This window comes from Neovison vison, chromosome 1 (genome assembly GCF_020171115.1).
Source record: "Neovison vison isolate M4711 chromosome 1, ASM_NN_V1, whole genome shotgun sequence".
Lineage (NCBI taxonomy): Eukaryota > Metazoa > Chordata > Mammalia > Carnivora > Mustelidae > Neogale > Neogale vison.
In genome coordinates this window covers 20,294,147-20,582,504 of record NC_058091.1, presented here as the reverse complement: position 1 = coordinate 20,582,504, position 288,358 = coordinate 20,294,147, and the positions used below count along the sequence as shown (strand labels likewise).

The 288,358-nt window shown below is 40.9% G+C and overlaps 4 protein-coding genes across 6 annotated transcripts; 2 read left to right on the top strand and 2 right to left on the bottom strand.

The window, feature by feature from the left end:
• The first annotated feature begins 83,302 nt into the window (after positions 1-83,302).
• Positions 83,303-99,629, top strand: CCN6 (cellular communication network factor 6). Its single transcript, XM_044236241.1, has 5 exons — positions 83,303-83,350; positions 90,616-90,922; positions 94,318-94,560; positions 97,942-98,135; positions 99,207-99,629. Exons 1-5 carry the CDS (start codon positions 83,303-83,305, stop codon positions 99,486-99,488), a joined length of 1,074 nt encoding a protein of 357 aa, XP_044092176.1. The 3' UTR covers positions 99,489-99,629.
• A 907-nt stretch (positions 99,630-100,536) lies between these two features.
• Positions 100,537-117,778, bottom strand: TUBE1 (tubulin epsilon 1). The gene is made up of 12 exons (XM_044244297.1): positions 117,674-117,778; positions 117,493-117,566; positions 116,806-116,858; positions 113,815-113,872; positions 110,638-110,753; positions 109,042-109,163; positions 106,659-106,846; positions 106,267-106,442; positions 105,310-105,450; positions 102,680-102,820; positions 101,732-101,906; positions 100,537-101,344 (listed from the first exon to the last, which is right to left on the bottom strand). The coding sequence occupies exons 1-12, from the start codon at positions 117,696-117,698 to the stop codon at positions 101,186-101,188; spliced, it is 1,428 nt and encodes a 475-aa protein (XP_044100232.1). The 5' UTR covers positions 117,699-117,778; the 3' UTR covers positions 100,537-101,185.
• Positions 117,779-117,845: 67 nt separating this feature from the next.
• On the top strand, positions 117,846-129,834 carry FAM229B (family with sequence similarity 229 member B). Its single transcript, XM_044236240.1, has 4 exons — positions 117,846-117,988; positions 126,455-126,611; positions 128,249-128,387; positions 129,615-129,834. Exons 3-4 carry the CDS (start codon positions 128,263-128,265, stop codon positions 129,730-129,732), a joined length of 243 nt encoding a protein of 80 aa, XP_044092175.1. The 5' UTR covers positions 117,846-117,988; positions 126,455-126,611; positions 128,249-128,262; the 3' UTR covers positions 129,733-129,834.
• A 5,746-nt stretch (positions 129,835-135,580) lies between these two features.
• On the bottom strand, positions 135,581-282,817 carry LAMA4 (laminin subunit alpha 4). 3 transcript variants are annotated; one of them, XM_044244267.1, is made up of 38 exons: positions 282,138-282,817; positions 245,776-245,877; positions 237,272-237,396; positions 231,240-231,320; positions 221,518-221,732; positions 219,225-219,320; positions 217,522-217,673; positions 215,426-215,536; positions 208,723-208,834; positions 205,735-205,902; positions 202,340-202,533; positions 198,550-198,666; positions 187,563-187,711; positions 183,978-184,119; positions 183,120-183,216; positions 177,336-177,452; positions 175,522-175,701; positions 172,181-172,320; positions 169,630-169,806; positions 168,669-168,814; positions 168,068-168,230; positions 167,070-167,203; positions 165,310-165,481; positions 160,889-161,020; positions 159,663-159,805; positions 157,513-157,651; positions 156,866-157,003; positions 155,033-155,166; positions 153,889-154,053; positions 152,890-153,043; positions 147,636-147,823; positions 146,213-146,402; positions 145,304-145,459; positions 143,873-144,032; positions 142,048-142,178; positions 140,866-140,959; positions 140,309-140,428; positions 135,581-136,052 (listed from the first exon to the last, which is right to left on the bottom strand). In XM_044244267.1, the coding sequence occupies exons 1-38, from the start codon at positions 282,330-282,332 to the stop codon at positions 135,907-135,909; spliced, it is 5,475 nt and encodes a 1,824-aa protein (XP_044100202.1). In that variant the 5' UTR covers positions 282,333-282,817; the 3' UTR covers positions 135,581-135,906. The 3 variants fall into 3 exon arrangements, with proteins under 3 accessions (XP_044100202.1, XP_044100211.1, XP_044100220.1); XM_044244276.1 differs by having other exon boundaries at positions 219,246-219,320; positions 282,138-282,481; XM_044244285.1 differs by lacking the exon at positions 282,138-282,817 and adding an exon at positions 265,881-265,942.
• Positions 282,818-288,358: the final 5,541 nt, after the last annotated feature.

The window sequence follows — 288,358 nt, the reverse complement described above, 5'->3', positions numbered from 1 at the left end:
TCCTAGTGAAGGCAAAAAAATCTGAGAGGAAAACTATTTTTGCCTTAAAGCCATTTGCTGAACTGCTGAATCCAGCAAACTTGGGTTTGTTTTAATGGTCTAAAGGCCCAAGGAGACAGATAATAAAGCTAGGGCCTGAACAAAATAGGGTCTAATGGAAGACCCTGCTCATAAAACTGGGATCCCAAAATGCTAGACCCTCAGGGGAAGAGTCTACCATAAATAAACGTATTCCCACTCCCGCCTCCAGTGGATGGACAACAAGAAAAGTAGCTTTGGTCCTGAGTAGAGCCAGTCTTGGTGGAACTGGCCTTGACACATTTTGGTCACAAAAATCTGCCCTCCTGCATTTTTTTTTAAAGCATGAATTCATATCATTTGAGTAGTTAAAAAACTTCAAGCCTAAAATTAGATTAAAGTGGTCTGGGACAGGCAGTGACCTCAGGCAAGTGAGTAGAAGCAACAGCAAATTCTCTCTGAATGAAAGCATCTTCATAAAAGGCCACAAAGAAGTCCCACAGATAAGTTTCCATGGAAAATGAGAAGCTGACAGTAACAAAATAACTAAGCACATAAGGAGATCGGTACCATGAAAGAAACTAATAGGACAATAGACAGGAGAAATAGATCTACCAAAGCTTCAAGTAATGGATTATTATTATTATTATTTTGCTAAAAAATATATTAAAACCATACTATGTTTAGAAAAATAAAAGACAAGCTTGAAGATATCTACATAGAATAAGAAATTTTTAAAAATAGCCAAATGATTTTGAAGAAGAACCAAGTAGAAATTTTAGAAAAAAAATAGGGGGTACCTGGGTGGCTCAGTGGGTTAAAGCCTCTGCCTTCGGCTCAGGTCGTGATCCCAGGGTCCTAGGATCGAGCCCCACATCAGGCTCTCTGCTCAGCAGGGAGCCTGCTTCTTCCTCTCTCTCTGCCTGCCTCTCTGCCTACTTGTGATCTCTGTCCGTCAAATAAATAAATAAAATCTTTGAAAAAAAATAGAATTGAAACTTAAAGTTCATCATATGGGTTAAAAATAATGGATGAAGATAAAGAGAGTCAGATGCTCTACTTACTGAAACTGTAAATTAGAAGATAGGTCAGAAGAAATTACCCAAGATGTTTTTTGTTTTTTGTGGTTTTTTGTTTGTTTGTTTGTTTGGTATTTATAGTATTAGCCAAAGTGTTCTCAGTCTCATATGGGAAATAAATGTAAATAAGTGGGTTGTGGCACTTCTGGGCATAGTCTTTCCAAATATGTGTAATTCTGGTGAACTTGCAGTATTAAATGACAATTTTAACTTTATTCAAGATTAGGTTTGAATAGAGTTCAGTTTTAAACTTTTACTGATTGTCTTCCAAGACACCACATGTCCATATTTTACTCATTCTACAAGTCTTCTTCTAAGTTTTTCAGTCACTTTATAACTTTCTTATATTTGGCCACTTTGAATTATAGCTACACATGTTATGTGTCTGTTTCTTACTAGACTGAGGTCTAGGACTCTGCCGGTACACTATTTGATCTAGCAGGTTCTCCAAGACATATCTGACATTTGAAAGAAAGGAAAACAGAAAGAGAGAGAGGGACAGAGAGAAAAAGTAGAGAGAGGACAGAGGGAGGTAGGGAGGAAACTTCCTAACTAAATAAAGAGTGACTATTAATGAATTTCTTTAAAGAGCATGTTTTTGTGAGAGGGTAAAGAGAATATAAAATAGATTTAGGGTCATACATTTTGCAAAAGAATGGAAGAAACATAGTTTAAATTAAGTTTGCAGACGCTCCAGTTTGCGAAGGGGTACAGGGACCAAGAAGAGTCAATTAGATGCAAAAAGATGTAAATTAATAAGATGAGTGGAAAGGATAAAATGACTTTTCACTTTAGAGAAGCACAGAATTATGTATCAGTAGAAAAATATTTAGGAGATGCAAAATTATCTAAGCATAAGTAAAGTCTGCAAAGAAATGTAAGTCTGGAAAACAATAACATTAATAATGCTAATAAGAACCACCACTTAGGGGCACCTAGCTGGCTCAGTAAGTAGAGCATCTGACTCTCGATCTTGGGGTCATGAATTTGAGCCCCACCTCAGGTGCAGAGATTACTTAAAAAAATTTTTTTTAAATGACTTCTATGGGCACCTGGTGGCTCAGTTGGTTGAGTACCCAACCCTTGATTTTGGCTCAGGTCATGCTCTCAGGATCTTGACATCAAGCCTCGTGTCTGCTTAAGGTTCTATCTCCCCCTCTGCTCCGCCCCCCCGAACTGCTCTCTCTCTCTCTCTCAAAAAATGACTTCTGAAAAACAACCATCAGTTAGTTGAGTGCATCTTATATCCAGGTACTGAGCTAGCCACTTGTGTACATTGTTCCCTGAATACTCACAACCACCTTATGTGTTGGATTAGAATTCCTATCTTTTTTTCTTTTTAAACTGAGAAAACTGAAGGTCACAGAGATAAGATAGCTTGCCAGGCTTGTATAGTGATTTAGAGGCAAAGCCAGGATTCAGCCCAAGCCTGTGTGGCTAACAAGCTTGCTTTTTCCCCTTTATTCTATAATCCCATCCCACAGATACTTACAAAATGGTGACAATAAATACTAGTTTCCCAGAAAAAGTTAATCTAATTCAGGGAGATGACTTCAGATGTTTAGAAAAGATAGAAAGTTCAGGTCAAATACAAAAACTAAAAATTTCACTTTTATGACCAATTCTGGCACTACCTCTCAGGAGATGCAGATTCGAATTTGACAAAATAGATAACATACATTGTAAGGGGAAACGTGCTGGCATTAGACAGGCAAGACTGACTTGGTAGGTTAAAATAAACCTTTAATGTAGAAAGACCTATAATGAATAATGGCAGGAATAATTTCTAACAACTTAAATGAAAAGGAATCCATGAGTTCTTACTGACCAGAGTTTATAAACAGCAGGGAGGCAAAGTGTTTTCTGGAAGAAAAGAAGCAAGGACAGAAGGAGAAAAGCCCCACTTTATGACCACCAGAGTATTAGTGGATTCAGGCAAGAATCACCAATGGATGTTCAGATCATTGGGTGAAAGATTGTTGGGGATCAGAATAATTAAACAGTCTCACAGGATCCCCCACAGGTTTCTCATTAATTACAAAAAGAACAAAATACCTCTACAATGGACAGGTCTAGTGGACACCACCTTAACCCCATGATCAAACTTAACACCACCAATAACAGGACAAATAAGCATCATGTATCCTTGATGTGATGTAAAAGGAGGGACAAAATATTCCTTGTGTATTAAGTTGAAATTTTAAGTTGTATGAAATTGCTGACATTTGACTGATGTTGATATAGAAAATAACCATTTCATGATTCAACCTAACAGTGTTTCTTTTGTTTAATGTCAAGTTAATGATGAATCAACAAATGAAAAATTCTAAATGGGGGGGGGCATTCAGCAAAACAACTGGCCTGGACTCTTTAAACAATGTTAATATCCTGAAAGAATTAGCCAGGAAAAAAGCTAAGGTATTCTTTTAGATTAAAGGAGGCTAAAGAGACATGAAACCAAATACAGTGATTGCTTCTTTTTTTTTTTTTAAGATTTTATTTATTTGACAGACAGAGATCACAAGTAGACAGAGAGGCAGGCAGAGAGAGAGGAGGAAGCAAGCTCCCTGCGGAGCAGAGAGCCTGATTCAGGGCTCAGTCCCAGGACACTGGGATCATGACCTGAGCTGAAGGCAGAGGCTTTAACCCAGGTTCCCTGACGGTGATTGCTTCTTGTTAAGATCATGGGGTTGGGAGGAATAGCTCAGCTATCACAAATAATATTGGGATAAATGGAGACATTTAAATGTAGAATGTATATTAGATAATAGTATTATGTCAACTGTGACATTTTATGAATATGATAATTGCACTGTGGTCTTGAAAGAGAGTGTCTTTGTCAATAGCAGATATATTTTGAAGTAATTGGAGTAAAGGGTTATAATGTCTGCAAATAACTCCCTAAAGTTTCTAAGTTTTGGGCAAAAAGGAATGTGTGTGTGTGTGTGTGTGTGTGTGTGTATTTGTATCACACACACACACACACACACACACAGAAAGAGAGAGAGAGAGAAAAGGCATAAATGTGGCAAAACATTAAAAAGACCAATCCAGGTGAATGGTATATGAACACTCATTACACCTTTCTTGTGACCTTCCTGTAGGCTTGACATTTTTAAGATAAAACATTGGAGAGGAGAAAAACGAATTGCCATTATTTTCATTCAGCATATCAGAATGTTGGGCTTCTGGGTACTTTCCTGGATGGAAATCTTTTGACCCTACAACCAGCTGTGTGGCGATGGGGATAGATTTTAAAAAGGACCAGTTGAAATAGAAAGGAAAGGATAACGATGAGGAAAATGATGAGTTTCCACTTTACTGTGAATGGACCCGCTAAGCAAAATGGCGCATTTGTGAATAGAGTCTTCTCTTTGTACAGCGCAGCTGTCCGCCGGCACCTGGGGGGTCCAGAGATCCATCTCCATCTGGGCATTAGGGTAAAGCTCCCTATGGGATTCAGAAAAAGAATATTGAATTTTACTTGGGTCTTAGAGCTTTTGGGAAATGAAGATTCTATAGAACCACTGCCTAACTGGAGGTAAGAGAAAATTCTCTTTACTAAAAACAGACACAAATAGTTGGATCTCCAGTTTTTTAAAACATACAGTTCTGCTTGGACTGGAATGATGAGGGCATAAGGCAGGCACAGTGTTTCTCTCTGTGCTCCGCCAAGCTCTGCTCAGTGCCACCCAGAATGGGGAAAGGGGGAATCGAAAAGGCCGCCTCTCTTTCTCTCCTAAGGCCTTCATCTTTTCCTGAGCACCTCATTGTTATTTTAGCTCTAGTTTGCCACTTGTCATGCCAGGCTTCCCGCCAAGATTGTCTTTGTGTTTTCCCTGGCCTTCAGTCAGGGTTTCGGTTCTTTGCAAGAGCCCCTTCCCGTCTGTCTCCCATCCTTCACTCTTTTCCTTCTGTCTTGTCAGCTTTCCCTTTGTCCTTTTGGCTTTCCTGCCTGCTCTTCCTGCCAACAAGTCTGTACTTTCTCTCCTCCCTCCAGCCCCCCATTCCTGATCTCATTTTCAATGTAATTATATTTCCTTGGGAGGTGGAAATAGACGGATGAAGGAGAAAGTTATCCTTTATCCCTCTCCCACCCTTAAGATGAAGGTAAGAGATTGTTAATATAAGGAAATGTCTTTCAGCTAAAGTTTTGATTTCTCTAAAAGATTTTAATGGTCCATTTTTAAAGGATCATATTAACTTAAAACTACTGGGTATAGTGTATAGCATACAGATCTGGATTGAAAACCAGTTTCACCATTCAATGTGAACTGTACCTCTCTGTATCTCTGGTGTTTTGTTTTGCTTTTGCTGGGGCAGGAGGGTGAGGGACAGAGGGAGAGGGAGAGAGAGAAGCTTGAGCAGACTCCATGCTCAGTTTGGAGCCTGATGTGGGGTTCTATCTCACAACCAGAGCCAAAAATCAAGAGTCAGTCACATAATCAGCTGAACTGCCCAGGCACCCCTGTTTTGCTTTTTCAAGTATGAGAAATGGGTGTGATGATAGTGCCTTCCACAGAGGGTTGCTATGGAGATTAAATGGAATGATGCATCTAAAAGTACCTGGAGGAGGGTAGGCTCCCTGTGGGAGCTAGCTTGCTGTTACCATGAAATTCCTCAGGACTTCACTGTCCTGCCCAGACAGAAGCTCATCTCTTCCTCCTTAAGGCTCCTGTAGTCCAGCTCTTACCCTGGTCATGAGGCTGCCCTTTATTGTTTTTCTGCCTGCTTTCTTCTTTCTTTCCCACCATTCTCTCTCTCTCTCCTTCCTTTCATATGTTCTTCATCTTCCCTTTATTACCTTTCTTGTTTTCTTCACCCCCTTCCACTTACCCACAAAGACTTAAAAAATATATCCAACACAAAAAGTCAAAATTCATAGTTGAAGAGAAAATAGGTGCAGGGAAAATGAGGACAGAGAGATCATAAAGCTGGAGTTAAAAAGAAATGCATGAATGCATTCTATGGTTAGGTGTAATTGCTAGCTGGGACCACCATTTTATTGAGCTCCCTAGCAGCCAAAGGAAAGATGGAGACAGAGTTAAGAGTAGTGAGGTCTATGTGATTAAGAGAATATACAAAAATTGTGGTTCTTTTCCTCAGCACTTTTGTGGATTCTCATAAAAGAAATGTTAGGTGATATAAGTAAATGCTGTCAAGCATAATACTAAGTCTACTTTCATAATAGATGTGATAATAAACTCCAGAAAACTGTTTCTTATGATGCCTTTCAGTATAGGCTGATGATATATAGCTGAAGTTCAATTCAGTAAAAGCATTTTTATAAGGAACTAAAATAGTGTGCTTTATGTATGCAATCCTCCAACTTTGGCATGCTGCAAGGATAAATTTTAGAATACATAGAAGAATAAATAGACTCATGTCCTTCAGGCAATCCTCCGCAGATATTATCTCTGGCAACCAAGCTTTTGAAAAATATATGAAAGTAGAGTTCAAGGCAAGTCCCTGAGCATGGATACCCTCTGTTGTTGATGAAGGACAGAGAGATGTGTTTGGACCATCAGGTAGAGAATAAGACCAAGGTGTTTTTTTATGAAAAGTTAGAGCCAAGCAAACATACCTGCCTGAACAAACCATCCCATTTCTGTGTGTGGAGGGCTGAGAGATAATGTAAAGACAAAGTCAAAATAGTTCTGAATTCCAACACCGGGTAGATCTTTGTGATACATTATTAAATGATGGAAAGAGCTGGATACCATTTTGGGGACAAAGAGCACAAACATATGCACAAAAAGAAAATACACCAAAATGTTAATAGAAGAAATCTCTGGGAAGTAGGATTTTGGATGATGTTTCTTCTTTTTATATATGGTTCTACAATGAGCAGATGTTACTTTGGTTATAAGGAAAAAAATAAAGCAATGGAAGTTATTTTCAGAGAAAAAGAGCTACGCTGGACTTCTTCAATACATGCATGAATAAGTAAATGCGGTCACAAATTCCATGGCACTCACTGCATTTGAAAATCCCCTAGGGACCTTATAAAGATACTGATGCCCTGGACCTCCTCCAGATCAATTAAATTAGCATCTCTGAGGGTAGTTCCCAGGTATTGGCACTTTAAAAAATTCCCTAGGTAGTTATAATGTGCAGCTAGGATATGAGTCAGCACTCCACACTACAGAACACACCTGGAATAATTGAGCCCTGGACAATGTTCCAAGCAGGCAATCTCTTTTCATTGGCCTATGAGGACCTTCCATAATCTGGTCCCTGCTTTTCTCTCCAACATCAGCTCATCCCAGTCTTATTCATTCAGTCCCCAGAACAGTGGTTAGCACATAGTAGGTTCTAAATTTTAAAAAAAGTAGGACTGAATGAATCCATCGATATGGTTTTCTGACTGTGGCACAGAAAAAATAATCATCCGTGTTGAAGCAACATAGTTTTCTATGAATTATTTATAAATTGCATTAATTGGTTTTGATATCTTAGTAGGCTCTTGGAGAATAGAAAGGGTGATAATTTTGGTTTTCCAATAGTTGATCTTAATTATCCTTTTGTAATCATTGGATATCAGGATCATTTATGTGTTAGGTCATTTTTTAAATGAGTAACAAGAATGTCTTCTCCATGATGATAGGCTCTTGCTTTCTCACTACCATATCTCTTTGACCTAGGAAAGTGCTTGGCTCATAGTAAGCATCCAATAAACACACACTGAATGCATATTGAAGAAGTAAATTGTAATGAGAGCATAATATTAATGTACATAATATTCATGTAGAGGAAAGTATGCATCTTTTTATTCCCCACATGATGGGTTAGGATGTTTATAGGGGGTGGGAGGAATTGTGCTTACACTCAGACAAAAGTCATGTCAAATTACTTAGGCAACTGTTGAGCAAGCAAGTGACTGAGAAGTTAAAAACTCACACTGAAATATGGTTTTGGAACCCACCTTTTGGCATGCGAAGGATTAGATGAGGCACAGTTGGTAGCAGTTGGGTTCCTACACAGCCACCAGAGGGATCTTTTAAAAATGAAAGTCAGATTATGTTTCTCCTCTATTCAAAACCCTCTAGTGATCTTACCTCACACCATATACAAAAATCAAGTCACAATAGATTAAAAACTTAAACTTAAGAGCTAAAACTATACAACTCGTAGAAGAAAACATAGGGGAAACTCATCACAACATTGGTTCAGCAATAGTGTTTTGGATATGACACCAAAATCACAGGGAACAGAAGAAAACATGGATAAACTGAATAGCATCAAAATTCAAAGCTTTTGTGCACCAGAGGACACTAGAAAGAGAATGAAAAGGCAACTCACAGAATGGAAGAAAATATTCAAAAATAATATATTTGATAAGTTGTTCATATCCAGATATAGAAAGGACTCATAACTCAATAGTAAAAAAACTTAACAACCCAATTTAAAAATAGGCAAAGGACTTAATAGACATATTCAAGAAAAGAAGATAGACAGTGATCAATAAACACATGGGAAAATGTTGAAAATCACTAATCATTAAGAAAACACAAATCAAAATCACAAGATACCACTTCACATCCATTAGGATAGCTATTATCAGAAAACCTGAAAATAACAGGTATTGGTGAGGATGTGGAGAAATTGAAACCCTTGTGCACTATAGGTGGAAATATAAAATGGTGCATTCAAGAAAACAATATGGTGATTCCTCAAAATAGTAAACATAAAATTACCATGTGACTCCAAAATTTCATTTGTGGTTACATAACCAGAATAATTGAAAATAGGGACTCAAAGCTAACTTCTACAACTCATTCATAACAACAGTATTCACGATAGCCAAAAGGTAAAAGCAAACCAAGTGTCCCTTGATAGATGAATGGCAAACATAATGTGGTATATACACACAATGAACTACTAAGGAAGGAAATTTTGCCACATGCTACAACATGGGTGAATCTTCAGAGCATTATACTAAATGAAATAAGCCAATTGCAAAAGGACAAATATTGCATGACTCCATTTACATAAGGTACCTAGGATAGTTAAAATCATAAAACAGAAATCAGAAGTCAGAAGGTAGAATAATGGTTGTCTGGGGTTGAGGAGGTGGGAGGTAAGAGGAAATGGGGAGTTAGTTAATGGCTACAGCATTTCTGTTGATGACGATAAAAAAGTTCCAGAGATGGATGGTAGTGATGGTTGCATGGCAGTGTGAATGTACTGAATGCCATTGAACTGTACACTTAAAAATGGTTAAAATAATAAATTTTATATGACATGTATTTTACCACAATAAAAAATCCTTACAACCATGTTTGGAATTGGTAATATTATTCTGTTACTGTCCCCACTTGATAGGTGAGGAACATGAGGTTCAGAGGGGTTAACTGATTTGCCCATGGTTACCTACTTCATGAACCACCAAAAACAAAACAAAACAAAACAAAATGAACTCTTCACTGATGCCCCATTTCAGAATAAAGGCCAGACATCCTTAGTCTGTCTTTTTAAATGACCTTCTATAATCTGGCACATGTCCTGCCAACCCATAGCTCTTTGATGCTTTCTTTTATATTTTCCCTGTGGTTTGCTTTGCTCCAACCACACATTTCAGGGATACTCCTGCCACAGGACATTTGCACTTGCTATTATTGCTGCCCACACTGCTTTTCCTCCCTTCTTTACCATTTTCAGGTTTTTGCTCTGCTGACACATTCTCAATGAGGCCTCTCCAACCACACCTATTTAAATTTCAACCCCTTCCTCCAGACACACACCTGTGTTCTTCCTTCATTTTGCTTCTTTTTTTTTTCTTCATTTTGCTTCTTATCACTTATTTCCATCTGACACAATTTGTTTATACTTTATTTACAATTTCCTATCTGACTTGCTTTATGAAAACTAGAATTTCTGTCTCTTACATTCTCTGTTTTATTTCCAGCACCTTGAGCATTGTCTGACACATAACAGTTACCAAATTAATATATGTTGAATGAATGAATAAATAAACCTGAAAATAGTATATGCTTATACTCTGATGAGTTATGACACCTCACTCTGGTTATCTCTGTGTTTTCAATAATCCATTCACCTGTGTATCAAGTCTAATATCTGCTATCTTATCAGGATCAGTTTTTGTCTCCCCAAATTGTCTACGTGATTCAAAACACATAACAGAAGTTGCATATATGTGTATGTTAATGGAGTATTGGTGGAAATTAAGACTCAGATGTTAAAGAGAAGCAGCAGGTAGGTCACCATCAACATATCCCATCTAAAAATTTCCTAAATAAACTCATGTTCTGGTCTTGGGAGACAATGAAGCTGTTCATTATCTATAAATGTGTTTCTACTCTTGTGATCTGTCTTCAGATGGAGAAAATGAAGCTAATCAAATGAGAAGTTTAATTACAGACAACTTCTCTGATTTCCTGCATCTCGAGTCTCAGAGCAAGCACTGATGAAGGGAGACAGAGTGACTTTGTATAGGGTTTGGCCTTAGTTACCACTTATGTAGGTGAAGACCCCCTCACCCCCTTAACCTTTAGGCAACACAGGCTGGATGTCTTGGTTTAAGAGTTTCCTGCAACAGTCCAGAATTCTCATTTCAGAAATCCTCAACGGTGCAATTGGGAAATTCTTGGCATTTGTTTCACTGGCAGTGAATGGGTCCAACACCAAGAAAAGGAAGATACTCAGTAGTGAAGGACCTGGGTCTGGAAGAGATGTGCTCCATCTGCCAAGGCATTTTCTGCACATGGCTGGGCTTTTTTCCCCCTACTTTTTTTTTTTTAAACACTTGCCCAGCAAACTGCACAGTAAGTCATTTGTGCCAATAAAATGACAGTCTCTTCAAGGCTACAGATTAAGAATATGAATTGTCTGCTAAAAATTGGCTCTGGGATATATATATATATATATATATATATATATATATATATTTCCCCTACTCCTTCCCAAACTCACTCTTTCCCTCTTGCACAAATAACACATACACAACTGCACGCTCATAAAAATTGGATTTTCCAAAATTTCCCACTCGCCTAGGAAGCAAAATACAAAGCTGGATGAGGAAACGTGACTCAGCCCCCTACGTTTAGTATTTACTGCCAAATAACAGATTTTTCAGGAAGAAAAGTCATATTTCCCAAACCACCACCAAAGTGAAAGGATCTGATCCTCAGTGTTTGCCTCAGACTCTTTATGAGGCTGTGGTCAGGTGATGGGCAGTGGCTAGAGGTTGTGTGAGCCCCAGAATGCTTTGCCTCCCTTTGTGGGACAACATTTTTTGACAGTTATCGACAATTCTCATTTCCACGTGACAGAGTCCATATGGTCAAAAGAATGTGACCCACGCCTTATAAAAGCAACAGCATGGTGTTTTTACTTTTTTACTTGAAAGCGTGTTCTTTCTGTTCAGGGCAATTTTAATGGAACTGAGAGTTTAGTGGGCTGTGGTACAAATAAGCACACTCGAGTAATATTTTAGAAGCAACACAGACATCTCTGAATGACAGCCTGATTAAGCGGTAAGCGAATAGTCTGGGATCCGGGAAGTCCAGTCTGAATAAGGACTCTGGGATATGCATTTCTGTGGCTCTCTTTGGATGCAGGTTTTCTTACCTGTGGAATTGATGTGAGTATTTAGGAAACAAAAGTGTCGAAAGGATTGGTGTTTTTTAAATGCTCACGCTGGTTTCTTTCACCCCAGCCACAACTATTCTCCATGGCGTTCTGCTGGACTTTGAAGAATGTTGGTATGATAATCGCAGGAAAGAAACTCTGCCTCTGGAAACCATATGTTACTGCACATTCATGGAGCTTCAACTCTGATTCCACATCCAGAAGGAACTGTGTGACTCAAGGGGACAGTTCCCACCTCTTCACCGATCATGTTTGAGGTGAGAAAAAGGAATATCTGAAGGAATAAATGTAATGCGTTGTGGAAGTCAGCCTTGAGTTGTGTATGGGGTGGACTTAGAAACAATTCCATTTTTTCTCAGCACTGGACAGCCTATGGTTGTGAGGGAAAAGGGAGAGACAGAATATGTAATTTCAGTTTTGAAGATGTTATACTTTGAATTATGTTGACAGAGAGGGTTTGTTCCCGGGAGCCCCACCGAACAGCCCGGTTGGGTTATCTAGGGAATAAAGACATCAGTAGAGCTGCCCTATGTTCTCTCCTCCAAACCACCATCTGTGTGTTCCAGGGAAGGAATCTCAGCTTATTCATGAGCGGTGCTCTTTTTCCACAGGATAGTCATTGTTTTGAAAACAGGAGAAAACCTCAACAGCTCTGAAGCGTATAATTATGCTTTCTTATTACCCAACAAGAATGTTCTCTGGAGTGTTGTTGTGATGATATACTTGCAAGTACTTGGCAGAGGGGAGGGTAGCTTAGCAGGAGGGTGGGAGGCCAGGGAGCGGAGCGCCTTGACTTCCATTCTGCTTATTCGGTCTTTCCTGTCTAACAGCTCTCGCGGCTCTGTGGCTTTTCTTCAAATCAACGAGGTAGACTTTTGGTGTGGGTTCCCAGGCTCCATTAGGTTATCAGTGTAATAAGTGATTTCAGAGTATTAGGGCAGATTCCACTATCACTGAATCATCTACAGATTCAAGGCCAGATGATGACATCAGAAACATATGTGTTCATCTGGAGGCAACACTTGGCCTAAGAAACAGAGCAAGAGCTCCAGTGGGAGAACTAGGCTTTCATTGGCCTAAAAAGAACCCCAAGAGGTGAGTTCCTTTATCTTTTGCCTCCAGGCAAGAAGTCACTTAAAAAAAAAAAACCCCTTAAATGGTTGATAGGCTGTTCTCGAATATTTCTGAGGGAGCCCTTTTAGAAAGCTAGAGCTTAAGTGTTTCACCAACAAGGCAAGGCTTCGCGTGTGAGGAATAAATTCTGTATGCTATAACTCATAATTACCATGATTTTATAAACCTGGAATTTCCTAACCAAGCTCTTTATTTTCATTCAGAGAAGCATCTGCGGGATTGTTCTTCATTAATCACATCTGCCCACCCGAATGCCCATCTATATTTTTTTAAAAAGCATATTCCAGTTAGGTGTTTTAAGTAGGCACATCACTATATTGGGTGTGGTAATTCCTCCAAATGCATTTTTTGTCAAGCCATGTCAAATTTTAAATCATTTTATAAGTTGACATCATATTTGAGCTTTAGGCAGGCCCTGTGGTTTCCATGGTAACAAAATCACTTCAGAGTATAAGAAACATGTGGAAGATTATAGAAAAAAAAAAAAGAGGGAATCTGAATTGAACAAAAGGCAGGAGCTAAATTCAGAATTTCTTGGGATGCTGGTTTTATTACTGTTTTATTTATTTCAAAAGACTAGTACAAATCTTCCTGATGCTACGAGGTGCAAATTGTGTCTGTTTTCTTGTCATCTTTCAGGATCCAAGATCATCTTACTCCAACCTATGGTTTTACAGATGCTTACATTCCCCATTGTGTGTGTGTGTGTGTGTGTGTATCTATGTATATCTACACACACACACACACACACACACACACACAGAAGATCTGTGGTCTTCAAAAAAACTAATTTCACCATTTTAGATTAGGTACTGGTAGTAAGAAGACTTTCCCAAGGACCTGCCTTGTTTTCTCTCTATACACATACAAGCACCAAGACACTGGAAAGCTGTGCTGGATAAGTAAGTAGTGTAGTGACTTGGCAGCATGATTTATTCACTCACTTGTTCATTTGTTAGAGACATACTTACTGAGCAGCTCTTAGGACAGACAGAGCCCTTGTACCAGACACCGAGCTGTACATCGACAATTTGGTTACCAGTAAGTACCATGTGGGTAATGTATGAAGTGGGAACCTTCCTGATCTCTTACCTGGTCTCTTCTGTGATCAATAGCTCACGTTCCCCAAGTTCCCAGGTCTGTGGGCAGCTCAGGTGGCAATGTGGGTCCTTCACCAAATGGGCTCTTTTGTTTAGAGGTTTGGGCTATTGGGTCTTTCACTTATTAACTTCTCTGAATGAGGAGACTTGTGTCCTTAATCCTGTTTTTTTCTACTATTTTGATTGGCTGGAGCCAATGAAATCCTAGTACTTTGGCCTCTAAGTGATGAGAACTAGGACAGGATTAGCTAGAAATTTTAAGACAGCATCTATGTTTGTGACACATCATTAAGCAAATATTAGCTGTTCTGAGCAATGAATTTCTCCTTTTCCTTATGTCAGAAACTGGAACCAAAGGGAAGCCATTTGTCTCAACTCTCCTCAGTGATAGGCATTGGGATTATTAAATTTAGAGCTGGAAGAAATGTCATCCTTAGAGAAACATCTCCTTTGAGACTGACAGTCAGAGTGAAATTTGACTCCCTCCTTCTGGGCTCACCTGTTTAGATTGTTTTGGAGGTCTTTCAAAGGGATGGATCTTCTTGTGAGGGCAGGCTCACAGCGGAACAGTGGGGAGGGCTTAGCTGTGACGTTGCAGGCTGCAAGGTAGGCGTGCCCAAGAATTCATCAAAGGCATTAGCGCCGATCTCTGGAAAGAAGCAGTAGTAATTAAAATATTTGCCATCTTTCTCTTTGAGAAGGATTTCTGTCCCATGGCAACATAATAGCACTAGTAAATGTGATCTGTCAGAGTGCGTGGCTGGAAATGCATATGATGGTTAGGGACCTAACACTGCTTTTAGTGAGCCCCTGATCCTTCCATCTGGGGCACACCTCTCCTCTTGTGCATTCAAGTCTACCCTTCTGCCTCCTTCAGGACGTGGTGCGCATAATTATTCATTACTTTTGCCCCGCATCTTCAATTACTTTATTTTCTTTGGATTTTTCCTTTTATAAATAAATAGGTGCCAAACTCCCCAAACCTTAAAAAAGAAAACACACAAGCAAATGAAACCTTGTGGTCAGGCTTCTCTTTTTGACCTCACACAGTCGAGCTCTTGTCCTATCTTTGCTGAAATTCTTGCTGGGAGTGCAGTCAGAGCCCTGTTTCTGTCCTACTTGCATTCTTGGCAACATTCTTTTTCCTCTCGAACACCCCTTCCTTTTTGATAAGCACTCCTCCGGCTTCTATACCATTACGCCCTTGAATTTCCCTTGCTTCTCTATCTCCCACGATTTCTGTGCAATATCTTCACCATTTCTCCTTTACTGCCCATGGTTAGAAATCGTTTTCCAGATAATATCCCTACGCTTGGTACTCATCTCTTCTCTCTCTCACTCTATTTTCCCATATGAAATGTTCTCCCACATGAAACTTCTACTTTTGTAGGTAAAATGTGATCACATTAGCAATTTCATATGGGTCAACCCATAATAATTTTCATATCCCCATTTCCAGTCCTGATCTTTCTCCTGAGCCTAGACAAATATTTCCAATGATCAACCAGACATATCCGATTGGATTGTCCTAAGTCACCTCAAAATTAATACATCTCAAATGGAAAGCTTATGAATGACAGAAATTTCTGTACCTCAAGTATTCTTAGTCTTTTTTTTTTAAGTATGCTTCACACTCAGTATGGAGCCCAATGCAGGGCTTGAACTCACCATCTTGAGATCAAGATCTGAGCTGAGATCAAGAGTCAGAAGTTCTACCGTGAGTCACCCAGGTGCCCCAGAAATTTCAGTAATTTTTGAAATCTTCCTCCTTTTGCACTTCTGTGGCCAGTCACAAAGTCAGAGAATCCCATCTCATAAAGATCCCACTGTATTATCTTAGATCAGACCATTACTATGGTTTACCTGGTGATTGCAATGGCTTCATCTATGGAATTTCTGCTTCTCTTGGCACTGCATTCCACTTCATCTTGTATCTTGCCACCAAAAATATCTTCTAAAAAGCAAACCTGAGCATGTGACCCCAAGATGCATCACCATCCAGTTCTTAAGTTCAGCTCCTATAATTCCGACCCTCCAATCCTTCACCACAGTTGTTCTGATGGAATGACTTGTTGTTTCCTGAAACATCAGATTCTTTCACAACCCTGTGCTTTCTTCTGTCAGAACTGTTCTTCTCATTCTCTAAGAAACTCTGACTCAGCCTCTGATGGTCAGCTTAAAAACATCATCCTATATCAAGCCTCACCAAACTCTTCTTGCCAAGTTGGTCCTGTGATTTCCATATACTTTGCCCACATTTTTAGTCTAGCACTTTTCAGGTCATCTGGTAGTTGGATTTATCCATTTGTCTTGAATAGATTAAACACTCAGATCATGTTTCTCTCATTTCTAAATTCAGAGTATGTGCATTTCTTTTTTCGCTGAAGCAATTTGAGTGAGACTCCCATGAGATTTCAGAGGAAGTTGTAGAAGAGAGGATGTACGAAGAATTCAACCTTTCATTTTGTGTTCCTTGGCAAAATAGAAAGCCTCCCTTTTGACACAGGGTTCCTGTCTAATCTTGGTGATCAGACGGGATGGGAGCCCAAAGCTGTTGTTTCACTGATCCTCAGGATGTCAGCTATTAGCAACGCCCACTGAAACCCCAGAGTAGAACAGAGAAGGAAAGAGGAAACCATGTCCAAGTGAGTAACTCAGAGTCAGTGTGAGGAATTGAATCTCTGGCCATCTTTTCTCAGGTATCAGGTGCTATGAACACCGTGGACCTGCCCCTACATTGCTTGGCCCCTGCCTAACACGCTGCCTGCCATTTTCTGTCTCCTACTTGAGGAAGTACAGAATGATTTGTAGTTCCCTACATACAATGTCCTCCTAACTACCTCTGTGCTTTTGCTCATGGTGTTCTCTTTGCCTAGAATGCTACCTCAGATTCCCCTGTTCATTTTGATGAATTTTGATGAATTCATTTTGAATTCATCAAAATTTGAGATTCAAGAGAAATCCAGTCATCACTTCTCCAAACCCATCTCTGACCCATTCGCCTTCCTTCCCAGGCTGGGTTAGATTGATTCTGCATGCCGACTTTACATAGTATATCATGAACACTATGGCATAATGGGGCCCAGCTGAGGAAACAAGTTCCTGATTTCCAGCCCAAGTCCCCCTTGCATATTCCGTTAGGGCTGGAATTACTTTCTCATTCACACAAAGACAGACTCGTAGTGCCCTGTGCCTAACCCCATCACTGTCATGACCAACTACAGTGTACTATGACTACCTATCTACCTTATCTTCTCTCCACTGGAGCCCTGGAGGGCCAGCTCCTGTACCTAGTACAACGTTTGGCATGAGTGACTATGGAGAGCGTTATTTGTTGGATTCTAACAGTTATTAAGAGCTAGACACCATTCCAGGAACTTTTGATACCTTAAGTCATTTACTTCTCACAATGATCATGAGGAGAGGGACAACTTGACCAGTTTACAGAAGATCGAATACGGAAGTATCAAGCAATGAAGAAAGAGGCCATACGACTGCTAAGTGTGGAGTCAGGTTTTGCTGTGTTTGGGCTCCATGTTGCCCATTCTCTAAGCCCCTGCACCACACCACCTCTTAAGTGAAAACTTGTCAGGTCTCTACTTCCTTGTATTTGTCCTCCTTCAGGAAAAAACAAAACAAAACAAAAATAGCCCTTGTGTGCAACACCTAGTGGGAACCCTGCTCCCCCATCAGGAACTTTCCCAGCTACCCGTGTCTCTCCTTTACATGACATAATCTCCTATGCCCCGAAAGCTGATTTCTAGTGAAGTCAGTTCCTGGCTTCCTTTTCTAGAGCGTGCCAGAAGTGGACGGTCATGACTTCTAGGGCAAAGTGCGTGGACCTGCGGATTGTTTGCAGAGGTAGAAATGCATGTGTTGTGAAAGGAAGAGAGGAAAGACAGGGGACTGATTGCAAGCAGAGAGACAGGAAGAAAAGGACGAAGGCAAAAATCATTCATATAGTCACTAAGAACCATGAACTATAAAAGGGTGGTGCGGACTAAGTGTGCTCTGAGAAGGGAGAGGGGCGTCTGGAAAAGTTGGGGCTTTGTGGTATCACAGTCCTGGGAGAAAACTCCCAGGTCAGGCCCAGATTCTTGTTGAATCTGTGTTGAAGCTCCTCAGATGCTCTGATATGTCTCTGCCATTGTTGGTCTCCGCCTCTCCCGGGTCGCAGCATCCTTGTTAGCCGTGGAATGAGAAGGAGGCTTCAGGGGAGGCGTCTGGCTAGCTCCAGGTGAAAGCCAGCAGCTTCACAGAAGAGAGGCCAGCAGTGGGTGTGAGGCCAGGCCAGTGGCCGGGCAGTTGGGAATCAGGAATTTGGTCTCTTGCTCTTGCACTGACTCAGCCTGTGGCCTGTGGGTCACAGCTTATAATGACTCAGTTTCTCAAACTTGACACGGGGATAATGATCCTCGCTACTTTGTGAGGGGTATTAATTAAAGTTTGCACCCTGCGTGGCAATGCTGGGATGAAAGGGGTTAAAAACAAAGTGTAACTGTGACGCATGATTCGTGTCACTTGTAGGGAAACAAGCCATCTCTGTGGTGTATTGGAATCATGTTGGTCCCCAAACCACAGTCAAGAGGAAAATGTGGATTTGCACGTGGGACGTGTGTTCAGAGGCTGACACTCTTCCCTGTAGTTTCATAAACAGGGAAGAGGGCTGATTCTTAAGTGCCACGTATTTCAAGTTTTCCTTCAGAGACTCTGCTCCTTCACCCTTCAAATCCCACAGAGATCTTGCTGACAGAAAACATGTCCCGGGTGAGCACAGCTGGACAGTGCGGAGAAGGTAGGGGACACCTTGATGGATAAAACACAGCCCTTCCCTGCTTCCAGCGTGGCCTTTGGTCAGCAGCTAGAGAAGGGGAACTTGTTTACTCCAGTTCTCCAAGGCCTACTGCCTACCTCACTTCCTCCTGGTCCCTGACCCCGTTCTACTACCCTGGAGCCCCGGGGGGCTTCTTGTCTGCATGTGGCTCATGTCCCACGATGTGGCTCGTGTCCCACGATGTGGCTCATGGCGGAGCTGAGATGGCAAAGGGCTACTCTGCTCTCTCGTGTCACCTGTGTTGCCTGAGATCCTGGAACGGCTTCTGCCAAGTTGGTCAAACGGATGTCATGTGTGAGGCTAATTTTCTAGAAGTGAAAATCAAAGTATCTTGGAGAAACCAGGGAACCGTAGGGACCTCAGGGGAATCCTCCAGACATCACATCACTGCAAATGTGGAGAGCAGGCAGTGACATGCGCCATGGATATGCTTGTCTCCTCTGTGCCTTGATGTGGGAAGAGATTAAATATTTCAGAAAAAAGTAAAAAGTGTGAAGTCCTGAAAAGGCTCAGATTCACCTAAGTTTGTTGAGTTAGGCAACAACAGGGTCATCAGATCAGGGAATTTGTGTCTTCATTCAAGGTTTACGTTGATTTATTGGGCATTTTCTGTGCACTGAGCAATGTTCTGGGTGCTGGGGAATACAGCAAGGCACAGACCATGGACATGTGTGTCCTATGTGGCTATCATTCTGGGACAGAGATGCCCATAGTGGAGGAAAGTACTTGTAGCATTGTACCATTACTTCTCTTTCTGGCTGTCCTCTCTCTGTGCAGGATTAGGACCTTGGGCCAACCCCAGTCCCACTGCAGCCTTCTCTAGAAATTAGCAAGAATGAAAATGTCAAACATGAGGGGTGGTGGTAGTTTTTGCTTTTAACTTAGAAGTGGGGATGATATTAAAAATATCTAGCAACTAGTTTGGCACAGGTGCCGACCCATCACAATGGATACTGTGGTCCCTCCCAGGCCAGCATTAGCCCTTTACCTCTTGGGTCATGCCAAGTTCCAGAGGACTCAGAGGAGGAGCTGTAGTAGGTGAGATGGTGGGAGACTTCAGAGTGGTGGTGACTGGGGCATTGTTTATTTACCAAGTGGTATAGAAGTATTCCAGTACTCTGTAGCATAACAGCCAGACAGCCCCAGATGAATATCAATCCTACTCTTGAAAGACTCTAGAAAAAGGATATACCCCCTGTGAGGTCTCAGTCAATATCTAACAGCTAATGAAGGAAATACTGTTAATTAAAAAAAAAATTGAATCTGAGTTGGGACTGAAGTTCCGCAACCTTATATAAGATGACTTTGAAAACCAGGTGGCCTTAAAAATCATCGTGAGTGGCAGCTGGGGGTAGGGGTGGGGCGAAGAGCTCTCAGGGACACCCAGCCCCCAGTGAAAATAAACAGTCTTTCCTGAAAAGAACGCAACAGCCGTGGGACATGCTCTGAGGTGGTAATGTTTTCTTCTGGACCTACCCTTGCCTGGTCCATGCTTGGTTGGCATAGGAGCTGGCTGAAGACGAAGCCGCACCCTTTGGCAGGTAGACTGGAAACACTGTTGGCAAGGAGCATTCGCCAAGCAATCCCAGTTGTGGTTGCCCGGCTGCTACAATAGTACTGGTCCTTCAGGTTCCTAGCTTGTCATCATGGCCTGACAACACCTCCTGACTTTTATTGGAAGCCTAATTGGAGAGTGTCTGATACCCAAAGGGCTTTGCTGGTTGACAACTTGACAGTGGTGAAAGAGAGATATTGAACTGAGCAGAGGTATTCCTTGTGCATTCTTTTCTGCCCCACAGGTGGAGCCTGGCCCCCCCACCCCCCAAAAAATCTCTAGGGGATGCACAATAACTCCAAGATGGCTAAAATGATACGGGCTGCCCGAGAGAGTTACCAACCCACCTAAAAAGGGACATAGCCCAATCTCATCAAAGTTGTTGAAAATCATTTGTGTGGTTGAAAGAGGGATGCCAATTACTCACCCCCTTTCCAGGGAAAGATCCCATCGACGGCCCCTGTTGGGTACCCGCTTTTGTACCACGTGGTGACAAGAGGACACCAGGGAGATGAATTCAGTCTCGCCAGAATATGCGATGTGGCCCACAAACAGAGAACTGGGCCAGTCTGGTTTTGCCTCTTGTGACTGTGAGCCAGGGACTTGTTGAGAGTCTGGGATGGGACTAAGTAGGTGCTGTGGCTGACGGTCACTGGGTGGAGTCCGAGGAGGGGTGCTTGCGGCATTCGTGGCTGCGCAGGTCAGATGGTGGGGGAGGCTGTGGGAGAAGAAAGCAGGCAATATTGTGGTAACTGCTTCATTGCTTCATTCAGCCATGAATAATGAGTACCTACTCAGCATCAGGCACTCTTGGAGGTGCCCATGATCGGCTGGGAACAAAGCCAGAAAAATCCAGTCCTCACGGAGCCGATGTTTTTGTGGGAAGACATGAAATAACCAAGAAAAATAAGAAAAGATATATTAGAGAGTGATCAGTGCCAGGAGGTTTAGCTATAATGCGCGGGGAAGTAATGGAGGGGACATAGATGAAAAAAGATCAATGAAATTTAGACATCTGATCAATGATGACTATAAGGGGGGTTCATCTTACCACTTTGTTTAAAATTTTTCATAACACAAAACTTTGAAAAGAATTCAGGTTAAGTTAGATAGGAAGTCTTGGGGTGGGTGGGCTTACAATTTTAGACAGAAGGACCGCTTCACTGAGACGACATTTGAGCAAAGACCTAAAAGAAGTGATAAGCACATACATAGTTGGGGATGAGCATTCCAGGCAGGGGGGAACAGCAGGTACAGCATCCTGGAGCCAGGACGGTTCCTGCAGTGCTGAAGGACCACAGGGTAGACAACATGACCATTCACAGCAGTGTGACTGACGGGGAGGCCCAGTGTAATCGGGGGAGGTGGTGAACATCATACAGGATCTGTGGGTCATGGTAAGACTTTAGTCTTTGACTCTGAGTGAGATGGGAACCACTGGAGCATTTTGAGCGGAGCAATGACATGAGTCATTGTGACATGAGACACAAGTTTTGGCAGATTTTGGAGGTTTTGGAGTGAAGATCTATTAATTGCTAGCTCTGGGGTTGACTGAGTGTCCTTGAAGCCAGGACCTAGCTCAATTATAGCTTCTGTGTTTGGATGTCCTTGGAACTCGATTTCTTTAATTCCCATGTGTTCCCTTAATAAATCTTGCTTATTTGACTTGGCTTCAGTGGGTTTCTATTTCTCAAGTTGAAACAAATCACAAGGACGGCCACTCTTTCTCATGGTATGGCTGCCACTCTTGGAGAGCAGCAAGGCATGCTGCAGGAGCACCTAGGCTGTTCTTCACACCCCAGCTCAGGAGGTGAGAGGCCAACACCACAGCTGAGGAGTGAGGGGACAATACCACCGCTCAGGAGATGAGGGGTTAACATACCATAGCTCAGGAGGTGTGAAAACAACACCATGGCTCAGGGGGTGAGGGGACAACACCACAGCCCAGGAGGTGAGGAGACGACATCACAGCCCAGGAGGTGAGAAAACACCGCCCAGGAGGGGAGGAGCAGGGGGAGACACACTATAGCCAAGGAGGTGAGGAGACGTGCTATAGCCCAGAAGGGTGAGGGAATAATACCACAGCTGAGGAGGTGAGGGAACAATACCACAAAATCTGTTTGAGGTGACACTCCCCTCTGATTTCATAAGCTCTCAAGCAGTCTAAATTTCTATGATATTTTTACTTAGAAGCTTTAAAACCAAAAGTACACTTAAACCAAAAATGAATTTAGATGCTTTTTAAATTTTTAAATCCATGTTATCAGAAATAATAAAATCCAAAGGCATTCCCTATTCTCCTCAAGCACTGAAGTGTGAACCACCATCCCTAAGTTAGGAGCTGTAACTAACTGAGTAAAGATGGCCGTTAAGGACAAGAGCGTTTAACAATTATTTCTATCACATTTGGTGGTTAAATCACGTGCCCTCCTTTATGGTCTTATTCTTCTTGGCATTTTTCATGTCAATAAGGTTGAAGAACTACTAAAAATAGCACCTAGTGCTGAGTCTGTCAGGTCTCTAAGCCTTCCAGTTCTCGAAGTCAACTTCTCTTCTCACTCCAAACTCAATCTTGAAAAGCCAACCCTCCAAAGCTTTCATGTGCGCCTTGCCCACAAATAACTCCAGCAAAGCCAGGACTCACACATGGAAATGGGCTGAAGGGGCCCATGTGACCTCCTCAAAAGAGAATGTCACAAAACCAGTTTGCTTGATGGCTCTCATGCTCTCTCAAATGAATGAATAAGTATGAGCTGGATGGCTTCTTCTAATAACGTTGTTTGCCTGTGGAATCCTTTTGGATTCAGAATGCATGAGCCAAATGCTATGTTTTTTTCCCATTGTGAAAGTTTTACCAACAAAAGAAAATTAAAAAAAAAAAGATTTTTTTTGAACCCACTGGACTCTTTACCTTGTGATAGGAGGAAGTGTCTCAGTATTGGGGTTAGTTGGGATGTACCTAGTGTTTATATATAGTATTATTCTGTACTTCCCTCCTATGAGAGTCCATAATCTTTTACCACCTGTTACTATCTTTCTCGCATGAAACTGGCCGATTTCATTAATTTTATTTTACAGGAAGTCGTGGGGTAGGTAGAGAAGGTGGGCGAATCACTCCCAGGATCATATGGTTGCAGGGACATGGGCAGAATGCATGCTGCTTGGTGTTCAGAACGTACGCTGCTCGGTGCACACAGACCAGCAATGATCTTCAGCGGGGGCCCACCTCAAACCAGCATGGCCAAACCCTCTTATGGTTGTTATCCCAGGCAAACTCGTGCGGGATTGTACATCGATCAACACTGTGTCCTTCTCTATAACATGACAGAAACATGGGGAAAAGGAGGGCTCCTGCCTATTCTTGTGGGTATGTGATTTTTATTTTTATTTTTTAATTGATTAATTAATTTTTGTGACTCAGCTTCAACACCTGCACTCAGGGGCAGCAAAACAGCAGGAGAGTTCCTGAGAGTGAGGACTTCCTTGTCATGAGGGTATTAGTTCTTCCAGCCTGTGAAGTTATTGAGAAGGGTGCTGGGAGAGGTTTTCTCTGGATTTTGCAGCAAACTGAACTCCAGGGAGAATGATCTAGGTTTTGAGGAGATTCTGATCAAATATGACTTTAGCCATATGTTTCTTCCCATCTGAAATACATAAATGAGAATCATCTCAGTTTTGGGATGCCTTGGTGGCTCAGTTAGCTAAGCATCTGACTTGATTTTGGCTCAGGTCATGATCTCAAGGTTGTAGGATGGAGCCTTGCATCAGGCTCTGCACTCAGTGGGGAACCTGCTTCTCTCCTTCTCCCTCTCCCCCTGCCTACCCCCATCTCCCGCTCACGTGTTCTTTGTCTCTCTCTTTCTCAAATAAATAAATAAATCTTTAAAAAAAAAAAAGAGAGAGAGAGAGAGAGAGAGGAACCTTCCCCAAGAAGCAAACTGGATTTCAAAGGATGATCAGCTAATAACACATTCTATAAATACCTGCCACTTGATTAATATGCCAAAGCCAAGTTCATTTGTTTTGGTTTTCCATCAAGGTCACCCAAAGCTTGAACTCGGTGTTCTTCACTCTGGTGTGGTTTTTCAGTTCCAAACAATGACCGAGATCATTTTCTCGCGACTCCCGATGGGAATATCATCATCTTGCTTCCTGTATGAGCGCTGTAACAGATAGACCGAACATTTTTTCATGGTTAACATAATAGGAGTTTACTTCTCCTTCATATCCTGCCTGGCAGGCTTTTCTTCATTTGACAATCCTGGGACCCAGGCTGCTTCTGTCCTGCCTGATATCTTGCCCGAGATCAGTGCTAACTCTGTCCCAGGTGAGAGGGAGTAAAACTGTTGTTGGACATCCAGCCAGCTCTGCCTCATTTCCTTGAGTAAGGACAGTAATTCATGGCACTACTTTCTGTGGCCTTTCCACGGTGGTGCCATTTTACAACAGGCCCAACGTGTACATTCTGCCTCTTCTACCAAACCTTCAAGTGTCCACCAAAGTCATGGACAAGGGCTCCTGGTGGCCTACCTGGTGTGTGTGAATTCAGGCCTGTTGGGGCCTGTCCAGAAGGCTGGAAGGAGCTCTATCTGCGGGAGAGCTGGAGGGGCTCGAGAAGAGACAGTGTGTAGCTGAGCTGGGCATGGAAACAGGAATCCTTTCCCCCGCAGATGGTGACCCGGATGAGAAAGGAAGCACTATAAGAAAAGGAAATAGTCTGAAATTTCTAGGTCTACAGATTCGGCACAAGGTAGGTGGGGCTGGCAGTACAGGGAGATGATTAAGGGTAGCCCAATGGGTACTTTTGGGACTTGTTACTATTAAGACTCAAACCTCCTATGCAGCTTACAGTTTACACACAACTTTTCTATTCCAATGTCTTCATCACATACTTAATAATTACAGAAACCTCTTTTCCAGGGAGATAAAAGTGGCAGATAATTTTATTGATCATTGCAAGAACCTCCTGATAGATGTATCAAGTCTTTAATTTTTTTTAATTTTTAAAAAGATTTTATTTATTTTTTTAAAATTTGAGAGCGAGAGAGCACGCGTGTGTGCGAACGCGTGCACTAGAGAGAAGGAGAGAGGGAGAGAAAACACGCACATGAGTAGGGGGAGAGGCAGAAGGGAAGGGAAGAAGCTGCTTGTACACTTGATCCCACAACCCTGAGATCATGACCTGAGCTGAAATCAAGAGTCTGACGCTCAACGGACTGAGCCATCCATGTGCTCCTCAAATCTTTAATTTTAGAAAGCATTAAATGACAGCTTATAACCTAAGACTCGTTGAGACATTTTGCTTCCAAAATCCTTCCTTTGTTTTGTCCGCCAATGCAAGATTATGACACCATGATCCTCCCTCCGTCCTCAACGTGCCCCCACACTGAACACCTGTCTTAAGTCAGACTTCGAAATCTCACTAAATGTATCTCCTTAGCCCTTCTCTCTCTAAGAAGCTGTGAGACTCTGAGGACAAGTACTCTCTTTCACTGCCGTAGGCAATAAGCTCAGCTTTGCCTTATCAACGAGTTGTTTGGGTGTTATTTTGCACACCCAGCATTCCATGGTGTTTTCTGGTCCAGAGGATTTGTGCCAACTTTCAAAGGGAAGGGAAACTGTGATAACATGAAAACTGTACTTAAATGAAAAAATAGTCCCCTTGGCAGATCCATGCCACTGAATGGGCCCAGTTGTCTCATACTTGGGCTTCCAGTGTAACAGAGGGAGCCCCCTCTTAACTGTGATTCAGGGAGATACAACAGAGCAGCTAGAGTTGCTGTGGGACAGCAGGAGGCAACGTCCTCGTAGGGAGATCCTGAGGGTGGAGAGTGGCAGAAGGAAGGAGAAAAATAAATGTTGCCCAAGACCATACTCGAGACACCTGAGGGGCCCTTGAATAAGCAGCGATCATGATTTCATGGATAAGGCTCTTAGCCCAGATCCTAGCTACTTCTCTCTACACTGTGCTCCCCAAGCCAAGGGATGTGTGGTTATGCACGCCGATCAGTATTTGGGAGCCCTGTGGTCATAAAAGTGCAATCCCTCTGTGATCTCTTTCCAGATACCTGAGCAGCCACTAGAAAGAAAAATGGTGGGAAGACCAGAAGAATGCCTGTGAGCTGCCCTCCCCCCCAATGAAGCACACACACACACACAAACACAAACATACACACTCAGAGTAAAGGCTTATGGGCTCTGGGCTCTGGAGGAAGGAAAGGAGAAAGGGAAGTGAAGAATATATGATATCTATAGAAGGAAAGAGTCAGGATCACAGGGGAACATTCTACCAGGGAAGAAGAAGCTGTCTTCTTCCTGAAGAACAGAGATCTCTTCAGCCCTGAGGACAGTAGGACTGTGGACCAACATCTAATCCAGGGCTGGGTTAGGGATGGAGAAAAGAAGAATTTATAATCTCTTCAGGTAAATATTGGCATTAAATGCCTTTGATAAATCCTTCACTTTCCCAGAGAAAATTACAAGGTCATCAGTCATTCACACCATAAATTCAATCAATGAAATCAGCTGACTTTCCTCCTGATTGTTACCCGAGAAGGGAGAAAATCTGAGTTTGTGTGCGAGTAGGGGAGCCAGAGGGGTAGAGGGGTCTCGGGGGAAGGAGAGGGAAAAGTCACGCAGAGCTTGGCACACTTCAGAAGAAATCAGATATGACAGGATGTTGTGATGGGGCCCTGAAGCCAGAGGAAGTAGTGTGACATTCAACGTGTGTGTGTGTGTGTGGGATGTTCACAGGGGAGAAGGCCAAGTGATCTCACTTACACATTTATTTCCTAGGCCAGAAATTCTGCACCCTTAGATCAGTATTGGCTAGAGTTTTTCATCTGTGTGATGGAAATATTTTGTTAGCACTGGTCTACATGCCTGTAAAGGTGGTTCCGAAAAGATCTTAAGAGTAAAACAGAAAGCTCAAAGATCCGAGCTTTATGTATAAAGACAGGAGCCCCCTTTTCTGCAAGTGGAACAGATCATCTGCTGGAGGAGGTCACGCCTCTTCACTCTCAGACCAAGTGCTAAGAAACCAGCACTGAGGACCCGGAAATTGGGTTTGTGTCCTTAGAGAACCCTGTGGTGTTCAGCTGAGTGTTCGACTCTAGGTTTTGAGACCTGGTAAGAATTGTTGACTTTCTTTTCTCCTAGTTTTCTGACTATAAAACAGAAAAAAATAAATAAAAACCAGGACCAGAGAGTTATTTCGCTTGGAGAAGGCCCCAGGAAGACCCAAATAATTCATCGAGTGGAACAGATGGGGTCCAAGAAGAAGACTGGCAAGAAAGAGAACATCCATCTGAAGAGCCTGGTCCTTGTTGGGAATTGACCCAAAAAATGTCCCACACTCTCTGAAAGTGACCCATCATCTCCTGCACCATCAGCCTCATCATAGTCAATATTTATTTACTTAACAAGTATATACATAGAATGTAGAACGCTGCATTAAAAATAACATTTGTTGAACTTACCTTTAATATAGAGAAGTATGAAGAGGTAAACAAACAAAAGGATAAGTTATAATCTTGTTTTTGACAAAATAGATCAATAAACAAACCTATCCACGGTCATGAAATACAAATATAGAGAGATGCATAACCCATAATTTATTTATTCATTCCTGATTGATGGACACATTCTATTTGTTTTCCTCCTCCTCTTTTTTTTTTTTTTTTTTGTATTACAGATTCGGGGCTATGAATATTTTTGTATGAACGTGTTGGTGAACGTTCACTCAAAAACCTATAAGCTAAATGTCCAGCACTAAATCAGCTGAATTAAAGGCATATGCTTAAATATCATGGTAATTCATAGCTACCTTTACTGAGCAACTGCTATGGGCTGAGAAGAGTTCTATATATAGGTTTGGTTTCATGGATGTTATTGTTGTTGTTGTTGTTGAGAGAGAGAGCACACTTAAAGGGGCAGGGGCAGGGAGTATGAGGATGGGCAGGAGAAGAGGCAGAGGGAGAAGGAGAGAGAATCCACGCACAGCATGGAGCCTGACCTGGGGCTTGATCTCACAACATTGAGATCATGACCTGAGCTAAAATCAAGAGTCAGATGCTTAACCAGCTGGGCCCCCAGGTACTCCAAGAGTTATGTATATTATTTTTAACCCGTACAATGACCTTGCAAGACCATTAAGGTTATCTGTGATTCCAGGGGAGAAGCAACCTCCTGCCCAGATAGCAGAGCTGTGAGCGGCAGATCTGGAACTGAGCTCCAGGTCCTTCCTCTTTGGAAGGACGGTGATCTTTTAAGCACATTTGTGGCTTTGCCTGTCTGGGGCCACAGAGGGGCTTCTTCCAAAGACCATCTTGTGTGAAACATACAAACTCAGAGCTGATCACCTTGAATCAAGGGAGGAGGCCAAGAGCCTGGCTGTCCCTCATTCTCCACACATTCTCTCTTTCTTCATGCACTTTTGGGGAAAAATTAAAAAACTCCTGTGTGGAAGACACATATGTGGGGTTAATCATCCTTGGGGTACCGGGCAACCCCCAAAGCTCCGACTTCTTCCTCCAAATGGCTGCGTAGGCCTCGGGAGCCACCCTTCCTGCTTTGGGTTCCTAGCCCTCATTCTCCTGCCTAGGGAAGGCCTTGGTGATGGGCCCGTGGATGTTTCTTGCCTTCTTGATCGCAGGACATGCAAGGACCAAAGATGTCCCTAGGACCCTGGGGTTATAACAGCTGACATTTATTCATCCTAGAAGAAAAGGGGGGAAAGTTGGAGGAAGAAGAAATAATCAAAACATTCTTAAAATGTGAAACTTCCTTCTGCTGCCCGGGGGAACATCGGTGGAGAGGGACGGCTGCTAAGCTGACAAGTAAGATAAGAATTCTCGGGCCGGATGCACCACGAGAAGATGGGTAAAAACACCAGGAGCCATGCATCTATAAAGGAAGCCCAACAGGAAATTTGATGTGAATCATCAGCAAGCAGACTGTACGAGAGGGGGCATGCGGCTCCGTGAGAGATAAAATGCGTGTCGCGTTGTCTCAGGGAGGTGAATGGGAGAAATCACATTAGCCAAATCTGAGATAGAGATGCAGAGCGTCTGGGTTTATGTCAAGCTGATATGAATGGCTTCTGCTGTTGGAGGCAGGACTATTTAGGAAATTGGACATGAACTTCAGATCTAGGCACTGCAAAAAGAGGCCATATTGATTTTACCAGTGATGCCATCAGTTGTTTCTGAGGTGCCATAAAAACCTTCAGCAGACCAGGCTGCCTCAGCTCATGTTGTGTCCATTTACCCACCTATTTCTGGGTCACCTGCCACCATGGGGGCTGGGCGGCAGTTGGCATCATCACACGTGCTGGTAGGCCCAGAAAAATGGGGAGTTCCACATGGACAAGCAGGGTTCCATCCAGTAAGAACTCCACCTGAAGTAGAGGCTGCCTGCATTCTCGGGCCCTTTGGGGGGACGTCCCAAGAGTTGTCTCTCTAGGAGAGGGTCTTCTAGTCGCTGGTCTTTTACTCTAACTGGTCTGTCCCACAGGAGTAGGAAGTGAGAGGGAAAAGTGGGAGCAGGCCACTGAGAACTGACCAGCCCCAAACGCTGAGAGAACCTGGGGCTCCCTTTCCCCAAAGGGGAATTTTGAAGGTAGCACCACCTCCTGCTCCCACAGCTCCCACCCTGAGCCTCAGAACTAACAACCAGGGCAGGTCCATCAATATGATGCCAATTAGAGGATATCAATGTGGTTTTGAAGATGTTCAAGTCCTATCCCATGAGGATGCTAATAGAACACTGCAGGTTGGAATGGAAGTCAGTAGAAAGTGTGGTAGACAGAGCGTGGACTTGGACTCTGGAGCAGTGGCTCTAAGGACCCCTCTTGCCCCTGGGCTCTTGGATCTAACTTTGCCTCTTTCCTTTCTGTTATATACAGAGGCTAGACTGGGTGATCTCTGAGGCTACTCCCACCAGCACCAGTAGTAGGATGTTAGCTCCCTAGTCCCTCCTTTCCACCACATGTACTCCATCCTTCCCCTCTCCAAGCCACCTCATGTAGTAATGAATCTAGCACGTACTAAGCGTCTGCTCTGCCACTACTCAAAGCGCTTTGTAGATACAAACTCACTTCATCCTCCTACAATCCTGTGTGGGTAAATACTATTGTTTTTGTCTTACCGATTAAGGAACTGAGAGAAATTAACTAGCTCTGGGTCACGCAGCTAGGAAGTGCCCAAGCCAGGACGGAAGCATCATACTGCCTCAAAAGTGTAGGGTCATTCAAAAGTGGGTGAAAGACTTGAATAGACATTTATCTAAAGAAAATACAAATGGCCAATAAACACAAAAAAGATGTCTAATAATAACTAATCATTAGGGAAATGCAAATCAAAACCATAATGACATACCACTTCATCCATTAGGATGGCTATTATTAAAAAAAAACAACAACAAAAAACCTGGAAAATTATGTGTTGGGTGAGGATGTAGAAAAATTGATATTTTTGCTTTGCCTGTGGAAATGTAAAATGGTGCAGCTGCTGTGGGAAATAATTTGTTCTTCAAGAACTTAAATATAGAATTACCACATTGATCCAGTAACTCCACTCCTAGATATATACCCAAGAGAACTGAAAGTAAGAACCTAAAAAGATATTTGTACACCAATGTTCATAGAGCTTTATTCACAATAGCCAGAAAGCGGAGACAAACCAAAAGTCTACAGGATGAATGAGTAAGCAAAATGTCAGATAGCCACACAATGGAATATTATTCAGCCTTCGAAAGGAATGAAGTTCTGACTCATGCAACAACATGGATGAACCTTGAGGACATTATGCTCCATAAAATAAACCAGTCACAAAAGGACACCAACTGCATGATTTCATTTACATGGGGGTACATAAAAGAGGCAAATTCATAGCAACAGAAAATAAAACAAAGGTTACTAGGGGTTGGGAGGAGAGGGGAATGGGCCATTGCTTAATGGGTGCAGAGTTTCTTTTTGAGATGAGGAAGAGGTTCTGGAGATGGAGAGTGGGGACAGTTGCCCGAGAATCTGGATCTACTCAACGCCACCAAATTGCATACTTAAAAAGGACTACAGTGTTAGCTATGATGTTATGTATATTTTACCACCACAGTGAAAGTGTGCAGATTCGCCCCGCAGCATACCCGTTCATGTACCCCTGTTCCCACACTGTCGGTGGTTGGTGCTTCCCATCTTCCCCTCCAACTCAGCAGCCGCACCTGGCTGCAGGTGGGCAGTCCCCTCACCAAAGCCAGGCTCCTGTCTACTTCCCTACCCCAGATGCTCCCAGCCCCAGTTCAGCACCCCCCACCCCCAAGAGGAGAGGCTAAGCCCTGGTCTTCACCAAGAAGCCCTTGCTTGTCTACACTGGTGCTCTGGGCTCTTTTAGGAATTTCCCTAAGACTTGGAGTCTGTGCCGTGATCTTAACGCTGCCTTATACATTGTCTTGTACCAGCGTCTGCATGTGTAATGACTCTGCGTCACCATCTAGAATCTACTTTGGATCCAGAGTAAAGGACACAGGCGGAAATGCAGCAAATGATAAGTAGGGGCTTCCTGACCTGCCTCCCAACGAAAGTACTGCTGACTTTTATGGCAAGTCTGGCCTCTTTCTCGCCTTTGTGTTGGCCTGGGTGGAAAGAATCGCAATTTCCAAAGTTAGGACTAAAGAAGGAACAGGTGAATGTTGTTAGGAGACGCAAGAAAGAAATAGTGGGAGTCGGCCAGGCCAAGCTCCTGTTCATTAATAATGGTCTTCTATGTGGACCCTGATCTTTCCAGTCCTCGCTTTAGAAATCTCTGCAGCGGGCCAGGCTGTCATGGCTTACAGTATTATCGGCTCTGTTATCTCGTAGTTTTATTTCTGAGCTGTTTTATATTCTGGGCACAGGACCAGCCTGGAGGGATACAAACCTAGAGGTGTCCATGGTAGTAGCTCGCTGCAGGTATGGCCTGTATCGAAACCCTGGCTTTTATTCAAGTCGTTCTTATCATCCCTTCTTCAAATTGCTTGTGGGGTCACCGGGTGTTGAGGAGGGGAAGGCAGAGGAACAGGGGGAAGTGTTTACAAGGTCACAAATTGGGCCGCACTTGTGAAAAATTCTAATTAATTGGAAGAAATTTGGCGATAGCTCTCCCCTCCCCCTTTTATACTTCTGTCTGTGTAATGAAGGGCAAACGTCCCTGCAGTCGGATGCGTCCTGACATACCTGGCCCGGGCGTGAGCGAGCAGATTTTCCTGCTGCCCAGAGCCCGCAGGTTGTCCCTCTGCGGTGAAGCCGTGAGGCGGGCGGGCGGGCGGACCCCACCGGAGACTAGGTTGGATTGTGATGAACAGCGACCTCTAGCGCGTGGCTTGGGATTTGCATGCGGTTAAAAGCCAGAATGAAAATCGCCGCAGAGATGGGAATTCTTAGGAAATTCCCCACAAACAAAGGCGAGGTAAGACGTTTCCTCATTGTTTTCCTGGTGGAGACGCTTGGGACGGACCGGCTGAAGATTTGGTTCGTTTCTGTCGTGCATTACCAGCAAGGCCTGCGATGCTACTCAAAGGTTGCTGGGTTTGGTTTTGTTTTTTTGTTGTTTTGTTTTGTTTTTCCCTCCAGCAGATTTCCTCCACAGAGATCACCAGGATTTGTTTTTTAAAGCCTTCTCCGTTGCCCTTAGGGCTGCGCCCAGAGAGTTCACCCAGGACAGGGTGTGTGCTGGAGAGAGGACTGAGGCCAAGGGCAGCGGGAAGGGGCCCTCAGGAGGCGCCCCAGGCCATGTCCTCCAGGAGCTGTGGGGAAGGTCAGGCTCCTGCTCACCCTCCTTCAACGACAGTAGGTCTCAGAGGTCCTGGGCTCTCCATTCCTACTTAAGACGGCAGGCTGTCCGAAACCCCCACCCTGGTGCTTCCAAAGGCTTAGTAAGCAGCCGAGAAGGTTCTTACCCTCTGTTCTTCCCTTGTATTCTGCCCCTCCCACTCTTCTGAAGCCAGGTTCTGAGTCTCAAGGGCCAAGTTTAGGCCAAGCTAGCTCACAGGCTGATGGTGTTCATTCCCCCTGAATAATGGGGCCAGAGGGAGACCTCCCAGCTCTGTTAGCAGCCAGGAGGAGATTCTTCAGAGAAAGGCTAAAATCACAGTTCCTGGCCCGTGACTTTGTTGTTTCGTCAGGGGAATAGCGACTTGGGGGTTGGGGAGGGAATACATTTTCCTGTAACTTCAACCTATCAAAGGTTGATAGATTCAAGAACATATTTGCTGAATAATGGGGTTTACCCTGCTGCTGCCTATTAACAAAGCTTCAGAGTCGAAATACTGCATGTATGTATCTATGTATTTTTTTTAAATTTTATTTATTTATTTGACAGACAGAGATCACAAGCAGGCAGAAAGGCAGGCAGAGAGAGAGGAAGGGAAGCAGGTTCCCTGCTGAGCAGAGAACCCGATGCCAGGGGCTCGATCCCAGGACCCTGAGATCATGACCTGAGCTGAAGGCAGAGGCTTTAACCCACTGAGCCACCCAGGTGCCCCTCTATGTATGTATTTTGTGGTGGTTTTTAAGCTGCAAGCACATCACTGTGCTTGGGCTGTCCCAGTTTCATGAGTGCTCCCTCCTCCCTGCATTTTTAGATGAAGGATCTAAGCATTCGCTTAAAGCAGGAGCCATCCTCTGAGTTGACAAACTAAAGCCAGAGATTTACACTGTCCTTGGCCACATGTTCCCCTAATGTCACATTTATGTGCCAGAAGCAGGGAGTGACTGGTGAGGATGGGCACAGAGTCACAGGGATGAGATGAAGGGGCTGTGGTCATTATGTGACCAGCTAGAGCCAGGGAAGCCTGTGGCCGGTTGGTGCTAGATCAGCCAGCAAGTTTGCCCAGATGGTCTGGCCAAGCCTGTGGTCCAGCTTGGGAACAGATTTAGGACAAGGGGAGGGACAGGTTCAGGCCAAGGGGAGGACCACTGTGAAGAGACTAAGATAGGCAGAGCTCCCTGGTTCCTGATACAAGGGTTCAACAGCCTGGCTTCAATCTTCAGTGATGTTAGAATCCGAGACCAAGAGGAAGAAAAATAAAATAAAATTGATGGTTGGAAAAGGAAAAATGAACTTTAGGGATTTCATCAAGATAAAAAGCTTCTGCACAGCAAAGGAAACAGTCAACAAAACAAAGAGGCACCCCGCAGAATGGGAAAAGATATTTGCAAATGACACTATAGACAAAGGGCTGATATCCCAAGATCAATAAAGAACCCCTCAAACTCAACACACGCAAAACATAATAATGTCAAAAAATGGGCAGAAGACGTGAACAGACACTTCTGCAAAAAGACATACAAATGGCTAACAGACCCATGAAAAAATGTTCATCATCATTAGGCATCAGGGAGACTCAAATCAAAACCACATTGAGATACCACCTTACACCAGTTAGAATGGGCAAAATCAACAAGACAGTAAACAACAAATGTTGGAGAGGATGTGGAGAAAGGGCAACCCTCTTACACTGTTGGTGGGAATGCGAGTTGGTGCAGCCACTTTGGAAAACAGTGTGGAGATTCCTTAAGAAATTAAAAACAGAGCTACCCTATGACCCTGCAATTGCACTACTGGGTATTTATCCCAAAGATACAGATGTAGTGAAAAGAAGGGCCATCTGTACTTCAATGTTCATAGCAGCAATGGCCACGGTTGCCAAACTGTGGAAAGAGCCAAGATGCCCTTCAACAGATGAATGGATAAAGAAGATGTGGTCCATATGCACAATGGAATATTATGCCTCCATCAGAAAGGATGAATACCCAGCTTTTGCATCAACAAGGATGGGACTGGAAGCGATTATTCTGAGTGGAATAAGTCAAGCAGAGAAAGTCAATTATCATATGGTTTCACTTATTTGTGGAACATAAGGAATAGTATGGAGGATATTAGGAGAAGGAAGGGAAAAATAAAGGGGTGGGAGTTGGAGTGGGGGACGAACCATGAGAGACTATGGACTCTGGGAAACAAACAGAGGGTTTTAGAATGGAAGGGCATGGGGGGATTTGTGAGCCTGATGATGGGTATTAAGGAGGGCATGGATTGCATGGAGCACTGGGTGTTAAACACAAACAATGAATCTTGGAACACTGAATCAAAAACTAATGATGGGGGTGCCTGGGTGGCTCAGTGTGTTAAGCCTCTGCCTTCAGCTCAGGTCATGGTCTCAGAGTCCTGGGATCGAGCCCCGCATCGAGCTCTCTGCTCAGCAGGAAACTGCTTGCTCCTCCCTCTCTGCCTACCTCTCTGCTTACTTGTGATCTCTCTCTCTGTCAAAAACAACAACAACAAAACAAACAAAAAAACTAATGATGACTAACATATGACATACATACTGTATGGTGACTAACATAACACAATAAAAAAATCAGTAAGATAAAAAAAAATGATGGTTGGTAAAAGCAATACCAATAGAAGAAGGTGATTATGGCTGAAGTGGTGAGGCTCAGTGGGGAACGGTAGGCAGATTCAGAGGGAAGAGATCTGAGGAGGAAGACAGTTCCCCTGGGAAAGGATCAGTATCTGTTTTCAGGCTGTGACAATGCAAACAGAAAGACAGGTAGGAATGCTGAGTATCTAGAGAGGAAAGGACAGCAGGATTTGCTAACAAACTGGGTTAGAAACTGGTTAGGAAGGATTTGGAAAGACTCAAAGGGAAATGAAGATCTCTCAGAAGTTCTCTGTCAGGGAGTTGGCAAAGTGGTGGCATTGACCAACGGGGCGCTCCGGAAGGGCGGGCTTTTCCAGAGGTAGAGGGTGAACCAGGTGAGGAATATGTCCTGGAAACAGAGTCCCTGCTGGAGGAAGCCCGAGCTCATTCTTGATTCTCGCTGTCCCAGTTCTACGGTTCCTCTGCCTCTGCTTGGCGCCATTTCCCTCATTTCCATTCATCCGCACTCACAGCACACACCACCACCCCGCAGGACATGCCACTGTCTGTCTGCCTCTTCTCATCTCATGCTCTTACTTCTTACCGGCCAGAGCAGGTAAGACACCCAGAAGGAAGCTAGCACGCCCCCTGCTGTCTGGTTGTCTCCAGACACTTGCCCAGATATTTACATGGCTTGGTCCTTGGCTTCATTCAGCTTTCTGTTCAAATGTCACCTCCATGGTGAGAGGTTTCCTAGACCCTTTCTATCTAACATAACACCCCTGCCTTTCTCTATCTCCTTACCCCGCTTTATTTTTTCTTTATGGCACTTCATTGCCACCTGCTGTATATTTATCTGTGCTTTTTCTTCGTCACTGGGCCTTAACTCTTCAGGGGCTCTATTATATTTAACACTGAATCTCTAGCACATCCAGCAGTCCAGGCATATAGAAGATGTTCAATAAACATTCATTCAGCGAGTGACTTATAGATATCTCTATATGTAACATTGTTGGCATCTCTTTCCTTCTGGACATGTTGTCCTCTTCATGATGTTAGTTCTTGTCCCTTATTCTTTGACTGCAACTTCTTTGTTTTCTATTCTCCTATTTTTCAAGGCTCCGTTTCGTCACCTATTTATTTCTCTTCTTCTACATTATTCACTGGGAACTGCATGTATTCTCAGGGCGTTCTCTCTCATGTCTATGCTCCTAAGTTGGCATCATCTGAGTTCCAGGCCTATATTTCCAGCTTCCTGGTGGCCATTTCCATTTAGAAATCTTATTGTCACTTAAAGCACCCAAATCCCTTTCCACGGTCAGAATGACTGTCCCCTCCCAATGTCACTACTTCCCTTCCATGCAGCTAAACCTGAGACTTTTCCATTTCTTTTTATTCCTATCTTTAAACATTTTCCCCAATCCACACCAAGTCCCATAGTGTCTTCTTTCAGAATTTATTAAGGAAATACTTATTTATTGCCTAGTATATGCAAAACACTGTGTAGATGCTTTGAGTTTGGTGCTATAAAGATTCATTTTCTAGCCTCAGTTTTTAGCCAAAGCTTAGAGGTAAAACATGTTCAGGAAGAGTAATTTAAGGAGGAAAATAATGAGTTACAGATTCAAGTTATGAGGATGCAGAAAAGGGGAAAATTACTTCCACTTGAGTTTAGAAAGGCTTGGAGAAAGAGGGACATTTGAGATGGGCTGTGAAAATTAGGTCATGTTTGGACATGACAACGCTGGGGTTGGCCTTTCAGCCAGAGGGAACAGCATGAACAGAACCGCAGAAGCAAGACAGCTGTGAGTGAGGAGGGAAGATGATCACTGAGCTGGGCAGGAGCCTAGAGTGGGGGAGGGGAAGAGGGGGAAGGAAGGTGAAGACCGGCAGGGAGCTGATTTCCGTTTGAAGTCTTGGCAAAAGATTTAAAAATAATGCACAGGTAAATAATACACTGGAGCTGTGTTTCAGGAAAATTAATCTAGGCACAGCCTCAAAAATGGGTTGGAGATGAGAATTGCAAGAGGGAGCATAATCATCTAGGCTGGAGGTTACAGCAGCTCCAATGTGACTGGTAGAAGTAGGAGCAGAGTTGGAAATTCAGGCAGAGGAGGATGGTGGAGATGCTGGGGAGGTAGAATGAACAGAACTTTTCATCCAGTGGAGAACAACCAAGAGGGAACAGTAGCAAAAGCGATGCTGAGATGTTGAGCCCAAGTGTCTGATCCCCAAGTCGGAAACAGGGAGGACTAGAGGATCAAGTGTGAGGAGGCAAGCGGTGAGTTTAGTTGCAGTCACAGTGAGTGGGAGGTGCTGGGGGACATCCAAGTGGAGCTTTCTAGTAGGTAATTAAGCCTGTGAGCCTGAAACACATGACAATGGACAGACCTAGGAATGGCAGTATGGAGGTCATTACCAAGGTGAGAGCTTAGGTCCCGAGATTGATCACAATTGTCAAGGTCTTGTTAAAAAGAGAGGACAAGATGGCCACCTACACTGATGAGCTAGGAGGAGGAAAAATCCAGAGTAGGAGTGTAGAGAGAGGAAGGAGGAGAGAAAGTGTCAAAGAAGATGAGGTGGCAGTTTCAGGAAGGAGCCACAGACATAAAATGCTACTAAGTGGGAAGGGGGAAGGTTGAGAAGGAGCTGTTGGGTTTAGATGACCACATGACCTTCCGTCATCCTCCTCTCACCCGTGCTCCCCTGCTGGAGACCCTCGTCTGCCACACTTGGGAGCCTCCCTTCTAAGGTCTCATCCACCAACTAGACAGTTTCTCTCTAAACTATTTCCATGATATCATTTCTCTATTCTATATGGAGGCAGAGAGGTGTGGTGGGAAAAAGGTTAGACAAAGTGTCAAGAAACCTGGTTCTCTGATGCTGCCACTAACTAGCCATGGGTGCTTGGGCATGGTCCTTGAATTTGTCAACCTGTAACTTCTCTCTCTGTTGAAACTCTGGGATCTCTTTCTATAATATCAAGGCCTAAACAAGACCTTAATGAGGTCTCCCCCAATTCTGTCCCAGTCGTCCTCTCCAACCTTGCTTTCCAGGTTCTCTAAACGCATCCTGCTCTGCTCAGACTGGTCTCCTCCTTGTTCTGTAAGCAGACTGCACAGATGCCTGCCTCTGGGCCTTCTACTTGGCTTTTCTTGCCTGAGTTCCTTCTGCTCTCTCCCATGCCTGTACCAGTCCTTCAGTCCTCCCTGGGCCAGCACAATGCTCCCTTCTTCCACGAAATGTTCCCTGATTCCCCGAGTTCCAACTGATGCTTCTTTCCGCTGAACTCCTGGGCATCTACACAGAACATTTAAATCCCATTATTATTATTATTATTATTTAAAAATTTGTCATTGTTTTAGGCACTGTTATTCCTAGTTCTCCCATGAGCTATAAGCTCTTGGAAGAAATGGACCATGCCTTTTGGGTCCTTTGTATTTCTTACAGTATATTTCTCAGCATGTCACTGAACACATAGTGTGTTCTTTATGTACATGTGTCAGTCAGGGTTCTTACAAGAAGTGTTAACCCCCCCCCCCACACACAGAGACTTATTTTAAGGATTGGTGAATGTGACTGTGAGGTTATGGAAAATTCTGAATCTATAGGGCAGGCCTCAGCCTAGAAACTCAGACAGAAGTTATGTTACAATCTTGAGGCAATATTTCTTTAAGCAACCTGTTTTAGCTTCCACTTATTAGCTTTAAAGCCTTCAACTGATTGGATGAGACCCATCCACAATATTGAAAGTCATCTCCTTTACTTAAAGTCATCCATTGCAGATGTTAAACACATCTATTAATGCCTTCAGAGAAATGCCTAGATTAGTGTTTGATTAAATAACTGGGTACTATAGTCTCCCCAACCTGACATAAAACTAACCATCACAGAACACTTGCTGATGGAATCATATTGAGGAATCATTCGTTGTACAGGATTCAGCAAGGTGGAATCTTCAGAATAAGAATGGAGAAGGATCACTGGGACACATTATTGGGAAGCAGTGAGTCTTCAGGGTATTCAGAGAATGGAAGCCCTGTGGTGTTCCTGGGTGAGCTGGTTGGCAAGAAGTTTGTGAATTAGCAGGAAGCTGCAGATTCTGGGTGTGTGAGCGTTAAAAGAAGGAGAGAGGGACACTGTTCTTAGAAGGTACTGGAAATATGTCTATGCAGAAAAAGGAGTAGTGTGGAGTTGGGGTGAGATATGAAGAGAGGGAAGGAGGAGGGCGAGAAAGGAAGAGAAATTAGGGAAGGAGGGAGAGAAAGAGAGAAAGGAAAGTGATCAAGTGAGAGAGAGTTTTAAAATCCCAAGTCTTTGTTTGTTTGTTGTATATGGTTAAATGAAACTGAGGTAAATTTAAGTAGCTTCAAAATTAGGAAGCAATTTTGCTTTCTTCTCAGGTAATAGGCAGAAACTAATGGAAGATTGGAAATATGAGAATGAAGCCAATGGGAACCTATGGAAGGCAAAGCAGATGCCTCTAGTGAGGAGAGTTCTTGACAGATTTTCAGATGACATAAAGCCAATTTTTATCTGGAAAGGTTTATTTCAAATGAATTTCTGTAGATAAAATCTTGAGGGAGTAAAAAAAAAAAAAAGAAGGAAAAAAAAAAAGACAAAAACAAAAAACCAAGCAACCCAAACAAGTAGAAAAGCCAAACAAAACTGCTTACAGCAGAAATCCAGATATTTGTTGTAAAACAATTAGTAATAGCATTGCTGAAGCATTCCCAAAATAGATGAGCTTCACCATTAGCCTTCTGTGAATTCAAGGAAAGAGCATCATTATACAAATTATACGCCTGGAGAAGGGGCTTCTGCACTGGGATGAACTTATAAAAAGAACATTTAAACCAAAGGCAATTTTGCCCGTCTGTAATTTGCTGTATTCCCTTTGCTATCATCGAAGATATTTATGCTTAGGCAAATTTCTCACTCTCAATCTGATTTCTCCCTTTTCTTAATCCAGCCATGAAGTCATAAAATCCCCTGTTTGGGACAATATGATTTGCTGCCATGGAAACAATTACGATATCATAAATTCATCTTGCCCCATGAGATGAAAGAGGAAATGCAATAATATATGATTTTGCAGTTCGGTCGTGCCATCCATCCAGCAGTCACCGACTAGTCAATATCGTCGATGTGCAGATGGAGGAAGCTGGAGTCCCGAGCTCTCATGCCTTGTCTCCGGCACTGGAATTTGAGACCGTGGCAAGAATGTCCAGATATTTGTAATTCCCATCCAGACATAGCAGCTAAGGAGCCAAACTCTTGGTCTTCATGACTCTTTCTGGATGAGGATGGAGTGTCGGCTCCCCTCCCAGCCCCTGTACTTCACCAGCTGTTCCTAATTATGAGAGTGTTTGATGGAACCTAGTTTGATAAACAAACAAAAAGCCCTTGGTAGTTGTCACAGTGGTGAAAATATTCACTGACACAGGAATAGAGAAGAAGTTTTGGAAAAGTGCACCAGAACTTCAGCACCCGCATCCAGCTCCACCTTGGCCTGATTGAAGGTGAACAGAACTTGTTGCTCATTGTTTTGGTTCCTAACCATTGTTGAATTTACCTGGAAGCTAATGGCATGTCAACTCCTGGGCCCTTCACTTGTACAGACCCCTGCCAAGGCTCTCGGAGGTGCCCTAGCAATCACCTGGACAGACTTTTGAAAACATCTACACTCTAACTTCCTCTTGGGTTGGGTGGTGTTGGAATAGCCTTTTGGGATTCTGGTAAGGGGAAGTGAGTTAGAAATGCCTTTGGATTAAGTGGTGTGTAGTCACTTCTGCTTAGATTTGAATTATTGCTAGCCATTTCTGAGTAGCAGTGGCTTCCAAGAAATGCTCTTATTGCCTAAATGCCCTGACTCCCATGCCTGGTGGGAGGTAGTCCTGTGTCTCAAGATCCTGTTACTGGAACCAGCCATCATTGGCCTTCATTCTTCATGGAGAAATGTGCAAGATGCAATAATTTATCCTTTATTTTGGAATGGGGGGCTGGCATTGCTCAGATCTCTGGAGACCTAATTTTTTTTTTTAACTGATGCAGTGTGTTTCTCAACCTGCATACTGTTTACTTCCTAGCCTCCTGAGTGCACATGGCTTAGTTAGGCTTACAATGTCCTAGCCACTTCCTGCTCATTCAATCCAATTAGCATAATGTCATTAGCATAATGGACCAGTGTGATATTCTGTGGGATGTTTAACCAGTCCAGGTTTTTATTTTGGACTGTTTTATGACAGAAGGAAAGAGAGTTAATATTGCCCTCAAACCAGACTGTAAATATACTGTGGTATAGCTTCTGATTCTCTCTTTTGATAGGGATGGAAAATAATACATTTGCCAGATCAGTGGCTTCATTCCACATACCCAAGGCTATGTTCATCTGCTCTAGCAGAAATCTCACATCTGGTAGAGCAGCTGCACTGGGGCTTGATGGAATGGCAGCCATCTAAACTGCCATCCTTCAGGATCTGTCTGCGTTTTGCAGGGGTCAGACTGGTGACTTAAATGGAGGTAAGATGGGGTTCACCAACCCTATGCCCTTTAAGTGTTTTGTTTTTTTTTCCCTGCCATTCCTCCAGAAAGCTATCTTGCTTTTGATTTACTGTTTTGAACTGGGTTTTAGAGGAGTATAGTTCCCACTTGACTTTCTGCCAGACCGATGTGGGTTTGTGTGCATCCAATTTTTCATTTGGGGGCTATGGAAATGACAGTTGATGGGTCCTTGGATTCAGTGAGCCCAGTGTAAGCTGGACCCGAGCCAGGCTACCTTCATTTATTCCTGGGACCCACGTGTCCTCATTCTCAAAGAAGGCCCGGACTGATGCTTGAGTCTCCAGTTAGCAATGTCAAGTCAGCTCTTATAGTCAGTAGACCTCAAAATGTTTGGTGTCTCCCTTTCCTTGGTGTACCCATGGCAAATGGCCATATAATCTCTTTGGGGAAGGACAGGAGGAATTGTTACTGGGTACACTTGCCGTGATGTTTTGGGGTCCCTCCTCCCAGGATCCAGCCTCTCCTTAATAGGTTCCATGTTTACAAAACTTGTTCATTGTCTGGAAACTGGGGCAAGGGATTGTAGCTTTTGATTGGGATGACAGCCCTTAGCATCCTGACCATTCATCCTTGATTACTTTTAATTTCAGATTGAGTTGCATCCTTGCCGGGTGCCCATTAATTTTGTCCTAGGAATGTAAGTCCTTAATAGAGAACAACGGGTGCTTCTGAAGGAAGCATTGTTCCGAGGATTCAGAACAATCTGGAAATGAAAGATGGTTGAGGACATTAGCCCAAATATCCCCCCTCCCATGTATCACTTGGACTAGATGGACTCTAAGGTCCATTTTGATCTTGAAATATCTTTCAAGAGTGACCTTTCTACCCATACCTTCCCTTCCATTAAGGGGAAGCTATGCACAGGCCGTCAGGGCAGACCATGAAGATTTGTGACAGACCATGAAGCTCTGCCACTTCCCAGCTGTGGACCTTGAACAGCTTACTCTCTGAGCCTCAGTTTCTTTATCTGTGAAATGGTAACAACAGAATACCTCCCCCCAAAGGATGACATGAGTTAATATGTGTAAAGCATTTATAATGATGCATGGCACGTGTTAGGTACTTTTCGCTAAGTATTTGTCATCCTGGTTCCTTCATTCAACAAGCTCACACTCATTTTCAGAGATGGGTATTGACTTCATCTGCCTCTGTGCCCCTACAGTGTGCTGCATTTACCTTCATCACCACACTTAGCACATTCTTTGTGGGGATTTTGCCTGTGTGCATTTCCTGCTTTATTCTGAGCTCTTCAAGGGCACAGGCGTGCTTTGTTACCTGCCTCCTCCCGACACAACACACTGGTTCCCTAGCCGTCCTTGAGAATGAAGAAATGAGCTTGCGGGCCAGGTTCCTGGCCTGCCCTTGTGAGGCCCCAGAAGTGGTTTGGCCCTTTCTTCACCAGCTGTGGCTGGGTTCTCCATCTGATGCGCACACCTTGATCCCTTGGTGACCCTCCGCTGCCCAGTACTTCTGGCAAACCAGTCGTCCTCCGGCTGCTCCTGTATCAGGATCTTCGCTGCTCTTGTCCATTTCTCCTCCAGGCCTGTGGGGTGCCCCCTGCTTCTTTGAGCTTTTGTGCACTACTCATTCTTACCACTTTTCTGGCTTTCAGATTATTAGTAAGCTTTTAAAAATCAACACCTCAGATCTGCACATCTCTGCTTTGACCTCCATGGTTCTGAAGTTTCTGGTTTGCTCTCCAGGTGGTACAAGCAAATCCCTTGTTTCTGTTCTGGCCTCTTGTCCTGAGACTTTCACCTAGCTTCTGGCCTCTTGTAGCTGAAACACCGTTGACAGGTTCCCATCCCCAGGCCTGGGTGTTTGACTGGTACTGCCTGATCACTCCTCCTGGAGCAGGATGGCACAGTCACAACCATTCTGTGCCCAGAACAGACAGGGCTAATCAATCACAGAACTCTTCCCTTCAGTGTCCGGATGAGGCTGCAGAGTTTATACAAACTGATCCTCCCCACAGCCACTACCCATCAGAGTTGGCCCAGGAGTGTCATCCTGCTTGCCCACACTGAGTTCAATGATGGCCCTTGTCCACGTAAATTCACTTTCCCCTTTCCCCTCTGCTTCTCTGCACTTGACTTTCCTCCTGCCCATTGGAGAGAGGAAACCTGCCTACCATTCTTCCTTAGCTCCTGGACCCAGCTGCACAGCGCTAGGGCCTGTCCGACTTTACCTACCAGGTCTTTATAGAATCTGCCACAGTTATGCCTATTTTGGGTCAGTTATGACTCTTGACCTACAATCCCTTTACCACCATCATAACTGTACTGTACCTAGAAGCAGCTTCTCTGCCTGAGGTTTGAAGGAAGCCCAGAGAAGTCACAGATCTTTTCTGAAATGTACCAGTTCCCTTTCTGTGCCTGTTTATAGGGTTATCTTTGGGGCAGAGCTAGGTCAGATTGATTCAGTGTTTTCCCGGGAATCACTCTTGTAGTTAGGGGTCTATAAGAGGTAATCAAATTAAATGAGGTCATAGGATGGATACTGATCCAATATGACCGAGATCCTTATAGAAAGAGGAGAAGAGCTTACAGACAGACACAGAAGAAAGTTGATGGGAGGATAGTGAAAAGGTGGCCATCCACATGGCAAAGAGGGAAGCATCAGAAGAAACCAAACAGGCCAACCTTTTGACCTTGTACTTCTAGAGTCCAGAACTGTGAGAAGATACATTTCTGTTGTTTAAGCCCCCTGAGTCCATGGTACTTTGTTATGGCAGCCCTAAGACAGACGGGGATGTTCTCCCATGGGCCACACTTCCCACCACTCCCCTGCTTGGACCACTTTAACCATTCCTATCACTTCTCTGACCTCTGAAGTTATGTTATTTTTGATCCAGGCCTCACGGGAACAGAGAGAATATTTTTTTCCTGGTTGAGGGGAAGGGACCTCCCTCTGCTTCCTTCATAATCTTATAGAGTGGCTGTTTGAGAGATTCTGAATCTTGGCCAAGTGTCTATACATTTCATCCCAAATAACCCTTTTAGATACTTAGGATTCATTTATATTCAGAGCAGCCTTGGGTAGCATGGTCAAGTTTATGCTTCTTGGACTGGCAGTTCTGGGACTTCTCTGACCAGGTGTGGGATTTAGGAGCCTGAGCTGGTGTGGGGAGTGGTGGGGCTGGCTCTCAGGAGGCAGAACATGAAATCAAGAGAGAGCCAAAGGAAAGTTCTGAGGCCATGTCTGAAATGAGGGCCATGCAGAGACTACACATGGAGTTTATCTGAGGAGGAAGGAAGAGTCTTGGGAATGACACCATAGCACATGGATGGAGATACAGGTTAGAATGGATATAATCAGGGTCGGAGAGGAGGGCAGGAGAGCTGGTCTGAGCTGGAAAAAAGCCATGAGGTCATTTGTGGAGTACCTATGGCTTTGTCCCTGGGATGGATGGGAGCTGTTAAAGGTTTAGGAGAGAGCCATATCGCCCTGCATTCAGGAAGGAGGAGCAAAGATTCTCCTCTTCGCTTCTCAGTATAACTTACATAGGTGGTAGGTCTATATTTGGGAGTCACAAACCAAATAAAAGTGTACAAAGGGGGTGCCTGGGTGACTCAGTGGGTTAAAGCCTCTGCCTTCAGCTCAGGTCATGGTCCCAGGGTCCTAGGATCGAGCCCCACATCAGGTTCTCTGCTCATCGGGGAGCCTGCTTCCTCCTCTCTCTCTCTCTCTGTCTGTCACTCTGCCTACTTGTGATCTCTGTCTGTCAAATAAATTTTAAAAAAGTCTAAAAAAAAATTTAAAAAATTATACAAATTTCCTAGAGGACAGATATCTCCACTTACCCCAGCACACGGAGAACTCACCAATTCATACATGCGGGATGAACAGGGAACTGGTGTTGGTGGTAACAGCATATGGCCTCTCCCTCCACCACCCCATCATACTGTTTTTGTCCTAGAACACAATATTCTTATTCTGATACCTTCTACGTGAGAGGATAGGGAATTCTTTCCTCCTTCTGAGGTTTCTGTGAGGAGAGTTTTGTTTGTGCTCATGGAGAAAAAGCAGAGTTTTTGAGTAATGGGTTGAATAAAGGCCAGCCTTTGCCCAAGGTGGAACAGACCATGCCAATAATTGTCCTCATCGCCTGTTTTCTAGATTTATCAGTGCTCATGGAACAATGCTGGCACCATGCCTTTATTATTTCAACTATCCACTGTGTGTGGAGAGAATAAATCATTTTTGTCCTCTCTGTACCCTAACTTTATACACTTAAAGATTCGTGCCTTTCCTAAATCTCTTTCCTTACATACCAAACATAGTCCTTCTTATTTGTGTTTTCTTGCAAGGCTTATTTTAAAAAAAAAAAAATTCTTGTTCTCATTTTCCTCCGAAACTTCTTTGGTCTACGTTGATTTTGAAATTTGGAACTTGAAAAAGATTATAGTTCGTATCCCCACTGGGTTTGTTCTTACGGAGGCCAAATCAAGAGTTATAAACACACGCCTATTTGACCTTGGAGTGAATCCCTGCATCCAGCCTGACACGCCATGGTCTCTTGTTGCAGTGGGACCCTCTGTGGACCTGCAAACTATTTATTACTCATGCTCAGCCAACAGTCCCAATTCTCAACTTGCTCCATATTTTTTCATATGGGAATCACTTTGCTGTTTTAAAAAATTGAGTCTCATTTCACTGATCTGAGCCCAATCTCTAATTTTGACAATGTACATGTTTTATTATCCTCTCTCACAAAATAGGCCATTATTTTCAGTGCCTTGATTCTTTATCGTAAATGTTTTGGCCTGACAAGAGTCACATCTTTTGAAAATTCATATAATAGAATTCCGAACTACAAAATAAATGTACCAATGGTGTTTTAATCCCCTAGCCATATCTATTTTATGAAAGGAAGCATTTGTTTCATTAAATAAATATTAGCTTGTATTTTAATGCCCCCTCCTAAATCACATCTTTTAGAGTATGTACTCAGTTGGGTGAGGGGAAATTTTCACTAATTTATTCATACTTTTGGTAATTATTGAGATTCCATTATGAGCAAGGACGTGGAGGACATCGGGGAGATGAGACATGACTACTTCAGCCTTAAGGAGCAGCCTCCTGTTCTCAACTGGCTGTGAATGGTAACAGGGAGTGACTCTATATTCTCTTTCCTCCTTAGACATAATTCAGATTCATAGTATTCAATAAAGGGTTATTCTGTAACTGAGAATAGTGGATAAGTACTTCCAATAAACTACACCCTTTCATCTTCTTCCCCAAACACACATTACCAGCATGTTTGCCTCGAGTCTGATGCATGGGAAAAGAAGGTAAGATAGAGGACACTCTGCCCCCCCCCAACCTAAGGAACCAGTGAGTTCTCTGGTTGGGTTGGGAGGACACATGTCAGGAGCTGGTGGAATCATTCTGACTCTGAACAGAAGCACAGGTTACAAAGGATGGTCCCAAGTGGCCCACGGGAGGGCTGCTCTCTTGGCCACATCAGGAATCTCATGTTGTCCTGGAGCTCTGAAGACTGGACTTAGGACCATTAGGAGATAATGCCCTTGACATGGGGCTTGAGGTTAAGTATGGCCGTTTGGAGTGTATGGGACAGGTTAATTATTGATCACTTTGTTCCCCTCCTGAGAATTCCTAACACATGTAGGAAATGGGGGTGCGGCAACTAGCTTAGAGACTTACTGGGTTGTGTTTTGGACAAGACAGGGAGGAGTGGGGAGTAGGAAAAAGGAAAAACCAATATTATCTTCAGTTTACATTACGTACCAGCATATTGGTTACTTAACATATTTTGTCTTACCTTATTCACACAATAGATTTCGTCATCCTTATTTTCAGATAAGTAAAGGGAAACAAAGAGAGGTTAAAAACCAGGATTTGTTTATAAGTGTGCTTGACTCAACGCTTACAGGTTTCCATGATATCATTCGATTGTTGTTATGAACGGCATTCCCTCGTACACTCTTCTGTTGTCATGTCATATGACCTAAGCATGTAAATGTGGTCGACTTTGGGAGGGAGACCTCACGCTCATGACTGTAGAATGATAATGTGACTCATCATCACTCTCCCCTTACAGAATACTTCCAAGGAAATGGTGAGAGAGTACACAGCGTGTCAGCATACTTCTCTTCTATAATAGAAAATGTGCCCCAAATCTGATCTGGGGCAAAACTTTTTTATGTGATAAAAATCTATAGCTTCCTTCTGGGGGAAAAAAAAAGTGCTTATGCAATTTCCTGCTGAAATTTAATGGAATGAAGATTTGGTCTAGGAAATCAGTTACCTACCCACCCAGCTGACTCTCAGCCGATTGTCAGAAAGGAGTTCAGGGACCTTTAATCAGGCATTCTTTTTACTTTGTGTCTAACAGTGATATTTTCATTATTCTCTTTTCCTGTAAAACATTTCTGACATGGTCTACTATAGGCCTTTCCTCCTTGCAAACATGATGTTAGCAGTATTTTCACATCTCTTCATAACTAAATTATCTGAAAATTTTCTTTAACATAAGTAATAATAAACATTAATAATGAACATTTATTGGAGTCCTACAACATGTTAGGCAAGGTTCTAAGGACATTACATGTGTTACTTTGTTTTCATAACAACCTGATAAAGTAGATACTGTTAGCATCCCCATTTCACAGATGAGAAAATTGAGACCCAGGGAAGTGAAATAATTTGCCCAGCATCTCACAGCTTGTTATATGGTGGAGCTGGGTTGTGAATGCAGACAGTTTGAGTCTTACTTTTTCCTCATAATGCTTGGTTGGAGTCTACTTACTTTTATCTTTTATTTTATTTAAGATTTTATTCATTTGTTTGACAGACAGAGATCACAAGTAGGCAGAGAGGCAGGCAGAGAGAGGGAGGCAGGAGCAGGCTCCCCGCTGAGCAGAGAGCCCCATGTGGGGCTCGATCCCAGGACCCTGTGATCATGACCAGAGCCGAAGGCTGAGGATCAACCCACTGAGCCACCCAGGCGTCCCTACTCACTTTTGTTTTTAAAGTGAGTGGATTACTTTTGCCTTCATGGAACTTTGAATATTGATGTACTTATATTCTCTGCTGGCTTTTGCACTTGCTTTTCAGTAAGAAAGAAAAGAGGCAAAATGTTACTCTTTGCCTTCATTTCCTTATCTGGTTGAAATGTGTCATAGTCATTTCATCTTCTTTATTCTGACGAAATTCAAATTTTGGCTCTTGTTAGGGGAGATAGAGAGGTTTTGAACTGAGGAATGACATGGGTTGAGCTGTATTTTAAAAGGCTTCCTCTGTGGTCTACAGAAGAGATTATAGGAGGACACAGATGAAAGCAGGGAAGCAGGACACTTAGGAGACACTCACAGTACAGGAGGGCTGATGGTGTCTAGGACCAAAGTGTGAGAATGAACTAGAGAATCAAACTGAAGATGAACTTCAAATATGTATATTGAAGATAAAATGAAAGGGATTAGGTGTGTTGGCTATTGGAGAAGGAGTCAAAGATAGCTTGATTAGAGGTTCTCTCTGTGGACAGGAAAAGGAAGGCAGCTCATTCTCTGAGATGGTTTCTGGACCATCCACATGAGAAGAAGAGCAGTCTTTTCCAGCTCCTCTCCACAGACTGGAACGTTGGAAATCTTCACCTCTACTCTGCTGGAATATTCCTACAGCAAGTTTTTAATAGTTCAAGCTAGTCATGGTGTTTTCTTCTTGGCTTTCTTGTTCACCTGTTTCCAGCATTGCATATCCTCATAATGTTTTGATGTCTTTTGTTTTAATTTCCCTGTTTTAAGTTGTATTTTCCATATTGTATTAAACGTCTTTTGAGGTAGCCTCCTAGGCCATGATCCCCTTCTTCTGAGAGTTGTTTCCCCTAATCTCAAGTGAGAGCCTTGTTTGCCCTGTAATTCTTTATAGATGTCCCATGTAATCCTTAACAAAAAAAGTACTCCTTAATTTTTAAAAATTTTTATTATTTAGTGTAGAGAGAGAGAGAGAGAGAACACATGAGTTGGCGGAGGGATAGAGCGACAAGCAGACTCCCTGCTGATCATCGTGGAGCCTGAAGTGGGGTTTGATCCCAGGACCCTAAGATTAGGACCTGAACCCAAGTCTGCTGCATACCGACTGAGTCTCCCACATTCCCCTCTACTCCCTAATTTATCAATTGATAAACCCAGATTTTCTTATGGAGGTTTAACCTATTCGTAGGATAAAGCTTCTTACTAATACTCACAAGAGGATTGCCTTCATGTTGGTAATTAGATAGATGGATATACATATATATTCATGTATCTGTGTAAATTCGTGTATATTACACATATTTGAATGGGACCCACCAGTCCATCTCACTGCTTGGCAGAGTGAGGGGAAACCCAGCTGAAACTGACATAAGCACAAACATGAATTCCTGGGCTTCTGTAACTGAAACATCAAGGGCAGCCTTAGCTTCAGGAATGGCTGAATCCAGGCACTCACAATACTTAACTAGGAATCTATAGCTCAGCTGTTTTCCTCTGTGCTCTCAGGCAGGATTTCCTGACCTAGCAAGTCCCAGCAGCCGCAGGCTTACATCCCACTGGCTGGAAACTTTGGTGAAAACAGAGCCACAATGGGTGGTAAGGTCTCACTGAGATGACCTGGTTCATTTTCCTAACTCTGCTCCCAACTACAATCCCCTTTGGCTCTACAGAATGGGAGTGGAAAGGGGATAGTTTTCTGCTAGAAAATTACCAGAAGAAGGGAGATCGATGCCAAGTTGCCCTCAGCAGGTGTCCTCTCTAAGATTTCACTTCCTTTTCTGCTCCCTTGGGCTCTCTCAGTAGTGGACAAGCATCTCCCGCTGGGGCCTGGGTTACCAAGTGCCCCCTGAATTCCCAACTCAAGACTGAAAGTGCCTTTTGAAAGTGAAACAATGAGGTTGTTTCTTAAGGAGCTTTAAAAAAATACTTCCTCCTCCACTCCCCACTTGAATTTAATCTTTTATATTTCCATCAGAAATAATTTCTAGTGTTCTTTCATCTGCAAATAAGAGCTGATGTTGTCTTTGTCTGCATGTATTATTTATCATTCAATTCATGGTGTGTCTTTGTGGATCAGCCTGTGGGTGTATGTGCCTGAATTTAAATGAAAATTTATCTGTGTGGTCAAAGAAATCCTTTAGGAAATCATCTCCCAGAAGAGGCTGGGAAGGCAGCAGCTTGGCCTTGTGCTGGGTCTGTTGGATCTCCAGGGGGCAGGGAGCACTTCTCAGCTCTAAGATCAGCCTGCAGTGGGGATCTAGAAGCAGTGAAGGCATTTTATGGATCAAACACAGCCTCAGTTCCGCACGATGAAGTGTTTCTCGATTAAATGACGGCGATGATGGAGAGTGGATGGTTAGCTTGCATCTCACAACTGATGAGAACTCACTGTCCATTCTCTTGCTTCGTGGTTTATAATTTCTCCAAAAGGAACAACTGCAAGGAGAAGGAGCTGAAATATAATTCACTAATTCTTTTCTACTTTTAAGTGGTTATGGGTTTTTGTAGTTTGTTGGTAGGAATTGGAGGCACTGTTTGCACAAAAAATAAATTAAAAAAAAAAAAAAAAAAAGCTTGACAGCAAGTAGCCAGCTTCTGAAAATAATATTCTCCCGACCCTCATCAAAGGGCTTCTATCCCCATGGCAACAGGCAAACTCATGGATAGAAGCTGGAGTGACAAGCACCTCAGGGACCTTTTGCTCACTCTGTGGACCCTTAGTTTGGTTTTATTTGTCCCGGCTGGAAACCATCCAGAGGGGCAGCCGTTAACAGCCCATGCCCTTGGCACTGCAGGCTAAATGCAGAGGCTCCCAGACTTTACCTTGATAAATCCCTGAGTGCAGACCTTCTCTTTGGATGCACCTTTGAAGCAATTTTACTAAAAGGCCAGATGCTTTTTTAAAAGAATCACAAGTTGGACATTTTCTTTTAGTCTGGTTGAAATGAAATTTTTAGGCAAAACTCCACAAAGCGGGTTCGGTTACTTTCCCCTCCTTCTTCCCTCCCCCAAATATAAACGGAGTGAATGAAATACAAGCCGAGCTGCCGCCAAACCGGAGAGACCAGGGTCGGGCATGAATAGCGACAACACGTGAAGGCGTGGCCGGCGTGCTCCCCACAGCCTGGTGGCACACCAGGCATCGTGGCCTAATAAACTGGAAGGAATGTCAAACAACAAGAATTCCCTTTGTGACTCTCATTCAAGAACGCATTTCCACATCAAACAAGTCTGTAGGGTATTGTGCATTGTGTGTATTATTGGACAGGCTGTCCCTATAAATGCTCCCGGAACCTGTGCTGTATGTGAGTGACGACCCCACAAATAGGATTACTTTTCCTTAGCCCCTTTGTTTCCTTCTTCCTCCTGCCCCTCCTGTCTTCCTTTTGCACTTTTTAGAGACTATCTTTTGTCCCTCACTTCATGGTGACTTATGTTCATTCTTGATGAAGAACAACCTCCCCTTAAATTTCACCACAGAGAAATGTTGCAGATTTCAGAACGACTCACTCCTGGGGTGTGGAGTATGTTCCTGATGGGAGCCCCCTTTCGGCGCTGGGAGTGCTTGTTATCTTTTCTCCTTCGGGGGACAGGGTTCACAGACAGCCTTTTCTTTGTTGCACGAACACACGTTTCTTGGATGTCAGATGGGTTGTGCCTTCTAGAGCCCCTATCAGGTGCCACAGAGTTGGGTGGTTGTGGTCAAGAGTGTAGACAGAGTGTTCGGGCTACCAGGGTTCAAGCTATAGCTCTGCCATGGACACATGGTGGTACTTTGGCAAATCATTCCTCTCTGTGCCTTCATTTGCTCCTCTTTGAAACAGGGACAATGTACGCCATAGGGTCATTGTGAAAATTCCGCATTGACTTACATCAAGAATCCAGAACAGTGCTTGGCACTGGGTAAACTACACATTAGGGGGAGCTGTTATTAGAGAGGGTTAGTACGGTGGCTAGCATCTTTTAAATGTCTATCAGGAACCAAGGATTGTGCTAAGTAAGGGTTTCATAGGAATTCTCACATCCAATCCACACAAAGCCCCGAGGGGTACATACTCTTACTACTGTGGTCTTGCAGAGGAAGAAACTCATTATCTGATGTCCGTTGGTGAACTAGTAGCAGAAACAAGGTATTCACCTGGTTCTGTGTGGTACTGAGGCACATACACTTAGTGATTGTAAGTGGGTCCTCCCCATGAATGTCAGGGGGAGGTTCCCAGCCTGGGGAAAGCTTGGCTAATTTCAGAGATGGATCCAAAGCCACATTAAGGAAGTTGAGTTGGTAGTGTCTTGAAAGGGTCCTTCTCCTCCCTGAAAATCCAGCCCTCCGTTCTAGTAAAATCATTTTGGTGGTCATCTGGGAGGACACCGAAAGTAAATGAGTCCAGAACACAAATTCTGATGAGAGCGAGAAGGGGCAGGAATAGGGGCTCTCTACAGGGGAGAGCCCGGGCAGGTGGGAGTACTTGAAGGTGGCAGACACCTGAGATTGTCTGGGAGCTCGTGCATGAAGAGGATGTCAGGCAACAGAACCATTGAGAATCACTTTTGTTTTATAGCTTTGCTTAGTTCTGGCATTGGGTACCCCAGGAAAGTTCTGGGAGCCAATGTCTCTTGTCCTCATGCACCAAATCTCAGCCTCGCATGTGCCATCTATTCTTTGGGGGTATCTGGTACGTTGTTATGTTAAATTTCACCCTGTTAAAATAACTTCTGTACTAATTTAAAAAAATCCTCCTGGGCAGTTGGGCTGTCTAGAAATTGAAGCTTCCTTTTGTTCTTTCCCTCTTTAGCATGCATATTCTGGCTAACAGATAACCAAACCCTAGCCTCTCAATAAACTAGGTGGACCGCTCTGTCTAGAAATGAGTATCTCCGTATTTATAGGGAGCCATCCCCTACCCCTCACCTTTTATGCCATTTGTAGGTCGGTCTCAATTCACAAAGGAAACATTGCATTCTCTTTTTCTAATGGACAATGGCAAAGGATACTGGCTATTGCCAAAACATTTTCAGATGCCCGGCAACGAGGCAGGTTGATTTTCTGGACACCAGACTTCTGTTCAAGGTCTTGGCCCCATCTTCCTTGGTGCCCTCCAGTTATGTTACCTCCACAGAAGAGGCTCCAGCTGTCATGCTTCTACATTTATCTGCTATTCCCGTGAGCATGGCATGAAGCTGTGTCTCATTTTTCCCAACTGTAAAATGAGTCCAACAGCAGTAACCAGTGCACAGACCTTCGGTGAGGATTAAATAATAAAGCACAGGGCATCTCATCCAGGAGGAACGTCTCATCCCGGAGGAGCATCTGTCCCAGAGGAGCATCTCATCCCTTAGGAGCATCTCGTCCAGGAGGAGCATCTGTCCCAGAGGAGTATCTCATCCGGGAGGAGCATTCGTCCCAGAGGAGTATCTCATCCGGGAGGAGCATCTGTCCCAGAGGAGCACTCAGTGAACAACAGCTAGTATTCTCCCTCCAGTCTTGTTGGATCCTGGTCGTGTGTCCTCTTAAGCATCACAGTTATAAAAAGGTAAGTATATTACAGTATCTTCCAGAGACTCACAAGAGAACCTTATGATTTTCTTTAACTAACTAACTTCTTGCAGGCTGGTGCTAATTTACTTAGGCCTCTTTTCATTAGCATTACAGCAATGCCTCACACTTTCTCCAACCTAGAATTAAAATCAGGCTGCAGCTATTGCCCTCAGTTTTAGGAGGCATAAATAAATTTCTCTGAGAGACTTAGAAACTTGCCTGGTTCAAGGTTAATTAGCTCCACATCTGCACAGTGTGTGGATAGCGGTGTGTTGCTCCTACCAACTTAGAAACCTTGTGATTAATAGATCTTTCCGTGTTCGGGAGGGGGCTGCATAGCCCATCTCTAAGGGTTAAGGCATCCCTGCTTGTGTTGGGGGAGAGTGTGGACCATCTGTCCACGGTGATCCAGGATTTCAAATTCAGGGCCATGCCTTCTATGGGGCGCTTTCTGAATGCAGTCAGCCTTAGCAATAACAAGTACAGGACTCTCTTAGACAAAACAGTCAGGTAGAATCTTTCACATCCATCCTCTTTGGATTCTAGAATCCCAGGTAGGGCACTTCCGGCGGCCAGTCTCTCTGCTGTTCTTAAAGTCGGGGCATGTAAAGAGATTTTTGGGGGGTAGGGATAGGAGGGAGGACTCTTTTCAGGACTGCCTTTTAGGACAAAGCACCCTGTAAAGTTGTCAGTGCAGGCTATCTCCAATTCCTTCTTCCCATTCTTCTGTAGGACCTCTCGCATCCAATTTGGCCCCAGTCTCTACATCAGACTGTTCTTATTGAGACCAATGGTGATGTCCATGCTGCCAAGCCCAGTGCTCTAAGATCTCTTTTTACTGGACCCATCGGTGCATTTGACACGGTCAGCCATTCTCTGCTGTTTCAGAAACGTTCTTTGCCTGCTTCTCAGAAGTCTCCCAATTGTCCTCTGGCCTCTCCAGCTGCTCCTCAGTTTCCTTTGCTGATTCTCCCAATATCCCAGACTTTTGAGCACAGGCCCAGGTTTTTGACATCAATGTTATGTGACATCACCCTCTCTGGGTGGTCCAGTCTCATGACAATAATAACCCCAGGATGCTGATGACTCATTGACTCCTACCTTCAGAGTGTGCTTCTTCCCTGAGGTCCAGATTGTATCAGGAATTGCTTGTACAGCATCTCCCCAGGATATCTGTGATAGGCTGGATGATGGCCCTCCAGAATGTATCCATGTCCTCGTTATTCCCTGCTGCCTGTTCTGTTATCTTCAGTGGTAAAGAGGACTTTGCAGATGTGATTATGTTAAGGATGGGGAGATGATATCGAGATAGGAAGATGATCCTGGTGAACTGGGTGGGCCCTACATGCAATCACATGTAACCTTACAAGACGGATGCACAGGGAGATTTGACACGCAGAAGAGGACATGGCAATGTGACCACGGAGGCAGAGATGATAGTGATGCAGCCACAACCCGAGGAATGCCAGCAGCCTCCAGGAGCTGGGAGAGGAAGGGAACAGGTTCTCACCCAAAGGCCCTGGAGATGACATAGCTCTACTGACACCTTGATCTTGTCCCAGTAAAACTGACTGTGGCCTCTTGAACTATGAGAAAGTAAGTTTGAATTCTTTTAAGTCGCTTAATTTCTGGCAGTTTGTTACGGCTGCCATAGAAACTAACACTGTATCTAGGGGACATCTGGAAACCTGTACCTCAGGATCACACTCCTGGGATTCCCCACAAAGCTGCTCTCCTCATAGCTCTCCTTGTCCGAGAAGTGTACTTCTAGTTTCCCAGGCCAGAAACGCTGGAATCATCCATAACTTCTCTCTTTATTTCATAGTCCACATCCCACCTTATGAGTCCTGCTTGCTTGATCTTCCAAATCTATCCAGAGTCACCATCACTGTCACTGGCATCCTGAGTCATCATCTCCTATTAGAATCATTGCAAAAGCCACTACCTTGTCTCCCAGTGTCCTCCCCTTGCCCCTGACACAGTCAAGAAAACTGAGCAGCAGTCAGAGAGCTTTCCAGTGGCTCCCTTTCTGCACTGAAAGCAGAAGTCAATGTTCCTATGACTCCCGGGCCCCTGTCACCTTCTTCTTCATCCCATTTTCCTCTGCTCCTCTCATATCATTCCACTCATTCTGATTTCTTTCTGATCTGTAATATTACTGCCTTGGGCCTTTGCACGTGCTGTTCCTTCTGCCTGGAATGTTCTTCTCCCAGCTAGATAGCTCACTCCTTCACCGCTGTCAGCTCTTTCAGATGTCACATTCTCAGTGAGGCCTCCCTGCTCATCCTGTGTAAAGTTGTTCCCCCAGTGTAAATCCTCTACCCCACACGCCCCTGTTTTCATTTCCTCTTTAACATTTTTAACTCTCTGACGTACTCTTGTCTATTTGGTCATTGTCTTTTTCCCTCACCAGAATAGGAGTTCCACAAAGAAATGGATTTTTTTTTTCAGTTTTATCCTTTGCATTATCCCCATGCCTAAAACAGCATCTGACCCATAGTAAGTGCTCAATAAATGCCTGTGGAATGACTGATTGAATGAATTACCTGGTGGTCATTTTGGCCAGGAGAATAGAGAAATTCACAGTCCTTTCTCAAAGAACCTGTGGAATGCACACAGGCTTTAATGGATGTCCTCCAATGACCTACAGCTCAGAAGACTTTTGGTAAGCAAAGGGTCCTTTGTTTAAAGTGAAGAGAGTGATAATTCCTGAATTTTCTTTGGCCCCAGCCTCTCTTGCATTTGCTGTTTCTGTCTTCATTCACAGATGCTTTATTTCTCTTAAAGTTCTCCTACTCTTCTGAACTTCTAGGGTTTCATCACTCATGAGAAAGCTAGAAATATCCAGCAGAAACTGATGAAAATCTAGGATCATTTTGCTTTAATGGCTCAGTATTAGAGACAACAAAATGCTATAAAACATTCTTCCCTGCAAGGTCACATGTGGCCATGTGAGATCCTTAGCTCTGCACCTTGCATGGGAGAAGGTGCTCAGTTAAGTCTCTAGTGGATACAAGAGCACCCCAGCACCCATCCCTCTCTTAGCGAACTCTCGAATTCTTTTATGTATCCATGCTATACGCAGAAGCAAAAGTGTGAAATGTCACAACCCAGCAATGAGTTGCAAATTAGGACTCGCTATGCCAGAATTTTTGACAATTACTCCTGTCCCTGCTGCATGGAAAAGGCGAGAGTTTTGACCATTAGAAGAACCTCGTTGGTCTTCTGTGCCAGGTATCACTTCCAAGCACCCCTCCAAATATCAACTAATTTAATCCTCATCACAACTCCACGAGACAGGGACCATGACTAACCTCATTAAAAGAAAAAAAATGGAACCGAGGCACAATAATTGATTTGTGAAGGTCACTGTATTAAGTTTTCCAGGGCTACTATGACAAAGTGCTAGAAACTGGCGGCTCACCTAACAGAAACATATTGTCTCCTAATTCCGGAGACCAGAAGTCTGAGTGCAAGGTATCATCAGGGGCATGCTCACTCTCAACGCATGTGGAAGGGTCCGTTCCAGAACTGTCTCCCAGCTTCTGGCAGTGGCTTGGCTTACAGCAGCGGAACACCGTTCTTCACAAGGAAGTCTCCCTGTGTGTGCACATCTGTGTCCAAATTTCCCCTTTTTATAAGGACATCAGTCATACTAGGTAATGAGCCCACCATACACTAGTGGGACCTTATCGTAACTTAACTAATTGCATCTGCCAACAGCATTTTTTCCCAATAAGGTCCCATTCTGAAGTATAAGGGAATTAGGACTCCAAATCAGAAATCTTGGAAGGACATCATAATGATCATCCACCAATTAGTAAGTGGCAGAGCTGGGACTTGAACCCTATTCTGTGCTGTTGGCACCACAATGGGCTATGCCCTATGCATGGACAGAGTAGAATGAACATGGTGGGCCACCAGATACTTGACTCCGGTACTTGCATTTATTGCCATCACACTGTGCTTGGGGTATCTGCTCTCATTTTCTGCCTTCATGGGAAAAAACATAGGACTGGACCAGACGTTTCATAATTTTAATGGATTTTATGTGCTATCGACTGTTCTATTGCATTTTTTACTGTTTTGGTGGTTCCCTTCTGGGATTTTAGAATGTGAGAATGGGATGATATTGAGTAAAGGTTGGGGGTGGGTGGGCTGATTTCCCTTACTCTGGGACTAGCCTGAAAGCTAATGATTTATTTTTGCATTAGTGAATCAGTAAATAATTACTGAGCTCTCTGAATTTGTGGGGCCATGTGCTGGGCACAGGAATAACCTGTGACCGTGTCAGACATAAGGCCCATCTGCTCAGAGCTCACAGTCTTGTAGCAGGTGGGCAGTTACGATGGGTGCTGTGAAGAGGGGTGCTGCAGGCCATGGAGGTCCAAGATCAAAAACCATGCGAGGAAGGCAGTGGTGAAGAGGCAACTTTTATACTGATGAACACCAAATACAAGTATGGACAGTTCTGAATATATTTTCATATGTAAGACAAAAAACAATAGTGTGGAGACACATGTATAGGATTTAGGTTGTTTTCCTATTAACCAGTGATGAGGAGAACTAAGAGGACCTGGAGCAAAGAGAAATCCAAATAGCAGCTTTTCTGTGCCCCTTCACTGTGATTTTTGATGTCATGCCTTTCACTCCCCTACCCCTACCTGACACACATGATAGCTGGTGTCAAGGTTAAGGTGGAAAACAAGCCACTGGACAGTTAATAGTAACACGGGTAGTGTCAGGAGTCTCATTTCTGCTCAAGGTAGGACCCATTTTTATCTCAGTCCCCAAACACCAGAAATGGCTCTTTCCAACACACTCTTCTCTTCCTCCATTTTACTAAAGGGCGCAATGGTGCAGAGCACTGGTGGCCCTAGAGGACACACCCAGGACAGCTCTCAGGGCAGTGTTGTGTGTGTGTGTGTGTGTGCGTGTGTGTGTGTGTGAGTGAAGCCAGTCCCCAAGGCACAGGGGAAGACCCAGCTGGCAACCAGCCTGGTGCAGAGTGTGTGGGACAGAAGCAGCAGAAACTTGGCCTGGCAAGAAGCCAAATCAGGCACCAGCCCTCAGAGGAGGCGTAGTCTGGACAGGGTGACACTAGGAGGAGAGAAATCTGATCATGTCAGAACACAAATCAACACACTGGTTTTCACCAGTTCTTGAATGAGAAAGAGGTGGAATTGTGTCTCAGGTCCCAAGGCATGTCATCATCTGAAGTTGCATATTTAGTGATTTCTAAGTGAACTGTGTGGCCGTGTGCATCTAGTTCCCATTCCAGTGTATTGGTCAGTCTTTTCTCAGCAAACATTTTTGGTATGTTCCTAAAATCCTTGATTAAAGGGCCCTCTTGGGGGTCACTTTTGAGGGTCTGGAGGGAGTAGACCCCACTTAATAAATCAAATCTATTCTATGGCCAGAGCAGGAAAACTAAAAAGCTACATTCCTTCCAGAATGGAGGTTAAACAAGGCTCATTTCAGTCTGGGTCTGTTAAACCTTACACCCTGATTACACAGCAGGGACTGTGTCTTGATTTTTACTTCCCACAGTGCCAAATATTATGCATGGCAGGCATTAAATAAATACAAATATATAAAAGATATATGTTGAATTCTACTATACATTCTGACATTATCAGTAAATCCTGAACATTTTAGGCAGGGGTTTTCAGACACCTTGTTCCATCTAGCTTTCACTGGGTCACCAAGACCTATGAAGCTTTGACCCTCTAATCCTGTTGTGCATATGTACTTGGCCATTAATGTGCCAGCAGTTGACTCTACCAAAGCAGTTGACTCTACCAAAGTCTCCAGTGATGAACGATTACCCCCGATGATGTTGGATGATTGCCTCCAGAATAGCAGGAGCACTGCTGTTACTGTTGGTTTGTTGGGAGCGAACCGAGATGGTTCCTGTTGAATGTAGAAGAGGGCAGATTCCAAAAGAGCCTCTCATGGAAAAATCTCTATCTTCCAACAGGTCTTTGAACGGTTCTCTCACCTTGAGAGGCAAGATATTTGATATCAAGGGTACATAACCCCGGTTAAAGGACATAGCCATTGGTCAAGGTGTGGATTTTAATTCTTCATGTAGAGGTCAGGGGACTGCCCCGCTCCTCATGGGAGTTTTTGGTGTCGTGAGTCTGGTTTGTGAATTGCCGGGAGGTAGGGTGATTATTGTCCTCCAAAAGGCAAAGTCAGAAGAGCCTGGCTTCAGTCTGCCTTTGCTGCTCCTTCCCTCCTCCATTCCACTCAGCCCTCAGAACTCACATTAACAAAGTGTGGGCTTGTGAGGTCGGTGACTCTGGGATGTCCACCTAGGTACTCAAGTCAATAAAACTTGGACAGAGTAATGGGTTTGGAGTTTAAACTCAGTAAATAGATCTAAGAGTCTCTACTGGAAACTCCTTCCTTTATATTGGCCAAAGGAATTACAACCCAACTGATCTAGCTAAGTGTGCGCTCCACAGAAGCCTCAGGCTTAGCCAGAGTTAAATGATGGTTCGATCAGGTAGCATGAAGAATACACAAAACTGTAGGGTTTTCGTGGAAAGGCCCAGCTTGAATCTCTCATTTTGAGATAAAGAAGGACTACTGAAGAGATGCCTTGCTGTTTGGCTGCTCTGACTCCCCACGTCCCTCAGGGACGAACCCCTGAAGTACTCATGGCAGATTTCTTGTTCATGAAGATGATGACCTTGGCCCAATAGGTTTTCTTTTGTTATATGTTCTAAATATGAAAGATTGGGTCAGTACACAAAGTGGCAGTTGCCTTAGGATATGCAGTACACAAAGTGGCAGTTGCCTTAGGTATGAGGGTGGGATGCATGTGGGCCCATGGTTTGTGTACAGAGAGCACAGGAGGAGGGATGGGGAGGACTAGAAGATGCCCACAGTTGTTCCATCCCAGAAGCATTCCAAAGGGATCTCTGCTGAAGGCTGTTTGGAAGCATCCTCTGTGAACTGGCACACTCTTCCTCTGGAAGACTTCCCAGCTCAAGATTCAGAAACCATCCAATTTACTCCTCACTGTGCAGATTGCTAATTCTATGTCTCTGACACTGGCAAGATACACAAGATACCCTTGGGCGCCCGGGTGGCTCAGTCTGTTAAGCATCCGCCTTTGGTTTAGGTCATGATCTAAGGGTCATGAGTCCTGGGGTCGAGCCCTACATGGGGCTCCCTGCTCAGTGGGGAGCCTGGTTCTCCCTCTGCCTCTGCCTCTGCCCCTGCTGTACTCTCTCTCTCTCTGTGTCAAATAAATAAATAAAATCTTAAAAAAAGGGACACAAGATAGGGTTTTAGGATTAGGAAGCCACAGGGAGCAGAGCATATAAGACTCCGTGATCAGTACTGATTACCTTCTGTGGAGTGCCAGTGCAGGGCGCAGCTTGTGTGACCGAACCTGCTCCCCCAGGCTTTCCGTCTCTGTCCTTGCTCTTCTTGGGGCCCTGCTTGGGTGGCAGGAGAGTCTGGCCATAGACTTCTTCCCTCTCTCACTCATTTCTCGGCTATTCTGCTGTTGTAGGGTGTGCCCATCCCACACCAAGCACTGCTATCTTTCAGCTTCTCCTCTTCTATTTCCAAGTCATCAGATCCGTTCAGGGAGTCAAAAGTCACTGTCTTCAGGAAAAGAGTAGACTCCTACCCTTCTCTAATTTCAGAATAATTCTGCGAGGATATCAGTATGCTCATTTAAGATCATTTCTGCACGCATGCATTCCATGGATTTGGGCACCTACCGTTCCACCAGACTTTAATGATACCTTCTGACTTAAACTCCTCCCTTTTTAGGCTTCTTGTGATCTGACCCTGCCCTACCAATCTGATCTTACTTCCCACTCAGGTATAAACTCTGTCACCGTGGACACACAAGGAGATTATCACAAGCATGCTGCTGGAAACCAGCCTTGGCCACATCTGCTGTCTGTGACGTTGTTGCTGCTCACCACACCATACCTCGCCTCAGTGAGCACGCAGCACAGCCTCAGTCATCCACAGATGAATCAGTCTGTGCAGCCACAGTCTCTGAGCACCCACGAGATCGTCAGGAGGGAGTATCTGCAGCTGCCTCGTGCAACAGAAAAGGGAAATGTTGAGAAACAGGAATCTGGGGCAGTTTCTGCTTTGAATTTGGGCCTGAAGCTAATTTAAAAAGGCTGCCAGAAATCTGGAACCACTTTGCTGGCTGGAAATTGTTGGTGAAAGTGCAGAAAAGAGTGTTTCCTTTTTCTCAAGGCCAGTTTGTTAACATCCTGGAAACGGCCCTTGGATTCCAAAGTCTCTGCTCTCTGTGAGCTGATGTCTTCATTGGGGCCATGTCCTCTTTGTCCGGCTGTCTTCTCCCCCAGATTGAAGTTAACCTCAACCTCATTACCTTCCTTTAAGTCTTGCCTGTTATCCCACCACGCCATCCCCCAGTAACTGGAACAGTGTTGTCAATCTTCTCCTTCATTCTGGCTCCTGGAATTCATTACCAGCCTTTCCCCCTTCCCCAGAGATGACCTGAAGACTAACCAGCATCAAAATGATCTTCCTCCAAAGTGCTTATTAAATGACTCCTTACATGCAGTGCTGAGCTGGGCAAAGCACCAAGTCAGTTCAGGGAGCAGGGTCCATGCTCCTCGGGGTGTTGCCCTTCGGTAAACAACAACATGGATAGAAGGCTCAAGACTTTTGGTTTAGGGGAGCTGGCTGGCTCAGTGGAGTGTGCGACTCTTGATCTCAGACTTTTGAGTTCGAGTCCCATGTTGGATATAGAGATTATTTAAAAATAAAATTAAAAAAAGACTTTTGTTCAGTTAATATTTTCTTTTCCCTTTACTCTTTCTTGTGCATTATTTTCCCCTCCCCCCTTTTTTGTCTGTAAAATGGGAATAGGATCACTTGTCTGTTAGAGCTATTTAGAAGAACAAATGAAATAATTTACCTGAAAGTGCTTTGACAACTATAAAGTCCCATGTACATGTTTGTCATTATTTCCAGCATCCTGCATAATGCCTGGCATCTTAGTGTTTGGTAATTTTTTGTTGAAAGAATCAGTGAATGAGTGAGTGGAATTAAAAACATAGTCTCTGCACTCTGTTCAGAATCAGGAGGGGAAGAGGTGTACACACGTGAAATACCATGAGAACACTATGTAACGATACCTCACCCACTGAGATTTCAGTGCCTCTTCTGGGGTAGCAGCAAATATCTGGAATGTAGTTGAAGCCAACATCCCAGGTCAGCCACAGTTAAGGACAGTCAATGTCCTTAAACAGATACACCAAAGTGCATGCACTTTATTCATTGAGGAGGTCTTCCAACACAATCTATTTACTTTTATGATTTTGTTCCTTCTTCTAACAAATATGTTTCTCTAGGCTCCTAAACTGGCAACATTTTGGAGCAACTGGAATGTGGAAACCTCCTGCCAAAGGGACTTTATTGTGGGTCCCAGAGGTATCACTGTAATACAGCCTTGTGTCATAATTGATGTTTTAGGGATGACCATTTGTGATCAAGTAAAATCTACAGTAGATTTAGTATCTTCTGCAATCCTTTAAGTTAAATAGTACATTTTGGAAATGTTAAAAAAGAAAGGAAGTTTACATACTTACATCATTAACTGCAGTGGTTGGAAAGAGGCAGGGTGAGTATGGCATGACCAAGTCGGGGCTGTGGAAGGACACTGTCTAGGTTGGGTGCCTAAGTGATGAGAAGCAGAGGCTTCAAGCAAAGGCCAGTCACAGTGGCTATCTCTTCTCAGAGGAGAGGTTGGATCACTAACGGTTGTTTCAACAGGTGACTTACTCTGTGCTCTGCCATGTTCTGACTTGGTCTGTATTAGTACATGAAATTCTTGCAACAGCTCTCTGAGTCAGCCTTGCTATTGTCACCCTTTTACAGATGGTGGCACTGAGACCCAGAGAAGTTAACCTACCCAAGGTCACACAGCGGTGGAGGTGAGTCTGGTTCCAGACTCCAGGCCACTCATTACTGTGCTAATTGCTTCCCCACGTTTTAAGAGAGGAGAGTACAACCCATAGGTAAGGGAAAACAATAGCAGCAAGGCATTGAGCGGGAATAATGAAAGAAAAGGAAATACTGAAATGGTACTTTAACAATCAATGAGATCACAAAAGAGTTGCTGTGAAAAAAAATTCATGAAAAAAGTTGTGGCTTGGGGAATTATCTGAAGGATGTACTAGGAGAGACCATCATTTGAAAATAGGGTACATCTTATATAGCAGGGAAGACTATGATTTCATAAATCTTATTTTGCATGTGGTTGTGTGTGTTGGGATTGGCCCCCCCCTCCTCGTCTCACTGCCCTGTAGACTCTGTGATCTAACAACTCGATCCTCATTGCCTGCTCCTATTTCCAAAAGGAGGAACCCTATCAGACCAGCTGGCTTTGGTTCCCTAGGGCTCCTCAGGCAGGCTGTTTCCTTAGACCCACGGTGAAGTGCACGAAAGACCACTCGGGCGATAAACAGACATGGGCTGAGCACCTCTTGTGTGAAAGTCTTTGAGCTAGGCTTCTTGGGCTCTGGTCTTTTTGATTTAACAGACGCATGTCTGATGTAAATTTCAAAATGGCAGAGAGAAAAATTTGTTTTGAAATGGGAGAAAGAAAACAAAGTCCTTTCCCTGTGTGTCTCTGTAGCCTGACAAGCTTCAGTTTAAGGGTTGGCTTTAACTCTGTTTTCATTTCCAGTGGGTATGCTTTGAGTTGGCACACAAACTCAATGTGTGAATGGTGTGGGAGTTGAGAAAGTTGCAGTGCTATTTCTCTTCTTAAAATTAACAGTGGAATCCTTACAAGAGCAGTGTAGGCTCCGGAAGGCGCCGCGCACGGCTCTCTAACGGCATCATGAGGGAGTTCTCCCTAATAATAATAATATAATAAAGAGTAATAAGGTAGTCCTCATTCTTGACAAAATCGATACCCCTCCTCTGCGCCCTCCTTCGAGAGGCAACTGACTGACAGTTGCTCTTCAGACTTCTCCAAGGTCTAGAATTTCACACTGTCAGTGTCACAGCCACACCCTGGTCATCAGAGCTTCTCAGGTGAGCTTTATGGATGTGCCTGCCGGCAGCCATTAGCTTCTGGGCTGTCGTGAACTCGCTGTGGTCTCCTCACCGATCTACAGTAGGCGCATGCGCACACGCACGCGCACTCCTAGGCAAGGTCAGTCTGCAGCGGCTCATGGCTACCTTCAGAGGGAAAAGCTCTCTGCACAAACGTGGTGGTCATGGAAGCTTGCTAAAAATGGACACTCTCAGGCCCCACCTGTACCTCACTGGATCAGAGTCTGCACTTTAACGAGATCCCCCTCCTGATTCACAGGCACAGTAACTAAGAGAAGCCTCACGGTACACTCTTGAGAGCAGCTCCGAGGGCAGTGCTGATTTCTCTACGAAGTCTCAACCCACCAACCAACTAACCGACTAGTAACACCTCCATTTCTATGGAACACCTGCCATATTTACCATGATAACCAAGGTACGTGATTAGCAGGGCAGAAAGCAGAGTAATAACAAAGTGCTGTCCTTGGGTTTCCCAAGGAAGTCTCCCTCATCATGGTTATAGGGTTAAGGACAAAAACTTAACCCTGGAAAGTAGTAACATGGGAGGCATCCAGCAATTCTGCGGTCCCCATGAATGCAGAAGTTGGAACACAGCTTAGGTTCCTGCAGTTACTATTGTGATGACTTCATTCTGGAAAGTCTGTGCTGACAGTAAGGAAAGTATCTGGTTTTGGTGTTTGACAAAGAAGCAATTGTCAGGGCAGCTGAGCAGGCGCGAAGGTAGGCACTCTGTCCTGTTGCCGCTTAAAACTTCTTCAAGAAATCCATCAACTAGAAGTTTGTAGTTCTATAATGGTTGGATATAAGGGTGATCTGACTGCAGCATAGGTCACTCCACTGATAGCCAGAGCTGAGCCAGCTCACCAGGTACATGTGTCCCTCTTGAAGCTGCAAGCTCTCTTGATTGAAGGGGATGAAGTTCCCTCAGAGAAGAGCACCGTTTCTTTAATCAGGGGTATAGCAAGGAGCTGCACTCCCCTTCTAGAACCTTCAAACAAGCTCCCAAGGTCCATCTGTAGAAGAATATAGGGTAGTCAAACTTCCAAGACTCCAGACCCAACTCATTGTTAGATGGTGCCTATGACATTCTGCTTTATTTTAAAAAGACATTTAAAAAATAAAATCGTTATCATGTTCATTTCTCAGGGATATTTCCACTACATATTTAAAGCCTTCTTTTCAAACTCTTGAAGCCATGTTTGACCCTTCACTTCCTGCAATATCCAGCTTGCCTGCAAGGTTATTCATTCTTCATTATTTTTTAATGCTTTTCAATTCACTTCGTCCCCCATCTCACACCCCACCCCTTCCTGTGCTATCACTGTAGTCCAAGCTATTCTAGCTTCTGTTTGTAACAGTTATTGGATGACTTTCTTGCTTCCAAAATATTTCCCCAAGTACATCCTGAAAATTTCTTTAGCTTTACAGAGTTTCCTAAGATGATGTTTATCAGGTCACTTCCCTGCTCCATAGCCACATTGATATTCCATCTAAATTTTCCTCCCCCTAAATTCTCACAAAGCTTCTGTGACTTGACCTCATGTCACCTGGGCAAACTTACCATTTATGGTCAAAATATGAATTAAAATTCCCTTCCCAGTAGCATTCTCTCAGAAAAGAGAAAAGTCACTTTATATTGAAGTCTTCATGAAGTTTGTAAAGAGCATCTCTAATGTGGGTGTTTTCTCAACTACTTTATTTGCAACTAAAATCACTCACTGGAGGACACGTATTAGACTAATGTCCGTGCTAGTTTGGGAGGCTTATTGAGGTTACCTGTTAGAATCATTTAAAAAATGCAAGCAAAAGAATTCAGCATGGGTTAGTAACCACATCTGAGAGTATGACCTTACTCTTAAGATTTTTAAAGTGATAATTTTTTAAAGATTATTTAGAAAAATACAGCAGACAGGAAGAAGTTACTCTGTGGTGATCACAAGTGTGCAACTACAGAAAGAAGGTTAAAAACAACAACTGGCCTAAAGAGATGGAACTGGTAAATCACAGCTTGGCTAAGACATTCTGTAACAACTTGGCACATGGGTTTATGTCAAACCTTTATGTCCAGCACTTTCCATGACAGTAAAGATTATGTGCTCTGTAAATTGCAATGCACAACTTGAAATAGAATTGTTAAGTGATGACAACGGCATATACAAAGATACATAAGGAGTGTTTCAAAACCTGGGTTATAAAAAGTGAAAATGGAGACAAGCATTTGTACACTGTGTGAGACAAGATTCTAGAACATCAGACACAGATATGTTGCCCAGGTTGCCTTTAGGGAGTGAGTTGTATCCAAGCTGTCAGGGCCATTGGGCCTCTCCGTGAAGACAGCTTCCCACCCAGGGTCTCACTGTCAGGGAAGCCCACAGCCTGGGACTGATCAACATGGAAAGACAAAGACCCGGCCACTTGGCTTTACCTGGGGTAATTGATAGGCAACATCCCCCCCGCAACTCCCTGCAGGTTGGCAGCATCTCTGTCAAGCCTATCTCACAACTTAACATCTTCCTGCCCAATTCTGCTTCCCCCACCTTCCTTCCATGGGTGTTAATAAACATTTTGCACCCCAAGCTCCCTCTCAGCGTCTGCTTCCAGAGAACTTGCCCTGTGACATTAATAAATATTGCACTAAGATGTTGATTAGTTTGTCTGTAGGCTTACAGATTTATACATTCAGGATGTTGATCATTATTTTTAAAAAATCATGTCATTGGGAAGATGGAGTATCACCTTATGAGCAAGCTATTTGATTTGCATGTACTCCGTATTTCCATCACTACCATATTCAGGCCACTCCACTCCCTGTCCTCACATCCCATGCCCTGCCCCTTGTATCCACCCCACTGCACTCATCCCTGCTCTGAGGTTCTGCCTCACGCTGTTCTCTCCACTGCAAATACTCTTTCTTCCACTCTCTTGCACATCCAAATCCTACTCATTCTTTAAGGTCTTAAAGAAAGGGATTATATCGTCCATGAAGATCTCCTTGCCTTAGTAGCCCTCTCTTACTATTCCTTTATTTTTTAATTAAATTAGATTCTATTGTGTGTTAACAATATGACTCAGTTAAGTTCAGCTATTCTCTAATTGTTCCTGTGAATTAGATACTAAATTTATACCTCCCAGTACCTGATCTTGCACAGCACATATGGTGGTTACCTTTTTAAATGGCATCTGTTAGCATCCCTGTAGGATTCGTATTGTGTAGAAACATATTCTGGGAGCCACGCCCTGAGAGATAGTAGAGTTGGTGTCAGATCTGAGAGCGCAGCTATGCCTTGATGTCACAGTGATGGACTCTCCTGGGAGATGAGCTGATGACAGCTATTCCCAAATCCAAGGTGGGGAACATGGCCTCCCAGGCAGGTGGAGTAGAGAGTCATTGCAAGCACAGGATGCCAGGAGAAGGAGCAGGGAGAGGGAGAGCCGGCAGTTAATCCCAGTGACTCATGGGTAAAGGTTTGCTTTGGGCAGCCAGTCTCAACTCTGGTTACATGTTAGAATCACCTGGGGAAGCTTTAAAATCTTAGCACCTGGATCTCACCTTGTAGATGCTAATGTCATTGGTCTGAGGGGGTCCTATGATATTCAAAAGTTCTCCCAGTAATTTCTTTTGGCCTTTTTAAAAAAAGTTTATTCTAAAAATTTTTTTCTTTTTTTAAAAATTACCAAATGTAGTAGATATACCCATATCAAAAAGATATATCCAGGGGTGCCTGGGTGGCTCAGTGAGTTAAGCCGCTGCCTTCGGCTCAGGTCATGATCTCAGGGTCCTGGGATCGAGTCCCGCATCGGGCTCTCTGCTCAGCAGGGAGCCTGCTTCCATCTCTCTCTCTCTCTGCCTGCCTCTCCATCTACTTGTGATCTCTCTCTATCAAATAAATAGAAATCTTAAAAAAAAAAAGATATATCCACATCCTTTTTTTTAAATAAAAATTAACATATAATGTGTTATTTGCTTCAGGGGTACAGGTCTGTACTCATCAGTCTTAACACAATTCACAGCGCTCCCCATAGCACATGCCCTGCCAATGTTCATCCCTTCCCACCCCTCCACTCCTCCAGCAACCCTCACTTTGTTTCCTGAGATTAAGAGTCTCTTATGGTTTGTCTCCCTCTCTGGTTTCGTCTTGTTTCATTGTTCCCTCCCTTCCCCTAGAATCCTCTGTTTTGTTTCTCAAATTCCTTATATCAGTGAGATCACATGATAATTGTCTTTCTCTGATTAACTTACAGTGATTCTAATTGCAGCGCAAGCTGAGATGTCTCCAAAACCACGGCTTTAGGGATATGGGAATGAGAACGTTTAAAATGCTTTTTTCTTCTATGCTCCGGGTTTCCTTTATTGAGTATATCTGCTGTACCTGAAATTGCTCTGGGAAACTGTCAGCCACTGCTCTGTCAACTACTGTCTGTGTAGCTTGCTTTGGAGCCCAAGCCTCCTACTCCCACTGGGGTCTGAGGACCACCAGCACTGATGCCACCCCAGAGCTGGTAAGAAAAGCAGTATTTCAGGCTCTATCCCGATTCTGAGTCATGATCCCCACTCTACTTGTATTTGTTTGAGAAGCACTAGACTAGATAGAGTTGTCCCGTGAAAAGCAGCTTCTCACCTGTGATCCAAATCAACCAACCAACCAAGCAAGCGAACAAACTGTATGACCCAGACTGTCAGCCTGTGGCTATGTCTAGATTAATCTTCAGGTCAAAGCACATCTCTCCTGGTCAGCAGTCACCATGGCCTCCTATACCTCACTTCTGGGATCCTGGTGGATGGCTGCTATTTCTTGAGGGAAAGCCTTGGGTCCCTAGGCTGAATCTTTCAAAGACCATTTGGTCAAAGTTTTAAGTTAGGCAACCTGGAATTCATGAAAACCTGTCTAGCTGTGTCCCCCCGTTGTGGTCAAAGCAGATAGAAAACAGAAATGTAATTTTATTTATATAGATAACAAATTATGTCAGTAACAGTTCTTTTCTTCCTTTGTTTTGGATGAAATAAAGAATGGGGGGAAAATCAGAAATGTAGTCCCCAAGAGATTAGCCAAATCATCCAAATGGATGTGAGTGGGCTACAGAACAGACTTACTCTGGGTGTTCCTGGAGAACTAAACTGGATGAAGGAAGAGAGAGGAGTGAAATAGAACCCTCGAACGCCAGTGATGAACTCTTCTTCCTACACGGGCGTGTTAGCACAGCCACCGCCATGTACGACCGCGACTTGGCCGATCACTGAGTGCCTCCCACTGCGTGTATTCGTAACCTTAACAGAAGGTCTTAATTGTAAATTTTCCTCACAATGAAAAACAAACAGACCAAAAGAGCCTCATATTTTTGCAATGAGTAGATGTTCTGGATTATCAGCCCTGTTCTTTCTCTCTCCATTACCAAGCTCATGGAAGATCTGTCATTCCAGAGCAAACGCAAGTAGCTGACTATTCACTTTCCTCTGGTAGACGGCTTGTGTGCGAGTTCATTAGCTCCCTTATTCGTCTGTTCAACAAACATTTATTGGCTGCTTTTCTCTAGGAATCGTGCCGGGGAGTGGGGATACATGCCCCTGTCTACCTAAAGATTGGAGAAGAACACATTGTGGATAAATTGTCAAACTAGACTTTTTCTGAAAGAACATTACATGGAAGGTGAAACTATGCTGCATCACTGATAGAGAATACTAATTTATTAATATAAATGATAAGATTGCTGTTAGAGATGTGCTGGCACATCTGCTTCAAATAGAAGATGAAAATTAGATATTTGTATAAATTCAGTCCTTCTGAAGACAGCTTATTTTCTTCTCTTCAGAATAAGACACGAGCCCCAAATCTGATACTGGTAACTTTGAAAGCAGTGTGGCATGCCTGGTACCTGCATGGTTCTTCTGCTTTCTTCCATCATGGTCTGAGCTACGGCATAATGATCGGGCCAGATGTGGCCAAGTGGCAGTCCGAGCACCACAAAATTGCACGAGAATCACTAGAAATGTGACCGCCTTGGGGATTGGACTAATAGTAATGTCAGGGGTGACACAGCAAGGCCGAACGAGCAGGCTGTGTTCATTTTTGCTCAACTAATTATTCAAGGGGGTAAAAGGGAAAGACAGGGTTCCTGATTACACATCAAAGCCACTGGCCCCCCCACCTCGCCCGGCTAGTTTATGCAGAGAAAGAATTCAGTGGCAACATATTGAGTAGCTCACAGAATCCCCAGGAAGGCTGCAGAACTAGTTACGGAAAATGGGAGCCTGGGCAGGGGGAGCCTGTCTGTGAGGGTCACATGGCAGAAGCGACCTGGTCAGCCCATTGCCATTGGTGCTGCCCTCTCCACAGAAGGGCTTTGGGCATCATTACAGCCATCACCATGGCAACCAGCAGACTTGCCTGTGCTCTTTCCAAAGTCCCAATCGGGAGCCTTCAATCAGCCCAGCCCTGGTCACACATCCACGTGGTAGCTGCCCATGGATGAAGAAAAACATTGTTTGGCAACTTCTGGGCACCTGTGGTAAGAAGTGGGGCCCCTGTCTCCCACTAAGAGGCATATTCTGGAAGGTTTATTCCCAAATAAGAAAGGTATGTGGGTTTTGGGCCACCAAAAATATGGTGTATGTCAATTAAATGTTGTGTCCTTCTGAGCTTTCCTCTTCCATGCCCCTCACCTGTGGTCAGAGTCTGCAGGAGGTTAGGTGCCCCTGGCTTCCTTCCGAGGGAAGAAAACAAGTTGGAATTCCAAACAAATGGCAGACGAGTCGCATCTGTGCTGGATAAAGTTACCAGAAACCCGACCTAAATAGAAACACTCTTTTAAGAATATGAGGGAGGAGTGTGTCTCATGGAGTGCAGGAGTGACAATTGCTAAGATTTTGGCAAATGCCACAGATCTGGCAACTTGAATGCTGGTGGTAATATTATTATAATTAACAGTAATATTAATTACTATTAATAACAGTAATTATTATTGCCACCAATATTATTATAATTAATAGTAATATTTGTGAAGCACTTATCATGGGCTCGCAGTTATTTTTTATAACAACTCTATGAGATCTGAATGAAAATGACTCATATTATACAGAGAAGGAAGCCTGGAGAAGTTAGGGCATGTGACCAATGCCACGTAGTTGTCAGTGTGAGAACAGGTGCAGACCTGTGTCGGTGGTCCTCACCATGATGTGTTCTCCGGCCTCGGAACGGAAAGGAGTCTTCTGCCCTGCGCTCTGCAGACCCCAGGTTTCACACCTGCTGTCCATCAGCCCCAGAGAGATCACACGGCCAGTCTCCCAAGAAAACAACTGTGATTGGCCAGCTTGATTAGTGTCGCCGTAAGGGGCTTTGCCATAACCAAGTAAGTGGGGTGTGCGACGTGAGGGTGTGGGGCTCTAGGGGGAAGCCAAATGCCCCCCAGAAAATAGGGGTTGTTGGCAGCCAAATAATTGTTAATTACAAATTTCAATGTTGCCTTTTGTGGGGCTTTTCATTTTGCCATAGTCTCTAGACATAAATTTCATTTTCAAAAGCAATGACTAACTCCTTCCATGTATCTGGGAACATCTATGTCTCTGCTTGCTTGTACAGAACTACTTTCCTCTTTTATTGTGTTCATTAGAAACCCAAGTTTTCTTATTTCATGCTGTGCTTGATTTTTTGGTAAGTTACCTTAGAACCCTTATGGAAGTGGGTGAGGCATAAATCATACATTAAAAGAGAAAAAGGCTATCTGGTTGTGCTGTCCAACAGGGTAGCCTCTAGCCACATCTGGCTATTCAAATTTAAGGTAAACTAATTAAAATTAAATAAAATATAAATTCTGTTTCTCCGTCGCATGAGCCATATTTTAAATGCTCATAGCAAGCACAATATAGCTCTATGGTATAGAATATTCCCTTATTACAGAACGTTCTAGTGGACAGTTGCTGCAGAGGTTTCCAACAATGGCATGGATGGTCTTTTGAAATAATGAGCTCCCTAATGAAAGGCGCTTGCTAACCTGGGGTGAGCCCCCCCACCCCAGTTCCCAGTTCCCAGGAGCTGTGAGTTCCAGTTCTCTTTCCTACTGCTATGCTTCCTTTTGATTAATTCCTGATTTGCTTCCATATTCATTTTCTCAGAGCTGACATTTGTGTCACATAAACTTGAGTTATTTCTTTTCTTTAGCAGAAAAGGTGTGCAACCGTAATAGAAAGTTCTTGGGCTGGAGGGATATTTGTTGCTGATACTGAAAATTTAATACACTTGCTTAATTACAGTTGGGACGAAGGAATGTACGAGCTGGAAATGCTGGTTAACAAAATGAAATGTTTAGATGTGGAAATTCTTCAAGAGCCCAACAACAGAGTCCCCATGTTCTGCGTGATGAGGAAGTTTCCATCCTCTTTTTGGAACTGTCCAGAAAAGATAAATTATTCTTAGGCTCTCAATCTTTAACATTACTTTGTCCCCATTAGAACAAAATTTATTTCCATACAGTGCCCCTCCGCAAACTCTATTTCTACCACCTATTGGTTCCTTTAGATCCTGTCTGAAAAGGTTTACAGCTGGTACCCTTTATAGTAAATTCTGCCCTAGAGTGGGAAGGGAAAGAGGCATGACTTTGGAGGCAACTGGCCTTTGAAGTAGAGACACGCCTCCAAGATGAGTCAGAGGTCTTGTGAGTGGCGGTTCTTCTCCACTCCTTGACTGTGTGCTGCAGACGTGGTAGGAAGGACATCCCTAGGGATGACCCGAGCCAGAGAGAGTGGACCCCAGATGCAGGACCTTCCAGGTCACTGATGATTCTCATACTTTGAGAGTGGGACAGTAACAGAGGACTCCAGATCCAAAGGAACACAGAGGCTGGAACAGCGTGGTCTGTGGGTTGCAAGAAGTACCCTTACAAAAATCAGGACAGAGCGGGCACCGGATAATGATTATGATTCAGTTGTCCATCATCTCTGTGGAAAGGGGACTTGGAGTCATATTCGACTTGAGTTACAGGAGGCTGAAAATATATGCTATTGATCGTGCACCTGAATTTCAGAACTAAAACTCTTGCTTGCTGCACTTGAATCTACTGAGTTTGGACATAAAATCTGAGGGTCTGGTACGGGCAGTGTACATGCAACTGACACAGGACCCAGATGGCTTTCTAGCAACCAGCAGCCAGGACTGGAGAGTTGCTTTCCATACTCTGAAATACTGACATGAGACTCAGTGTTTTGTGGCTGAGTTTCATCTGCTGATAACCTCGCCGGGGCTAAGAGTGAGCTCAGTTTTGTTCTGCCAGATCTTAAGTTAGAATAGCATGTGATTTAGCAATTGATGCAATCATATTACATGTGGATTTGGCTAAGTGATAGGTTGGTATGTATATTTATTGGTCTTTGGAAAAATGATTATTATTTTTCTGAGTTCAAGTGGAAGCTCTCATAACTGACCTCCATGTAACCAATTGGCCAGGTTAACTAACTCCCCGTTTCCTTTGTGAAACAAACTGATGGTAATGGAACCAATGTTTGTATCCCCACGAAATTCATATGTTGAAATCCTAACCCCCAGTACGAGGGTATAGGAAATGGGTCTTTGGGAAGTTACTAGGTCATGAGCCCTCATGAATAGTATGACTTCCTTGAAAAAAGAGACCCCAGAGAGTGCTCCCCTCCATCGTGCGAGTACACAGTGAGAAGGCAGCCGTCTATGAACCAGGAAAGTGTCCTCACCAAACACAACCATGCTGCCACCCCAAACTGGGGGTTCCCAGCCTCCACAACTGTGACAAAGAAATTTCTGTGGCTTAGTAGCCATTCAGCTTGGTATTCCGTGATAGCAGTCTGAGCTAAGACACTACTACTACCTGTAGCCCACGGAGGGCTAGAGGCTGCTGTGATAGGAGGATGCTCTTTCGTAGGTTCGCTGTGTGTGTTTGCTTCCTTCCTAACCATTTGACTGTATTCCAATAATTACACACTTTGACTATGTATTATTAAAGCCTGTAATACAAGAGTACCTCAAGAGAGGGATGTGTTACCAATGAAAATTAAGCTACTGCTCTAGAAAGATTCAACGAAGGGAAGCTGTTTAAAAAGTGTTGTTGAATTATATTTGATGGCTCTCAGTACAGTATCTGGAAGGATTCTTGAATCAAGATGCTTTGAACTGTCTTTGAACTCTCATTTCACTAAGGTAACCCAAATGATAGAACATAGAGGATCCATTATGTGTGTGGTTCACAAAGAAAGGGGACAAGACAGCCCTCTTACCAGCAAATCCATATTCAAAGGCAGGCGTTGGCCAAACAAAAGGATTGGTGAGTGAATACACATTTTAAGATTCCTGTTGGAACACAGTGTTTGCTGTATATATGTGTCATTTGGGTGTGTGATCCCCTTTTTTGTGCGAATGCATTACCGCCCTCTACTGGTCAGAAGGGAGGGATGCCGCCCATGGCTTGCGTGGAAGCCCCACCCACTGTCTAGTTTCGGAGCATCTATTTTCATATAGAAGTGCAGGTTTCCGGTTAAAATGCCGGCTGACAATGTAGTCGTGGTTACATCAGTATAATGCTATTGTTTTACGTCGAAAATATTTTCACCTATTTATATAAGAACGTTTTGTAACTGAGTGATGAACCCCTTCACCCCACCCCCACGCAATTTTATTGCCTTTTAATTACACTCGGTAATATTTTAAAATAGATTTTGATTTCAGAAGCAGTGGCTTTCAGCAAGGTACAGCTGTGTTCTTTGGTGCCGCTAGGCACAATGACATTGCGAAATAGAAATGATTTTGACCAAAGAAAGGTCCGATCGTCCTATGAATGGAAACAATAACGTGTGCACTCGAGAACTCCCTCCTCACACAACATAGGACTTTCTGCAGGAAGGAAGAGCTTCTCGAAGGAAAGTCGGCGGTGCGGCCGCCTTGGCGCGATGGCGGCGGGCTCCTCCCACCTCTGCCGCAGCGTCACCATCAATAATGCAGGGCTCTGCGGCAGAGCCGCGCCTTCTTTATCCCCGGCGCCCGCAGCGCGCGGGAGGCTGCTACATTAGCCCGCTGCGCCATCTAGAGGCCGTCCGTGCTCATCGCAGGCTGGCCCCGGAGAAGCAGAAACTGCCCTCTCTAGACGGTGCATGGAGCCGCACTTAGCCTCCAAGAGCGGACCTAATTTTATTATCTTGTTTTATTTTTTAAAGATTGTTTATTTATTTGACAGAGAGAGACACAGTGAGAGAGGGTACACAAGTAGGGGGAGCAGGGCACAAGCGGGAGGGAGCAGGAGTGGGAAAAGCAGGCTCTCCGCTGAGCGGGCAGCCCGGTGTGGGGCTCGATCCTAAGACCCTGGGATGATGACCTGAGCCAAAGGCAGCCGCCTCCCGACTGAACCACCCAGGCACCCCAGTGGATCTAATTGTAAAAGGCATAGGAAAAGTAAATGTGGTGCTTATTCATTTACTTGTAAGAAGAATCATTTTAAGGCTAAAAATGCCAAGTGCCAATTGCGTAAACTAAGGATTACCAAGCATCTGCCGGTCAGTTTGTGAGTACCAGGGCTATGCCGCGAGTCCCATCAGTGTCCAGTGTCACCTGACATAGCCTAGGAGGGGAAATCCATATGGATCTGGAAGGACAAGCGAAGCCAGGAGGCTGGGGGGGACCCACAGCGCAGCACTTCTATGCCGCTGGAGCACAGGAGTTAGGAGGGGAGAGCCCCTTTGGGAGCTTGCCGGTCACAGAGGGCCTCTACCGTGTTACCCAGGAGCTGGATTCAACCTGTATGCATGGGGAGTGAAAGAAAGGGGTTGTTGTTGTTGCTTTTAAATATTTTATTCTTCAGTAACCTCCACGCCCATTGCAGGGCCTAAGCCCTGAGATCAGGAGTCCCATGCCCACCGACTGAGCCAGCCAGGCACCCAAAAGGAAGGTTTTGAGTAGAAGTGTAACGTGGTCACGTTGGTGTTTAAGGAGGTAAATCTGGCAGCAACATGGGGGGGGGGCGATGGGAGGGGCTAAGAAGTCCAAAGATGGGGGCTGGGGGAACACTGTCAGGGAGCTCCTAAGTAGCAGAGCTTGGATGTGAACTGGGGTCTTCCCGCTCCAAGTCTAGCCTGTCCATCAACCTGCCAAGGGGCCTGCCCTTCTAATTGGATGACAGCGCACACGCAGAGGCATTTTTCAGCTGAGGAATGACACACCACATTATGCATGCTGCTCCTTGTCTGAAAGATGAGCTCCACTCACAATCGGAACTGCAGAAAGTAACCGGCGTTTCCGCCCTCTCTCCCTTCCTACTTCTCCCGTGGCTGGCGTGCTCAGTGCGTGCCTCCCAATGAACTCCTCTCTCTTTCCCACACAGCCCCCCCCACCCACCCGCAAACCAGACTAACAGGGCCAAGAGATAAAGTGCATTACATCCCTCTGGGGTATTTGGCCTTGTGTTCCCTGGGTCACAGCCTGACTTTTTGATGCTCTGGGAACGAGGCGAGGGCATCTGCTGCTTTTCAAAAAGACGCTGTTGTGAGGCCCACGCAGACGGCAGGGCCTGGGGCTTTTGTGGTTGTCAGGGGCTGCTCGGTCTTGGATCTGGTTCAGGAAAAGCAGGTGGGAGGAGCCATCGGCTACGCCTTAGCACAGGGTTAGCCCCTCGGAGAACACGCAGGTGTTGGTAGACGGGGCTCACAAGGGTGAGCAGAGGTTGCAGAGAGAATGCACCTGCTCTCCCAGGCCCTAGCACAAAAATCAAGGTGGGACCTTGAGGCAAGAACTTTGCAAAAAGATTGAGTGGCAGTTGAGTAGAGGACATATAGGGAAAAGGTGAGAAGTGCAATGATTAGTAATAGAAAAAAAACCCATTAAAAACGCAGTGGATAAATGCATGCAAATGGATAGTCGTGCTTAGCTATGGCAGAATGTGATTTTTGTTTTTTTTTTTTTAAAGATTTTATTTATTTATTTGACAGAGATCACAAGCAGACAGAGAGGCAGGAAGAGAGAGAGGAGGAAGCAGGCTCCCTGCTGAGCAGAGAGCCCGATGTGGGGCTCGATCCCAGGACCCTGAGATCATGACCTGAGCCGAAGGCAGCGTCTTAACCCACTGAGCCACCCAGGTGCCCCCAGAGTGTGATTTTTAAAAGAAGTCCTTTATATAACCAACAAGTTTTTATTAAACACCTGTCACATGTGTGTCCTTTGGCGCTGTTATGCCTGCATTGTCAACCTGGCTGGAAAACTCGCTGAATTACTAGAGATCTAGATGCTGGCCCTGCCGGGAGAGAGCACAGAGCCAGGGGAGGTCCTACAGAGGTCCTGGCTTTGGTTTCGGTTCTGGAGCCTGTGACTCTTCAATAAAGAGAACATACCTAAGGAGAAAAGCAATTCTGTGAGACTTCGAGTATTTGTAGCAAGTATGAGTGACTCTGCAAATCAAGCAGTGGAGTGTAGGAACTGGCAGTTTTTTCATTTTCTTCAATCAAATTAAAAATTTATTGAATTTAATTAGCTGTTTAAACTTTAATTAAAATTACAATTAAACCTGGCTCTGAAACCCTCTCCATCTCCATCTGGAGAGAAATTTGTTCTAAGCTCTCACCAGTGCGTTCCTCCCTGCCTCTGACAACAGCCGGGACACAACCACCACCACCACCAGGAGGCTGGGCTGGGACTCAGAAAAGAGGCCAGGCTTTCGGTCTTCACTTTCTGAGTTTCCTGCCCACACTCTGACGCTCCTTGCCGGTGAGGGTAATAGAGGCTTTGCACGTGCCCAGAAGTCTGCAGGGAGCTTACCCATGCGGAGCCCTGACATAGGCAGGGTCAGTCTCCAGAAAGCACCGTGGAACACCAAGTCCCTCTGGGCTGTCATTAGATGGTCCAAGGATCCAGACCTCAATCATTTCATGGGCTTCACTTGCTTCCTTTTCTTCTCAGCAGCCTCATGTTCTCTCCCTTCTCTCCTCTCTCAGCCTCCTCTCTTCAGTGAGATGGAGCCTCCCCAAAAGACAAGAGAAAGGTGTGCCTGGGTGACTCAGTCGGTTAAGCACCTGCCTTCAGCTAAGGTCATGATCCCAGGGTCCTAGGATCCAGCCGCATCCAGCCCTGCATTGAGTGCCCGCCCTCTCCCTGTGCCTCCGGTCGGGCTAGGGAGTCTGCTTCTCCCCCTCCCTCTGCCACTCCCCCTGCTTGTGCTCTCGCAGTTTGTTAAATAAATAAAATCTTAAAAAAAAAAAAAAAGAAAGATGAGATAAAGCATTCCAGTGTCTTCTATTTTCTGCTTGGAAGATGGATCAGAGAGAAATATAAAAGTCCTCACTAACTTCTTGAGGTTAGAGGGAGGAGCAGGAAGAAGAAAAATGTTGAGAAGTCAATGCAAAGTACTATCTCAATAAAGCATCCTGCTACAGATGATCACGGAACGTATAGGCCAGGCAGAGAGGTCGCCGAGCGGAGGGAGTAAATGTCTGGAATCTCTATTTTGCTTTGTGCTTCCTCTGTGGCCCTGTCTTGTGGTTTCCTCATACGTGAAGATGCCCCCAGTCTGCAGGGGGACCTTGGGGATCCGCCCGGTCAATATTTACACAGCACTGGGCACACTGGAAAGCCCCCTGGGCATGCATGGATAGCGGTTGGTAGTACATCTCTAGCTCCACCGATGCAAGCGCAGGCCCTCGCTCAAAGCACACTTTCAGTGTGTTCTCCACCAGCAAGGTCTCCCTCCCACAGCCAGTAAAGAGGAGAAAAGAAGCTGTGGGTTTGGATCTTTGCCTAAGTGGCTGGTCCTCCCGGGAGAAGGGAATGTTCTAGCTGTGAAGATGTGCCCTATGGCAGGATTTCAGGAACCTTACAGGAAGGGCAGTGGGCTGTGCTCCTGGCAGATGGAGCTCGTCACCATCAAAGGTGTGCATTTCGCCAGTGGAAAAAGCACGGGGCAGCAGTCTTGCCCCCACTCTCCAGCTGGCTTCTGCTCTCAACTGGTTAAGTGCCATTTCCTCAGAGGTGTCCTGTCTGCCCCCTGAGCTCCATTAGTTTCTCCCTGTCATTCTTAGACTTTCTTGCTCTTCATTATTAGCCTTTTTTCAGTTTTTAGTGATGGATACTTTGTGTGTTTGCTTACTGACTTCTCCCCCAGTAGATTATATGAAGCTCTAGAGGGCAGGGATTAAATGTGTTATATTGACCAAGTACAATCACTTAATTTCAAGTTTTTAATGTGTTAAATGAGGATAGTTAATACTGTTTTTGCCTACCTCACTGAGCTGTGAAATTAATAAAGATAATAATGTGAAACTTCCTTGTAAATCATAAAACATGATGCATATATTAACTATGTTCAATGCCATGTGTATTTGAATGCACATCATGAGCTAAGCATTGGTGCAATGGGCTCCTAGCTAGAGGAGCGTTTTGTTAAATGAGATACTAAAGGAAAGTGCTTGGGAGAGGATGTACCCCGTGACACCTCTCGTGGTCGGAAGTCAAAGATGGCAGCCCCAGCCTCTAAAAATATCATATTCATATAGTCCATCCAATAGTGGGTGTGAAATAGTTAACTAGGGGTGTTCCTGGGGCTGGAGATGTGTAAACATGTGTGACAGTGAGTAACCTAGAGCCAATCAATTCTGTATACTTTGGTGGGGGAGGGGGTTCATGAGTTAGTGCTCAACCAAGATGTTCCTTTCCTCCCAAGAAACAAGGATGCTGAGTATGACACCTTCCCCTCCCTGGTGCAGAGACATTACAGACAGAGCAAAGAACTTCCGGAAAAATGGCGGCTGCCACCAGCATTTCACAGAGTGAATGGGAGAAGCCTGAATCTCCTAAGTTCAAAGGCTCCACAGATGTAGGCAGCAGCACATTCAGAACGAGGGGGCGCAGGAGGGATGGAGTTGACCAGTACTCTAGTCCTTGGCTGGGGTTCCACTGCTTTGGATGGATGAGCCAGGAGATGAGAAACAATCCGTTCTGATGGTCAGTACGCAACATGAGTCCCTGAGGTTGGGAACCCAGAGATCAAACAGTGTTACGCCAGAAAGGTTAAAGAAATAGATCAGAGTGGATCAGGACAAATACATTTTTCTTCACTGGGTGGTTCTGAGGTTTTGTCCTATTTCTTAGGGAGGAAGGGGTAAAAATTGGCCTACAACCGCACTGGATACTCCTTGGTGTTTTGGTGTGATTATAATTATGGTTTAATTGACTACTTAGTAATCAGCATAGAGTTTATTTGCACCTTATGGAATCCCTGGCTCTCCAAGGAGCTTGGATTCCTCGTTGTTGGCAGAGAGCCTAGATTTTCCCCAGACCTCTGGCAGTAGGCTTTACTTACCTTGTCTTCATATAGCTGGGACTGCTCCAACAAAACCCAGGAGAGGTGAGGTAACAGGAAGAGATGGGATGCATAAAGGGGCAAAGAGAATAGAAATAGGCTCTAAGATGGGGGCAGGAAGGTAGACCAGACACAGGATCCACCAGGAGACAAAGCCCTAGTGCAGATGTATGTCAAGATGCATAAGCAAAGACCAAGGCTGAGAAAGTAGGAAGAAGGAAGGTCACACACATAGACACGTGAACCCCGGAGGAGATGGTCTTCTGGTTACACACACCAAAGAGGTGAGATTTAGGAGGAAAGGTACAGACCTGTAATAAATGGTCTTCTACCCCCAATCTTAATTTGTTAAATGACCTCCACTAGCACTTGTTTTGTCTTAGCTCAGAGAGACTGGGGTGAACTTTACTTCAGCTGTGCTGGGCCTGTGGCCGCAGAGAGAACTTCTCTCAGGCCAGACACTCTAGGAATCCACCCCATTCCGCCTCCACTTCTTCCAGTCATGAGCCAGCTGGTGTGAGACATGTGACTTGAGGGAGGTAAGTTCAGGACACTGTGGGGGCCTCTGAAGGAGAATCCGGAGATGGGGCGAGTCAGGGGCGGCCTTTGGAACCCCAATATTGCTGTGGAGGGAGAACCCCAGACTTTGGGGCTAGGGACAGAGAGCAGGCGGGCATTCTGTGCTGTGGGGCTGGGAGGGCCTGGGGCAGGGCAAGCCTTGAGTGAGTGGGGAGGCTGAGTCAGGTGAAGAAGGCTAATGGGGCCCGCGGCACCATTTTTTACCGAAGGGCAGACTCTGATCTCTGGGAACTGGCAGAACGGTTGCTCAAAGACAAGTCGCCACGTGACCTATCCTCCTTAGTCGCGGAGGAGAGTGTTCACAGCCTCATGACACAGTCCACGCCCCTGTGAAGGTAAATATGAGGAGAGTCGCAGGAAAGAAAACAGGGTATTAAAGCAGATCTCTGAGCGCCAAAGCAGAGGCTGAGAGTGCGAGCCCAAAGTCAGTGGCCTGGGAGGTGGAGGCGTGTGTGTGTCCTGCTGAGGAGACACAGGGGCCCTTTGTGCGGGGTCTGAGCTGCCTCCTGTGTCCCGGTGCTGCCGGCTCCTGGGGAACATGCCGGGGCTCCTCCTTTCCATGCTGCTGGCCGCTGCTCTGGTGCAGGTAAGCTCCCTCTCCTTCTGCTTCCCCTTGGGAGGCTGCAGCGGTTCCTATTTCTTCAGGTCAGAAATGAAAAAAGAAGAAGATGGAGGAATCGAGGGAGGGGGAGATGGTGCAGGATAAATTCCTTGTGGAAAGACTTCATGCCAAAAGGGGAGCCATTTTCCTCTCCAAGGAAAGTTGGGTTTTAGTTTATTAGCTTCAGGAAAGAAGAGGAAAACATTTCTCCCTCTCAGGTAATGGCACTAAATCCCACTTTCGATACATTTGAACAGCTCCCAAACTTGAATAAATGTGTATTTTAAGTGGAGTAGGACACACACCACGGATCTGGGAGAAGGCAGCCCCGCCTGGGGGCAGTGGGGTGAATGGTGCCTCTTCATTTGGGCCCCAGGCTGGGGCTCAGCTTTCCAGGGCTGAGTGCAGAACGTGCAGAGAGCCACTGGAAAAAATGATCCTGACAACTCTCTTCAATTAAGTCTGTCCTTGTTGGAGAGGAGCACTTTGGAAACACGTTTATATTTTTTAAACATTCTGTTACTTTGTCTTTTCCCAACTCCTGTGTTTCTCACTTTTCATGAAAGGGAACCAGTCCATGAAGACTTTGAAATAGTTTAAGCCACAGACCAAAGGGAAGGTTAATTTAATAGGAGCAATTCGTTGCCTTAGTATTTTTTACCAAGAAGATGAAAACAGGGTGATTTATTTATGGATTTATGTACACGGCAGAGGTTATTGCTTGCATAGAGGATAGAGCTTTTGAAACCTCCTGGTGATTTGGAAACCGTGGGACGTGTCTTTGAGTTAATAGTTGATTAGGGCAGTAAATTGTATTTTGGGAAACAAGAGGTTGAAATTTGTTATATTTTACACGGAGAGATCTAAGATTATAAAAGAATCCTAACCAGAATGCGGGTGGTACAGTTTATTTCCAGTGTTAGGTGGAGCTTGCATTTCCCCAGTGGGGCAGCCTATCTCCCACTCCACCCTTCTTGAGAAAAATCCTATCATTGCTGTGAATGGAGAGCCTATAAGGTATTCCTAAACAGTAAATATTCCATTATAGAGAGATGTGTCCAAAATTAAAAAAAAAAAACCCAAAACGCAAAAAGGTGTTAAAATGCAGAAACGAGAAAGTATTATTTTGCTTACTTTTGCCATTATGAATTTTTAAGGAAGAATACCTACCATTTGTTGAACATCTGCCACGTGCCAAACACTGTGTTAGGTACTTTAGTTGTTATCTTAATCCTTAAAATAACCGTATAAGGTGGATGTTATTAATCCCATTTTACAGAGGAGGATTGAGACTCAAAGATCAAATAAATGATAAAAAGTCATCTAAGATCACTCTGTATTTAGAGAGAACTATACCAAATCTCAGCTTTGGTGTCAAAACCCTTTCTTTCTGTTAGGCCAGAAGAGCCTTTTTGGGTGTACCAAAAGAATTCTGTTCCATTTCTTTTCTATTCCACCAAAGGAGTCTACTGACTCTTGTTGTTTTGAGATTTTGATTTTGAAAACAGTCAGAATGTCAGAAAAAAATATGTAACTTTTAATTTTCCCACTATTAGCCATTTCTGGGACTCTTCATTTTTGTATTTCTGAATTACTATCTATTACAGTTTTCCTTGAGACAGATCTTCCTTTCACCTTTCTTGTGAAGCAGGAATGCTAGCAACAATTTTCTGTTTTTGTTTGACTGGAAATGCCTTTAATTTCACTTTCATTTTTGAACGATAGTTTCACTGGAGATAGAATTCCAGGTTGACAGTCCCCCACCCTCATTCCCCTTTTAGCACTGGGTCTTGTTCTCTTCCTCCTCCTTTTTAAAAAAAGACTTAATTTTTTTTTTTTTTTAAGTAGCTTTAAGATCATGGCACATTTGAGGGGCGCCTGGGTGGCGCAGTTGGTTAAGATTCCAACTCTTGGTTTCGGCTTAGGTTATGATCTCAGGGTCTTTTCTCACTCTGTTTTCAAAACTTTCTCTTTACCTTTAGTTTTCCACAATGTTACCTTGTGGCCTCAGAGATTGTATAGAAATACTTCAAGACTGGAAAGGAAAACATGTGTCCCCAGGTGGGCAGTTTTGAGAGTAGCCTTCTCCTTAAGAGGAAGCAATATGAGGAAAAGCCTGGGGGGAGGAAACGGACCTGGTGGGTCTAGCAAGTAACAAGATGCAAAGGAGAGTGAATTGAGAGTGAAGGCTGGGGAGGAAGGCATAAACCAGCACAGGCTTTAGACAGCATGCTTCTAATTTCGGACCACATAGTGTACCCAGTAGGGGACCACTCATAGGCTTTAAGGAGAGGAGCAGTAGAATCAGATATGTTTTTAAAAGAGATCTCACCAGAAGCAATGTGGTAGATTCATTTGGGAGGTCATTCTTGAGGAAGCAAAACCAGTTAAGAATGTACTGTGTCATCCTCAGTAGCAGTCTCAATGGCGAAAGAGTGAAAGTTCTCAGGATATGAGGACAGCAAGCATCAGTCACTGAATGTCTATGGTAAGTGAGGAAGAGGAAAATGACCTGGATGACTCCTGGCTTCCTAATGCCAAACTTTGGAGAAGCTGTCTAAAAGGCAGAGGTTTGTGAGAGATGATGAGTTTGGGGAAAATGAGTTTTCCCCATGGGACATTCTAGAGACAACGTCAGTTGGTAGCCAGCCATATGGCTCTAGAGCTCAGGGAAAAATCCTGGATGGAAATTTAGTTTGAAGCTTGCACGAGATGGAAATTGAAGGCAAGGGGGTGGACAAGATTGCTAAGAGACAGTGGGCAGAGTGAGAAAAGCAGTACATTGAGGTCACAAAACACCAATTAGTCTAAATGTAAGAAATATTTGGGGAGAGAGGAATCTGCAAAAGAGATTGAGAGCGTATGTTAAGAATAAGGGCAGAATTGGGATGGTCTGGTATCATGAAGAGATTAAGAGTCAAATGCCTCAGAGAAGGGGACAAGGGGCAGCCTAGAGGCTCCAGGAACACAAGCCTAGCTGAGTGGCCACTCAACTTTGCAGGGAGGCCTTGCTAACCATGGCTGAATCTTGGAAAAACTGAGAAGTAGACACTATTTCTACTCCCTTCTCCACTCTTGTATTTCTGTCCCCCTCTTCATTCTCCAGACTCTCAGCACTGTTTCCTCAAACTCCAACCTCATATTGTACCTCCCACTTGAATTGTAGCTGAAAGTGTTTCTCTGTTTCATCTGGGATGGCAGGATTGCAAACTGATGTTTTTAAAGGTAGGATTTTTTTTTTTAAAGATTTTATTTATTTATCAGAGAGAGGGGGTGGGGAGAGAGCGAGCACAGGCAGACAGAATGGCAGGCAGAGGCAGAGGGAGAAGCAGGCTCCCTGCCGAGCAAGGAGCCCGATGTGGGACTCAATCCCAAGACGCTGGGATCATGACCTGAGCCGAAGGCAGCTGCTTAACCAACTGAGCCACCCAGGCGTCCCTAAAGGTAGGATTTTTGAGTTGGGAGGAGGTTTAGACCTCTGGATCGGTGCAATGGCCTCCAGTCTATCAAATAAAAATTGAAAGTTAATTATATAACTTACTTGCCAGGCACTGTGCTAGGTGCCAACAGTATACCCACAAAAGAGCCCCAAGTTCTGGCTGGGTAACTGTCAGCCCGTGGAGAAGACAGGCTCATACACAGATAATTTCAGTACGAGGGCATGTAAAAGGGAGGCAGGAGAGGTTGTAAAACGTTTTCTGGAAAAGACGATGCCTAAACAGAGCCAGGTGAAGAGTGGGAGTAGGGGAGGTATGTTTAAGGCGAAAGGAACAGCATCAGATATGCAGGGAACTGCAGACCCTTGAACTTTCTAGAACCTGAGGCAGGCAAGAGATGAGGAGGGCCCTCAAGCTATGCTTAGGAGTTTGGACTTTCCTGTAAGTCAGTGACTTTCAGGTGTCAGGGATGAAGGAGAGGAGCAGGTGAGGTTGGTTTTCAGCTTCCTGGCTTGGGGAACCCAGTGATTGGCATCACCATTCACTAAAATGGGGACTACTAGTTGAGGAGTGTTCTGTTGGGGGGAGGGAGAAAATGAGATGCTCACCAGCATCGAAGTGGATATACCCAGTGGAAACTCACGAGTTGCAAGCTTAGGGAGCGAGGTCTAGGCTGGAAAGGGGAGACAGATGCAGAGATTAGGTGGCTTGTTCAGGATCAAAGCTGGTTTGTGGCAGGACCTGGACTAGGGAAGGAAGGAAGGTAAGGGTTGAGAGCTCAGGCTCTGAAATATGTCTGCCTTGTTTAAATCCTTTTCCTACCACTTGATGTGTATGATCTAGGACAGGTTACATAATCTGAGTTTCAGTGGCCTCTTTTATAGAATGGGGTGTATAGTTTCTTATGGCTGCTATAACCAACCACCACAAACTCAGGGGTGGAAAACAACACATACTTATTATCTTATAGTTCTGGACATCAATATTCTGAAAATGAGTCTTAGGGGACTAAATCAAGTATTGGGCAGGTCTGTGTCCCTTCTGGAGGGTCTAGGGGAGAATCTGTTCTTTGCCTTTTGCAGCTTTTAAAGGTGCCTTCACTCCTGGCTCATGACTACTTTTCAGCTGTGATGTCACTCCTGTCTCTGCTTCTATTATCCTACCTTCTCTAGCATTCCTGCCTCTCTCCTTTTTTTTTTTTCTTTTTTGAGAGAGTGAGAGAGAGAGAAAGCGAGAGCATGCAAGAGTAGGATGGAGTAGAAGGAGGATCATGACCCGAGCAGAAATCAAGAGTTGGATGCTTGAAAAAATGCTCAATATCACTCAGTATCAGGGAAATACAAATCAAAACCACAGTGGGATACCACATCATGCCAGTCAGAATGGCTAAAATTAATAAGTCAGGAAACGACAGATATTGGAAAGGATGTGGAGAAAGGGGAAACCTCTTCCACTGTTGGTGGGAATGCAAGCTGGTGCAGCCGCTCTGGAAAACAGCATGGAGGTTCCTCAAGAAGTTAAAAAGAGAGCTACCCTATGACCTAACAATCGCACTACTAGGTATTTATCCCAAAGACACAAATATAGTGATCTGAAGGGGCATGTGCACCCCAATGTTTATAGCAGCAATGTCCACAATCGCCAAACTGTGGAAAGAGCCCAGATAGCCCTCGACAGATGAGTGGATAAAGATGTGGTCCATATATACAATGGAATATTACTCAGCCATCAAAAAAAAAGAAATCTTGCCATTTGCAATGACGTGGATGGAGCTAGAGGGTGTTACCCTAAGTAAAATAAGTCAATCAGAGAATGACAATTAAATGACTTCACTCACATGTGGGATTTAAGAAACCAAACAAAGGAGGATGGGGAAGGGAGAAAAAAAAATAAAATATGAGGAAATCAGAGAGGGAGAAAAAAGAGACTAAGAGACTCTAAATCACAGAAACAAACTGAGGGTTGTGGGAGAGGAGGGGGCAACTGGGTGATGGGCATGAAGGAGGGCACGTGATGTAATGAACTGAGTGTTATATACAACTGATGAATCAGTGAACTCTACCTCTGAAACTAAACACTATATGTTAATTTCTTGAATTGAAAAAAAAGTCAGATGCTCAAATGACTAGGCCGCCCAGGTGCCCCCTGCCTGTCTCCCTTTTAAGGATGCTTGTGGTTACATAGGGCCTACCTGGTTAATCTAGGATAATCTCATCTGAAGATTCTTAACTACTTCTGTGAAATCCCCTTTGCTATGTAAGGTAACAGATGATACCACAGACAGCAGCAAAGTGCTTAGCCCTCAAAAAGCTCACATTCTTGATGCATGCTTCAGAAAATAAACATACAGAACATGCAGGAATAAGATAGGTGGTAAGAAGGTCTATGGGGAAAAGGCCGTGTAGGGTGGCGTTTTATAAAGGGTGGTTACTGATAAACGTGAGCACAGACCCAAGCAGGTGGAAGAGTAAGAGATGAAGGTACCTGGGGGAGGAGCAGGCTTGGAGTGTTCAAAGAATGACGTGGGTGTGGAGTGGAATGGAGCAAGCCAGTGGGTGAGCGACAGCCGGCAAAGGAAGGTAGGAGGTGGGGACCCAATGTTGCAGGGCCTTAGAGGGTAGTTTGGCTTTTTTTTTTTTTTTAAGATTTTATGTATTTGAGAGAGACAGAGAAAAAGCGCAAGCATGAGCAGGGAGTGGGGCAGAGGGAGAGGAAACACAATGCAGGACTCGATCCCAGGACCCTGGGATCAAAACAAGAGTTGAAGGCAGACGCTTAAATGACTGAGCCTGGTAGTTTGGCTTTTACATTGAAATGGGAAGCCATGAGGAAGCCACCTTTTCTGAGCGAGGAGTGGCGTGAATTAAAGTATGATTGTAAAAGGATACACGTATTTATTGTATACCATTTGATAAGCTCTGGGATAAGTACATACTCATAAAACTATCACCACTCTCAAAGCCATAAACATATCCATCGCCCCCTAAAGTTTCCTCCTGTCCCCTTTGTTGTTCTTTGTGTGTGCTAAGAACATTTAACATAAGATCTATTCTCTTAGCAAAATTTAAGTATATAACATGGTACTGTTAGCTATAGGCGCTGTAGCTTATTTTATTTTAACCATTCTGCCAAGTGGAGGATATCCAGGACAAAGGCGTAAGCAAGGAGAACATTTAGGAGACGATTATAATCCTCTAAAGTGAGAAATAACTGTGGCTTGGATCACCAGGACAGCAGTGGGGGTGTTCAGAAATGATTAGAGGGAGTACATTTTAAAGTAAATCCAACAGGATTTACTGAAGGGATGGGAAGTGGAATGTGAGAGGGGAAGTCAAGAGGGACCCGACCCCAAGGTATTCTGAAAAAATGAAATTGGCGCGGGTGTGCAGGAGAAGATCGGCAGGGAAACTCGGGAGTTTGCTTTGGTCGGGTTTGAGCTTGCTAAGCCCATCCCATCTCCACGGGGAGGTCTGGCAGGTTGTGGCTGAGGCCGGAAAGGAGGTGTGGCGGGAGATAGGAGACAGAGCGAGGGAAGCCTTGAGAGGCCTCCACCACAGAGGGCTCCAATTAGGGATGAAGAAGGTGCGAAGAACCCAGCAAAGCACCCGGAGAAGGAGGCATCGGTGAGGAGGGAGGAGCAAGTGATGCGCTGGGATCTCAGTGGAGAAAGGCTCAAGGAACGAGGGTCGGGTCAGATAGACATTCCCACAGCTCACCACCCCGTAGCCTACCCGTTTAGAGGAAGGCTTCTATTTCCAGAACTTTCTGAACGCAGTGCGAGGAATCTAACGGCTCCTGTGTTACCTCCTGCAGTTCTGCTGCCAGGCGCAGGGGGGCGCGCCATTGGCCGCGGCGCCGGAAGCCAGGCCCGGAGGAGAACTAGGAGAACCGGAAGTGCAGCCCCGCAGGCAGTTCTGTCACTGGCCCTGTAAATGCCCCCGTGCGCAGCCCAGCTGCCCCCGGGGAGTGAGCCTGCTGAGGGACGGCTGCGGGTGCTGTAAGATCTGTGCCAAGCAACCGGGGGACACCTGCAATGAAGCCGACCTCTGTGACCCCCACAAGGGGCTCTACTGTGACTACTCAGCCGACAGGCCTCGCTTCGAGACCGGCGTGTGCGCGCGTAAGTGTCTCCCGCTGGGACCTCGGGCGACGCTCGCGACTGTCTGGGCGCCTGGTCTCCCCCCCCCCCCCCGTAATGGTTCCTGTGGGATAATCTGCGGAGTTCAGCCACGGGTGGGGCCGGTTCTGTCGTCGTGGGCAACACGTGACACCGGCGATGTTTACACGTGGTCAGAAGCCCCCGCGGTTTTAGTGGCACCGAAGTGAGCTAGTTATTTTCAGGTGATTGCTTTCTGGGAGAAAAAGAGCTAAGATGATGTGAGGAGGAGCAGACGTCTTCAGGCGCCACACAGTCACAGCTTTTGTCCCCGCGGTCGAACGCTGTCAATTTAGCCTTCTCTGGAGCTAAAAAGGAATCTCGCTTCAAGTGTGAGGATGTGTAGGAGTGTGCAGACGTACTGAATTCACCTCCAGATGACCAGCAAGTCACTGTTCTTTTCAGATGAAGCAGATGTGTAGGGGTCCCCCAAATCACAGCCTGACCCTCGGCTTGAGGGGTTTTAGCTCTGGAGACGGATTGAGACCCTCTAAATTGACACCTCGAGGATAATTCAGGATCTTGATTTGCCTGGGATTAAAAATGAAGATTTCCAAGGGAAGAGAACTATCCGTGTCCGCTGGACATTTGAGTCAGTCCAGAGGAAAGGTTGCCCGCTGTGTGGGCAGGCAGATTACTCCTCAAGTCTGGGTGTGAGCATGGACTGAATGTGTAGAGCTGTTCAGGGTTGATAGCCTGATACCCCTGTTTCGTGCTGACTAAACTATATTGATTAAGAACGTAGGCGCTGGGTTCCAGTTCTGGGCTTCATGTGCAGAGTGATCTTGAGGTCAAGTTGCTTAACCTCTCGGTGCCTCAGCTACGTCATATATATTTCCTACCTTACAGAAATTCCAGGAGGAGCAAATGAAATAGATACAAAGCCCCAAACACCTAGCAGAATATCTGGTTGGCAGTAGACTCCTAAAAATGTAGGCTATTATTTATGGAAATTTAACAGGGAAAACATGTCCTATCAGACTCTGGCATCATGATACCCCTTTCTCCCAAACGGTGCTGGGCAAGTTATTTCATTAACCTAACAAGCATGTAGTGAGCAGCCACTACCATGCTAGGCATTGGGACCAGCAGCTGGGGACACAAGAAAGAAAGAAAGAAAAAAAAAAAATATATATGTCCTGTCCTCACAGAGTCAAAGTTTATTGTGTCAGACAGATCTTTCCACACGTGATGTCACATACAATGTGGTAAGTATTTTAACAGAGTTTAGCCATGAGGATGGGGATGAGGATGACCTCTAACTGGGGTCACAAACCATGGCCCAGGGGCCAAATCAGGTCCAGAGCCTATTTTTGGAAGTACCATTTTATTGGAGGAGATCCACACCATCCAGTTACATGGGCTATGGCAGCTTAATGGTACAGAGCCCAGTAGCTGTGACAAAACCCCAATGGTCTATAAATGCTAAGATATTTACTGTTTGGCTCTTTATAGAACATTTGCTGATCCATGATATAGAACAATGATTTTTAAACTTTGGTCTGAGGACCCCTTTAGTCTTAGAAATTAATAAAGACCTCAAGAGCTTTTGTTAACATGAGTTTTCTGTATTGGTATTTAAATGGATTAGGGATTTAAAAATACTAATTCATTTAAAAATAAGAAACCCATTGCAACCTGATGGGAATAATGTATTTGTTAAAAATATTTTATTTTCTAAAACAAAAAATTAGACGAATGGAACGGGTTTACAGTTTTGTACCTCTCTCTAATGTCTAGCTTAATGGAAGATAGCTCGATTTCCCCATCCGCTGTTGCTTTCAATCTATTCCTGTGTGTTATTTTGGTTGACATCTATGAAGGGAATCCAGCCTGACACAGATAGGTCATTGGAAAAGGCAGGTGTATTTTAGCAGAATTTTCAGATAATTGTGAATATTTTCTTTGATATTCTTTTGAATATTCTCTTTGATAAACTTGAGGAGTGGTAGTTTCTTGGAAATTAGCTGCATCATTAGAATCTGAAACCATATCAATGAATTTGTCGAACTCTGTGACAATAAAATGTATTGGTCTATCCAAGATCTACTTGGATGTTTTACTTATATATAATTTTGTAATATCACGCATTGTTTATTTGGAAAATGCTAGTTTGGAACAGTGGTTATCTAGATATTCCAAATATTGATATACTTAATTATACAATATTTGAAAATATCACATTAATGAATACTAATCTCATCAGAAAAGTCTGCATATTGGGTAGATAGTAAGATCTCAGAGGTGGATACAGGTTTTCCAAAATTCTAATTTTTGCTTGAAAGCCTGAATTCTGTCATCGGCCAGAAAGTTGTTTTCCTTGAAGTGACAGGCTCACTGTTGATTTTCCAGGAAATGTCTGCCAAATACCTGAGTAATCCTGGTTTCTCTGTCAGTCATTTCTTTAGGTGAAATTCCTAATGAAAAAGTGGTTGTTTCAGCCCCAAACTCAGACAATAGATTAGTTGCTTCTCCTCAAGAAGAATATCTACAGAAATGCTATGTAGATACTTCCTGTTTTGTCACACAGGATATTTAAAAGACATATATTTGATGGTTAAAATTTAATAAAGTTCGTAATTTTTACTGTGCTGTCAGGACATTATTAAGTAAAACTAGCCCCCCGCCCAAAAGTACATTTATGGATAAGTGCATTGACAAGGCAAATACAGTGACTACCCCGTATAATCGACTTCATGCTTAGGTTCCAGCTTTTGTACCTTAGTGCAAATATCCACACAGTGAAAACAGCCAGGCACCTCTTGGTATTCTGGAAAAGAGTTTTGGCCTCACAGATTCTCATGAAAGGACTTCAGTATTGCCAAGAGGTCCGAGGGGTCATACTTTTGAGAACTGTTGATCCAGGTCAAGAACGCCTTTCAGAGCAGTGAAAGTTTCCTCCAATTCTCTTAATGAAAAAAGAATTAGTTACTGTGTGGCACTGTACTTAAACAAATTATGTTTGTACTTAAACAAATTCTCTTCAGCCATTCATGTAGCCTCATTTCCTACGAATATATCCCTGCCTATTGTGGGACATTTAGCAAAACCTCTTTTTTACCTTCCACCAATCCATCTCTTGGAGTCATTAACTCCCTGCCATCCTCACAGTGACAGAACAGGGCCTGTGCTTGGTTGTAATTCTGAAAGTGACCAATTGGGGCTGGTAGTCTACAATAAAATGAAAATGTCTAATTTTCACCTTTTACAGGTGTTTTGGAAAGGAGGTTCTAGATGGGGCCTAAGAAATTGAGAACGTGACCTCATGAAGGAGATGGCTGTTACCTCAGAGGTTTCTCATGCGAGGTCTGGCCTATCAGTTATGGCTTCTTTGGTGATTTTGCTTTTCTCTCTTTCAGACCTTATAGCTGTGGGGTGCGAGTTCAACAGGGTGCATTATCGTAATGGCCAAGTCTTTCAGCCCAGCCCCCTGTTTAGCTGCCTCTGTGTGAGTGGGGCCATTGGATGCACACCTCTGTTCATTCCAAAGCTGGATGACAGTCGCTGCTCTGGTGCTAAAGGTAGAAAGAAGTCTGATCAGTCCAACTGTGGCCTGGGACCCTTACAAAAGCAGCTTTCAGCAAGCTACAAAGCAATGCCAGGTGCTTAGAGGCATATTTATTTTTCATGTATTGGCTTCTCGTGGTTTTCTTTCATGTTTCTTTGATGTACCATAGGTACTCAGTAAGCATCTAATGATCAGCGGTCATTGTGAGATTTAGTTTGACTGCACCATTACTCAGTCTGCCTCAGAGAGGTATAGTCTAAGAATCTCAAAAGGAAACTTCATAATGTTTTAGATTTTTCCAGTAAAACATTCCAGCTTTTAAAAGCCTTTCTGGGTCAGAAAAACTCTTCTATGCCTCTGTTCATTCCCACTCAACCTCTTCTCAAAAGAGCTGACCCAACTATTGTTCACGTGCACCCTGAGAAAAATTTTTGCTTGTATTGTTATATTATGGGCAAGAAGTGCAAACTAACACATCCCCCAAATTTTCAAAGGCAACTTTGCTATATGATGAAAGCAGAAATGGAAGCCTACTGATTAAAAATATTTAAGAATATGTTTAGAATTTGTAATTATTGTTTCTAAAAACAGAAAACAGCCGACATAAGATTATCTTTTCATTCGTTCTGGAAATGACGCTCTCCAGTCACCGACACACGTACAGGGGTTTTAAAGTACGTTCCCTAGGCATGTGAGTAGTCAGAAACCTATAATGAGGTTCTGTATCACTCCTCTAGAGCACCTGTTCATTTGCAGTGAGTGTCCATATGTTCACAAAGGCTCTATTCTGGTCAGCTCTAAGTTACTATCTTACTTAAGTGCCGGGGCATTTTGGGGACAGGAGTTTCAAAAACACTAACCAATGAAGCACAGATGAGGAAGGACTCAAAAAGGTCAGTATTCATGCCTAGTTATTATTCACATCTCTGTGTTTTCACCCAGAAATCAAGAATGCCTCTTTATCTAAATTTAGGGCTTAGGAAATGGTAGGTGCCATGGAGATACAGAGGGGATATTCAACTACACTAAAAACTCCTTAAGTTCACTTCTAATATGTGGGTATTTAATAAAAGCCACAATCATCAGAGAAATGATATTTTAGATATTTAAGAACTAACTCTATGAAAAGAACTTTCTCAGAAACTTCCATTATCCCAACTGGTTTGAAAATAATTTAACAGGTTGTAGTGAATTTGCATTTACCATACCTAGTTTTTCAGCTAATAGCAAGATACTACTAATGCTCTAAAACTTCTAAAATTATAAGCCAAACTGTTCTTTCTTCAAAATGTACAGGAACGGTTGATTTTCTGCATTGGCTCTGAGGGACTCAGTGTGAGTTCTTGGGACCCATGCATGAACCTCGCTGGTGAGAAAATACCTTAGCCCAGCAATTTCCACAAGTAAAGCCCTTTGGATCAAGTTCAGTTGGTCCCCTTTGTGGAGGTAGAGCAGTTCCAGATGATTCACTTGGAACCTGGTTGGAGGGGATGTTAGACCATCATACTTGGTGGTTAGTGCTTTGCTACAAAAAACCAAAATCTGCCACTGTGCTCTAGGGAGCTGAGATCACAGGCCTAGACAGGTTTCAAAGGAAGTGTACGTTCAGTCTGAAGTCTCTCCTCTGCTTAACTTTGAAACTGTATTTATGGGCCTGAACAGAAGTTTGGTTTTTTAAATTAAGCACAATGACAAACATACACTCTAAGGTGTATTTGTGATAGTAATTTATATACTTACTTAATGCAGACAGCTCATGGTTGGAATCTAGCTTTTGTTTGCTCCATATGAAGCATGCAGTGAACGCCCCCATGCTTTCCTCACTGCTCACTGAGTACTAAATAAACTCTCTAAAAGCTCTTCTAGTTTTCTTGCTTTTTAATGAATGTTAAATTTCTGAACTGTAGCTCTCGGCTTAACTTTAGGGGGGTTATTGGTAATACGATAATCTAACCTACCTTTATTTATTGCAGATGCCTGCCGGGGCTTTTAATCTGCTTCCTGCATAGAGGTCTTTAAACTGCTGTCTACCTTCCAGGTATCTTCATGTTTCTGCTTCCTCTCCCTCAGTTCCTTGTGCAATTGCGAGATCTTACTGTAGTAACACTGAAAGCAGTAAAGGATCATTTTATTTTATTTTTTATTTTTTTCAAAGATTTTATTTATTTATTTGACAGAGAGCACAGGGGGAGTGGCAGGCAGAGAGGGAGAAGCAAGCTCCCCTATGAGCAGGGAGCCCGATGTGGGACTTGATCCCAGGACCCTGGGATCATGACCTGAGCCGAAGGCAGACATTTAACCAACTGAGCCACCCATGCACCCTAAAGGGTCATTTCATTTAAAGACAGCAGAAACTTCAAAGTGCCTACTACTTCCTATCAGGAAGGCAGTTTGCTGGGGGCAGGTGGGGAGTGAATTTTTAGAGTTTTAAATTGGCATTTTAAAGTAATGTAGCCAGAATTTTGCTATGCTCAGTTGCAGATTCAAATCAAAACCTTATTCCAAGCATCAATTTTAGGATGCATATTAACCTTAAGGAAATGCTTTGAGAAAATAAACCAGTTTGTAGTTTGTTTAAAATGAAGCAATGGCTTGATTCGTTCATGAGCAGAACACGAAGCTCCCAGTGGGTTCATAAGAGAAGACTTACTATGTACTCACTGTACTCTTATTATCCCCTTCCCCTCCCTTTTGCTCCAGGGTCAGTAGAATCAGTGGAGCGGGGTCCATCTATCCACCAACTTATCCACCCACCCATAGCTCTATCCATCTTTTCCTTTGCCATGTCTTTTTCTAGAAGTGATTTGAAATGGCTAGCCAGTGGAATGAATACTATGGGCCTAATTCCATAGGGAATGTAGCAGTTAAGCTGAATGGATAAAATAGATTTCATATTTGCCATGACTTAGTACATTGACTAGTTCAATGTAATGTAGAGGGTTTTCTAAAAGGCTAGATTAAAACGAGTGGAGGAAAAATAACTGGCTCAATAGTTTATCCTCAAATATGACTTTTGTATTTTAGATTTTAACATAATAGGAAATTTAACATTAAGACACCGTTCTGATTAATAATATCTTGGCACTCTTAAATGTCTATTTCATTGTTGAAAATAATGTCCAGCAAGAGGCAAGAACCAGAGAAAGCACAGTAGTTTACTACTTAGATGAGCTGAGAAAAAGCAAATGGATACATCTTACTTAGATTTTCAAAAATAAAGTATTTTTATTCTTCCTAAGAGATTGGAGTGTCGCAATTGGTTGAAAGGAAATTTGCAAAGTGGGGAAAAAGAAAATGATGAATTAGACCATAAGCTTGTTTTATGCTGAGTTTCACTACATAAAAGTTTCTGATCTATTAACAATTAGCTGAAAAATAATGATTAAAAGTGGTCTGTTGACATGAGTACATGTCTGTTGACATATGTACATGAGTACATATATGTATACATATGTACTTTCCCTCTTTATTTTAGCTTATAGGAATCTCCCACTTGTTTGGAAGAGAAAATGTCTTGTGCAAGCAACAAAGTGGACCCCTTGCTCCAGAACATGTGGGATGGGAATATCCGATCGGGTCACCAATGAAAATAGCAATTGTGAAATGAGAAAAGAGAGAAGACTGTGTTATATTCAACCTTGTGACAGTAATATATCAAAGAGCGTAAAGGTAACATTTAATTAGATTTAACTTCGTTATAATTCAGTATTAAGAGACTGAAAAGTACTCTTGCATTTTAGAGGGATAGATGTTGTGTAATTCTTATAAAAATAAGATCACCTCATTGTAATTCTTAAACTAATCAGAGGAAAACAAAGATCAATCTATCTGCACTTCATGGGGGAGAATCTTAACTAGAGGAGAGGTAATGTTACCCTGCTGATTCTCAATATTTTAACAGCTTAACAGTGTGGGTCTTGATCAGCCTGATTTCTTCTGGTTGACCCAACATGTATTATGTTTTTAAAAAATAGATCCTTTTCAGAGTCTTTTAAAAAATATATTAATTTTATGCAGTGGAGTCAAGGCAATGGATAAAAGATTTTGGTTGCTACATCATAGTTATAAAAACAGACATTATGGACATCAGAGAAGTTCTAATCTTGGTTATGTATCACCAGGTTGGAGGGGGAAATCATGTCCAAAATACTCTGTGCTTAGATAGTAGACTTGCCAAAGGACTGTGACAAAATAGTTACTCTAGATTTGTTTGGTATAACTAGAGCTGATCCTGCTTCTAGAACAAGGCAAGATAACCGTCTCAAGAGTAAGTATTAGGAACACTAAAAGTCTTTTCATCTCCAAGTTATTCCCTATCATGTTAAGAAGTTGACAACTCAATTTTAAAGGGATTTAGATATGTCTTCATTTATTCATCCACTCAAAATTGTCTGACCAGTTAGGGAATTTGCTAAGTCTTAGGTAAATAAACATTTAGTAAGACATGGCCCTTGACATTAAATAAGACAGAGAAATTTTTATTCTGGAAACTGGAACTAAGTGGAGTGGATAGCCAAAAAGACTGGGGAGCAGGTCTTATACTCTGATGGAACAAGAACAGGGAGGACAGACTTCTGGTGAGGGAATTTTGAAGGTAGAGAAGAGAGTGCTTTAAGTCACTAAATGGGAAATATTAATGCCCTGGAAATAATTTCTTTGTGTTTCTATATAGAGTATCACTTTTCTAAACTGTTGTAACCAAATTAAAGAATGACTTCTTAATGTCATGTACCTTTTCAGATCCCCAAAGGAAAAACGTGCCAACCTACTTTCCAACTGCTCAAAGCTGAAAAATTCGTCTTTTCTGGATGCTCAAGCACTCAGAGTTATAAACCCACTTTCTGTGGAGTATGCTTGGATAAGAGATGCTGTGTTCCTAATAAGTCTAAAATGATTACCATTCAATTTGACTGCCCAAACGAAGGGTCATTTAAGTGGAAGATGCTGTGGATTACATCTTGCGTATGTCAAAGGAACTGCAGAGAGCCAGGAGATATATTTTCTGAGCTCAAGATCCTATAAAACCTAGTATATATGGGAAAAGTTAAGTTTAGGTAATCATGTCATTACATAAGGAAATTAGAGTGGTTTTAAAAGGGTGGCACATCTACCTTACTGATTTAAAAAAAGGGAAGAAGACTTACCTATTCTCAGATGACTCTATTTAAGGCATTAGAGGCATTAAAATGTTCTCTTAAAAATATATGTAAAACTTGGTTAGCTCTTTCTGCTCATAGGTCTTGTTCCTCTGCTTTAATAAAAGCTTTTTTGCACCAAAAATATCTATATATGTATATATATAGCCTAATTTTTTGAAAGTGAACTCTTGTTTAAAATGTGTAATTATGAAATACACAGATAGTTGCTTCCATCTCCATATTCCATACATAATGGAAAAATTATACAATTTACAAGAAAGCATTTTATTCTATAAAATAATCTAAAATACTTTGTTGAAGATGTGTAAAAAGTTTAGAACTTTTTTAACTTTTTTTCTTAGAACTTTATCTGTACTTTGACGGTGTAGCCTAGGATTCCATCAGATGATAATCATTACACAGTGAGCAAGATTCTGGGTTTACGTCTTAAATAGGAGTAAGATTAAACTGCAAATATAATTTCCACTACCCTATCCTGAGTATCAGTTTATTAAGATTTCTTTTAAAAGAAAATAGAACTTCTTTGGCCATTATTGACAACTGTAAACTAAAAGTTTCTATACGAAATACTGTAAAAAATGAAATTTCCAAGATAAAGATCAAGAACAGTATCCGTACTTTGAAAAGGAAAGAAACTTAAAGACTTGACACTAAAGAAAGCACAGATTATTATGGCTAGAAAATAAATTGTTCTCCAAAATTACTTTCTTAAGTGATAAATCCACCTATGGATTTAAATTATAAATTGTAATTAAAGTTAATTTAATGTTAAAACTATAACTGGAGATTACAACTGGAACACGTTCCCTAGACTATTATAGCCATTTTCCTGTAAACTTTAGAAGATGTCAAGCTAAGTAATGTTTTATTTGCTTATATAAATGGTAATAAGCAAATCCAACAACAAGCAATACTGTTTAAAAAATAGACATTTATTATGAAATCAACTGTTTTAATAAAAAAGCATTATAGTTAAAGATAATTTAATACATATACATGTTAAAATAAATGTAAATTTGGATTCTTTGAGTGCAAACATGTGGTTACCCAAAGAAGAAACCAAAACCTCCTTTAGAGATGTAATAAAACCTATCCCTGAAAAGTTAGTGGGTACTACATAGATGTATTTATATTGTGTTCTACTACTCCTCGTACTTGCTTTTAAAAAAATTAGAATTTAAACAGAATATGAAAAAATAAATTATAAATAAATATAAAAATATACCTTGTAAGATCTTTATTGAAGACCTGATTATCACTGTATTTAAGTGCCTAAATATGAGAATATAAATTAAAATACTGAAGAATTCTGTTTTCTCATATTGGAAAAGGGGAATTTTCTGAAGACAAATGTTTGAAGTTGAGGTAGTAGGACTTCACTAATTTCACAGACTGGTTATCATCCACAAATTGTGATGAAATGAAAATCACTTTTTTTTTTTTTAAACGACAAAAGTGCTTTCTAATAGGAAAAGTGCAAATTGGATTTTCTGAATTACAAAAATTCTGAAACTGAAAGAAAAGATGACAAAATCAAAGTTGTATCTTGGGGTTTCTTTTTCACATAGCTACGCTTAGTCTGGGAAAATCTTCCACAGGCATGCTTTTCGTGGCATCCAGTTGGTTATATTCCTCTATGAGCCCCGATAAAGATGAAAGAGCTTCCATGAAACAGCTTTCTTCCATCCCTTCAATTTGTAGATAGTGATGAAGGTGAGCCTATAAATAAAAAACTGGATAATGCTGACCATTTTTAGAAAATTTAATACATATGCAATTATCCCAAAACATAAAAAATTCTTTATTAAAATGATAGTTCACTCAGCTTTACAAGAGAAAGGGCAACTCAAATTCTGTAAACTCACAATATTTCTCCTTTACATAGTCTGAGAGTTCACTCAGCTTTACAAGAGAAAGGGCAACTCAAAGCCTGTAAACTCACACTATTTCTCCTTTACATAGTCTGAGTAAACCTCTCCTCTTCAGTTATAATCTGTACAGTGAACACAGCCATCAGGATTGCCCGTGATTTGATAGTGTAATTCGTGAGAAGACCTCTCAAATAGCCAAAATAAACACATGTGGTTATTATGTACTGATAATTACCTTTTTCTTGTACAGCCTCATGAATCTCTCTCTCAGTTCCATGAAGGTAGGCTTCACACATGTGTTATTTGCTAGAGCTAATAATGAATGGGAATGACCCACAGGAGGTACTGAACACAGGCTGGTCTTCCAGCCTTCTTGGTTCCAGGAGACAAACTGTAGAGAAGGTTTTAATCTGAGATACAAAAACCGAAAGGTGAGAACGAAGGTACTGAAAGTGTCTGCCATACATGGCAGCGGACATTACTCATGGTACCATTCTAATTGGTCAGTATATAATGTAAGTTACCTATTTTTCACTATTAGCGGTCTCGTGGTACAGTCTGACAGTGAGCTACAGGGTTATTTAGTTAGGGATACATTGAATCTGGGATAAAAAAGAGATGAAAATATTGCAATTTCCTTACTTTGTAATTCAAAAGAGTAGTTTTCCTAAAAATAGACTGTCAAAAAATAGTAAAACATACACTTAGAAGCAGTGTAGTGGTAGTAATACAACAACAGTAGTTAAATTTTCTGAATATTTTCAGAAAATAAAATATCTCCAATATCATTCACTATTCATAAATAACAACTTTGAAGATTTTATTTATTTATGTGACGGAGAGGCAGAGAGGCAGGCAGAGAGAGGGAAGCAGGCTCTCTGCTGAGCAGAGAGCCCGATGTGGGGCTGGATCTCAGGACCTTGAGATCATGACCTGAGCCCAAGGCAGAGGCTTAACCCACTGAGCCACCCAGGTGCCATCCATAAATAACAACTTTGTACCATTATTATTTCTCATTTTACATTTGAGAAAAATAAGGCTAAGAGAGGCGAAGTAATTTGCTCAAGGTCACCCTTTAGTTAAATGGCAACAGTTGAATTTGAAGAGAGGCCATTTGAACTACTATGCTGCTACACTGTCACAGGTGGTACACATAAATTATCATGAAAATATAAAATCAAACCTTTCAATATTTCTGCGAAGATCTGAAACCTGTACATTTCCTCTAACCATAAGGGCACAGGCGAGGTACAGACTATGTTTGGGGTCGGCCCGAATTAGCTGGTGATCTTTACTAAAGGCATCTGAAAACATCTGATCCAACCTAGAACAATGAAAGAATCACTGTTTTTACAAAATATTATTTCTTCTGTGTAGAACTACAAAGTGCAAAGATAGTCACTTATATGTAAATAAACATCACATACAAACACCTCCATTTCAGTGATCATTTTCTCAAAACAATCTTGATAAGAAACAACAGAGGAGGACACCTTTTATCCTTTATTTAAAGAGAAGAACAAGGTGCTAACATACTATATGTAATAGACAGGATCCTAGAGCCCCACCCAGCCTGGTTCTTATATCCCACTTAATACAAATATCAGGTTCCCTAGATAACTCTAGATTCTGTGTGCTGAATCTGCAAACTGGGAAGAGCTGCAGAAATCACACTGTGTTACCTACTCATTCAACACATATTTATGAATGCCTACTATGTGCCAGGCACTATTCTAAGTGCAAGAGACCCTTGAGCAGCAAAAATTTCTACTCTACTGGGGCTTACATTTGATCTTGGTTATATGATAGCAAGAACAGAAGACTCCATTAGGGAATGAAGAGCTGTGGGAGGTTAGTAAATCCTCTGCTACTGTGTTCAAAATTTTGGTGTATATGTGCTTTTGGGCATTTTAAGGAAACCCAGAAAAGGATAAGAACCACTATCCAACAAGTGGGCAAACTCATTCTTGATTTATCCTCTGCTGCAAAATATAAAAACTAGTAAGGAGCTTTTTGTAATTTTGGGATACTTATCTTTATTTACATTAGAAATATGGAATTTCAAAAAATCTAAAACACTCCTTTATATGTGCTTATTTTATTTTTGTGTGATTAAAAATGAGATAAGGTACAGGACTAATTAATAAAAGGCACAACAAAAACCATTCTCACTACGAGAAATTGAAGAGCTTTAAAACTGACTTCTAATAGTACAATTTTAGAACAATTTATTATTTTACTCAAGGATAAATGTGCTCAGGCTGACAGCCTCTGAAATATCTATATTACATCAGAAAGCGGTAAAAAGACACAACGATAGAAAGAATACTGTGACAAGTTCTCTACGAGTATAAAATCTTTAAAGTCCCTTATACATTATAACAAACACATTTTAAAAATAAACCTTTGTTACAAACAATGATTATATGAATACAAAATGCTGCAACAGTATAATTTTTATTAAAATATGCCAAAAAGCAGGGTTAAAAGAAGTTTAATTGGCTCTGAAATATTCAGGTTGAAAGACCAAGTCAAGCATTTTTTTCTTTATGCTGGACTTAATTAGAAATTTGCCATCTTTATTTATTTATTTAAAGATTTTATTTATTTATTTGTCAGAGAGAGAGAGAGCGAGCACAGGCAGACAGAGTGGCAGGCAGAGGCAGAGGGAGAAGCAGGCTCCCTGCAGAGCAAGGAGCCCGATGTGGGGCTCGATCCCGGGACATTGGGATCATGACCTGAGCTGAAGGCAGCTGCTTAACCAACTGAGCCACCCAGCCGTCCCTGCCATCTTTACTTTTTAAGAATTAAATGTAAAAATGTCTGGGCTATCATTATTGTACAGTAAATAGTTTAGCACCAATTTACATTCTATGTGTCCATACTGAAGATGCACATTTAAATACACTAATTTTTAATATGTGGGGCTGATAATAACATGATCATTTAGTGAATGATTACCATGTCCCATATACAATGCAAGTCACTTAAGGTCATCGGCGTCCCATGCAGAAAGAGTCCTATCTACTAGTTGGCATAACTGGGTCTACTAGTTGGCATAACTGGGTTATTTGTTAACAGCTTAAATAAAAGTTATTCAATAGCACTGTGATATCTATAGTATAGAATTATTACTTTGTCAAAATTTAAACTACAAAAAAGACCTTTCATCTGGTTTTTATCATTTACATACTTTCCTCTTAGAGTTTGACAGGACCTTTTCCTTCAGTCAGCTGTGGATGCCAGTGGGACCTTTTCAAGCTTATCATCACTGTATGTGCTCAGAATATTTTTCAACTACATTTTTTTGTTAAGTAGACTAATTAAGTTTTATGCTTATAAATGACACGCAGTTACAAAACAAGGTGTTCTGGAAATGATATATAGCAGCTACCATAAACAGTAACACTGGAAAGCCTTCTATGATGCTGGACTGTGGTAAGAGCTTTAAAGATATTCTTATTTAAGATATCCAATAAGCATATGAGGTACGTGCACCTGCCCAAGGTCCTATAGCTAGCTAGTGACAAATTGGCATTGAGACTTATGTATGTCAGATTGCAAAGCCCTGAAATCTTTTTCAATAAAAACCAAATCTTTAGGAATTTCATCAGCTCAAAAATTAAGATTTAATGTCAAATAGTTTAATACTGATTTTTTAAACAATGACTTGTAAATAAAGCATTCAAATAATGAAAATGACACAAAGAAAATGACATGAAAAAAATACCCAGAGTTAAAAGTTTAAAAAAAACTTTTGAAAAAAGGTAATTCAAGTAATCAAGTCATTGGAATAAAGTTACTGTATCTTACCTTCGGGTAGGAATGTTAACATCTGCCAGTGTATAGAGAGGTGTTAGGCTTGACACAAGATAATGCAGTTGTGGAAAAGGAACTAAATTCATGCTGATTTCATTAAGGTCCATGTTAAGGGACCCTTCAAACCTTGCAGAGCTAAAAAATTAACATTAAAGCAAGAGAAAAAAATTGAATGTTAAAATTTTATACTTTGAAGTAGCTTTACTATTCAGCAGGCATTCTTAAATCCTTTTGCATACTGTTCTTCAGTAGAGAATATATGCTTTTTTTGTATTAGTAAAACTTTGTATCATGAATAACATGTATAAAGATAATTAAAGTATAACACACAACATCTGTATCAATTCTTATTTGTGGATTATATGACGTGTAACCAAGACACTATTATGTTGCACATGACTCATACAAAAATATCTTACTTAAAACAGACTTTGAATTAAACACATACAGGTCAATAATTATTTAATTATTCTATAAACTTCATTAAATTCTTCAAGGGTCTGCCTGATGTGCTCTACAATTTGGAATATAATAATGCCAAAGCAGCCTTCCAGATCAAAGTCAAGGAAATATTTTGGACCAACTAACAATAAGGAGATAAACATTAGCTGCTTTAGAAGATGAGGCAATCTACAGCAAAAAAAAAAATATGCTTACTGTTATCTAACCAAGGTCTTATGTGTTTATCTGTGGCAAACTTTTTTCACTTAATACCTATTAATATTCTTTGGAATATACCTGGGAAAATAATGCTTTGGAGTAACAGAAATTAAAGTTCTAGTCTATCACTCCAAGATCTGAAAACACTAGACAGAATAAAATAAAATTTAAAAAAACCTCCTGTGACGTAGAAAACCTGAAAGATGCTATTACAAAAATGCTACTACAAGCATCATCATAGGACAAGTGAAGTTTTCAAACTGTCTTAAGTTTTGCCATTAATAGGATTACCTTGTTAGGTTCAGCAGCAAATTGGCCACAATGTTGTTCATTGCATCAAAGGGCTTCTGGTGCCGTTTCTTAACAGCCCCAGCACTTGAAGTAACCAGACTCTTTGGCTTTATAGTTGTGCCCAACTTTCCAGAATTCACCATCAGGTCAATTTTGCTAATGATGTCAAATAAAGACTTTTAAAGGGAAAATATTGGGAGAGAAGCTATTAACGAGAGTGGACATAGATGACATTTTACCAGGAAGGAAAGAAGAGTAGGAAAAACAATTTAAACTTATTTTTCCTCTTAGATGGGAAGGCTGAAAAATGATGAGAATGTTTCCTATGCACATATAAGTGTAACACAAGACTGAACGTATATATATCCATAAATTACAGTGTCATTTCTTACTTGGTTATCAATGGGCAACACACAGTCTGCATGCTCGTTGAGTTCCTTCATTGCCAAGATGCTATTGTAAGGTGAGGTTATGACATCATCCTCACCAGAAGGATAAACTGAAGTCACGAATCTGTATACTTCTGGGAATTCATCCTTAAGCATCTTTAAAAGAAATGTGCCAAGTCCAGATCCTGTGCCTGAGAATTAAAATTGCAAAACAAAAACAAAAACCCAGCATAAACTATTCAAAATAAAATTGTGAGGAACTTGGAATTTTATGGCTTCTTTTGATAGGAACATATTTTTAAAACCAGAGCATTATATAGAAGAGAGTTTTGATTCCATTAAAAATTAAAAAAAAATATATACATACACATATGAAACGTATAAACAAAATGAAAAAGGCAAACTAAGGAAAAAATCTCCAACACATATGAAGGGCTAAATTTCTTCAATAAAGAGGTCTCACAAATCAACAACGAAAAAACCACGAATAGTACAACAGAAAATGGGTAAAGTATGTAAATATATAATTCATAATAAATCAAGTGGTGGACTAGATGTGAGGATGGTCAACCCTTCTTCTAATAAAAGAAATCCAAGTTAAAACAATCTAATTTTGAATATATTAATGTTTTATAATACTCAATGTTAGTGACAGTGTGGGGAAATAAATCCATATAGATTGTTTCTAATACGGATTGGTGAAATAAAGTAGGAAAGTACTTATTAATATCAATCAAAATTTAAAATGTATTCTTTGCTCCCAAAGAATATTGGGAATATTACCTACAGCTTCCTTTTGGGAATATTACCTACAGCTGTAGGGGCATAAACGGGCAGAAATGTATGTACCAGATAGTCAAGTGGGGCTTGTTTGTAATAACTAAATACCATGAACTACTGAACATCCACTAGTGTGGGAAATGGACTTCAGAAAGTATGTATTAACACAATTGAATTCTTGGAGACAGAGAAGATAATGAAAGACAATCAAGAAGGACATAAAGTGAAAAAATGTTGGAATAATATGCACCGCATGATCTTATATTAAAACACACACACACACTTTTAAAGGCATAGAAAATATCTGGAAGGACAGACATAGGCAGATTTGATGACCTGTGAGGACAATCTAGGACTTAGATGTCAGAAAGGAGACCATTTTTAACCTTCACTATTATTTATTTTTGTCAGTAAATTATGAATAAAGTATAGTCTTCTGAGATTTTGAACAATAGAGGGATTAAAAAAGGCACTACAATTAACTATAAATCAAATTGGTTTTTTGAAAACTTACCAAAACTTGCAGGTTAATTATGCTAGTAGATAAAGAATTTGTTTCTTAACGATTGTGATGGTCTTCTAAAGGCATGGTTACATAGAAGTTATCACTTTAATTTTAAAATGTTCATACTGAATAATATGTATAAAAATCAATTTATGGGGGAGCCTGGGTGGTTCAGTGGGTTGGGCCTCTGCCTTCGGCTGGGGTTATGGTCTCAGGGTCCTGAGATCCAGCCCTGCATCGGGCTCCCTGCTCGGCAGGGAGCCTACTTTCCCCTCTCTCTCTGCTTGCCTCTCTGTCTACTTGGGATCTCTCTCTTTCAAATAAATAAATAAATAAATAAATAAATAAATAAATAAAATCTTTTAACAAAAATCAACTTATATAATCTGCTGAATATAAAATCTTAATCTGAGCTTGGAGAAAATTAGTATGGCAAACTTTTCTTTTAAAACTCACTAATCCTTTTGGAAATTAGCAAAATACGGTATGTGTCTAGTTCATAAAACAGGAGCAAAATACTTCATTTGCAAGGTACAGGCTTCCCTGGGGAAAGAAAGCAATGCAGATCATTTAATCTAGGTCATTTAATCATAGCAATTACTATGTGAGGAATGGTTTAAAGGAGCTGACTAAAAGGATTTATCTATGTCTCTTATTGGACACAAGAAAGGTTGGGAAGCAGTTAAAGAGTACTGATATTTCTTAGCAAAGATACCTATGAACAAGCCAGAAATGCTTAGTTTCTAGGCAGTATATGAGTCTACGCAAGCAAACTCCTAGGACAAAGGCAGGATTCCCAGAAAGCTCACATACACTGAAATGTAGCTGGAAATTTTATGAAAGAACTAAAAGTAGAAGAAGAAAAAACTTTAGATTCGGTTGTCTTGACTTTTAAAAGGGCTTCAATTTATAAACAATGGTAATAGCAACAAAATTTGACAAAAATTTAAAATAAGAAGCAGTTATGTATATACTCAAACACATACAGTGTTAAAAGTTGTACCTTTATTAAGCATAGGTCTGAAAACAGGCTACGGTTCGCAAAACGAATTCCCACTTACACTTTCACATTGGTATAGGGAAATGAGTGAGTAACTTTACCTCCTCCCATGGAATGTATTATAAAAAAACACTGCAAACAATCACAGTGCTCTGCCGACTTTCGGAGTTTCTCTAAAATCTGTTCTTGATAAAGATTGCCAAAAACTTTGTGCCCCACAGCCCTGAAAAAAAAAAGGATATAAATTACAAAAATACCCTGACATTTATTATTTCAAGATTTGATTGCTTCTGAACTAAATGAAAAGATTACAGAAAAACTTAAAGATTTTTACTATACTAATTCTTGTTTCATATGAATAAATCATATTGTGATATTTCAAAGATACTAGATAGAAAATGTAACAAATATAAAGGTCTATAATCCTCAAATATCCTGATAAAATAGCTCATTATCAATAGATATTAAACTATGGTTTTCTAAATTTATCTTCTCTTTCTCCTTTTTTTTAAGGTATAAATATGACTTTAATTACATAGTTTTTTCTCATTTCCATTTAATATAAACTCTGATTGCAGTAAGTTTTACACATTGAAGAGCAGAATTTGGTCAACTAGAAAGACATTAAAAAGAAAAAAATTTGAACATATTGGTTTAATATAGGAGAAAACATTGGTCACATCCTGTTATCATTAGTTGAAATAATACACAATAGAAAACTGAAATTCATAAGGCTCTGCAAGCCTTTCTGATAATCAGTTTGCAAGGAGCACTTTGATGTATTAAGAAATGATTAAAAAAACGAATGACTTCCCTGTGACACAGGTTGTATAACTCAAAAATTATAGAAAAAGTTACACAATTAGTGAAAAGCCAGTTAAGTGGGCAGGTGAATTCATTTAGTGGCTGGTTCTCCCCATATGAAGTTTCTAAGAAGGCAAAATGTAAACTCATGTTTTAAAGTTTTATTTATAAGAGTCATCTCTTCCCCCAACATGGGGCTCAAACTAATGACCCCAAGATCAAGAGCTGCACGCTCTTCTGAGTCAGCCAGGCACCCAGCAAATTCATGCTTTAGTGAAATGATATCACTACACATTAGGAACCTGAGAGAAAGACTGCAAATAGAGAAAATAGTAAACATTAGATTTGCAAATAATAAGGAGTCAACTTAATTTTTAAACAACAGCAAAAACAGTCTCAATGTAAATTTCAATGATCATCGTTGAAGCTTTTTACCCCATTAAAGAGAACAGACAGTTATATATTTATGAGAAACACAGCCTTTGGCTGAGCTTTAATGCTGGGACACTGGTCTAGCTTGCACTTCCTAGCAGTCCTGTCAAGTCTGACCAACTGGAGAACTTGATAGAATCAAATAGTGTAGGTAAGAGAACAGTTTATAAAAATCGTTAAAACTTTTGTCACTAGTATTATGTAAGAATCAATTACAAGGAATTTAGTAAATCTACTTTTCATGATTTTTTCTAAAAAATGGTGAGAAAAAACCGTAATAGGGGGACTTTTCAGCACTGAGAAACCCCATCATTTATCCAGGGAAAGATGAATGGCCAAAAAGCCTAGAGGCAGGTCTGGCAGGTAGATCTCGCTTTCCTATCAGCAGGACCTATTAGAAAGAAGGAAAGATCATTTTTTTTGAGATGACATTCATTTTTTTACATACAGCATGTTCTCACCAGTTATTCCCCGAGCCAGAAATATCAGTGATGAGCTGCTTGCTATCAAACACATCTCTCAATGGTCCCTGCAGAATTTCATTTACTACCCCTTCCTCCATGTCAATCAAGACAGCCTGAGAAAGAGAAATAAAATCGAATTAGCTTACTTGTCTTTAGAGCTAGTAACTCTGTAAATGAATTTTTGAACTAAAAGTTGCATTGTTCTTTTTATAGTTTAAGCTTAGTCAAATCTTTATTTGAATCTTTATGTAGAATCTGTTATAAGAATGAAAAAATAATTTCACTCTGCTCAGGAGGTAGGGTACAATTAAAAGGTGGGTTCTAAACTCTCAGTCTACTCCAAAATACCGCCTGGGGTGGGGGGAAGAACTGACTAATCCCCTCAACTGATTTTCTAACACTTTTTTTACTCCTGTGCCTATGGATTGTAAATGTTTTGAGAACAAGGTCTCAGAAATTTAGAAGGCGCCCTAACCAGAAAAAAATTCTCAATAAATATATGGTATGTTAATGCACTTGCTCAGCAGGAACAACCATGCTGCTCTTCATGAATCACAGTCCAAAACGGTTCAATTCAGATCAGTAAACTTACTATCAGATGCAAACCAAGGCCCTGGATAGAAGTCAAAGGTGACAACAAGGTCCCTACTCCCAAAAAAACCTAATTCATTACTACAAACACTATTGACATGGGCAATAACCTTTACTACTTTGAAGAAAATGAGAATATAAAACATAAAATTAAGTATGGAAAGAAAAATAGAAAAGATTGGAGGGAAACACAGCAAAATGTAGGCAGGGATAGCTCGGCAATAGGATTATATACCCTCTACCCTCACTGTTTTGTACTTCCAGGTTTTCTACACCGAGGAAGACAAGTGAAAAAGTAAAATAATTAGTTAAATAAAAAAGCTGAAAAAATTCTGAAATAACTTTAGAATACACTACAAAGCTATTAACTCTTTGATTCAGTATCAGAGAAAGTGCTTGGTTTACGGGCTTTTTTACTTCTTGTGACCCCGTGACTTTAAGAACTTACAGTGTCTCTATGTGCTTTGTACATATTACCCCATTTGATCCTCAGAACCCTATGAATAGGTATATAATTACCCCTGCCTTACCCTTGAGAAAACTGAGGCCTAGGAAAGCTGTATCACTTAGCTGTGATCACCTGGCTCTGTGAAGGAGTAGAAATTCACACTTGGTTAGCCTGGCTACAGAACCTTCAGTCTTCACCATCAAATGCCATGCTCGCCTACCTATTGAGATAGTCAAGTGTGACATTTATGGAATACTGACTACCGTGGGGTTGCAACTTATGCCCATTTAAATTCTGTGAATTAAAGTGTTTGTGGAATTAACTATGCTACTGTAAGCAAGCAACTGAGATAGTCTTACCCAGTATGTCAGAAATATATTTCTAATTGTACAATAGTATATCACAGTAGTATACTAGAAAGACTATAAAATTATGTATTATAAATGTGCTCTTTTATATACAGCAAGCAATATACATATACTTCATGTATATTGGACTATATAGGGTTATTTACTGGCAAGATTTTTCTAAGATATTTTGATAATATGCAAGTTTTACCTAGATGTTGACTTTTAACACCTAATCAACCATAAGAGAGACTTCACTGTATGGGCAAACAGTAGTATACTACACGTTGTGTAAGATTACAAAAAGAAAAAAAAAAATAGCTTATAACAGTCTTGTTCCAAAACAGATTTCTTTAAGATAATTTGTGGAAGACTACCCTCAGTTACCTTGCAATCTGGCAAAGGAAGCAAGAGGAAGAATACAAACTGACATTCAAGCCCCTCTTGAAGTCAGGTTGGATAGAATCATACTGTCATCATCACTGAACATGAAAATGCTGACATGGTATAGAACTTTTTCAATTCTAGTCATGTCAAGCCTTTGATTTGTTTTTTCCCTTGGAAATTAATTCAATGAAGAGGAATTATTCTGGGTTCCTCACACAGCCATCCAAGGTCTAGAATCACAGCTGTTTCAGGATTTGATGTTTTTTGTTTTCTACCACAAGAGCAACCAGGTGATAGCTTTCTGGGCTTGGAGCTTTCCCTTGATTGTAATACAGGATTTACAAAACTCTGAGTATTTACCCATTAGCCTAGGATACTGGATACAGTGGAGGGACCTGACCACCAAGTTATCTTGCCAAGACTTCATTGATCACAGTCACTTAATACCAAGACTCCTAAGGAGAAATGGAAGAGTACCTTCCAGGACAAGTCAAAGGTGACAGAGACACACTGATTTATTCTCTCCCAATAGTGTTTTCTCCACCTCCTACTTGCTCACTGATAGGGTACTGGGAAAGAGCTCAAACTGGGAGTGCTCTAGGAAATGTCAATGTTACTTTTTCTGTAAGATTTGGATTGGGATGTTAGTGCTCTCCATAGCATGTAGGAACAGCCTATAAGCACGGGGTCTCTGCCACTAAATTTTGTTTTCCAAGGACATCTGAGATTTCAGATACAAGGAGACAGTTCCCAGGTACCACAAGACAATTGCTATTTACTCTTCCAGCCACGACTCCAGGTCTGATCCTTACTGTCTCAATTCCTTCCATCCAAACTGCTTTTCTTTTTTGTTACAAAGATTATTGATCAACAACTGGAAAAAGCAGGTTGTTATAGAGAAATAATTGCAGAAGTGTTGTTGTTGGAATGAGATTAAGACTAAATATGGGCGACTGACTCAATTTTTATTCAAGAGGTCTTAACAGAGTTATGGTATTCACTATAACGTGGCTGGATCCGATCTGTGCTTTGGACTGGGAATAGTAACTGATGCAAAGAAATGTTCCATTACCTTCAAATGAAAAATTAACCTGCATTAGCATGTGTCTAAGGGTAGAATTAAGACAGCTCCTTTTGTTATCATTTACCCAGACGTATATTTCCCCTGAAACATTTATTAAAAAAATGCTAAAATAGTGTTTTTCCTTTAACCACAAAATTTTCTCCCTAAAGTTCCAGGCAGATATAAATGTCTGCTTAATTATATTTATATTAAAATGTGGCTTAGTAAATACTTTTTTTATATTTGAGAAGTTAAATAAAATTTAATTCTGATAATTACAGAAATATAGTTATTTTTAAAAGACACACAATATAAGAATCCAAGTATACAGATCTTACTCGTGCTTTCAAAGTACAAATTTTCCCCTTGGAAATACTGCCACCATCACCAACCACTCTGAAAGATAAAAAATGAGAAAAGGTCATAAGATGTCCCAAAGGCTAATACTGCTGTCAGGTAATTAACTCCTGTTTATATAAAGCTACTTACAGGCATGGTGAGGCAGACACAAAAGGCAACATATAGAAGGTGCCTTTCCTATTTTTCTCCCTTGTTTACTCTCCCTTTAGGCTGAAAAGTGAATACTTTTTTCCCTGGCTTTCTTTGTAGTTAGGGCTGGCCATGTAATCTAGTTCTTACTAATGAGATAAAAGGGAGATATTCTGGGAAGCTTTTCCGATAAAGAGGACCAGATGTAGTCAGTGCCAACTCTTCCCTTTTCCTACCTTGAACATGAATAAAGATGTGATGCATGGAATGGAGGCTGCCACTTTATAGTTATGAAAAAACAAACATGAGGACAAGAAGCCAACACAATAGGATATGAAATGAAAGTACCTTGGTCTTTTAAGGAACTTCTCCAAAACTAGATCACCTATTTCCAGATTTCTTTATATGGGATAACTGGATACTTTTATTGGATAAGCCATCATTACTGAGGTTTCCTAACTGTAGCTGAACACACATTAACTGATACAATGGTTATGTATCACTGAATATCTAAGCCTGTTCCTAGAATGCCATGTTGAATTAAAGTAACTACACCTATGACTAAACACAGGGTATGAATCAATACAGTTCACAAGAAGACAATATAACAAAGGAGGTTGAATTGAACAGAGATGATGCTATAGGTTGGGTTAATAAACTATGGTCCTTGGGCTGACTCTCAGCAGCTGCTTATTTTCCTAAAGTTTTATTCAAACACAGCCATGCCCACTTGCTTAGGTACTAGTAAGCTATACCTGCATTCCCATTACAACGCAGAATCAAACAGATGTGACACAGACCTTATGGTTTTCAAAACCTAAAATAGTTACCACCTGGTCCTTTGTAGGAAAGGTTTGTTAAGCCCTAGTATAGGTAAATTCTTAGTACACTATTAAGAAGGTATGGTCATTTCCTCAAATAGACATAGAAGTGTACAAAAAATGTGCTCGTGTTTTTGAAAGGTTTTTTTCTTTTTCTTTTGTACTAACATGGAACAGATGTTCCAGGTGTTGCTAGTACATAGAAAGAGTAAAATGCCAAGACTCATCTCCCCTTTCTGGATAAACTTGGGATTGGGGAAATAAGAATGCCCTCACGTTAAATTATAAAACAGAGTACAGGAGAGTATAGTTACATAGTCACCTTATTAAGAAAGAATAGCTCCCTGGCTGAGTCTCAACTAAGTAATACTTAATGAAAGGACTGGCCATCAAGGGTAGAGGGGATGAGAGTGGGAATTCAGTTAGAAGGGAAGCACAGAAAAGGAAGTATGACAAAGGCAAATTTGCATCTCTTTAACAGTATTTAGGGGAGAGGATGTTCTATTTCACAAGGGAGAGGGAATCCTACATAACAGGTATCTCCATATAATAAAGATAAATGACACCAATCATTAAGGTAATACATCTACCTCCCCTTGGTCTGATTCCATGATCACCAAGCAACCCTTGATTATTACTTTTCAGGTAGATTCCCTAGAGAAGAGAAAGTGTTTTTGAAAGGAAGGGAAGATCTGATGCTCCTGAGTTATGGTTCCTACTGTCAATTACTACATTGACTTTCTGCTTTTTAATTTCCCATTCTCTTTGAGTCTGGATTATCTGCCTGTACTGGAAAGCAATGGACTCCTTAACAAGATGTTAACAAGTTGACATTAGGTTACTTTACTTGACATTAAGTTTGCAAATCTGAGGGTCCAATTCTGGGATTTATCAAGGAAGTAGAGTCTCTAATTAGCCCTCCCTAGGAGATAACTTAACTTAAATACCCAACTGATAACCAACTAATTTATTAAATAACCAACTAATTTAAACTAGAACTAGAATTTTTTTTCTTAAAAGAATTATTTATTTGACAGAGAAATCACAAGTAGGCAGAGAGAGACAGGGAAGCAGGCTCCCTGCTGGGCAGAGGCCCATGCAGGGTTCGATCCCAGGACCCTGAGATCATGACCTGAGCTGAAGGCAGAGGCTTAACCCACTGAACCACCCCAGGTGCCCTTAGAACTAGAATTTTAATTATACGAAGGTGGATCTTCATGATATATTTTTTAGTTCATGTTCACTACAGTTTAGTTTTATTAATTATTTTGAAAATACACAAACTTAACAATTAAATATTAAAAGCTTACGGACGTATCTTGAATGTTAAAATTACTTTCAGTTAAAAGATACATATGCTCTTTATTATATAAACAAAAGTAATCTGACAATTAGCACATTCTATTCCTACAACAAATATTCCTGACTACAAATAGTGTCACAGAAGTGTAAAGAATGTATTTTTCTTTCAAAGGTTAGTCATTCTTGAATGCATTAACAACATACCCTGAAGGAAACTTTCATCAGTCTTTCAGTAAAACTTTATATCAAGGTCATGTTAAAAGAATGCACATGAGGGGCGCCTGGGTGGCTCAGCTGGTTAAGTGTCTGCTTTCTGCTCGGGTCATGATCCTGGGGTCCTGGGATGGAGCCCCACATGAGGTTCCCTGCTCATCAGGGAGTCTCCTTCTTCCTTTCCCTCTGCCCCACTTGTGCTAGTGTGCACTCTCTCTCCAATAAATAAAATCTTTAAAAAATAACCAGAAGGCACACTTAAGTTTCTTTTTGTTCCTTTAAATGGCCTTAAAAGGAAACTTGCTGTCCTGCTCTGCAGAATAATATGAGAAATATGAATGATATGGGAATGAGAAAAAAATGCTTTTTATAATGAGAAAAACAAAAAAGCCAGACAACTTCTTTATAGCTATGAACTGTTTCATTGTCCCTTGAAGAACTCTCCCAACCTGATGTCATGAAAAGAATCATTATGCTATGTGATAGACTTTAATGCCATCTTACCTGGTATCCACATTTCTAAAGAAGCTGCTTAATGCCTCATCATAAATTCCTTTCTAAAAAGAAAAAAAGTATATTTATAACATTTGATTAGTTTTACCTCTTTCCCAAATGAAATCCTTTCGATTTAATAATCTCACAATACTGTAATGGTTGGTATTTGGCTATGAGAACAACAGCAAAAATGCAAGTTATCATAAAGTGCTTAGACTGATTCTTCCTACCTAAAGAATAAATGCCATAAAATCTGTGGATTAAGTTTAGCTGAGGGTGCTGAAGAAAGGAGTCCCCACAGGGAGGGTAGAACAGGTGCGTCAAACGAAAGCTTTGTCTGGATTCCCGGTGATCATTTTCAAGCTGATTAAATTCAGGAATATAACATATATAATATAACACGACATACGTTACCTAGTTTACGAGTACTTCCCCAATACTCTCTCATCGCTCTTCACAAGAATCCTGTTAACAGTGAGACCCTGACAATCAGGGAGCCTTAAGACTAATATCTTTGGCCATCGTTTGTTCTGTGTCTAACGCCCAAAATACGTTTAAGAACCAGGTTGTTCTTTCCTGAAGAGATCCCATTCGCCTTATACTGGTCAGAGAAAAGATCAAATGGACTGATTCCTGCTTATTTGTTGGACGAGCCTCGATGAAAGGCGAAGGGTCTCCGGGCGGCGGGGCCGGTACCTGGTTGACCGCGGCATGCTCCCTCAGCGCCAGATCCCAGAAGCAGCAGCCGATCTGGTTTCCGCACTGGCCCACTGCGATAAGCGAGAAGAGCGAGAGTAGCCATTAGGTGGCAAACAAGGCCACCCGTTTGCGCGGTGACCGACAGCCCCTACCCTCCCCCCACCCCCCCGCAGCTTACCCTGTACGACCACCGACTGGGTCATACTACGGCGCGTCCAGACGAAGGCACCAGGGAGCCCGCGCCCACTTTCGAACTCCCTTGCGAGCTCCGCCTACCAGCGGCACGCCTACAGGCGCCCAGCAGCCGTAAGTCACGCTGCTGCCGCAAGTCACTGCCGTCGCAACGCTCTTCTCTAGAATCAAGCCAAGTTTTTCCGTCAGAAGGCGGCGCAGGGGTACTTGCGTCCCACCGTTACCATAGCGAATGGGCCTCCGGGCGGTAGATCCTGCTGCTTGCCAACATCTTTGAGCTTCGGCAGCTCCGGAAGCTGGGGTAACTGGCGGGTAATTAGGCCGTGGAGTGGGATTTTAAAATATGTGTCTTTAAAAGTGTTTATGGCCTATGAGAGCCCTAGTTTTTGTTCAGTCTCGACACGCTGGGAGTTGGGTCAAATTCCGTTTAGTCCGAGTCCTCGGGACGCTCAGCTTTCGAGCGTCTTTCCAACAAGTCCTTTCTTCTAACAGAAAAGAATGTCGACGAGCACAGAGACATCCCAGACAAATAGGTGTGTCAAGCTACAACCGAAACTAGGCAGTTGATACACTTCGACAGAAAAGCGCTTCAGAGAGACAGTGTTCGTTGAAGCTGTATACTCCGACACGAACTTCTAGGCCTTCCAGAGTATTCAAAAGTAGTCAAGACATGCATCCAGCCCCAAGAAGCCTATAATCTTAGATACACAGGAAATACTAAAACAATTTTTGTCTTAACTCTATTGTGTGGTGCTGATTGTAAGTTCTGTAGGGTTTAGTGGATGAGGATGTAGATCAGTAAACAGAAGTCTAGTGAAAGAGATGACTATAAAACTAGGCATTTGATTTATGTCAATTAGATGGAAGGAAGAAGACTAAGACATTCCCGGAAATTACCAAGTACCAGAAATTGTCAAGCATTGAAAAACACTCTAAACTGTTACTGATTAATTTAGACCAGACTTCAATTAAGAACTCCAGAACTTCTTTACTGAAATTAACAATTTCCACAAAATTGTGAGGAACTACAAAATCTTAGGATTTTGTAGGAAGCCAACTCCATTAAAAAAAAATAATAAAGTGTATGTACAATTAGTGTGTGGTGATAGCAACCGTAATATTTGATTGACTAGAACACTTTATTCCTCCACCAAGACAAATAATTTCTACATTCTCTGATAGCTGGTGAGTTTGAAGTTGTGATGGGTGGTTTATAGTGCTTAGGCTTTCCCACATTTACATTTGGATGTTTTTAATTTTAGTATTTATATCCCTTGTGATTAATAGGTAACTTTTAATCCAGAATGTTTTGCAATTGCTAGATTTTACTCTTAACTGCTTATTAGCGAGTTGGAGTCAGTGGTGGAGGTATAGTTTGGAACCACCAATACCTCACTTCACGTCTTGATATTGAAGTCCCAAAGCCTAGGGCTTCCCAAATTTGCAAAGTTTGGTCTAGTTTGTAGGCAGTGGTGTTAGTAGGTCTGTGCCAGTGAGTTATGGTGTCAGCTCATCTGGCGGTCTGGCTTCTGCAAGCTCCGTCTTTCATACAGTGGTGAGATCCAAGTCATTAGTCCATGCAGGTCATACATGGGAACAAGTTAAGAAAGTCCTAACAGGCCTCGTTAATAACTTCAGTTTGGGGAGCATCAGAATGAGAGGCAATTCTGCTTCAGAATCAAGGCAGAGCCTTGTATACTGGCCATTGCAGGACCTCAGTAGAAGCAGAAAAACTTTTTAGAGTTTATAGTTTACAAGAACTCACATTGAAGTCATATATTTGAGCATAGCCTTGTGTTGAATACAATCCTCATTAGATGGGTTGAATACCCCATTTAAGATATTCAGCAAACTCAGCAGGAAGTACCCAGGCCATCCTGGAGGTTTATACACAGCTCTATTGGAGTTATAATATACTTCCTCTGATACAAACAGTGAAAAAAATATAACTTACCTTTCAAATATAGCTGTATGTAGGAGAATTGGATTTAGAAATACAGAATTAGAGAGGTAGATACAAATACAAAGAGGTAGATTAGAGAGCTGAAAATCAAATAACTGATGTTGATGAGAGGCTTGAGATAATCACAGAGAATATTGAGGCAAAGAACAAAGGTATTAAAACTCTTAGAATATATGTGAAAGAAACAAAGATGGTTTGACAGGAGATTAATAAGTGCCCCTAAAATAGAGAACACAGCAAATGGAAGAAGAAATGTCCTTACTGATAAAGAAAATCTATAGATTAAAAGGATACAGGAGTAAGAATTATAGGAAGAGTATTAAGAGTATGCTTATCATGATGAATACTGAGTAATGTATAGAAATGTTGAATGTATTATACATCTGAAGCTAATATAACACTGTATGTTAATTATACTTCAATTAAAAAGGGATATATCATGTTCCATAGAAAAATTTCTATAGAACAGTCAGCACTAAGATATATCCTGGTTAAGTTACTCAGTTTTCAGAATTAAAGAATTCTGTGGGTACCCAGGCAAGAAACAAATACAGCAGCGCAGGGTGGGGGGAATGTTGGAGAAAAAACAATGAGGGTTTCTTAGACTCATCTAGAGCACATTCAGTACTGGAAGACATTGAAAATATATTACAAAGCTCTGAGGGGAAATATAATGTGTTCCAGGAAAATTATACTCCTTTGACTTTCCAGGTTGTCACTTGAATATAATTAGAATTTGTGGGGGCTCTATTCATTTTTATTCCTGTTGGCACACTGCATTTCTGAGCCCATCTCTGTTTCATATAACTTGACAAACACAACCATAGCAACCAATGTTTTACCAGCATTGTCTTCTAACTTCTTCCCCTTGAATTCAAGTTCATTAGTAAGTAATCCATCTTCTAGGTTATCACAAGAGTTTTGCAAAGGTTTTTTTCCAATACATTTGCCATTAATAACATAAATACTATCCTTTCAGCTTCCAGTAACAGTTTCCTTGTTACCTGCTGCCTGACCACTATGCTAGTGACTTATATTTTAGATTTTTGTTACGGCAGTTATTAAATCTGGACCTAAGTCTTTATAAGTCATGATAAACTTTGCTAAGTTGTGGTAACAACTAACCCCTAAGTGTCAGTGGTGTAAAACAATAAAGGTTTATATTTGTGCACAAAATCCATGTCTTTTGGGAGATCACTATGGTTGTGCTTTATGTTTACCTCACTCTGGCACCCAGATTGCTAAACTACCACTATTTGGTACATTCTTGTCTTTGTGGCAAAGGGAAAGACAACTCAAGAGGATCTTGCACTGCAGTTAATGGCTGTTGTTAACGCACTGGCCAAAACTAGTCACATGAGCTCTGAGTAATCCTAGGGGGACAGGAATTGCAATTTCCAGAAAGCAGAAAGCCAGAAATATTTGATGAACATTACAAGCACTCTCAGACGTGATATCAGAATACAGTATTCCCTCTCCTTGCGTATGGACTAGACCTATTAACTTCTTTCTGATGAATAGAGCTCAAACACAACACAACAGCCATTCTGAGTTGGGGAGACAGAACTGAAAATTCTGTGGGACCAAGGCAGGTAGAATTTTCAGAGCAGAGTGCCAGAGAGTAAGTGTATAGAGAAAGCTCTTGAGATCTTCAGGGAATTTCTCTGAGCCTTAAACTGAGTACCGATCAGTATATGCATGTGGGGAAATTACCCACGACTAAGGAATGAACCACTGGGAAGAAGCAGGCAGAACAAGTTAGGGGGTTCACACAAGGCTGGGACTAGTTTACATTCCCAGTATTTTTAGTGGAAGAACCTGTAATATCTGGGGGTGTTGAGTACAGTAAGGACATTGCCTCGGTAGTGGAGAGTCATTCGCCATAGATGAATGGCTATTCTGATCTAGACTAGAAAAGCACAAAATCAAGCCTCCAAAGGGTCACGCTATATCCAAGTAACTGTGTCCCAGAACAAAACTTGAAAGTGCTTAGAGGACTAAAATAAAATCCAGCATTAAACATCGTAAAATTTACAATGTCTGCCATCAGATGAAAAATTGCAGGATAGGCGAAGATGTAGAAAACACTCCAAATGAGGTTAAAAAGAAATCGGTAAAAGCAAACCAAGAGATGGCACAAATGAAAGAATTAGTAGATGAGGACATTAAAATAACATAATTATACTTAGTATGTTCAAGAAGGCAGAAGGAAGCATAGCATGGAAAGATTAAGAAGAGACAAATATAAAAGACCCAAGTCAAACATCTAGAGATAAAAAAGAATTCAGTGTCTAAAATGAAAAGTACACGGTGGAATTAAGAACAGATTAGACATTGCAAATGAAGAGAGTAGTGAACTTCAAGATTTAACAGTAGGAACTACCCAAAATAGAACCAAATGAGAACAAAAAAGGATCAGTGAACTATGGGACAACTTCAGACAGCTTTATATATCATAATTGGAGTTCCAGAAGGAGGAAACAAAAACATACATGAAGAGATGATGTCTGAAAAGTTTTCACATTTGATAAAAACTATGACCCCACAGACTTAAGAAGCTCAATGAAACTTTAGACACAGGAAACAGGAATAAAACCACACCAAGCACCTTCTAATCAAATTAATACCAGTGACTAAAAAAAATCTCAAAAGCACTCAGAGGAAAAAAAAAGACACACTACATGTAAAGGAACAAAGTTAAGAATAAAAGAAGACTTAGAAACAATGCAAGTCAGAAAACTGGAGCAAAATCTTTAAGTACTTAAAAAAAGGCCCACAAAACAAAACTGTTGGCAGGATTATATACTCAGCAAAAATATTGTTCAAAAATGGAGATGAAAGAAGTGGAGATGAAGTAAAAACATACAAAAATGGAATAAATTAATTGCTAGTAGACTAGAACTGTTAAATGAAAATCTTCATTCAGATAAAAGGAAAATGATATTGGAGGGAAATCTGGACCTCCTGGAGGGGTTCAAGAACACTGAAAATGATAAATATGTGGGTAAATAAAAGACCAGTCATTTTAAAAATTTTCCTTAAAATCTGTTGCTTAAAGAGAAGCTTATAATATGTTGTGGGGTTTGCAATACATGTAGAAGTAAAATTTATGATAATACAAGATGGGAAGGGAAATGGCTCTTTTAGTATGGGTTTGAGTGTAAGGTTCTTTTAGTGTGTGTGAGGTGGCATAATGTTATTTAGGGCAAACAGAAAAGTTAAACATGTAGTATAAACCCTAAAGTAACAAAAAAGAAAACAAAAAGTTGTAAAATAATAAGCCAGTAATGAAGATAGAATAGATTCATAAAATATACTCAGTTGTTTCAAAAGAACAGAGTAAGAAAACAGGGAAAAGAGAACCGCACAAATAGAATACAAATAGCAAGAGGGCATACAAATTCAGTTATATCTATCACGTTAAGTATAGATAATTGAAACATGCTAATTAAAAGTTAGAGATAATCAGAGTAGATCAGAAAAAGCAAGACTTGACTATATACAGTTTATAAGAAAACCACATTGAATATAAAGACCAAATAGGTTAAAAGTAAAAAAATAGGCAAAGATAAATTACACTAACATTAATGAATAGAAAGTATCTATATAAATTTCAGACAAAGTAGATTTCAGGGCACCTAATATTACTATAGATAAAGAAGGATAGTTTTTAATAATAAAGTTGTCAGTTCATCAGGAGGACATAGCACTACTAACTACTTATATACCTATTATCAGAGCTTCAAAATAATATCTTCAGTCTAACACTCTCCCACCTGAGATATTTCGGCGCCTTTTAGAGCATCAAAATAATATGAAGCAAAAACGGCAGTATAGAAAGGAGAGACCAATGCATTCATAATTATATTTGGAGATTTCAACATCCTTATTTCAGTAATTGATGAGGAAGAATACAGGAAATCAGTAAGAATGCAGAAGACTTGAACACTGTCAAACAAGTAATTATAATGGTAGAACAAACACTTCACTCAATGACAGCAGAACACATTTTTTTTTCAAAGTAGGTGGAACACTTACCAGGATAGTCCATATTCTGACCATAAGCAAGTCTCAATAAATGTAAAATAATTATAATCATACAAAGAATGTTCTCTGCCAACAATGGATTCTAAGAAATCAGGAAAAGAGAACTAGCTACAATATTTCCATGTATTTGAAAACCAAATAACACAGTTCTAAATAACTCATAGGTCAAAGAAGAAGCCAAGAGGGAAATTTTTAACTGAAGGTAATGAAAATACATCATTTCAAAATTTGTGGAATAAATCTCAACTACTGCTTTGATGGAAATTTATAGAATTAAATGCTTATATCAAGAAGGTAGTCTCAAAGATCTAGGCTTCCGTTTTAAAATACTAGAAAAAGAGAAACAGATTAAGCCCAAAGTAAAGAAAAAAAAAAGGGAAATACTAAAGATTGTAGAAGAAATCAAGTAGAAAACAAAATTAACAGAGAAAAAAATCAATGAAAACCAAATACATTTCCTGAAAGATTAAAATCCTTTTGTGAGCTCCCTTGCTCATGAAGTCTTCAACTTGGGTTCCTGTTCCTGCTTGGTTTAGCCTCTACTTATTTCTCTGACCTTATTTCTTTTTTATTTTCTCTATTATGTTTATGCTGGCCTTTTATATTTTCTGTTGTCTTCTCTACTGGCACATGATCTTTGTACATGCTGCTTCCTCTGTTTGCCCCATCCTCAACTGTCTCAGTGTTTCTAATTCCCACCCATTTTCATCTAGTTAATGTCTACTCATTCTTTAGACTTAGGTTTGATATCCTAGTCTAGGGCATACACTACCCTAACCTGTAAACTCTACTAGGATAGATGCTGTGTCTTGCTCAATATTTTATCTTCAGCACTTAACGTATGCCTGGCTCATGGTGGATTCTCAGCAAATATTTGCTATACACATGAATTCCTCATGGTAGACCTGCTGTCTTAGGATATGACAAATTCAAACATTACTCCTTTCCTGCATTTCATGAATCAATATTCTGAGGGTTGAAAGATTATTATTACTGTCAGGCTGATGAGGATTAAGAGAGTATTTAGAGATTTCACCATCTTCAACACCACTCCCGCCTAAATATCTATACTTCACATAGTCATCCATTTCTCTGTGAAGATCTGCTGGAGATACTTCACCAAAACTTCACCAAAAAAAGTGGTGATGTATAATTTTTGGTGATGTATAATTACTGTAGTGCTAGAAAGTTTCATCATTAAGGCTACTGTTTGGTTTATTTCATTGTGTCACCCGTACCCAAAAAAGAAACTTGGTACAACATATGCCAAATAAATAGTTAAAAATCATAGTAAATTAGAGAAGAATTTATGAATATTTCACATGCAGATACTTCACTTTGTAGTTTAAAAATATATCAATGACTAGAAAGTGAAATCAATGCTTCAACACTCTGATTTCAAGAATTGTGCACGAAGAAAAGAATGTGTGCTGGTGAAATTTTTGTATCGCAGACATTGGCTTTATTCCATGCTAGATTTTTTTTTACTCCTCCAAACAACTCTATGATGTAGAAATTCACACCACTTTTTCAGGCAAACTTTTAGTGATTTTCTCAAAGTCTCAGACTTAACATTGTGTGAAAATTCAAACCTAATTTTCCTGTCAAAACCTACCATTTTCCCACAGCCACCTCCACCAGAAAATGTAAACTATTAAAAATTTTTGCCGCCCTAAGGATCAAATGTTTAGGTCCTAATGGTACATTAGCTAACAATGGCTAGCAATTATTTCAGTTTGTCTGACTATGACACAGTCAGTTAAATGGTTTCTCCAAGCTAAAATTGCAATCAACTATTCACACATGGCACCCTAGTAAGAAAAAGAAGGTAGAGGTAAGATTTTGTCTAACATCAACTTAAATATGTAAAATGCCAGCTTCCCATAGTGTAAATCATATGAAAACAGAACAGTGGGAAATTAGAAAATGTGGGTAGTAAAATAAAATGCTTAATATCATTTAAAAGTTTGTCATCTACTATGAAAACTGAAAAAAGAAAAAGAGTAGCTGAAGAGAAGTGTTCTGACTTAAGGGTTATCCTTTAGTATTATATTCAGTGAGGTACACTATTGCTACAGAAGTTGGGAGAGGGAGGGCAGTCCAGAAGATAAGTTTCACCTTGTTGCTGGGGCTATGAGTTGAGACATTTTGTTCTTTAGCAGATAGGAACCTATGTGAAAGAATTCTGATGTCATAATTTTTGGGTGTCACTGGGACATTTGATCATCATTCCTTTGGCAAAGATGGTACAAACAGAGGAGAGCCTCAGGGTCCAGGGAACAGAACAGAGGACAGTACAAGGTGTATTCTTATTTTTCAGTTGTCCTTATTTCTGTCACTGGGGAATTTCAAGGTTCTTGAGGAAATAGCAAAGAAGAGTTAGTCCAGACTTTAGGGAGAAGATGTAAAGAATCCCTTCTAGGAAGAGCCATAGAGAAATTTGTAAGGTGCAGTTTGAGGCCTTTGGTACGGGATGAGGATGTAGTTACATTAGATTAGTTTGTATTAATAGTTAAGGGAAAAACTGGAAGCTAAAGATAGTGAGGAAATTGGGATATAAAGTGAGAGGAGTCTCATGATTTTGGACAGACTGTAGGTTTAGAATAAAAATAAATTCATTCATAGATTAAAATATTTCATATTGTTGGAGAATAAGGCAGTGACAAGAATAAAACTGTCAAACTTCAGAGACAAATTTTTTGTTGAGTTTCAGCTTGGTGCTGGAGCTATGAAATGTGACATTTTATTCTTTACCAGGTAGGAAACTATGTGAAAGAATCTTCTGATGTAATAATTTCTGGGTGTCACTGGAACATTTGATCATCATTCCTTTGGCAATTCCAGCCTTCTATGGAAAGTCAGTAGAAGCAGTTGATTTATTCACCTCTACGGGAATCAGACTCAGCCTATTTTGGTAAGTCTATGTATCCTTGATTGAATTAGCTAACACTTAATACCTACATAAATAAGATAGTTACACTAAACCATAGATTTTACTGTCGTTTTACTAACTTATCAATGAGCCTTTCACTTTTTTTCCTTGATAAAGAAAACACAGAGTCTATAAAAACCAATATATATTATATTCAAATTCCTAAACGTTAATAATTTAGTTTTATTATTACCACAACAAACACTTACTTATTAGGCATAGAATTCTGTTCTAGGTATAAAAAACAGTTATAAGACATATTTCATTTTTCCCGTCTTTTGTTGAACACATACACGTTTATATAAGATAGTTATTAATTACTGTGTGCCACTGTTCTAGATATTAAGGATTCAGTCAGTGGTGACAAAGATAGGCATGAAATGGGGAGGGGGTGCAATGATTAAGCAAAAACATTTACCAAAAATTAGTTCTCAACAGGGGATGATTTCTTCCCCTCTCCACTGGGGAACATATGGGAATGTCTGGAGACATTTTTGTTTGTCACAACTTTGGGGGAGGGGTGCTATTGGTGTGTAGTGGGTGGAGGACTTCATGGTATAGAACATCCTACAGAGCACAGGCCAGCTTCCTCTCTCCCCAACAAAAAGCTGTGTGGCCCCAACTGTGCATCGTGACGCAGTAGAGAAATTTTGAATTAGAGTGGTAACTGTTCCATAGCCAAAACAGAGGGTGCTAGGAAAGCTTCTATAGTGGAGTGGTTATGGAAGGCTTCTCTGACCAAGTGAAATGTAAATTCAGACTTAACGAATGAGTTGGTCCTAGCAAGTAAGGAGTGGGGAGCAGTGGGGGGAGGGCAGAGTTCTAAGTAGAGGCTATAGTAGGCAGAAAGAGCTTATTTTACATAGTTGTGTGTGTATGTGTATTATACTTCTATCTCATATGTATGTTACATTGTGTGTGTATGTGTACATAGATTTAATAATGCCCAGCAGCATCTCCTGGGTACTAATAGTTAACATTTATTGAGCACGAACTATGTGTTAGGCACTGTATTTTATAGGTATTACCTTTTTTTAATCCTACTATTATCCTGGAAGGAGATACTATTATTCCAGATTTATCCTTGGGAAACATACTTGGTTAAGTACCTTGCTTAGGATTTCATAGTCGAACTCTCCCACTTTCTTAACTAATATGCTGTCATTATAGAGGGGGAGCTGATGAATGATCGTCAAGGACAAGGTTAAGGGAAGCTATCATGGAGGATGTCGGGCTCGACTCTACTAGTAAGGAAGAGAAGGCCTTGGCAGAGAGTTGGGGATTGGAAGTAGGGGCTCAGGCTTGTTGATTGTGATACCCTCTTCAAGCAAGCTAGTTTTTTTTTCCCAATAGAGCAGAAAGAGATTTCAGTAATGTTAACCACAGGACACGGTTTACTTCTACCATCTAATGGCTGTTTTATATTCGTTGCTAGCATTCAAATCGTATGTGAGGGGGAGTTATATAATATAACATTTATATACTTTTATAGATAGTTTAAAATGTCAGTTTCAGAATGTTTTTATATACCTGTGACAAAGTAATAACATTAAAGACTCCACAAAGAACTTTTTGAAGACAACTCAGCCCCATGCCGTTATTTTAACTTTCTGATCTAGGTTTTCAGTGAATTATGCCTTTTCGGTTTGGGACCCAGCCAAGGAGGTTTCCAGTAGAAGGTGGAGATTCTTCAATTGGGCTGGAATCTGGGCTGAGCTCCAGTGCTGCCTGTAATGGGAAAGAGATGTCACCAACTAGGTAAGGTCTGCTTGTCCTGATGACTGAGGAAATGTGTAATGGCTATTATCAATGTAAGCTTGAGTTGATGATGTTCAATATTGGCAAGAACAAAGTCCAGGGCCATTAAATTAACATTAACAAACATTGCTATTATGAAATTAGTATTAACAGATTCTAGGTTTTCTAAGTACTAGTCTGTTTTTGGTACCTCTGTAAGTCTCAGTGATAGACCAGTTCTTTTTTTGGGAAGGGGGGGTACATTTTTAGTTAGATTGTTGTTATTGTTGTTTTTGATATTTACAAGAAAGATGACATTCATTTGAACAAGCAAATCTTTAAGACTACTATATGCCAGGCATAAGGCTACAAATATTAAGAAGTCCCCAACCTCAGATTTAGTGTCACTTTGGCTTTGATTTGACTTTCAGCAGAAAGACAGTAATACAGAGTATGAATGTTTTATAAAGCAAAACCATTTTCTACAAACTGGAGAAAAGTATAACAAAGAGGATTTGTTCCACTTTGCTGCTGCTTACCAGAGCAAACCGTCAAATACTACCTTGTTAGACTCCATTCTCACAGCTTGGAAATTTTTAGAACACAGATTTGAGCTTAATTAGTCAGGTACTTTAAAAATCAGAGTTATTCAAGGATGCAGTACTATTTCGGGAAGTGCTAAACACTTGCCTTTAGAAACGTCTTAGGTTAGGTATTATCTGGTGGGAATGTTGGAACAGAAATTCAAGCACTAGATGTATTTTGGGACTAGTAGTTGTTTAAAGATTCTTTTAAACCTGAGATTCAATCAGCATTTGAATAGTATATGGAATAGTATGTTCAGTTGTATATTTTTCCACAAATATTCCAGTTTTTAGGTCACTCAGTTGAATGATTTTAAGGTGCATGTTGCATAAAGTGCCGTAGAATCATCACTATGTTTACAACTATGCACGCCCCCCACTCCTCTTTTTTGCCATTGAGCAATCACTGCATACCATTCAAAATGATCATCCAGAGGGTTATTTTATATTTATGAATTTTCTGAGTCTAAATGTATGGCAACAACCAGAAATACTTTGCAGCATAAGTCTAAAATGTCTGGCTCATCAGTGACACTCTGTTATAATTATATTGTGACATTCAAAGCTTTCAAAATGATTTAAAACAGTTGATGCGCAAGCTTTGCTGCTCTGAAAAAATTTCCTTTTTAGTATCTAACCACATGTCATTTGCTCTTTTATCCAGGCAACTCCGAAGATGCCCTGGAAGTCATTGCCTGACCATAACTGATGTTCCTATCACTGTCTACGCAACAATGCGAAAGCCACCTGCACAAAGCAGCAAGGAAATGCATCCTAAATAGCATCATTAAGCCTTTTGTAGAGGTTTGACTAGGTCAAGGGTAATGGGCCAGTATCATCTTATGATCTGATAAACAAATAAAAGTGGTGGCACCTTTGGATGATGATGGTGGTGGGAATATTTTCTTTCAGTAGGAAAACACAAAAGGTCGTCTGTAAAATATGTAGTGATAAGCCATCAGTTATGTTTGATAGATAAGACAGAATAATATTTCATAATTAGAAAGTACTTTAGAGATCATTTTGCTCACAGTGGATCATTAATATCAGTAATTCAAGATGAAGGTTAATCCACCTTGGTTATCCATCACGAAGGGCCTGTTCTAAATACTTAATGTGTTTTAGGCTGGTTTCCTTTGTTTATATTTGGGTTGCCACTGAGCTGAATCCTTTCATTTGGATACCCTAAGCTAATTTATGGATTGATATCTTTTTTTTTTTGAAGATTTTATTTATTTATTTGACAGAGAGAAAGAGAGAGAGAGAGAGAGAACACACATGTGAGAGAGCACAAGCAGGGAGAGGTAGAAGAAGAGGGAGAAGGAGAATCTGGCTTCTCAAAGAGCAAGGAGCCTAATGTGGGGCTCAATCCCAGGACACTGGGATCATGGCCTGAGCCAAAGGCAGATGCTTAACTGAACTGAATCCCAATAAATTGCAAACTTTAGAGTTATCTCTAAAAACAAATGATAACAGAGAGCTAATACTAAATAGTGGAGATAAAATGGAATAAATATCACTCAATCCTAAAGAAGGCAGGAAAAGGGGAAAAAGGGAACAAAGTTAATGAATTTAAGCTAAGTTATATTGATATTTACATTAATTACAAAAGGTCTAAATATTTGAATGAATAGGCAGAGATATTCTCAGATTGGCTAGAAAAGAAGATACTATCTACTTGGACTTACTTTAAATACTAAGACACAGGGGCGCCTGGGTGGCTCAGTGGGTTAAAGCCTTTGCCTTTGGCTTGGGTCATGATCCCAGGGTCCTGGGATTGAGCCCCACATCAGGCTCTTTGCTCTGCAGGGAGCCTGCTTCCTTCTCTCTCTCTGCCTATCTCTCTGCCTACTTGTGATCTCTGTCTGTCAAATAAATAAATAAAATCTTAAGAAAAAAAAAGAAACATTTAAAGAAAAATACTAAGACACAAAATTAAAATATGAAAGATAAAAATAGATATACCATGTAAACATTAATCAAAAGAAAGTTGGAATAGCCTATATTAATAATAGGCAAGACAATTTTAGAACAAAGACTACTACCAGGGATAAAAGGAAAGAGGCATTTCATAATGCCCATGAATAAAGAGGAAATGTCAGGAGAAATTTGAAGAGTATTTTGAGCTGAATGAAAATGGAAACATATCAAAATGGATGGCATACAGATGAATAGTGCTTAGAAAACATTAAATTTTTTCATTAGAAAAGAAGAAACATCTCAAGCGAATGATCTAAATTTTCACTCTAAGAAAGCAGAAAAGATGGGCAAACAAAACTCAAAACCAGCAGTAATAAAGAAAGAATAAAGACCAGAGATCAATAAAATAAAAATAATTAATAGAGAAAAATTAATGAAACCAAAAGCTTGTACTTTGAAAAGATCAACAAAATTGATAAGCCTCTAAACAATTAATTTCCTCTAAACAAGAAAAAAAGAAGACACAAACTACTGACATCAGGAATGAAAGTAGAGACATTACTGTAGATCATAAAGACATATTAAAAGGATAAACCAGTAAGCTTTTTACCAGTATGAATTCTTTACTCTTCTAAGGCCTTTGCCTTGAGTAAATCCTTCCTACACTGCTTACAGTGCTAGATCTAGGCTTTCTGTAAGGGGATATAAGCAGGTTTGGGGGCATCATGCTTTCATAATCTTCCTCCAGGTTGACGTCAGCTCATCTTTAGACGTGATCATTTTAAAGCATATTTTGTTGAGGTGGCCCATTTGGCTCACTGTAGAGGTACTACGGTCTGGCAAGGTTGGTGAAGCACTCAGTGCTGGGCAGCTGCCATTACTACATTTCAGCACCTCCCTGAGGGATTCAGTTGCTGCTTCCGGCTGGTCACATCATGCTACCTTCCTCTTATGTGGGCTTTTCTGTCTCGTGCTTTGGCAGATGATAACAGGCTTTCATTTCTCAATCTCCTCTAACCACCAGCCCTCCCAACCTGCCACCTGGGCCATTCTGCCCCTGAGTAGTGTCTTCTGGGGTGATGTCCTCTGGTATTGTGAAGTTTAAAAACTGAGTGTCCTTATCCATGTAGCTAACCTTCTTCTCTACTTTTCAGGACTTGAAAGGTTACCGGAGATCTGAGGGAGTGCTTCTTGTCTCCGTGGTGGGTTGTATCATTTTTTTTTTTTTTAGATTTTATTTATTTATTTGACAGAGAGAGATCACAAGTAGGCATAGAGGCAGGCAGAGAGAGAGAGAGGAGGAAGCAGGCTCCCTGCTGAGCAGAGAGCCTGATGCGGGACTCGATCCCAGAACCCTGAGATCATGACCTGAGCCGGAGGCAGCGGCTCAACCCACTGAGCCACCCAGGTGCCCCGGTTGTATCATTTTTTTCCCTCCCTACATCCTCAGCAATCAGAGATCCCTGGGGCTCAGAGGATGCCTAGTGGAGGGTCAATACCAGATTTTTTTTTCCCCTCAAGACTCTTTGGTACTTTACAAGGGATTGCACTGGGAGATAAGATGAGGGGTAACTTCTATGAAAATTCTGCTTTCCCGAAATTCACTCAACAAATACGTAGTGAGCATAAACCTAGATATCAAGTGCTATTCCATTGCTCTTACAACACATCCGTGAATAACCCACACAGTTTCATGGAGTTTACATTCTGGGTGGTGCCTCATTTTTTGTCCTTCTAGTCTCTCTATATAGAGTCTATATACATAGACTGTGGGGGGAGCATACTGGGGGATTGTCATGTTACATTGTTGATTATGCTGAAATGGTTTCTCTGAGTCAGTCCTAGAGGAGAAGGGATTGACTCCACACTTCAAATATGAAGTATTTACTATTTTATGGCCCCAGCTATGGGGTGTAGTCACAGATATAAGGAAATTGAAAAGACTCAACTTTACACCCTATACTACCCTGTTACAGACAAGGATGTAGGGGCCCAGGGAACAAATGGATCCTAGTATCTTCTGAAATACATCCCCCCCCTACAAACTCTGGGCTGAAAATTGAGGAGGGGGGTGGTGTGTACCAGACAACGGGCAGATAGATGTATTATCCTCTGTCTACAGAATGGGAGATGCTGCTAAGTGCTTGATTCTTTTCATGTTTTCCAATTCAGAATTTTAAGAGAAAATAATCTGATTGTTTGAATTCATCTTTATACACCACTAGATAATGGGATGTTGCTATAGTACAGTCCTCTTGTCCAGTCAGCTGTAGTCATGACAGGAAGAGGTAGGATACGGGCCTAAATAGAGCTCCTCCTCCAAACTAGGGCTATGGGAGACCTCTTCATTTCGAAAGGCTCCGAACTGGCAGGGAACAAAACAACAATTGGTCAAAATTACTATGAGCACCCAACCCATATTTCTCTATATGAAATCCTGATAAGTGTGTTTAACTAATAGAAAAAAAAAATGACTTTTTTCTCCCTAGACTGAAGCTGGAAGAAGATGGAGTCCCATCTGAGAGCTGAGTCAGGCTCTTAAGAATGATGAATTCAAAGTTTCAGGTCATTGTGTGGTGGTTAGTAGGTATATGGGTCAGTGGTTCAGTAGGTTCTCATTTGCCAAGTACAGGAGTATGAAATATGAACTCTGCAAGGTGGATTTGTAAAATGTGGAAAAGGTAGAAGAATTTTTGTGTTTTCAGTCTATGTATGTGAGCCTCTGTGCATGCCTGCTGGAACCACTGAGTCGGTCCAGACGGGGTCAGCCGCTGGGCTGCTTTTGTTTGTTTCATGCTATTGCTGAGAATGAGGAACTAGGTGGTCCTCTAGGATGCTTCTGGAAAACCTTTTGGAAAAGAAATGGTAGGGTGTTTCAGAAACACCCCTTCCTGTTTGGGTCTGATGGAGGGAATATTATGGGGGTGCAGTGTGTTTTGAGCACTGGGTCAGTCTACACTTGTTAAGGCTCTAGACTTTTGGGTTGTTAGTTTCGATGTCACATACGGCTCCTCTTAGAAGGTTTTGTTTGGTCAGCCTGGTATTGTGGTTGCTGTTGCTTTAATTTAATTAGTGACCAATGGAAAACTCAGGCTATTCCAAACTCCCCAAATTTCACATTTCCAGTTTCTGTTGGAATTCTGGTCCTTTAAGACTTGTGTTCTTTCATGGTTGAGAGTCAGTTCAGCTGAACAGCTGCGGGCTTTTTAGGTAGGTCTGGCAGGTGCCCTCTTAATTATGTCAGTCAAACCCTACCACGTTACTCCTTTATGGTAACTCACCAGCTCTGTAGGCACTGGGGTTTGTGACTCCAGACTGAACAGCTGATAGCTGGCAGATAGTTCTCTGGAGGCAGGAAGCAAAGGAATAATCACGCTGCCCTTTGTTTTGAAACCTGGCTCTTCAGCCTAGCTGAATGACAGCCGACAATATATCCCTAACTTTTCTAAGTCTCAGGTTTCTCATCTACAAAACCACCTCATAGGATTAATGTAATGATCAAATCAACATGAACCTATCATGGAGTTTAGAATGCAGTAACTCCTCTATGAGTTGATATTAGCTATTTTCATTGATATCTTCAACTTTATTATTAATGTACTTGAGACAGGAGGGTAGCAGGGGAATAGATGTATCTATCATCTATCTTATACAACAATTTACATACATGTTTTTCCCCAAGGTCAAAGATTATTTTATTCCCTTAGTAATTCTTCAAAATATTTTATGCCCCCTTCCCTTGCCCCCAAATTTATTCCTTTTACATATCCTTAATCCTGTTGCTGTGAGGGCCTATTTTATCTCCTTCTGTCTTCAATATTGATTATCTTTTCATGTATAATTCTTTTATTTCAGTTTCTGTGTTTAAATATCACACCAGCTATTCAAGCTTATTTTTTTCCAGACTTTATGAAAATAGACACCTAAAAAAAATCAGAAAAAATAGCATGGAGGACAAGGGGCGTTAGAGAGGAGTAGGGAATTTGGGTAAATTGGAAGGGGAGGTGAAGCATGAGAGACTATGGACTCTGAAAAACAATCTGAGGGGTTTGAAGTGGCGGGGGGGTGGGAGGTTGGGGTACCAGGTGGTGGGTATTATAGAGGGCACGGCTTGCATGGAGCACTGGGTGTGGTGAAAAAATAATGAATAATGTTTTTCTGAAAATAAATAAATTGAAAAAAAAAAGACAAAAAAAAAGTAAAAAAAATCAGAAAATACTAGTTGTGTTGTAGTTATATGGGGGGAAAAACTTTTAATAGAAGGACTTTTATACTTTTAAATAGAATTTTATGATTATGTCCTCCTTTCTTTGCTATAATGTCCTCAATGTTTCTTATAGAACACACGGTAATAATATCTTACGGGAACTTTCCCTCATGCCGTTTTCTTTTTCTTTTAAAGAAATAAGGGGGGAAAAAGTGGTTTAACTCCTTTTTTCTCCTCTAGAAACAGTTAAGTTATGCTTCCATTTTTCTAATAATGTGTTAGAAATTTACTTTATTAAACCTTGTAACTGCTATAAACCTAAAATATTCTTGTTATGCTGTTAGATCAAACCAAAGTACTAAAAGCAAAGCTACCATCTAATTTCAGATTTTATGTAAATTAGCAAAGGTTTTCAGGATTAAGAAAATACACCTCAGATACTTTGGTGTAATTCAATTCAAAGTATCATCCCCGAAAGAAAGATGAATCTGAGCATCTAGCCATACTTGCAAATGTGTGCCAGTGTTTATTTAGAATCCCTTCTATTTTATTAGAAACAGGAACAGTAATTTCACCAGCAGGAAATAATACAATGCAGATTTAAGTGTGACACTCCTTGGATTGTTGTTCACGGCAGACACCTTGGATCCAAGGTAAGAATCCAAATGAGAAATAATAAACCTCCATTCCCTGGCGATTCATTTATTAAGTCCTGCTCAACTAGACGAAGGCTCCCACTGGGAGGAAGAGTTGCTGTTCCTCCTGGCTGGCTTTGCGTTTCTTTCAGTGCTCTAAAGAACTTTGTACGGGGCAGCTTTGCTCTGCTGTGTCAGGCCGCGGGACAGGAGTTGATGCTCACGGCGCCGCTGACCAGGGCTGCTTTGCTGAAGCTCACGGGGCGCCCATCAATCACAAAGTGACGGATGCAGCCTGTGAAGGGTCTGCCAGGGGCCAAGCGTGGTGTCAGCAGAGACTCTGGAAAAGGGAAGAAATGAAAACAAAGATTGCAGGTGAGCCCTTCCAAGCCCAAATGTTACTCTGGCAAAAATATGCGCAACAACGCTCACATCATCAAGATGATTTACATGTCAAAATGGAATGTAGTGATAATTTACTCATTTTCTCAGGAACTTTATCTGCTTCTGAAATAACGTGACCATGTGATAATTTTAAAGCTTTGCCATGTTTCCCATGATCAAAGTTCTGAGCGGATTTCAGCTATCTTCCAGGGCTAAAATTTCTTACTTACCTATAAAATTTCAGTAGTAAATTTTCAGGACCTACCTATGCTGATGCTTTTTAGAGTTAACTTTGCCTGGTTCTCACTTATTTGGGGGTGATTCACTCAGAAAAGGGAAAGGGATTTCAGCTTCTACACTATTTTTAGACTTGGTTAATGTTTCCGTTTAATTTGTATCATTACCCTTCACCCTTAAGCCTCTACACTTTTGCCAAGCTCATAAGATATAATGAGAAAATAATGAATTAACATAAGCTAAATTTTAATTTTTCTGAGCCCAGGATTTAAGAACTATAAATAGGGGGTGCCTGGGTGGCTCAGAGGGTTAAGCCTCTACCTTCAGCTCAGGACATGGTCTCAGGGTCCTGGGATTGAACCCCACTTTGGGCTCTCTGCTCAGCAAGGAGCTTGCTTTCCCCCTCTACCGCCTACCTCTCTCCCTACTTGTGATCTCTCTCTCTGTGTCAAATAAATAAGTAAAATCTTAAAAAAAAAAAAGAACTTAAATAGGATAATGATAACTGGTCTAGTCTTTTGATGGGCAGGGGTGTCCTGTAGTATGCCAGGGGAACTTTCTCCCCTTATCTTAGAGATCTAGAAGAAACCTTACACTTATTAATTATACAGATACAATTAAATGTGTTGGATGATAGAAGCAATATAATTTAAAGCAATTTAGAGAGCTTAGAAATATCATGGAATTAAAATCCACTTAGTCAAAGCTTATTATTATGTACAAACCGCTATGTGAGCAGTAGAAGATAAAAGATGGAAAACACTTAGAAATCACTAACTCAGGAAGGAACATAAAACAGGACAGCAAATTAAATATCATCAAGCAGCTGTAATAAGTTTTGTAAGCAGTGTAGATTAAGACTATGCAGACGCTTGTACTGAAAATAAATCATGGAAATCACATTTCATATTTAGAATGATAATTATGAAGTTTTAGATTTGGAAGGGGCTGAGAGATCACTTCCCTTTGTCTCTAGATTAGACTATATATATTCTTCAAGCTCTCAGTGTACTTCATCATCAGAATAAAAATGCGTGAACAGGAAAGAGTATAAGGGGCAGAAACATCTATTTCTTCTGCTCATTTTGGAAACTAGTTTTAGAACATGGATTTTGGTTCTGTTCAAGCTTACCACCCTGTGGTTCACGGGGAATATCATCTAGAGGAAATAATTCATATAGAAATTATGGTCTTCATAATTCACCACACAATTTATTGTAGGTACTGACAATAAAGTGTCCCAGAACCCTAAGTAACTGATTAATAAAATCAACAGATGATTTTAAGAGCAAACATTCCTCAGGTCGAAAGCTTGACTATATACAGAATAATGTAAGGTTTTCAGTAGAGGAATGATCAGATCTGTGTGTATGTGTGAACTACATTATCTTAAATTATTTTTTGATTTCTAATTTTGATTTTTAAATTACACAGTAACATTGACTTTTGGGGAATATAGTTCATTAAATGCATTCAGTTTTTATTGATAGAAATAGTATCAGGATCGTATCATGACGGGCCTATGTGATATAAGAGAACTGATTGAGATTCTGAGGGAATTCAGTGAGACTTATTTATGACTAATTTCCTTTAGTTATTCTTTTTCATGCCTCAGTTTCTGATGTGACTTTAGTGGAATTAATGTTGAACAGCTCAAAATGATTTAATTAATGACATTCGGCCTACATTATAATTGCTTTTGTTCTAGGCTCACTGGCATGGTTCCTAGATGGAATTAAAAGCTGTAATGGCACAGTGGTTAGCTCCCCCAGCCCACTAGCTCCTGTGAGCTGGCTCATTAGCTACAATTTGCTGTTTGTTATATGTCTCAGGCAGGCTAAACTCAGTTTAAGGTACACCTTGTCCACCTAGTCTGTGGCACTTAGCAACTCTTACAATGGGAGATGATGGCAGCGTGTAATGCTGGGACAAGACTCTGAAAACAAACAAAAATTGGAGACAGGGACGCCTGGGTGGCTCAGTTGGTTGGACGACTGCCTTCAGCCCAGGTCATGATCCCAGAGTCCCGGAATCGAGTCCCACATCGGGCTCCCAGCTCCATGGGGAGTCTGCTTCTCCCTCTGACCTTCTCCTCGCTCATGCTCTCTCTCACTGTCTCTCTCTCAAATAAATAAATAAAAATCTTTAAAAAAAATTGGAGACAAACATTTGTTTGAATGACATAGTGCTTTGGTGCAAAGTAAAGAAGAAAGATGTTTAAGTACCATGAAGGAGGGCCATGCTTGGTTTGTCCCTCTCTCAGAGCCTAGCACAGTACACAATAGACCATAAATGTTTGTTTCGTGTTGAATGAAGTCACGTTACCGGGGAGCAAGGAGTGGACTATTTACCTTCCATGAAATCCTGTGGTAAGTGTCACAAGAGGGCTAGGCAAACGTAGCACATTCTAGGGAGAGAGGGGCATGTGTGGGTCAGTAGAGGTCTGAGCTGTGTCCTAAAGATCAGTAAGGAGTTGAACTGGGAGAAGAGTGGGAGAAGCTATTCCTCAAAAAGGTATACCAGGGGAGGAAATCAAGAACATTTTCCCAGAAATTGAGGCTCCACATGCAATTTCAAGGCCTGGAGCAAGGAGGGCATCGAACATTCAGAGAACTGTAAGTCCCCGAAAGTGTGGGGAGACCCCAGAGGCAGGCGTGAGGAAGGGCCAGAAGATCAAGGACCTTGCTGAATTTGATCTTGTAAGCTCTTGGGAACCCGTGGAATACTTTAAATCATGTTGTGGTTTCCAGGAAGAAAGCAATGTACAGAAATATAAGAACGGAGGTGACTCATCTCCCCGACTGCCTGCAGAAAGTGCAGCGGTAGCCTTCACCGGAATCCCTTTCAGAACTGAGGCCAGGAGTGGGAGGAAAGGACCGGGGCATGGAGATGGGTGTGGACAGCAGAAGTAAAGAAGAGGATGGTCTCAAGTATTTCATCAGGGAGTTACTGTTATTGTCAATACTAGTATTTGAAAAATTCATGTTAAGAGGAATGCTCAATCCCTACGATTTTGTGCGTACCCAAGGTCAGGTGCTTAATTTGATCTGTTCTTTCTCTCTCTCTCTTTCTTCTTACTCTCTTAATTAATTTATTGCTTGCGTTTACATGGCTCAGTTTAAAATAATCTAGTTAGGACACGGAAAAAATCATGCAAGGTTTTTCCTTAAAATCAACGTCAAATTCCAGCTGTAAAAGCTTGGTTTTCTCCTTCTTATCTCTCTCTCTCTCTCTAGCTTTCACATTCCATTTTTCCAAGTTAGTAAAATGTGTGCAACAAACACTTTCAACATAGGTCATGGTTCCTGCTCCAGAGGGTTAAAACAATTGCAGGAGTCCATAAGAGTCCTTCTGTCACCACCCTGGATTACACGCCATTCTTGCCAGAGGACAGCAGGAATGTTACTGATGACGTTTGCAGGATGGCAGCTGGGAACCTCTCTTGGGGATTGTCACTACATCGGAACAAAACAACTTACGGTCTGCAGCTGTTTTCACAATTCAGACTAATCCTACACAGGGAGAACTGTGGAGTCTCTTCTGTCTTAGTAAGGAAGGGGAGTAATTATCAGCAAACTTTTAGTTCTCCAAGATTCTCAGATCTGAGAGCAGTATTAGCAACTGAGTTTTCTTTGTGTTAGAGAAAAAAATAGAGTATGTGCGTTCACTATGTGAATGTGAGGACATACAAAAGGAAGAGAGAAAAAAAATGAGCATATTTGGTAAAGGGAGAATAGTATCTACCAGGCAGGAGACTGAAGTGTATCGATGTGTTACTTTGTTTTGATCCTTGGATAAGGAGTCATAACTGTCAGTATACTTTTTTTTCCTACGAAAGGACGTTGTATATAAAATCCTTTGAGTTATTAGGTGAATTATGAAAACACACGGCTCCGTTCTTAGTACTATAATAACAATTATAAGAACTTACTGTTTTTTGGAATTGGAATCATGTCCCTTTTAAAGAACTCTTACCTGGAACTCCTCCAACGAATACAGGTTCCCTGTGATCTACTGGTTTCGGATTCAGGGGTCCAACCACATGGTTCACTTCAGAGTCTACATCCAACTGAACCACATTGGAATCTCTAATAACTGAAATACCAGGAAAAGACTGGTCATAAATGACACCGGAGTGATTAATTTTCACATGAATGAGACTAATTTATAACAGCGATGGCTTTTATTTATTCCAGAATAAACCTCACACTTTCTTCTGTATCATTGAAAATGTCAATGTCTAGTCAAGCAATCCCTGTAATATTTTCCTTTGGAAGGGAGAATGTTTAGGATACTCTACGTTTTTCTTCATAAATTATACATTATGAAGAAAGCCCCCAAAGACAATTTTCAAATTACATGGGGATTTGATATATACGGTAATGTTTGATTCTCTTTTCTTGGCCACTTGTCGACTGTCGTCCATTCCCTATTTTATCATGTAAGTTAGAGTCTGAGTTCTGAGCCATCATTCTACACTTGGGATGTAGGCTCACTCTATAAATGGAGCCCAGGACACACTTTTTTCTCACCTGTAATTCTGTGCCATCTGCCATCACAGAGACTCTGCTTGGGTGTCACTGAGGTGGAAAAGTCCCTGATGCCATTGTTGACTTTCACTATGACCTGCAAAAGGCAGGATACGTTATATAGTTTCACTTTTCCTCATAGAGATAAAACTAGATTTCTTAAATTCACCCCAGAGGAGCAATGCTTTAATATCTGCAATTGATTAGCTTTGCAATGTGAACGCAAGGGGTCACTCTTTGGTAGGCTATAGACCGTGAATGTTTCCTAGGCGAGAGGACAGATGAGTAACAGGAGAAAAGCTGGGGGAGAGGAACAACAAGATACTAAAAGGCTTTCTTTTAATTTTTACAGATTGAATGTGTTCTACAAAGCTGGTTAAGGTAGCGGTGGAGGGTGCGGACTGTGCAGCCAGACTGCCTGGGTTCCCGTCCCAGTGCCCCAACACCTCGCTGCCTGTTTTCTCACTTGTGACACCTACCTGGGGTCACATTCGCTGGGGGGCTAACGGAGCTCATCCATAATTAGAATAGTACTTGACACACAGTAAGCACGATATCGTTATATAGTTTAAGAGTACCAGAACTCAAAAATCAGTTAGGGACAATAATGAAAATATGCTGTTCTCTCCTTAATATTTAGTTGAACACTTTCATGACTATTCCTTGGTCATACTTTTTCAGGATGAAAGTGCTGCTTAATTATAACAATTTTTTGATTTCTAGCAATTGAAAGTAATATATATGTATATATGCACTTATGTACATATATACATATATATGCATACACATATATACACCTGGTATGCAAATATATTATAAATAGAAAGATCAATGCTTTAGTGTTTGTTCATTCTGATAGCTGGATATATTTGCTGCTTTCATTTGTTGTAAAAATGTTTTCTCCCAATCCTTTTATTAAAACCTTTTAATTCCATTGTTATTGATTTTTTTTTGTTTTTAGTTTTGCCACATTTTCATGGCCCTTTGCTCTAATCAAATCAATTCCCAGCATATGAATCTGAATCTAAGTACTGCCTGCATTTAAATTTCATGTGTAGCTTCCCCATGATCCCCCCCCCCCAATTAGGAAAGACTAATGGACTAATTCTGTGAAATAAAAATGCTTCAGACCTAGAATTCAAGGTCAGAGAAGACAGACTGTTAAAACAGTTTTTAACCCATTACCTGCCCCTTCTTCATGTGAACATTTAGGTACTCTCCGTTGACACTGTGGCCATGAACAAGGGTTCCGGAACTGCTTCTGGGACGGACTTCAAAGGCAATCTCAAACTTCAGTCCAATATTGAAAGACTCATCTGGGGAGAGAAATATTAGCTCTCAAGAGCAGCAGCCTCAATTTTGTAACCATGGTGTGATTTTGTAATTATACATTTTTATATGTTTTTTGAAAATTTGACACCTTTTTTCAATAGATCAGTAGCAAGTGGCATTTCTCTTGTCAAACACACTGCAGAAAGCTCGGAGGGGGCCTGAGATAACTAGTATGCCACTCCTGTGGTGGGCCGTGGCGCGGGGGCAGCGTGGGGAAAAGGCGCCATGGTGTCTCTTCTCAGGGGAGGAGAAACTGATTCCACCCAGCAGGACCATTTAATCTTTCACAAGCGAGGAGGAGAAAAGAGCAGCCTGGGCACAGGAATAGTGTGAACACGAGTGCAGAGGTCAGGACATTTGGAAAGCACCACGGAGGCCAGTGTCCCCTGCCAGGGTAAAGGGAGGCCAGGAAGGGAGGAAGGCCACAGGAGAAGGGCACGCGTGCTCAGGTATGGAAGGTGGACTTTATTTTGCAGTCACTGAGCAAGGGAGCTGTATTTTAAGATAAGCCTTATTTTCAAATAAGACCTGTATTTTAAAAGAAGTCTTAATAATAAAGATCACTGGTGCCAGTGCTGCAGAACATTTCAGAGGAAAGAAAAAGTGAGGGCAGCACTAGGAGCTGCTAGTGCCGTGATGTGAGAAAATGAATTCTTATTAAGGATAGCGGTGCTCACTCCAGGAGACGTGATGGAAACCTGGGCATCTTAATAATATTCACTCGACATGTCTCCTTATCAATCACTTTTTAATTTTTCCTGCTATTAGTTAATGGTAAGGGAGAAGGTCAACTGTGCAGGCTGCTATGCATTTCAAGCTGTCTGAGCCTTTGAGTTCTTATCACTGAGATCCAATGAAAGCCTGAGAAATATGAGTGTTGGTGCTTTATTGTGGCTCAATGAGGACAAAGGGAAGGACAATCATGAACAAGACAGAGAGAGGAAAGATGACCTCAGGTATTCTCTTGGACGTGGGGACGGTTTAGGAAGCTACACGTGGCTGCATTGTCACGTCTTTATTCAGGGAATGTTCGGGGTACCGATCCCAGTGACCTTCTCATACTTAATAATTGCTCTGTAGAGTATTTGTTGGAATGGCTTGGATGGTGATTGTTAATAAACTGATAGGACTTTATGTACTTATTTTTAGAACTACTATGTTCCATCACTTGGCAAAGGGTCTCATATGCCAGAGGCATACAATAAACATTTGGTTGACTGGATGAGAGAAGAATAGCTATGGAGGATACAAATCCAGAAATAAAATTTCTGAAGGATGGGATTGCAGAGCAAAGGGAGGAAGTGGGACTTGCTTTGGTAGGGACAATGAGTCACTCTAAGAGGGGGCAGAGAAAGACGAGAGCCACCCTGCTCTGATTAGAGCCGCCCTGACACAGATTAGAGCACAGAGCAGCACGGGAGATCCTAAAAGGGTCAAGATGGGCTACATCTACATCAGAGGTGTGGCGGCTGTGGAGAAGCTCTGGACAGGGAAAGCGAACAGGGACAGGGGAACCTGTCTCGCTGGGTGTGGCAGGAGGCAACAAAGGGGATCCTGGAGGAAAGAAGCCATTTCCTAGGGCTGAGTGTATTTGGTATTCTGAAGTTTTAACCCTGAGCCAAATCTCCCCAGCCACCTCCATTTCGTGATTCGTGTTTTGTGCAGAAGTCACTGTTACCTAGAACTACGTATCCTCCTTCTGTTGAAAAGTAGGTCCCTGTTTCCATAGGGCCTTCAAAACAAGGGGTCACGCTGAATGTCTGAGAAGCAGAGGCGATGGAGGCCCCATTGAGCTGAAGGTTGCCGAGGCAGCCACTGAAACTGTAGACCGAGTTGATCTGAGGGAAGAAGATATTTCTTAAAAGTCATTTTCTTAACATGCACAGGTGTGCACCAAAGGAAACAAAATGAAGGGATTCATGTCTAGAGAGAAAGGAAGTAGCCCCCTGTCTTAATTTATCTTGGCTGCCTGAAGGGTCAGTCATTTTCCAGGTAGTTGCTTCTTTAATGAGTTCTTTGAAGTTGGGATTTTGTATTTAATAATGTCAGCCTGCAGTCATTAGCTATGAACATTTCTACATACACTGTGACAAATAAGTTGCAGCTATGGTTTTGAAATTAAATATTAGAACTATCCTCCTCTGTTTTCCTTCAAGAATGACAGGTGGCCCCAAATCAGCTAATGTTGATGAGGGCTAGCAAAGTTCTTGTTAAATCTACCATGGTTAACTAAACAGCAGAAAGCTTGCATTTCTGGCTGCATTGCCTGATCGTGTGGTCAAGAATTTATCATACCTCAAGACGTGAAACTTGGGCCTCTTTGGGCAACTGATTTCACACTGCTTTGGAAACCTTTCTTTTAAAGGAGTTGTCATGAAATTGGGGCTACTTGCCTAAAATCTCAATATAACATGAGCCCCCCTTTTTTCCTTTATCTACATATATTAATGAATCTTAGAAATGCATCTTTTTTTGTGTTGAAGTCAAATCTATATGTTAAGAAAGATACATTCCCTTTATTACTATTTTTGTAAAGATGCAATATTAATAACTTTTAAAGTACAGAAATTACATGCTTTTTACTATAACAGCTTCTCCCCCGCCCCCCCCACCCCTCCCCCCTGCCCAGGGATTACTATACTTCCTTGCCCATTTACACATGAGTGTGTGTGTGTGTGTGTGTGTGTGTGTGTGTCTAGGAAACAAAAATATGAAATCATAGTCTACAGAATGGCCCTAAAGTTTTTTGTCACTCAATGATACATAATGGAATGACATTTTTTACTTCTTTTTAAAAAATTTTTTTACACTAATAGCATGTGTACTTGCTGAACAAGTAAGCATCTCCTTGAGACATAACTTCTCATGACAGTTTAAACCTCTGAAATTGTTTCATCTCACTTCTCCGTCAGAGTCAAAAGACCACTCTTGACTTTGTAATGCCAGAGGGCAGACAGACATGTCCGGGGACAATACGCACTTTGGTAGCCTATATCCAGTGAAACTACAGTTCTCTTCTTGCCAGTTCGCTGGTGGTAAAATGAGGTCCTGGATTAAATAATCCGTCAGCTCTAAAAGTCAGGGCTTGTCCTGGTCATGTCTGGCTTACCTGGACATTTTTCACAGCCCTTCCAGGAGCCACACCTCCCAAATAAATAGGACCCTTGATGTTCCAGGCAGCTCCTGTAGGAGGAAGACTCTCTTCTAGGACTCGAAGGCCATCAATGATCAGTCGGCCACTGCTCTTTTCCCGAATAAATATCACCTGGATGGAAAGAAGGACAATAGCACATGTCAAGTGCATTCCAAGCTTTGGCAGAAGGCTCTGTTGCCTCTTCTCCAGGCTTGGCTATTGTGGGACTGTGGGAGATCTGCAGAAGTTCTTTAAAAAGCTGACCCTTTCTCTGAAGGTCAAGAGTTTGTTTTTTCCTTTAAAGCTTGATTTAAAGTTACAAGCTGAATTTCTGAATTCAGGGTTCTGAATAGCAGGGTTCTCAATGAAACTCTTCACAGCTGGTCAGTCCACTTGGTTTCTTCCTCTCCTAAATTTATGGTGATTAATACATCTTACATTTCTTACTCTTTCCATTATGTAACACTGATTTGTTTCAATACTTAAATAGTCTCCGTATGGTATCCTAGTATCCTAATAGATTTTCTTTTCACTTTGTATCTTCCATGGCTTAGCCTATAAAAGACACTCAGCATTTGCTGCTGAAATTTAGAGACTTAGAGGCAGTGGGAAAACAAGTGAAAAATCATTAGAAATTAAACTTCAGGTTATGTTTGCTATTGGTCCTTTGGTGAAAATAATCACTCTAAAAATTACATGCAACCTGTATCTCTTTTTAAATAATATGCTTCAAGATTTTTATAAGGAATTAAAAAAATTTCTCAAAATTGAACTCTGAGCATATGGCAACAGAATTTAAAAAATGGGTGTTTCTAGAAAGACCAATAGTGGGCATTAATGTCACCATCTATTTGCTGGTAATAATATTCTCTGCCTTCAACTCACATCATGCCACAATCCATCATTGTATTTCTCTTGGCTTCTTATCTTCAGTTTCTTATGGCCAACATTAAACATGAAAACCAAGCGGCCATGGGCTAAGAATAGAGTCATGAAGTCATTCTCTTCTTGATCTGAGACATAGAAAATCATCCCATGGGAGGAACGAGTCTTCAGACGAATGGAGAACTGAGATCTGGTAAATGAAAAGAAAAAGCTTACTATCTGAAAAATGGGACTGAGGGGGATCTCTAGTTTCCAACAGCAACACAGTGTAAGGAAGAATGAGTAGCCATTCTATTGAATCCCAAGCAGCATTACTTCTAACTATGTCTTAGCATTATTCATGAATATTGGGAAAGCATGACTAACTCAAAAATGTAAATCTTTTCCTACTTATTTATACAGCAGGGCTACATTCCACATTTGGAAGCACTGTTTCACGTAAGGATCATAATACATCTTGCTCTGTAAATATGGTCGCATTTGGTTTGTTCACGTGGACAAAATACTAGTCCGTAATTAATGTGCATATAGAAGTTTGCCTAGAAACAATAAGATTTGTGTGCTATCTAAAATACAAGATTGATTTGTCTTTCCCGAGAAAAATTAATCAATAGATATCATGGGCCAAAAACAGTCACCAGAAGGTGTAGGAATTAAACGAAACCTTCTAGACTTTTAGCTCTAGCCCGTATAGATAAGATACATTTATTAGGCTAATTTCTAGTTTGATTTAACTCTAAATTCTTCCCAATGAATGCAAAATACTGATACTGCCTAATATTTGCCTAATAAGGCAAATAGCAAATAAGAAGGCATTAGAGGTTACTCATTGAATGCACTGCCTCTATGGACATTTGAAAGAGATATAAGACCTATGTAAGAATATCTGGGTGCTGACACTATAAAAAGAGATCTTCAAAAGTGCTAAGTAACCTGGAAATTTTCAGAATACTGGGAAGAGGGGCTGGGCTTTACAGGTAACTTGAGGGCTAGCTGAGATACAAGTGGTTTTTGTGTCTTTGGTGTCTTTGTTTATTAACCTTCCAGTGGTTCAGAGGCACCCCCATTTTCAATCTGAAAGCAATTTGTATAGGGGAAGGAAAGTAATACCAAGGTTGGATGATGAGTCATTGAAAATGTGCCACATGTTCCTTTCTTTGATTGCCTTTCTTTTTTGATAAAAATGCTACAAACTCCTAGGAGAATCCTGATTTATGCGTCTTACTTTTGGGAAGAAAGTCTCAGAGAATGTTCATTTACTGGAAAGGAAGAATTGTGTACTACTTAGCATTTATTTTGATGACAAAATAATAGGACTAAGTGCCACAGAAAGGAAAGATCATAGGAAAAAGACGGCATGTGGCAAATAGTATGAAGTCCAGCCATGGCATAAAGTTTCTGGAAGGATAGTTTGTTACTTTACTTTTCACCAAAATCTCCTTTTAAGTGTTCAAACTCTTGGCGGCTGTTGGCTGTCCCTCCATACTGATAGGCGTGCTCTATTGCTCTAGGACTGTTGGAAAGGTGACAGTAAGAATCCCTTGGAACATTCCCCTCCGGGAACTTCAGGCCGGCAGGATCCCCTGAAGGTGCATCTTTACTTTTCTCCCCCTGTAAGAATAGGAAATAAATCATATTAAGGGATGAAACTGATGTGCTAGTATCAAAAGTTCATTTGTGATTTCTTTATCATTAATAAAAATAAAAATAAAATAAAGTAATGATGAAAGTATGTATTATTTGTGCATTTTCCATTCATGAAATATTAGGCCCCTCTCTTTCCTTGAGGAGATGACATTAGGTGCTGTAGCATTAAAAACAACAAATGACAACACAGTATGTTAAATACAACATTCTAGTCTGTGATAATAAAGCAGAGCTAACCCAAAGCCTCAGAGATAACTGCTCTATCATTTAAATTAAATGTGCATCTTAGCCAATGGTGAAAAATGGAAATATTGACAATAAAATAACCCTGGTGAATCTGTCAATAAAACCCTCATGTCATAGACAACAACATTTCTTTAACACACATATTATTATTTATACAGGCTGTTACCAACATACTTAGTAACACCTTCAAAATATTTAAGAGTATTTTTGGTGATAAGTAGTAAACGTTCATGTGACAGGATACAGAACAATGACCTTGTGCTCCTAAATTGTGCTGCTGATTTTAAAATTTAGAGCGGAGAGACTATAGGCTAATATTTCATGGTTATCTAGTCTAAATTTCGGGGGGGAAATTAAAGTTATTGCAAATAAACCTGATCATCCTGTCATTTATTCATGCATCCAAGCAATGTTTATTGAATACCTATGAGGTAGAAATGACGTAGAAGGAAAGGGGTATTTGTGCGTGCTCTCTGCAGGCACCGTGTGGTGGGGAAGAGAAAGGTGAGTGAGAACCAGTTTCTTATTTTAAAGGAACTGAAAACTGGTTTGGAAAAACAGGTAGTTAAAAAGCAAACCGGAAGACAGGCTGTTGCCAGATAGAAAGGACCTTCGATGACTTGCTGGAGGATGGGGTTTTGTTTTCCAGGAGGGCGCAGGTGAGAGATTAGTCAGGAGTTGGGGACTGTCCCCAACCCTGGTGGCTCCTCTCCTTCTCAGTCAGTGCATCCACTTTGCTATGGGAAGAGGGCATGTGTGAATCAATGGCAGGGGTCAGCAAAGTGGGGGGCTACCAGACTACAAGGTCTCCATGACCAGCCCTGCCTTTCTCTGCTTCCATGTGAGAATCCATAGAGGACTAGTCTCTTGTCTGCTGCGGAAAGGAATAGACGCTGGGATATTTATATGTGGCAACCAAACACTCTAAGTTCTCTGTGGATATATGCTCTGAATCACAATAATGATAATAAAAAGGTTATAATTTAATTACTTCCAACCATATAACACAGAGACTCTGTTTACTATCCTAGAATAGCTGTATATGTGGATTTTGAACCCCACTAGACTTTGATTTTATCAGTGTAATTTTTTTCTTGGAGGGTCTTTTTTTTTTTTTAAGATTTTATTTACTTATTTGAGAGAGAGATCATGAAAGACACAGCAGGAGAAGGGGTGAGGAGTAGGGGGAGAGAGAGAGAGAAGCAGATTCCCAACTGAGCAGGGAGCCCAACATCGAACTTGAATCCACAACCGTGGGATCATGACCAGAGCCGAAGGCAGGTGCTTAACTGACTGAGCCACCCAGGTGCTCTCAGAGGGTCTGTTTCAAGGCGGTAAGATTCTTTTGTGTCACGTAACAGTCAAACTAGTTCAGCTACTTAAGCAAAAGAGAGCAGTGCGTTATAAGGATATGGGAGTATCTTATACAATCCAAGGGGAGATAATATAGTATCAGGGGAAAGATAGTACACTATCTGGTACACAAGACAGTACACTACCAGGGTCAAGAATCAGGAATGGCAAAGCTAGGAAGATTCAAGGAATTCCTCTTCCAAATGTTTCTGGTATCTTGGCTTTGTTTTTCTCAGCCTACGTTCATTTTTCTTTCTCTTCAGGGCAGCTGCCTTTTAAATTTCTACAAAGCAGCTTTCTTTCTATGTGCATGTTTAACATAGAGCTCTTAGGCTTCCATGTTTTCCATTCAACGACTAGTATAGGGTAGTGTCTCTTTCTAAGTTTATAAGGAAGGGGATCTGAAAGCCCAGCTTAGTTCAGATGACCTACCCTAATCCAAACATCTGTATCCAGGTAGATGAAGTCACGTACCTAAAATACTGGGCGTGCCCTGTGTGTAGGGAATCAATTCTCAGAAAAGGGAATGGTTGGCTGAATACCTTAGAATGATGTCTCTTAAAATATATAAAATTTTCATTATTACATGAAATACCACATGAGAAACTATGTCCCCAATTAAATTTAAAAACAAAAGTTATAAGAAATTTTCATGCTGGAACACAGGTGGTAAGATAGGTATTCTTACGTACTCATGGAGGAATAGAAATCAGTGTTCATTTTTTGGAAAGCAATTTTCCCTGACCCAGTAAGTCTACCTCTAAGAATATTTTGTAAAGATATATTCAGCAATGTAATCAAAGACTAATACACAGTGATCTTCACCCGTAAAGGGAGAAAATTGGAAAGCACTGGAAGTCTATTAATGGTTAAATAAAATATACACATAAGGTACAATATTAGGACGTTACTGTGAAAATAAATTATTATAGCCCAAATTGCTATGAATCGGCCTTGATAAAAATTTAAAACAGCAGCCACATGTTTTTCTGGTTAGCTACTTAAGAAGCTATTGATACAAGGGTAAATATGAGAGAAGATTAGCAAACATTTGACATTCTGATTACCAAGAACTAGAAGGGAAATCTATAGTCATCCTGTATCTGTTATTATGAAGTTGAGTTTCTAAGGCCTTTTACAAGAAAGGCTAAGAGGTTTCCTATAATACTGAAAAGTGTATGTTAACAGTTCCAAGGTCTGTTGATTGCAAACTTGAGAATATGAATATTTGTTAGGAAACTGCACTTGATAGACAGCTTTAAATAGAAAACTGTATTCGTTTAAAGAGGTAAAGTGCGTGCCGTAGGCTGATCTTCCTCATCAGCCCATGATATTAACCTGCTGTGTCTGATCCACTGACCCGCGCTCAAGCCCCAGCTGAAAAATTCCAGGATAAACCTTTTAGCATCAATATGAGAAGGGGACGGTAAGATCTCATCAGAATTTCATAGTCTCCTTTGAAAAATCCTTTAAATTATCCTCTAGTGAAAGCCTTCATAAAAGTCATATGAAATTATCTTTCTCCCATGTGAAATTCAGGAGAGGATCCTGAAAAATTACTAATTTTGAGTTGTACAAAAATAAAATTAACCTTTTAACATTGACAAATCATGTGTGAACAAAGGAGGAATTGCAAGGGGGTTCTCAAATGTGGTCCCCGTAAGCTGAAATACATAGGGAAGTGATCAAGATATAATGGCCGGTGAAAAACTATCAGAAGGCAGAAGTTGGTGGGGATGCTTTCCTCTTGCTGATGGTTCAGAAGCCAGCCGTGGAGGGAAATCAGTTATTTAAAAGATGCTCAGCCACATTCGCATTCAAGGAAATGCAAATCAAAATCACAATGAGATGCCCTATCTGTCCATTAGATGGGCAAAATTATAAAAATTTGATCATATCTAGTTCAGCAGTTGGGAGGGAACATAGGTTTTTTCAAATGCTGTTCATAGGAGTATAAATATTATCTCAATGTTGACAATGCATATTCCCTTAAGCCAAGCAATTCTACTTTAAGGAATTGATCCTCCAGAAACATTCACAAGCCTCTATAAAGAGATCTAACAGCTCATATTCCTTGAATGTTTTGCTCTATGCCAGGCATTGTGCTAAGGCATTTCATGCATCAACTCACTTACTCTTTCTAACAACCCTGTGATGCAGATAGCTAAGTATGCATTGAACACCCATTATGTGCATTGTTCTAGGTTCTTAGGACACATCATTGAGCAGATTAAAAAAAGGAGCTCGAATTCTAGCAGAAGAAGCAGAGAGTAAATACCAAACACAATAAAAACAGGCTATAATAAAATGTGAAAAGTGCTATGGAAGAAAGAACAACTAGGAAAGGCAAAGGAGATGGGTAGTACTGGGGAAAGTCAGGAGACAGCTATGGTATTAATTAGCGGGTCTTAAGGGAGGCCTTACTGAACGCTTGAAGGCTGGACTGGAAGGAGGAACCGTTCGTGCAGATATTTGCTGGGAGGGTGGTCCAGGCAGAAAGAAAGACCTTAGGGCAGGAATGCATGTGGCTCATGCTAGTGTGGGCAGAAGAGTGAGTGAGAGAAAGGAGCCTGGATAACAGACAGCGTCTTATGACATTGTAGGAACCGGAGTTTTTATTCTGAGTGTAGTGGGCGTCAGGGGCACTTTGAGCAGGGGAGTAACACAATGTGACATGTGTATAAGCCTGTGGTTGTTGCGTGGAGGACAGTGGCAGAGAAGCTGGTGGAAGCCGAGAGCCCTGGCCGGAGCCCCTGGCAGGGCTCAGGTGGGAGATAACGGTGGCTGGGACCAGGGTGGGAGGGGCGGCACCCGAGGGACTTGTTAAGGTTGGACCAGGAGGTGGGTGGGGAGACCAGCCTGAAAGAGTGGGAAGGAACTGGAAGCCTCGTCTGTAATGAAGGCCGCTAACGTACATGCTGGATGTAAAGGAATGAGGAAAAAAACTGTCCTCAGGGGATGCAGTTTAAGAACTCAAGATTTTGTTAATGGAGCGTTTCTAGTTGATATCACGGATCAGCCGTGCCTCTAAGTGGTTGATGTGAAGGTCAGGGGAGGACAGGAGATCAGAAACTTTAAGAATTTCCATGGCCGTGACAGAAGCCCGAGATGGTGACTCAAAAGCAAATGGTACCGAGAATGACAGTACTAAATAACACACATTATACATACGAATGGTTAAGTATGGGGCCATTTTAATCATTATAATGAAAAATTCCATATGGAATAAATCTGATTCAAAGTGTTTCTCTGGGAACAAAGACTGATACACCAAAGCTGGGAAACAACGGTATCAGGTGCTAGAAGAATCCCAACTTTCATAGGTATATGCAGTTGCAAACTGGAGTGAATTTTATACAGCGTCAGTGTCTAGAACTGTGTGTGTGGAATGCAAGGACGCTTGAGAATCTGACACAGCATTCTCTTTTTACCTTTCTATTCTGGCTTGTTTTAGGCTTTGAGGAATTCTTCCCTTTTTTGTAGAGAAAGTGCAACGGCGAAGACTCAATAGGACACTCAGAAAGAGAAGTGTGGACCTTTTCCACGTATCGCTGGAAGTCTTCGACCTCCACGTCTTGATCCAACCTGTGTAGCAGAGCGGGGGAAACCCTTAAAATGTGGTTCAGACTTACAAGATGAAAACTACAGAAGTGAAAGAATTTGGTATTTAAAATGTGTGTGTGTGTGTGTGTGAGAGAGAGAGAGAGAGAGAGAGAGAGAGAGATGGGTCTGCGTCAACCACTGTCTTAATAAGAACCCTTTACACAACCATTTAACAATTTGTGGATAACTGTGCCTGGCACCGGCACATTCTGACAGATGGACGTCTTTTCCGTCACCATGTTCTAGATGGTGGGTACCACCTCTGTGTTACTCCGTGTGTATTAATTTTCTCCCTTGCTTGCTCTTGTACTCAGGGAGCACTGCCAGTCTTTGTCAAGGACCTCAATTAATGGCTTTATTTAAAGTGATGCATTAAGAAGACTTTCTTAAACCTCTAACAAGAATTTGGGTATGTTACTCGGTGCTACACCATTAATAATAAGCACAGATATAATTACATCTAATATTTATAGCTTGCTGTATGCCAAGTGCTTTCTGCACTTTATCTCATTTAATTGTTCTAACAAGGAGGCAGACATTATTATTATCTGCATTTTGGCAGACAAGAAGTGAAGGCTGACTTAGCCAAGGGCATGCAGGAATTTAAAGGGAAGAAACCTACACACAAACCTAAGTATGTCAGTTGCTCGAGCACATGCAAGCTTTTAATTACTCTCCTCTGTTGCTATAAACTATAGAGAGAACTATAAATTTTATATATAACTATAAATTTTATAGTTCTTAGTTTAAATAATGTAAACATTTTCATTATCGACCTGATTTTTTTTATGAATCATGCAGAATTATGACTAATAAAAATATCCTACCTGGTAAAGTAGGCGTTGCTGATACAGCCAGTGAAATTAGCGTACTGGGGACTGAAGGGTGAGCCTCCGAAGTAAAACTTCTTTTCACCTGCTTGTGTCTGTTCCACTTTCCCTTTGGTAGGGTTCTTACTCCCAAGTCTGCTCTTATCTACTATCAGTTCATATCTGCAAAGGAAAAAGTTTCTTTACATACCACACTGGTACCCTTTTACCTGGAGTTTCATTCTAGGTTGCAGGTTTTCTCATGGAATTAACATAGAACATTCTGGCTAGTGAAAAGATAACAACTTGCCAGACTCTTCATGAGGTCTGGGATAAAATAGTTGAATATTTTTACATGCAGAAAAGACTCTCCAAACCCCTAAAAACAAGAAGCTCAGGTGATTAGTTACCAACATTTTTGGAGGGGCGGTGGAAAAAGCAGAACGTAACTCATGGTGATTATTTCATCACACTTGGGGAGACTGTTTTCATTGTAAGGCACATTGACTGGTTTTGAGTATAATTGGAAATGGAGCCTATAAAGGCCAGTTAATGTCTTTTTTTTTTTTTTTTTGTAATGGGAGGGCTCCATAGAAGTGGGCATAGAAGAGCAGCCGTCTACAACGGAAATGTATTTCTTACTCCAGAAAGCTTTCTTCTTAAGAAAAAGAAATTCAGTATTACATATTTGAAAAATAAAGCTAGAGCTTTCAATATGCGGTCATAAATATAGAGTTCTCAATTGCTTAATTAATCTAAATGAAACCAATGTTTGCGGATCTCCTTCTACGTGCAAAACAGTGCCCTCCATTCAGTAAGTGCTATGTGTAGGCACTTCCCTCAAGAAGGGTGGTAGCCTGTGGCTTGACTGGAAAAAAACCTTTATCTTCCTGTTAAGTAATTATATAGTGATTTATTTGGCATCTCTTGGAAATTAATAGCAACTTCTTTTTAAAAGAATGTAAGTTGTTTGCCCTACCATATATATATATGGTAAATATATATATATATATATATATATATATATATATATATATATATATATATATTTAAAGCACCAGAAAAACAGTAGAATGGTCTATTATTCATAGTGGTCCTTGAGCAGAATCATGCCCTACAAATAAAGGCATCTTGGGGAAGAACATGAAGTCAGGACTCGTACCTTGCAGGTGACACGGAGGTAATGACGAAGTGGGACAGCCCATCGTTGTACTGCTTCTCAGCCGACTGCACCTTGATTCCCTTGACATCCATAACCACGGTGCCATTAGCCAACGAAATGGAGAACACATCTGACTGAAATTCAAACACAGGGTTTTAAGTAGGGAGGCCCGGGATCCAAAAGATGGACAAGTGTTCAACATTCACTTAATGATATTGCTTAAAGGAACGCCTGATGTCCGGAAGGTTGCTTGTGAAATAATTTCTATGAAAACAACAGGGACAGCATATTGCTTATATTTGTGTCGCCGGCAAAATTAGACACATTTCAACCGAGAAAGGAGCTTCCTCTCTTCTGCACTGAAGATTTCTAGTGCTTTTGTCCCGCTGAGAGTTGTCTCAAGGTTAGCGCCTTCCCTAACTGGGGCATCACTATTCTGTCTTTGGTCTCCTGGCTGGGAAAGGCAATATTTCTGTCTCCTTGGAGATGTAGCTAGATGACCAGGCAAGGGTTTGGCTTGACCAGTCAAACTTTTAAGTGTTTTTTGAAGTGTTTTACTTTTCATCTATAGAGGTGGAAGACAAATAGAAAAAGGGCTGAAGTTAACAGTTCTTTTTACTAATTATTGTATTATTGATTGTTTAAAATATTGGCAAATGGATAATCTTGCTTCTCTTCCCTTAGAGGGGCACTGACCTCTATGGGGGGGGGGGAGCGCACAACCCTCAACATAACTACTTTTTTTTTTTTTTGACAAAAACTGTTATTTAACTAACCATGGTAATCTGAGGCAGGTTTGGTGGTGGAGATCCTACAGAGTGCTTTAGGTAAATTCTCACCATTGCTACTGATTTAAATTAAATTCAGTATAAATGTGACAGATACAAGGTAATAAATATGAAAAGTAAGAGCGGTTTTTACATATTATATTATGACCTGCTCTATCAGTGTATGTGTTGATGATGACCTTTTCAGAGATAAATCAGTTGGGTCTTAGGGTCACCAAACCTCTGGGTATCTTATTTTATTTTTGGAATAATATATCTTTAGAAGGTGAGTTCAAGTGTTCTGTAGCCAGTCCAAGAGCAGAAAAGTATGTTCCTTTTATTATTTTACAAAAAAATCACATATGTATTTGTATATATACACAGAGGTTCTTAACATTTTTTGTGCTATGCCCTCCTTTGGCACTTTGGTGATACACACGGGCCCCTTCAAAAGTAACATTTTCAAATGCATCAAACAAATATCTAGAATAAAAAGGAAACCAATTATATTGAGATATGGTTTCAAAATATCAAAACAATAAATCTGTGATATAGTAATATATGTACTTCTTTATTAAAATGTTAAATTATAAAATCTCTCAGCAGACCCAATTACTGAACTTTAAAAGTAGCAATGAGCAAAAATGATATTTTGAGTTATCTATGGCAACTATTGTGTGAGATGAAAAATAACTGTGATTTCTATTAACGATAAAGTAACAGGTTCTGCAAATACTACTGTGGTTTGTTGCTGATATTTGTAGCTGAAGAAAATGCTAAATTTTAGTTTGAGAAAATAAAATTTTTAAAAAACCTTATTTTTTTCTGACTTGGGTCCATAGACACACTGAATTTTCTTCATGAACTCCTGAGAGGTGGGTCTATGAATCTCCTGATATGCGAAAGACTTAATTACAGAGTGTCTGAAACGAGACATTCTGTGTGTGTTCATGTGAGTCCAAATTAATCTGAATTGAAAATCGCTTTTAACGTGCTCAAACAGTATTTTCAATAGACAAAACATTTATCACAAAAAAATTTCCCATAGGGAAAAAGAAATACTTACTCCCGAAGCATAATAGAATAGTAACCCATTGGGCTGTAACGTTCGAAAATTAAAACCTCCTTCAAAGCCATCGAAGAAAGATATTTTTTGAACTGAAGCAATGAAACTCTGCCCATTGAAATATGCTCTGCGAGATATCTGTGTGGCAAAAAAATAAAATAAATAAATAAGATAAAGTGAATATAGTACAGTGTTTATGATAATTATCAAATGCTGAAAATGTCAATTTCTCACACGCCAGAGCCCTTGCCTACTGGTTTCTGTATTAATAGTTTATGTTTTAACTTCCGGTTTATACAGGCATTCAGGCATGTTGACCGTTCTGTGTGTCCCTGGCCGATGGGATTTTAGCTTCTCCAGTTCCTCCACCTGAGTGAGTAAAGATGCCCACACAGCCTCTCTGGGCTTTGGAAACCCCCTCCCACCAATGAAAAGTGAAGCAAACGGACAAGACCCAGAGGAACCCCCACATGACTTTTTAGCTTAATGTTTCTCCTTTTTGCTGGTGGCAAGGTGTCCTTAGGCTCACAGAGAAACTCAAAAAACCTTTTCCAGCTTTTGAGAATGATACATTTTATGTCTATTTGTGTGTGTGTGTGTGTCTGTGTGTTTATTTATTTAAAAGATTCTGACTGATTGGTACTTACAAGAGTGTCTTCGGGGCATCCATAACCAACTCCCAGGGTTTCTGTTTGCTCTAATAAATTGAAATCTTTCTTTTGGAACTGGAAACCCTTCATGCATCCTCTGAAGTTGACATCTAGGGGAAGGTGCGCTCTGAGGGTCCTGAAAAAAAAAAATTACGTCTTCACTGATAACATGATGATGATGACAATGGTGATGTTACCCTGCATATGTGGGATATGAAATTTGATTTTATTTATAGTCATTTTTAGTAGCTTTGTAACTATTCATATTCTCATGATTTCTCTCATAAGCATAGAGTAATGTCTAATCTTTGCCTGTAGAACAGCTTTATTCTGCATCAAGCCAATTTGTTTACTTCTTTATAGTTCTGAAGATCCTTTAGATTACATTAGCTCATTTTATGTTTATAAAAATTCTGTGATAGAAAAGGAAAGGCTAGGGGCATCTGGGTGGCTCAGTGGTTAAGTGTCTTCCTTCGGCTGGGGTCAAGATCCCGGAGTCCTGGGACTGAACCAGTCTTGCATAGAGTTCCCTGCTCAGCGAGGAGCCTGCTTCTCCCTCTCCCACTCCCTCTGCTTGTTTTCTCTCTCATGCCATGTCTCTCTCTGTCTAATAAAATCGTCGTCTTCTTTTTTTTTTTTTTTTAAGATTTTGATTTATTTGACAGAGATCACAAGTACGCAGAGGCAGGCAGAGACAGAGGAGGAAGCAGGCTCCCTGCTGAGCAGAGAGCCCGATGTGGGGCTCGATCCCAGGACCCTGGGATCATGACCTGAGCTGAAGGCAGAGGCTTTAACCCACTGAGCCACCCAGGCACCCCATTTTTTTTTTTTTAAAGGAAAGGCTATTATTTCCCTTTTACAGATGATTAATAGGTTGAGCCACACAGAACTGATGTATTTTAGGTCAAAAACAGTCAATTGTTGGCAACTTCAAAATGAAACTAAGAAACATCAAAATCTTTTTGTTTTTGTTTTTGTTTTTTTAATGTCACAAGTGTTAAGTTAAGATTTAAACCCAGGTCTTCAGCCTTCCACTAATCCATTCCCAAGTGGATTGTATTCAAGTCATGAACTCATCTTCTTGGCTATTTTTGCAACACACTTATGATCAACTAAGGCTAGAGAAATCTTCTACTGGAATGTTGAGCTTTTGGAGTAATAAGAACATAAGAAATCTTTTATCTTTGAGATCAGGGATGATAATTTGATTGATACTGTTATCCTACTACCTATCATTATGCCTAGGATATAGGAGGTGCCCAAGAGCATATTATCAAATATTGAATGACTATGAAGTTAGTTTTGATCAAATTATAATGTCTTCAGTGTATTTTAAATGAGCACTGGCCAAACTAAGGAGTAACAGTCCCACTATTTTCTGTTCCATCAAGATCATACCTAGAGGACCATGCTAACTAAAGGTTCGGAGGTAGATAATGACAACCATAATGGTTGAAAGTCCCATGTGGAGTTGTTGAAGAAGCTAAGAGGGTACCTAATTTGGAAAAAAGTTTGAAGTTGGGGGTCTCATCCCATACCAGTTAGAATTTCTGGAGAGTGGTTATGGGCAATGGTGTTTATAAAATTCCTCCAGGTTATTCTGGTGAGAACCAGGGTTGAGGATGACCAGATTGGACTATGCTCAAGTTGCTTCTCAATTTCAAGGGTGTCTGATGCTATGACTTGATTGTAATAAAAGATAGTTAAATTTTTAAATGCTTGGGAATAAAATTATAATGATACATAATTCACATCCCCTTGGATAAGCTTAAAATTATTTTATACCTTCAGATGCTATTTGAGAGTTCAAAGAAGTTCAAAGTAAGTCTGAAATAAAAGTAAAGGGACACAATGCTTCATGTTCATACAATACACAGGCTCCATCTTTGCTCTTGCAGGTAAGAAATATCGCATGAGACTGTGCTCAGAGATTAATACAATAATTAAAGAAACCTGTAGATCTCATCTAGAAGATGCTAATTTAAGGAGGTCATGAGGGTGCTTGAGTGTGTGTTCATGTGTCTGTGCGGGTACCTAGAAGCAGCAAGTTGAAGTGCCTTCAAACCTTTACTAGACCTCTCTTGGATGTTGAATACTCAGCCCAGGACATCATCAGGAACAACAGCTACTTAACAAAAAGAGCTTACCTGGATTGTAAAATTTCTGGGGGAGCCCCTCCAATGTATATGTCTGTAAAAGGTATCTTCATCTTTTCATTGTCCATACTCTTGACATGTCGTCTGTCAACTACCAAAATCATTTTCTTATCGTTGTGGTAAATGATTGAGATCTGGGAGACATAATATATAGCCAAGTCTTGATCATTGTTTAATAATAAACTTTTAAAAGATGATTATATATTTTAATTATTCTGGTTATAACAGCTGGGTCCCCATGTTCCTGTATTTGGTTGTTCACAAAATGGGGAACAGATTTTCCTTTCTTACAGACGAGGACACTCACACTTAAAAAACCAGAAGATCGTATTTTCTGGAGAAGAATTTCCACATGGACAAGGAGATAGACCAAAAAATATTTTTGTCATGGCACCAATTGTTTTCTTTTGCCCCTTTGAGGAGATTCAGGATAAAAGACGATAAACAGGGACCTTTTGGACCCAGACTGCATGTTACCAGGTTTCATTGTTTTAGTGACACAATGAAAACTTTAATGATTCTGCCAAAATTCTAGTCAGTGATATAGTTAAAATATTCTCCTATCGTATACCATCCTCATGGAGGTCATGGACTTTGAACTGAAAAGAGAAATAGAGCCTCCTACTCTCTGCATTTCGGTTCAACTTAAAAGATAAACCTTTTATACATTTTACTCAATTGTAGATTCAAAGTAGTTGTTACTGAAGATAGATGTAATATATTATTAGTGAACTACACAACTGTTTTAAAGTTAAAAAGCATTCCCTGGGGGCTTGCTTTATAAGGAAATCTGTGTTAGTATTTTCTAAGTTCTGGATAAATGCTTTTCAGGGAGATTCTCTATTTGCTTACCTACTCTTTTTGCATTTAATAGTGCTCAAAGGATACTTTTAAAAATGGCTGTGTATCCACACTAGCATTTTCAACAGATGTATAAAAGTATTCTATGGAGTGCCATTGTAATCAAGCAATTAAAAGGAATCTTTCAGTGACTCTTTTATTAGAAAACATCAATATGACAAAACATTCATTTTTTTAAAGCAAATGTCATTCTGGAGTTGAGTCAATGGGTCCTGCTGTTGGTTTTTAGAAGTAAAGGTGCTCAGTTTAATTATTTTCCCACCTATGTCATTTGACCATCTGATTCGATCTATAGTTCTAAGTACAAGTGAAACAAAACAAAACACACCACACAAATCGCAATGATTTATATATACCTCATGGTATTTAGCATCGTTAATCTGAGCTTTCTTCGATGTGTCCTCAAGATGCACAGGGCCATTGCTAAATCCAAAGTCATAGAACACATGTAGGTAACCACTGCGCATTTCCAAGCTGAAAAACATACTCTGTGGACAGAAAGAAGAAGTTATAAGATGTAAACATCTGCTATTAGGAAAGTGTAGATTTATCTGAATTTGAGAGCTTACACTGTAGTTTTTATTATTGAAACTGAAGACTACAGAAGTCTCGTGAAATTCTTATTATAAAATTAAAATTGCAACTCCATGAACAGTGTGGAGATTCCTCAAGAAATTAAAAATAGAGCTTCCCTATGACCCTGCAATTGCACTCCTGGGTATTTACCCCAAAGATACAGATGCCGTGAAAAGAAGGGCCATCTGTACCCCAATGTTTATAGCAGCAATGGCCACGGTCGCCAAACTATGGAAAGAACCAAGATGCCCTTCAACGGACTAATGGATAAGGAAGATGTGGTCCATATACACTATGGAGTATTATGCCTCCATCAGAAAGGAAGAATACCCAACTTTTGTAGCAACATGGACGGGACTGGAAGAGATTATGCTGAGTGAAATAAGTCAAGCAGAGAGAGTCAATTATCATATGGTTTCACTTATTTGTGGAGCATAACAAATATCATGGAGGACAAGGGGTGTGAGAGAGGAGAAGGGAATTTGGGTAAATTGGAAGGGGAGGTGAACCATGAGAGACTATGGACTCTGAAAAACAATCTGAGGGGTTTGAAGTGGCGGGGGGGTGGGAGGTTGGGGTACCAGGTGGTGGGTATTATAGAGGGCACGGCTTGCATGGAGCACTGGGTGTGGTGAAAAAATAATGAATACTGTTTTTCTGAAAATAAATAAATTGAAAAAAAATTGCAACTCCATATCAGCAGTTAGGTCTCAGGTTAATATATCAAAATGTTAATATTTATACTCAATTTAAAGCAGCCATCTTCTGTTTCTTATTTACTTGATGAATTAATAAAATTTTAAGTTTACCTTGTTGACCTTTTAAAAATCTTGAGAACATTTGAAAATTGTAACGGGCTTACAGGCATGAGTGCATTTCACTTTAAGAGGAAAATTGGCAATACTGAAAAATAATTCCAAGGTTTGATGAGAAGAATCTGAAAAAATTATTAGCAAGCACGGAGATAAGGAAAAGGACATTTCTGTAATTATTTGGAAACACTGGATTTATGTAAATAAACATGAAATGATTATGCACTTGGGCCATATGGTGTTTGAGAACCAAAGTAATTTTGTAGCACTCAAGTAATTTACTGGTTCGACTTGCTTGTTTTGGAAGATAGTTTGCAATAGAAGAACTGAATGGATTTAAAAAATGAGGCGTTATCATAGTTTCTATTGATCAGAAAGTGATCTCTCAAGCGGAGTCTGTATAACTCCAGAGATATGGAAAATAATCCATTAGTGGAAAGAAAAAAAATATTTCAACTTGATTTTTTTTTTAAAGATTTTATTTATTTATTTGACAGACAGAGATCACAAGTAGGCAGAGAGGCAGGCAGAGAGAGGAGGAAGCAGGCTCCCTGCTGAGCAGAGAGCCCGATACGGGGCTCGATCCCAGGACCCTGGGATCATGACCTGAGCCGAGGCAGAGGCTTTAACCCACTGAGCCACCCAGGTGCCCCATATGTATTTTCTAGCTCCATCCATGTCACTGCCAATGGCAAGATTTCATTCTTTTTTAAGGTTGAATAATATTCCATTGTATATATAAACCACATCTTCTATCAATGGATACATGGGCTGCTTCCATAATTTGGCTACTGTAGAAAATGCTGTTATAAACATAGGGATGCATGTATCCCTTTGAATTAGTGTTTTTTGTGTAATTAGATATTTTTTGTGTAAATATCCAGTAGTGATAACTGGATCATAGGGTAGTTTTATTTTTCATTTTTAAAGGAAACTCTATACTGTTTTCCACAGTGGCTGCACTAGTTTGCACTCCACCAACATAGCAAGAGGGTCCCTTTTTTTTCCACTTCTTTGCCGACACCTGTTTTTTGTTTTCGACTTTAGCCATTTTAGCAAGTGTGAGGTGATGCCTCATTGCAGTTTTTCTTTCTTCTCATTGTAGTTTTGATCTACATTTACCTGATGATGAATGAGATTGAGTATCTTGTCATGTGTCTGTTGGTCATCTGGATGTCTTCTTGGGAGAAATGTCGTTTCATGTCTTCTGCCCATTTTTAAATTGGATTATTTGTTTTTTGGGATGTTGAGTTGTACCAGTTCTTTATGTATTTGGATACTAACCCTTTATCAGATATTTCATTTGCAACTCTTTTCAGCCATTCTGTGGGCTGCCTTTTAGTTTTATTGCTTGCTTCCGTCATTGTGTGGAAGCTTTTTATTTTGGTGTAGTTCTAATAGTTTATTTTTGTTTTTGTCCCTTGTCTTAGGAGACACATCTAGAAAAATGTTGCTGTGGCCAATGTCAGAGATATTACTGCCGGTGCTCTCTTCTAGCATTTTTATGGTTTCAGATATCATATTTAGGTCTTTAAAACCATTTTGAGTTTATTTTTGTGTTTGGTGTATGAATGTGGTCCAGTTTCATTCTTTTGCCTGTAGCTGTCCAGTTTTCCCACCACCATTTGTTGAAGAGACTGTTTTTTCCTTATTGTATATTCATTTCCCCTTTGTTGAAGATTAATTGACCATATAGTTGTGAATTTATTTCTGGATTTTCTATTCTGTTCCATTGATCTATGTGTCTATTTTTGTGCCAGCACCATACACTTTTGATTACTACAGCTTTGTAATACTATTGTGCTGGAATTTTGAGACCTCAAAAGTTTTTTTCTACTTTTTCAAGATTGTTTTGGCTATTTGGGTCTCTTCTAGTTCCGTACAAATTTTAGGATTGTTTTTTCTAGTTTTGTGAAAAATGATGTTGGCATATTTTGATAACAATTACATTAAATCTGTAGACTCCTTTGAGTAGTATAGACATTTTAATAATATTTGTTCTTTTAATCCATGAGCATGGAATATCTTCCTATTTCTTTGTTTTGTCTTCAATTTCTTTCATCAGTGTTTTATAATTTTCAGAGTATAGATCTTTTGCCTCTGGTTAAATTTATTTCTAGATATTTTTTATTTTTGGTGCAATTGTAAATGAGATTTTTTTCCTTATTTTTCTTTCTGCTGCTTCACTATTGGTTATAGAAGTGTAACAGATTTCTAAAGAGAAAGTAACTTTTTTGAAGAAAGCTATACTCTGGAGAGATGGTTTTTAAAAAATATATTTGTAAAATTTTCTAATGTTAAATATATTTGTTGATGAAAACAATGTGTACTACCTGTAAAAACTCTCATATCTGCACTATTAAAAATAATTTTAGAAAAAAATTTCTAACCAGTTTAAAACTCTGTCAAAGATTTCAATGGTCTTGAGTTCTTTTGTTAAAGTTTACAAAATGATGCAATATATGATTAGCTAGCAAGAACTGACATCATAAAAGATGGAAATGTACCAGCCAAATTCAAAGACCACTTTTGCCAATTAGTGGAGGAGACTGAAAAATGGTATCATAATTTAGTAAGCATAGCCAATGATACACATCTGACACTTTTACTTTTGAGGTACTTTGTTTAGTTTTGACAGCCAGTAAAACTTAGTATTGAAAGCAACTGGGCTTAGGATAAGACTTTTGAGTCACTGTATCTCAAAAAGTTAATGAGATGCATATTTATGCATATGCATATTTAATTACATTGTTCTTAACTAACACCGCTATTAATATTTGTACCATTAACAAATAGGAAACAATTTTATTTCATTTCATCTTTATTTTAAAGTTGTATTTATTTTCATTCAATATTTTATCTTTATACAAATTATCTTTTATATCTAGTTTTGAATATTATCTCTATAATAAAATATGGATTATTACTATTAATAATCATTAATAAAGTACTTTATAATTATATTATAAAGTATACATTATAAGTGTGTTTATATATATGTTTTTACATATATTATTAAGAAATGCGTATATTTATGGTAAGCATGCATTTTTTTTTTAACTGATAAAGGCATAAGATGTAAAAAAATCAGTGTTGCATTTCTGCAGACACACTACCCACCTAGATCTTGGTGCTGATTTTCTGCAAAATTCTCCAGCTTATTTAAGGGGGTTATATTTAATATACATCCAAAAATGCATTTCAAAGTTGCAGAAATTACTTATTGCTGGCGCAACTTCCCTAAAGAAAAACATATCCAATTTTTCTTTCTAAACTAAAATTTCGATTTGGTGGCACGACACACTCAACCTGGGAAGGTTCCTAGGAATATGCACAGTGGAAAGTAAAGGGAATAACAGAGAGGATAAAGGACTTTTATATTTACTCACTCCATTGACCATCAGGAGCACGAGGCCATTGTCAGCTGGTGTTCGAACTTCTATGTCAAAGCGAGTCACCTGACCGAATTTCCCTCTCCTTGTGATATCCCTTACCACAGCATAACTAGAGCCATCGAAGAAATAGCTGGCAGCTCGGCTCTGAGTGAAGGCCAGTTTGTCTCTGGAATAAAAACGCAAGGATATATGAGCATGACAGTTTGCATTATGCTTTCCACGTGAGGAACTTACAACCCATTGTCATGACATCTTCCATGGAACTCACAGCATTAAATATGTGGAACTTAAGAAACAGAACAGCTGAACATAGTGGGGGGGGTGAGGCAGAAAGAGAGTCAAACCACAAAACAGACTCTTTTTTTTTTTTTAAAGATTTTATCTATTTTATTTGACAGACAGCGACTACAAGTAGGCAGAGAGGCAGGCAGAGAGAGAGGAGGAAGCAGGCTCCCTGCTGAGCAGAGAGTCTGATGCGGGGTTCGATCCCAGGATGCCAGGACCATGACCTGAGCCGAAGGCAGAGGCCTTAACCCACTGAGCCACCCAGGCGCCCCCACAAAACAGACTCTTAACTAGAGAGAGCAAACTGAGAGTGCTGGAGGGGAGCTGCGGGGAGAGATGGGCTGGATGGATGACGGGCTTTAAGGACGGCATTGTGATGAGCACTGGGTGTTGTATGTAAGTGATGAAGCACTAAATTCTACACCTGAAACTAATATTACATTGTATATTAACTAATTGGAATTTAAATAAAAACTTGAAAAAAAAGCAAGTGAAGTCCTGATGTCTACATGGGAGACAGAGAAGTATTTATAGGTAGGTTAAATGAATGGTTTATTTTTTATTAAAAAAATTTTTTTTTTTTTACTTTCAGATTTAGAATTGAGTGATTCATCACTTACATACAACACTCGGCGCTCATCACAGCAAGTGCCCTCCTAATGCCCATCACCCATCTAGGCCATCCCTCCATCCACCTCCCCTCCAGCAATTTTGTTTGTTTTCCATAGGTAAGAGTCCGTTTTCTGGTTGGCCTCCCTCTTCCCACCCCCCTTGCACGTGTTCATCTGTTTTATTTCTTAAATTCCACACGTGAGTGAAACATATGGTATTTGTCTTCCTTTGACTAATTTTGCTTAGCATTATACTCTCCAGCTCCGTTCACGTCATTGCAAATGGCAAGACTTCATTGTATTCCAGTGTGTGTGTGTGTGTGTGTGTATCATCTTCCATATTCTGATGAGTGATTTTGAATGGATTTCTTTTCTACCCTTTGTGCTAAGACAACGGAAGTTTCTGGTGAAACCCAAGTCTCTGGAATCCTAAATTAAAGCAGCAAACAAGGGCACTTATGTGGTTCAGTCGTTAAGTGTCTGCCTTTGGCTCGGGTCATGGTCCCAGGGCGCTGGGATCGAGCCCCACATCGGGCTTCCTGCTCACTGGGAAGCCTGCTTCTCCTTCTCTCACTCCCCCTTTTGTGTTCCCTCTCTCACTTTGTCTCTCCCTGTCAAATAAATAAATAAAATCTTAAAAAAAAAAAAAGCTGCAAACAAGATGTTTAATACTTCCTACTTGTATATGCTCGTCTGTGGCAGAAAACTGAAATGATTTTTGCAGACATGACTCTTATGCAGTTCCAAGACTGGGTTCCCCAAAGAAAAAAAAGAGAACCTGAATATTGATCCATGGTCGTCTCATCTGCTGCTTTCACGTGGCTATCAAAGTCTTTAGTTTTCTTAATACTTTCTTACCTGGCACAGGGTACTGACTTGGAGGGATCCATGTTATAGATGTGCTTGAAGTTGTACAAGCTGATCACATCATTATTCAAAGTGGCCAATTCCAGGCAGCCCACGAAGCCAGGCAAGTTTAAGCTTGCGGGGAGCTATGTAACAGACAAAGTCAATTACCCCAGGATTGTGCTTCACCCAGGTGATACAGAACAGACAATGAAATAGACAACAGGTCAGGGGGAACTGCCCATATAGACAAATATCTTTCTAGACCTATGTCTCCTCTGGGCCGGATAATTTAGATAAACAATGATTTTTCAGCTGTGCCTATCTAGCAGAGAGGATGGGATTTGTTGAATACACATACTATTTATCAGTCACACACCAAATATCGAATTCAGGAGTAAAACTAATTCTTTCAGCAGCTCTTTGAGGTAGATATTCCTGTTTTCATATCAACAGAAGGAAAGTAATTCTCGGAGAGGTTCAATAATATGTCTATAACTAGTAAGTAATAGCCTTGGGATTGAAATCCTACATCAACTCCCTATCTCCTTATCTGGGCCTTTCATTTATTTGCCTTTCACCAGGTCTCATACTCCCCCCTTAGATTCACCCTTTTCTTCATCCCGAGTATTTTATTTCATGTCTATATTAGTTGAAATAACTGAGTTTTTGAAATTGTCATTGTGAACCTAGCAAACCCATAAGGTCCACGCACTCCTGCAGTAGTGGGTGGGGGTAATATCAATTATGTATGCATGCGTCGGAATGAAATAAATTGATATACAAGTGGTAGCTAGAGCTTGAAAGCATCTGACACCATGAAACTATGGGTGGCAAAGACCAGATTTATATGCCAGATTTATAGATCAGTATTTTAACACCATGGAGCTAACTTCTTTCTTGAAATACCAAGATTTTGATACACCCCCAAATCATTGTAGGACTTATGGATTTTTAAAAATCAGTCAGTGTAGATTTTCAGTAAGTCCAAATCTGGCTGGATAGCTTACCTTGAAGTTTGAAGGCACGCCACCAACATAAAACACAGTGTCCGCAGGGTCCAGATCCAACAAGGCGTCATCTCCCGTAAATTCTCCCTTTTTAATAAACTTTTCCTCTGCAGTGCTACTCAGACTTGGGACCGTCAAAAACACCTTTCCGTGTTTTCCTACCCTGTTAAGAATTTTCAGTCCTTATTAGCCAGATAATTTGTAGAAAATATGTTTTTTTAAAGGTCGTCATGTGAAAGCTTTTACAGGATGTCAACCATCAGCAGAAAGAAAAAAAAAAGATATTCCATCTTGGAATGAAGGCATGGATTGGGCAGATAAAAAGATCTAATAATCTGTTTGCTATTTAGAAATGATGAGTATTTTTTTCTAATCTGTTTTTTTCCTGACTTAGGTATTTGGGAAGCAACATAGGCATACTGGGGGAAAAAAGGAGCAACAATAAAGGGAAGAAAATGCTATTTAAACATCCACAGGAAAACTGTGTATGTGTGTGTGTGTGTGTGTGTGTGTGCGCACGTGCGCACATGCACGCATGCATTCCCACAGATTTTTTTTTATGAAATGTGCATGGAAGCCCTGTATTGTGAATTCACTTTACCTTTCAATCTTGACAATGCTGAAGTAAGCAGGCCAGGAGCTGACGGGCTTGGAGTTCAGGGGAATCTCTACATCCTTAGCTCCCAGATTATAAATGTACACCAGGTTATCATTTTTGATTGCAAGACCCATGTATTCTTTTTTGGCCTGAAATGTCAAGAAGCCACTTAAAGAAAATCCACATGAATGAACATCATATTTTGTTTTCCTTTCTTTAAGACACAATCATCAATCCAAGCGCTTGGCTGTCTACAAGGCACATCTTGCCTGAATTATTACAAAGTTCCTGTTGGATTGGGCAATGCCTTTTTCTTTCCAGCCTCCCTGTGGCTACATTGGTGTGTTGCTCCCCTGTGTTTGTCCAAGTGCATCCTGGACAGGGAGGCAGGCAACGGCAGGCTTGTGGACATCTGACGGCTTCCAGGAGTGGCCTGATCCCGTCTGGTTAACCCACGGACATAACGCAGCCCGCCAAGACAGACTGCTGTGCCTGTCCAAACAGGGTGAGCAACAACTGTTAGTAGGCCTCTGGGTTCTGGAAGTCCTTGAAATGCTACATTCAATGAGCCGTTTGAGACTGATCATGAAGCAGCCCCAGAAATATCCCACGTAGAGAAGGAATCACTTACCTTTATGACCACTCGAGTCTCGGGATTAAAGTGGTCTGTACCAGAACGGGAATGTTGTTTGGGTAACTAGAATGGGAATGTTGTTTGTTTGCATAGGTGGTTTTGTTTTAAGGGAAGAGGAAAGCCCCTGTCTTTCCTTTGACTATTATTCTCTCTTTTCAAATGTCGTGTTTTCCTGGGTGTTATACGCAACTGATCAATTATTGAACTCTACACCTGAAACTAATGATGTACTCTCTGTTGGCTAATCGAATTTAAATTTAAAAAAAGGAAAAAAATTAAATAAAAATAAATTTACTAGGAAAAAAAAAAAAACCCATGTCACAAGCTTACGGTTTTGCTTCCGAGGTACAGGATGAACCGGTCCGTAGCTCCAGCCAGCTCTGGCTGCTTCACGGGGGGAGGTTTCATGTACAGGCTCAGGGATGTGAAGGTCTTTAAGTCATCCATACTGGTTTTGGGGTGCACCTCCACTGCCGACTGGCCATCAAACATCATGGAGACTTGGATCTGGAGTTAGAGAATGTTTCTGTTAAAAGCACCCTGCAGAAATGGGTACAGCTCTCTCTCATGGTGTCCAAAGGGATTCCCTCCATCCTTATGGACTCTCTGAGTCCTACTCCCTTCCTTGTCCTTCTTTCCTGATGTCCTCACCTTGTGGGAGAAAGGGGTTAAGGCCGATCATAATATAGTCATTTACATTTAAAATAAGGTGAAAGGAAGCCAAAAAACGGTGACAAAGCGGATCTACGAGGAGGATAACTACGAATCCCACAATGAATTACAAACTTGGTTGGGGTGAACTAAATAGCTTGATGGGATTCCTGGTCAGTTACACAGTTCATGAGGCCCATAAAATTAACAATGACTAATTGATCAGGAGAAGTATAACACATCTGGGGAACTAATACGGCTAGAACTTTCTCCCCAGGGTTTTAAAAAGAGGAACAAGAAATAAGGCTGTGAGTAACATCCTTGAGCACACCAGGACTGTTGGGAGGGGTCTAGACCCAGCTTTGGAGTCTTCAACAGGGTCTTGAAACCTGGCTCTGCTTCTTACTAGCTCTGTAACTGTGAGCAAGTCACTTAACCTGCAGTTGCTTCAAATGTTAAGGGTGGACGAAAATCTTGCTGAGTGAAATGAGATAATAACTATAAAGTACTTTCCAGTTCCTGGCTCTATCATTATTATAACTGTAATGAGTTCATTAAGATGTTTCTTATAATAATTCTTAGAAAAACCTCAAAACAAAGCACAATTCAGTAGATGCATGTCTGAGAGGCCCAATATGATAAGCTGATTCTCTGGTCTGGTTCAGAGTGATTTTCTGAGTATTCAGAAGGGGATGGACTTCTATATCCATGTCACACATGCAAATATTTCTGAATAATTAGATGTATTGATATCCATTATATAATATTAATTTGGTTAATATTGATGGTCAGTAAGCTCAAGACTATATTCCCAGTGCCTAGAATATAGCTGTCTTACATTGCTAGTTGAGTAAAAATTAATCATCTTAATAAACAATTCATGGGATTAAAGTCTTTTTTCATAAAAATTGAGTCTGAGAAGGAAATATATCTGCACAGAAAGTACCTCACTTTGGGGAGCCCAAGGGGCTCCCAAAGGCATTGCCAAGACTCTCTCTAGAAAACAGTTTTAGGTGGTTAAGTTCCCCAAACTTTTCTCCATTTGAATCAAATTACCAGAAAGCACTCCCAGAAACCTAGCTTTGGAAAAAACGTTTCTTCACGCTAAGCTTTTCTTGAAATGCTTCCCAAAGTATCTAACAAAGGTAATTTGGGATGTGAGACCAATTATCACAAATCATTTAAATGCTGAATATATTTACCAAAAACGATCTCCTCCATTACAAAATAGTTGATTTCCAACTCTTCTTTTGGTCAGTTCTTAGGGCTCATGGTCTGTTCAGGATAATTTGCAATTGAGAAGACAAAACCATATAATGCTGATCTATGCATCAATAAAAAATAAATGAAAAAGAGGGCCAAGGATGAGCCCTATTTGCCAACTGAAAACGTTAATTGAATTTTGGTGTTGCTGTGTGGCCTCTGTGTAAAGATTGTTCAGTTTAGGTGATCTGTGATTCCACAGTGACCCCTGTGGAGGGGTCAGTGAAGGCTCCCTCTATCAATGTTATACCAGAGAATTCCCTAAAGAGGTAGATGGGCAGGATTATTCAACATAGTAATTGCACTAAAACACATGTTCCAATAATTAATAATATTGACAAGTATAAATCACGTCTTCGGTTGGTGTTAGCTTTACTCAATTTCTTTTCCTCTACAAGCTTTATTGATTAGGTTAACCCTATGACTCTTAATCTTGGCTATCCATAAGAATCATGAGGAAGCTTTTAAAAAAATACAGGAACTGAGCCCATCCTCTAGAGAACCTGATCATGGCTTTGAGGTTGGGACCGGGAACAGGTTTAGTTTTCAAAGCTCTTCATGTAATTCTAATGAGCAGATCTAGATGGTGCCTTAGAACTAATGAAGTAGAGGGGGCACCTGGGTGGCTCAGTGGGTTAAGCCTCTACTTTTGGCTCAGGTCAGGATCCCAGAGTCGATCCCAGAGTCGTGGGATGGAGTCCTGTAAGGGGTGGGAGTGGGGGTGGGGGTAAGTGTGGGGGTGGGGGGGGAAATCCCTACTCAGCGGGGAGTCTGCTTCTCTTTGTCTCTGCCCCTCCCCCCTGCTTGTGCACTTGCATGCGTGTGCTCTCTCTCTCTCTCAAATGAATTAAAAAAAAAAAAAAAAGAACTACTGAAGTAGAAAGATTCCGGGCTCTGGCAGCTGCCTTAAGGGCTGTGATTCAGTTTCCTGATCAGTGAGCACTGAGAAGTCTTCTTTCACGCTTACCTTGCTGGCGACACTTCTGGTCTGAGCTATAAGCTCCCGGATCCTCCGGATGCTGGCAGAGACGTTGCTCGCAGGCCGCTTCTGTTCCACAGTGCGGAGCTGATCCAGGAGCTGAGGGACAACCTCTGTCAGATTTCGTACTGCAGTTAACAAAAATTAATCACTTGAGTAAATATCTCCATGATATTAACTAATATTAGCTGTATTTAAGGAATCAAGTGAAGAGACAACAAACACAGGCTACTTCTGTGAGATCTATAACTATTTGTAATCCTGCCAAAGGAAGAGTTAAGCCCGCTGTATAAGCAATTCCTATTTTGTGGCATTTATAATGTCTATTGGTCCACATGTATGTAGAGTGAGCTGGCTTACAATGTACATTTCTGAAGGGCCGGGCCCACGAAAAATGTACAGATGTTTTTGTCCCCATGTAGCATAGGGTCTACTTGCATTTCTAATGGAACTGATAGAACAAGTCTAAAGGAAGGCTGGGCAAAAGGAGGTGGGAAGGTTTTTTCCCAGGTTGCCTATTCCCACTGCTGCTGCAATGGTCCATGCAGAGGCGGAGCTACATGGAGAAAACAACCGAGTGCCCAGAAGAGTGGCAGTTGGTGCCAAGGAGAGGGTGGGCGCCATGGTCTATGGGCCCAATAAGGGTGATGATACAAACACATCATACTGACTTTGTAGGTTATGTTTTTTTTTTTTTTTAAAGGTATGAGGTACACATAGAAAAGAGAAATAGGGGTGCCTGGGTGGCTCCGTTGGTTAAGCGTCTGACCCTTGATTTTGGCTCAGGTCATGATCTCAGAGACCTGAGATGGAGCCTCATGCCCGCTCTGCGCTCAGTGGGGAGTCTGCTTGTCCCTCTCCTTCTTCTTCTTCTTTTTTTAAAAGATTTTATTTATTTGTTTGACAGACAGAGATCACAAGCAGGCAGAGAGAGGAGGAAGCAGGCTCCCTGCTGAGCAGAGAGCCCGATGCGGGGCTCGATCCCAAGACCCTGAGATCATGACCTGAGCTGAAGGCAGAGGCTTAACCCACTGAGCCACCCAGGCACCCCTGTCCCTCTCCTTCTGCTCCTCCTCCTGCTCACATGCTCTCTTTCTAAAATAAATAAATAAAATCTTAAATAAAGAGAGAATAAATCATATTTACACAGTTAGATGAGAGAAGTCCAAAACAGGAAGAATGGCGTAACTTTCTATAAGGGTTCATGAACCGGACCAGTGGTTCTCAATGTGTGGTCCACAGACCAGCAGTATTGGCATCATCAGGGAACTTGTCAGAAATGCAAAATCTGTGGCTCCAACCCAAACCTGCTCAATTAGAAACTCTGGGAGTGAGGCCCAGGTGATTCTAAAGCACATGAAGGTTTACGAACCGGGACTAGAGAATGAATATTTTTTGCATATTCCCCCGGAGAAGGGCAGAGCCATGGTCACTAAGCAGTAGCAGCTGGAAAACAGGAAGCCTCTTACCGGACCCAAACTAAACTCAGATTCAGGAGAATATGTCAGTGAGGACCAAGGATAAAACTCTTTTCTGTATTTAGGAAGTGGGGTGTTTCTCTATCTTAAGGGATGGAATGAAGAAAAATAATAACAATTATCACTTTATCATGTTAATAAATAGAGGTAAATATTTGTTGTTTGGATAACTGACCACAATAGCCATTTTATAGTATAATAGTGTTTAAAAATTATAGGTAATGAAGTATATTTCATGTGTTACATTAAATTTTGATTATGGAAATGTATATAAAACAGGGTTTCCCTGTTCTCAATTCTCTGAGAAAGGGAACCACCTTTTATTATAGTCTTTATAAAGTTTCTTATGTTGTGGTATGCTCTTTCATTTACTTTGATTTGAACCACAAAATGCTATCTGAGGAAAACACAGAGGCCTAAAACAATTTCAATTAGTGGTAGTTCTGGACGCTTACTGGAATTGTGGATTGGACCAAAAAAGGAACAAAAAAATTTAACACAGATTTAGTAAACATTCCTGAGGCTCTGTCTTTATAAACGCAAATGTTAGATGTCACGTAGGCAAATCTTTTAGAGATTAAGTTCTAAATGCAATTAGGTGAGCGGTTACATGGTAAAAGTCATGAATATATACTTAAGAGATGAGCATAACGGTTATCGTCTTGTTACGGGAATGAATATTTGTGACCTGGGATAAAATTTCTAGTGACAGATCAAATGTAGATTAATAAAGTTCTTCCTTAACTCGGATGGAAGTGAACGTAATATGTTCTGCAAAACCATGCTGGAGAACAGGAAGTTCTAGTCATGACAGTCATTGATATTAAGAGGTAGAAGAGATCAAATAAACATGGTACTATGTAATTTAAATATCTGTGCATAACTAAATAAATTAGGTAGATAACAGAGTATTTCATTATCATTGCTGTAAATTTGCATTCAAGCTGGGCAACAAACTCTTCTCCAATTTTTTTTTTTTTTTAGGGTTTATTTATTTATTTGAGAGCAACAGAGAGAGAGAGCACGCCGGAGCAGGGGGGAAGAGGGAGCAGGAGAGAGAATCTCAAGCAGATTCCATGCTGAGTGGGGAGCACTCAGCTGGGAGCACGAGTGGGGCTCAAGATCATGACCCAGGATCATGACCTGAGGGCAGAAACCACGAGTCGGAAGCTTAACTGATTATGCCTCCCAGGTGCTCCCAAACTGTTCTTCATGGGAACCTTCAGTTTTGTTAAAGATTTTACTTATTTATTTGACAGAGAGAGAGAGACAGGGAACACAAGCAGGGGGAGTGGGAGAGGGAGAAGCAGGCTTCCAGCCGAGCAGGGAGGCCGATGCGGGGCTCTATCCTAGGACCCTGGGATCATGACCTGAGCCAAACAGACACATAACGACTGAGCCACCCAGGTGCCCTGGAACCTTCAGTTTTGAATGGACATAGTCAGTACCTGTTGGTAATAACCTGCATTTCTTAGGTAAGGACAAAGCAATTCAGTTTAGTAAATATTTTTCCCCAAAGTAAACCAATATTTTGTGATTGACCTTCTTCCCCAAGGAACAGACTTAACATTGACAAACATCAGTGCTGCCATTATTTCCTATAGAAAGAAAATGATGCTTAACCAATCTCTCTAGTATATTTTTGTGAAATATATATATTTTATATGCATACACATATATATGTGTGTATATATATATACGTGTGTGTCATAGATGACCTGAGCAAATTTTTTTTTTTTCTAAGCGGATTTCTACAATATTCTAATCTCACACCCGGATGAAAACCACCGTATCTTAATGAAAGATGTGTTGAGCCGAATGGCCAATTCATCTGGATGCAAACCGTGATACCTGCATCTCGCGCAGAGTCCACCGCTGTGTTGTAAGCAGAAGAGTCAAAGCTCTGAAGGTTTTGTGACCAGTTGGTTAGGTTGTTAGCCATGGGGGCGGCTGCCCGCTGGACTTCCACTGTGGTCTTGTTGGCCTCCTCCGTGATCAGCTTCGATTGACCCAGGCGCTCCTGGGCGTCACCTTCACACAGAGCACAGGGACACTCACTTTGCAGAGAAGCAGGACATTTGTTGGGAGCATCAACGTCCATTTACTCATTGGGATAAGGCAGCCCTCAAGTTTTGGGTTTTTAAGCTGAACAAAGATCTTTAAATAGATGTTAATGACGGCACAAGTGAGAAATGTGAAGGTAGCGTTACACAGTGAGCTTGAAACACTCTAGAGTCTCATTAAAACCAGGCAGCCCACTTAAAACATTTTCAAACTAGAGGTGAATTTTTAAAAAAGTAATTAGTATTTCTTCAGGTTAGAGACCTGGTGAGAAAGCCACCGAAAACATATAGGAGATTTTAAGTCATAAAATGTTCATGTCTGATATCATTGTAAATATCACTTTCTTCTATGTGGGACGCATTTTGCTGTAAAAATGCAAAAGTAAATCAGGATGGAATCAGGCTGCTTATTAAATCAGTATGGAAAATTATTTTTAAATAATAAAACCAAGTTGCAAAATAGCATGTATAGTGACATTCTATTTTTATTAAAAAGTTATGTATTTAAAATAAAAAAGTCAGTTTACAACAAAATGTTTTTTCCATAATAAGATTTAAAAAGATTTTTCTTCTTTTGTCCTTTTTCTTATCTGTATTTTCTACTCTTTCTGTAATAATCATGTATTACTTTGGTAATAAAAGTCACAGGTGAGGTTGTAGCTTTTCTTTTTCTTGAGTGGAGAAAGATTTAATTCAACCTCACATAATCTGAACTCTGATGGATGCGGCTTTGAATCCTGGGTCTGCTTCTATTTTGGAGCTGTGCATTTTGGAGCAAGTTCCTAACCTTGAAAAGCCTCAGGGTTCACCACCATCTAAAGGCAATTGTGGTACTTTCCGACATGACAGGAAGTGTATACACTACAGCCTAGTGCTCCAGCATGTGGCAGCTCTGATGGTGCAGATGAAAGGGATTCTCGTTGGATGACATGGTCCTGGCTGGGGCTTTGGCAAACTAGGAGGCAGTAGCTGGATTTGCTCCATGTAGGAGAAAACGCACATCCAGTAGTCTGGCTTCCAGCCCGTCTGGTTCCCAGCCCATCTTTTTAAGATACCACTGTAGTACCAGATTAGGCAAAATGAGTGCTCTTGTGTCTCCATTTGGCTTGGTGGTCTCCCTACTTGTACTATCAGAATGACATGGCAAGTAACAGAGGCTGCTACTCACATTTGGGGCCAGAGAGATCCAGACCCAAATAGGGCATATTTATTAGAGAAGAAGGAATGTTCACAAGGAAGTGGGTTACAAAATAGTATAAGCAGCCTGATTGCATTAAAGCACCAGCACACGTGGACGCACACAAGTACGTACACACACACACACACACACACACACACACACACATGATTGGAGGAAAATGCTCTCAAATGTAATGGTCACTCCTAGGAGGTATGATTATAGGTTTTACAATTATTTTCCAGTGCGTGTGTGTGTGTGTGTGTGTGTGTGTGATGAACATAGTTCCTTTTGTCATCAGAAAACAATATTTATTTATAGAAGTATTGACAAGTAAGGAATCATGTATTCCTTCCTCAAGCGTTTATTTGAATCCCAGCAAAGGAACAGTTGAGGCTTACTATGTTCTTGTCTGTGACCCTTACCTCTCTCTGTGGCTTGTAGTCGCTTAATGGCGTCACTCAATCTGTTTTTGAGAGCGCTCTTCCTTGCTAGGGCTCCGTCCACACGCCTGTTGGTGTCGGCTACCGCCTCATCATTGCCTATGAAGAAGAAGCCAAAAAAAGGAGCCAAGATGCTAGGGGGATAAAAAAAAATCTCCATTTCAACAAGGACAATTCTGATCTGTGTTGTGGGGTCATCTGTAATATTCTGAATATGGTGTGAACATAGAACACCAGCTCTGGAAAGTGGCATTCCAATTAAGAGGCACAGGACTACAGAAGACTAGCCGCACTGCTTGGGAGTGATTTAGAATGCCATAAAGTGACTCATAAAAGGTGGAAGGATGATGGCTAACTTCTTTGAAAAATATAGCACTGCTGTGACTTACAACTAGCAGCACAGTTGATAAAGAGCTGAAAGGAAAGGTCTATCTCTATTTATGGCGATGACTTGTTATATAAGAATAATTATTTTTTCTTAATTTTTAAATAAAATTTTAATGGATATACAACATACATCTAGAAAAGAGTACACATTATAAACAAATTTTTGCAAACTGAGCACGGCATATATGCTGTGCTAAATCAAGAAAGTAGAACACTATTGCTATTCAATTTTCTGGGCCCTCTGTAATTCCCCAAGGATGACCACTGTTCTGAATTCTATCTCCATCTGTTAGTTGTGTCTATTCTTTTTTTTTTTTAGTTGTGTTTATTCTTAGACTTTATTAAAAAGAAATGATATAGTAGTATAATTTTTTATAGCTTTCATATCTCTGTTTTTATTTCTGTAGAGTGGTTAAGTCTTGATATCTGGTGTTTAAATCTTTCAGCTTTGATTTTATTCTTCAAGGATTACACTGGCTGCTCAGCTCCTCCCACACCCATTTCTGTGGAAATTCTAGGACCATCTTCTCATCATTTACATATAGTTCTGGTACTTTGGTTGGTGTTATATTTAGTCTATACATAAATTTGGCAGAATTGTCATTTTTACAAATTTGAGTCTTCCAGTTAATTGTTTTTGCTTACTCTTCTTTAGATCTAAATTCTCATTTTGATCTCCATTTATTTAGATCATCTTTAATTTCTTTTCAGTTTTATGTGTAGAGATCTTATCTTTCATCAGCTTTATTTCTAGGTATTTTATGTTATTGCAAATGGTGTTAAAAAGTAAATTTCTAATTATTTTCTACATAGAAATAAACTGGACTTTTACACATTGAATTGGTAATGTGGGATATATTTGTCGTTTCCAGTCTTAGTGGGCAAACTTCAAATATTTCAGTATTAATATGCTTCCTTATTTTTATTTTATTTTATTTTTCTTTCTTAGATTACAGAAGTTGCTATGAGTTTTTTAAAACATGAATGGACACTGAGTTTTGTTAAACGATTTTCCTGCATGTGGTGAGATAACCATATGAAATTTCTGATATATTCTTTAAACGTGGTAAACTACTATTGACGTTTGAAATGTTACACTGTCCCTGAAATCCCAGAACAAAGTTAACTTGGTCATGTATTACCATTTCTATGTGTGTTAGATTTGATTTGCTAATGTCTTGTTTAGGTTTTTCACATCTCAATTTGTGAGAGAAATTGGCCTATAATCTTCCTTTTGTTTTTTTACAATGTCCTTATCAGGTTTTGTATCTCAGTTTTGTAGGCCTCATAGAATACATTAGACAATATTTCATCTTTTTTTATTTTCTGGAAGAATTTATACACAAGTAGTGTCATTTGTTTAGATGGCTGGAAGAATTTACTGGGGAAACCATCCGAGCCTTGAGATTTCTTTGTGGGAAGAGTTTAATTACTGATTAAATTTATATATGTATATACAGGTCTATCAGATTTTCTATTTGTTCTTGTATCAGGTTTGATAGTCTTTTTCTTACAAAACTATTCTTGAAAGTGCACTTGTAACATAGTCCCAAAACGGGTTATTTTGGAGCCAAGTCCAAACAAATCATGATGTAATACCTTGTCTGAACAGAAGGATGAACTTTCCCAAAGATTCTTGATTTGTGCGTCGTTTATTCCCAAAGCATGAGGAAGTTTATGCTTTTTGACAAACAGACAAATCATTTCTTCCCTTCCTATTATACTTTTCTCTTTCTCTCCAAAAGGCTTGTAAATATATACTCTCCCATGGCGAACTAGACTCATTTCCATTATACAGTCTTTGTGTGCTTGCTTTCTTGTTCAGTTGTCTTTCCGCACTTGTGTATGGCGGGTATAAAATGAGCAGTGCTGAGTGGATTCTGTCACCAAGTACAACGGAAACAAAGTACAAACACTTCTTTCTTAATTCCTCTGGTGAGTGCTAAAAATTTCCCAGAATTCAAGGAGGGACTTCAACAGACTTTGTACTTGTATTGCACCCCCTTCTCCCTCTTTTAGTTCCAATTTTTGAATATTTTATAATCTTTTTTGAATAATTTATAATCTTTTCAGCTCTTCTTTTTGGGGTTTGTAGCTGCAAAAGATGCTGACTGATATACTGAGAAAGAATATATTTAACTCTATATTTGGAGCCCCTGATAAAAATAGGTAAAAAAAATTATATTTGGGGCTGGATGTTTATAAGAAAAAAATGTTTCATAAAAATTCTTTCCTATTTGAAACTTATTGTTTTACATAAACAGTTTTCATTTTAGAAATGAATTCAATAAAAGATTCCTTTTAATAGCAGCTTCCTGAGTTTATTATAGATTGCTAACTATTTGATATAGATAATAAAGAAAGGAAATCTGGGTTATAAAGATTACTGATCATTGAATGTCATTTGGAAATGAATTAATAGTAATTTGAAATTGTAATGTAACTCAGTAGATAAATATAGTTTAATCTGAAAATCTGAATTTATATCACAAACGTTATTGTCTAAAGGGAGGGAAGTTCTGACCCACACAGTCTTAATTCCCCAAGGATGTCCCTTTGAAATTAAATATGTGAAGAAATTTAACCAAACAAGATCATGAAAGAGGAAACCAAATTTGCAAAATATTCAGAGACCAATGCAGAGATTTTATCTGTACTTAAGTTATAGAACTTTGAAGTGACATTATTACCAGGAAAGAAAAATTGTTTTTATGAGGACAAGACTGCATTGTAAATTATCAAAGAGAACAAAATATCGAAGTCATTGTGTCCTGAAAATCCACATACTCTGGTCTTCACATCACAAGAAACAAAGAAATACATTGATATGGCAACATTTACTTAAAAAATATTTTACTTTTAAGAGTACGTTTATTGTGATGAACACAGTAATGTGTAGAACTGTTGAATCATTATACTGTACACATGAAACTTTTATAACACTGTGTGTTAATATAATTCAATAAAATATATTTTACTTTCAATATTCTAAATTGTTGCTGTCAATATTCTAATTCTTTTGTAAGAGTATGTTCAAGACTAAAAAAAAAGGGTATGTTCAAGACTAGACTTATATAATGAATGAATTAGAAGAGAATATTTTTATTGCCTTTGTTTACACAGCAAACATAAAATAATAGTTGCTTTATACCACAGATAGTTAAATATTCTGCATAGGAAAAACAAATACTTTTTCCCCCCTATATATAGTGTTCTTTGTTAAAAAAAAGAAAATGCATGATTAGAATCAAGATTAATTGCTTTGATAAAATTACATGACATTTTCTGTTTCAAACTTGGTTTTTGTTTTTAGGTGGTAGCTAGAAGTTAGCTAGATAATGGATTTCCAACCTCATCAGTCAATGCACAACCCTCTTTAGGTATGAGTTCATTAACTCAGAGATGAATATCGTTTAGTGAAATTCTTAGCCAATGCAATTGTTTTTAAGAGTAGCTCACAAGATTCAAAATTGACTAACGTGATTTTGCTTTTACTTTTCCTATCCTCTCGCGCTTGGATGTGTTTGCTGTCACAGACGCAAACACTAACCTTTGGAAATGCTTCTTTCCAATGGTCACTGGCTTGTCCTAGATACAGTAAACTTACAGAACACAAACTACAGGAAAGTGCTGATAAGTACATGGCTCTGTGGTTTCCTTTCCTCCTGATTCTCCCAGTACTGACTCATTACTTCATGTAAAATTTTAAAGGGCCTTCTGAATTGTTCAAGAAAGACTAAATTATGTACAATACAGTTTTAGTGTTAAGTGTATTTTATGGCATTATTTCCTTTCCTATTTTCCTATTTTCAAATAGGTAAACATGGTAAATTTCTATTAATTAACCAAATTTTTTAAAGATTTTATTTATTTATTTGGGAAAGAGAGAGAGTGAGAGAGAGATCACAAGCAGGTGGGAAGGGTAGAAGGAAAAGGAGATTCCCCACCAAGCAAGGAGCCTGACACGGACTTGATCCCAGGACCCTGGGATCATGACCTGAGCCGAAGGCAGATGTTTAAACAACTGAGCCACCCGGGTGCCACAATTAGTTTATTTGATTAACAAGAATATACACCACATTTTACTACATGGAAGTTCTTTTTTTCTTTAATCACAATTTATTTTATAATATCCAATTTTATTTATAATATCCACTTGGGTGGCTTAGCTGGTTGAGCATCTAACTCTTGGTTTCTGCTTGGTCATGATCTTGGGGTCTTGAGATTAAGCTCTGGGGTCAGCTTTGTGCTCTGCGTGGGGTCTGCTGGTCCCTTACCTTCTTTTCCCGCCTCCCCCACTCTCTCTCTGTCTCTCAAATAGATAAATAATATCTTAAAAAAAATTCAATCTTCACTTGTTTTATACCTTGGATCTCAACCAGAACTATTCATATACTATTCAGTTAAAAGACCATTTGTTGTTTAATCCTAGACTTTTAAAATCTCTATCCTTATGCAGAAGTACTGTATGAAAGGAGAGAAGCAGCTGTAAATCAGAAGGAAGGTAAGAAAGGGGAGATGCACCAACTTGCATTCCCACCAACAGTGTAAGAGGGTTCCCCTTTCTCCACATCCTCTCCAACACATGTTGTTTCCTGTTTTGTTAATTTTGGCCATTCTAACTGGTGTAAGGTGATATCTCAATGTGGTTTTAATTTGAATCTCCCTGAGGGCTAATGATGATGAACATTATTTCATGTGTCTGATAGCCATTTGTATGTCTTGATTGTCTGTTCATATCTTCTGCCCAATTGGAGATTCCTCAAGAAATTAAAAATAGAGCTTCCCTATGACCCTGCAATTGCACTCCTGGGTATTTACCCCAAGGATACAGATGTCGTGAAAAGAAGGGCCATCTGTACCCCAATGTTTATAGCAGCAATGGCCACGGTCGCCAAACTGTGGAAAGAACCAAGATGCCCTTCAACGGACAAATGGATAAGGAAGATGTGGTCCATATACACTATGGAGTATTATGCCTCCATCAGAAAGGATGAATACACAACTTTTGTAGCAACATGGATGGGACTGGAAGAGATTATGCTGAGTGAAATAAGTCAAGCAGAGAGAGTCAATTATCATATGGTTTCACTTATTTGTGGAGCATAACAAATAGCATGGAGGACAAGGGGTGTTAGAGAGGAGATGGGAGTTGGGGTAAATTGGAAGGGGAGGTGAATCACGAGAGACTATGGACTCTGAAAAACAATCTGAGGGGTTTGAAGTGGCCGGGGGGTGGGAGGTTGGGGTACCAGGTGGTGGGTATTATAGAGGGCACAGCTTGCATGGAGCACTGGGTGTGGTGAAAAAATAATGAATACTGTTTTTCTGAAAATAAATAAATTGGAAAAAAAAAAAAAAGAAAGGGGAGATGCTTACTCGGATCTGTCTTGGCTTGCAGTTCTCTGGCTTGATTGAGGAGGTTCTCGCTCTCATCCTTATGGTAAATGATTTGAGTATCAATCCCGCTGACAGCCTGCAAAGGAATTGTGTGGAAAGAGTAAGAATGACAGAAGAAACCCACTTTTCATGGACTGAGGATATAAACGACACCATTTATTTACTAAACACCAAGCAAAATTCATACAACTTAATTTCCATAGCTCAAAATCAAGGTCAAATGGTAACACGAGGAAATAAAATCCATTTCATAAAATCCATTTCAAGACAAATGTTTTTCATGGAAAATTCAGTCAATCTAGACCAGCAACCGGCCAAGGCCCCACCAAAGTGCTTGTCAAATAGAAGTCACTCAATAAACAATTTTTGATTTGAAAAAAATGTGAATGTGTGCATAAAACATCTTGTCTATCAGTACAGGCTCATCTTAAATATGTTTTATTCAGGGACTGTGGTTTAAAAAAGCTGTCAAAGGAACTGACATTTGCTGACAAGAGTATGGCACATTTTGAAGAAGTGTTACTGAAACCTTCATAACATAAAAAAAATGGTCTTTTCTTAGTTCTGCACTTTCTGCCATTTGCATTACAGTGGAAGCTCAAGTGAGGGCATTAGAAAACAGAATAGTCCTAAGCTGGAAGAAGGCAACATATAAATGAACTTGAAAATAAGGGAATACTTGGGGTGGGGGAGTGCGCTTGGCTGGCTTAGTCAGTGGAGCATGTGACTCTTGAGCTGGGGTTGTGAGTTCGAGCCCCACATTGGGTGTAGAGATTACGTAAAAACAAAAGCTCAAAAAAAAAAAAACAACAAAAAAACCCACAAGGGAATACTCACGTCATGAACTCGGTCGGTGATGTTCAGAGCCAATTCTGCCGTTTCATTGGCTTCGCTAACATAATTGGCAATATTTTCGTAGACATTTGAAGCATCCAAAGCTTTCTGTACCAGCCCATTCATATCGGAACTGTGCAAATTCCTGTTAAAGAAAACATGTGTCATTATTCCTCTCTCTCACTTTAGTGGGAAATGGGGCCATTTTGATGGCTTGATTTGAGTACTTCTGGGACCCCAGGGACCTCCTTCCCGTTCTTCAAAGCCACCTGGCTTGGCGAAGTTTTCCCAAGCTGCTTCTCCTGGGAGCACATGTTCTTTGCTCTCCTCTGCCTTTGGTGCCCCCAAGACTTTACCCCATTTTGGCTCACAGAAGCCGTTTGCCGGGCAGTGGCTACAGGAAAAGGGACTGATTTAAAAACAGGCCTCTGCACCTCTTCAAGCAAGAGTTTATGTGGTGGGGGTCAGGCCCAGGAACGAACACACAGTCCTTCCCCACCTACTCACCCAGATCATCATCGTTATTTTCTTTCCATCAAAGAAACCAAGGTCTTCAGAGAAGGTGCAAGGCTCAGCATGGTGTTAGGTATGAGTAGATTTCACTCTATTTATTCAACCTTTTGTTCACTTTATAAAACATTGTATTTTCCCTTAAGAAGGGGAATGATACATACTGGGCATCTATGTTCCGATTCTGAGCTAGCCTTGTGGTGTGTATGATATGTCTTTAATTCTTACCACACCCATGAACTAGCCATTTTTATTCCCTTTTCATAGAGGGAACCAGGACACATGTTGTTATGGTTTGTCTCACTCGTGGGGCCCAGCGGCTTCCTTAAAGTGCAAAGCCCTACTCACTCCCATTTCCACCTTTGCCCTATACACCATGTTCGCTGCCTTTACCCCATTCTGGCCTCTGTAAGGTTCATCCACTATTTACTGGGTACCCATCATGCACTGGGCATTCTCACATAGTGCCTGATAATGTATATGCCTCAGAGGACTGATATGAGGTACAATAGGGATAAACTAGGTGACATGCTTGGTCCCACGCCTGTCATCCAATAAACATCAGAATTTATTATTGTGCCTAAACTATTTCCCGAATTGGAACTTCAAATTCTAAGTGTATTCATAAAATAATTCACTTTTTTGACACGTACTTCTTCCTCTCTAACATAAACATCCTGTCACTGTTGCATCTCATCCTGAATCCTTTGCCTCAGTTTTACTCAGTTTTAAATACACCAGTTGCATATTTTCTTCTCAGTCCCAAACACTGATGACTACTATCACTTGATTCATCAGTAACTTCCAGAAGATTCTCTGTGACATAGTATGTGACATTGAGGATCCCACACTGGCTCATTTCTTCCAACTCCCTTGACCTACTGAACTCTATTGATTCTCAATTTCCTCCATCAAGTTTCAGTTTCAGTATGGTCTCTTAGGCTCAGAACGACTTCTCTGTATTTCCCTGGCTACTTTCTTCTCTTTGGTTCTAGTTCACAATCATTGGGCTCCTTTGTGGGAGAGCTGACTTATCCCTTAGGCATAAGAGGGCCCCATAAAGAATTTTTTCATTTTCATTTTTTTTTAAAATCAGAAGAACAATGAGGATACTAATAACGATTACATTAGTCTTTATAACAATGCTATCATGACATGTAATTTTAAATTTTTTTTATGGAGGAAAAGGCCCACAGAGGCAAAAGTACCTAGGGTCAAGGAAAACCATAATGCAACTCTGCTCTACAGAGGTAATTCTAATTCACATACTTTCTACTTCTTCCTACCCACAACCCCTTGTTTTCAGAAATGACACAGAGAGGAAAATCTGAGGAAATTTTAAAAGGGATACAAAAAATAAAATGTTACAAGTAATTCATTAATATTTTAAATTTTGTTTGCTAATGTTAAGATGCAAGAAATGATTAAGAGAGTCTTTAATGCTGTTTTCATTACGAGGCACAAAAGAGGTACTGCATCAATACATAAAATAAAAATGTGTTTTTGAAATGGAAGTTTCTTGATGAATTATGTTTATCTCTGTTTTATGCACAAGAAGCAAATCACCGGGTCACCAGATAGAAGATGAAGAATATTCAGATTTTGAGGGAAAGACATCTATGAATTTCAATGCTTCCCTGAATATACCCAGTCTGAAATATCCTACATGCAAAAGGGACTTCAGGGTGATTGATATTTCTGAACAATTTTTCATATATAGCATGGGTAACTTTCTTAGAATTGTGCTAGAACACTGTGCATTTAGTGAAGGTATGTTTTGGGATCCCAACCAACAGGAAGATTCACTAAGAGGACAAAAAAACCAGTGAAGAGAGACACAAGAGGGATCTCAGAAACAATATTATTTCAATACAGTATATTGTCTGAATCATATTTTATCTAAGCTTCATTTTATTGGTTTGATCAAAAGCAAATTTCCTGGATTATATCCACTAGATGGATATAATGCCATCTCGGACACCAAGATTTTACATAACATCTATTTTTCTCTGTCTGTCTCCTCTCTTCCTTTCAATTCTCTGAAAATTTGCAGGGATATTTGAGAATTTTGACCACCAGGAATAAAAAGGTAGTTTAAGTCTGAACAAGAGTTATTATTGGTTCTTATTTTATTCATGACCTTTACTGATTCTTTTTTCCTAATTTCCAGGTTTGTAGTCTTTCTCTATAATTATCTCATCATTTACCTATCATTTCAAGGTCATGAATTCAATTCCAATCTTTCAGTACATTTCAATTAACATTAATTGAGTGCCCAAAGGGTGTGTGACTCTCTTCTAGACGCTGTGAGGTAAATTGTCAATTGATTTTCTCTTAATCAGGTGTTGAAATCAAACATTTCCTGCTGAGCACCATAGAGTGTCTATGAGAATTTACCAGAAGTCAATTGTATTGCCAACTTCCAACCAACTTTACTTAAGACCCTTGGGTGTAAAAAGCTAATGCTGTATGTGAAATAAATATGTGATGGTGGCAGAATTAGACCTTGTAGAGGGATCTCATTTACTTAATCATTTTTAAAAAGATTTACTTATTTATTATTTGAGGAAGAGAAAGAGAGCTGAGGGACAGGAGGAGAGGGTGAGAGAGAATGTCGAGAATCTCAAGCAGACTCTACATTGAGCACAGAGCCAGACACAAGGCTCAGTCTCATGACCCTGAGATCATGACCTGAGCCAAAATCAAGAGTCGGTTGCTTAACTGACAGAGCCACCCAGGTGCCCTTACTTGATAATATTTTGTGCAGCATTAGGCCCCTAACCAAAATGTCTTAGGTCACCCTATTAATAATTATGGAGCAGAACCACCCCTTCCGCAACACAGGTCTCTAATCTGACAGATATATATTTTTTTTTAACCAAAAAACTCTCCCCAAAACAATGACAATAAACAATGACTGGCTGGCTCTCAGACTGACCAATCAAGCAACTTACAAATGAACAAACAAACCCAACCCAAAACCCAACCTGCTAACCTGTAACTCGGGTACATGGAATTGAATAAAAATGAGTTATTCAGTTTACATAGATATTTGCATTTCTAAAACCAGGAGATTACCTGCTCAATTCATCAGCCTCTTGTTGAAGGTTCTGTGCATGGTCAACAGCCTCTTGGACTAAATCATGACTAAGATTACTTAGATTGGACAGTTTTCCTTGTAGTTCATTTTTGGCTCCATCTATTTCCGCATAAATCCCTGAAGCATTCTAAAGAAAATATTTTAAAAAGTGAATTGAATATAGAATAACTTAAAATCTTCTCCCCAGGGAGCACCAGAAGATAATCTCTAGTCTTCCTTATTATGAGGTTCAGTAAATTTTAGGTCAGGTATACAGCAGTCTGAAGTACTTTAAGTAGACTTTTATCTATTTCTCTTGCATCCTCAAAAACTCCTTTCCTACTGATTGCTTCCCTAGCTTTCAGACATGCTCTGCCTTCTCCCACCTGAAAACAAAACAAGCTCAACAAAAAACCTCCTTTACCCACACATCTCTCCAGTGTTATTACCTTACTTTTCTTTCCCTCCATAGCAATATAGAGCCAAAAAAGTGTTTATGTTAGCTGTCTATTCCCTTGCTTTTTAATTCACTCTTTGACCCACTCCAGTCTATTTTTTATTTTACTACTCCAACAAAGCAGAAATTCAAACTAATGATATCTCAGTTACTGAATCTAATAAGCATCATTCATTTTCCCCAGTCACTCAAGCAGTGATTCTAAACATTGTCACCATTCTTAAGCCAATCACATTTCCTTCCTCCATCACTCTCTGATTCTAAATAGATCACTGTATTTTTTCCCTTTTCTTTTATTTTCTTTTTTTTTTTTAATTTAGGAGACATCAACTAACTGTAGCAGGAATCATTTTTTTCCATACTCCTGAAGTTTCCTCCATATAAAGGGAGCTCAATTGATGAAACTTCAGACCTCTCCACCCCTTTCTTCACTCTGCTCCTGAGAGAGGAACTGGTTTATTTAATTGGTAAATTTGGGGGGAATAACTATGTAGGCTCTATTCAATTCTACCTTCTGCCTCTTGGTAGCAAGCTGACAGCAGAAAGCCCGAGTTTTCCTGTGTTTGTCTCTAATGAAAGCTGTTCTAGGCAGAAACCCTATAGGAACCTTGCAATGTTGTCCTCCTGAGTGGGCAGCTGTGCCTAATTCTGGAATTGAATATTAGCAACCCCACTTGGCTAAGAGATCTAAAACCATGCCCTCATCTTAACTGCATCAGAAATGAAGGTTATAGTCTTGGACTTTATATTTACTATTTTATTTATTTTTCAACTTGTTTAGAACTTGGGTGCTGAAAGGGGGTACTATTCTCCTCACAGACTCCAATACTAACAAAGAAGAGTTGCAAACAACTCTTTGCCACCATCCTCCAGCTCCTTCCCTCCACCAAAAATCCCCTATACACTTATTTATAGCACAAATTTATGTACATCTTCCTCATACTTTAAGAGGAAAAGCATTCCTTTTCTGTATAAGGCATGCTGCCCTGTTTTCTATTCTTCTTGCTCCCTAGCTACTGACTCCCATTTCAGTTGTAAACATGCCCAGTTAACTTCTCCCATTAAAAACAAACAAATAAAACTTATTCCTTGACTATAGCTTCCCCTCTAGCTTCTTTTCTTTGTTGATGCAGTGCATTCCACAAAAAATGGTTCTTGCCAAGATCTCCAGTGTCAGACACCATGTTGCCAGATCCATTTGACCCACTTTTCCTGTCTTTAGTTACTAGATTTATCTGGTTTGTGACAGTGTTGGTCACTGCCTTTGTCTTAAAAATCTCTTTCCCTAGCTTCTGTGACATTGCTCTCTCCTGGGTCTCCTGTTTCACTGTCCAGGAAGGAGACTGTAAAAGTTGGTGTTGCTCAGACTTGACTTAGCGCTTCCCTTTCTGAATAATCTAACTCCTCTCTCCCAGCCCAGACTTTAAATCTTTCAGCCCACTCCGAACCCTCCTACAGGAGTGGTGATCTTTCTTTTAAACAAATATGATCATGTTATTTTCCCTCTCAAAATCAACCAATTGCTATCCAGGAACAAATCTGATTACTCAGGTGGCTTCACCAAATAAATATAATTTTTTAAAAAATATTGTTCCCCAGATGACCTACCAAATGGCTAGAAACTTAATACTATCTCCATAGAAATAAACCCTCTGTGCTAGGAACTATGCTACATTCTGGGAATACAATTATCATATGGTTTCACTTGCTTGTGGAGCATAAGGAATAACATGGAGGACACTGGGAGAAGGAGAGGAGAAGGGAGTTGTGGGAAATCAGACAGGGAGACGAACCATGAGAGACTGTGGACTCTGAGAAACAAAGCAAGGGTTTTGGAGGGGAGGGAAGTGGGGGTTGTGTGATCCCGGTGGTGGTTATTAAAGAGGGCATGTATTGCATAGAGCACTGGGTGTGATGCATTAACAATGAATCTTGGAACACTGAAAAAATAAAATTAAGTTAAAAAAATAGACACAGTTCTTGCCTTCTACAATCATGTAGTCCTGGGGGTGGAATAACCAGGTAAAATGATTATACTGGAAGTATGAAATTTGGAGGTATAAATTGTGGGATCATGCATACGATTGTTCTTTAAAGCCATGAGATTCAATGGGATCAACTATGGAGAAAGTGTAAGTACCAAAGAGGGCCTAGGACTGAGAACTGAGCCAGTCATTATACCAGAGTAAGGATGGACAGAGTTCTGGGCCAAAAATAGCTTGAGGCCTATTTTTATATAGCTTCTAGATAAGAATATTATTTACATTTTAAAAGGGTATTACTTTTTTGTATAAAAACAAACAAACAAAAAACAAGAAAGAAAATGAGAGAGTGGTTATATGTGGCCACAGAACCTAAAATATTTACTACAATATATACTACATAGAGGATGTGTAGAGGTGAAAACATGGCCAATCAAGTGGGAGGAGGACCAGGTGAGTGGGGTACTGGAGGAGCCAGGATGAAAGTTCTGAGTGTTTATATAAGGAGGAAACTTTAATCAGCAGGGAGAGGAAGAGGCAGCCACAGTTTCAGCTATGTTGAGTTCATTGGTGAACTGGATAACGGTCTCAGTGGAGGGGCATGCAATCCCATTTGGAATGGTTGAGTACAATAGACACCAGGGGGCTGGAGGGTGGGAATGACGATGGTCAATGATTCTTGAGGTGTTTTGCTGTGAAGCTGAGCAGAGTAGAGTAATGGGGCAGAGGTTACAGGGGATGTAGGCAAGCTCTTTCCTTTTTTAAAGGCCAGGGAATAAGTTACAGAATGTTAACATTTTGGTAGTAATGGTCCAATAGAGAATAAGAATTGGATAACACAGAAGAGAGAGGGAATACTTTGGGGAGTATTGAGCTGAGAAAGGATTGGATTCAGAGCATAGGCGGGGAGATGGGACTTTGACAGGAAAAGGGACACTTCATTAATTATATGAGGAAGGGAGGTACAAGGGTAAATACAGATGTAGGTGGACTGGTAGAACTGGGGTGGAAAGATTAAGGAAGTTTCTTCTCTTTGCTTTTATATTTCAGTGCAGCATGAAGCAAATTCACCAGACAGACTGACAAAAGAGGAGGTAGGCTGTTCATTATGTTGACTTCTCTGGTATGGCCATGATGCTGGGGATACTTGGGTTTACTAAGATATGGGAATAGAATTCTCATGTGAGTACAGTAGGGAGCAGAGGTGGGTATACAAGTGAAGGGTGTTTGAAAATAATGATTATATAATAGTCCCTCTTATCTATGGGGGAGACTTTATAAAACCTTTAATGGGTACCTGAAACTGTGGATGGTACCAAACTATATATACTAGGGTTTTCCTATGCATGCAAACCTATAATAAAGTTTAATTTATGAATTAGGCTCAGTAAGAGCTTAACCACAATAACTAATAATGAAATAGAACAGTTATAATAATATACTGTAATAAAAGTTATGAGAATGAGGTCTCTCTTTCAAAATATCTTCTTTTAATTAACATATAATGTATTATTTGCTTCAGGGGTACTGGTCTGTGTATCATTAGTCTTACACAATTCACAGCACTCACCGTAGCACATACCCTCCCCAATGTCCATAACCCAGCCATCCTATCCCTATCCTCCACCTGCCAGTGGCCTTCAGTTTGTTTCCTGAGATTAAGAATCTCTTATGGTTTGTTTCCCTCCTCAATCCCATCTTGTTTCATTTTTTCCCCTCCCTTCTCTCCATGACCTCCTCACTTCTCAAATTCCTCATATCAGAGAGATCATATGATAATAGTCTTTCTCTGATTGACTATTTTGCTTAGCATAATACCCTTTAGTTCCAACCATGTCATTGCAAATGGCAAGATTTTGTGGGTTTTTTTAATGGCTGAATAGTAAATGTGTGTATATTTATATTTATGTTTATATTTATATTTATATTTCCCTGATGCCCAGTGATGTTGAGCACATTTTGGTGTCTGTTGGCCACTGTATGTTTCCTTTGGAGAAATGTCTGTTCATGTCTTCTGCTCATTTCTTGATTGGTTTATTTGTTCTTTGGGTATTAAGTTTGATAATTTCTTTATAGATTTTGGATACTAGACCTTTATCTGATATGTCATTTGCAAATATCTTCTCCCATTCTGTTGACTGTCTTTTGGTTTTGTTGACTGTTTCCTTTGCTGTGCAAAAGCTTTTGATCTTGATGAAGTCCCAATAGTTCATTTTTGCCCTTGCTTCCCTTGCTTTTGGTGATGTTTCTAGGAAGAACTTGCTGTGGCTGAGGTCTAAGAGGATGCTGCTTGTGTTCTCCTCAAGGATTTTGATGGATTCCTGTGTCACATTGAGGTCTTTCATCCATTTTGTGTGTGGTATAAGAAAATGGTCCAGTTTCATTCTTCTGCATGTGGCTGTCCAATTTTCCTAACACCATTGAAAAGGCTGTCTTTTTTCCATTGGACATCCTTTCCTGCTTTGTTGAAGATTAGTTGACCATAGAGTTGAGGGTCCATTTCTGGGCTCTCTATTCTGTCCTAACAGTTTTGGAGTGGAGTCTTTGGGTTTTCCACATAAAGTATCATATCATCTGCAAAGAGTGAGAGTTTGACTTCTTTGCTGATTCAGATGTCTTTTATTTCTTTTTGTTGCCTGATTGCTGAGGCTAGGACTTCTAGTACTATGTTGAACAGCAGTGAGGATAGTGGACAACCCTGCCGTGTTCCTGACCTTAGGGGAAAAGCTCTCAGTTTTTCCCCATTCAGAATGATATTCACTATGGGTTTTTCACAGATGGCTTTTATGATATTGAGGTATGTCCCCTCTATCCCTACACTGTGAAGAGTTTTGATCAAAAAAGGATGCTGTAGTTTGCCAAATGCTTTTTCAGCATCTATTGAGAGTATCATATGGTTCTTGTTCTTTGTTTTGTTAATGTATTGCATTACATTGATTGACTTGCAGATGTTGAACCAACCTTGCAGCTCAGGAGTAAATCCCACTTGGTCCTGGTGAAAAATCCTTTTAATGTACTGTAGGATCCTATTGGCTAGTATTTTCATGAGAATTTTTACATCCATGTTCATCAAGGATATTGGACTGTAATTATCCTGGGTGCTTGTCTGGTTTTGGAATCAAGGTAATGCTGGCCTCATAAAATGAGTTTGGAAGCTTTCCTTCCATTTCCATTTTTTTTGGAACAGTTTCAGGAGAATAGGTATTTACTCTTCTTTAAATGTTTGGTAGAATTCCCCTGGGAAATCATCTGACCCTGTACTCTTATTTGTTGGGATTTTTGATGACTGCTTCAATCTCCTTACTGTTTATGGGTCTGTTCAGAATTTCTATTTCTTTCTGGTTCAGTTTTGGTAGTTTATATGCACCCATTTCTTCCAGATTGTCAAATTTGCTGGTGTATAGTTGCTTATAATATTCTTATAATTGTTTGTACTTCTTTGGTGTTGGTTGTGATCTCCCCTCTTTCATTCATGATTTTATTAATTTGGATCCTTTCTCTTTTCTTTTTGATAAGTCTGGCCAGGAGTTTATCAATCTTATTAATTCTTTCAAAGAATCAGCTCCAAGTTTTGTTGATTTGTTCTATTGTTCTTTTGGTTTCTATTTCACTGGTTTCTGCTCTGATATTTATTATTTCTCTTCTCCTGCTGGGTTTAGGCTTTATTTGTTGTTCTTTCTCCAGTTCCTTTAGGTTTAGGGTTAGGTTGTGTACTTGAGACCTTTTTTGTTTCCTGAAAAAGGCTTGCATTGCTATGTACTTTCCTCTCAGGACCACCTTTGCTGTGTCCCAAAGATTTTGAACAATTGTATTTTCATTTTCATTTGTTTCCATGAATTTTTAAATTTCTCCTTTAACTTCCTGGTTGACCCATTCATTCTTTAGTAGAATGCTCTTTAGCAGCCATGTATCTGAGTTCTTTCCAACTTTCCTCTTGTGGCTGAGTTCTAGTTTCAAAGCACTGTGGTCTGAAAATATGCAAGGAATGATTCCAGTCTTTTGGTACCGGTTGAGACCTGATTTGTGACCCAGGATGTGATATATTCATGTGCACTAGAGAAGAATGTGTACTCTGTTGCTTTGGGATGGAATGTTCCCAATATATCTGTGATGTTCATCTGGTCCAGCATGTGATTTAAAGTCTTTATTTCCTTGTTGATCTTTTGTTTAGATAATCTGTCCATTTCAGTGAAGGGGGGTGTTGAAGTCCCCTACTATTATGGTATTATTTTCAATGTGTTTTTTTGATTTTGTGTTTAATTGGTTGGTATAATTGGCTGTTCCCATGTTAGGACATAGATATTTAAAACTGTTAGATCTTCTTGTTGGACAGACCCTTTGAGTATCTCTTATTATAGTTTTTGGCTTAAAATCTCACTTACCTCATATAAGGATTGTCACTCCAGTTTTCTTTTGATGTTCATTAGCATGGTAAATTGTTTTCCACTCCCTCACTTTAAATCTGGAGGTGTCTTTGGGTCTGAAATGAGTTTCTTGCAGACAGCATATCAATGGGTCTTGTTTTTTCCATCCATTCTGATACCCTGTGTCTTTAAATTGGGGGCATTTAGTCCATTTACATTCAGGGTAACTATTGAGAGATATGAATTTAGTGCCGTTGTGTTGCCTGTAAGGTGAGTGTTCCTGTATATTGTCTCTGTTCCTTTCTGGTCTGTTACTTTTGGGCTCTCTCTTTGCTTAGAAGACTCTTTCAATATTTCCTGCAGGGTTGATTTGATATTTGCAAATTCTTTTAGTTTTTATTTTTCCTGGAAGCTTTTTAAATCTCTCCTTCTATTTTCAATGACAGTCTAGCTGGATATAGTATTCTTGGCTGCATATTTTTCTCATTTAGTGCTCTGAATATATCATGCCAGTCCTTTCTGGCCTTCCAGGTCTCTGTGGATAAGTCTGCTGCCAATCTAATATTTCTACCATTGTATGTTAAAGACCTCTTGTCCCGAGCTGCTTTCAGGATTTTCTCTTTCTCACCAAGACTTGTAAGTTTTACTATTAGATAGATGATGGGGTATTGAAGGGTTTTGGGAGAGTTTTCTGTGCCTCCTGGATTTTGATGCTTGTTCCCTTAGCCAAATTAGGGAAATTCTCTGCTATAATTTGCTCCAATATACCTTCTGCCCCTCTCTCTCTTTCTTCTTCTTCTGGGATCCCAATTATTCTGATACTGTTTCATATTATGGTATCACTTATCTCTCAAATTCTACCCTCGTGGTCCAATAGCTGTTTATCTCTCTTTTTCTCAGCTTCTTTATTCTCATTTGGTCTTCTATATCACTAATTCTCTCTTCTGCCTCATTTATCCTAGCAGTAAGAGTCCCCATTTTTGATTGCACTTCATTAATACCTTTTTTTAATTTCAACTTTGTTAGATTTTAGTTCTTTTATTTCTCCAGAAAGGGATTTTATTTCTCCAGAAAGCAATTATCTAGTATCTTCCATGCTTTTTTCGAGCCCAGCTAGCACCTTGATAATTGGCATTCTGAACTTTAGTTCAGACATCTTACTAATGTCCATAATGATTAGGTTCCTAGCCATCAGTACTGCCTCTTTTTCTTTTTTTTTTTTGAGGTGAGTTTTTTTTGCTTTGCCATTTTATGTAGATAAGAATAGATTAATGAGAGAACAAAATACTAAAAGGGTAGAAATGACCCCAGAAAAATATACACAAACCAAATTGGAAGAGACCCAAAACCAGGGGGAGAAGAAAGAAGAAAGAAAAAAAGAATTATACATACACTAGATATATTAGACTGGTGAATAGAATAGAATAGAACCACACACTTGATTTTGGGTATCTTTTGGTCTGTTAGAAGAAACTCTCCCAAAATTTGAAAGAAATAAAAACCATATATATATATATATACACACACACACACACAATGAGGGTAAACAAGATGAAGGGATGGAATATGACTGCAAAGATGAAAATTTAAAAAAAGTTTAAAAAAGGAATTGATAAGACAAGAAGTTGGTTGAAGAAAGAAAAACAAAAGAAAAAAAAAAGAGGAAAGAACGTGATCAGGCTGGAGACTAGAACAAAGCCATGTGTTAGATTTAGGGCATATTTTGATCTGTAAGAAGAAACTGTATCCCAAAATTTTAAAGAAGGAGAAACCTATATGTATATAAAAAATAAGGTTAAATACAATGAAGGGATAGAATATGATTATAACAATGAAAATTAAAAAAAGATTTTTAAAAAAAGATATTGTTAAGATAAAATAGTTAAAAGAAAGGTTAAAATAGGAAAGAGGAAAAATTAAAAAAATAGAATAAGAAAAAAATTTTTTCAAGTTAAAAAAATTAACTTGAAAGACTAAAGAATTGTGGGGAAAACACCATGAATTCTATGTGTTGCATTCTCCTAGCTCTGGAGTTCTGCAGTTCTCATTGATTGGTCAATTCGTTCTTGGCTGGATGTTCTTGCTAATATTTTGGGGGAGGGGCCTGTTACAGTGATTCCCAATTGTCTTTGCCCAAGGTGGAATTGCACTGCCCTTGCCAGCAGCCAGGCTAAGTAATCTTCTCAGTTTTGCTTTTGGTAGCTTTTGTTCCTTGAACACTTTCTGTACAGCTTTGAAGGATGGGAGGATGGTGGTCCCCCAATCTCTGGCCCTATAGGAGCTGAGAGCTCAGGGCCCCTCCTCCTCAGTATGCCCTCAGAGAAAAGCAGTCCATCACTCTCATCTCGCTGGTCTCTGGCCATGCTCTGTGTTCATCCAGCCTGTGACCGAGAGTCTCTATCTCTGGTGCAGAGAGATAGAAACAGTGCCCAGCCCCGTTCGGAGTCTCCAAACCCAGCAAATTACTGCAGCATGCTCCTGTGCCACTCCTCCCAGAGGAGGAAGGAAAGGGTCTCTCTGGATCTGCAGCTTATGGAGTCCCTGCTGGAAGAGGAGTAACCCAACTGTGCCTCAGTCACAGTTTAAGGTAACCCTGAGCTGAGAGCCTGCTCTTTGGCTCCATCTCTGCAGCCGGTTTCCCCACTCTGATACTTGGGAGCTCTGCCACACTTAGGGACCCCTCAGGATCTCATGGGTTCTGAGACCACACTGTCCCTGTGAGGGCTCCACCCCTGTGTAGCCTCTGGAGTGATGTCCCTCAGTGGAGCGGACGTTCTAAAAGTTCTGATTTTGTGCTCCACTTCTCTACTGCTTGCCAGGAGCTGGACCCTCCCCCTGCGGTCTATCTTCTAGTGTATTGCCTCAGATTCACTTCTCCACACATCCTACCTTCCAGAAAGTGGTCACTTTTCTGTTCCTAGAATTGCTGCTCTTCTTCTCTTCTTCTCTCCTGTTGAGTTTGTAGGTGTTCAGAATGGTTTGATAACTAGCTGAACTCCTGGGACCCAAGGATATTTAGGTCTCCTCCTCGTCTACCATCTTCTTCCTTCCTCCACCCCACTCAAAATATCTTATTAACCATACTCACCCCTCTTGTGATGATGCAAGATGATCAAATGCCTGTGTGAGGAGATGAAGTGAGGTGACTGATGTAGGTCTTATTCTGTAGCATTAGACTACAAGTGGCCTTGTGAGGATATGTGAGAAGCAGGATCATCTGCTCCTAGACAGAGGTTGACTGTGGGTAACTGAAACCATGGAAAGCAAAACCATGGATAAGAGGGACTACTGTACTGATCATTTTAGTTACTTAAGGAGGGAGAAGAGGATATGAGAGGAGCAGGATAATGACCTGGAGGAGGTCTCCATGTGGTCAGAGAATTGCTGAAGTGGGTATTCCAGAGTAAGTGAGATAAGAGAGGGCGGGGCTTAACACTGGGATTTGGAAGGAGGTACTGTTATTGATGACAAGACCTCGGTATGGCCATAGCAGGGATAACAGGGTGGGCTGGAGGAAAATCTTGTTGGACAGAAGTTATAGGAGCCAGAAGTCTGAAAGCTAGTGGGCTCATCCATCTGGATTTTGATGTTTCCAAGACAGTGATGGGATTAGGGGTGGAAAGGAAGACAGAGAGCTTGCTGCTGAAATTGTCAAAGAAGGAGATGGTGATCAGATGACTTTAAAATGGTATCCTTTCAAAGGTAATACAAATGAGTTAAGAGTAATTTTGGGATTGTCTGGTTCACTGGAAATTTTCTACTTTAAAAATACGTCTCTTATTGATTTGAATGCTAGCTTTATTAGATACCCAACTTACAAGTAAAGAGTGAGTAGGATGGCTCTAAGTTGCACTTTCTGCCAGGAGATCTATGCTGTCCAATTTAGTAGCCATTAGCCACACATGATGTTATGGAGCCCTTGAAATATGGTTAATTCAACTGAGGAATTCAACTTTAATTTATTTCATTTTAAGTCATTAAATTTAAATCTAAATTTAAATAGCCATATGTGAGTTGTGCCACCATACCACAAAGGAAACTGAAAAGCTCAGTCACCCAGTCTTGTTTCTGTAGTGCTGGTTAACGTGACAGATTTGAATTGGATTCCATTATTGTTCTGTGATACTGAGCCACTGTTCCAATCTGCTATAAATACAAACCTACAAGTCACATGCATCCCTACCTTTATTGTCTCATCAAGTTCTGAGAGGGTCAGACGAGGTGTTGTCAGAGAATCCAAAGACGTCTTCAGAGAAGCGTTCACCCCTTCCATTTGTTCCCTCACTATCTCGTGTTGTTTCTATGGGAACGAAGAGAAAGCAAGGGTGGAAGAGAAGGTCACTTTAGAGAACGCATCAGGGAGCGTGGTCAATGTCACTTCCAGTCTTTGTGCTCAGATAAACCTGGGTTCCTCTCCCAGCCCCATCACATAATTGCTGTGTGACTTTGGGGAATTCTACCCATGCCACATGCAGTTTTCTCATTTATACTGGGGAGATAACAAAAATGAGCACTTTGGGAGCTTTGAAGCACTTAGTTATGATTTTTACTTATAATACCATCATCTCAAAGAGACTGACCACTTCAGAGAGAGGTGTTGACTTTTTCTCCATAAATGTAAAGTGGGACACTGGACACAGGATTTCACAGAGGCTCTATTTTTGAGTAAATGAAAAATGAAGTAAGTAAAAAAACCATTTATCATGTGGTGACTTTGGGCCAGGCACAAATGATATATTTCTACCCAAATGATATATATCATTTGGGTAGGAATAAAGCATATACAAAAAAATCTTAATGCTCTTTAAAAAATGTAAATGGCCCTACTATTAAATCATGAAATTGTGATCTCCCATCCTAGCACTTGGAGCTCTTTATGTTAGATGCTCAGACTTTTTGAGGAGGGAAGTGGCCCAAGGGATTTTCTGATGAATGGTTTAATTTCTACCTTCACTGTTGGGTTCTAGAAGCAGGCACATTGTGATTCTGAAGAAATATTAGAAAACTTCAAATGAGTTTAGAGTTTGAAAGCAGCCAGAATGACACTTCAAGAGGGAAAAGTAAGACTCATTTTATAGTTTGGGTAAAAAACGAGTTGAAGTTACTTTAGAAATGGTCATTTGAATGGGAGTTGAAATATATGACTTATGGTATAATCTAAGATATCATGGGAATAATTACAGAAGCCCAGATATAGAGGGACATACTTTAAAACTTCTGAAGTTCATCTTAGTGTCTTTCGTGCTGCCTGTGGTCTTTTCTAATTTAGTGGGAAGGAAGACGGAAGCCATCTTCTCCAAACGCATTGCTAGAGGGAAGATATAAGTCCAGGGACAGGAAAGAATCCCATTCGAACATCTTCTTAATGCAAGAACATTACAAAATCAATTTCCCTTCAAAATCCATCAGGCTTAATACAGTGTGACTATCTCAGGTTAATTATTCTTGTCTCTTCAAGGAGAAGTGGTTACCCAGTGCTACACAAAAGCAGTATTTTAAAGCACGGGTATTGAACTATATGGAAGGAAAGGAGGAGAAAAAAGGTTGGTATTATTTAGCTCCTTCAGAGCAGTTTTCCTTTTACCGAATCTGAGATATGACCCCTGCCAGAAGGCTCTTGTATCCGGTCGCGTTAAGGGAATATAGCTAAAACCCCAAAGTTAGAGCCAAATTTCAAAGCCCTGTGCTAACAGCACGGAGTGAGAAGTACATTTGCAGGAGCTGGGAAGTGATATGCTTCAAGCTCAGGGGCTTATCCTTTATCATATGCCAGACTCATCACAGGTAACATTAGACAGAAATGAATAAAATTAGCTTTGAAACAAATATACTCCTACAGAACGAAGGTCAATATGAACACAATAATTATGAAATGAACAAAATAATTATGAAAATGACACACAATTAACACTATCAGGCCTGTTCAGTTTCCATCTCACAGTTGCAAAGAATAATAAATTTCCCGAGCCTTACAAAAAAGAATCAGTTCTGGGAAGGCAGAGCTTTGCTTTAACAGACTCTCTAAAGAGTGCTTTCCAAAACACAGAATCTTTCATTCATCTGACAAAGATTTTTATCATTCTATTACCCTTTGGGGTGAGAGCGGGTGGTGAAATAAATCATGTAATTATTAGTTGTGTGGCTACCATCTGCACATATCAAAATGATTAAACTGTGTGGTTATTTTTGGTTTTGTAAAAAGATTGGAAATTTGCTGTTACTCTTTTGCTATAGGTCTAACAGTGAAATGCGAAATACAACACTTAGGTGGGGTAGTGAAGGCAGGTCTGTTAAGGGATGATCGCGATACTGAAACGGGAATGGCACAAGGTGCATTACGGGGTTACTGAGGAGAGCACCTGTTAACCTGGGCCTGGGGAGGGTGAAGGGGAGGGGAGGCCTCCCAGAGGAGGTGATGCCTGGGGCTATCCCTGCGAAGGAGAAAGGAAAAGGAAGTCTGTGTTCCAGGCCCATGGGGTTACTGGAAGCGTGATATTGCCTGAACCGAACATGGGAGGTAGGGACTTCACAACAGGCAAGGCCAAGGAGGCTGGCGAAGGGTGGATCAGAGAGCGTCCCTCATGGCATGTGCAGGGGCATAAGCTGTCCTACTGGACAGGGTCTCGAATGTTCTTAACTGGGAGCCACAGTAAAAAATATGATTTATGTTGCAAGGCTGAAGCAGAGATGCGAAGAAACTATACCTTCTTATAGATTATGTGCTTTGATACTTTCTATTCTATTCTTTCTTTTCTTTCTAGAAAATGCTGGTTATTCAACTAAACTTCAATTAAAAAAAAAAAAAGGCTGGTTACGACCCTCCCGTACTTATTTTATGATCACTCAGTGGTTCACAAGCTGCAGAGTCACAGGCACCGCTATAGGGTCAGAAGGAAAAGACGAAGGGTTTTACCGGAGTGACTAGTGCAGTCAGAACTGTGATGGGGGCAGCTGCTCAGGCTGGGTGGGGCGGGCAAGTGGCAAGGGAGCAGGAATGCAGGGTAGAAAAAGGGGGGGCTATTTTGGTCGCTATCTTGGCCATTGCTATTCTTAAAAAATGCTGGCTGAGGGACTGCTCCTATTAGAAAATGGTGGTGCTAAGGGTAATTCACTTTTGTTTAGGAAAATTTCCAGTGACTTACTGAGAGATGGTGATGACTGATAATCAGGGTGGAGAGTCTCACTTAAGTTGGTTTTGGCAGACAATAAAAGCAAACATAACTGAATTAATGAACTTGCTCATAGTTGCTTCCTAGTTTTTGACATTCCACTATTTCACTCTGATCTTTATAAGTACGTCCAAGATTCACATGTCTTCCTCTCAGAAGATCGCTCCTCTGCATGGTGGCGGTTGTGGGTTCATGCATTGCTTGGAGCAGACATGACCACCACCAGATCTAAGCCCCCTAAGGTGGGCATGCACGGATCCTGCCCCCATCAGTATGCCCGGCTTTGCAAGCTGTGGCTAGGTCTGGGAATTTCTCTCATCTCTTTGTATTTTCATGACCTTTGGCTTGAATTAGACTCCCTATCCCTGCGGCTGCCAACCAGTTTGGCTGTGAGATTTGCTTATCATACCTTTCCAAAAATTACACATACCCTTCTAAAACATGGTTCTGGGTTGCTTTGGTGTTCTAGTGCTCTCAGTTTTAAAAAAAAAAAAGGTAAGCATAGGAATAGCACATTGCTAACTCACTCGCAAGAACATCCTATCCATACGCACAGACACAAGCCCCAAGAACAAATGCATTCTTATCCATGCAGAAGCTCAACAATTATAATGCTTTCAACTCAACTTTAGGTGCACACAGTGACTTTGGCAAATTACGGTGGCAAAAATGCATAAATATTTTAAATATACGGATACTTGAATATGTCAGCATTTTAAGAAATTGTATGCCAACCATCCCTTCTTGTTATAACTTTGTGTTGTATATGCCTGAAATGCATTACAGGGAACGTGTCCACTGTACCTTGTGGTCCCGCTGCTTGGCTGCTGTGGCTCTGTTCATGTCTTCGGCATCCCTGACGTGGTCAAGAGCCTGGTCCAAGGATTCCTGGAGGTCTGACAACTTAGCACTGTAGTCGTCCAGTTGCTCCAGGACGACAGGGAACAGGGAGCGAGTGTCGTTGTATAGCCGCTGCCAGCTCTCAGCCTGGTTCAGCACTGGGAAGAAGCAGACACAGAACCTCAGCCTGGGCTTCTCCTGCCTTCTCTCCCTCCATCCAGCAGTTAGCAAAACCACACATTTGTCAGGCCATGCCTTCCCTAGCAATAGAGACTGAAGCTGTTGTTGATAAAAATAGTCCCGCGTTTTATATTTGGAGAAAGAAATACTAGGTTGTAGAGTCTGAGTCCCAGGATGATGTCAGCCCCCCCCAAAAACAAAACAAAAAAAGTCTGATTAGGTTTTCCAACAAGATTATGTTTTTTGAGAAAACCATGTCATTATGCTGTGTTTATTATTACCCAGATTATTCATAATTTTATCAGACAAAGGGGTTCGGATATACTATAGTTTTACTATTAAAAAATAGGAGTGCCTGGGTGGCTCAGTGGGTTAAAGCCTCTGCCTTCAGCTCAGGTCATGATCCCAGGGTCCTTGGATCAAGCCCCACATCGGGCTTCTTGCTCAGCGGGGAACCTGTTTCCTCCTCTTTCTCTCTCTCCCTGCTTCTCTGCCTACTTGTGATCTCTGTCAAATAAATAAATAAAATCTTAAAAAAAACATAACCGAAGTTATCTTATCCGCTACTGACATTTTCTCTATTCTCTTCAGGCAATTGTCGATAGGCAGCTTCTTCAGGTCAAACCTAAACCTTTGTTTAGGGTGGTCGGAAGAGTCAATGGCAATGATATATTCTTAAATTCTGTGTATGTCTTAATCCTCTGATAAAATTTTGTAACATGCTTTGATTACATGTCTTAATTCTCTTTTTCCTCCAGGGAGTATCCTTCATTAGTGTGAGCAGAAGACATACGCTCATGAATGAGTAAAGAAAGTGGTTAAAAATGCATTGACCAGGTGGAAGGCGGCTATGTGGGAGATGTGATGGATTTTGCTTCCCCAGGGCAGACTCGTTCTATTCTAAAACAGGCAAAAAGTGTGGAAGCATTTGTCTGACATCAGAGCTCTCTCCTTCCTGAGCACTGGCTTCATCCTGACCCAGAAATGGGGCCCGAGAGTCTTCTTGAACTCTTACTGTTTCTAAGACTTTATACATTTGTTATGATAACATGCCTTTAGGTGAAGAATGTTCCTCTTCTAGAATAGTCACAATAATTTTTCAGCAGAAGTTGATAGTAATGATCCTTGGGAAATAATGTAGTACAGGTGTTCTTAACCCTTTTTGTACCATGGGACCATATGCAATCTAGTGAAGCCTTCAGGCCCCTTCTTATCATGTATTTTAAAATTTGTAAAGGGGCGCCTGGGTGGCTCAGCCATTAAGCGGCTGCCTTCAGCTCAGGTCATCATCCCAGGGTCCTGGAATCGAGCCCCGCTTTGGTCTCCGTGCTTCATGGGAAGCCTGCTTCTCCCTCTCCCCAGTCCCCTGCTTGTGTTCACTCTCTCTCTGTCTCTCTGTCAAATAAATAAGTAAAATCTTAAAAAAAAAAAAAAAAAGTAAAATAAAATACATAGACTTAAAGCCAAGACCAAGATATTAAAAAACAAATTGGTGATATAACAACACATGTGCTTATTTAATAAGTCTGAAATAACAAGATCTAGAGGTGGGACTAATAACTACACAATTTTGAATTACTGAAGAACTGAATGTTGTGAGATCAGACTACAGCTAAAATCCAATACCCAGATCCATGGCTTCTCTTGTTGATTGTGTGGATTAAAATGGATCCAAATTCTTTGCAACTCTTCCTATCAAGAGGAGAGTTAATCTGGGCGGGTCTGGGCGAGTAGGATGGATAAAACACGACTTATAGAGGACAAGCTCCATTCTTGTCTTCTTGGAAAGCTGCTGCCTGTGAGTGAGCCTGGGCGGGACTCCTTGAGGGTAAGACTCCAGGGAGTCTTACAATCCTGGGTAAGGCCCAGCAATCCTGGGTAAGGCCCCAGACAGCCTACGGAGCCCAGCCCCTCCTACACGGAGCAGCGATAAGCTGTCCAGGTGGAGTGGAGCCCAAATTGCCAGTGAAATCATGAATAAATAAATGTTAGTTTTAAATGAATATGTTTGGGGTGCCTGGGGGGCTCAGTCTTTAAGTGTCTGCCTTCAACTCAGGTCATACTCCGAGGGTCCTGGGACAGAGTCCCATATTGGGCTCCCTGCTTAGTGGGAGCCTGCTTCTCCCTCTGCTGCTCCCCCTGTTTGTTTGCACTCTCTCTCTCTCTGTCAAATACATAAAATCTTTTAAAAAATGAATATATTTGGGGTGAGTTGCTAGATAGTCATTGAAAACTGATAGAGTGGCCAAGTCATAGGTTTGCTGATACTACTGTGGTTTCTTGCCTACATTCATCATTGAAGGAAATGTTAAATTTGCACTGGAGGTTAAAAGTCATTAAAAGTCCTTTCGGGGACCTCAGAACAGGAATGTTGCTGGGTTTGTAGCTTTACTGCCTTTGCCATAGATTTCTTTTAGTGGAGTTCTGAAAAGTGGTTCCCTTTAGTTTTTCTTCTCTTGTTTTATATGTTTTCACTAACTATGAAGTCCCTATTTCTTCTCCTCAGGAGTTTAAAGTCTACAGATTTTATGTAGAATCTCAGTTCTTTTTCAAAAGGTCAAGGTTGGGCCTGGATCTAAAAATCTTGACCGTACAGGCTGTCCTGATTCCTGAGGCCACGTATAAGTTCTAAATAGCTGCATCTAGGGGCACTTGGGTGGCTCAGTCAGTTAAGTGTCTGCGTTCAGCTCAGGTCATGACCCCAGGGTTCTGGGATCTAATCCTTTGTTGGGCTCCCTGCTCAGCAGGGAGTCTGCTTCTCCTTCTCCCTTTGCCCCTCCCCCAATTCATGTGGGCCTGAGTATTTATGTTCGCCCTCAAATAAATAAATAAAATCTTTATTTTTTTTTTAAAGATTTTATTTATTTATTTGACAGAGAGAGAGAGATCGCAAGTAGGCAGAGAGGCAGGCAGAGAGAAGGGAAGGAGGCTCCCTGCTGAGCAGAGAGCCCGATGTGGGACTCGATCCCAGGGCTCTGGGATCATGACCCGAGCCGGAGGCAGAGGCTTAACCCACTGAGCCACCCAGGCGCCCCATAAATAAAATCTTTATAAAAAAACAACTGCAAATATTGGAGATTGCTTGCTTTGACCAAATGTTCCCCTGTAGCTCAGCATCCTCTCTTGGACCCACAAAGAAAGCAGACACATGCTATGCCTTAGGAGTTGAAAACACCTACGTTCCTGGGCTTCATCTGCCTCTTCATCCACCAGCTCCCTTTGCGTGAGAAATGGTTGACGGCGTCTGATCTCCTCAAGCATCTTCTGGGCCAACACCAGCTTCTCAGAGATTTCTTCAGAGGTAAGTTCCTGCTCCTTCCCATAATAGAGCATCTTGTTATTGATCTCTGAAAGGAAGGGCACAGTGAGAGAAGAAAGCAGGGTGGGGTGTCTGGGCATTTTATGGGGGATGCCACTGAGAATATGGACAGCGAGGGCAAAGGGCAGGGCTGATCCTGAAATGGAAAGAGGGTTTCATTCAAGGACAGTGTACTAAGGTTCATCTGTAAATACTGGTGTCAGCATTGGAATTCATCATATATTCCAAGGAGAAGTAAAACATGAGGAAACAACTCTGCTTCCCATTTGGTGTCTTCAGAATGGTAATGGGATTAATATAAGGCCTGTCCTGACTTCAGCTGTGTCTGGTTTCCATAGTAATTCCTGAACATTAACATTGAAGGCACACAAATCTGGGGTCTTTGATCAACATTTTATATAAAATATATAACTTGGAAAAAATCCTCTGAGGCATCTCCTGTCCTTTTTAGGATGTGTTAGAGATAATAATTATATTTTAGTCAAGGTTCTGACCAAAGCTCTAAACCAAAATGAGAGTATATTGATAGTTGTTTAAGTGGATCTTTCAGATTATTCTATAGATGAGATATAAAAATAGAGGTTTGTTATATTGTGATGTGAGTTTTTGTTCATTTATATATGTATATTATATAAAAATATATATTATATATATGTTATATATATATAAATATATATTATATATATAGTGTATACACACACACACACTTTGCAGTTGTTATTTGCCTTCTGTAGTATGACTGTTAAGACTGGGCCATTTTGATTCTGGGTCATTTTCACTCCACTTCTGGAGAAGTGTAGAACCAAAGGGACTACTGATGGTCAGAGGGATTAAATGCATTGTAAATACCAGCAGGGCTGAGTCATTCTCTGACTTTATCTTCCTACTAAATATGATCAGATGAAAGTTATGTAATTGCCACCTTGTCCTCTGACAGCTCTGGGAGGAAGTATTTTATCTTCCTGGCATAAATGAAATTGTGTGTCTGTGGTTTACCATGATCTATGCGGTTGGCCAGACGAGATGGGTAAACAATCACTGGTGTCACATCAATCATACCAGATAAGGGCTTGTATTTTATGTGGATAATGGCTTGAAGGTCACCAGGAGTTATTTTACAGTTGGTTGGGAAAAAGGAATGACACACTGTTGGTCCCGCGAAGCATCCCTGACTTCTGAAGGGAAGGAGATAAACGGGGAAGGAGGTTTTTGAACACTGTAAATATTACTGAGAAAGTTTTGGGGAAACCAAGATAGGCTAGAAACAAAACTATGAAGGGATTAAACATTCACTTTTCAAGTGAAATCTGTAATCTTAGCTCTGGAAATAAATGAAACATAGATTTCCCGGGTCCCCTCTTAGATATATCACTCACACCACTGACTTCTTTGGCATTTTGATCCAAATATTACATTTTCAATTCTGGCCTGTTTTAGTTTAGCCATGTCCTGTGTAGATTAGAAAAAGGAAATGTAGACAATAACATATTTGCCTTAGTCTTGGAGACTATTCATGCATTATTTTTAAAAGGTAAACTGATTGAAATTATTGTTTCCCATTTACATTTCTTTAGTATTTCTTTCATTTTTCCTAGGCTGAGGGGGTCAAATAGAGGGCTTAGATCCCTCCCTAGTGAAACACGGTAGAATAAAAAATTTACAACAGCAAAGGTGAATTACTTTCTCTGAATGGTTTCCTAGGACCCTGGCTTTATTTGCTGCCTAGAGGGGCATTTATTTCTTAATTAGATGAGGTCAGCTCTAGGTCCAACCTTACTTTTTGGAAAAAAAAAATCAATAATAAATCTCAAATGAAAAAAAAATTATTGTAGATGCAAAAGCATGAAACAGTGAACATAGGATTGTGGGGTGATTGAAATGCATGCTGTTTATTTTTATCATGTATTATAGCCACCAAAGGAAATACAGCAAATGTCTAATTTTGGTTCCATTCATTCTTCTGCCTGAAATATGTTTCCTATACCTCAGGATAAAGATGTGACTTTCTCACTTGGGCTCATTTACTGCCATTGTGCCCTGAGATGCACTTGATGTTATCACCCAGCTCTTAAGATATAGGATAAAAGCTATGGAAACATACAAATACTGTATCTTTGCAGACTGTGAGTCAAAGAAATTCTCTTTATTTTAGAACAAGTGAAAGTGCCTGTTTTCTGTTGGTAAATTGGAGGCTGGCTTTCAGTGGGCTGTTAAGATAGTCTTCAAATACAGCCAACACTTATTAGAAGTTAGAGCACAAATAAGTACTCCTCTAAGAAGGAAGAAGGTAAAATCTGCCACAACGCTTTAGGGCAAAGAAATCAACACGTGGCCTCCAGGCTTTTCTTCTGGCTTGGGGACTGGAGCATGTTGTCTGTCTGGTCTTCGGGAAATGGCATCGTAGAGAGAGCTTAGGACAGTCTGGATTAGTGGACAGTTTCCTGCCACTCTAAAGGTGGGGTTTTTGCTGCAAATAGTCCAGAAAAACATGACCCCTACTCAACTCTTGCATTTTAGAGACACCATAGCATTCCATTTCCTTGCTGGAAGGATATTCTGGCATTCCACTTCCTTGAAATGCCTGGAAAGGGAATGATTCCATACATTTATTCTTGACAACCAACAGATTGTAAGTAGGGATGAGTGCTCAGAAATCCTAGATGGCCAAACTGGAAGACCTTATATGTAATACATATAAACTATCATAAATGCATATGTATATTACCTTATATGTAACACTGTAACAGTAGTTCCTGGCACATAGGGAACACTAACAGTAGCCATATTTTTGTTGTTAAAGCACAAATGATTCCTGACATTAAGCAGCATGAGAAGAGAATATATTTACCTTGAATTTTATCCCTCATATTATGAGCTTGCTCCACAAGGTATGTTGCGTGGTTAATGGTATCCATGCTTTCCTTCTGAGCCAGCTTGCCCCTTCTTGAGACTTGACTTTCCTGCAAATAATTCATATAAACAGCAGCTTAAATTTACGAGGAGGGAATGTTCTACCTGTGCATGCGATGGTGGGTGGGCGTAATGTATCCTGTAAACATAAATTTCCTTGGCATGTGGAAGTTCTATAACATGTAAAATGGCCCCAGAAATCACACGTGAAGGCTGATGGGATGACCGGCTTTAGAGTCGCAGGATGCTATAAAATCAGCTGTGTTCCTCTGCCATCAGTCACAGTTCAGTCCAAACTAACCGCCTTTCATATGCAATTTACCCTTGGAATTTTTACTGTAGCTCACAGTTCCAGACTAGGAAATGACCCAGGTCTGCTGACCAGCCTGACTTTGTGCTGGCAGAAGAGCTTAGAATTTCACAGGGGCAATTGTTGAGAAAGCAGGCAGACCTTGAAATGCTCTCTGCATCCAGTGGCTCCTGGGTGGTCCAGCGCTGACACTAAATGACTACTGAGATTTAAAGGATTATGCTGACTGGGCTCAATGCTGTGCTCCAAATTCCCATCAACACTGATGGCACTCGGGTACAAATAACCACTCAGGCAGACTTGGCTTGGAGTGAATGAGACTCTTCTCTGAGAAGTGGGCTCCGCTCTCTTCACGGGGGAGTTTCTGTTTCTGAGCTCCCAGGTAGTATTTGTCAAGATGAAATCCCGACTCAAATTCAGCTTCTGGAAGCACGGGTGGGTGTGTATGTGGATGTGCCTATTTCTGCGTGTGTAAGGACAGACGCTCATCTAAGAAACGGCTCAAGGCCAGGATACCGGCCTGTATGCATGGCATTGGGGACGTGTCCTGTGTACTTCCTTTCAGCATTAGAAAGGTTGGCTCATGGGCTATATGCAAGTGGAGAAGGAGTTCTTTTGTCTGAACTTGGTAGATGTCTGTTCGCCTCATCTGGTGCTTTTCAGGCTCGGTTCTCTACCAAAGTGCTGTGGCATCTGAGCGGACTGCAGGGTGGCCTGCCCCCCAGCGTGCTTGTAGACCCGCAGCACAGTTTCACTGGGAGAGGGGAGTGGCTATGTCCTCCCGTGTTCCAGCCAGAAGATTATTCCATGACTTTACCTGGAAAAGCTCTTAGGCTTCCCAGGCATAAGCCACAGAAGGGGCCCTTAGTCAAGGAAGATAAAGCAGAAATGGTATCAGAGCAAACACATGCCCCAGAGGATTTTTATCAAGCCAGTTCCAGATGCCTTCCATATAAAGCTCACTGGGCAGCAGTAATGTGACCATCAGACCCTTCCCTAAAGAGTGGGTTCTCTGAAGTAACAGACACCTGCATTCTGCGTCATTGGAGTTCCTTCCTCCAATGCCCGTCTTCCTCTTGCCTTGTTCTCATGCTTTCCAGAGATACAAAGTCTGTGCTCATTTTAAAATCATATGATGCAGAAACTAAGATGAATCTTATTCTGACGTCACCCCTCCCTGCTTCTAAAAATTATGGACACAAATATTTGAAACATCTAGAAATTTTCAACAAGTTGATTTTTGATCTGTTTAAATTATATTTGCAAAGCACAACATATATATATGTTGTGCTTTGCAAATATAATTTATGTATATATGTTGTGCTTTGCAAATATAATTTAAATATTTATATTATATATTATATTATATATATAATATAATATATTTATATATTTAACTTTGGTTTTATCCTTCAAGAAAAAGGCCTTTTGTGATTACTGTAGTCGTTTAACTTACTTCTTTTAAGGAAACTTTGAATTGAAGCAATGAAGGGCTGGGGAGGCTGGACGGCGTCTAAGAACACTTCTTTCCAACAAACACCAGAGGGCGCTGAGACATACACTATATATTTGACCAAGGACTCAGAGGTAAAGAGGACTGCCTATCACTTTAGTATACGTGCTGCCGAAGCGAGCACACTGCCTATCACTTTAAATTGCAAACTTACTGGCCTTCATAGATAGTGATGCCTTATTTGAAAGTTTTATTTTTTTCTGTAGCTTTGCTTATGGAAGAAAAATAACAGTATAGTCCCCTGGTCAAACAGATGCACCTTACTTTATGAGGAGGTGAAATTAAAAAATTAACTGGCAGCTATAAACTGATGAATGGTACAGCAAAGTCTCCTTGTACATGTTTGAGATAAAAGTGACAAGAACTTTTTGGTAATACAATGCATGGAGGGGAGTGTATCTAGATTTCTGATTAAACAACAACAACAACAACAAAACAACCAGGGCGCCTGGGTGGCTCAATCCTTAAGTGTCTGCCTTCGGCTCAGGTCATGATCCCAGGGTCCTGGAATCGAACCCCGCATCGGGTTCTCTTCAGCAGGGAGCCTGCTTCTCCCGCTCTCACTTCCCCTACTTGTTTGCCTCTCTTGCTGTGTCTCTCTCTGTCAAGTAAATAAAATCTTTAAAAAATTAAAAAAATCAACCAGATTAAGTGAGGATGATAATCAACATGTAGGATGATCACATATGTTTCTGCTTATGCTATGACACTTTTCAAAGTGAAAGGGGAAACTTCTAGGAATCATTCTGGGAGACAAGCATAAACAAGGACAGCACAGGACGAAACAGTAGTGGGAATACTGGTGTGCCATTTCAGAATGTGTATAGGGTTACCTACTCTGGATTTTCCTACCTCCTGAACACAGATGGCTTCTAACAACTTTTCTAGACTGGATCTCTCCTCTGAGCTACAGACTCAAATCTTTCTCTAACTACCCTCTGGTTAGTTAGTAGAAACATCCAGATTAATCTATTCTGTAATTTTATTTTTGATATTTATTTGTTTATTTATTTATTTAAATGTAATCTCTACCTCCAATGTGGGGCTTGAACTCATGATGTTGAGATCAAGAATTGCATGCTCTACTGACGAAGCCAGCCAGGGGCCCCCATTCCGTAATCTTAGAAGAGTCATTTCTCCAAGCCAGAGCTTTCTCCTTGTTACTCCTCATGTCCATTGGTCACCCAGTTGTTCTTACTGTGCCTGCCATTCTTGCCTCTCTTCCTGTTCCATATGATCATAGTCTTGACTGATACCTGATCACTGTAAATTCTTCTCAAATGAAGAAGGCAAGGTAGCCATCAACCATACTTGTCTAGACTCCAGAGGCAGTTTTCCAGACTAGTGCTATCTGTATCTTCAGAGTTCTTCACTCGCTAATCCATCATTCCCTACCGAAGAGGAATGTTTTCGAGATCTCAAATCTGATCAGTTCATGGTACTACGTAAATACTTCAGTGTTCTCCAAAGTCCACAGGATGAAGTCCACATGTTCCTGAGTGTGGTGGTCATGGTTCCTCATGATCTGGCCTCTGAGAGCTTCTTCAGCAGTATCTCCTGCTCCTTGCCTTGCAGCTAATCTTTTTTTTTTTTTTAATATTTTATTTATTGATTTGACAGAAAGAGAGAGATCACAAGTAGGCTGAGAGGCAGGCAGAGAGAGAGGGGGAAGCAGACTTCCCCCTGAGCAGAGAGCCCAATGTGGGGCTCGATCCCAGAACCCTGGGTCCTGCTGAGTAGAGAACCCGATGCGGGGCTCGATCCCAGGACTCTGGGATCATGACCTGAGCCAAAGGCAGAGGCTTAACCCACTGAGCCACCCAGGCGCCCCGCAGCTAATCTTTACTAGGCCATAGCCAAAGCTTTTCTAGTTCTAAGAACACACTGTGAATATCTGTCTCTTTGCTCTTGTGGAATTTTCACTTGCTTGGAAGTACTTGATAAACTCCTGGTCATTTTTAAACACGTAGGTCAACACTCAGCTTCTCTGAGAATCGTTCCCTCCTGTACCCCTAGTGAGCAAGTTCATTATTTTTTCCTTAGAGTACGCTCTTGAGCCCATACCATGCCTCTCTTATTGAATGCGAGGTGGTAATTCTTTTGTTTTATGTATCTCTTTTCCCTGCCAGATTGTGAGCTGCTTGAGAAAAGGGTTTATGCTATATTACTATGTTCCTTTCAGTATCCCTAGCAGCTAGCACGATCACTTAGACACCAGGTATTAAGTCATGCTCTGGGGATTGAAACATATTCTTATTTTTTGTCTTACATTTTTGTCAGGATCAGAGATGAGGCTCAGGTGCTTTTGATGTACACAGAGGACCTACTTTCCTTCCAGTCCGAAACATCTCTTGGATGCATTGATAAGCAGGGAGTTTTTGTTGTGGCTAAAGGGGTGGAGTGGACGTGGAGGAGACAGGGGAGTGGAGGTGATGGGGCACCTCCTGAGCCAGCCCTTGGACACTGGGCTCTGGGACTTGGGGCTCTGCATTTTAACATCAAGGTCCAGTTGGCAAGAGACAGCAGCGCTGAGATTGAGAGAGGGCCAGGGCCTCCACTTTTGCTTACAGCCTAGTACCACTCCGACTTTGAGCGTGGTGGCCTGGGAACGTGGGAAAGTGGAATCTTGACATTGTGTTTGGCACTTTCTTACAGACATGATCAGCAGTGGTGCAAGTGACGTCCTTTGGAGCAGGGGCTATTTGTGAATACAAATGCACAGACACCCTTTAGGAGGTTCCCAGAAGTAAGAGGGTAGGAAGGGGATGTAGAATTTTCCAAAAGGGGGCTAGAGGACTTAGTTATGAAGGTTGGGACAAAACCAGTCACTTTAGATTAATGTGAATTGTGAGATGTGGGTCTCATGAGATTTATGTGACAATTTGCACAAAGGTATTTTCAAGTTTCAAGAGGAAACATTACTGTCATTTGAAAAAAAAAATCACTGTGGGAACCTACAGTGAAATCCTGCAGTCTGTTTAAAGGCAAATATTAGTCACTTATGTGGTAGAAGACTTCGTAAGGCAACTCTGTTCTTAAATCTTTCTGAGAATCAATCACAGACTTTTCTAGACTAAAGGATTGAAGGATGCTTTGAGAAATCATTAAGACCAGCTCTGGGCATTTGTTTCAAAATGTTTTAGCAGGTTCTTACACCATCTGGACTGTTGTTAGAAAGACCTTATTTTCAGTAAGAGTCAGTGGAAACAGCTGAAAGTTTCAAGTGCTTTATTATCAACCTCCCGCTTTGGTGGTCTGCTCTTGGAGCCCAGGAGCCTTTTCTGTTGTGATGTCACTTTTAAGCTCATGCCATTTTCTCCCTGTGAACGTCTGCATTTAAGTTACACCAGAAGTGGAAAAATTGTACAATAAAAGGATCGGTAACTCTGTGTCTGAGTGGTAAAAGGAACTAATCTCGGTGAAAATATTTTCTCAAGTATTGAGACACTTTGGGCAAATTCCAACCATGATACCGAAATGAAAAAACAATGAGTTTTCCACAGAGGTTTCTTTCCTGGTATTTCCTTTGAAACTTAAGAGATCTCACCACTTTCTACATATGCTTATGGTTGGATTAAAATGCACCACTGCGTAGGAACAAAGGACATGGTTTTCATACACATTTCGAAGTAGTTGAATCTTCCAAAGATCCAATTAGAATAATCCATGTTTTTAGAACATAATCTTTTAAAAGTTTAAGATGTACAAGTTCAAAAGAGATTATCAGAGTTATTTTAACCATTATTTTTGCAGAAAATAAGAACTGTTTTTGAAAAGAACTTCAGTGTTTTATAATATCAAACACCAGTGTCTGAAAGTAGAAATTCCAGAGTACTTTGGGCAGTACTGGTAGAACATAATTAGGGGGAAAAATGTGTCAAACATTTTAATATGTAAAATATGGCACCTTGTGGCTTAGTTATATTTTTCTTTATTACTACAGATGATGGATATTTTTCCATTAGGCTCCCGGGGAGTGTATTTAATAGTCTTTCATGTTCACTCTGCTCCTGTTTTAGTGTTTTTCTTGTTAATTTGTGAGAGCTTTTACAAGCCATATTTCCCTCAATATTTTTCTTGGTTTAGTTGACTTTTTCATTTATTTAGTTGTTTTACTGGGTATTTTAAATTTTATTTTATCAAATCTATTCCCTCTTTATCTTATCAAATCTATTACTATCTTATCAAATCTATTACCTCTTTTTATTATAACTTTTCATGCTATATTTAAGCACACTGTTATTTCCTTCCAAGGTTTAACAATTATTTAGTTCTGCTTTCTTATGGATTTGAGATTTAAACTCAAGTCTTAATTTGTCTGGAATTTATTTCAGTATATGGTATAAAGTTAAACTTGAAAGTGATTTTTTTTTTCCCTGTCAACCTGCAAAACTGTTTTCTCAGCATGGTTCTTCTTTCCTTTTATTACTTAAGGCATCCTTTAGCAAATATTTAAATTTTATCTTCTGTATAATAAAGTTTATTTCTGGGCTCTCTACAGCTCTTAGTTATAAAATGTTATGGCAAACAGCTGATCAACTATCCTAATTGAAATATATATCAACCATATTAAGCAGCAGCAGATACAATGAAAGTTCCCCATAAACATAGTTTTCCAAGGAAAGCAATCAAAACGGGAAGAGACTGTAAAGACCAAGTACATTAACTTTTTCCACAGATCTTGCCTTGATTTATTTTAAGACATGTGGGTCACTGCATTTTTCCTGCACTGTGTTAAGCCTTGATCGTTTGCGAGTAGCCAGGCTCACCCCAGCTAAATCCCTTCTCTGAAGGCAGTCCCAGAAACTGAATACGTACCTTTTCCACTAATTCTTCCACGTCAGACAGAAAGCTTTTCATTGTGTTCTCAGCATTGTTGATTTGTATCTTTCTTAGGACATACTGGTTTTCTCTTTCTAACAATTTCATCTGTGAAAAAAAAAAGAAGTTTTGAAAATAGTCGGTAGATGTGCACGCCAAGTTTTGAAAAGTATCCATAAAAGGGGGCTTGGGTGACCAGTTGGTTAAGTGTCAACTCTTGGTTTGTGGCTCAGGTAGTGATCTCAAGATCCTGAGATAGAGCCCTGCATTGGGCTCTGCATTCAGTGCAGAGTCTGCTTAAGACTCCCCCTCTGCCCCTCCCACTGCTCTCTCTCTCTCTCTCTCTCTCTCTACTCGCAAATAAACAAATCTTAAACACACACACATACACACACCCCACTTTCAGTACAAGAGGACCTAGAGTAAAATGTGAGCTTTTGTTACCAGTCTGAAGGCTGCTGTAAGCTAGTATGAAAGTTGGGGTCTGCACAAGGGTTCCAACGGCCTTCAGGGCTGAATTTCTGCAAGCTCTGCTCCCTAGGCCAGAGACCCTGACCCAGTTTGTGCTCACCATGGAGGAAGGGCTCATTTTTCTAATTTCACAAAGGCACCCTTTAGACTGGTGGAGGCCCAGGGTGTCTGACCTTTACAATTTCTATTTTGGCAGGCCCTGGAGGAAATGATGAACCCACAGGGATCCGTGTAATGGGAAATGGAGTTTGGAAATTTACTTTTTTTTTTTTTTTTTTTTGAGAAGAACAGCAATGCTCTTTATTTCAGATCATTTGCCCTTTCTTTTCCATTTTTGAGGAGTTTGGTCTAATGTAGCTTTACCTGGATTACTTTGGACTAAGCCTTTCAATCCTGGCACTGACTTCCTGTCGGCTCTAATTACACTTATCTTGAAGTTATGTTGCTGAGGAAAGAGAGTTCAAGTGGTATCAAGAGGCCTGAGTCTGGGCAACTCCTCTGAGAACTAGTGCCTCCATGTGTCCAAACAGATGAGTGTGCATAAGAAGGATTCCTAAGTTTAGAATAGAATGCTCATAGAAGTCCATCCAGCTCTATGATTTCATGATTTCTGCTTTACTTTACATTTTGCATATTTGGTCAATTGCTGTCAATATCATTTATTTGCCCCTCTAAAAAGTAGAGTAACGAGCACCTTCTAAAGTAGGTACTTTTGCAACTTCTCTACACATATTGCTTGGTGAATTCTCTCTACAGCCCAGGAGATTGGTACAATAATGACCCTCAGTGCCGGACGGAGAAAACTGAAGAATGAACAGGTTAAATAACTGACCCAAGGTCACATAACTGGTAAGTATCAGAGCTGGGCTCTGAATGCAATCCATCTGGTTTCAAAGTTAATGCTCTTAACCATTATGTGAAATTGACAGAGTAAAAATCTGTGCCAGTATTAATTCCATTATGCTTTCAGTTAATTATTACTGTTTTAAAAAATAACTGTTGGTTGTGACAGAGCCCATAATTTAGAGGGGGGAAAAACACCTCTTAAAGTGGAGGTATAGAAGCACTGTTATAGTCTACTGTTTTTGACTGTTGTCTGACTGTGTATAAGGTATTAACCACTAGACCTGTGAGAAGACACTGAGCAAGGATGTTGCTGTGCTTCAGTGTGTGTGTGGATGGGAAAATGGGAGAGACTGGGTGTCAGTAAGAAGGCAACGTAAGGGTGGGAGAGAGAGAGGGAGAGAGCAGGAGAGAGGTTTCTAGAGAAACCCCTCAAAGCACTGGAAATTGAGGTAAAGGTAATGGTAAGTTTGTGGTAAGGACCTGAATAACCAATGTACATTTCTACCAAGGAAGTAAGAGTGTTTTCCTTCCCTCAATAGATTGGTATATAGAAATTGTTTTAGTTGTTGCCTTCTCCACATTGACTTCTTTTATACATGGCAGCTCTTGCTTTAGAATGAAGCTCATGGTTACAATAAACTTTTTCTCATTTCCTAGTCCAACAACCTATCTATAATACAGCCATGGGACTCAGACGACAGACAGGGTAGGAGTTATAGGAGCAATCCTGTAAGACCAGCGGGAGATACCGCTGAAGGTACAAGGGGGCCGCCTACCTTGAGCAGGGAGATGGTAGAGTTGAGTTCATTCACGTGCCTATGAGCAGCCGCACCGGATGAGACACTCAGCAGACCGGATTTGCTTTCTTCAATGGAGAGGGCTGCTAATCGAAGGTCATCTATGAGATCCCAGATGCACTTATCACAGCCTAGAGGTAAAACGGATGTGTTATTTCTTTAAAACTGAAAGTCATCCGGGAAGTATGTGCTCTAGTAGATCATGACATCTACTTCTTTGCTTAATATTATTTTTATGTTTGTTTCCTGAGGAGCTTTTCTAGGTCACAGAACCAATCCTTACCCTCAAAGCACACTGGAGTCCAAGATGACTCAAACTGTACATCGGGCACTATCCTCACTGAAAATCTAACAGAACGAACAGCGCGTGCAACTGGGCCAGTAGGCTGTCGTGGACACCAGTCGCTGAATTGAGAAAGAAAGGAAGCATAAAAGGGCAAGCCATTTGCAAGGTGGGTGGGGGAGGAGAAGCACACTCTCCACTTTTCCTTAGTGGTGGGACAGGCCTCTGGGATGGCTCTCTTCATGCCAGGCTTTTGCTTGGTGCCTGCTGGTGAAGTTGGCTGTTTGGTAGGCAACCCCTCTTTCCTATTCCTATTCCAGGGGTGGCTCAGCGCCTCTGCATGGCCTGACCTCACGTCTGGACAAACACTTCAGCGAGAAGGGGGTCTGTAGAATGTCACTGTTTGTGAATATCTGCTCAGCCTGGGCATGTGGTAAAGTAGGTCGTAGTTTCTCCCCACCGCTTGCATTTCACATTTGAGTTCCGCTTGCCGCTGTCATCACCTTCGTCCCCCACCCCCTGCTGCTCCTGGGAGGCCCAGTGCCCACTTGTGCGTACTAAGGAGGACAACAGACTGTGCTTTGAAACCTGTTTGACCCAGTCTCTGAAATTTTTCTGTTCCCAATCTCTATTTCTCAGACTATGCTCTTTTCTAGAGAACGAATAAATGAAGACTGAGTGTTAATAGTTGTTAATATGTTAATTTGTTATTTGAAGTTTAACATGATCTTACGTATATGCTATAAGAATCAACCATAGCCTTTTCTAGACGAAGGGTTTGAAGGATGCCCTAGAAGTCATTAAGACCAGCTCTGGGCTTTTGTTTGGAAGTGTTACAACAGGTTCCTGTACCATCAGGACGGCTCATGGTTTGATTGATTGGAATGACAGAGAAATCCAGGAAAGTAAGACTTCAGCTCCATCCCATAAGGCCTGAACATTTTTTTTTTCTGCTGTCATTTCCATTTTGGAGTGATGTGGGAAGAGCCACTTAAGTTTGCTTATTGTCTTGGTTTCCCTAGTGTTATAAAGCATTGTCTGTATATCACATTATCTGAGGACTTGAAGAGATGACAAAGAAAAAGGAGCTAGAATGAACTTGGTCACTAGGAATTGTACCTCTGACTCTGCCTTTGCCCACGAGGTAAGATGCTGAATTTAAAGGCTTCATAAAATAAGTTTTCTAAAATAGAGTTGCTTCAATGTAAATCACCCATTTTGCCAATTTAAATCAAGTAGCTTCCGCTTAGGGTCCACTTGGTGGAGGCAAAGACAGGGTTAAAGCCAGGAGGGGGACTTAAGCAGTTTGCAGAGAGGGAATTGCATAGCTCTTCTTAATCCTACACCTGCAGCACATTAGAGAAAGTGGGGTTAGTCAATCATGTACTGTTATTTTTACTTATGGTTGGGCAGTCCATGCCTGTAGGGGGTTCAAAACCTTCTTCCAAGCATTCTCCGGTTACGCTGTCACAGGGGCCTCCCCCACAACTGCACACTGTGGGAAACAAAAACAAGAGGTTAGGGATTTGTTTCTTAATACTTTAGATATGGCAGAGTTTTCCTGGTTTCTAGAAATACTGGCTTCCAGTATATAGTTCTTCCAACGGGGATTAATTATACTCTTCCTTATGATCGTGTAGAGTGAGTGATGTAGAGATTATGCCCTTCCCCCAATTTAGCCCAGCCCAGGAAGATATTCAAGGCAGTCCTGGGGCAAAAGTAAATCTACATTTTCTGGGACTTCTCTCCCAACTTTTTGGGATTCTGGTATGACTGTGCAATTGCTTCAGTCCAAAAAGATCCTGGGAAGTTTCACAAAGTACAAAATGATCCCGGAACCCATCATTCAACCGGAATTTGAGAGCTCTCCCTTTCATCACAGACTGATTCTCCAGTTTAATCCATCTCCAGGGTTGATCATTGCCAGGTGTGAGGGAGGAGCAGTACTGGGGGAGGGAGGGAGGAGGCCCAAGAAGGATTTTTGGCTCCCACAGTGCTTGACCCTTGGCAAAGCTGACTCCAAACCTCCAAACGATAGCTATCAGTGGGATGACTAGGAATAATGTCGTGGAAAGAATCGGGAACGTATTTATGTGAATTTAGAAGACCTGAGAGCCCGTTATGATCTACTGATGATTTCCAAGAACGTCTTTTGGGAAAAAAAAACAACAAAACAAAATCCAAAAACAAAACCCCGATCTCATCACACTGCTCATTTCCCACTGAATTTCTCAGTAGCAATTCATTTGTAATATTTAAAGATTTCCTAAGCTATCTATGCGAGCCATCAGCTGGGATAGGATTGTGAATACTAAGAGGGGAGCCGACCTCTTAACTGTCTTTACAGAACAATCATAAGAAAAATCAGCTTCAAGAGGAATGTACGTTTATTACACTTCAGCTGTGTGATGTTCCACAAAATGTAGATTTATTAAACAATTCAGCAAGGTTATACTTAATTGCTTCTAACATTAGCATCATTTCTAATGGTGACCTGCATTTATGTGGTATAACATAAGTTTAGCAAATGTTTTGAGAACTGGAGTATGAATGTCTAAGGCTTTGATTTTGCCAATACCCTTTCAGACACCTGCCTGACCGAACCCAGAACTCCTTTCTTGCCTCTGGTTTTATGCCTCAGGGCACCTGGCTTTCTTATAGACAAGTATACTTTTATTGTGACTTCTGCAGATCATATGTGCCTTCTCCTCAACTTTAAACTCTTCACTTCTTAAAATCTTTTCAGGTGGGAATCAGCTTCTGGGAGGGGAATTCCAGTAGAAGCATGCCCCAAGGGCACAGTGCCTCCTCACCCTGCTTCCTCTTAGTCACAAAAGAGTAAGAACTACAGTCTCAACCTTCTTTTGCTCCTAGAAAAAGGCAATTTAACTTTATTTCTGAAGATGTTCGCTCTATGCAGCAAATGGATTAGAGAAATCATGAATAAAATTTGTACATTTTGGTCCAACTGAAGTTTAACCAGGAAGATTTCTTATACTGACCCTGCACTATTTACATTGACAATTTACGGACATTGGGGGATGACTAAACTGTACCATTGGCTTGCTAATCTAGTTCACTAAGAAGTCAGTTTTAATAGACACAACTGGTAAAAGGGACATAGCTTCCAGAATAAGAAAACAGAGGTAAATCTTTCAAGTTTTCATTCAGAATTCTGGTCAATGATAGGTAATCCATGGAAGGCTGATTCACTTCTTTGATCAGAATTGGAAGATTAGGGGCACCTGGGTGGCTCAGTGGGTTAAACCTCTGCCTTCGGCTCAGGTCATGGCCCCAGGGTCCTGGGATCGAGCCCCCACATCGGGCTCTCTGCTCAGCAGTGTGCCTGCTTCCTCCTCTCTCTCTCTGCCTACTTGTAATCTCTGTCTGTCAAATAAATAAATAATTAATTAAAAAATTAAAAAAAAATTGGAAAACTAGATGATAACGTGAAAGTTCATTTGTGTGATGGTCTCATAGTTTATTCTACCCATGAGCTAAGTTGTACTAGTAGTTTTGATAATAATATCTAACCCAAGTGAGTATAGGGTGCACATTCCTAAGTATAGAGTGCACATTCCTAAGAACGTGCATTGCCCTGGAAAAGTAACAAGGGGGTGCTTGCAGTATTTCCCCAACATCGATCCATCTAAATTCAGTGTACGTGCTGGCCATGATCTGCAGTACCGTACCTGCACAGTTCTTGGCTATCCTGGCATCCCCATAGTAGCCAGGGGCACAGCGTTCACACTTGAAACCCGTGGTGTTGCGTAGGCAATTCCTACACTGGCCAGTGACCTCATCACAATCTTCAAAGATCAGGTTGGGGTCTGAATTTCCACTGCAGTCACATTTCTTACAAGTGCTTCCAATCAGCAAGGGGTTTCCATAGTAACCTGGGGCACATCTGAGGCAAAAATCACAGGTAAAAATTTAGCAACCATAGTTTTTCTTCTCTTTTATCTTCTCTCCTACCTAAAAGAATATATAATAAATATATGTGGATTGCCGTTCCAGAATTCATTTCTACTTTTCCATCTTCCTAATAGGGACAGACTTTGTTTTTAAAGAACCACTCACTCTTCCCTATTGTGTTGAAGTCCATCCAGTTTTGTCAGACTTCCAGATGCACGAACGTCTAGACATAAGTAGCGTGTGAGCATTTTTGGTCACCTCAGCCACTATGGTATATGGCTGGCATATGATTGAGAGGTGTCGGATATGCTAACTGTACTGTAGGGTTGCAGTACTAGGGCACAGCTAAGAATTCTCCTGGTCAAAATGTTATTATCTATATTGAGAAACACTGGTATAAATCACCAACTGCCTTGCTCTAGTGAATTGTTCGGAGAACCTAAACTGAGCTACTTAGTGCCTGGCATTGTCCTGGCTACTATGTTTGGCTGAGGAATGACTCATTCAGAGTGTAGCTCAGGGCTCTTGCTTGAGGGGTGTGGGAAGGCATTCTCTCCATCCACAGGGGAATGAAGAGGCAGGTAGCACTCAGCTCTGGCGGCCATCTTGTGATGGAGGGAAGGCAGTGTGGAGACAAAGCAGATGGCATGGCTGAAAGTACCACAGATAAATTAAATTGGAGCCTGGATGGCCATTATGGTGGACATTTTAATATGTGAGCCTACAGAGACCAGGCACCAAACTGCCTTTGTTTTGGGGGCAGAGATGGTGCCTATGGTCATGCCAGCTGGGTTGTTGATGATTGCTTGGAGAATAGAGGCCAGAATCCATCCCTCCTTTGCTGGACTTGCTAAGCTGTGCCTTTGTTGTGGGGGCGGATGCTCCTGCTCAGAGGAAGAAATGCTTTTCTCTACTTTTCCCAAAGGAGTCTTGTGGGCCAGGGGAGGCCCTATTGGGAGTGGTGGGACCACAGGCCCTGTCCAAGGTGGTAGCTGCTACTTAGCTCCTGTCAACTGTTTCCACACTGTGGCCTTGAAGGAATGAAGGATCTGTGTTGCCAGACCTTCCTATTTTTAAAACAAGAAAGTTGAAGTTTAGATTTTTATGTGAAACCGCAGTTTTTAAAGGTTGGCTCAAACTTTATAAGAATACTGTATGAGCCAAGCTATAGATGTTTTCTGGCGGGCTACCGCCTCCTCTTTGCTGTGACCCTAAACTAGTGTCAAGACTGGCTAACTGGAGTGGAAGAGGCTTTGGGAGTGGCTGGAAAGAATGTGTAGTCACCCCTTCATGGAGCAGAAGGTCAGGCACAGGAGTAGGTTCTCATGTGAAAGAGAAAAAGAAAGGGAGCCCACAGGGGGTTTTGTGATGATAGCAGAGGTGGGGGAAGCCAGTGATGGCTTCAGATGCTGGGTGGACTGTGGGCTGGAATGGGGAGACCAGGCTGGGGTGTGGAGGCCCTGGGCTGGGGCGTTGGCCTTGGACAGGAAAGCAGGAGAGGACTTTCCAAGGAAATCAGGAAGACCTGGCCAATAATAACAAGACATTACTTTTTCTTTCTTCTTCTTCTTCTTTTTTTTTTTTTTTAAAGGATTTCATGACTCAGAATATTTGAAAAAATAGAGAAATGAAAAAAAAAATCACCTATAATCCCAAGATCCTAACAAAATCACAGTCCAACATTCTGCATATGTTCTTCCAGGCTTTACTCCTATGTCTCAGTTTTTTTAGTGTGGTTGTAATAATGATATACGTTCAATCTTTACACCCTTTACTTGCATTATATCCCTTACCTTTGCTGAGGTGGGCTTATTTAGTTATCCCAGACACCTGGGAGGTAGGCCACGCAGGCCTGGCATGCTGAGGCTGAGAAGCTACTTTGGTTTTCCAGGCTCATATGGCAAGGAATTCACAGTGCAAGACCCAGAGCTTCTGAGCCTGATATTCTTTCCTTCACTCCACCCTGGACCACACTGCTGCTGCTATAAATGAATGAATGAATTCATCCAACAGAGGGACAATTCATGTCTATTTTACGTAAGGCGTGGAGAGGCAGGAAGAGGAAAAACACACAGCACATGTCCTGAAAGAAGAGCAAGTGAAACCAGCACACTTATATGTAAAATCATGAACTCTAGAGATTGAAGTCCATGAAAAAGATAAGAATGAATGTAAGTGCCACACAACCCCCTGGAGGAGATGTTCAGTGAGTTTGTTATTCATACTCAAGTCTTTGCACCTCTGATTTACAGGTTCTCTGGTTCCCAAGCCAGCACAGATCATTACTCTATGGAACGCATGGCTCTGGATTGAATTTCTGTCCTTTGCTGCAGTTCACCAGAGAATAGGAGACTCTTGGTCCCGCTGAAATGGGACTGCTCAAAGTAGAGTTGGGAATCCTGAGGTCTGGGAGTGAAGGACCTTGCCCAAGCTCACAGAAGTCAGACGACACTTACTTTCTTCACTCTGTTGAATCCCACTGAATCTGATCTCCATAGGTTGTCTCTTGGTCTTCCACAAGAGAAAAATCAAATTCTCTATTCTGCAAATCAGAATCTCCCCCCCCCCCAAATATTTTGTTTATTTATTTGACAGACGGAGATCACAAGTAGGCAGAGAGGCAGCCAGAAAGAGAGGGGGAAGCAGGCTCCCTGCTGAGCAGAGGACCCGATCCCAGGACACTGGGGGGCTCGATCCCAGGACTCTGGGATCAAGACCTGAGCTGAAGGCAGAGGTTTAACCCACTGAGCCACCCAGGCGCCGCTGCAAATCAGATTCTTAATCACAGGGGCAACCTACTTTGAGTTTCAAGAACATCTTTTGGTGGTAGGTTCAGAGGCAATTCTGAAGTCATAGCCTAAACTTCAACCCTACAAATTTTATTGAATAAGCATGCAAAGGTTTCTTCCCATAACACCCTATAATCTCTTACTTCTATAGACAAGAAAACTAGAGTGTGGAGAAGCTAAATAATTTATTCATTACTGCAGGGCTCAGCCCTATCATGGGACTCCAAGTTTAATGCTCCCAGTGTCCCACAAGTCTGGCATTAAATAAATTAGCTAATTAATCAATTAGTGATTATAACAATTGAATAATCAAATGCTATCAATGCACCCAATTCCTACCCTCAAATAACAAATAACAAAGATTCAAAAGGACCAGCAGTTGGAATTAGAGTCAAAACTGGAGCCTTGGTACCCAGTAGTCTGGTCCTATCTATTTTCCTCCCCCATAATCTCATTTCTAGCTTTACTAATGACTTGATTCACTCATGGAAAATAGAGCTGATAAATTTGCAGTGTAAACAAAAAAAACTGTGGTATATGAACATTGTCATTTCAGTTAGTGATCATATTATTTGGGCAAAATAGAAAACAAAGAAATATGTTTTGGGGGGAAAAAAGATGTTGACCCAAAACTACTGTTCTGGGAATTTTTGCAGCTCTTTTCCCCTCTTCTGCTCTTTCTCCTTTGCTTTACCTCCTAGGGTCACACAGCTGTCACTGAACACTTTTACTAAGGGTGCCAAAACTCCCAGGTGGTACAGAAGTCTTTCTGGGAGGGATGCCATTCTATAGCCATCATTGGGGTTAAATTAAAATCTGAAAAAAAAAAAAAAGCACCTGTTACATAGTAGGTGCCATATAAATGCTTTCTACTTCTCTATGAACGACTGATAAATAAGTTCAAAGTCAGGGTAAGAATCCACAAGCAGAATATGGTAGAGAGTAGGGAGTCCTAGAAGAATTTTTTACAGTTACAGAGTTGATAGTGTAAGTTTGAAAAAACGTGGTACCTTCAGAAAGAATCAGACTAAACCCTGGAATCACAAAACCCCGTAAATGTTAACTTTCTCTTCCTTCTCCTCCTTTTCTTTATTATTCTTTTCTGTCATCAAGGTCATCAAGGTCATCATCAACACCATTATCACCATCACCATCATTGTCTCTGATGATACTATATTTAGCCTTTCCTGTTAGGGTTTTAAGGTCCCTTGGATTTTCTTTAATTTGTCCCATTCTTCCCTCTTGATCTTTAAGCAAAAAGACCCACATGATAAATTTTCTTACTATCTTAGCATGTCTCTCATTCCATGGCAAAACTGAATGGATGGGGCTGCCATGGGAGCGAATGTGGAGTAGTGAGGTAGTGAGAACATATACATGTATGAAGTAAAAACTCTGGATTGGACATTGAGGCCCCTGGGTTTGGTTTTGGGTTTACCACTAACCAACTGTGACTCAGGTTAAGTCTAATGGCTCCGTGTCTCAGGCTTCTTATCTTTAAAAGGTACGACTTAGGAGTTCCTGGGTGGCTCAGTCAGTTGAGCTTCTGACTCTTGATTTCCACCCAGGTCATCATCTCAGGGTCATGAGATTGAGCCTGGCATCAAGCTCTGTGCTGAGCATGGAGCCTGCTTAAGATTCTTTCTTCCTCTCCCTTTACCTCTCCCCCTGCCCCAGCTCATGCACATGCTCTCTCTTTCTTACAAAAAATAAGGTAAAAAAAAAAATATATATTTTCTATAACATATATTATATATAATATAATATTATATTTATATTTTTATAATATTATATTTATATTTATAATATATTTATATATTATATATATTATATACTACATATATAGTTATAAATACATAATTTATAACTATATATATGTAGCATATATATATAGTATATATATATTTATATATTTACAACTTAGAGCAGAGGGAAAGTCACACTGGGATGAGAATGAGAATTGCAAAATTCCTTCCTATAAAGTCTGTACATTTTATAATTATTTGCATCAGATGATAACTTCCATTTGCAACCTCTATTCAGTCAGAGGACACTGTTTTGACTCACTCAATTCTGTGTCACCCTCTTCCATTTTCTTGGCATGAGGAGAAGTGGAATAGGGGATCAAATAGGGCAAACAATGGCTGACTCTCATCACTACAGGTATCTTCTTAAAGGAACATGAACAGTACTGTGATTGTATTTTATTAAAAAAAAAAGGTATTACTTAAACAAAGTAATGTTGTTACTTTGTTACTTTAACTGTGTGTCTACCATGTTCCAGATACTGTGATGGGGAAGAGCAGTAGAGAAATGCATGAGATGCTACTTCTCCTGAAGAGCTCCTACTTTAATAGTAGAGACTGGGGGGTAAAAAAAAAAAAAAAAAAAGAGAAAAACCAAATGTGTGATTTTGAGCATGTGGTTGAATCTCTCTGTCTCTCACTTTCCTCCTTTATAAATAAGGATGAGAATGGTATCTCATAGGATTTTTTTTTTTTTTTTTTTAGGTTTAGATGTTTCATTGTATGTAAAGTGCTTCCAACAGCTATCTGGCACACAGTAAGCACTCCACAAATGTTACTATTTCTGTCATCATCGCCATGGTCATCATCTAAATGCAACACAATGTGGTGAGCTCTAGAGTTGATCTTGTGGATTTGGGGAGCCGCAGCTCCCACATGCTGAAGTTAAAGTGTGAGATAGGGAAAAGGACTTTGGGAAAGAGCCAGCCAGGGGCCAGGACAGGCTAAAACACAAAAACCTCACTGTGAAAACAAGGGTGTTTGAGCTGTTTTACATGGTACAGTAAGAGGTTCATATTTTATGCTTTAGACCGATGTTTCTCGAACTAGTGTGTAAAACGAAAAACATTCTCAGAGAATACCTCTCCTAGTGTTCATTTAAATTATCTTTAAATCTTTGAAGAGTTTGAACATTAAACTAGGTAGAAACTCTTTATACCTATGGTTTTTAAACATCTTGAAAACCAAAATAAATTTTACAAATAATACACAAACGAAACTGCGAAAGTAATGAATTCATTTTAATAGCATCAGTTCAAGACAGTGGATGATGTTGTCTTGTTGCAACTGAAGGGCTACTTGCAATATGACATGGAGAGGATTGTGTGAGTTCAGCATCTATGTCCGGCCATGTGCTGGGTGATGACTCAGTTTGCTTTGATGTCATGCCAGTTGACCTCCAATTGTCTGTAATGTGCCACTGACACACCCCTGGCTGTTACTTTCTCCTCTGCTCTGAGGCAGATCTCCCTTTATTATTAAGTGGTTCTACAGAAAGTCCACAACATGTTTCAAGTACCTTCTTCCTCAAGATTATCACTGAAATTAAACACAAAACTAAGAAAATATTCACAGGGAACTCATGACCCTCTATGACCATTTCTGAGGACACCAGCGGCTCTTGAGCTACTGTTTGGAGACCGTGTTTTATATCATGCAGGTGTGGCATTAAAGGTGGAGCAGTAGTTCCCAGGCATTGAGAGGAATGGCGTGAGAACCCAACAGGGAGTCCAAACACAGGTCCCGAGGCCTCACTCCTAGAGGTTCTTTTTCAGTGGGGCACGGAGGGGATTTGGGGAAGGCTCAAGAATACGAAGGTTTCCAGGAGATACATACAGTCAGATTTGAAAACCATCGCTTGACTACATGATCTCTAAGTACAGAAATGCCTAGTGTGTTCTTGGTTTGGATCAATTGTAGTTTTGTTTGAAACAGATGGACGTCTATACAAGTCGGCAACATATTTTGAAAATACCTTGTGGAGAGGTCCAAGGGCACAAATACACTGAAAATATAGATTAGATGAAGCTTAACTGTGACAATGTAACCACCTGGCTGTTAAACTCAAAACAAAACTAACTCCCTCCCCCATCAATCCCAAGGTCAAACACGAAGTCAAAGCAGTGAAGGCTATCCCCTTCCCAGTGACCCAGCCCTCTCTGTGGGAAAGTGATCATTCCTTCCACTACACACCTGAAAGGGCTTTGCTTATCTTTATATTTGGCTTTCCTTTTCTCCCTTGTGATGAATGGTGTTTGGGTTTGTCTTCTGCTCTAGCCTTGACTTTCACTGAGAGCAAAGACCATGTCTTATCGTAACACATCGCTATCCCCTCCACCAATCTGCTATGTGGTCATTTCCATTTTAAGGAAGAGTCCTCTGGATGGTAAAGTCAATTTTTGGAGCAAAAGGCCTCAGGTCATTCTCTCAAAGACAGTACAGTGTGAGAGAGGGTGGACAGGAGACAGGAGACAAAGTGGAGGGAGTTGCTCAGAGCAATCCCCGCCAATGCTCATGGCAGGCTTTGAAGGGTGCTCATTTCCCGCACATTTCTTGATGCAGCCTCTAGTCAAGGGGAATCTAGGAGCAGGGTCACTGTGCTTCTGGATATCAGAGACTCATCTACTTCATTAGTTGTCAAAATTTAAAATAGAAGTCCTTTGGGAAGACACTTGGGAAGAACAGTATGGGCACAGGCAAAGAATCCAGATTTTTAAGCCAAACCGTGAGAATCCTGGCCCCCCACTCAGCAGTGCTGTGACTGTGGACCAGCCCCATCTCCTCCCTTTGCCTGTTTCCTTATCTGCAATATGACAAAAACCACCTCCTCTCAGGGCGGTGGCAAGGCTGAGATGAGGAATGCAAAGCAGGGAGGACACGGGAGACAAGCAACAAGGGGCACTATCTAGTTCAAAGCTATCATTTCTGGCTGAGGAAACTGCGTTTCAGGGAAATGAGCCAACCTCTCCCAGGCACACTTATGCCAGGGGTTGGGAACTGGACAATGGCCACCAGGGACTCCTGCTGTCACCAGGCCATTTTTATCGAGCATTTCTGAAGTGCCGTGTGCCACACCCCACCGTATCCCCTCATGACAGCGCTAGGAGGTGAGCATTCTCATTTTCTCCACGCTGGAGATGTGGAAATTGGCACGGAGAGCTCACATAACTCGCTCAGGAGGATCCGCAAGGATTGGAGCTGAGATACAAACTTGGCCAGGCTGAAACGACACTTCCTCCATATTTGACAACTAGTGCTCCTCCCTTGACCTTACCTGTCCACCAGATCTGACCAAGCCTTACAGGGTAACATCAGGGCCAAGGGCTTCCAAGGTGCACCGGGAGGCTGATCACCTACAATCCCACATGTGAGGCAGGGAAGCTGTCCTGTGCTGGGCCCCCTGTTCTCACTGACAGGACCCGGGTCTGCATCTCTGTGCAACTCTACAGGCCTGAACCCTGAGGGACAGAGATGACTTCTCCTCCAGGAGGCCTTGCTTGTGGCCAGCGGGCCATCCCCGGGGCCATTGAACACCCATTAAATGATGAACTGCTCAATCTCTGTCAGACTAAATGGACTTCAACCTCAGACACTGAGGAGAAAAAGCTCTATCCCTGGCTGACGAACAACCCTCCCTCACTCACAGGGAGCCAGAAAGCGAGCAAGTCAGGGATCTCACATTCCTGAGTCCCGCAGTAAGGAAATACGGAATGAATGTGTCACAAACATTAATTAACAAAATCTGTTTGTCTCTCTCAAAGATGAAATTCATATGTGCCATGGGCTTTCACTTTCCCTCTTCCCTCATAGCAAAAAAGAGAGAAAAACCCCTTAAAAAAATCTTCAGTGAAGGAATTACCCATGATTTGTACATTTAGTCATCATAGCAGCTATGCCCTCCGGGTACAGAGATTTTCTCCACACCATAAACACCTTGGCTTTTTAAAAAGGGTTCAGGAGCTACTCTCTGAGAGGTAGAGGGTATTTTCTGAGGAAGTGAGATAGCTTATCATTTGAGGTTGACATTGGGAGTCCCAGGCCTTTGTGCGGCACATCTGGGGCAGTGGGAGTATGCTGTGGGGAGGTGGGCATGGGCAGATGCTGGACCAGAGGCTTGGGAAGTAGCCCCCGTCCTCCCCCCCGCCCCTCGCATTACAGCATCTGCATCATCTTGCTACCCAACCACATGGAGAGGCTGATGTCAATGGCATTTCTGTTAAAAATAAGAAGACTCTTCTGTGAGACTCTTTTAGCAAAAGCCATTTGATTGGAGAAAACTGAGTAACTGACAGGTAGGGAGGATGGGAAATGTCTCGCCAGGAAATCATGCAGTGGAAAGCTCACATCTTCAGTTGCCAAAGTCTTTCTTACTTGAGCAAAGCCCAAAGCAACTTTAAAAAACTTAAAAAAAAAAAAAAAAAGGTGTTAAATACTGACAGGGATTCAGAAAATCCAAACTCCCGGTGAAATTGTTTACTTTTCAGGGGAGGAGATGGTATAAAGAATGGATTCATAATAGGTTCGTGCCTTTGTCAGTGTGTTGCTTTACTGACCGATAGAGGATTCCTCCCTCCCCCCACCTCTTTTCTCTACTAAGGAAGCCTCTCTATCAATTACGCTACTGGTTCTCAGGGATGGGGAGAGAGACAGTAGTGTTACCAAAACCATCTAGAGAATCTTTTCAAAATATATTCATTTTTCTCTTCACCTGATCATTTAACCTGACCTGGATGCATGGGAGCATATTTTTACAGCTCTATCTGGGGCATGGGATTTAGGAAGACGTCCCCTGAGTGTTCTGCTCTCCTCTTCAGATTCACTGAATTGGGAGTATAACAGAGCTGATGAGTGCAAGAAACAGAAAGTTTCTTCCCACACAGAAAATAGTGAATTTTATTAGCCTACCTTTCACAGTTAGGTCCAGCATAGTTTTCTTTACAAATACACCGAACGGCTCCATTTTTTCTATAGCAGGATTCTGCAAAACTAGAATTATAAGAGAATATTAGAAGTCAATTCCACACATCACAGAAAAGATTGTCTTAACTTTTGATTCCATCATCTCTACCTTGGTCCCAGTCAAGTTCGAATGAGCCTCATCATTTGCTTTACTTAAATCAAATCTTCTTCCTTTCAGGAAAGTTTAGACTAGCAGGCTCAGATAGAAAATGCCCAAATGTCCATCCACTGGTGAGACCATTTTCCAGGTCCACTTACTTATTTTGCCATAGAGGCACTTAATTATTTTTACTTGAAGCAGTGGGAATTTCTAGAATATTTAACGCAAGTCTAAGTCACATTGTCTGAAGCCAGAAATAAAATAATCAAGTTCTTTTATATGTTACCTGTGATTTTTTTTTGTTACCTGTGATTTTTGATGAAATGAGAATTTCTGTATTCTCACTGTTTTCTGTATATACATTGGAAAGTTTATCTTTTTTTTTTTTTTTTTGCACTAGATCTCTTCCACTCTTCAAGGTCATGGACCACTTGTAAACTGTACACTATAATCCCCACTGAACCCTAATTTCTTTGTCGTATACCCTAAAGGTTGGGAATAGGGGGTGCAAGGACTGGCTCTTTTGACCAAAGTCACAAAACAAGTACACAAGCCATAAATAGGACTCACAGGAAAAGGATTCTCATTCATAGAAACCCTTCTCTTGATTACTGTGTGTTTTTTTGCTTGTTTGTTTTTGTTGGTTTTTTTTTTTTTTTTAGATAATAAAAATTTGGACATAGGACAGAAAAGCAATAAAAATATTGTTCAACTATTAAGGAAGGGGAAACGGAATATAACTCTTCACATTTGGAAAATTCTACATTGACACATAAATCCAACCATATCAGGGGGGTGTGAAAAATTTTAAAGACTTACAAATTAATTGGCTTAGGTATTGTGCCATCAATGGAGTGTGACCTGCTGCTCTCACATTCCTGCTTGTATTAGCAATTTTACCCTAATGATCTTTGGGAGGAAGCAAATGGATGTGTTTGCTTTGTTTAAAGAGATTTATACAATCAGTCAGAAGATAATATATACTTTGCCATGAAAGGCAATGTTCACAATTTATTTTTTCTGTGTTTGGCTAAAAACATTTCAGCAAAATTATACTTCTTTGGCCTCTATTCTCCATTTTGCTTGTTCTTATTTTTTTTTTTAGCTTACTTCAAAAAACAGTTAAGAATCCAGAATGTGGACAAACCCTTATGCATGTTTCTTTGAAGATGTTTCTCCCAGAAGCCTGCCCACAGCTTGAAGGATTGAAGCATCTGCCTGTGTCTGGAGTCGTCTGCCTTTAGCTAATGTCCTGCTGCTTCAAACAGATGACATTTTCCTTAATTGGAACGATTGCTGTAGCTTCTAGTAGACGGGGAGGATGTCTGGCCAACTCCAAAATAAATAAAGAACTCTGTGCAAATGGTCCCTGCGAATAGCTGTGTGACCATTGGTCTCAGTGGAGTGAGACTCACAAGCAGTGCCAACCATTGAGATTCCTTTTTTTTTTTTTTTTTTTAAAATTTAACCAGCATTAATTGTTTATATTTTGCTTAAGGTAAAGTCTGTTTTTGGCTAAGGAAATGAAAACACTGAGACTTTCTCAGCCCACATTAACAACCATGGCACCCTCTCCAAGTGGACGGGAGCCTTTTGTTCTTGGAAACCTTTATGGAACCTAAGGAAAAATAGACTTAACACTGTTTGCTTGCTTACCTCCCTCAAGCATAATTTTGTTGCTTTCTTATGTGGCTATTGGAACTGGAAATCTAAATCCTGGTCTGGAGGCTCTACTGAAGGATATCTCGAAGTGTAATGTGGATTTCATATTAGGTGACTTTCTGAGCTCAAATAAAAGTCCTGGCACTTTAATTTTTATAGGAAGTAACAATATGAATTTCTAAAAAACTGAAAGGGGCAATGGGTATTTGATTTTGATAAGATATTTGAAAATAGTCAACTAAGTCAATAATAAGGCCATAGCAAAGGCTAGAACCTTATAGGATTCCGGCAAATTTGTCCTGTTCAGTGACCACAGATTACACATGCCCATATCCCCCCATCCCACCCGCCCTATTTGTAGCCAGTTTCTTTACCCAAGTAGGACTGTTGCCACCTCAAAGAAAGAAGGTCTCTCCCAATTCCTCCACACTCCCACATAATATTTTTTACTTATACGTGGGGGTATCTTTGCCTTTCTGTCCATTTGCAGCAGACTTTTCAACTTTAAATGTACACTATTAGAGGCCTCAGTTTCCATATCTGTGAATATGTGCCTAACTGCAGAGTACATTCCTGGAGACCTTCAACTGCCCTTTGAACCCAGATCTGCTCACACACCCAAAGAGCCTGAGTAGGAATGGTGATCCGAGAGAAACTGTTTCCTCCTCCAAGACAGGAAGCTCATCACCCAACTGGCAATTTCTCCCTTATTTATTTTTTTGAAAGAGTCTTCAGAAGAGCTTCTTGATCAACTGAAATACCGGATAACCAAGCTGAAAAGGTGAAACAGTAATTTGTTCTAGGAACTTCAAAATGCTGCTTTATTTTGACCTATTTCAATGAAGTCAGGGCACTTTGATAGTTTTGTTTACTATTGTGACTGGTGACTAGTACTATATGACTGTCACATAATAATAAGTGCTTGATAAATAGTTGTTGATTGCATGTAGAAAAACTTCTCAGTCCATAGGAATTAGATTCCAAAAGTTTCTTATCTTAAGACATTAAGGTCATAATTTAGGTAAGAAAGTCCTGTCATATTGTTGTGGAAATATTGGGGTTTGGAGCAAATGGTCAAGGAAGAATTCTTGAGATGTCTTCGGTGCAAATTGGTTTCTTTATTAAAGCACAGGGACAAACCGGTGGGCAGAAAGGAGCTTTACTGGGGTTGTGATGGTTGACTAATTATATACTTTCAAGTGGGCAGGGCTTTAGGGACAGCACAAGCCTCCAAAGAATTTTGGAAACAAGCTGAAGGGGCTAGCTATTGTTAGGAAAAGGTCATTTATTATTGTTTAGTAAACCCTCAGTCATGAGACCCTTCAGATGTTTATCAGTGGGCCATATGTTTGGAGGATGATTGCCAACATGTATCTTGGGGGTAGAGATAAAGGACGTTTCAAAAGGAACTTCTATATATTTAAGGTAGACTCACAGGATCCTGGTGGGGGAGATGTGGGGGGTAGGTCAGGATAATGTTAAGCTAAGGTTGACTTTTGTTTGCCTTTAGGAAAGTGTCAACATCAGGCAGCTGAGCTCCCAGAGGAAGGTTACTCTGGTTTCAAGGACTTGTCAATGGGCTGTAAGTAGTAAGGAAATTTAATTTTTTCCTTTGCCTTTGTTTCCCACATCGACATGCATGGGGCAAAAAGTGCAGAAGTCAGACAATACAATTTAGAGGATTGCCTTTGTAATTCATCTTTAGTTTCCAAAGAAACTGCAGCTCAGAGCTTATAAACCTATTTTGAGCAAATGATGCTACATAGCATCTTCATTTGTATGGGAGATTATATGGAGAACCTGTTACTGGAAAGTTGGAGGTAGGTATATTTAACAAAATAATGAAGCATAGCAAGAAAGCAGAATGCTGAACATCTCATCAGATATGGTTAAGACTAATGTTTGAGAGCAGAATATTAATGAACGATTAAAGAATATATCTAGATGAGACAAAAGGAGCTCATAAATCAGGACACACTTGGATGACTATAACAGAACATTTAATGTTTGAGGTTTCTATTCTCCCTCTCAATACCATCCATTTTGCACATATTGTTGATACCATGGGACATGAAAAATCACAAAGCAAGAACTGAAGCAGTTTAGTGGTTTCTAAAGAAAAATGGGGGCTATAAAATATTTGACTTCTTCATTGACAGACTCATCAGAGGATTTGAACAATCACAAGATTTTAGGTGAAATGTTAGTTGAGTTAGTGTTCAACTAAGAAAAAAAATAGGGGCAGAATTTATTGTCATCTTTGTTCTCTTTATAAGAAAGTGTATGTGTGGGGGTAGGGGATGATCTTCAGGCCTTTTAAAAGTTATTTTAGAAGCATTAGTTAACTTAATCTTTATAATAGCTATCAACTAAATATTACACCCAAACACTTAGAACATTGCCTGACACAGAGCAAGCAAAATACTAGTGTTAGAAAAAAATACAAGTATGTATTTTAAAAAGTCAGTAACTAGCATACAGCTTTCTGTCTGTGAGGAACCAACTCAAATGCTCCACACATATTGTCCTAGCCCAACTCTATGAGGCAGATCCTTACACCAACTCAGAAACAAACAAACAAACAAACAACAGCAACAAAAAAACAACCCAAGACCCAGAGCAGATAAATGAATCAATGAATGGAGCCGAGATCTGAATCTAGTCCCCTTGACCCCAAATCCCATGGAAAGTGAAACATGGAAAGAAAGTTATCTTGCTTGAGATCATACAGCTATTTTGTGCCAAACCACAGGTATGAACCCGGGTTCATTACTCTTCCTACGTGTGGTATAAGAAAAAGTACATATTTGATTTTTGTCCTGGTTCCTGGCACAGAGCTCCTAAAGCTCCTGGAATTCCCTGAGTGATAAGACTGTCTTTTGTGATTCAGAATGAGGCCCTCTCAGGCCTACTTGAGCTTGTGTTAATGAGGTGACTCTTGATGGGCCCCTGAGTAGTTTCAGGTTAGGGGCTGGTTGTCAGAGGTGAAAGCTACTTGGTTCCAGGGTTGGAAATTTGAACCCCATCCCCTTCAACACCAACCTCAGGAGAGGGGAGAGGGGATGGAGATTGAGTTCCAATCACCAATGGTTTCATCAATCACGACTATGTAACAAAACATACATAAAGTTCTTAAGCAACAAAGAAGATTTTGTGGAGCTTTGGGGTTGGTGAACAACCCTGAAATGCATAGAAATTCTACTCCCTCCCACCTCCCCCATATATCTTCTTCGATTTAACTTGAATTATATCCTTTAGAATAAAACTGTAATTGTAAGTACAACACTTTCCTGAGTTTTGTGAGTCATTGTACAGAACTATTGAACTTAAGGCAACCCCTGAATCTGTAGTTAGCTGAGCAGATATGTGAGTAGCCCAAGGATCCCATTTGTGGCTGGTTTCTGAAGTGGGACTTAATGGATGGGCTAACTAACTCTGGGTAGTTAGTTAATGTCAGAAATGAACTGAATGTAGGACACTCACTTGGCTTCAGAGAATCAGAGAAATGGTTGATATTTGGAAAACCAACCAGCACTATACCAATTTAATTCTGTTTTCTATCATTTTTAAGATAATAAAGCATCCAGTCATGACTTGACTGTTGGATTTATACATATTATGGATCTGAAAAGAATTCCACTATTTCCATTAAGATGTACGCCTATTTTCTTTAACTTCTCACTCAGGTCAAAACATAGCAAGAAGTGAACATTAGTTTTCTGCAAAATCTTTTATGAGCTGATTGGCCCAAATCTTGCATTCTTTTTTTTTTTTCTTGCATTCTTTTTATCTGTGTTCTAATTCTGATTGAACAGTTTGCCACCACATGTAGGAATCCTCTTCTCTGTGAAAGTAAGAGGAAACACAACTACTGGAAGTACTGGATTGTGAGTTTGTTTGCATTACCAGTTGTGATCTCCCTAGGTCAAGGGATAGCTGAGAAATTAACCTTGCTTATAAAATCTAGGAGACTCATTTGCCCTTATGATGCTACCCAATATTTGGGGAACAGAGTCATCACCCATACCACAAGTTTCCCTGAAAGTGCATTTAGGCTAAAGAACTTTTCTGTATCTTTTCTAGTCTCATCTCAATATGAGGTACTCAGTCTTTCCACTAAGGTGGGAAAACCTGAGAACTCTGGATAGAACAAAACTAAAAAGTACATAATTAAGGGGATAAGCAGCAGAAGAGAACATCTTCTCTCAGAACTTACTTAGCCACATGGGGTAGGGGACAGGGGCATGGCTGGCAAAACCGGGGTGGTCCTCTGATGGAATCTCCAATATAGCCATCTAGACATTTCTCACAGTGCTCTCCTGTCGTGTTCCGCTGGCAGTTCTGTGAGGCAAAAGATAGGAAAATTTGACAAAACCACAAAAGAAATGCTATACACAATATATCTGGGAATCAAATACTACTCCAAGTAAAGAGGTTGTGAGGCTCATGGAATTGATTGTGTGGTCAGAACTGGTCAACACAAAGGGGCCTTGTTGGCCAGTCAATACTAGAAAGGGTGGACAATGGTGGCTGACTTCATCCTGAGCTTCCGTGTGTTCATGAGCAGACTGAGGAGTTTAGAGTTTTCATGCAGAGGGGATAATTCCTCAACAAGCTGATTTTTCTGCTTAGAATGCCTGGTCATCTTTTAAGATCTGTACTAGACCTTGAAACTTCCAGGAATTCCTTCTGATGCCCCTTCCCTGATCCTTCTCCCATTCCACTACCCATATGGTACTATCTGCTCCCAACCTCAGCAGCCCTTCTGCCACATTGCACCTCTTGTACTGTACTGCCACCAACTCAAATGGAGCAGGTACTCAGTAGAATAGAGTCAACTCAGCAGTGACAAGTTCATGGATTAATTTCTGCCCAGTACTCTAAAGAGGCAATGATGCTAATCTGATAGTTTTCTCCAACAGGACTGAATTGGATCGCACAAGCCAAAGCCATTAGCATTTTCTTTCTTATTTTCTTATTTTCATCTCTGTGTTCAATAGGGTATATAACAGTTGAATAGGGTTTTCAGTGAAAAATTACACCATTAGAATTAGAATATCGTCAAAGTCAGCCTCCTGTTTGATCCACTCCCTCAGTAACATCTGTGCACAAAATCTTCAACAGACACAATTGTTTTCAAACAGCTTTCTGTGGAAGAACCTGAGGAAAGGCAAGATGGAGCAGTAGTAAGGTGAAATCTGTGCTCTTGATTTTTGTCTTTGTGTTCTATGGTGAAGTTCAAAATAGACTAACAAAACAGAATTAAGCCTCCAAACATTTGACATGGGTTAACTAGTTTAATTCTTATAATTCTAAGGCAGGTGACTATTTTTTAACGCCATTTTACATGTGAAGAGATGGAAGCACAGTGAGGTTAAACACATTACCCAATAAACTGTCACACAGATGGAAGGAGGTAAAAGTGAGATTCAGACTCAGGCAATCTGGCTCCAGCAGCCAGGCTGTTAATGCTCATATTATACCACTTCTCCAATGTGTTAGACAAAAGGCTCCTTTCCCAAAAGAGTCATAAAATGGCTACATTAGAAGGTGCCATACTATTTTACTAACAGTTTGGACTTCAGATCAAAAGGGCAGAGCTTCTCCATGTGAAAAATGCCATCTCAATAACTTGGCCACAGAATCAGTTTAATGTAGTAAGAAAGCTGAAGAGGATCACGTTGGCCTTCATGTGGTTTGTCACATGATTATGCAAGACTAGAGTCTACCTAGATCTATGGTTCTCAAACTATGTCTAGGGAGGTCAAAACCATTCTCCTAATAATACTAAGATTTTATTTTTCTTTTGGACTCTCATTTTCTCATGTTTGTAAGGTAGATGCTGGGGTTCCTGGGGCTCCATGACATGGAGATACCACCACAGATATGAGATCCAGCTGCCTTCTCTTAAGCCAAGCATGAATTATATTTTTAATTTGTAAAATATGTTTATATTTTATAAAAGCATATTACTTATGCTAATATGTAATGGGTTTATTGCTATTTTCAAATAAATTAACAAGAAAATACTAGAATAGCTTTGTTTTAAATTCTTTTTTCTTTCTTATTTCTTTTTCTTTTTTTAAAAAAATGATTTTTATTTTATTTATTTATTTGACACAGAGAGAGACAGGAAGAGAGGGAGCACAAGCAGGAGGAGTGGGAGAGGGAGAAGCAGGCTTCCCAGCTCCACGAGATACTTGATCCTGGATCAGGACTCTTCAGTCTCTCAGACTCTTCAGTTTGAGCTGAAGGCAGACACTTAACAACTGAGCCACTGGATGCCCCTAAATTTTTTTTTTAAAGATTTATTTATTTTAGAGAGTGTGAGAGTGAGGGGAGTTGTGGAGTGGGGAGAGGCACAGGGAGAGGAAGAGAGATACTCAAGCAGACTCTGTGCTGAACACAGAGCCCGATGTGGGGGCTCAGTCTCACGACCCTGAGATCATAACCTGAGCTGAAACCAAGATTAGGTTGCTCCACTAACTGTACTATCCAGGTGCCCACCCCCACCAGCTTTTTAAAAGATCTATTTGCAGTTTTATTTCAAATGCAATAAACATGGATAACCCCCACAAACAAAACTCTTTGGCAACTTGAATAACTCTCATGAGTGCAAAGGGCTTAGAAGACCAAAAGTTTGAGAACTTCTGCTCTGTCTAGACCAGTGCTTCTTAAACTTTACTGTGCACACCAATGCCCTGGAGATGTTGTGAAGATGCAGATTCTGATCCAGGATGTCTGGGGTGGGGCCTGGGTATCTGCCATTCTAACAAGCTCCCAAGTATCACCAGGGCTGCTGGTCTAGACTGTACTTTGAGAAGTAGGGGGTCTAGAAACACCTAGACTAAGTAACGTTGTTTGTTAACTGCTCAGCATTGGGCCTGAGCCTGAGTATCTAGCATAAAAACACAATACATTTCACTGCAATGAAGAGTGACCCGAGTGTCTCATAAATTGTAAAATTAAAGGTTTTTGCATATATCATATCAGTTTGTTATTTTACTAATTCATTCATTCATTTAATAAGCTTGGATTCAGCTGATATCATGACAGACAATGAGCTGTGACTTATTCAGATGAAGAAGACCAGATTCATTTATGTGTCATTTTATGAAAAAGACCTGATTCCTGCCTTTGAGTAACTCACAGCCTTATGAAAGAAGAAGAGAGGCCAACAAACAATTGTGTGCTAGGTGCTGTGACTGAGGTATGTATAAAGGATATACCTATGATGAGGCAAAGAGGAAGACGAGGTTCTGGCTTTTCCTAAGAAAGCTGGAGAAGACCTAATGGAGCTGATGACATTTGAATGAGGCCTTGAAGGAGAAGCAAGAAATCCCAGGTAGAGAGCAAGGGAGCACAAATTCAGACACAGACTCTGCCCATACAGAATTAGTTTTGGTGGCAGTGAGCAACTCAGTGGGGTGGGAGTAGAAAGCCTTGAAAGATTTTAGAAAGGAGAATGTCTGATTAGGTTGAAAGATGTCTCCGTTGCTGGTAAGGAAGACAGAGTAAGGGAAGGAAAGTCTAGATCAGGGCATGATGAGTCATTGGGAAGTCATAGCTGTAGTCTGGGAGAGATGCTGTGGGTTGGAATCAAGGCAGTGGGTTGGCAGAGAAGAGAAGAGGCTCTCTCTGGGGTTGAATGTTGGGGAAGACAAAAAAGAAGTTCATGAAGCATCTGGGACATCTTAGTATGAGGGTTTGGCAGAATGATTAATTAACCGAGATGAAGAACATAAGAAGAAGAACATATTCAGGGTTGGAAGAAGAAACATGACCTACGTATAGAGAACTTACTTGCATTCAGTTCCTATTATATTCTCACGTGACCAGGCACAAGGCAACAGAGGACTCTAAGATGTTTGGGCATACAATTTTCTGACTTTATTTCAAAACTTCAGTTAGCATGGAACCAAATCCATCCCTATTTGCAAAATTTTGGGGTTTTCCAAGTTGCACCATATTGGAAAATTGTCAAAATTTTGATGTAAGAATTATGCATTTGATCTAGATACCAACTGTATAGTTGCAAGTAAAACAGGAAAAAGAAGTGTCTACAACTCATTTTTTTCTTGCTCTGGGATGTCTAATGAATGTGCTGGTTTATTAATCACACATATTTAGTCTTACAGGAACTTACATTGGTTGATTTCTGTCTTACACACATAATAAAGGAGAGCTGGAAAAGCACGAGAAAAATGTTAATGTCTGCAGAATTTAGAGATGTAGTTATCTTTGCTTTCCTGAATGAAGTTTTAATTAGGCTTTGAAGTAATAAAAAATTCATTAGCTTTCAATATACTGAATTACTTCCCTTTCTCTATTACGTTTAGGGTGGGGTAGAAGTCCATTTGAATATCAATATCTTTTTAACTACAAAATGACTACAGGCAGTTGTACAGAATTTAAGGAGGCACACTGTGAAGTAAAAAGAAAATAAAAATCCATCCATGTTTCCACCAGCCAGATAACAGCTTGATGGGCATCTCTTTAGATTTCAAGGATATTTTTGCTATTCTTTTAATAGTTTTAAATCTGAATATCCTCATTCAGATTTAGAAAAAAAAATTTCCTGCAATGCTGGGACAGAGGCTGAAATTTTTTCATTTTTTAAATTTTTCATTTGATTTTCACTGAGCAGATAGGGATATCTACATGTGTTTCTCAGGCTCCCATTGTCCTCATACCTTGACCTTTACTATGTTGGTCATGTCCAGAAGCATTTTCAAGTAGGTGTTTCTGTTCCTACAGCTCTTCAACCCAATACAGTGGAAAAACCACTTAACCCAGATCCTAGGATAGTGTCTGGCACATAGGTGGAACTCAAAAATTAAAAAAAAAAAAGGTGCTTCTTTGTTAAATGGTTGGATGAGATCAATAGACCAACCAATCCTTAATTAAAAGGAACCTGAGGAGCCTTGTCTCTGAGGTAAACTTCAAGTCAGATTTTCTCCATTCTAGTTCTGGTCAGTGGGCTCCTGGCTTTTCTTTAGATGGGTACTGGTCTTAGTCATGTCCTCTTCTTCTCCCCCTCGCCCCCACAAAGATTTTATTTATTTATTTGACAGAAAGAGAGAGAGAGAGAGAGAGATATCACAAGTAGGCAGAGCAGCAGGCAGAGGGAGAGAGGGAATCACACTCCCTGCTGGGCAGAGAGCCCAATGTGGGGCTCCATCCCAGGACCCCAAGATCATGACTTGAGCCCAAGGCAGAGGTTTACCCCACTGAGCCACCCAGGTGCCCCAGTATGTCCTATTCTTAATTATCTGTATGTAGCCTATAGACTTGGGGTAAAGGATGGGTTATTAGGCATTTCTACACCAGCCATTTGTCTGCTTCTATTTGTTTCTTCCCCTAATTCCTTTCTCATACTTCCTTCTGGAGCTTTCCTAGAGAGTCTGCCATGTCCACTGGGGACACCTGATCTTTGGGGCCCTGTCTGGCTGACTCAGATGAGAATCCTTCCCAGTACATTCTAGTTCTGATAAGATGCAAGATAGCTTTTTGGAAACAAAAAGGATTTCATTCATGAAGGCACTTTTCACTTAGCCACTTTTCTGCATTTGAAGAGTTAGCATTCTACTTGTGAAGACATCTCTAAGCTTCTTTGCTATGTCTAAAATGGTAGCCTAATTTTGTCTACACTATATTTTATTGCCAAATGGCTTAGTTCCTTGAAATCAGTCAGGAAAACACAAGGTCAGTTTCAGAAATTGGACATTGGAATGGAGGGAGAATTAGAAACACCAGGGGGAAGGCAAGGTGGAGAGAGGCATTATAAGACTTCAAAATAAAAACAAAACTAAAATGAAATAAAAAAGAAGGCCTTTTATATTTGGCTGTGTATGGAAGATGGGAGAAATGAGTTAGGTAAGCAAAAGATAAGAACTAATAAAAACTCAGGTCCAGGGGCGCCTGGGTGGCTCAGTGGGTTAAGCCTCTGCCTTCGGCTCAGGTCGTGATCCCGGGGTTCTGGGATCGAGCCCCGCATCGGGCTCTCTGCTCAGCGGGGAGCCTGCTTCCTCCTTTCTCTCTGCCTACTTGTGATCTCTATCTGTCAAATAAATAAATTAATTAATTAAAAAAAAACAAACAAACTGAGGCCCACAAGGAAGGTTGCAAGGAAGTGCTTGAAGAAGAAGAAATTGCTTCTTCTCTGGTGCCCTGAGAACCAGATGAGCTGGATGGAGGAGCTACAGGGCAGGAGCTGAGAACCAGGAGGCCAGAGCGGGGAGGCCAAAGGAAATGGGAAAACCCGAGTTTAATTCCAGTAGGTCACTATTGGCAATATATTTACCACCTAAGTGACAAAGTATTCTAAGCTGGCAAGTCTCTGTTTGCTACTTACATTTAATTCAATAGAGTGATGTCCTTTTTTTGTCTTTCTAAATTAAATTTGTAAGAATATATGTATATACATATTTAGCTCTAAGGGATAAGATTGTGGGTGATTTTCACTCTGAATTTCATGTACAGTACATAGCTGTATTATTGTTTTGTTTGTTTGTTACATTGAGCATATATTACTTCGATCAGGAAAAAAAGCTATTTCCATCTAAGTAGAGTTGGGGTGGGGAGCTCACTATTAGGATGAGTAGGATGGCCGTTCTTTCTTTTTAAACTATTCTGTCTTGGAACATTTAAAATATTCTATCTTGGAACAAAGTAACTGGAGGAAGATGGCCAGTTTCCTTGAGTGGGCATAAGAGTTTATACCCCAGTCCCTCCCCAAACTTTTATTAGAACTTTGTATGCCCAGGGGCTGTGAAGGAATCCTGTGAGGACCTTCTCCCTCAGAGAAAAAACCACGACAATTCCGATTCTGACAGAGTCACCTTAAGAAGAGTGGTTTTCTCACAGGCCCTGGCAGGAAGGACTTTTTAAAAATTTAATTTCGGGGTGCCTGGGTGGCTCAGTGGGTTGAGCCGGGGCCTTCGGCTTAGGTCATGATCTCAGGGTCCTGGGATCGAGTCCCGCATCGGGCTCTCTGCTCAGCAGAGAGCCTGCTTCCCTATCTCTCTCTCTGCCTGCCTCTCCATCTACTTGTGATTTCTCTCTGTCAAATAAATAAATAAAATCTTTCCAAAAAAAAAATTAATTTCATTTTATTTTTTTATTAGGTTCAATTAACCAACACATAGTACATCATTAGTTTTTGATGCAGTGTTTAAAGATTCATTAGTTGTGTATAATAACCAGCGCTCGTCGCCGCTTGTGCCCCAGGAGGGACTTTTGCCCTTCTAGTTCAGTCTTCCATCTTACCAGCGTCCTGACGGCAGCTGATGGACCTGCCAATCCCTGTTGTCTTCTAGCAAGACAAAACAAAACAAACAAACAAAAAAACCCCAGATAACAAAGAGCCTTTAATTGGTCATATTATCGGAGATGTACATTATTAGTTCAAGTGCATCCATGGGATTTTCTTTTCAAATGTCACTGGGATTAAAATAACAGGAAACCGGAGAGGGAAGCATTAGAAAGGGGCAGGCTTTGGCAGCTGCGTGTGCCTACATGACTACAGAGGACATCCTGGATGTAAGGGTTATTTAAGAAGATGGGGGAGGGGGAAGACAGAAACACCAGGACTAAACAAACACTACAAAGAGATGGCCTTGTCCAGTGTTTGCCACTACATTCTCTCTGTCTCTAGAAAAGTGGCAACTGCTGGGTTCAAAGTTGATGAAATGTTCTAATTTGCATCTTAATATAATGCATTTACAATGGGTAAAAGAGCACCTCCGTGTGCACACCTCGGAGACCACTTATAATCAAAATGATGGGCTTCATGGAGATAATTATACTAATTTTGAGGTAAATAGGGTGTACTTAATTAAGAATTCTTGTAGTTTATGCAAAAATACTCTTGCAGTTTTTGGAAAGCCTCTTCTGCCTCAGAGGATCTTGAAGAATCTAATTTTCCCGCCGTGTGGTACAGCTCCTGAAGGAAAACATGATCATAGGGCATAAGTCTTTAAAAATGCCTCCTAGGACTTCTACTAAAGCCATTTCTGGTAAATATTTCAATAGCTGTTTTCTTGAAGCTGTCAGTCCACTCAGTGAATGCAGGAAAGTTGCGGCAAGCCCTTTTTGCTAGAAAGCTCCCCAGTATCCTCCACAAGTCTCTACAATACTTCAACAGAAGAAGAATTCATTCCAGTTAAGGGAGGGAAAAAAAGGGTCTTGGGGGGGTGGGTGCTGAAACACAGACTTATAAAGACCACAAGGCCAAAATTTTCATTTTTATTAGCTATTTGGTTCGTACTTTTTTTTCTTTTCCTAAACAAATTTTGATCTATAGACCTATATGAAGTTGTAAAATAGGCAATGAAACAACTGTTTTATTCTCCTGGTTTATGTGGAATGAAGCCAAACATATGGCAAACTATATTATTACAGAGGAATTTGGATGGATGATCTCTTCTTCCGTGTACCCTTTTCAATCCCTTCACCCTTGGCCCTATGGTAGACACCGGCTGCCGGGGACGCTAGGTCAGTTCCCTCCAGGAGCATGCCGTGTCGTACCTATGCCTGGAGGGCCAGGTAAAATCACCAGCAGTTTCTAGAAGGTGTCTTACAGGAAAAGGTAAAGGGTAAAAAGGGAAACTGATTAGCTCTTTCCTAGAGAGTGCAAACGTGCAGGAAGAATATTTGATCCCTGCTGAAGACGCAGAAGCCCAAGGAAGTACCTGAACAGTGACAGATGCCCCAACCTACCATACAGAATCCAGAGCCATCCAAGCACTCGTCAGAGTTACCGTTGCAGCCACAGGGCAGACACTCTCCTGACTGGGCGAGAAAGAATCCAGTACCACATTTCTGAAACAGACACAACAAAAATATTTTCTTTATTGAAAAGACCTCTTTGGGTCAATATTTTCTGAGAAGCATAAGAGGAGATGCTTACTAAACTATCTAAATAATTCTTTACAGAAGTACTAGAATGAACTATTTATATTGCGATTCAGTGGTGTAAGTCTAATTTTTTTTGTTATATTCTCCCCCTTTTTATATTTTTTTAACTTTTCAGGGGAATAGGAACATCTTTAATGTTGTCCTAATATTGTAAGGAAGAATAAGAAGATTTTGGGTAACAGTAAAGAAGAAAGACATTTTCTGATATTTTCTTAAGAAAACCAAACCAAACCAGGACAACTGGTGAGGGTGAGGAATTGCCTCATGCTCCCTAAAAATAAAGACTTATGGTTTCAGAAATTACTGGCTATCGCATAACAACTCAGAGATGTGTCTTTCAAGCTTAAAATTTTTTTTTTTTCTCTTCACATCCTAACATTTTAAACAGAGGGGATAAGAAGTTAATGAGTTCTTATACTTGCCAGGTCTTATGTGGGTGTTATTCATATATTTCATTTTTTCTTATAGTTCTGCGAAGAACACATTATTTTCGTGATTCTAGTGATGAAATCATTAGACACAGAGGTGCTAAGTGGGCTGTGGAGATGGTAAACCATCTTTGAATACACCAGTCAACCTATACAACGATGAACTGCCCCTCGCCCTTGCCAATGTCACTCATGCCCTACTTGAGAACCTTTGCGACATTGTTCCTAATTTACGTGATGGGAGTTGTGAACATGTATTTTATTTTTCTTCAGAATGTCTTAGTGATGCAAGGCAACAAGGGCATCATAGACCTGGAAGTCCACTCCCCCCATCAGACGGATTCACTTCTAAAGAATTCCAGACAGATAAGAATCTGGGCTGTTTCCACAAACTTACAGAGTTGGAGATTTCACATCACCTCCCTCCCCCGATTTCATTGACTCATTGTACTTTGTACTTTCTTAGCCACCAGGAAATTTTTCATTATATCTGGCTGAAGTCCCTTTGACTGCTATGCAAACCCATTTCCTCTTGCTTTTTTCTCTGTAAAGAAAGAACCACTGGACACTATTCACAGTATAAAAACACCACCACAACAAAACAAAACAAAACAAAACACCACCAGTTTGGACCTGAAAACTAAAATCTGATATATTCAATTGGGAGGAAGCTTAGCAAAAAATAATGACATTTGTCCATAAACACAAGGAGAAGAAATTCTGTCTTTCTAAGTGAGAGAAAGAAAGTAAGGGTGAGAGGGGGCTGATTTATAATTTATAATGGAGAGTTTATGGTTGATAGGAAACATTTTCCTCAATTTCCACTAGGGAACAATAGAGAGGGAAAGTGCTAGAACTACAGCAGGAAGCATTTAATGTAGGCCATGTAAGTTCAAGTATTTTTGAATTTTGTTTCAAAATATAAAAAATACATGTTTGGGGGCACACCTGGCTGGCTCAGTCCGTTGACCCTACTACTCTTGATCTCGGGGTTGTAAATGAACTCCACATTGGGTGTAGAGATTACTTAAAAATAATATCTTAAAAAAATACATGTTTTAACTGTGATGCAGTACACAGACACACATATATGTATGTAAATATATAAGGATATACATATATATCAGAAAAAGATTCACAAAACACTAGTTAACCCATGTGCCATGTACCTTAAACTTCTTTACTTTATTTAAAAATACATTCTTGTTATAAGACATATGATTGATGACCCATGAATGTGTTACATCCTGCAGTTTGACATGAAGAGGGTTTTAATTATCAGAGGAATGGATAAGAATAGTGAGGGGCCTAGTATAGTTATCTCAGTAGCTTCCAAAGCAGCAGTTTCTGAGCTCTCTAACAGACCAATGCATGGACATGTGGGGAGTCTCTCATTTGGGAGTTCTGACAAAGAAATAAAAAAATCTGTATTTTTTTTATAAAATAAATACTGTATTTAAAAAAATTACTTACTTAAATTAATTAATCCTTTCCCCCCTGGCTTTATTGAAATAATAATTGACATTTAACATTGCATAAGTTTACAGTGTACAATGTGTTGATTTGATGTGTGTATATATTGCAAAATGATTACCAGCATAATAGCTTTAGCTAACACTTCTGTCATGTCACATAATTACCATTTCTTTCTTGTGGTGAAGACATTTAAGATGTACTCTTTAGGCAACTTTCAAGTATATAAGACAATATTATTAACTATGACCATTGATCTATACATTAGATGTTCAGAACGTGTTAATCTCAGAACTGGAAGTTTGTACCCTATGATCAACGTCTTCCCATTTTCCCTGCTCCCCAGCCCCTGAGACCATCATTCTGGTCTCTGTTTCTATTGGTCCCAACGAATGGCACAGAGACTGGAAGTGTGTTAGGAGGGGAAAAACATGCTGGTGTCAACAGGGAGTCTGGTAGTGACGCCTGGAAACAGAACAAATGAAGATGTACTTGTATCATCAATTATGGTAAGAATCTTCCTCTGGCCCAAGGTATCACGTTCCAGTAAAAGCACTCTAAACTGATATTAGTTCAAGTCTTTTTGGCATTTTTGCTCCTCTTTTATCTAAAGAAGACAAAGAATATTAAGATTTGCCCTGAATAAATCCATCATTTTGAATATGACAGTAGGTAATCCTTGAGGACTTAGCTAAATCAAGAGATTCATACTCAAAGAACAAAAATAAAATTGCACAACACAGAAAACAATCCCAAATAATAATAACAAAAATTTTTTTGGTTAAATTCTGTATTTTAGAAAAGCTTCCGATTTACAGAAATATTAGAAGGACCTGTTTTTGTTTTCTATTTATCTATCTATCTATTTATTTATTTATTTTTAAAGATTTTATTTATTTATTTGACAGAGAGAGATCGCAAGTAGGCAGAGAAGCAGGCAGAGTGAGAGGGGGGAAGCAGGCTCACTGCAGAGCAGAGAGCCAGATGCGGGGCTCGATCCCAGGACCCTGGGATTTTGACCCAAGCCAAAGGCATAGGCTTTAATACACTGAGCCACCCAGATGCCCCTATTTATTTATTTTTAAAGTCCCCCAGAGATTCCAATGTGTGATTAAGGACTGGTCTAAAGCATCTCACAGTGCATTATTCATGTTAATTGCTCCACGAATGCTTGTGATTTAAACAGTTTGGACCAGGACAGCAAATCTGAAGCATATGTGCTGTTGGAAACCAATGGTTTATGCTGCTAGTACACTCACTGCTCCCTACTGGGCTGGATTTGGTCTCCAGTCTTTTTCAACACAGTCTAGGCAGTAGCTGCCCAACAGCTACTGCCTAGACTGGACTGTGCTCAATGAAATCTTTATGTTATGCCTAGTTCAGGAGCGGACTTCACCCAGAGCGTCTGTCATTATCTACTTACACATTCACCTGGCTAAGGCTCTGACCTTGTGTGAAATGGACTTGGCTCCAGTCTTGTAAACTGTAGGAGAAGGGAAGAAAACGGGAAGCAGGGACAGGGTCACATGGAGCCCTCTGTGGAGAGAGTGCAGTAAGGTGGAAATCCAACCAACTTCTTTTCTGCTGGGCTTTGTACACGTGAAGGATTATATTTTCTAATTCATCTATCTAGAGGGGAGGTGCCATTTTTAAATTTGTATAAAAGCACCATTTAGGCTAATGAAAGCCCTGGACATGGGAGCTTCTGATGCCACTACTACATGCACTGAATATCTTGGATCCTTTGTGTTGTAGAACCTTAGAGAATTTCTCAGAATGGCAAATAATTAAGTGGTTCAAGAAAAGTTTGAACATCCTCAAGGAAGAGCTGTATAATGTTGTTCCTTTTATGTAGAAATGTTTGGTCAAGGCTCCAGAAAGTTCTGTTTGTACTAAATATCTTCTTGAAATTCTATAGGAACTGGCAAAACTGACCTTTGTTATAATATTAAAAGGCAGATAATTTTAAGAATGAAAGTAGAGTTAATTATAGTTTTGTTACTGATTCCAAGACCTGTGTTATGTAGAGACTTTGAAAGCTGAGTGGTCTTCCCACAGAGAAAATGAAGGTCTGCCTGATTTCTTTTGGAACATCTTCCATAATTTCTTAAACGAAGATGGTGTTTATGTTTATATATGTGTGCGTGAGCAAGAGAAGTGTTACAATCAATTTTTAGATGCCACTCTGAACACTCTGGCCCGTATGAGAAGACCTGACCTATAGCATACAACTGTAGAAACACATGTGGCTAAACTGAGAATATTCAGAGGGCTTGTACTGTCTGGGGTGGTTCCTAGGCTTTAAATTAATGGTAATAACAAGGATAATGATGATAATAATGAAGATAATAATAACACAGTTATTATTTATGGAGGGCCTATGTACCAAGCATTGTAAGTGCTTCATCCACATTATGATATCTGCTCTTTGTAACAACTCTGTGCATTAGGTATGAGTATCTGCATTTTGGAAATGAACAAAGTGCTGGTCAGAGAAGATGAAAAATGTATACACAGCTGTATAAGGAGTTCAGACAAACCTAAATTTTGTTCTTTCTCCACTACAACATGCTACTTCTCATAAAAACAAAAAAGAGAAAGGGAAGGAAGGAAGGAGGGAAGGAAGGATGGATGGATTTAGATCCTTTGTTTGACTCCTGGGTTTGAGCTCTTAACCATCTGGTGTATGGTTAATATATATGAATCCGACAACTTTTTTTGGACATTTAGTTTATTTCTAAATTTTTGTTACTACAAACAGTCCAAAGCAGGCTGAAATGGATAAAAATGTAAAATATTTCCTTTAAACTCCAGAAAAAAATATTATTAAGATATGGATACATGCTTGAAATATATAAAGTTATTAATATATGAAAAACATTGACTGGGACTATCTATTCTTTAAACAATTTATTTCAGCCCAATTGTCATTTTGACTAATTACTTTCCACTAAATCATTTGTAGACTTTTTACAGCTCTCTGTCATCAGCTACTATATTATGACAGCTTGTCTTTTGCTTGAACACTGACTGGATGAATCAATAACATTTAGTTCTGCCTTCAAAGAATAGAATAGATTGTCATTTGCTTACTTTGTTATCATCAGTGTGGTATGTGGCTTTGAGTAAAAATCAATGTGTCTGTGCTTGATTAATTTTACATTCATAGTAATCAGAATTAGATGGAACTTTAGGAAGATATTGGTATGGTATACCCATGTGCCACTTACATTTAAAGAACCTGGGAGTGACAGTATATGTTGATATCATTGCAGAAGGCATTATTTCCAGAGGTCCATCATATAATCACAATATTAATTATTTCATAAGATAATATAACATACTGAGACTGTTTCTTAACAAAGAGGATAACATTATCCAGCCGATTGATAGTTTTGTCTTCGTATGAAGAAGTCCCTTGAGAACAGTAACTGAAACTAATAATATTGTCATCATACAGAACATTTTTTGAATTTTCTTAAGATTTTGAAGTCATGATTTTTTGAGGTCTAGTCCAGTCTGCATCCCTTGAGTGTAGTAAACTCAAGCTAAGTAATACCATTTTTGGTTAAAAATGTTCCCAAAAATCTCCCTGGGTTTTCCAAATATTGTCACAGAGGAGCTAATAAATTGGCCAAAAGTCACTATTTTTGCATAGATACTATATCTCTAGAACCTTCAGAATTTCTGTTGAAAAGCCTGATAGACTAAACAATTTAAATGCTCAAATAGCATTCTCTAGGAGTTTGAGCTCCCCAAGTACCCACTGAAAGAAGCAACGGCAAAGATGGATCAAATTTACAAGGAGTCTGAAGTTTTGTGTGAGACCCATCTTGAGGTCTCTCTTGGAGAGATTCAGACCTTAATCTTCAGCTCCAACAAATGACCGTGAATTAATCATAATAAAATTCCATTACAAACAGCATACTCTATAGCCCTGTGCCTATTCTAATAATATCTGACCTATAATACAGTAGTTTTCCCCCCTTATCTGTGGATGATACATTCCAAGACCCCCAGTGGATGCCTGAAATTGCAGATAGTAATAACTCTATACATACTATGTTTTTCCCTATACATACATACCCATGATAGTTTAATTTATAAACTAAGCATGGCAAGAGATTAACCACAATAGCTAATAATAGAATAATTATACCAACATACTGTAATAAAAGTTCTGTGAATGTGATCTCTCTCTCAAAATATTGTACTATATTCACCTGTTTTCTTTTGGATGAAGTGAGATGGAAAAATGCCTGCTTGATGAGATGCAGTGAGGTTAATGACATAGACATTGGGACCCAGCGTTAGGCTACTATTGACCTTATCATCTGCTTCTGAATGGAGGTTGACTTCAAGTAGCTGAAACCACAGAAAACAAAACACTGCACAGGGCAAGGGAGGGTCAATCACTGTAGAAATTTGCTTTGTGTCTTCAACCAAGGATTTGCCAACATTTTACAAATATTCAGTCATCTTGCTTTCTGAATTAGACTTCTAGAATTTTGATTCATCAGCTTTTGCTTTAATTTACTAAGGACCGATGTGGAAAGCATTAAAAAAACAAAAAACAAAAAAACAAAACCCAAACCAAAATCTCTCTGAATTCATTTGCTTGTGTCCAGAGTCATTGCTACATCCGAAGGTAGTATTCTTCAAATTTAACCACACACATCCAATTCTCTTTTTGCTTAGGTTTTTGTATGTATATAATGAATCCACTTTTCTCCTTGTTTCCAGGCAACAATGATTTTAGCTGTAGTTTAGGTTTTAGAGAATTCCACTTTTTAAAAATCGAATAATAAAAGTCACCTTAAGATTGAATATTATCCTCACGTAAAAACTAAAACTTTGTGCCTCTACTCTGAGTCTGTGGGTCTTGTGCAATCCTGACTTCCATCTGCTTAAAACTTGGGCAGACCTAAGAATCAGTATTCAGAGGCCTTCTATTTGGAGGGACCAATGGTTTAATTTAATGTATTCAGAATATCAAGTAAGCCTTTGTGGGAAGGAATGACTTCTGAGAATGTATGAGTTTATGACATGGGTAAGCATCTCACAGGTCATTTTTCTGTTTCTATAGAAATAAAAGACAGACTATCCGGGATGGAAAGCAGTCCTGAATTAAGCTGTTGGTAACATTTGACTCTATACTTTTTCAGGGAGGGCTTAACACATCCTGTCTGTTTGTACACAAATCTGTGTCAGGGTGCCCAAATAAATTAAAGGCAGTCTGTAATGTGCAACAGTTAGCAAGAAGTTGACTTCTTGATTGATTTTACTTGAATGTGGACAGAATTACCCCCGTATCCTCCCTTGGGTCTCTTTCAGCTCTTGTTTGCGTCATTGAAATTCCCTACATTTCAATAGGTGAAGTTAAGTTTTAGATTTTGACAGTGATTTCACCATAGCTCGATTAGGAAAGTGGTTTCAACATTCTTCAGAGGTTTATCCGGTTGAAAGGTATTTCTTCTTATAACTAGCACCATCAAGCTAGGGCATCGTTAAACACAGACTGTGGAGCTAGTGTCTCCTCGTTGGCTCTTAGGGCTTCGTTTGTGCTTATAGCTTAGGACCTGAGTCTATCATGGTTTGGCCTGCATGTCAAACACTCCAGCTCTCAAAGTAATCCCCAGTGACATAGAGACAAGGATTTAGGTTCTGAGGAATTCTGAGAAGCACAGAGCTGTACTGATCAGAGTTAAGCCAGGTTCTTTAATTCTGTAAGGTGGAGAGGTATGTATCACAGCAATGACGTCGTGTTAATATGGCTATTCCTCAACGCCTTTTATGAGCCTTTTGAGTCTTCACTTGGGCAGGGAAATCCGTGCTCCACCCAGAGATTTCAAATAACTCTTGAAAGCCGGTACTCAATCAAATGTTACTCGGAATGGAGGTACCAGCAGACTCGGGCTGTGATGATGTACTTACCACCCTTGGCTCTCTTTAGTTGTATAACTGAAAGGATCAAATGAGAAAGCTTAGAGCCCTACGGCCATAAAGATTTTCTTTTTGAAATGTAGGATTTGGGGATGATTATGTTCATTAATACTGATGAAAATTTCTTTGTCTCCTTGAAAAGTTCCTTTAAATACTTTGTAAGTAGCTCATTTGTAGTAGTGATCGCACTTCTATAACATAATCGGGCATGAGCGCTGCCGTTTTTCTTCTGATTTTCTTGAAAAAATCTGCTAACACCTGGCTTTCTGCCCTGGTTCCTCGTCACATCATCTCATGTAACTTGTTCTTTTCATTCCCCGCCCTCCAAGCTACAGTTACACAACACAGCCTTGGCCAGATTTCCTTTTTCTTTCTTTCTTTCTTTCTTTTTTTCTTTTCTTTTCTTTTTTTTTTTAAATATATCTCGAAGCTGACTCAGTTTTATTTAATTTACTGCGGCAAATGCCTTGGACACATTTCCAAGAAAGGAAGAGATACGGTGTAGAAGGGCTAGATGAACAAGCAGAGAGAAATGACTTCAGAGTTACAGGCATTTGGGGGATTTTTACATGACTCCTTCACCACTTGGCAGGAATCAGTGTCGTGAGATGGCAGACATTTCTGTCATCTTCCACTGGGTTTTAATGAATAATAACAGCTAATATTTATTGATGGACAGACACCAGGCATGGAGTTAAGTGCTTTTTATAGACATTCCAATTTGGTCGTCACCACTTTAATGGCTCCACAGTCTTGCAATTGTCTGACTAAATTGCCTTTTCTTTTCACAAGGAATGGGGAGGCTTAATTGTCTATAAACTTATAGTGGCTTCCTTTCCTCTATAGGGAAGGCAGTGGTGCTTCCTTGGGCAGGTTGACTGGTTGGGATGTCCCATCAGTTTCCTTCGCTAATAAATGTGCGCTTCTGTCATGCAATCCTCCCAGTCCTTCAGTGCTACCCTTACCCTGGATTGCTCAAGACGGCAGTTCTGTTTTTCTTTCCTTACGCTCTTCCTCACGGGTTTATGCTTCACTGAAGAAATGCTATTGTGAATTAGTAGGAAAGGAGAAATACATCCCAAACCTCAACTGTACCCATTTATTCTCAGAAGATAATCTTGCCTCCTTTTTTAATGAGAAAATAGAGGTCATTCAATGGAAAATCTCATACTGTCTATTTTTCTTCTCCTCAAAATTCATCTTAACCTTTTTTTAAATGATTTTATTTATTTATTTGAGAGAGAGAGAGAGCGCGCGAGAGCGCACGCATGGGGGGAGGGGCAGAGGGAGAAGCAGAAGCTCTGCTGAGCAGGGAGCTTGACTCAGAGCTCAATCTCAGGACCCTGAGGTCATGACTTGAGCTAAAGGCAGACCCTTAACCAATTGAGCCACCCAGGTGCCCCAGCATCTTAATTTTAACTCGTTCTGATTTCCTCTGCTCATCTCAGATGAGATAGCATTCCTCATATTAGAAGAGATTAGCCCTCTCTCTGTGCTCTGGAACCCATACATCTGACCCTACCATCACCTGGCTTCCTTCTCTCACACACCATCCAGCAATTTCTACCCACAGGGGTGAGGAAAGCCAGAGCATAATTAGATCTTGGGTCCTGTGTTGGATGAGCTGTGACTTCTTCCCTGGGGCTCAGATTCTAAGAATACCTTCTCTCAGATCTACCTCCCTTTCATTCTCCTCTTCTTTTGCTCAGCCAGATTTCATGAGTGAGAGAATTCAATCACTCTGTCTCTGCTTTCTTCATGCCAACCCATGCCTCTATCTGTTGCCTGGCTTCTGTCTCCACTGTGCCACTGGAGAGCTGTCAGAGGACCCAGGGAAGAACTGATAAAGCTGTCGGATGAAGTCTTTGTGGCTTTTGCTTTTCCAGACTTACTTGTTCTCGTTCTAGTACTTAACATGGTTCAAATTCCCTCCTTGAAATTCTTTCTTCTCTTGGTTTCCAGGACAACCTGTCTTCAGGTTTTTCTCTTGCTTATCTTTCTCAGTATTTTGGGGGTGGGGGGTAGGGTGGAGTAAGTGGCAGGAAGGGAGGGCTGTTCCTCTTCCTCTCCTGCCTCCACACTATTGATGTTCTCTAGGATCACCTCCTTCTAGCTCTTTCTATCAACACACTCTGTGATGTCAACCTCACCCACAGTTTCATCCTCTGTCTATATTCTCCTGGCTCCCAAGTCCCTCTACACATCCCTGATCTCCCTCTTTTATGCCATGCTCTTGTTTTCAAGTGCCTGTGGGAGAGGTCCATCTCCAGTTTGGTAAGCACATGGAGTTGACTGTGTCCCACAGTAAACTTATTATATACTCTCCTAATCTATTTTTCTTCTTATATCATATTCAGATAGAGATGATAGAACATAAAAGGAAAAAAAGCAATGGAGTGAGGCTTTTCAATTTTATCAATACATTTGGCAGTAATATAATTTTTGGAAATGCTTCCAAAAGAATGAACTCTGCAAAGATCAGAAAATGGTTTGCACACAGAATAGCATTTAAGTACTCAAGTTCTTCTCTTCCTTTTCACAATCACTGTGCTATCATTGTTTATCTCAAAACTGTGGCTTAAATGGAGACAGATGGAGTGCCCCAGAGCTCAGAGTCTCAAGTCAGAAAGGGCCTTGCACAATTCTGAACTGTTATAAATTTACTCTCTAAATTAATACCTCCATCTGTACTAGGGGGACTCTAGGACTGGAAGTTCTCTGAATTAATTTCTGTGTAGAATGCAATGTTTATTAAAGGTTAAGTAACTGGAATGTGCTAATTTGGAGCTGACATATTTGTTATATTATTTAAACTCAACAGTAACCACAGCAACTGCATAGAACTTAGACAACAAAAGATTTTTTTAAGGGAGGAGAATTTTCTCATTGACATTGTTTGGAAATTCTGGCACATGAGGATAATAAAAAGCAGACTGTGGTTCAGCAAGTTTTATTATTGTTTTAAAATTCTCTCTACACAAAGTGCCTCTCATTGCCTCTACCTGGGCTAGACTGTTCCCACGTCCAGCCACCCTTTGTACAATATACCTCATAGAGTTTATATTCTACCTGTGAGATGTTTATCGAGATGAATCTTCCCCTTGTTCCCACTACCACTATTTAGTTCAGGATCAGGATAATTATTACAATTATCTCCACCCTACTCTCTTGGTCACCAGAATTTCTCCTTTCCAGTTCATTCTTTATTACCAGAGTTAATTTTAAGAAAACTTATACTACTTGTCTGCTTTAAAACTCCCAGTGACTCTTCATTCATTGCTTACATGAGTACATAAAATTATTTAGCATGATGCACGATGTTCCTTTTTCAAAATCCAATAATCCAACCTCAACCTGTCCTTTAGAGTGAACTTAAACTCTGCTCCCTCTGCTCTACTTAAACTATGGATTTCCTTCTTCTCCTAAATATACCATTCTTTTGACCACGTTGACTTGGCACAAGAGGCTTGAAGTCTTTCTCCTTTCCATCACTTATGAATCCTTTCCTTGGTCTTAGACTCAGTCGTTTTTCCTCTGTGTTCCCATGCCACTCAACACATAACTCATTAGAGCACACGGAACGTGCTATTATAGTTTTTAATTTGCACTCCTGCCTCTCTGAAATCACTGTGAGATCTTTGAGAAGAGGAATAGTGGCATGTTCATCTTTGGATCTTCATCCCCTATCATCATCATTAGCAAATAGCAGGAAGATTTTGAAAATATGTTACTTGAAAAAAGTAGATTCCAAACTGTAAAGAATGAACTAAATGAGGGTAAATAGTGTAGAAAGTTTGGAGAGCATTTGGACAAATCTCACAAGTGAAGATCTTCAATTATGAATGAATTTTTAAAATATAATATTGAGGGAAAAAAGCCAGCTGCAGAACAGAAACACTACATTTATATTGCATTTAGAAACATACAAAATAATATTATACTGTATGTTATATAGGGACACTCACATATAAAGAAAAGTATAGATATGAATGGGAATCTAAGAAATCAGGTTGTTTAAGGGCAAAAGAGGGGAATGGGATTGAGGAAGGATATATATACATATAAATCTTTCATATATATGTATCTGCAATATATATGCAATATTTTGTTTCTTAAATTCTATGTATGGCACACAAATGCTCATGAAAGAATAAAAGGAAGAAAAAAAAAGAAAGAAAAACAAAAGATCTCACTTAGGTTGACTGGGTATTGGATTTCCATGTCTAGACCTGGTGAGGTCTCTAAAACATCATCTGTGGGAAGTGACTAATGTCTTGACAATAGATTCAGATGCTTGTGTATAATTTCCCTAACTTCCTTGTTATTCACTATGTACCGTGGTCATTATACAGAGTTAAAAAAAATAAGCATAAGAACATTCCTTTCCTAATTTGTTCTTCCTTTGTTTTTCATCTTACAGCTAGCAGCTACATCATCTCATGGGAAAGCCCTTCCCATGTCTATATGTCTGTATTAGTTAAAGCATGATTTAGCCTTTAGTTTTTTCTAAAATGTTTAAAAGTCTACTTAATTTGATTTCCACTAACTAATTTATTTCAGGAGTAAATTTACATGTCCTATGCTGCTACCTGTGCAATCTGGAGTACTTTTTGAGGGCTTATTTATTCTAGTTGGGATGGACTAATTTAAGGCAGAGGTAAATTCTCAGAACAGTGCACAATACTCCCATTTTCCAATACTGAGAAACAAAATTTTAAAATTCAAGTAAGAGAATTTATAGGCTAGTTTTCTGTTCTAAAAGGGGGAACTGGAGTCCAAATTCAGAGAACCATTTTCTCAGAGACCAAGACAGCAAATATGTGGGTGTCCCACCACCTCTGAATTTAGATTGGCAGAACATGGCAGAATGACCCATAAGCTGAGGTTGTGGTTGGTCTCTCCAGCTGGCTTGGAATTGAAAAGGGGACTAGGGAAAGATGGAGCAATGACCCAAACCAAATGAACCGGACTTGTGAAATTTAAGATCACGTTCTCAGAGTTTGCTAAATTTTTTTCATATAATCTCTTCTTCATCATTCCCTTGCATGAAAGTCAAATAGTTTGTGAATTAAAACAGCTAATTGCAACCGATGCTCTTGGAAAGTGTTCCCTCACCAGAAAGGAAATAGAAAAAGCCATAAATTTCAAAAGAGAGCCTGTCCATTGATATAGTCAGTCAGTCAGGGGCCCAACAGGGAACAGAATTCACTTTAGGGGTTCAAATGAAGTGCGGGGAAGTTAAGGCACAAGGAATGGAGAAGCAATGGGAACACAAATCTACCCCCTCTAGGGCCAAGGAGTCAAAAATAGTTGTTACACTAACCTAGGGGGAGGCCAGAGCTGTGGCCACCATGAAAACCAACGTCTTGTCTTGTGGGGGCCACAGCTTCTGCCTGGGAAGCAACGTCTAAGGCAGAGAGGGAACAGGGCAAAATTACCCCACCTGCCCCTTCTCCTGTGTTCTGGTTCAGCAGGGGAACACAAGTACTGCCGCCTGGAAGGCTCTGCAAGCCTCAACCTCTGCATGAGGCAGGCAGGCCGGGGCCAGGCGAGGATCTGGGGGGAGTGGAGAAGAGCAGGTGCAGAGTAGTCAGCCCACCATCACCCCCAGGAGTGTGGCAGGAGAAGGTACTCAAGCAGCAGTAGGAAAGAATTGACCTGCCAGCTCTTTATCTGGGGACCATTTAATGGTCCAGCAGATGTGTGAAGTGACATATGGTTGACTTTCTTTTTCAGCCCATTCTAGGCCAAGGCCTCTTTCAAATATCCAAGTTGTTTTTACCGACTCTTTGAAGGCTCACTAAAAAAAATGTTAACTGACCAATTATGGTGGTTTTAAAACCCTGAAACAGAAGGAAACTCAGCTTTTGATAGAAAATTACTAAATGTGATACCAGAAATTACTGTAGCTGTGTGAACTGAGCTTAAATTAGGCCATAAATTTAGGATTATTTATATCCGTTGCTTTTAATCACACCTGGCTCATGGCCCCCTCCTCACTGTCTTTGTTGGTGGGGAGCCGTGTGTCTCCTTCCTAGATAGCCCTGTTCCTCAGCCTTCCTTAGCCATCGCCTCTGAAAACAGGCAAAACTATGACAACACCGATTATCTCCTCCAACATCCTGAGCTCAACTTTCCATTTCATAAAAATTTAATCAGCTCTTAGGAGAGAACTATTCTTTGTTGAAGGGGAAAGGTCTTTTTAGCTATAATTATTCTAAACATTAATGTGGCAGTGACAACAGATTTTTAAGCAGTCCCACTAGGGGCTATGTCAGGAAAAAGCATGGATACAAAGGCCTTTTACAAGATATATTTTTGGAATAGCTAGTAACAGACTGGAAAGAGCTAACAAATTGAATTCTATCCATCTGGGGATTGAAAGTGCACAATCTAAAGATAGATGGCACTTCACATATCTGGACCCCTTCTATCGTAATTTATAACAATCTGGAAAGTGACATTCTCCCCCCTAGTTCAGTTGATGGAGCACATTTCCAGAAAATCCAAATAGATAAGAGTTTATATTCAAAAGTAGGATATTTTTCAAGTGGTCGATTTTGATAGGTTTCTCAATACAATTGCAGGGAATCAGTCGTTCAATGAGGAAATGAAGAGCATTTCATAAGTAGGGGGAACGTTCCCTCAAATGTGTTCTCTTTTCTTTCTTATTCTTCTAATAGCTTACACATTCTCTTTCTCTCTCTACATACAAATATGTACCTTTAGGTAATTTTTCTTTAGATTTTGCACCCCCCCCCCAGTTGTCAGAACATGATGAAAATCTACTCTTTGGCATTTTTAGAAGTACACATGTGTATTTATTTTGCCTCTGGCAGCCACTCAGGAAGTATTTGTTGAATGAGTGCATCAATTTCTCTTCCAAAGATGCTTGCAGGTAGGATATCCCCCACTTCTAGACTTGCTGATCGATCTCCCATGTGCAGTGATGTGATATGCTACCATCTCTTCCTTACAGCAGCTGTAATTCCCTATAGCCACGGCCTTCTGAGACAACTTGGAGGAGCAGAAAGCATGAGAACATCTGGATTCCAGTTCTGGTTCTACCACCCAGGCTATTTAATGTGAGGTCTGTTTCCCTTTCTGAAAAAGGCACAGTATTATCTCCTAGAGTAGCTGTGAGGAGTAACTAGTATTGTGCGTTTAAAGTCCAGTGGAGGGGGGCATGCAAGGGGTTCCACAGTGAGTAGTTTTCTCCTTTCCTTTTAGAAATGTCTGTACCAATGGTCTGTTTTAACTGGGGGCCCCGCTGGGGGCCGTCACTCTTTCTCTATGGCACACAGCTCAGCAATGACACCTGAAGTTACCGGTTCACTGCCTTTCCTCCCCAGAAGACTGAACCCTCCAAGAACAGAAACTGGATTCGTCTGATTTGTCACTGTATGCTTAGCCCCTTGCACAGCAGGTGCTTGACATAGATGCACTGAACGTAGTCTGGTGTACAGAATCACAGGACTTAAGGGCTGGTGAGGATCTTACTGATTCCCTTGTCTCACCCCTCCTTCTAAATGTGGGAGAACTGAGACCTAGAGAAGTAAGGGACTTATCAGAAGTTGTGTGCCTAGAGTGTGTCAATGCAACCCTCAGTGCTCCTTCCACTAAACCACACTTCTTGATGATGATGAAGAAAATGATGTTGAGAATTGCAGGGGTATTGTGGAAGCTTGCATCTCTTCTGGGGCTACCGACAGGCCCACACTGTCCTCCCCTGCCTTTCACAGGTCGATCTTGGGATAAAAATAGACTCTGCTCATGGTTATCCAATGTGTCAAGAATCTCACTGAAGTTTTCCCACTAGTACCAGCTTCTTGTTTTGCAGGTGACTGGTGACATCATCAAAATGTCTGAATACCACTCCCCAGGCAGGGTGGGTGAAGGGGTAGGTGTGGGGTGGGATGGAGAAGTGGGAGTAGGTGAAGGTGAAGGGAGAGGATACTTTTAAGCCTTTTTCAGGTTTGCTTTGCTGGTGGCGTGCAATCGGGATAGGAAACGTTGCCCGTCAGCCCTTTGTAATGACCTGATTTGGCATATGGCAATTATTATTAATTTAAATATAGTAATTTGTAGCTGGTGTTTCAATTTTTAACAGTTTCTATGTAATGCAGATGGAAATGGACTGTGAAGCAAATAGTGTAGATGACAACCCTTGTTAGAAGCGGATTGTATGACATCCAGCTGTGTCCTTGACACTCCCTTGTTCCATTTGAGGTATCTGACAATGGGCCTTGGGAAAGGATGCCCCTTTGTGTAATATACATCAGTAATGTGTGCAGGTGTTTCCCCTTATGAATCAGAAGCAGATGTCTGGTTAGGAAGAATGTATGGCAGCTTGACATGTCTGGCCCCAACCAACAGGAAGACTATGACCCATAAATTGTTCTAATAAAATACCATCTCTGTAATTTTGACAGAGCCACGAAACCAACACCTTTGTCCTTCAGCACTGAAGGAGGCTAAATCCCACAGAGGGCTTGAGACAGGCTCAAAATTTAGCAATGCTTATTGAAACTACACATTGTCACTGACATATTTTATAGAACAAATTTTATGAGACAAAGGACAATGAATCTCTCCCTCCAAGTGTTCTTATTTGTAAATTTGTAGAACGTGAGAGGTAGAATTTGTGAAACAAACATTTTACATCTTTGCTATGTGTCAAGCACCTAAAAATCTCAGAAGAATGAATCTTCAGGGCTAGATCAAGTTCTGTTCAGGGACTCTGATGACAGGGCCATTTTCAAACAGTTCATAAATAAACAAATATATCAAACACCAAGTACTTATAGAAAGCATGGGAAAGGAATATTTAGAACATACTGAACATTTAGTTCCATAATGTGGGGAGTTAATTTAAAAGGAAACAGAACAAAACAAAACAAAACAAAAAACTTTTCCAACAAATGGTAAATCTATACTAACAAAACTTTAATTTTAAGATCATGAACTTTCCATAAACCACTTTAATTCTTTCTAGAACATGAATTATATTCAAAATTGGCATAAAACTTCCACTCTTTTCATGTTATTTGGGATTGTTTCTTGTTATTTGGGGATTTGTTCCCAACTTCCCAGCCCTAAACATTTTATTTTGTAATTTGGTAAAATACTGCCCAATTTAAAACTTTACTTCATTCATTTATATTTTTAAATGGCACAAATAATCTGCACAGTTTTTTTTTTCAGTAAAAGTTTTGAGGATAGTTTCAGAATCACTTTACAATCTGATATTTTTTGCAGTATTTAAAATTTGGCCCCAAATAACAACGATAATCCTGATAGCTACTCTGTTCGAGCATAGTTATAAAAGTGAAGGTAAAGTATACGAAGTAACATGAAAAGAAAATGACTGCAAAGGAGCAGACGATGCCTCAAATGCTACCAATCGATTCTGTGTGGAGCCACGCTCATAACAACAAAATAATACACACTTATGAAAGGAAATAGAGGGGGGAGGCTGAGCGTGTTTGATTTAAAGTAATTCTGTTATCTATCATTTGAGGGGGAAAAATTGTGCTGATTTTAAAACAATACTTTTAGTTACAGATGTTTCCAGACCCCTTCCCTGATCCAAGGAAACAAAATACCATTCAGCAACAAGCCCAGATTTAGAGATGGGGCTGGTTCCAATATAAACATTTCTTCGCTAGACCTTCTCTATGAAACCGCATAGTCAATTTTTCCATATACAGTGGGAAAGACAAAGCTTTTAGCTTAAAAGGCATTCTCACCCGCAGCGCAGAGCGCCTGGAATGAAGAGCCTGGGGACGTCATGGTTCACTATTGATGTCAAGTTGAACGTCGATTTGGCCGTCAGGATTATAGACTGAATTATGTCAGAACGTACACATGCCACAAACGAAAATCTCAGCACTGTTTTGGCTTTCAGCATTTGGTATGGTCATTTATTCATTCTGTCTTGTTTCATTTACCACTGTTCACCTGAGGCCCAGTTTATGGTGTGGCACAGAGCATGAATTTAAGAGTTAAGTGATGGATGCATAACTTTTTTTTAAAATTTTTTTAAGCCCTTCATACTGAAGGCACTTGGCTGGGCAATTTGGGGAATCAGAAAATGAATCACAGACACTGCTGGTCTCCACAGGCTTAATGGGGGCATATGTATCTTACCATAAGGTAGGGAAGAACGTACTAAGAATCATAATGTAAGGGGAGAGGTACAGAGAGATGCTGAGAGCATGAAGGAGTGATTACTTTTAATATGGGAGTGGGGGAATGTACATCAAGAGTGGTTCTTCAGAGGTGGTGACTATTACGTAGAAGTGGGTTTTGTTTTGTTTTGAAGGAAGGAAAGCTAAAGCTGAAATCCTGGAAAAGCATTCGGCATTTTTTAGTCATTCCCCATAAGATGCAGAGGCTCAACCTTTTGTGCCTTCCCTTGTTTTATTGCTCAAAGCAGACAGCTTTCTTTCCTGGTAATCTACCTCAGTGAAGGCACCAGATGGACCTTCTATTTTTTTACTTTCTGGGACCTTCTTTGGAAAGATTAGTTTCATATCATGATTAAACTCAAGTGACATCTTCAGCAACCTTCTTGCTTACACTATACTCCCACAGAGACACTTCCCTCTCTCTCCAAACATTGTAGATAATATTGGAGCCATCCCCTAAACTCCGAAGTATGTGTTAAGTATGACTAAAAGCCTCAATAATTCTTAGTGCTCACCAGACCTCCAAGACTGACTCTCATGTGGCTTTAAACTTAGGAAGTTTGGAATTGACAATAATTTCCTAGTTATAATTTATGCATAGGGAGAATGCCATTCAACTATAAAAAGAGTATTTTTATTTTATCCTTTTCCATTCTGTTATCTAGTGAAATTTCCCCACAGTGAGAGGAGCAGAAGAATGGTGGTAGATTTGGGGCTTGCATGGCAAGACAGAGGTAAAGTGAATTCTCAGATCTCTGGGCCTCATTCTCTCTCCACAGAAATTGTACTCTTGACATGGGAGCATATGGCTTAGACACACCCTTCAATCCCTAGAAACTCCCTATACCCACAATGAGGAAAGAAAGAACAGGAACCTAGAGGGTGGCCTGACCAAATGGCCTGAGGCTTGGTGGCTTTGCACACCTGATTTTCTGGCCCTCTGAGTAGCTGTAAGGTTGATTTAATTTACTTAGAACCCATCAAGAATTAAAGCAAGAACCTGGTGAACTTCTTTTTCAATACTCTGTTGTCAATAGCCTGGTCTCTGAGCAGTTGAAATAGAGCAGAAAACTATCCTCATTTAAGGCCTCAACTACTATTTCAGTTTTTTTTTTTTTTTCCTTTTTGAAGTCTGTGAATTTCTTAGATGATTTGAACTATGCTTGAAGGAAATCTATGCTGACTCATGAACTTGAGGAGAAAGCAAATCTTCTAGTCAAATATAAGCTTATGTTAGCAGATTAAAAAAAAAGGGAGAGAGATTGTAATCAAAGGAAAATCAAAACACAGTTTAGTTTATCTGAGATGAAGATATAATGTCTTAAAACTAAAAAAAGAGTCCCAGACTTGTTAGCTTTCAGAATAATTAAAATGGAAGAGCAGACAAAAAGATGTTCTACAGGAAAAAAAAAAAAAAAAGAAAGAAAGAAAGAAAAAAAAACCCCAACCCCAAACCCCTAAATGGTTATTTTCACTGAACATTTGATATACTACAGATCCAAAAACACAGATCACGGGAAAAATATGCTTCACTTGCCAAAATCATCACAAATACCCTTTGAGAGTAAGAAGAATCCACCCCTTCAATAAAACCAAGAGATTTTTAACACCCTACAAAGAACATTATACTTCCCCCATAAAGATTATTACTCTAACCCTACAAAAATATTTGTATCACCTTAAATATAGTATCACTCTCACCATACTGAGGATTGTCCTCACATCAAAGACCAGAGGAGAAGACGTGGGATGACAGCACCCGTCATTTGGAAAACGGAACACGGAGTGGGCAGCAGTTACAAACTGTCCTGCCTCCTGTACACACTCCTATTTTGCTGACCACAGGTGCTGCCCCAACCCCTGAAACACTCACTATTCGAGTCAGGGCACATCAGAGCAGATGCCACACATAGGACAGTCCCTGGATTTCACCAACTGCAGTTCCGCTGGACGTTGGCAGATTTTATTTGAAAAACGGGTATTGATGAAGTGGGGAGGCTGAAACTCTCAACTGTTCCAAAGCTGGCTGGGCAGGTCCCGGGGGTGTGACTGCCAGAGGAGAGCACTTCGGTGCTCTCCCACATTTCATTTTCCTTGTTAATTTCTCATGTTACTATTGTTTTATTTCACAACAGGGGAATTTCTTAAAGTCATGTGGAAACCTGAATGATGATCGTGTTGCAGGGGGAATGGCAGACACAATGTGGTCTGGGAATTTTTAAAATTAGCTCTTCAATTGTTTTGAAACAAAAGGGTCATTGTTCATTTTTGAAATAGCTCTTTCTTTCGTTCTTTCTTTCTTCCTTTTAAGATCCAGGATGTGCTGTTTATTTTTTATGACCATCAGAAAACGCTAGCCAGAAATGCTGAAATCTTGCACTTGAAAGACTTCTTTCTAAGCACAGGTGACAATTTAAGGGGCCAAAGCTCAATGGGGCAAAAATCTCTGAAGTGAAAGAAAAGGTATCAATGATATGGTTATAAATTAAATTCAAAATTGGGATAAGTACCATGATCAAAAGCCCAAGAGAACTTCTAATATTATAATACTTAAATTACTCAGGACTAAGACATATGTGGTGGCATAAGACATAATAAGAAAGTGAACACGGGTATGCTTTTGTCTGATCCAGCAACTCTCATGTCCCGACTCACGGGTCACCAGGTGTTCCTCATCCCTCGTCTTGGTTCTGGTGTTGGCATCCATGCTTTGGTGCAGGATAAGAGGACTGTTCCAAGGGTCAGAAAACTTGGTTCTGGCCCCAGGTCTAGAAACCTGCTGTGGGACCTTGAGGAAGTGACTAAACTTTTGGCTCTGGTTTCCTTCTCTTTCAATGACATTAGCAGTTTAATGATTCCTAGGCTCTTCCATCTCCACAGTCTATAATTGTATAAAATTTCCTTTGGTCTCAGTAAGGTTAATTGCTATGAGGCTTTGGAAAAATCATTGGACATCTCCATGTTTCTGTAAATTAGGTCAGTAATGCCTGGCCTGCCTGGTTTGTAACATGGCTGCAAGGAATAAAGGTGGAAATATGTAGGGATAAGCCTAGTAAACCATGGAAGCTTTGTCAGTATTAACATTACTTTTCATTTGAGTTAGTAGTCATTGGAAATCCCAATACATGGCAGTTGTGAATAACATCTGTCCTCTATCAATAGACTTTTTTAAAAGCTTATTTATTTTTCTTCGTAATCTCTACACCCAATGTGAGGCTTGAACTCATGACTCCAAGATCAAGAGTCTCACATTCCTTTGACTGAGGCAGCCAGATGCCCCTAATATGAATAAGTTTTTATTTTTATTTATTTTTTAAGCTTATTTATTTATTTGACAGAGAGAGAGAGAGAGAGAGAGAGAGATAGAGAGTGAGAGAGAGGAAAAGAGCAAACACAAGCAGGGGAATGGCAGGAAGGGAAGAAGCAGTCTCCCTGCTCAGCAAGGAACCTGATGTGGGGCTTGATCCCAGGACCCCAGGATTATGACCTGAGCTGAAAGCAGTGGCCTAGCCGACTGAGCCACCCAGGTGTCCTTATCAATAGCTTTTTAAAAGCCGAACTCTTGAAGCTATGGGATGAGAGATACAGAGAGCTTTCCTAACTCATTGGAAGATCAATTCTCCCTTCATGTTCTACATATACGTCCTAAACAAAACAGGCTGAAGTTTGCCTTCATGACACTGTGAAATTCTTAAGATATCACTATTTTTAATAAAGTGAGAAAGTAAAGATAAAGTACATTTTTAAAATATTTATTTATCTCTCTTTTCATAAACATAACATTTATGTGGAGGCATTTTGACCTTTGGAGACAAAGGACCACAGATAGGTCCAATAGTGTGTGGAGGGAGGGAATAGTAAGACTAAGTAAGAACCATCTTTTTTTTTTTAGCTCAGAGTGTAGGTTAGAAACTGTAGTTTGGAAGAAGATGATGTGTATGGCAATGGAATAATTGGATTAAAAAAAAAAAAAAGCAGCCGAGCAAACATCTGACCATTCCTGTGAGGATCAAAAGATACCAGTTCGCTGGTCTCCTCACTACCACCGTATCCTCTTTCCAAAACTCCTTTGTTTGTTGTCCTCAGCACCCCCAGGTAATAACCGAGACAACAGAGGAATTTCCTTATTTCCTAAGAAGGGGCCAAAAATATCTTCAGACAAGGAACAGGAAGCATAAAAATAGCCCTCAGAAGAGTATCAATTGTTTGGAGATTTTGAGCTCCTGATCCTTCGGCAGCCTGCTTCGGAGGAGCCAGCAGGTCAGGGGCTCTGCACAAGCAGCAGGCTGGCCGGCCCCAAGGCAGGTGTGTGCACCATTGGGCAGCAGCATAGGAGACATGGATGGGAACAAGATTTGGGGTAACATTTTGGAGAACTGTCATGCTTTGGAATATCAGCGTGGGAGCCCTCAGCCAAGTGATTCTCAAACACTAGTGGTCTCCTTTTTGTTCCCTGTGAAATATCATGTGGAATTCACCTATAAAACAGATAAAAAGAAAAAAAGAAGATGCTCCGGCTGAAGGAAGCAAAGCCCCAACTTCCCTTCCCCCAAATTATACCCAGGCCATTCTGGTAAAACCTCAGCTTGAAAGTCACTGTTGGAGCAGGTCTTACGTTAGAATGTCTCCACAGAGGTCTTCTTCCCCTGATGTGATGCATCTCTACAAACATGAGCAGCACCTCTGACTTCCCTCTCACTCTTGCTCTCCAAACATACAGCAAACATTCATCTTCGTAGAATCTCTGCAATGACCCCAGCATCTATTCTGTCCTTTTTGGACTACAGCCGCCATTCAAATCTAGGCCCTTCTCGCTCTCTCGTGGACAACTACCAATGCACAACAAAGGCGATTCTGACTCCAGACTCTCGGCTGCCTCCTGTCCAATGTATCTAATAACCTGTTTCCAGATTAATGTCGATCCGGAAGCACAACTCTCATGGATTTTCTCTTCTACTCTTCAATCTTCAATGGCTCCCTGTTGTGTAGTCCTACCAACTGAGACTCTACGTCTTTCTAGAAGAAACACTTGTCTTTTGTCTTTACTCATCCTGTGCCCTCCCCTTGAATTTCCCTCAGTTTTAAGATTTAACTCAAAGGCCAGCTCTCCCATGATGTCACCTGTGAGCTTCCTACCAGGAATGATTCTTTCTTCTATACCCTCGAAGAGTTTTTGTAACGTATCAGTTTTGCTGTATTACACTACTGGTGTACTTGTTTCATCTCTTTGACTGTGTTTTATTTGTCTTGGTAACATACATGGTACTCACTGAAGTAGCAGGAACTTTTCTAAAAAGAAGAGAGTCAAGATATTGAGGCTGATCAGTCAAAGGTCCTTGGACACCTAAGGCATGCAGGATGGCAATATAGAGCCTGACACTATTTCCTTATTTCAAAATATCTACTTAACATTAACTATGACACACTCATAAGACATGTACAACTAATACGAAATGGGAAATTTTTGTGTGTGTTTATGCTTTTGGCTGAATGTAATACTGATTATCTTATTTTCTCAGAAGCTCTCTTTTGAAGTTATTAAGTAATTTGTCCCATTAACAATGAGTTATTGCTTAGTACACTTCATTTAGTAGGTGTTGTGGACTCAGTTATGTCTCCTGCAAAGTCCTATGTTGATGCTCTAATGCCCAATGTGACTCTGTGTAGAGATAGGGCCCACTGGAAGGTAATAAAGGTTATCTAAGGTCTTAAGGGTAAGGCCTGACAGACTGGTGCCTTTATGCAAGAGGAAGACACCCTAGAGAGCCCTCTCCCTCTCTGCACATCCACGGAATAAAGGGCAGGTGAGGCGCCAGAGAGAAGGTGGCCACTTGTGAATCAGGAAGAGAGGATTCACCGTAAACTAACCCTGATGGCCCCTTGATCTTGGACTTCTGGCCTCCAGAGCTGTGAGAAAATAAGTTTCTGTTATGTAAGCCTTCCAGTCCATGGTATTTTGTTATGGCAGCTCTAGAAAAGTAATACAACAGGCAGCCTATTTCAAAACATGAGGCCAGAGGAATAGGAAAAGTAGACATTCTTGAGTATGAAAATTTGGGGGGACACTAATGTCGTACCTTCCGTTCTCCCAAGGTAACAATGCATTTCCCGTGACTACTAGTACAGCTCTTCTCCTAGTCCAGGAGGGCAGAGACCACTAGGGTCTGTTCCAGATGGACCCGTCCAGAGCTTGATGGTGTTCTCAGCACTTGGTTCTTAAACCTTTCATGCTGAATGAGTAACTCCCTTTTTTCAGACCTGTTGTTTTCTAGGATTTTTTCTAGGATTCTGATTTGAATCCTTTCTGTTACTAAACTTTTTTAAATATTGCCATTTATAATAAAAATTTTTAAAAGGTAAACTGTTTCTAAACCTTCACTTGGTTTTCTATGACTGACATAGTTCTTCTAATCATTTCCTCCAAGGTCCCGCTTTTACCACATTTCAGTTTCTTGCCTTATCCTTCAACCGAGTTCTTTTCAGTTGTAGATCCGCAAGGTAAACTCAGGATCCCACTGAAATGATCAATGCTTCGCATAGCTGGCAAAACATGAAAACATACATATTCAGAAATTATGTCAATTTTTATTTCTATTATGTCCAAAGAAGAACCTCTCATTGTTACTGAAGTGATGATGTCAGTTTACTTTCTAACAACAACAACAACAACAACAAAAACCCCAAAATATACACATACCAGTAATTTAAGTATTCTTTATAGACCTGACAACTACTAAGACCTCTCTGGCATTCCTGGATGATGCTGGGACCCTTCTTAATTGAGCTGCTGTCGGTACTCTGAGATTTAGAAACACTGATGTCAGAAGGTCGGTGTAGGATAAAGATGATGAATTTGGAGTCAGATTCTAAGCTGTGATCTGGAACAAGTTACTCAACTTCTATGTGACTCAGTTTCCCTGTGTGTCAAATGGTACTAATGGTAGGGTCTTCTTCCTTACGTTATGAGGAATAAATGAATTAATAATACACATAAAATGCCTCAAACAATGCCTAGGACACAGTAAGTGCTAATCAAATGCTTAAGAGTTAAAGCTAAAAGGATCTTTGAAATCAGCCAGCTAGCTGTCCTGAAGGGGTTCATGGCTTTTATAAAACATCCCCCCTCGGGGCTGAGGCTGCATTGAGGAGATTAGGATTCTTCTAGGAGGAGGCAGATGCCCCGTCTGATACAGGAGAGACACAAATCCCTTCTCAAGAGCCCTTCCCTGCAGATCTCAGTCCCTGTAGGAAAGGATCTGCTGGAGCCTTAGTCTTGACAACTTTAATTTTGTGGAACTAGCTCTACTGTGTCTCTGAACATCTTTCTAGCCGAGGACAAAGACCACACTTCTCACTCTCTGAAGACACATTATCCTGAATTAGAAAGCTTCCCTTATTGGCAAGGGAAACATTACAATTCCACTATTTCCTGAAGAGTCTGAGCAACACCCTATTTTGAAACAGATGACACAACAAGTAAATTCTTCCCCTGCCTCCCCTCCCTTTCCCTCAAGGATAAAGAGTCTCCAGGGTCCCGTTTCTAGGCTAAGGGTGTTGGGAAGTAGGTAACCTTCCCTATCAGTTCATAAAAACCCTTTCCTGAGCACCTAATGGTGTGTGGGCCACGGTTTCAGCTTCTCCGCATTCCCAGAAACAGCCCTTGGCTTTGAACTTGCTTTTTATTCTATGGGGCAGCGTTTCAGGGCAGGGACTACCTGTGTGGGCCTGTGAGCCCTCTTCCTAGCCTCACGCAGCCCTGATCTGGGTTTCTATTTTAGGCCTCCCCGTAGTCACACGAAAAAAGCTTCCCTTTTCTGGATTCTCAATTTCCTCTAAGTCCTTTAAAATTCAAGCCCAGCTGCCTTTGAGACGCTCCACATCTCCTACCTTCATGTGCACTGGGGGATCTGGTGAAAATGCGGGTTCTGATTCTGGGGTGCAACTGAGAGTCGGCAGCTCCAAGGCCAGGCTCTGTGACCTGATGCCACCTTCCTTGGGCCGCACTTTGGGTTACAGTGATCTGGATGCCTGTTCCCCCCCAAACCCCTGTTCCCCGAAGCCAGCCACCATGAGGGCGTTTACCCACCACGGTCCCTCACACCCTGGTGATTCTGACTTTCAGAAAGGTCCCTGAAAATATTTGCTTCCAAAGGTCACGTTCTGCAGGGCCTAGAGCAGGTTATCAAGTCAGGCTTCCTCTTTACCTGACGGTGAAGCCTCGGTGGACAGCTGTGCTATGCACCAGCGACCCAGTGAATTCAGCTGATGTTTACAATGAATCAAGAGTCCATCGCCAGCCTTCCTTTCCTTTGGCACTGACTGAAAATACATTCTCCTCTCTGGACTTAGTCACGTGTCCCTTAACGGTTCCGGGATGCGAGGACATAGGCCTCCCCTCCCCCCTTCTCCATGTCCCTCGTTTCTTCCAATGTCATCCTTCCTGTGTCTCTGTGTAGAGTTTCAGTTTAGGGTCATCCTGAAGGGTGTTAATGGGGCAGGTGGCAGCACACAGGAACCTAGGTGTGGGGGACCACTGGCATTCATTGGACCTCGGTATGTCACCTTGGAAAGTCTCATGACTGACTGCGGCTGGGCTGGTGCTGTCCTGCGGCCACCGTTGGACCCACACATGGGTTGTTAGCAGGAGAAAGACCCACCAAAGCCTCCCTTCCCCCACCCCCAGATCAGGACCCTGTGTTTCCCTCAGGCTCTAGGCTCCTCAGACTTGCTGAGTTCTAACTAGGACAGCCATTGTGCCTCTGAGTGATTCTGTTGCTTAAGCCAGCTTCCTCTCAACTAGCGTTAAGTTCTGATCTATTTATGAGATAATTCTAGAATTTTTTTGTTAGAAATAACCTGGTTTTTGTTTGCTTATTTTGATTTACTTTTTTTAAACTGTAGACCTTGAGGGCCCAGGAGGTGAAGGGACTTGTCCAGGGTCCTCTGACTGGTAAAGGTGAGGTGACCTGGTTGTTGTTGGTATGGCCAAGAAGCAGAATAGTTGGTTCCGGACTTACACTCCAGGACTTAGGCCACTACACTGAATTCCATGAGACTCTCCTACAGACCATTTCTCTTATAAACAGAAACCATAAAGAGTAAAGTGAATAATAGTATATTAGAAGCAAACAATTTTTCTCTTAAAGATATACGTATCTTTAAGATATATATAGATATATATGATATACATATCGTATCTTTAAGATATATATAGATATATATGATATACATATATATATATCAAGTCTACTGAAACAATTTCAAAGAGTATCAGGCTGGAAGTGAGAGACAGAGCTCCTGCCACTGCTGCTAATGAATGAGCTTTTTATCCTCAACTGCCTCCCACCTGAGACTCCGTTTCCTTATCTACAAAACGAGAAGGCCGAATCTCTAAACTCTCTTTCTAGCTCTAACGTTCCATGATCTCTTTGATATTTACAGTTTGCACCACAAGGTATAATCGAGTTATCCAACCAATAGTAAACAGCCACTGGCTCTGCATTCACACAGGCCTCCTTTATGCTGAATGCTGGGCTGCAATAGGGGCTTCCGGGCTTGTCTCTTATAGATGGAATTGCAGGGTGTCTCCTGGCATTGATCATGACAGACAACAGTTCCAAGGGAACAATACAGAATGAGGCAATTATTCATGCACCGCAAACACTGGCTCATCTCCAGACATTCAGACTCGGTTCAGTCTCCAAATAACACACATTTGGCTCCTCACCTGTGCCCGGGAATTGACAGAATCACAGATGACAGAATCACTCTGCCGCTCCCAGGACTCACGGCATGTCAGCAGGGAGAGAGGTTACATTTAGGGCACTCTTAGCTTGTCAAATTGTATCACTGTTCCTTAAGGGGGAAACACACCCTGTGTGGCCTTGAAGCTTGAAAGACATCGCAGAATAACTACTGTAAGGAAGAAGAGTCCAGCCACAGTTTTAAGCCCGGGGTCCCCAATGTGTGCTCTGGCTCGTGCTGTCATTCTAGAGGGTTTCATAGCCCTAGTGTCCCACGGTCTGAGGCTCATCAGGCATTTCTCTTGCCTTCTGCCGTAGTCTCTAGTACACATTCCTTTGGGCCGGCATTTGGCTTTACAGAGCTGTGTGTAGTGCAGAAGGACACGTTGCAATTCACTATGTAAACAGACAACATGACTGCCTCTACCCGGTCACCTCTGAGGCCAGTTTTACTGAAGACATCTCTGATCTCTAGACTCTCTAATTTCCTTTAAAGTAATCATGCCACTTCAACTAATGGAGGGCATGATTTCAAAATAAACACACATGCACAAAGCCTACACTGCACGCAAGGGTCCTTTTAGCTGGAGTATACGACGTGGATTACTGCTCTGGTCTGCGAGAGATCTGTGCTCATGCAGCTGTTGGTGGTATGAGATCTCTCCAGCGCATCAGTTCTCATGGAGCCATTAATGGAGGTACTCCACTCCACTTGGGTAAACACTGAATCTTTAGCTTCTTCCAAAACACAACACACAAACTAAGAAAGTCCTGGAAGTGAAGAGGGTCAAATTGCATATTACTCAAAATACGATCACTCCTCTCTCCTCTTTTTGGAAAACAGAATTTGTTTCCTAATGTATTTTTTTTTTTCTTTATGCAGGGGATTTGGGCTTGAATATGGACGTTTTCCCACTACCATTCAACCTTGGAATGCTGTTTTCCTCAAGTTTCTCATGATAAAAAGACTCAGATTCAGAGCTGAGCTGCTGGCAGCTGAATTTCATTAAGACTTTGATGGGAAACTTAAGTTGGAATTACAAACATCTGTGGCTAAGCTTCCCCTTAGTAAACCATTTCCCAGAATTTAACTTTACCACATTAGGAGCAAAAAAGAAAACAGTTGAAAAAAGAATGCTTCTCTTCGGCAAATGCTGGAGTAGATATTTAAATATACTTCTCTGTGGTCACTACATCTCAATGAACCAGCAGATTTACTGGTTCCAGAAAACAAATAAGTCATTGTTTGGCAATGCCAACTTTTGGAACTCAATAATGTACTGGTAGTCTGATTTTAATGGTTTCTAATCAATCAAATGACTCAAAATTATGTCTGGTCATCATTATATTTATATGGTTACTTGGAGCAAGGAAAAACCAAAAAGGAGAGAAGTGTTTTTAGCATTACATATTTCAAAAAACTATGACAAATCAGATTTGAGAATTTAATGGTGAAAGAAAAAAAAAGACCTTGTCATATCATTGATGGGGTTTTTGTTTAGCTTTGAGGAGGCTTTAGAAAAACTCATTCATTTCTCTTTACTGCTCAGATCATCCTATCACTGATGAAAGACTATGTTAATTTTATTTAAATTATTTATTTTTTTTTTCTTAAAAAAATTTTTTTTTATTATGCTATGTTAGTCACCATATGAAAGGGTATGTTTACAGAATCGTTAGGGATACAAAAATTACAAAAGTTAAACTACAGTCTCTTTCTTCTCCAGGGTTGGATAATCAGCACGTTTGTAAGGAAAAGCTAGAAGTAATCAAATTTAGATAAAGAAGCACAAATTTAGATAAAAACAAACTGATAAAACAAATCTTAACTTGCAGATAGGTAAAAATAGTGGAAGAAAAGAAGTGAGGACAGAGGTGCCGAAGAGACAGGCAACTGAAGGCAGACTTTGGAAGACAGCTTCCACATTTTACTTTAACAGTCTTGCAAGGCAAATACATTTCTGTTCATTTGACAATCAAACAAGCTGAGCCTCTGAAGGATGGACTAGTTTGTTCAAAGTCAAACAGCTAGAGGTAGTGGAGTTGAGTTCACAGCACATCTGTCTGGCTAGACGCCCACATTGTACCTTTGATGAAAGGTGAATTTCAAATGTTGTTAAGCAGAGACTGCAAATAAACAGCCCTCGGGCTGAATGGGACCATCAGATGTACATCCCACAAGGTATTTAAAAAAAAAAAAAATTGAGTCAGCAATTTTACCTAAGAATCCAGATTCTGTTTTCTCTTGGGAAAAACAAAAACAAAAACAAAACAGAAGACCTGGCAACAGAGAGGTGGCTGTCTTTCTGGATGAGACAACCCTTCTCCTATTCCTTTGGCCTTAGTCAATCTCAGGGTGTGTTCCTTTCACTGCCCAGTAATGTTTTTCTTGGCCTCTATAAGAATCCAAGTTTTAGTTTTTTTCCTGAACCATATGATCAGCGTTTCCACTTCTGGGTATATACCCCAAAAAACGGAAAGCAGAACCCCAAAACAAGTATGTGTACACCAATGGACAGAGCGACAGTATACACAGAAGCTGAAAGCTAGAAGCAACCCAAATGTCCCTCAACAGATGAATGGGTGAGCAAAGTGTGATCTGTGCATGCGGTAGAGTATCCTTCAGCCTTAAAAAGTAATGAAATTTAGAATACACACTACAACACAGATGAACCTTAAAGACATGATGGTAAGTGAAATAAGCAAGGCACAAAAGAACAAATATTGTAGGTTCCACCTACACAAAGTATCTATTATTGTAATATTCATAGAAACAGGAAGTGCCATGATGGTTGCCAGGGTGTGGGGAAGAGGGTATGGGGAGTTATTGTTTAATGGGTATTGAGTTTCAGTTTAGGAAGATGAAAAAGTTTTGGAGATGTATGGTGGTAATGATTGCATAACAGTGTGAAAGTACCTAATGCTGCTTAAAAATGGTTAAAATGAAAATTTTTATGTTATAGATATGTTACCACAACAAAAAAAAAACAAGCAAAACTTATGGTTAAATCCGAGAACTCTGGAACTACAGCAAATGGAATTTGTTTTCCAGCTTTTTTATAAAAATTCTGTAAGATAGGCCATGTATTCCTGCAGGAGGTGCTGTTCTGAATCCTCTCCCTATAAATCTAAATCAGGAGCTTCTAATGTAGACGAGCATCATGAAGAAGAAACACACTAGAATATACTTATAAAAGGAAAATGGAATACAAGAAAACTCAAGAGTTAAAAAAAATTCTAGAAGGGAGACTCAGGGATATGCTGGAAAAAGAGAATGGGATTTGGAAACCTTGGACCAGGTACTTAACCATCTCCAAACCTTAATTCGGTCATCTATAAAATGGGTAGAAATTTCACTAATGAGTATTACAAAAGATAATCCATGTAGTTTTATGGGACATTGTAGAAATCAGGAACATTTTTTTTGTGTTTCCTATATGAGTAGTTTAAAAAGTAGCTATCAGACTGCTCCAGAAAAGGAAGTTATCTCAGTTCTTTGGTAATCCTAAAATTTTATGCAACATACACTACTCATCTAGCAAGCATTGCACGAATAGTCTTTGAATGACATTTTATATATCTTTGTTTTAAGAAATTCCCAAAATGTTTACTGAAATTATGCCTACAGATAGTTCTAGTTACCTAACCACTTTTTTCCTAGATACTCTTGTACAGATGAATTACTTTTATAAACTCCCTACTAGCTGCGGCACTTACCAGGTAGAGTACCTGGGCAAATGCTCTGTGCCTCAGTTTCCATGTCTGCAAAATAAAACAGTAACTATACAAGTCCCATTGAGTTGTTAGCAGGTTTTAAAACAACATAACTCATGGAGAAAGCTTAGACCGGTGTATGGCACTTGGGAAATACTCAATGAGTGTGTGCCACAAGCCATGCTATTATTATTACGACTGCCTCTACTATATTTAGTCCTTCTAAAATAATATTTCCCAGGAACCTTCTTTGGTATTTGTTGAGTAGGCGACTATGTCCTACTGATCTGACTCAAGAGTAATCTTTTTCCCCATTACCCCCATGGCCTTCCGCTTCTAGCCAATCTCACAGATTATTAACTCCTTCTGCTTTATAGAGTGGCTGTGTACATATTTTTCGTTCTATGATTGCTTCCTCCCTGATGGTAGGGAGATGACTCTGCCTTCTTTCTGCTTTTCCCGGTGCCTACTTTTTGCTCTGTATGGGGTAGGCTCCAAACCTGCTTGTTGGATGATACTGAGTGAAGGGATTAATGGCTGCACATGGGGGTTCGCGTTACTTAAATGCACCATTGAACCCCAGTATAGAATGATGGCGCAGGCCAGTGATTTAATGTGATTCAATGGGGCCATTTTTCTTTACTTTTCTTTCTTACTTTTTTTTTAAAGATTTTTAAAAATTTATTTGATAGAGAGAGAGAGATCACAAGTGGACAGAGAGACAGGCAGAGAAGAAGGGGGAAGAAGGCTTCCCACCGAGCAGAGAACTCGATGTGGGGCTCAATCCCAGGACCCTGAGATCATGACCTGAGCCGAAGGCAGAGGCTTAACCCACTGAGCCACCCAGGTGCCCAATGGGGCCATTTTTCAGTGTAAGAGCCCAAGATAAGGAAAAGGAATGAAGATAGTCAAAGAGATCTAAGCTGCCTTTTAATAAACATACAGCAATCCTTTCGTGGCAAGGCACTCATTATATTGGACCACAGGAAAATGTACCAGCAATAAAAAAAAATCTAGAAGACAAGTTACTCAGAATGAGTCTAGTTCACAGTGCTTGTTAAAAGCCAGCAAGTAATTGTGTCCTGGGCAGGGTACCTTTGCATATGTGGTGCATGAGGCATTGATTTTCTCCAAGTGCAGCTAACAACAACAGCAAAGCCCAGTCAGGTTACCAGGAGGTAAATTCCCATCTTCCTCTCTGAGAGAAGTTAGCTCAATATTGTCATTTATTTGCCTTAATTTCTCAATTATCTCCCAAAGGCAGTAACAACACTTGATCCCTCCGGCCCCCACTCTGCCCCTCCAGCAGAGCCCCCCCACCTCAACTCTGCTGAGTCTCTGTGTGGGACTTCTTCCCAGCCACACAGTGGCAACCTCAACCTTGTGTTCTTGACCTTATATAATGCCTGCTTCTTTTTTGACAGACAAGACTGTCCTTCCTGCCAAGGACTTTCTGACACCCTCTCCTTGGGGACTGTTCCTGTCTCCATCCCTGTACCCCCTCCGGTTCTTTTGCATATCCCGGTTGGTTAAGAGGACTTTTGCCTAGTTTTACTTGCTAGAGTGGGTATGATAAAATCAAAACTTTCTTTTCTTAAATGTAAAATATTAGAATAGTGAATATGCTTTTTTGAAAGTACCCAGTTTCCCCTTTGCCCACTCCCCACCTACTGAGAATCATTGTTTTTTCCATGAACTCAGCAATAATGGACTCAGGAAATTGTTTATAAAAAGTCAGAAGGTGGGAAAATCCTACCCATTAGCACAAAGTTACTGGTGGGTGCTACTCTCTTCAAACTCTTTGTATCCTGGGGGGGTGTTTGGGCTTGAGAAGGAAAGGAGGGACCTTCTTTCTTAGTCGGCCAGTGTTCCTCATTCTTTTACTTGGTGTGCATTTGGTGTCTTTGATTCCCTGATTCACAGTGGGCACCGCAGTGTGTGGGAAACCGGGGTCTGTGTTCAGAGCTGAGTAACCAGGGGTGGGGAGGGCACAAACCTTGCTGTCGAGGAGCTTGGGAGAGCCCTCGCCAAGCACCTCAGCCAAGCACCTCCCACTGCCCCATGCTGGCCTTAGTATTTTTCTTCCTTCACTTTGAAGGAAAATTGAAGAATAACCATTCATATAAATCCAAGTCAAATAACATGAATGTATTTTTAGAATGTCCCTCCATCCACATCTCGAACCTTCCACGAATATTGTGTCATATGTGTCCATGGTCCCATTCTCTCTCTGTCTATAGATGTAAATACAGTCTCCTGAACCAATTCGGTAAACTGGCTCTACTAAGTTATTACATTCCAGAATGTATGTGGTTTATGGTCTCCTTATTGGCTATAAAGAGCATGGGAAATCTAAATGCTGGGGCACTGGCCTCGCCATGGGACTGCAGGCTAACTGGAGGTATTATGTGAAACTATGCAGTGGGAACATAATTACTCCAATCTCACCCTTTCTACTTCATATACTTTGACCCTTCTGCAATGACTAATAGCTTCTTTCTGTTTTCCTAAACCAAAAGCCTCAACTGGCATTCTGGACCTATTAGACTCTGACAGTATTACAAATTTAACCCACTCTAGGACATTCTTTCTGGTTGGAAAGATATAGACAAGCAGAGACAAAGTAATATTAAGTAAAATAGTGCCATAAAAATAATGTTCTGAGAAATATTCCCAAATAAAGGTTTCTTTTCATCATCTGCATAGTTTATACTAATAGTGACACTCAGAATGTATAGAACATTTATGCTATACCAAGTACTGTGTTAAGCATTCTTTCAGTATATATTTTAGCTAATTTCTACTGTAACTGTAGGAAGTGTGAAGTAGGCATGAATACTTTCTCTAGGCCTCAGCTTCTTTCTCTGTTATTTGGGCATCTGTACTTTGCCACAGCTAAGGAGCAGGCAATTTGGAACTTGAACTTGGGACCATCAGAGTGCAAAGCCTGCCACCCAAAACACTCTGCTGTGCGGCCTTCCTATTATTTCACTGAGCATATAAGTACATAAGAAATCACTTAGGGTCTCCACAAGAATTTAAGTTTCCCTGAAAATCAAATAATAATTTTCTTACTTTTTGTGGTTTGAATGTTGCAAAAAGTTGTATGTGTCCATCTCTTTAAAATTAGCAGGTAAAAATACAGAATGCCTAGGTAATTTTGAATTTCAGATAAATAATAAATAATTTTTTTACTGTAAATATATCCTGCACAATATTTGAGACATATACAAAAAATCTATTTGTTGCTATCTGAAATTCAAATTTAATTAGATGTCTTGTATTTTATCTTAATAAAAGGGCAACCCTACTCTCAGGCATTTCATTCTGAGATTCGCCATGATCAAAGGAACAGGTGGAAATAAGGCTTCCCTTGGGGGGGGGGTGTTAATGCCCAGCCTGTGGAGAAGCACTGCCCTCCGATTGGTGACTCTCCTGGCCTGGCTTCTCCCCACTCCTGTGAGTACAAAACTGAGCAGAAGCCTGTCCCCCTCTTTCACATAGAGGTTACTTTTAGCACTGCAGTGGGAGGTTGGTCAGCTCTGGCCCTACCTTCCCTCCCTCTTTTTTGGGGGTATGGGTGTGGCTTACTCCTGGAGAAGGACCATCTTCATGCACCTTATTTTGGTAATAATAATTAAGAATTACTGCTCTACTAACCATTAGTAGGATTAATAGCAATAATCTAGACTTCAGTTCTTGTTAGAAATGGTGTCAATCCACATGACTGCTTTGGTTCTACAGTTGCTAGAACCATAGCTACAGTGTGTGTGTGTGTGTGTGTGTGTGTGTGTGTGTGTGATGTTAGGTCCACTGCTCCTTCCTTTCCCATGAACTTAGGTGACTTCATTTTCCTCCTACTTAGCATCTCCCACGCACTGGACATGCTCTTGTCCATTTTGGCTCAGGGGACTCTTAAATCACTTAGCCTGGATTCATTCTCCTTTACCCAATTTCTACATTTTGGTTGTGCTTTCAACATCAAAGCTATTACAAGGTATTCAAACAGCTGCTCTTTGCATAACCATATCATCAGTAGCATATCCTGATCATTTTAACTTTTGGACTGGGGCTTGATTTTCATCACAACTTCTTGCTTCTGGAATATAATGGCTCCCATCTATTTCAAGTATCAGCTCTGCAGCTTCCCAACAGATTCTGTAGCATCCCAACACCCTCAGTCACTGGCTCACTCTCCCCAGTGGCAGAGAACCTTCTGTTTGATTTATGCCAAAAGGATTGGTCCGCGGTACTGTTTCTATTGTCCCAACATCACAGAGGAGCAGGAAGCCAGGGACAGAGCACACGCTTTAGGAGCTGTGGCTTGACAAAAATGACCCTCCTGGCACATGCGAGTGGCAGAAAGTCACAGAAGTGCCACTGCCGCCTTAGGTGAGAGTCTAAGCAGCCCCACTCCGACGACACAGGACACATGCACTTCTGCTAGTTTCAACAGTGACATGTTCCAAAGCCTCAACTCGCAATGCACGACGTCCAAATCCAACTCAACCAAGTAAAACTCTTCAAGTTTCGCAACCGACCTGGTGCAGGTGACGCTCTCAAGGCGGATGGGGGAGGGAAAGAGGAGGGGAGAGACAGGGACAGGAGAGTGGCTCCCGCAGCCCGCGGGGCGCAGGTGCCGCGGCAGGGTGACAAGGGCAGGGACACTGTACCTTGGCAGCAGGCGGCAGGCTTCCGGGAGCCACGCGGGGCTCGCTGCTCTCGGGCGGGTCTTGTCTACCGACCGCTGAGCTCCCTTCAATGTCAAAAGGAAAAGCGTGGTCGTTCCCGGTCGCTGCGGCGGCGCAGGCGGCGCCCCAGAGGAGCCACAGAGGCAGGACTGAGCACGGGGCTGAGCTCAGAGCCATCTCTCCGCGGACATCCAGCAGGATCTGCCTGGGACTCGGCGGCGGCTTGTCCTCGTCGGTGCCCCCCGCACCGTGCGGCGGCGGTGCCTCGCGTGCCCTTCCTTCCCGGCCTCCGCCGAGTCCAGATGCGGGAAGTCAAGGCGGCCCGGGGAGCAACTTTGTCAAGAAGGGAGAGGGAGCGCGCAGCCCGAGTCCCTCTTGCCCACGTCTCCCTCCTCTTTCCCTTCTCCCCCCTCCGTTTGCCTCTCTCACTTTCTCTCTCGCTTTCTCTCTCCCCAGAGGCTCCGGCTGAAGGGCGTATAGATGGACGAAGCTTCAGGCTGAGCATCAAAAGGCGGACGGGGTTGGGACGAGCCCCGCCGGCCACCTCCTGTCCCGGGCGGGTGGGGACTGAGGGCTGCGCTGTCCTGCCTCCCTCCTCACATCCATTCGCACCACGCCCTTTTCACCTTCCACTTCTAGGCCCTCCCACTCCAACTGGCATTTCACACACCGAGCTCTGGGCCTTTCCCTGGCCCGCCCCCCCCCCTTCTCTCCCAGTTTGGAGCCTCTCCAAGGGACCCCGGGAATATTCAGCTTTTGTGATTGCTTCCTCACATCTCTTATTTCTTTAATCAGGGTACCCCATGTCTTATCTGTATTTATCTAGATCTCTTACGTGGCCCCCTAGGTTACAAGGAAGTGAGTGGGAAAGGGATTCCAGGGGCTGGAGCCAGAAGGAGGCAATCTCACTGGGACAGGAGAGGGGGAGGGCACCCACTTGCTTGAGCAAGGTTTTTCATTTTCTAAAGATGGAATGCTTCGCTCTTTGAGCTGTCCTCATGGAGACTGGCTGGCCACGGTCTTCCTCCTGACGGTCCTCACCCAGGGGGCTTGGGAGAAGAGTATCTTTTACTGCAGCGCTGGAAAATGACTTCATTACGCAAATGCATGAACTTTTATTTACAAAGAACATCTTGTTTTCATCCTAAAGAGGTGCTTTGTGAGGGCTCCGGAACAAGGCTTGCAGTGTATGAGCCTGTCAAATATACTGCCCACAGCCCCGGCCTCTTCCTCTAGGCCTGTAATCTCATGCCTACTACATCTGTGTGAGTCATGCAACCTTTCTTCGACTTTGGGCGAAGTTGGCTACAGTTGTTCTGGGGGTGCCCCTGTGGCTGGGTCAGTGGTCACTGCGGCTGATAGGTACCTTGGCTTACTTTGGTTTCGTAGTGGAGCTTAAAACCTTCCCAGAAGACCCAAACGTAGCTTACAAAGGATTAGATGAAGCAACCATAAAATGATACCCAAGTAAGTCTCTAGATGTTTGAAATTATCCATAATCATGCAATAAAGCATCTTCATAAAACCTAATCATTAGCTCTGTTTTATAGGACAGAAGTTACTTTATCTAAGAAAAAAACTCACTCATTTGTTCTGTACCAAATATATGTCATATACTTTATATATGTTATTTTGCAGACTCACAGCATTCCTGGAAAAGAGGACTATTATTTCCTTTCAACAACAACAACAACAACAACAACAAAAAAGGATGGGGAGGTTCTGAGAGATAAGACATTTGCCCAACCTTACACAGCTGGTAGAAAGCTAAGCTAAGGTTTGTACAGTGACATCACAGATAACAAAACTGTCTTTTATATCTACACCACACTAAACTCATAAAATAAAGGGCACAAATTCAGAATAGGAGAAATATTCCCATTTTTAAGTACTTTCTATCTGCCAAAACGTTTGCATAAATGATCTCATTTAATGTCATCATTGCTATAATCCCACAAGATAGGTATCATTACATACATTTGGTAAAGGGAAAGTGGTGAAAGTGCTACTATTTGATGCTAAGGTCACCAATTCTTTTCAAAGATATTTTTCTTTATTTGAGAGAGAGAGAACACAAGCAGGGAAGAGGAGCAGGGGAAGAAGGAGAAGCTGACCCTCCCCTCCCTGCCGCTGAACAGGGAGCCTGATGTGGGACCCTGGGATCATGACCTGAGCCAAAGGCAGACGCTTAACCTACTGAGCCACCCAGATGTAAAGATAGTATTGAGATAAACCAAAAAGCTAAACTATGATCATCGGCCACATACACTGGATTACGCACTAAATTAAGTGAAAGTACCTAAAAATATGTTTGGTTGGTCCTTGAAGAGAGCGATGTTGAGAGGCAAGATGGTTAGGGTCTAAGAGGAAAAAATGATGTTCAATTATCCTTTCCCATTCTCTCTTGAAAAAACTTTAAGTATTAATAAAATAATAATAATAGCAGTAATATCACATTCTAACTTCAGAGAAAGACCTCATCAGTACACAAAAATTGTTCACTTCACATTTGTTTTCGGAAGGATTATGTCCTGTTCTTCACTAACTGTCAATCAGTCACACACTTTGTATTTGACTTGGGTCTCTTCTCGTTACGCACAACGCCATGTTCAGCTTCTGGGAAAGGCCTGAATGGTAGGGGTGAGAGTGTATTTGTCCAAGACCCATGAACTTTTGATTACTGATTAAATATGTACTTCCAATTTTTCCTCCTCATCTTCTTTTTGTGGATGCTATTATTTTTGAGGCTACAAGCATAATACACAAGAGCATGGATTTTGTACTAAATAAAATAAGGTTTAAATCATGGGTCTGTTAAAGCATGGCATACACACAGTCTCTCTGGATGTTAGTTTTCTCATCTGTAAGGCAAAAGGGGTCAATGATACGTTGTTCACTGAATTATTATGAATAGTAAATGAAATAATGTTGCTAAAGTATTAACACAGACTGGCCTATAGTCAGTGATCAATGTAGACTATTTATACTGTATTTCAAAGTCTTAAAAAAGAACAGAATAACTATTTTTAAAAAGGAAAAATAACCACGTTTATTTATCCTGCGGCTCGGGTAACCTCGCATTTGCTGAGAATAGCCATTCACATTTCTGGCTGCTGTGTAGGCCTTCCCCGTATTAAACACATATGTGGTGGTCATGGACGATGGAGTGATAGGACAGGGCAGGCCAGACGAGAGCGTGGCTGACTGTTGCACAGAAAGTTAGGAGGGAATCATCTCCTCACTGAAGGGCCACCTACAGACCATCAAAATTCGGAGTGTGGGAGGATTTTACTCCTGCTACAATGACAGACTGACAATAGACTGAGTGTCCTCAGTGTGGCGGCTTTCTTATCATGACCCTTCCTTGCACTCGTCTCCTGAGACTGGAGTTGGCATTGGCCAAATACTTTCAGGTTCATTATCTCCCTTGGGATCCCCACCTGCCCCGTGATCAAAGGAGTGCTACTCCGTAATCCCTGATGCTCAGAAGAGAGCGCACTGGGAGGCGAACAGGTTTAATGGCAAGGACATAAAGCTAGTTCATGAGCAGGATGAGGGCCCCACACCTTCCCACTTCCAGACCAATGCTTTCTCAACTACACCCAACTATTTTTAGTGCTGGCAGCAGCAGATCTGGTGGCTTGGAGGCTTTATCAAAAGAATGTTCTGGAATTCCCTTCTGAGTCCCCCAGTGGGTGCGCTTATCAGCAGATGAGTATCAGGGCTGCCCCCTCCTTTCAGCACTTGTTGGGCCTGTCCACAGCATCCGAGGATCCAGCAAGGGTGTTGTTAATGCATCCCATATGCCCTTCTGTAAATAGAAAGTCACGTCAGATGCTATTTCGGATTTTTAGGCGCTAATCTTGGACATAATTAGACAGGATTGTTGTGGGACTGTGTACTAGTGACAATTTTGTGATGAGGTTGGTCAGAGAAGCAAGGGCGAGCTATCACCTGCCATGAAGTCTCTGACAGTCAAGTGGCAGGAAGGAAAGGTGGAGAGTGGTGTCTCTTTTCTGCTGACATCCCTCTCCTCTCAGGCTGTGCTTCTCCTCTGTGGATGACTCTGGTGGGAGTCCAGCCATATGAGGAGGAGCGAGAACAAGAAAGCCAGGAGAGTGTGGGGCCTTCTAAAAGCCATTCCTCCTCCCATTTGTTTTGTCAGACTTTTGTTTAGGATGTGGACAGCCTGTGCTAGCTATGCTTCCTCTCTGGACTATGACACATATCACAGCCTCATTTGGCTTTTAGCATGTGTTTTCTACATTCTTTCCATCCATCCATCTATCCATCCATCCATCCATCCATCCTTTATTTAGTTACTCATGAACTCCTGTATTCACTTATTTACTCTGCATTTGTTGAACACTTCAGAGCGGCAGGTTACATGCTGAAGGAAGGATGATTTAAAAAAAAAAAAAATCCTAACTCTGAAGGAATTAAGAGTCCACTGAGGTGCACTGTAAGTTAACCCTATAAGGGATGCAAAGTGGTTAACAGGAATTCAAAGGCAAAGTCCAGATGAGCTGCTAATAAACTAACCAGAGCAAGGCCTTTCTGGGGACTCTACTGGCTGGAAGAAGGGGGCAACCTTGCTGAGTCCTCCGTGATGAGAGGAAGGAAAGATGCCATTTGTAGAGGAGCAATCACATCAGAAGGACGGGTGAGAGAGTCATGGGATCCTGAAGGCTCCTTGCGTGACTGTTTAGGGCACATAGTCTTTGCCTTCAGGGCCTGGGACAGCCTGAGGGAGAAGAAAGCTTCCCAGCCTGCTCTGGTCTCTCAGTTTTTCCTCTGTCCAAGCCCCAGGCTACACGGGGGTCTTCTCTCCTGCCAATCTGAACACTGAAGAGCTTGTCACAGTCCCATGGAGGTCCTGAACAAAAGCCTGAGGAAACCCATGGGAGGAAGAACAACTTCTTTTAAGTTAACAAAATGTTTACATTCCATTGTGGTGAGAACTTAACAGGAGGTAGACCCTCTTCACTGGTTTTGAAATGTACAATAACAATATTGTTATGTATAGGTACAATGACCCATGGGGGAAGAACAACATTTAGAAGTCCCCATGCTCTCCTGGCTCTCTTGCTTTCGCTCCTCCTCACATGGCTGGACTCCTTCCAGAGTCATCCACAGAGGTGAAGCGTAGGAGGGGGTGTCAGCAGAAAAGAGACACCACTCTCCACCTTTCCTTCCTGCCACTTGACTGTCAGAGACCTCATGGCAGGTGATAGCTCGCCCTTTCTTCTCTGATCAACCTCAGCACAAAACTGTCATCACCTTTTAAATTTTAAGTGAAGAAATCGAAGCCCAAGAATGACATAATCATGGCTGCATTTGAAAAATTTAAAATGTAGCAATTGTAATTGTAGTTAAATTGAAAATTACAGATAGCAAAAAAAGAGGAAATAGTGGTCACCAGGAATCATACCTTTCTAGGGTAAAGATTTAAAACACTGGAAATGTTTGGGAGTAAATACCTTCAGACTTCTATTGCATCCATATCAATTTTTTTTTGCATCTGTACTATGTTTTTAAATATTTTATGCCTTCTATTTGATATATATTTTGTATGTGCATGAAATATATTTTATATATCCATTTTATATATCCTACTTTTTCATACAAAACCAAATTAAAATGGGGCACCTGGATGTCTCAGTCAGTTGAGCTTTTGACTCTTGATTTTGGCTCAGGTCATGATCTTAGGGTGGTGAAATCTAGCCTTGCATAGGGCTCCATGCTCAGCAGGGAATCTGCTTGAGATTCTTTCTCTCCCTCTCCCTTTACCCCTCCCCTCATTCATGCACTGTCTCTCTCTTTCTCATTCTCTCTCTCTGCAATAAATAAATAAATCTTAGGGAAAAAAAAGAACAAAAACAAAAAAGAATCACAATGTGCATAGTATTTTTAAGCTTTTCCTCCACTGAGGTCACTTTAACCTCAGTATGTTACTGTGAGAAACTCATGGTGTTCAGATTTGCATGTGGGGAGGATTCTCAGGGACAGATGGGACCTTGACTAGAGGGCCTCACTAGGAGACCAATAGGAGGCTGGGAAACCCTTTCTTCTCACACTGGCTCTGTAAGCCCTTAGGACAGGGATCCTACAGTGAAGAGGAGGGCCTGGATTGCACTGGGGAATGATAATAGAGATGAGAACATCCTGATCCTAGTGGTGTAGCCTGATGGAGAAACAGGGGA

Excerpts from the sequence above, each read along its gene's own strand:
- CCN6 (XM_044236241.1), top strand. The coding sequence starts at position 83,303 with ATGCCGGGGCTCCTCCTTTCCATGCTGCTGGCCGCTGCTCTGGTGCAG. Across the intron at positions 83,351-90,615 it reads TGGCCGCTGCTCTGGTGCAG|TTCTGCTGCCAGGCGCAGGG; the intron begins GTAAGCTCCCTC and ends TACCTCCTGCAG. Across the intron at positions 94,561-97,941 it reads AAGCTACAAAGCAATGCCAG|CTTATAGGAATCTCCCACTT; the intron begins GTGCTTAGAGGC and ends TCTTTATTTTAG.
- TUBE1 (XM_044244297.1), bottom strand. The coding sequence starts at position 117,698 with ATGACCCAGTCGGTGGTCGTACAGG. Across the intron at positions 117,567-117,673 it reads CCAGTCGGTGGTCGTACAGG|TGGGCCAGTGCGGAAACCAG; the intron begins GTAAGCTGCGGG and ends CGCTTATCGCAG. Across the intron at positions 116,859-117,492 it reads AGCATGCCGCGGTCAACCAG|AAAGGAATTTATGATGAGGC; the intron begins GTACCGGCCCCG and ends TTTTCTTTTTAG.
- FAM229B (XM_044236240.1), top strand. The coding sequence starts at position 128,263 with ATGCCTTTTCGGTTTGGGACCCAGCCAAGGAGGTTTCCAGTAGAAGGT. Across the intron at positions 128,388-129,614 it reads AAAGAGATGTCACCAACTAG|GCAACTCCGAAGATGCCCTG; the intron begins GTAAGGTCTGCT and ends TCTTTTATCCAG.
- LAMA4 (XM_044244267.1), bottom strand. The coding sequence starts at position 282,332 with ATGGCTCTGAGCTCAGCCCCGTGCTCAGTCCTGCCTCTGTGGCTCCTC. Across the intron at positions 245,878-282,137 it reads GCCTGCCGCCTGCTGCCAAG|AAATGTGGTACTGGATTCTT; the intron begins GTACAGTGTCCC and ends TGTCTGTTTCAG. Across the intron at positions 145,460-146,212 it reads ATGATGGATTGTGGCATGAT|GTGATATTTATTCGGGAAAA; the intron begins GTGAGTTGAAGG and ends CTTTCCATCCAG.